This window comes from Pseudorca crassidens, chromosome 14 (genome assembly GCF_039906515.1).
Source record: "Pseudorca crassidens isolate mPseCra1 chromosome 14, mPseCra1.hap1, whole genome shotgun sequence".
Lineage (NCBI taxonomy): Eukaryota > Metazoa > Chordata > Mammalia > Artiodactyla > Delphinidae > Pseudorca > Pseudorca crassidens.
The window spans coordinates 9,054,860-9,302,957 of record NC_090309.1 but is presented as its reverse complement, the minus strand read 5'-3'; the positions used below and the strand labels follow the sequence as shown (position 1 = coordinate 9,302,957).

General features: G+C 40.2%; 1 protein-coding gene and 1 pseudogene across 4 annotated transcripts; both read right to left on the bottom strand.

Annotated features, from left to right (window-relative positions):
• Positions 1-37,591: 37,591 nt before the first annotated feature.
• LOC137205779 (ATP synthase F(0) complex subunit C1, mitochondrial pseudogene) lies at positions 37,592-38,402 on the bottom strand (annotated as a pseudogene).
• A 10,363-nt stretch (positions 38,403-48,765) lies between these two features.
• TMEM131 (transmembrane protein 131) lies at positions 48,766-241,263 on the bottom strand. 4 transcript variants are annotated; one of them, XM_067704232.1, is made up of 41 exons: positions 240,772-241,263; positions 188,510-188,571; positions 177,215-177,255; positions 168,392-168,460; positions 148,827-148,950; positions 129,069-129,185; positions 126,492-126,614; positions 121,002-121,082; positions 117,199-117,349; positions 117,044-117,100; positions 116,045-116,106; positions 107,631-107,739; positions 104,523-104,631; positions 103,730-103,883; positions 103,468-103,638; positions 102,311-102,421; positions 102,083-102,217; positions 99,523-99,627; positions 98,128-98,214; positions 94,582-94,734; positions 94,404-94,479; positions 94,129-94,246; positions 92,147-92,285; positions 91,327-91,436; positions 90,809-90,875; positions 83,641-83,792; positions 83,093-83,235; positions 81,944-82,130; positions 80,719-80,904; positions 79,752-79,910; positions 78,794-79,371; positions 65,075-65,250; positions 62,310-62,437; positions 56,663-56,787; positions 56,308-56,457; positions 54,065-54,230; positions 53,132-53,253; positions 52,922-53,018; positions 51,961-52,058; positions 51,090-51,250; positions 48,766-49,809 (listed from the first exon to the last, which is right to left on the bottom strand). In XM_067704232.1, exons 1-41 carry the CDS (start codon positions 240,950-240,952, stop codon positions 49,525-49,527), a joined length of 5,625 nt encoding a protein of 1,874 aa, XP_067560333.1. In that variant the 5' UTR covers positions 240,953-241,263; the 3' UTR covers positions 48,766-49,524. The 4 variants fall into 4 exon arrangements, with proteins under 4 accessions (XP_067560333.1, XP_067560334.1, XP_067560335.1 ...); XM_067704233.1 differs by having other exon boundaries at positions 48,766-49,806; XM_067704234.1 differs by having other exon boundaries at positions 51,090-51,247.
• Positions 241,264-248,098: the final 6,835 nt, after the last annotated feature.

Here is a 248,098-nt window from a genome sequence, read left to right as displayed (position 1 = left end):
AGGTGGGGTCTGGGTGTCACCTTTATGGAAGTGCTGGTGACTCCCTCCCACACTGAGGAGCTTGGAGGCTGCATGAGGCTCACGGGACTCACTGCGACACAGCCGGGAGGGAAGCCTTGTGTGCAGGTAGGGACCTGGCTCAGCCCACTGGCCTTCAGGGGGCTGCGGGGGTCCTTGGGGTGGCATCCAGCATTACTTCCCCCGCCTGTTTCAGCCTCTCTTCCCAGCTCTGTCCTCCCCACTCTGTCTCCCTCTCTGCTCCATCTCTATTTCTCTGTGATAGTCTTAAGTCCCTTAAGAAGAAAGAGCCTTCTCCCCTCTGCCTCTTTCTGTGTCTCTCTCTGTCTCCTTGTCTCTGCCCCTATCTCTCTATCCACTGTTGTCTCTGTTGCCCCTTTTGACCCCATCCTTGGGCTTCTCAACCCTGAGGGTCCCCCCCCTCTCCTCCTCCCTGGGTTCTGCTGCTTCTGACACCAGTGCCCCGAGAGGGAGAAGGAGGCTGCTGCCCAGGGAAGGGACAGGGGACAGGCCAGGGCCAGGTGCCCAGCACAGCTGCCCCGTGGAGCATCAGACCCCAGTGCTGAGCTCCATTTTGGAAGGGTCTTTCTCACAACCATCTGGTCCTCATGGCCACCTACTCCCCATGGGCCACCTCTTCCCTTCTTGCCCTTTCTCATCACCAGACTCTGACCTCCTTCCTGTTTCTTTGTTTCTTCTGTGGGTGTCACTGCCCCATCCCCCCCACCGCCAGTCCTCTGGCCCATGGCCCGGCTGCCTACATGCTGCAGCTGCTGGGGGTGCCTGTTGTTCACCAGCCACGGCCTTCTCGATGCTAACTGAGCGCCAGTCCTAGGCCACGTGCACCTCCGCAAAGGCTCTGTTATCTTTGGTCCTTATATTATTGTTGGCTGGGCGGGGGTGCGCTTGGGGACTCAGAAGACAGCGCTTCGGGGGCCAGGGAGTGTCCAGCCACTGTGTGGCTCTAGGGTTAGGTGTTCTTGGGCTTGGCGGTAGAGGTGGGTGAGGCTTGTTGCCGGGGAGTCGGGCTTTGCCGTGGGGGTCTGACTGTCGTGGGTAAGCAGTTGTTGTAAAGATCTGGGGCAGCTGCGCTGGTACAAGGCTCAGGCTGCTGGGTCTGTGTGGGGTGTTCCATGCCCTGGTGCCATGTGTTGTTCCTGAGCTGGGCTGTTGGGGGTCAGTGGTTGTCCTTGGCTTGGGGAGGCTGGCTGCTGGGGTGCCTTGTTCCGCACAGTTGACACCTGAGGTCTGGGATGGCTGCTGGGGAGTTCCAGCTGCTGACTTAGTGGTGAGTATGTGTTGCAGGTGGTCAGTGCTGACAGACCTCGGGCAGTTGTCTGCTGGAGTCTGGGTGTTGTGTGGGGTGTGTCTTGGGGGTGTAGTTAGTGGAGATCAGCTCCCCGCATCTTTCCTTTTTCCTGTGTTTTTTGTTCTCTGTCCACCTCTCTCTGTTTCCATCTTGCTCTCTCCATCTGCACTTCTCACTTCCACTCACACGTGTTGAGCACTTACTGTATGTGTGTATCAGTTGTAGCAGGTCTCTGGGGGCTCTGGGCCCTGCTCACAGGGAAAGAGGTGGGACCCCCCCCCTCTCCTGAAGACTCGCCCTGGGGCTGGAATCGTTGGTTCAAGTGGGGCAAAAGGGCTGGATGCTGTGTCAGAGGCCCCTTGATCAGGCTCCTTCCCTTGAACTGTAAGCCCCAGTCTGAGGGGGCTTGGACAGGCCTTGGATTTGTGGGGTCAGGGGGGTCTGAGCCACAGACTTTGGGCAGGTGCAGGGACTTTCCCCTAGGGACAGAAGAGTTGTGGGCATCAGAGAAAACAGCCATGCTCATACCTGGTGGGGAGAGTGTTCCAGGTGGCAGGAAGAGCTTGTGCAAAGGCCCTGAGGCACAACGAGGAGGCCAGTGAAGCTGGGCAGGGTGAGCAAGGGTCAGGCGGGAGGGGTGGGGGCAGAGTGTGCAGGGTTTTGGCTTCAGTCCAAGTGAGGTGTGAACCTCTGGGGCTGGGCGCACACAAGGCTCTGAGCACAGACTAGCCCAGGCTCCACACATGGTCCCTGCGTGATGCCTACTGTCATGGTGGATGTAGTGTTGGTTGAGCCCAGGTGGGACTCATTCTAAGGCTTTCATGTACCAGGAGCCTTCTCAGAGTGAGAGTCACAGCCCCCGAGGGCTTCTGAGGAATGCACTGGGCTACCCAAAGCTGTGGGAACAGCCCCTGTGCACCCCCCCGCCCCCCACCCCCCGACGCCAATCTCCCCTGGGCAGCCTTCCGAGCAAGAGGAGAGAATACAAGGCACAAGGAGTAGCTTGGGGCAGAGGGCACTGGACAAAGGCCTGGAAGGAGGACTGGCTTTGGCCTAGGCTCCCTAGGTGTGAAGCACAGGGGCTGAGGGAAGCAGTTTCTGACATCTTCTTGCATAACTTCCTGTGATGAGCAGCTCATTACCTACCAAGGCAGCCCAGGCTGGGTCGTGAACTAGAATTCTTAGAATGTTCTTTCAAATGCTGACCACAACCTGGACCTCCACCCCTCTCTTCATGGTCCCGAGGCCACTCAGAACTCACCTCTTTCTCCACATATTTCACTCCTCCAATATTTACCATGTGCCTATTCTGGAGATGTGTGTCATGGGTACACAGACCCCGAGTAATTGCTGCGGTGATGGTGGAAGGCCACGGGGCCCTGGTGATCCAGAAGTGGCTCCTGACCTAGCTGAGAGGGGGTCAATCTGGTGGACTTCCTGTCGGAAGTAACGTCAAAGCTGAGTCCCCTGTAGGATGAGTGAGATTTGGCCATGGAAGAGGTGAGGAAAGAGTATTCCAGGCACAAGCAGCAGCATATGGAGGAGAGAGAACATCCTTTTGGAAACCAGAAGAGGTTTTGAGTGGCTGGGGCACTGTGTTTGTGGGGTGCTGCTGAGGCCAGCAAAGGGATAACAGGAACCCTGGAGCAGTGACCCTGTGGGAGACAAGTGGCCTTTTCTTTTGTATTTCCTGGTTGCTCTACAAGGAAGCAACTTATTCCCCCACCCTCCCATGGCTGCAGCCTTCCTAACATGGGTTTTATAACTTTTTCCTCTTCTTTAAAATTGAAGTGTAGTTGATGTACAATATTATATAAGTTACAGGTGTACAGTATAGTGATTCACAATTTTTAAAGGTTATGCTCCATTTATAGTTATTATAAAATATTGGCTATATTCCCCGTGTTGTACAATATATCATTGTAGCTTTTTTTTTGAATTTTATTTTATTTATTTTTTTGTACAGCAGGTTCTTATTAGTCATCAATTTTATACACATCGGTGTATACATGTCAATCCCAATCTCCCAATTCATCACACACACACACCCCCACCACCACTTTCCTCACTTGGTGTCCATACATTTGTCCTCTACATCTGTGTCTCTATTTCTGCCCTGCAAACCGGTTCATCTGTACCATTTCTTTAGGTTCCACATATATGCGTTAATATACAATACTTGTTTTCCTCTTTCTGAATGACTTCACTCTGTATAAAAGTCTCTACATTCATCCACGTCTCAACAAATGACCCAATTTCTTTCCTTTTTATGGCTGAGTAATATTCCATTGTATATATGTACCATATATTCTTTATCCATTCGTCTGTCAATGGGCATTTAGGTTGCTTCCATGACCTGGCTATTGTAAATAGTGCTGCAATGAACACTGGAGTGCATGTGTCTTTTTTGAATTATGGTTTTCTCTGGGTATATGCCCAGCAGCGGGACTGCTGGGTCATATGGTAATTCTATTTTTAATTTTTAAAGGAACCTCCATACTGTTCTCCATAGTGGCTGTATCAATTTACATTCCCACCAACAGTGCAAGAGGGTCCCCTTTTCTCCACACCCTCTCCAGCATTTGTTGTTTGTAGATTTTCTGATGATGCCCATTCTAGCCAGTGTGAGGTGATACCTCATTGTAGTTTTCATTTGGATTTCTCTAATGATTAGTGATGTTGGGCAGCTTTTCACATGCCTCTTGGCCATCTGTATGTCTTCTTTGCAGAAATATCTATTTAGGTCATCTGCCCATTTTTGGATTGGGTTGTTTGTTTTTTTTAATATTGAGCTGCATGAGCTGTTTGTATATTTTGGAGATTAATCCTTTGCCATTGATTCATTTGCAAATATTTTCTCCCATTTTGAGGGTTATCTTTTCATCTTGTTTATGGTTTCCTTTGCTGTGCAAAAGCTTTTAAGTTTCATTAGGTCCCATTTGTTTTTTTGTTTGTTTGTTTTAATTTCCATTACTCTAGGAGGTGGATCAAAAAAATCTTGCTGTGATTTATGTCAAAGAGTGTTCTTCCTATGTTTTCCTCTAAGAGTTTTATAGTGTCTGGTGTTACATTTAGGTCTCTAATCCATTTTGAGTTTATTTTTGTGTATGGTGTTAGGGAGTGTTCTGATTTCATTCTTCTCCATGTAGCTGTCCAGTTTTCCCAGCACCACTTATTGAAGAGACTGTCTTTTTGCCATTGTATATCCTTGCCTCCTTTGTCATAGATTAGTTGACCATAGGTGCGTGGGTTTATCTCTGGGCTTTCTATCCTGTTCCATTGGTCTATATTTCTGTTTTTGTGCCAGTACCATATTGTTTTGATTACTGTAGCTTTGTAGTATAGTCTGAAGTCAGGGAGTGTGATTCCTCCATCTCCATTTTTTCCCCTCAAGACTTCTTTGGCTATTCAGGGTCTTTTGTGTCTCCATACAGATTGTGAAATTTTTTGTTCTAGTTCTGTAAAAAATGCCATTGGTAATTTGATAGGGATTGCATTGAATCTGTAGATTGCTTTGGGTAGTATAGTCATTTTCACAATATTGATTCTTCCAGTCCAAGAACATGGTATATCTCTCCATCTGTTGGTATCATCTTTAATTTCTTTCATCAGTGTCTTATAGTTTTCTGCATACAGGTCTTTTGTCTCCCTAGGTAGATTTATTCCTAGATATTTTATTCTTTTTGTTGCCATGGTAAATTGGAGTGTTTCCTTCATTTCTCTTTCAGATTTTTCATCATTAGTGTGTAGGAATGGAAGAGTTTTCTGTGCATTAATTTTGTATCCTGCAACTTTACCAAATTCATTGATTAGCTCTAGTAGTTTTCTGGTGGCTCTTTAGGATTTTCTACGTATAGTATCATGTCATCTGCAAACAGTGACAGTTTTACTTCTTCTTTTCCAATTTATATTCCTCTTATTTCTTTTTCTTTTCTGATTGCCGTGGCTAGGACTTCCAAAACTATGTTAAGTGAGAGTGGCGAGAGTGGACATCCTTGTCTTGTTCCTGATCTTAGTGGAAAAGTTTTCAGTTTTTCACCATTGAGAATGATGTTTGCTGTGGGTTTGTTGTATATGGCTTTTATTATGTTGAGGTAGGTTCCCTCTGTGCCCACATTCTGGAGGAGAGTTTTTATCACAAATGGTGTTGAATTTTGTCAGAAGCTTTTTCTACATCTATTGAGATGATCATATGGTTTTTATTCTTCAATTTGTTAATATGGTGTATCACATTGATTGATTTGTGTATATTGAAGAATCCTTGCATCCCTGGGATAAATCCCACTTGATCATGGTGTATGATCCTTTTAATGTGTTGTTGGATTCTGTTTGCTAGTATTTTGTTGAGGATTTTTGCATCTATATTCATCAGGGATATTGGTCTGTAATTTTCTTGTAGTATCTTTGTCTGGTTTTGGTATCAGGGTGATGGTGGCCTCATAGAATGAGTCTGGGAGTGTTCCTTCCTCTGCAATTTTTGGAAGAGTTTGAGAAGGATTGGTGTTAGCTCTTCTGTAAATGTTTGATAGAGTTCACCTGTGAAGCCATCTGGTCCTGGACTTTTGTTTGTTGGAAGATTTTTAATCACATTTTCAATTTCATTACTAGTGATTGGTCTGTTCATATTTTCTATTTCTTCCTGCTTCAGTCTTGGAAGGTTACACCTTTCTAAGAATTTGTCCGTTTCTTCCAGGTTGTCCATTTTATTGGCATAGAGTTGCTTGTAGTAGTCTCTTAGGATGCTTTGTATTTCTGTGGTGTCTGTTATAACTTCTCCTTTTTCATTTCTAATTTTATTGATTTGAGTCCTTTCCCTCTTTTTCTTGATGAATCTGGCTAATGGTTTATCAATTTTGTTTATCTTCTCAAAGAACCAGCTTTTAGCTTTATTGATCTTTGCTATTGTTTTCTTTGTTTCTATTTCATTTATTTCTGCTCTGGTCGTTATGATTTCTTTCCTTCTGCTAACTTTGGGTTTTGTTTGTTCTTCTTTCTCTAATTCCATTAGGTGTAAGTTTAGATTGTTTATTTGAGATTTTTCTTGTTTCTTGAGGTAGGTTTGTATAGCTATAAACTTCCCTCTTAGAACTACTTTTGCTGCCTCCCATAGGTTTTGGATCGTCGTGTTTTCATTGTCAAAATTTGTCTCTAGGTATTTTTTGATTTCCTCTTTGATTTCTTCAGTGATCTCTTGGTTATTTAGTAATGTATTGTTTAGCCTCCATGTGTTTGTGTTTTTTACGTAGTTTTCCCTGTAATTCATTTCTAATCTCATAGTGTTGTGGTCACAAAAGATGCTTGATATGATTTCAATTTTCTTAAATTTACTGAGGCTTGATTTGTGACCCAAGATGTGATCTATCCTGGAGAATGTTCCGTGTGCACTTGAGAAGAAAGTGTAATCTGCTGTTTTTGGATGGAATGTCCTATAAATATCAATTAAATCTATCTGGTCTGTTGTGTCATTTAAAGCTTCTCTTTCCTTATTTATTTTCATTTTGGATGATCTGTCCATTGGTGTAAGTGAGGTGTTGAAGTCCCCCACTATTATTGTGTTACTGTCGATTTCCTCTTTTATAGCTGTTAGCAGTTGCCTTATGTATTGAGGTGCTCCTATGTTGGGTGCATATATATTTATAATTGTTATATCTTCTTCTTGGATTGCTTCCTTGATCATTATGTAGTGTCCTTCTTTGTCTCTTGTAATAGTCTTTATTTTAAAGTCTGTTTTGTCTGATATGAGAATTGCTACTCCAGCTTTCTTTTGATTTCCATTTGCGTGGAATATCTTTTTCTATCCCCTCACTTTCAGTCTGTATGTGTTCCTAGGTCTGAAGGGGGTCTCTTGTAGACAGCATATATAATGGGTCTTGTTTCTGTATCCATTCAGCAAGGCTGTGTCTTTTGGTTGGAGCATTTAATCCATTCACGTTTAAGGTAATTATCGATATGTATGTTCCTATGACCATTTTCTTAATTGTTTTGGGTTTGTTTTTGTAGGTCCTTTTCTTCTCTTGTATTTCCCACTTAGAGAAGTTCCTTTAGCCTTTGTTGTAGAGCTGGTTTCGTGGTGCTGAATTCTCTTAGCTTTTGCTTGTCTCTAAAGCTTTTGATTTCTCCATAGAAGATGAATGAGATCCTTGTCAGGTAGAGTAATCTTGGTTGTAGGTTCTTGCCTTTCATCACTTTAAGTATATCATGCCACTCCCTTCTGGCTTGTAGAGTTTGTGCTGAGAAATCAGCTGTTAACCTTAAGGGAGTTCCCTTGTATGTTATTTGTTGTTTTTCCCTTGTTGCTTTCAATAATTTTTCTTTGTCTTTAATTTTTGCCAATTTGAGTACTATGTGTCTTGCCCTGTTTCTCCTTAGGACTGGGACTCTCTGTGCTTCCTGGACTTGGGTGACTATTTCCTTTCCCATGTTAGGGAAGTTTTCAACTATAATCTCTTCAAATATTTTCTCGGGTCCTTTCTCTCTCTTCTCCTTCTGGGACCCCTATAATGCGAATATGTTGCATTTAATGTTGTGCCAGAGGTCTCTTAGGCTGTCTTCATTTCTTTTCATTCTTTTTTTTTTATTCTGTTCCACAGCAGTGAATTCCACCATTCTGTCTTCCAGGTCATTTATCCATTCTTCTGTCTCAGTTATTCTGCTATTGATTCCTTCTAGTGTATTTTTCATTTCAGTTATTGTATTGCTCATCTCTGTTTGTTTGTTCTTTAATTCTTCTAGGTCTTTGTTAAACGTTTCTTGTATCTTCTTGATCTTTGCCTCCATTCTTTTTCCGAGGTCCTGGATCATCTTCACTATCATTATTCTGAATTCTTTTTCTGGAAGGTTGGCTATCTCCACTTCATTTAATTGTTTTTCTAGGATTTTATCTTGTTCCTTCATCTGGTACATAGCCCTCTGCCTTTTCATCTTGTCTATCTTTCTGTGAATGTGGTTTTTGTTTCACTGGCTGCAGAATTGTAGTTTTTCTTGCTTCTGCTGTCTGCTTTCTGGTGGATGAGGCCTCTGAGAGGCTTGTGCAAGTTTCCTGATGGGAGGGACTGGTGGTGGGTAGAGCTGGCTGTTGCTGTGGTGGGCAGAGCTCAGTAAAACTTTAATCCACTTGACTGCTGATCGGTGGGGTTGGGTTCCCTCCCTGTTGGTTGTTTGGCCTGAGGAATCCCAACACTGGAGCCTACCCGGGCTGTTTGGTGGGGCTAATGGCGGACTCTGGGAGGGCTCACGCCAAGGAGTACTTCCCAGAACTTCTGCTGCCAGTGTCCTTCTCCTTTGGTGAGCCACAGCTGTCCCCTGCCTGTTCAGCAGACCCTCCAACACTAGCAGGTAGGTCTGGTTCAGTCTCCTATGGGGTCACTGCTCCTTCCCCTGGGTCCTGATGCACACACTACTTTGTGTGTGCCCTCCAAGAGTGGAGTCTCTGTTTCTCCTAGTCCTGTTGAAGTCCTGCAATCAAATCCCACTAATCTTCAAAGTCTGATTCTCTAGGAATTCCTCCTCCTGTTGCTGGACCCCCAGGTTGGGAAGCCTGATGTGGGGCTCAGAACCTTCCCTCCAGTGGGTGGACTTCTGCGGTATAAGTGTTCGCCAGTTTGTGAGTCACCCACCCAGCAGTTATGGGATTTGATTTTACTGTGATTGCGCCCCTCCTACCATCTCATTGTGGCTTCTCCTTTGTCTTTGGATGTGGGGTATCTTTTTTGGTGAGTTCCAGTGTCTTCCTGCCGATGATTCTTCAGCAGTTAGTTGTGATTCCAGTGTTCTTGCAAGAGGGAGTCTGTAGCTTATTTTATATATAGTATTTGTACCTCTTACTCCCCTCCCCCATCCTGCCCCTCCCCCCTCCCCTCACCCCACTGGTAACCTCTAGCTTGTTCTCTATATCTGTGAGTCTGCTTCTCTTTTGTTATATTCTCTAGTTTGTTGTATTTTTTAGATTCCACATATAAGTGACATTGTACAGTATTTGTCTTTCTCTGTCTGACAGTTCACTTAGCATAATGCCTGCCAAGTCCATCCATATTGCTGCAAATGGCAAGATTTCATTCTTTTTTTCTATGACTTAATGGTATTCCATTGTGTGTGTATATATATATCACATCTTCTTTATCCATTCATCTGTTGATGGATACTTAGGTTGATTCCATTCCATATCTTGTTACTTATAAATAATGCTACTATGAACATTGGGGTACATTATCTTTTTGAAATGGTGTTTTTGTTTTTCAGATATATACCCAGGAGTGGAATTGCTGGGTCATATGGTAGTTCTATTTTTAGTTTTCTGAGAAACCTCCATACTGTTCTCCATACTGATTGCACCATTTTACATTTCATCAACCGTGTATGTGTACGAGAGTTTCTTTTCTCCACATCTTCACCAATGTTTGTTATTTGTGTTCTTTTGATGATACCATTCTGACAGGTGTGAGGTGATATCTCATTGTGGTTTCGATTTGCATTTCCCTGATGATTAGCGATGTTGAGCCGATTTTCACGTGCCCATTGGCCATCTGTATTTCCTCTTTAGAAAAATATCTATTCAGCTCTTCTGCCCATTTTAAAATCAGGTTGTTTTTTTTGATGTTGAGTTGTTTGAGCTATTTATATATGTTGGATATTAATCCCTTATTGCTCATAGAGTTTGCAAATATTGTCTTCCATTCAGTAGGTTGTCTTTTCTTTTTGTCAATGGTTTCCTTTGCTATGCAAAAGCTTTTAAGCAGAACCGCTAATGAGAACCTTGGAGCAGTGACCCTTGTGGGACACAAGTGGCCTTTTGTATTTCTAGTTGCTCTTCCAGGAAGCAACTTATCCCCTTCCCCCCCCCACCCCTGCCCCTCCCCCACCCACGTCCCCCCTCTTGTTCTTCCCGTGGCTGCATCCTCCCCAGCATGGGTTTTATAATTTAAAAAATCTTTTCAAACTTCAGGTGGGGAAGATTATGTCTTATTGTGTAAATGAAGACAAATTAACATTTCTTTTGTAAGTGGCATGGTCAGACAATGTTTTCAGATATGCCTGTGAGTATTATGAGGCCTCATACCCACCAGAAAATGTGCATCATCTCAGGAGCGAAAGAAAAGTTCCGTGCTCTGGCCATGTGGGTGGGGAAGTGATGTGGCAGTCTCCCTGCTCTCTTTTGATTCATATTTTTTTCTTCTCCTTTTATATCCCTTTGCAGTTTTAAATTTCTCTCTTCTGTGTTGGAGGCTGGGGTCTCTGTTGGTGCCTGTAGCTTTGTTCTTAGTATCTGGGTTGTCTTTGAGCTCAAAGGACAGGGCTATGAAGCCCCAGGAGGTGTTCCATGTGAGAAAACTCTGATGTGCTGAATGTCTTATACATCCCCATTTAATTTTCAAAACATCTGTCTATGGTGGGGACCTTTATACCCACTTAACAGATGAGGAAACTGAGGGTCAGGGAGGTTAAGACACAAACCCAGCATCCAATGACCAATATGGAAGAGGCAATTCTTTTATTTCTTTTTTAATTTTTTTTATTTTTTCAGTATGCAGGCCTCTCACTGTTGCGGCCTCTCCCATTGCGGAGCACAGGCTCCGGACGCGCAGGCTCAGCGGCCATGGCTCACGGGCCTAGCTGCTCCACGGCATGTGGGATCTTCCCGGACCGGGGCACGAACCCACGTTCCCTGCATTGGCAGGCGGACTCTCAACCACTGCGCCACCAGGGAAGCCCCTATTTTTTAATTATTATTTTTTATTGTAGTATGGTTGATTTACAATGTTGTATTAATTTCTGCTGTATAGCAAAGTGACTCAGATACATACATATGTATATATATATTCTTTTTCGTATTCTTTTCCATTATAGTTTATCATAGGATATTGACTACAGCTCCCCGTGCTATACAGTAGGACCTTGCTGCCCATCCATTCTATATGTAATAGTTTGCATTTACCAACCCCAAACTCTCAGTCCATCCCTCTGCATCCTGCCTCCCCTTTGGCAACCACAAGTGTATTCTCTATGTCTGTGAGTCTGTTTCTGCTTCAGAGATGGGTTCATTTGTGTCATATTTTAGATTCCACATATAAGTGGTATCATGTGGTATTTTTCTTTTGAAGAGGCAATTCTGTTGGTTGCTTTTCTAGGCTTTACTTAACCAACTCCTCTTCAGAAATTAAGATTCTGTTTAATTTAATTCAAGTTCCAGAGGAGAGGGCTGCTAACTCTCCACCTCAAAGAGAAACCTATTGTCTCACCCCGCCCAGTCAAGGAATAGAAGCCCTGTCTCTCAACTAGAAAGGGGCTATGGAGTTCAGTCCTTACACCAGCCTTCCACTTCAGGGAGAGGTAAGAGAAACAAGAAAGAGAGAGGAAAACAGAACATCCATTCTCCTCAGAGAACCTAACTCCTGAGTCCAGCCTTGGTTCTAGTTCCGTATCTACCATCAAAATCTGATGTGACCTTGTTAAATTCCTTCCCAGCTCTGGGTCCATTTCCCCATCTATTGAGTTTTTATTCTATCAATTATACTCTTTATATCTAACTCTGAGCTTTTTTATATCTGCCTGTTTCTGTTTCACAGTCTCCTGTTCTTGTTTTATGTCAGATTTTCCTTCCTTTATCTCTTTGAGTGATTTAAATATATTTGATGTCAAGTCCTTTTTAGATTGTTCTTTTTCTCTGTTTCCTCAGATGTAAATTCTTCTAGTTGGGGAGTTTTGGGGAACTCCATGAAGTGGTTGTGAATCCATCGTCACTGCTGGGTATTTCTCCCATGTGCACCTGGGCAGGACTATATAAGAGCACGTGTTCTTGACCTCATATATTAGGTGCTCCTGCACTGGTCCCAGCCTCCCACGGGTGGGTGAGTGCCTCAACCCTTGTCATTGGGCACCTCTGCTATGGTTTCTCGTTCGTGTTAGTGTTTTCCTGTCATTTCTAAGTGTTTGGAGTGGAATGGGTAGTTTTCGGTGTGTACCTGGTTGGCTATTTTGAATGAAAGTCCAATTGTATCATCTGTAAACATTTCACAGATGAGGAAATGGAAGCTCAGAGAGGTAGCCTGACTTGCTCAAGTACACACAGCTAGAAAGGAGAATTATAATCTGGTTAAACCCTCTCCACTCCTCTGCATCTGGCAGCCTGGGTACTAATCTCGGCTCTGATTCATTGCTGGCTGTGTGTTCTTTAGACACTTTTCTTCCTCTGTGAGCTGAAGAGACTGACCTCTACCCTTCAGCGTGCAGAACAAACTCAAAACTGTGTCCTTGGCAGAAGTGAAAAAAAACTGACAAGGTTTAACCTGGTATATTAGAAAAGGTGTGAGTTCTGGAGTCTGGTTTTATGACCTCAGGTAGGTCACTTAGCCTCTTGGAGTGTCAGTTTTCTCATGTATAAAATGGGGATAATAATCACACTTAACTCTCTGGGTGGTGACGACTGTGAAGTGAGAAAGTGCATGAGTTTGGCACATAGTAGGTGCTTAATAAATATTCCTTCCCTCCTTCCATGGAGGAAAGCAGACTGGGGGTAGGGGAGTGGAGGACTGGGACAGCTAATCCATCAAATCCCTCAGGGTTTTGGGAGCCAGAGGGCACAGAGGTTCTCCAAAGACAGAACAGAAAATATCAGGAAAGGTCCAGGGAAGGCAGATTTTAGCTCCATTTTAGGAAAATGATGAGAGCTTACCCAATCTGGAAGGAGTTGATTTTAGAGGAAATGAGTTCCCCATCACTCAACGTGGGCAGAAAGTCCAGAAATAAACCCATACATCTATGGCCAATTCATTTTTTTTAGTTGAAGTATGGTTGATTTATAATATTGTGTTAGTTTCAGATGTATAGAAAAGTGATTTGTTTATATATATGTGTGTATATATATGTATATATTTCTCTTCTTTTTATTCTTTCCCATTATAGGTTATTACAAGATATTGAATATAGTTCCTTGTGCTATATAGTAAATCCTTGTTGTTTGTCTATTTTATATATGGTAGTGTGTATCTGTTAATTCCATATACTCCTAATTTATCCCTCCCCCCTTCCACTTTGGTAACCATAAGTTTGTTTTCTATGTCTGTGAGTCTGTTTCTGTTTTGTAAATAAGTTCATTTATACTGTTTTTTAGATTCCACATAGAAGTGATATCATATAATATTTGTCTTTGTATGATTTACTTCACTTAGTATGATAATCTCTAGGTCCATCCATGTTGCTGCAAATGGCATTATTTCACTCTTTTTCATGACCAGGTAGTATTCCAGTGTGTGTGTGTGTGTGTGTGTGTGTGTGTGTGTATACACACCACATCTTCTTTATCCATTTATCTGTTGATGGACACTTAGGTTGCTTCCATGTCTTGGCTATTGTAAATAGTGCTGCTATGAACGTTGGGGTGCCTGTATCTTTTTGAATTCAAGTTTTTGTCTTTTCTGGATATATGCCCAGGAGTAGGATTGCTGGATCATATGGTAACTCGTTTTAGTTCTCTAAGGAAACTCCATACTGTTTTCCATAGTGGCTGCACCAATTTACATTCCCACCAACAGTGTAGGGGGGTTCTCTTTTCTTCACACCCTCTCCAGCATTTATTATTTGTAGATTTTTTGATGATGGCCATCCTGATTGGTATGAGGTGATGCCTCATTGTAGTTTCGATTTGCATTTCTCTAATAATTAGTGATGTTGAGCATCTTTTCATGTGCCTGTTGGCCATCTGTATGTCTTATTTGGAGAAATGTCTGTCTTCTGCCCATTTTTTGACTGGGTTGTTTGTTTTTTTGATATTGAGTTGTATGGAATGTTTGTATATTTTGCAAATTAAGCCCTTGTCAGTTGCATCCTTGGCAAATATTTTCTTCCAGTCTCTAGGTTGTCTTTTGATTTTGTTTATGGTTTTCTTTGCTGTGCAAAAGCTTATGAGTTCGATTCAAGTGTCATTTATTTTTGCCTTTATTTCTTTTGCCTTGGTAGACTAACCTAAGAAAATATTGCTGTGATCTATGTTAGAGAATATTTTGCCTATAATCTCTTCTAGAAGTTTTATGGTGTCCCACCTTATATTTAAGTCTTTAAGCCATTTTGAGTTTATTTTTGTGTATGGTGTGAGGGAGTGTTCTAATTTCATTGATTTTTATGTCCAACTTTCCCAATACCACTTGCTGAAGTGACTGTCTTTTCTATATTGTATATTCTTGTCTCCTTTGTCGAAGATTAATTGACTATAGGGGTGTGGGTTTATTTTTAGGCTCTCTATTCTGTCCCATTGATCTATATGTCTGGTTTTTGTGCCAATACCACAGTGTTTTGATTACTGTAGCTTTGTGGTATCGTCCGTATGGACAATTGATTTTTGAAAAGGGTGCTAAGTGCCTTTATTGGGAGAGAGAATAGTCTCTTCAACAAATGGTGCTGGGACAACTGGATAAACACATGCAAAAGAGTGAAGTCAGATCTTTACTTCACACCATACACAAAAATTAACTGAAAATGGTCCAAACACCTAAATATAAGAGTTAAATCATAAAATTCTTAAGAGAAAACATAGGGGTAAATCTCCATGACCTTGGATTTGGTAGTGGATTCTTAGATATGATGCTAAAATTATAAGAACAAAAGAAAAATAGATAAACTGGTCTTCATCAGAATCAAGAAGTTTTGTGCATCAAAGGACATTATCATGAAAGTGAAAAAACAACCCACAGAATGGAAAAAATATTTACAAATCATATATCTGATAAGGATTTAAAATCCAGAATATATAAAGAACATCTACAATTTGACAACAAAAAGACAATTAACCCACTTAAAAACTGGACAAAGGACTTGAATAGACTTTTCTCCAAAGAAGATACAAAAATAGCCACTCCAAAGAAGATATAAAAGTAGCCAGGGGCTTCCCGGGTGGCGCAGTGGTTGAGAGTCCGCCTGCCGATGCAGGGGACGTGGGTTCATGCCCCCGTCCGGGAGGATCCCACGTGCCATGGAGCGGCTGGGCCCGTGGGCCATGGCCGCTGGGCCTGCACATCCGGAGCTTGTGTTCCGCAATGGGAGAGGCCACAACAGTGAGAGGCCTGCGTACCGCGCAAAAAAAAAAAAAAAAAAAGTAGCCAGTAAATACATGAAAAGATGCTCAACATCATTAGTCATTAGGGAGATGTAAATCAGAACCACAATGAGATACCATTTTATATCTACTTAAATGGCTAGAATAAAAACATTTAAAAATGAAAAACCAGAAAATAACAAGTGTTGGTGAGAATGTAGAAAAATTGGAACTCTCATATATTACTGGCGGGAATGTAAAATGGTACAGTACTATGAAAAATTATTTGGTGGTTCCTCACAAAGCTAAACATAGAATTACCAAATGATCCATAAATTCCACTTCTGGGTATATACCGTAAAGAATTGAAAGCAGGGACTCAAGCAGATACTTGTACGCTAATGTTCATAGCAGTATTATTCACAAGAGCCAAAAGGTAGAAACAACCCAAATGTCTATCAACAGATGACTGGATAAACAATATGTAGTATATACATATCATGGACTATTTCTTAGCCATATAAAGGAATGAAGTCTTGATACATGCTACTACATGGATAAAGCATTATGCTAAGTGAAATAAGCCAGACACAAAAGAACAAATATTGTTTGATTCCACTTATGTGAAACATCTAGAATGGGCAAATTGAGAGAGATAGAAAATAGATTAGATATCACCAGGGGTTGAGGGGAGTGGGGAACAGAAACTCTATGTAAGTCCAATGAGGATCAAGATAAAGCGGAATGTTTCCTGCTTGGAGTACTTCTAATGACGTCTATCCTTGCCACAATTGTGTTTATGAAACCTGTGTTGTTAGGTTTCAGTTTGAGCAAAGAAGTGAACAGAACATTCAGAGGAGGTTAAGGGCATGAGGGTATTGTTGATGATGGACCAAAATGGAAGTGCCCTGGTAGCTGGAGCGAGGCAAAGTATGGGGTCAGATTAAGTCAGTGGCTTCCACATTTATTATTATTATTATTTACATCTTTATTGGAGTATTATTGCTTTACAGTGGTGTGTTAGTTTCTGCTTTATAACAAAGTGAATCAGTTATACATATACATATGTTCCCATATATCTCCCCTCTTGCATCTCCCTCCCTCCCACCCTCCCTATCCCACCGTTCTATGTGGTCACATAGCACCGAGCTGATCTCCCTGTGCTATGTGGCTGCTTCCCACTTAGCTATCTATTTTACGTTTGGTAGTGTATATATGTCCATGCCTCTCTCTCACTTCGTCACAGCTTACCCTTCCCCCTCCCCATATCCTCAAGTCCATTCTCTAGTAGGTCTGTGTCTTTATTCCCGTCTTACCTCTACGTTCTTCATGACATTTTTTTTCCCTTAGATTCCATATATATGTGTTAGCATATGGTATTTGTCTTTCTCTTTCTGACTTACTTCACTCTGTATGACAGACTCTAGGTCCATCCACCTCACTACAAATAACTCAATTTCGTTTCTTTTTATGGCTGAGTAATATTCCATTGTATATATGTGCCACATCTTTATCCATTCATCCGATGATGGACACTTAGTGCTTCCATCTCCAGGCTATTGTAAATAGAGCTGCAGTGAACATTTTGGTACATGACTCTTTTTGAATTATGGTTTTCTCTGGGTATATGCCCAGTAGTGGGATTGCTGGGTCATATGGTAGTTCTATTTGTAGTTTTTTAAGGAACCTCCATACTGTTGTCCATAGTGGCTGTACCAATTCACATTCCCACCAGCAGTGCAAGAGTGTTCCCTTTTCTCCACACCCTCTCCAGCATTTATTGTTTCTAGATTTTTTGATAATGGCCATTCTGACTGGTGTGAGATGATATCTCATTGTAGTTTTGATTTGCATTTCTCTAATGATTAATGATGTTGAGCATTCTTTCATGTGTTTGTTGGCAATCTGTATATCTTCTTTGGAGAAATGTCTATTTAGGTCTTCTGCCCATTTTTGGATTGGGTTGTTTGTTTTTTTGTTATTGAGCTGCATGAGCTGCTTGTAAGTTTTGGAGATTAATCCTTTGTCAGTTGCTTCATTTGCAAATATTTTCTCCCATGCTGAGGGTTGTCTTTTGGTCTTGTTTATGGTTTCCTTTGCTGTGCAAAGCTTTGAAGTTTCATTAGGTCCCATTTGTTTATTTTTGTTTTAATTTCCATTTCTCTAGGAGGTGGGCCAAAAAGGATCTTGCTGTGATTTATGTCATAGAGTGTTCTGCCTATGTTTTCCTCTAAGAGTTTGATAGTGTCTGGCCTTACATTTAGGTCTTTAATCCATTTTGAGTTTATTTTTGTGTATGGTGTTAGGGAGTGGTCTAATCTCACAGTTTTACATGTACCTGTCCAGTTTTCCCATCACCACTTATTAAAGAGGCTGTCCTTTCTCCACTGTACATTCCTGCCTCCTTTATCAAAGATAAGGTGACCATATGTGCGTGAGTTTATCTCTGGGCTTTCTATCCTGTTCCATTGATCTATATTTCTGTTTTTGTGCCAGTACCATACTGTCTTGATTACTGTAGCTCTGTAGTATAGTCTGAAGTCAGGGAGCCTGATTCCTACAGCTCTGTTTTTCATTCTCAAGATTGCTTTGGCTATTCGGGGTCTTTTGTGTTTCCATACAAATTGTGGAATTTTTTGTTCTAGTTCTGTGAAAAAAATGACTTACACTATGAAATACAATTTTCAGCATAACCCAGTAAACACATATTTTATAAAAAGGTCTGTAGTAAAGTAGGGGGACTGAAAAGGGTATTGAAGAATCAGAAGTTAGTGGCTTCTAGGAGATTCCTAAAAATCCTCAGTTTAAGATTTCCATAAGGAATAGATGTCTGATAGCCAGGAAAAAATGATGTATATTATTGATCTGGGAAACATGAATCTAAGGATCAATACTTTCAAATCAAACTGTTGTGATAATTGTTAACAGTACCAGAGATCATGTGGAGGTGGGTGATTTTTAAATGTAGTTTATATCTGTTGAGATAAAGCTGGGGGTAGTATCTGAGTTCCTTGTAGTAACTAATCATATCTGTTTATAATAAGGCAGGATCTAAGATTGTGGGTGAAATTTCCAAACCCTATTAATAATTAATAAGGAGATGGGGAGAAAGCAATACTAAGGAAATAATTCTTTATGATGTTGATGATGGAACTTAAACTCAATACTGTCATGTCACAGAAGATAGTTTGCTGTGTTGGTACCAGTATTTGTAATTAACAACTAAAAATTCAGCCCACTTGGAAAGTTTAAAGCAGGTTTTATGTGATCAAAAAGAGGCTCGGGCTTCCCTGGTGGCGCAGTGGTTGGGAGTCCGCCTGCCGATGCAGGGGGCATGGGTTCGTGTCCCGGTCCGGGAGGATCCCACGTGCCGTGGAGCGGCTGGGCCTGTGGGCCACGGAGGCTGGGCCTGCGTGTCCGGAGCCTGTGCTCCGCAGCGGGAGAGGCCACAACAGTGAGAGGCCCGCGTACCGCAAAAAAAAAAAAAAAAGAGACTCATTTTGTTGTTGTTTTTTAATATGTCATAGCTATTTCTTCTTCCTTTCCATAATTTATTTACATTTGCTCTTCTTATTGTTTGGAATTCCCTGTGGTAAGGAGGTAAGTGGGATGCGCTCAGAATACAAGCTGTGAATAATCTGGTCTTTCTTCACCCTGGGCAAGGGCTGGTCTGCTGAACTGTAGGTGTATTATTTTCTATGAAGCAGAAATATCAGGATCTTTTAAAATTAATGATTATACGGGATTGACCCCTTTGTGTCCATACCACTCTGGTTGTATGTATCACACAGAAGGTGTTCTGGGGTCTTATGGGTCTTAGTATTGCTTTCTCCCCAAAATAATAAGCTGGACTTCATTAAAATTAGAAAACTTCTGCTCTGTGAAAGACAATGTCAAGAGAATGAGAAGACAAGCCACAGGCTGGGAGAAATTCTGTGTAAAAGACACATCTGATAAAGGCCTGTTATCTAAATTATACAAAGAATTTTAAAAAACTCAACCATAAGAAAATGAACAACTGGATTAAAAAATGAGCCAAAGACCTTAACAGATACTTTATCAAAGAAGATATACAAATGGTATATATAGCATATGAAAAGATCCTCCACATAATATATCATCAGGGAAAAAATGCAAATTAAAACAACAATGAGGGACTTCCTTGGTGGTCCAGTGGTCCGTGCTTCCACTGCAAGGGGTGTGGGTTTGACCCCTGGTTGTGGAACTGGGATCCTGCATGCCACACAGCATGGTCAAAAAATAAATAAAAATTTGAAAAAACAAAAAATTAAAAAAATAAAAACAACAATGCGATACCACTACACACCTATCAGAATGATCAAAATCTGGAACACTGACAACACTAAATGCTGGTGAAGATGTGGAGCAATAGGAACGCTCATTCATTGCTGGTGGGAATGCAAAATGGTACAATCACTTGGGAAGACAGTCTGGTGGTTTTGTACAAGACTAAACATACTCTTACCATACCATGCAGCAGTCGCACTTCTTGGTATTTACCCTTAAGAGCTGAAAGCTTATGTCCATACAAAAACCTGCACATGGTTGTTGATAGCAGCTTTATTCATAATTGCCAAAACTTGGAAATAACCAATATGTCCTTCGGTAGGTGAATGGATAAACCGTGGTACATCCAGACATTGGAATATTATTCAGTGCTAAAAAGAAGTGAACTATCAAGACATGAAAAGACATGGAGGAGCGTTGGGAATTCCCTGGCAGTCCAGTGGTTAGGACTCTGTGCTTTCACTGCTGAGGGTTCGGGTTCAATCCCTGATCTGGGAACTAAGATCCTGCAAGCCGTGCGACATGGCCAAAAAAACAAAACAAAACAAAAACAAAAACAAAAAGCCATAGAGGAGCCTTAAATGCATATTATTAAGTGAAAGAAACCAATCTAAAATGGTTACATACTGTATGATTCCAACGTCTGGAAAAGGTAAAACTATGGAGAGAGTAAGAATTTTACCCAGGGGGTAGGGGATGGGGAGGGATGAATAGGTGGGGCACAGAAGATTTTTAGGGCAGTGAAAATACTCTTTGGTATTATAATGCTGAATACATGTCATTATACATTTGTCCAAACTCATAGAATGTAAAACACCAAGAGCAAACCCTAATGTAAACTATGGACTTAGAGAGATTATGACGTCTCAATGCAAGTTTTAATTAATTAATTTAGGTTATTTATTTATTTATTTAGGCTGTATTAGGTCTTTGCTGCTGCGCACAGGCTTTCTCTAGTTGTGGCGGGCAGGGGCTACTCTTTGTTGTGATGCGCGGGCTTCTCATTGTCGTGGCTTCTCTTGTTGCAGAGCACGGGCTCTAGGCTCACAGGCTTCAGTAGTTGTGGCACGTGGGCTCAGTAGTTGTGGCGCACGGGCTTCGTTGCTCTGCGGCATGTGGGATCTTCCTGGACCAGGGCTCGAACCCCTGTCGCCTGCATTGGCAGGCGGAATCTTAACCACTGCACCACCAGGGAAGCCCTCAATGCAAGTTTATAAATTGTGACAAATGTACTACTCTGGTGGGGGATGTTGATAATGGGGGAGACTATGCATGTGTGGGCAGGGGTTATACAGAAAATCTCTATACCTTCCCCTTAATTTTGTTGTGAATCTAAAATTGCCCTAAAAATAAAATCTTAATAAACAAACAAACAAACCCTAGAGGCAACATCAAACTTAATTTTGAGAAACTGGATGCTTTCCCCCTAAGATGGGGAACAAGGCAAGGAAGTCCTCTCTCATCTTTCATATTCCTCTTATACTGGAAGTCCTAATTAGTGTAACAAGATGAAGAAAGGAAATTTTAAAATATACAGATTTTGTTTCTTCACAGACGACATGATTCCCTATGCAGAAAATCCCAAAGAATCAACCAAAAAACCGCACCCCCATCCCCAACTCCTGGAACTACTAAGAAGGTATAGCAAAGTTGCAGGATACAAGATTAATATACAAAAGTAAATTGATTTCCTATATACCAGCAATAAACACTTGGAATTTGAAATTAAAAAACAATATCACTTATAATAGCACACAAAATTTAAAATGTAATAAAATATGTATAATATCTATATGAGGAAAACTACAAAACTCTGATAGAATAAATCAAAGATCTAAATAAATAGATATTCCTTGTTCATTGGAAGATGCAATATTGTTAAGATGCCATATGTCTGTCAATTTATATATTCAACACAATCCCAATCAAAACCCCAATAAGCTATTTTGTAGCTATGATTCTAAAGTCTATGTGGAGGGCTTCCCTAGTGGTGCAGTGGTTAAGAATCTGCCTGCCAATGCAGGGGACACAGGTTCAAGCCCTGGTCTGGGAAGATCCCACATGCCATCGAGCAACTAAGCCCGTGAGCCACAACTACTGAGCCCACGTGCCACATCTACTGAAGCCCGCATGCTCTAGAGCCCGTGCTCCGCAACAAGAGAAGCTACCGCAATGAGAAGCCCACACACTGCAACGAAGACCCAACATAGCCAAGAATAATAAATAAATAAAAATAAATAAATTAAAAAGAATAAAATAAAGTCTATATGGAAAGGCAAAAGACCTAGAGTAATCAAAATAATACTGAATAAAAAGAACAAAGTTGGAGGACTCACAATACCCAGTTTTAAGACTAACTAGAAAGCTATAATAATTAAGATGGCATGGTGTTAAAAGAATAGGTGCATAAATTAATGAAACAGAATTGAGAGCTGAGAAGTAGATACACACAAATACAGGCAAATGATCTTTCACAAAGAAGCAAAGACTGACAATTCCATGGCGGGTAATGATGGTCTTTTTTTTTTCTTTCCAGTTTTATTGAGACATATTTGACATATAGCACTATATAAGTTTAAGAGGTACACCGTAATGAATTGACTTACATACATTATGATATGATTATCACAATAAGTTTGTTGAACATCCATCATCTCATAGATATAAAATTAAAGAAATAGAAAAAAATTTATTTCCTGTGACTAGAACTCTTAGGATTTACTCTTTTAATAACTTTCACAGATAACACAGCAGTGTTAATTATATTTATCATGTTTTACATTACATCTGTAGTACTTATTTATCTTGTAACTGGAATTCTGTACCTTTTGACTGCTTTCATCCAATTTCCCTCCCCTACCCCAACCTCTGGTAACTGTAACTCTGATCTCTTTTGCTATGAGTTTGTTTTTGAAGTAAAATTAACCTACAATACTATGTTATTACAACATAGTGATTCAATATTGCTATACATTTCAAAATGCTCACCATGATAAGTCTAGTTACCATTTGATACTATACTAAGATATTACATAGTTATTGCCTATTTCTTCTTTTGTTCTCATCACTTGTGATTTGATGAGTCTTTAGTGTTATGTTTGGATTCCTTTCTCTTTTCTATGTGTGTATCTATTATAGATTTTTGGTTTGAGGTTTATATATAGCAATCTACATATATATGGGATTTTTTTTTTTTTTTTTTTTTTTTGTGGTACGCAGGCCTCTTACTGTTGTGGCCTCTCCCATTGAGGAGCACAGGCTCTGGACACACAGGCTCAGCGGCCATGGCTTACAGGCCCAGCCGCTCTGCGGCATGTGGGATCTCCCCGGACCGGGGCACGAACCCGTGTCCCCTGCATCGGCAGGCAGACTCTCAACCACTGCGCCACCAGGGAAGCCCTATATGGGATTATTTTAAGTTGATGATCTCTGAGTTCAAAAGCATTTTAACAACACTGCATTTTTACTCCCCCCTCCTGTTTACTATTTTTGACATCACATTTTACATCTTATTGTTTTGTGTATCCCTTAACTACTTATTGTGGATATAGATGATTTTACTACTTTTGTCTTTTAATCTTCCTCTAGCATTCTGTGTGGTTGATTTACTGCCTTTATTGTATACTTGCCTTTGCCAATGAGATTTTTTTCTTTCATAATTTTCATATTTCTTGTTGTGACCTTTTCTTTTTCATCTAGAGAAGTTCCTTAACATTTCTTTTAAAGCTGGCTTGGTGGTGCTGAACTCTTTTAGCTTTGGCTTGTCTGTAAAACTTTTGATCTCTCCATCAAATCAGAATGAAAACCTTGCCAGGCAGAGTATTCTTGGTTGTAGGTTTTTCCCTTTCATCACTTTAAACCCTGCCACTCGCTTCTGGCCTGCAGGGCTTCTGCTGAAAAGTCAGCTGGTAGCCTTATGGGAGTTCCCTTGTATGGAACTTGTTGCTTTTCCCTTGCTGATGTTAATATTCACCCTTTATTTTAAATTTTTACCATTTCAATTACTCTGTTTCTTGGTCCTCTTTGGGTTCATCCTGTTTGGGACTCTCTGTGCCTCCTGGACCTGGATGTCTGTTTCCTTTCCCAGGTTAGGGATGTTTGCAGCTGCGATATCTTCGAATATATTCCCTGCCTTTCTCTCTTTCTTCTCCTTCTGGGACCCCTGAAATGCAAATGTTAGCATGCTTGCTGTTGTCACAGAGGTCTCTTATACTATCCTCATTTCTTTTTTTTTAAATTAAATTAATTTTTTTTATACAGCAGGTTCTTATTATCTATTTTATACACATCGGTGTATATATCTCAATCTCAATCTCCCAATTCATTTCTTTTTATTCTTATTTCTTTTTTCTGTTCAGCAGCAACGATTGCCCTACTCTTATCTTCCAGCTCACTGATCCATTCCTTTGTATCATCTCATGCACTGTTGATTCCTTCTAGAGAATCTTTCATTTCTGTTATTTATTCTTTATCTCTGTTTGGCTCTTCTTTATATTTTCTAACTCTTTATTAAAAACTTCTAACTTCTCACTCTGTTCCTCCAACCATCTCTCAAGTTCTTCAACATTTTTATGATTATTACCTTGAACTCTGTATTGGATAGATTGCCTATTTCCACTTCACTTAGTTCTTCTGGGGTTTTATCTTGTTCCTTTATTTGGAACATGTTTCTCTGTCACCTCATTTTGCCTAGGTTGCTGTTTTTATTTTTATGTATCTGGTAGGTTGGTTACATTTTCCAGCCTTGGAGAAGTGGGCTTTTGTAGGAGACATCCTATACCTCCCAGTGGTGCTTGCCCCTCTCTTCAGAAGAGCTGTATGTTCTAGGGGTGCCCTCTATGGGGGCTGCATGAGTCCTTCTCTTGCGGCCGGCCGACAACTGTGGGTGGTCTGGTAGGCATGGCCAGCCCCAGTCTGATTGGTTGCCAGGCCCTGCCTTGTGTGGAGGCCTCTGGTGGGCAGGGCCAGGTCACAAGGTGGCTGGTTGTGAAGCTTGAGGTGTCTAGGGGCTATTGCTGGCCAAGTGGTGGGCACTGCCAGGTTCTGGGGTGGGTGGCTGCGGGCCAGGAGTCCCGGATCTAGTGTCCACCTGCTGGTGAGTGGGCCAGTTCCTGACATGGCTGGCTGTGGCGTCAGATGTGTCCCAAAGCTGGTCTTGGCCCACTGGTGAGTGGGACTGAATCCTGGGGTGGCTAGCTGAGGGGGTCCATGGTGTCTCAGAGCAGGTGTCAGCTTGCTGGTAGACAGAACTAGGTCCTGGGGTCTCTGGCTGCAGAGACCCAATTTCGTTCCTTTTTATGGATGAGTAATATTCCATTGTATATATGTACCACATCTTCTTTATCCATTCATCTATTATTGGACATTAAGGTTGTTTCCATGTCCTGGCTATTGTAAATAGTGCTGCACTGAACATTGGGGTACATTTGTCCTTTTGCATTATGGTTTTATCTGGGTATATGCCCAGTAGTGGGATTGCTGGGTCATATGGTAGATCTATTTTCAGTTTTTTATGGAACCTCCATACTGTTCTCCATAGTGGCTGTATCCGTTTACATTCCCACCAACAGTGCAAGAGGGTTCCCTTTTCTCCACACCCGTTCCAGCATTTATTGTTTGTAATTTTTTTTTTTTTTTTTTTTTTGTGGTACGTGGGCCTCTCACTGTTGTGGCCTCTCCCATTGCGGAGCACAGGCCCTGGACGCGCAGGCTCAGCGGCCATGGCTCACGGGCCCAGCCACTCTGTGGCATGTGGGATCTTCCCGGCCCGGGGCACGAACCCATGTCCCCTGCATCGGCAGGTGGACTCTCAACCACTGTGCCACCAGGGAAGCCCTGTTTGTACATTTTTTGATGATGGCCATTCTGACTGGTGTGAGGTGATACCTCATTGTAGTTTTGATTTGCATTTCTCTATTAATTAGTGATGTTGAGCATCTTTTCATGTGCCTCTTGGCCATCTGTGTGTCTTCTTTGGAGAAATGTCTATTTAGGTCTTCTGCCCATTTTTTAATTGGGTTGTTTATTTTTTTTGATATTGAGCTGCATGTGCTGCTTGTAAATTTTGGAGATTAATCCTTTGTCAGTTGCTTCATTTGCAAATATTTTCTCCCATTCCAAGGGTTGTCTTTTCATCTTGTTTATGGTTTCCTTTGCTGTGCAAAATGTTTTAAGTTTCATTAGGTCCCATTTGTTTATTTTTGTTTTTATTTCATTACTCTAGGAGGTGGGTCAAAAAAGATCTTGCTGTGGTTTCTGTCAAAGAGTATTTTTCCTATGTTTTCTTATAAGAGTTTTATAGTGTCCGGTCTTACATTTAGGTCTCTAATCCATTTTGAGTTTATTTTTGTGTATGGTGTTAGGTAGTGTTCTAATTTCATTCTTTTACATGTAGCTGTCCAGTTTTCCCAGCACCACTTATTGAAGAGGCTGTCTTTTCTCCATTGTATGTTCTTGCCTCATTTGTCATAAATTAGGTGCCGATATGTGCGTGGGTTTATCTCTGGGCATTCTCTCGTCTACCATTGATCTATATTTCTGTTTCTGTGCCAGTACCATACTGTCTTGATTACTGTAGCTTTGTGGTATAGTTTGAAGTCAGGGAGCCTGATTCCTCCAACTCCATTTTTCTTTCTCAAGATTGCTTTGGTTATTCGGGGTCTTTTGTGTTTCCATACGAATTGTAAAATTTTTTGTTCTAATTCTGTGAAGAATGCCATTAGTAGTTTGATAGAGATTGCATTGAATCTATAGATTGCTTTGGGTAGTGTAGTCATTTTCACAATATTGAAACTTCCAATCCAAGAACATGGTATATTTCTCCATCTGTTTATGTCATCTTTGATATAATGTCATCTTTCATTAGTGTTTTATAGTTTTCTGAGTACAAGTTTTTCGCCTCCTTAGGCAGGTTTATTCCTAGGTATTTTATTCTTTTTGTTGCAGTGGTAAATGGGAGAGTTTCCTTAATTTCTCTTTCTGATTTTTCATTGTTGGTGTATAGGAATGCCAGAGATTTCTGTGCATTAATTTTGTATCCTGCAATCTTACCAAATTCATTGATTACTTCTAGTAGTTTTCTAATGTCAGCTCTAGTATTTTCTATGTGTAGTGTCATGTTATTGGCAAATATTGCAGTTTTACTTATTTTTTTCCAATTTGTATTCCTTTTATTTCTTTTTCTTCTCTGATTGCCGTGGCTAGGACTTCCAAAACTATGTTGAATGAGAGTGGTGAGAGTGGATATCCTTGTCTTGTTCCGGATCTTAGTGGAAATGCTTTCAGTTTTTCACCATTGATTATGATGCTTGCTGTGGGTTTGTCATATATGGCCTTTATTATGTTGAGGTAGCTTCCCTCTATGCCCATTTTCTGGAGAATTTTTGTCATAAATGGGTGTTGAATTTTGTCAAAAGCTTTTCCTGCATCTATTGAGATGATCATATGGTTTTTATTCCTTAATTTGTTTATATGGAGTATCACATTGATTGATTTGCATATATTGAAGAATCCTTGCATTCCTGGGATAAATCCCACTTGATCATGGTGTACGATCCTTTTAATGTGCTGTTGCATTCTGTTTGCTAGTATTTTGTTTAGGATTTTTGCATCTATGTTCATCAGTGATATTGGTCTATAATTTTCTTTTTTTGTGAAAAAGATGTCTGGTTTTGGTATCAGGGTGATCATGGCTTTGTAGGATGAATTTGGGGATGTTTCTCCCTCTACAATTTTTTGGAAGAGTTTGAGAATGATTGGTGTTAGTTCTTCTCTAAATGTTTGATAGAATTTGCCTGTGAAGCCATCTGGTCCTGGACTTTTGTTTTTTGGAAGATTTTTAATTACAGTTTCAATTTCATTACTTGTGGTGGGTCTGTTTATATTTTCTAATTCTTCCTGGTTCAGTCTTGGAAAATTGTACCTTCTTTCTTTTTAGAATTCTTTTATTTTTGTTTTATTTTATATTTTGACAGTTTCAATGTGCATTTTATAAAACATTGGTTATATTCCACATGTTGTATAATATATCCTTGTAGCTTATTTTATATGTAATAATTTGTACCTCTTAATCCCCTACCCCTATATTGCCCGTCCTCCCTTCCCTGTCCCAGTGGTAACCACTAGGTTGTTCTCTGTATCTGTGAGTCTGCTTCTTTTTTTGTTATATTCACTTGTTTGCTGTATTTTTTAGATTCCACATATAAGTGATGATACATTATTTGTCTTTCTTTTTCTGACATATTTCACTTAGTGTAATACCCTCCATGGCTATCTCTGTTGCTGCAAATTTCATTCTGTTTATGGCTTAGTGGTATTCCATTATATATATAAATCTCATATCTTTAAAAAAGAACCGAGACACACCTTACACCTTTCACAAAAATTAAATCAAAATAGGTCATAGACTTAAATATAAGACACAAAACTATAAAACTTCTAGAGGGAAACATAGGAGAAAATCTAGATAACTTTGCATTTGATAAGGAGTTAAATTTTTTTATCATGGTAAAATGTAAATAACATAAGAATGATCATTTAAGCCATTTTTAAGTGTACAGTTCTGTGCCATTAAGCACATTCATATTGTTCTGTAACCATCACTACCACACATCTCCAGAACTTTTTCATCTTCCCAAACTGAAACTGTGTACCCAAATAAACAGTAACTCTCCATTACTCCCTACCCCCAGCCTCTGACATCATTATCGTACTTTGTCTCTATGAATTTGCCTGTTACAGATATTTCATGTAATTGGAATAATATAATATCTTGCCTTCTGGTTTATTTCACTTAGCATTCTATCTTCAGGCTTTATCCCTGTTGTAACATATGTCAGAAGTTCCTTCCTTTTTAAGGCTGAATAATATTCCTTTGCATGTACAAACCACATTTTGCTTATCCATTCATCTGTTGATGGGCACTTAGATTGCTTCTACCTTCTGGTTGTTGTTGTGATTAATGCTGCAGTGAACTTGGGTGCAAAAGTATCTGTTTGAGTCTCTGCTTTCAGTTCTTTTGGGTGTATACCCAGAGTGGAGTGGTTGGATCATATGCTGATTTTATGTTTAGTTTTTGAGGAACCACCAAATTGTTTTCCACAGCAGCCATACCACTTTACATCACACTAGCAACGCAAAAGATCCCAATTTCTCCACATCCTTACTAACGCTTGCTATTTACCTTTTCTTTTCTTTTCCTTCATTTTTGTTTATCACAGCCATCCTAATGGCTGCGAAGTTGTGTCTCCTTGTGGTTTTTATTTGCATTTCCCTAATGACTAAGATATTAAGTATCTTCTTATGTGCTTATTGGTCATTTGCATATCTTCAGATAAATGTTTATTGAAATATTTTGCCCATTTTAAAATCAGTTTTGTGTGTGTCTGTGTGTCGGTGTTGTTGTTGTTCCTGAGTTGTGGTAGTTTTTTGTATAATCTAGATATTAATCCCTGATTTGGAAATATATTCTTCTCCTCCATGGATTGCCTTTCACTCTGTTATTAGTGTCCTTTGATGTACAAAGGGTTTTAATTTTTTTTAAAGATTTATTTATTTTATTTATTTTTGGCTGTGTAGGGTCTTAGTTGCGGCACGCGGGCTCTTTGTTGTGGTGCACGGGCTTCTCTCTAGTTGTGGTGTGTGGGTTTTCTCTTCTCTAGTTGTGGCATGCAGGCTCCAGGGCGCGTGGGCTCTGTAGGTTGTGGCACGCAGGCTCTCTAGTTGAGGTGCGTGAGCTCAGTAGTAGTTGTGGCCCGTGGGCTTGGTTGCTCTGCGGCATGTGGGATCTTAGTTCCCTGACCAGGGATTGAACCCATGTCCCCTGCATTGTAAGGTAGATTCTTTACCACTGGACCACTAGGGAAGTCCCCAAAGGGTTTTAATTTTGATGAAGTCCATTTATCTTTTCTTTTATTGCCTTTACTTTTAGTATCATATTCCAAATATTTTTTAAAAATCCAGTGTCCTGAAGCTTTTCCTCTTTGTTTTCTTCTAAGAGTTTTATAGTTTAATCTCTTATATTTAGGTTTTTGATCCATTTTGAATAATTTTTGTATATGGTATAAGATAAGGGCCCAACTTTATTCTTTTTTTCTTTTACTTTTTTAAAAAAATAGATCTTTATTGGAGTATAATTGCTTCACAATACTGTGTTAGTTTATGTTGCACAACAAAGCGAATTAGCCATATGCATGCACATGTCACCATATCCCCTCTTGAGCCTCCCTCCCGTCCTCCCTATCCCACCCCTGAAGGTCATCGCAAAGCACTGAGCTGATCTCCCTGTGCTACACTGCTGCTTCCCACCAGCTAACTATTTTACATTCAGTAGTGTATATATGTCGATGCTACTCTCACTTCGTCCCAGCTTCGCCCTCCCACCCCATGTCCTCAAGTCCATTCTCTATGTCTACCTCTGTATTCCTGCCCTGCAACTAGGTTCATCAGTACCATTTTTTTTTTTTTTAGATACCATATATGCATTAGCAAACAGTATTTGTTTTTCTCTTTCTGACTTACTTCACTCTGTATGACAGACTCTAGGTCCATCCACCTCACTACAAATAACTCAATTTTGTTTCCTTTTATGGCCGAGTAATAGTCCATTGTATATATGTGCCAATCTTCTTTATCCATTCATCTGTTGATGGACATTTAGGTTGGTTCCATGTCCTGGCTATTGTAAATCGTGCTGCAATGAACACTGGGGTACATGTCTCTTTTTGTATTATTTATTTTTTTTTTTGGCGGTACTCGGGTCTCTCACTGCTGTGGCCTCTCCCGTGTGGAGCACAGGCTCTGGACGTGCAGGCTCAGCAGCCATGGCTCACGGGCCCAGCCGCTCCGTGGCATGTGGGATCTTCCCGGACCAGGTCACAAACCCGTGTCCCCTGCATTGGCAGGCGGACTCTCAACCACTGCACCACCAGGGAAGCCCACATGTCTCTTTTTGAATTATGGTTTTCTGATGGTATATGCCCAGTAGTGGGATTGCTGGGTCACATGGTAGTTCTATATTTAGTTTTTTAAGGAACCTCCATACTGTTTTCCGTAGTGGCTGTATCAATTTACATTCCCACCAGCAGTGCAAGAGGGTTCCCTTTTCACCACACCCTTTCCAGCATTTATTGTTTCTAGATTTTTTGATAATGGCCATTCTGACTGGTGTGAGGTGATACCTCATTGTAGTTTTGATTTGCATTTCTCAAACAATTAGTGATGGTGAGCATCTTTCCACGTGCCTCTTGACCATCTGTATGTCTTCCTTGGTAAAATGTCTATTTAGGTCTTCTGCCCATTTTTTAATTGGATTGTTTTTTTGATATTGAGCTCCATGAGCAGTTTGTATATTTTGGAGATTAATCCTTTGTCTGTTTCATTTGCAAATGTTTTCCCCATTCAGAGAATTGTCTTGTTTATGGTTTCTTTTGCTGTGCAAAAGCTTTTAAGTTTAATTATGTCCCATTTGTTTATTTTTGTTTTGATTTCTGTTACTCTAGGAGGTGGCTCAAAATAGATCTTGCTGTGGTTTATGTCAAAGTGTGTTTTTCCTATGTTTTCCTCTAAGAGTTTTATACTGTCCGGTCTTACATTTAGGTCTTTAATCCATTTAGAGTTTACTTTTGTGTATGGTGTTAGGGAGTGTTCTAATTTCATTCTTTTACATGTAGCTGTCCAGTTTTCCCAGCACCACTTATTGAAGAGACTGTCTTTTCTCCATTGTATGTTCTTGCCTCATTTGTCATAAATTAGGTGCCCGTATGTGCATGGGTTCATCTCTGGGCAGTCTCTCCTCTACCATTGATCTGTATTTCTGTTTTTGTGCCAGTACCATACTGTCTTGATTACTGTAGCTTTGTGGTACAGTTTGCAGTCAGGGAGCCTGATTCCTCCAACTCCATTTTTCTTTCTCAAGATTGCTTTGGCTATTCGGGGTCTTTTGTGTTTCCATACGAATTGTAAAATTTTTTGTTCTAATTCTGTGAAGAATGCCATTGGTCGTTTGATAGGGATTGCACTGAATCTATAGATTGCTTTGGGTAGTGTAGTCATTTTCACAATATTGAAACTTTCAATCCAAGAACATGGTATATTTCTCCATCTGTTTATGTCATCTTTGATATCTTTCATCAGTGTTTTATAGTTTTCTGAGTACAAGTTTTTTGCCTCCATAGGCAGGTTTATTCCTAGGTATTTTATTCTTTTTGTTGCAGTGGTAAATGGGAGAGTTTCCTTAATTTCTCTTTCTGATTTTTCATTATTGGTGTATAGGAATGCCAGAGATTTCTGTGCATTAATTTTGTATCCTGCAACCTTACCAAATTCATTGATTACTTCTAGTAGTTTTCTAATGTCAGCTTTAGTATTTTCTATGTGTAGTATCATGTTATCGGCAAATATTCACAGTTTTACTTATTTTTTTCCAATTTGTATTCCTTTTATTTCTTTTTCTTCTCTGATTGCCGTGGCTAGGACTTCCAAAACTATGTTGAATGAGAGTGGTGAGAGTGGATATCCTTGTCTTGTTCCTGATCTTAATGGAAATGCTTTCAGTTTTTCACCATTGATTACGATGCTTGCTGTGGGTTTGTCATATATGGCCTTTATTATGTTGAGGTAGGTTCCCTTTATGCCCATTTTCTGGAGAGTTTTTGTCATAAATCGGTGTTCAATTTTGTCAAAAGCTTTTTCTGCATCTATTGAGATGATCATATGGTTTCTATTCTTCAATTTGTTAATATGGTGTATCACATTGATTGATTTGCGTATATTGAAGAATCCTTGCATCCTTGGGATAAATCCCACTTGATCATGATGTACGATCCTTTTAATGTGTTGTTGCATTCTGTGTGCTAGTATTTTGTTTAGGATTTTTGCATCTATGTTCATCAATGATATCGGTCTGTAAGTTTCTTTTTTGTGATATCTTTGTCTGGTTTTGGTATCAGGGTGATCGTGGCTTTGTAGAATGAATTTGGGAGTGTTTCTCCCTCTGCAATTTTTTGGAAGAATTTGAGAAGGATCAGTGTTAGTTCCTCTCTAAATGTTTGATGGAATTTGCCTGTGAAGTCATCTGATCCTGGACTTTTGTTTGTTGGCAGATTTTTAGTTAGAGTTTCAATTTCATTACTTGTGAGCTGTTTTATATTTTCTAATAATTCCTGGTTCAGTCTTGGAAAATTGTACCTTTCCAAGAATTTGTCCATTTCTTCACGGTTGTCCATTTCATTGGCATATAGTTGTTTGTAGTAGTCTTTTGTAATCCTTTGTATTTCTGCAGTTGTGATTTCTCCTATTTCATTTCTAATTTTATTGATTTGTGTCCTCTCCCATTTTTTCTTGATGAGTCTGGGTAAGGGTTTATCAATTTTGTTTATCTTCTCAAAGAACCAGCTCTTAGTTTTGTTGATCTTTGTTATTATTTTCTTCATTTCTATTTCATTTATTTCTGCTCTGATCTTTGATTTCTTTCCTTCCCCTGACTTTGGGTTTTCTTTGTTCTCCTTTGTCAACTTGTTTTAAGTGTAGGGTTCGATTCTTTATTTGAGATTTTTCTTTTTTCTTGAGGTGAGATTGAATTTGTAAAAAATTCCTTCTTAGAACTGTTTTTGCTGTGTCCCATAGGTTCTTGAACATCGTGTTTTCATTGTCATTTGTTTCTATGTATTTTTTAATTTCTTCTTTGATTTCTACAGTGATCTGTTGGTTATTTAGTAGTGCACTGTTTAGCCTCCATATATTTGTTTTTTTTACAGTTATTTTTCCTGTAATTGATATCTAATCTCATAGCGTTGTGGTAAGAAAAGATGCTTGATACGATTTTAATTTTCTTTAATTTTTTGAGGCTTGATTTGTGACCCAAGATGTGATCTATCCTGGAGAATGTTCCATATGCACTCGAGAAGAAAGTGTATTCTGCCACTTTTGGGTGGAATGTTCTATAAATATCAGTCAGATCTATCTGGTCTGTTGTGTCATTTAAAGCTTGTGTTTCCTTATTTATTTTCTGTTTGGATGATCTGTCCATTGTTGTATGAGGGGTGTTAAAATCCCCTGCTGTTAATGTGTTACTGTCGATTTCTCCATTCATGGTTGTTAGCATTTGCCTTATGTATTGAGGTGCTCCTATGTTGGGTGCAAAAACATTTATAATTGTTATGTCTTCGTCTTGGATTGATCCCTTGATGATGATGTAGTGTCCCTCCTTATCTTTTGTAACAGTCTTTCTTTTAAAGTCTATTTTATCTGATATGAGTATTGCTACTCCAGCTTTCTTTTGATTTCCATTTGCATGGAATATCTTTTTCTGTCCATTCACTTTCAGTCTGTATGTGTCCCTAGGTCTGAAGTGGGTCTCTTGTAGGCAGCATATATATGGGTCTTGTTTTCGTATCCATTCAGCTAGTCTGTGTCTTTTGGTTGGGGCATTTAATCCATTTACCTTCAAGGTTATTATCAATATGAATGTTCCTATTACCATTTTCTTAATTGTTTTGGTTTTTTGTTTTGTGTGTGTGGTATGTGGGCCTCCCACCGCTGCAGCCCCCACCCCCGCTGTGGAGCACAGGCTACCTGGACGTGCAGGCCCAGTGGCCATGGCCCACGGGCCCAGCTGCTCCACGGCACGTGGGACCCTCCCGGACTGGGGCACAAACCTGTGCCTCCCGCATCGGCAGGCAGACTCCCAATGACTGCACCACTAGGGAAGCCCTTGGGTTTGTTTTTGTGGGTCTTTTTCTTCTCTTGTGTTTCTTGCTTAGAGAAGTTTCTTTAGTATTTGTTGTAAAGCTGGTTTGGTGGTGCTGAATTTTCTTAGCTTTTGCTTGTCTGAAAAGCTTTTGACTTCCATTGAATCTGAATGAGATCCTTGCTGGGTAGAGTAATCTTGGTTGTAGGTTTTTCTCTTTCATCACTTTAAATATATCCTGCCCCTCCCTTCTGGCCTGCCGAGTTTCTGCTGAAAAATCAGCTGATAACCTTATGGGGATTCCTTTGTATGTTATTTTTTGTTTTTCCCTTGCTGCCTTAATATTTTTTCTTTGAATTTAATTTTTGTTAGTTTGATGAATATGTGTCTTGGTGTGTTTTTCCTAGGGTTTATCCTGTATGGGACTCTCTGTGCTTCCTGGATTTGGGTGACTATTTCCTTTCTCATGTTAGGGAAGTTTTCCACTACAATCTTTTCCAATATTTTCTCAGACCCTTTTTTTTCTGTGCTTCTTCTGGGACCCCTATAATTCAAATGTTGGTGCATTTAATGTTGTCCCAGAGGTCTCTGAGACTGTCATCAGTTATTTTCATTCTTTTTTCTTTATTCTGTTCCTCAGCAGTTATTTCCACCATTTTGGCTTCCAGCTCACTTATTCATTCTTTTGCCTCAGTTATTCTGTTATTTATTCCTTCTTGTGTATTTTTCATTTCAGTTATTGTGTTGTTTATCTCTGTTTGTTCTTTAGTTCTTCTATATCTCTGTTAAACATTTCTTGTGTTTTCTCAATTCGTGTCTCCATTCTATTTCCGAGCTTCTGGATCATCTTTACTGTCATTACTCTGAATTCTTTTTCAGGTAGATTGCTTATTTCCTCTTCATTTATTTGGGCTTGTAGGTGTTTACCTTGCTCCTTCATCTGTGACATACTGTTTTGCCATCTCTCTCTCTCTCTCTTTTTTTTAAGAGTGGGATTATGTTCCTGTCTTACTGGTTTTTTGGCCTGAGGCTTCCAACACAGCAGTTTGTAGGCTATTGAGTAGAGCTGGGTCTTGGTACTGAGATGAGGAACTCTGTGTGACCTCACTCCAATGAATATTCCCTGGTGTCTGAAGTTCTCTGTTAGTCCAGTGGTTTGGACTTAGAGCTCCCACGGTAGGAGCTTTGGCCTGACCCCGGGCTCATGAGCCAAGATCTCTCAAGCTGCGTGGGGCGGCAAAAATAAAACACAAAATACAAAAAACAATAACAAAGTAAAAAATAAAATTAGACTAGAAAAATAACAGATATGTTAGAAAGAAGATAAAAATAAAAATATAGATGAATCAACAACTGGAAACTACATCAGTACCACAATAGTAACAAAAGAGGAGGAGGGAAAAGAAAAAGAAAAAAGGGAGAAAAGACCTTGGCTGTGGAGGGTGGATCCTAAGCAGGGCAGGGTTTGGGTGGTGGGCGGGGCCAATGCTCAGGACCCACAGGGTTGGAAAAGGCCCTGGGGACTGTGGGGGATTGGGGCTTAGGCTCAAGGAACAGAAGGGCCCCGGATGTGGCCCCCACCCCTGGTCTCAGATGGTGGGGGACCTCACCTGGGAGACCAGTAGGCTTTCTGGGCTTGAGTGGGTGGGGCTAACACCCTCCTCTCCTCTCCTGCTCCTCCTGGAAGGCCCCTCCCGCCTGCCTCTCCTTATATTCTGGGCCTCCCTCCTATGTCCCCAAGGACCCTCACGGCCTGGAGGGGGGTTTGGAGGGCAGGGGATTGGCCTGGGAGCTCATCAGGCTCCCCGGGTCCGAGTAGGCAGGGCAAATGACCTCCGCTCCTGTTCTGCTCCTCCCGGAGGGCCCCTTCTACCTGCTCTCCTGATCTCCCCGGCCTCAGGGGTGCCGTTCCTTTCTGGCCTCCACTTCTCCTTCCCCCTCAGTCCCCCTATGTCCTACTGGTTCACTTTGGGGTTCCTCCCATCTCCTTGGGTGTTGGAGTCCCCCACCAGCGGCTGGCAGGTGCCCTAGTTGTGGGGAGATGCCAATTCTGTGTCTTCCCACACTGCCATCTTCCCATCTTTATTCTTTTATATGTGGACAACCAGGTTTCCCAACACCACTTCTGGAAAAGACTGTCATTTCCTCATTGAATGATCTTGGCACCTCTGTCAAAAATTATTTAACAATATGCATGGGGGTGTATTTCTGGGCTCTCTATTCCTTTCTATTTGTCTATATGTCTGTCTTTATGCCAGTACCACAGTGTTTTGATTATGGTAACTTTGTAATATGTTTGGAAATCAGGCCTCCAACTTTGTTATTTTTTTCAAGATTATTTTGGCTATTCAAGGTCCTGGGAGATTTCATATGAATTTTAGGATGGCATTTCTAATTCTGTAAAAAATGTCCTTGGGATTTAGACAGATTGTATTGAATCTGTAGGTTGCTTTGGGTGCTATTGACATCTTAACAATATTGTCTCCAACCCATGAACATTGGATGTGCTTTATTTATATACATCTTTAATTCCTTTCAGTAATGTTTTGTCATTTTCATTGTACAAGTCTTCACCTCCTTGGTTAATTCCTAAGTATTTTATTCTTTTTGATGCTGTTGTAAATGGAATTATGTTTGTTATTTCCTCTTTGGATAGTTGATTGTTAGTGTTTAGAAATGCAACTGATTTTTGTGTATTGACTTTGTATCCTGCTACTTTGTTGAATTCATTTATCAGTTCTAACAGGTTTTTGGTAGAATCTTTAGGATTTTATGCATATAAGATCTTAGTGTTTGCAAACAGAGATAATTTTCTTTCTTTCCAGTTTAAATGCTTTTATTTTTTTCTTTGCCTAATTTCTCTGACTAGAGCTTCTTGTACTTGGTTGAACAGAAGTGGTGAAAGTGGGCATACTTGCCTTGTTCCTCATCTTAAAGGAAATGCTTTCAGTTTTCCTCATTGAGTACGATATTTGCTGTGGGTTTTCCAGATATGGCTTGTACTATGTCAAGGTAGTTTCCTTTGAAAGTCTTTGTCTAGTAACTGATGCATGTATTTCTTCAGAGATGGCTTCTGGAGATTTATTTTCTTTCTTTAAATGAATATTTCCTCGTTTCTTTGTATGCCTTGTGATCACTGAAAATTTGGCATTTGAAAAAATAGTTGCATCTCCAATATTTGTAGACCAATATGGAAGACCTTTGCTACTTTATGGGCCCTTGAGGTTTTTTTCTTTTTTGAGTTTAGAGAAACATTGTGTTTAATGGTAAAGCTTAGCACACTCCCGCAGCAGGCATGGCCTGGAGTCCAAGCAGCAGGGGTGGGTAGGAGACCTCCATGGAGCCTCACATGGCGAAATTGATGAGGAAGACGACCATCAGATAGAAGAGCCACATAGCCTCAGATAGGGCAAAGCCCAGAATGGCATAGGAGAAGAGCTGCTGCTTCAGAGACGGGTTCTTGGCATAGCCAGTGATCAAGCTGCCAAACGCTCTTCCAGTACCGGCCCCTGAACCAAGCACACCAACTGTGGTGGCCGCTGTGTCAGTGTCCTGGGAGACCACACTGGTCTGGAACTCCCGCCCGGCCACCTGAAGTGGGACACTGCTGTAGGAAGGCTGTTCACATGGGATCTCTGGCCTCCTCAGGAAGGAGGCAGACCCAGGCCTGATCAGGCCCCTGGTACAAGAGTGGATCACAGCAGGAGGAATGAGTAGTGCCCCGCTGGTCTGCTTTTTTTCTGTCTCCCGGCTTTAGCTCTAGGACTCTGGGCCCTTGAGTTTTGTGGTCGTCCCTGGGTAGAGGCTGAAGATATTATCAGATGTTTTCTATGCATGTGTTCTGTCTGGGCTTGTGTGTGTGCTTTTTAAAACTTTCTTCTGTATACACAGCTGATTTCAAATGTCTTAATTTTGCAAAGAGCCTCACTCCAACTTCTTCTCAGAGCCTTAGATGCTCTGTTTATTTTTCTATTATTTTTGAGAAATTTTATTACTTGTAACGCCTTTCCCCCAAGCACCTGCATGTGTGCAGTTCCTCTGCGGTTGTCACATATCATGGTGCCCACTACTGTCTTCTGTGGCCTCTGCCAGTCTGAAATCCAGATTATGCCGCCATTCCCTTTTTGAGCTCCAAGTCAGGTGAGATAGAAGCCAGTCTCTGGGTCAGTCTACAGATCAAAATGTTGCCAACAAGTTATTCTCTGCTCCTTCTGTCCTGAGGAATGGAACTGGGGATCAGGCCACTTCATTCTGATCACACTGTGCTATACTGGGTGGGATAAGGGTGAGTAGAAATGCTGTGAAATTTCCTACCATTCTGAATGTGATTTTTTTCTTGATGGGGCATTTGCTTGGTTGCTGTAGATCTTTGACTGGTTTCCAGAGCTCCTGTAAAGTTATTTTAGTCCGTCTGTAGTGTTTTGTTGAATGTTCCCCCTCAGGAGAAATGGCCTGGAGCTTCACCATCCACCATCACTCCTGGTGAAGAGGTTTTAGATACAACACAAAAAGCAGTCCACGGAAGAAAAAATTGATAAGTTAGACCTTAAAATTAAAAGCTTCTTCTCTGAGAAAGACACTGTTAAGAGAATTGAGAGACAAGCCAGAGCTCCGGAGAAAATACTTATAAAACACATATCTGATAAAGGACAGGTATCCGAATTATATAAAGAATCCTTAACAATAAGAAAACAAACAACCCAGTTTAAAAGTGGGCAAAATATCTGCTCCGACACCTCACCAAAGAATATGTCAAAGAATCACAAGAAAAGATGTTCATTATCATTCGTCATTAGGGAATTGCAAATTAAAACAACACTGAGATACTGCTAACGACCATTAGAATAGATAAAAGTCACAGAACTGACAATATCAATTGCTGGCAAGGGTGCAGAGGAGAAGGAACGCTTGTTCACTGCTGTCGGAGTGCAAAATGGTGCAGGCAGTTTGGAGACAATTCGGCAATTTCTCGCCATGCAACCCGGCAAATTGTGCTCCTAGGTATTTACCCAAGTGACTTGAAAATCTATGTGCACAAAAATCTGTACATAAAGGTTTATAGCAGCTTTATTCCTAATCAACCCAAACTGGAAGCAGTCAAGGTGTCCTTCGACAGGTGAAAGTATAAACAAACTTTGGTCTGTCTGAACGATGGAACATTACTCAGGAATAAAAAGAAATGAGCTCTCAGGCCATGAAAAGACATAGTTTAATCCTAAGTGCATGTTCCTAACCAAAAGAAACCAGTGTGAAAAGGCTACGTACTGTATTATTTGCATCATATGACATCCTGGAAGGCAAAACTATAGTTAAAAGATCAGTGGTTTGCAGGTGTTTGGGGGGAAGGTGGGAGGGTTGAATAAATGAAGCACAGAGGGTTTCTTTAGGGTGGTGAAAATATTCTGTATGACACTGTAATTGTGGATATGTGACACTATGCATTTGTCAGAACCTATAGAACTCTGCAGCACAAAGAATGAACCTTACTGAAATAGATAGCTAGTGGGAAGCAGCTGCATAGCACAGGGAGATCAGTTTGGTGCTTTGTGACCACCTAGAGGGGTGGATAGGGAGGGTGGGAGGGAGATGCAAGAGGGATACGTAGAGCTGATTCACTTTGTTATACAGCAGCAACTAACACAACAGTGTAAAGCAATTATACTCCAATAAAGATGTTAAAAAAATATTAGGAGAAAAAAGAATGAACCTTACTGTACAAAAATTAAAAAAAATCATTTAGGAAGATCCCAGGATGGAATGAAAAATATGACAAAACAATCTAGCTTATTACAGATGCATGAAACAACCTCATTGAAGGGGACAGGGGAAAAGTTGCTGACCTAAATAACTTTGGAAATGAGTGTAGTTTGTACGACCAAAAGCAAAAGAAACTGCATATCAGCGCTCTACTCTAGTTGATAAAGTTGTTTCCCGTATGAGTTCAGGTTAGCAATTCTGATACTGTATACTGGAATTGAATAATGGATAGCAGATGGTGGGGTCCAGTTTTCTCGTTGTTGGAGTGGGAGTTTACACATACACAAAGGGAGGAAGCTATGATGTTCCATATCATAATTAATTAGAGACATTAGTATGACTCTTGTTTAGCTTAACATAGATAGTTAAATATAGAAATAATTATAGATATGTATATATACAGGAGTTAGTATGCACATGTATATTTTCTTGCCTTGTCAGCTGAGAGGGCCTAGAAGCAATGATCCTCTGGTAGCAACAAGCGTACCTCGCACTCAGATCTTGGTTTCCAATGCCATTGTCCAATAAAAGGAACTGGGGTCCTTGGAGAAATCACTGATTAGGGCAGAAAATATATAAGATCAGACTGGAGACTATTGTAGTGCCAGAAAATAAGGAAGTGCTCAGACGACCCCTGCCAAAAAAACCCACGCTGATGGGAGTGTGCAACAGGGCACAGAACCAATGGAAAGAGTTCCCAGTGGCCAAAGCTGAAACATTTTTGCACAATAAAATAAAGTAATACTGGGATTATAACCCAAAGCATAAAGTAAAATTCCATGAGTATATACTGATACAAATAAATAATTGACTAAATAAATGAATAAATAAATAAATGGAAGAGAAGAGACAGAACTCCCAGGCAGAAGAATTCCAAATAATTTATGTAGGTATTCCATCCTCAAGGAGGCAGAGCACAACTCCCACTTCTTAAGTCTGAGCTGTAGATAGTGACTTCATTCCAAAGACTGCAGCATGAAAACGAGGAATAAAAGAGTACAGATGGTTCCTGACATACAACGGTTTGACTTACGATTTTTCTACTTTATGATGGTGCAAAAATGATACATATTCAGTAGAAACTGTACTTTGAATTTTGATGTTTTCCTGGCTAGCAGTATTTGGTACAATACTCCTTCATGATGCTGGGCCGTGGCAGCGAGCCTCAGCTCCCAGTCAGCTGTGTGATCACAAGGGTAGAAAACAGACACACTTAGAATCATTCTGTGTCCAGACAACTACCCTGGTTTTCATTTTCAGTACAGTATTCAATAAATTACATATTTCATTCAACACTTTATTGTAAAATAGGCTTTGTGTTAGGTGATTTTGCCCAACTGTACGCTAATATAAGTTTTCTGAGTGTGTTTAATATAGGTTAGGCTAAGCTACGATGTTCGGTAGGTGAGGTGTGTCAAATGTATTTTCGACATGATATTTTCAGCTTATGATCTGTTTATCAGGATGTTACCCCATCAAAAGTCGAGGAAGATCTGTAACTTTTATAGTGGAGAAACCTGACAGACACTGCCTCAACCAGGATGACGGCCAAGATCAACAGTGATAAGGGATGTTAATAGTATATACACTTCATATAACGTAATGAAAATGGCAGTATACCTCTGTAGTGTTCCTCCCAAGAACACATAACCCCAGTCTAATCATGAGAAAAACATCAGAAGAATCCAAATTGAGGGACATTCTATAAAATGCCTGACCAGTATTCACAAAATTGTCAAGGTCATAAAAAACAAGGAAAGTCAGGGAACGTGTCACAGCCAAGAGAAACCTAAGGACACGTGATGACTACATGTAATATGGAATCCTGGATGGCATCCTAGAACAGATAAAGGACGCTGGGTAAAATCTAAGGAAATAAGAATGAAATATGGACTTTAGTTAATAATAATAATGTCTCAATATTGGTTCCTTAATTATACCAATAATTATAATTACCATACTAATGTAAGATATAAATGATGTAAGATATAAATACTGGGGTGTATGGCAGCTCTCAGTACTATCTTTGCAGTATCTGGAACAGGCACCATTTACTTATAATGTTTTTGGCCTCAGCTCATTTGTTTTTCCCCGCCTCCTCTGAGATAGGACGGTCCTGTATTCATGTTGGGCAACCAAGGCGAAGAGAGCAGTAGTGAGTGTGGCAAATGTTCACTGCAGAGCTGGGATTGAAATCCAGTCCAGACCAACTCCACAGTCCCTGTACCCACTGTATATTCCACTTCTCAATACCCTTCAGCCAGAGACCACCAGGAGCATACTTGTACAATTTGAGCATATGCTTTGTTGATGAGGGAGAATACACTCCATCGTGAACCTTGTTGTGTCCCAGCAATAGTGTGTGAAAAAGAACCTATTACAGGACTTGACCTCTGAGTAGGTCATTGGAGGGTATGTCTATGATTTGGAGGTTTGCTGCAGATTCAGTGCTGTTAGAATGTTGTCAAATTAGGAATGAAAGTGGGGACCTTACTACCAACCTTACAGAAATAGAAAGGAATATAAGAGAATACTATGAATATCTGTATGTCAACAAATTAGATAACCTAGATGAAATGGATAAATTCATAGAAACACATAAACTACCAAATTGACTCAAGAAGAAATAGACATTCTGAATAGACTTCTAACAAGTAAAGAGATTGAAGACTTCCAACAAAGAAAAGCCCTGGTCCAACTAGCTTCACTGATGATTCTACTAAATATTCAAAGAAAAACTAACACATTCTTTTTTAAAAAATTAATTTACTTTTATTGGAGTATAGTTGCTTTACAATGTTGTGTTAGTTTCTACTGTACAGCAAAGTGAATCAGCTATACGTATACATATATTTTTTTTTGGATTTCCTTTTTTGGATTTCCTTTCCATTTAGGTCACCACAGAGCATTGAGTAGAGTTCCCTGTGCTATACAGTAGGTTCTCATTAGTAATCTATTTTATACATAGTATCAGTAGTGTATATATGTCAATCGCCATTTCCCAATTCATCCCACCCCACCCCTTCGTTCTCTATGTCTGTGTCACTATTTCAGCTTTGCAAATAAGATCATCTATACCATTTTTTTAGATTACACCTATATGTGTTAGTATATGATATTTGTTTTTCTCTTTCTGACTTACTTCACTCTGTATGACAGTCTCTAGGTCCATCGACATCTCTACAAATGACCCAATTTTGTTCCTTTTAATGGCTGAGTAATATTCCATTGTATATATGTACCGCATCTTCTTTATCCATTCCTCTGTTGATGGACATTTAGGTTGGTTCCATGTCCTGGCTATTGTAAATAGTGCTACAGTGAACACTGGGGTGCATGTGCCTTTTTTTTTAAGTTTTAATTTTTTAATTAAAAATTATTTATTTTTGGCTGCTTTGGGTCTTCGTTGCTGCACATGGGCTTTCTCTAGTTGCGGCGAGTGGGGGCTACTCTTCGTTGTGGTGCATGGGCTTCACATTGCGGTGGCTTCTCTTGTTGCGGAGCACGGGCTCTAGGTGCGTGGGCTTCAGTAGTTGTGGCACGTGGGCTCCGTAGTTGTGGCTCACGGGCTCTAGAGCGCAAGCTCAGTAGTTGTGGTGCATGGGCTTAGTTGCTCCAGAGCATGTGGGATTTTCCCGGACCAGGGCTGAAACCTGTGTCCCCTGCATTGGCAGGTGGATTCTTAACCATTGTGCCACCAGGGAATTCCCGTGCATGTGTTGTTGTTGTTGTTGTTGTTGTTTTTTGCGGTACGTGGGCCTCTCACTGTTGTGGCCTCTCCTGTTGCGGAGCATAGGCTCCTGACGCGCAGGCTCAGCGGCCATGGCTCACGGGCCCAGCCGCTCCACGGCATGTGGGATCCTCTCGGACCGGGGCATGAACCCGTGTCCCCTGCATCGGCAGGCAGACTCCCAACCACTGTGCCACCAGGGAAGCCCCGTGTGTCTTCTTGAATGAAGGTTTTCTCAGGGTATATGCCCAGCAGTGGGATTGCTTGGTCATATGGTAGTTCTATTTTTAGTTTTTAAAGGAACCTCCATACTCTTCTCCATAGTGGCTGTATCAATTTACATTCCCACCAACAGTGCAAGAGGGTTCCCTTTTCTCCACACCCTCTGCAGCATTTATTGTTTGTAGATTTTTTTTTGATGATGGCCATTCTGATCGTGTGAGGTGATACCTCATTGTAGTTTTGATTTACATTTCTCTAATAATTAGTGATGTTGAGCATCTTTTTGTGCCTCTTGGCCATCTGTATGTCTTCTTTGGAGAAATGTCTCTTTAGGTCTTCTGGCCATTTTATGATTGGGGTGTTTGTTTTTTTGATATTGAGCTGCATGAACTGTTTGTATATTTTGGAGATTAATCCTGTCAGTTGCTTCGTTTGCAAATATTTTCTCCCATTCTGAGGGTTGTCTTTTTGTCTTGTTTATGGTTTCCTTTGCTGTGCAAAAGCTTTTAGGTTTAATTAGCTCCCATTTGTTAAAAACTAACATTCTTTTAAAACTTTCAAAAAAGAGCAAAGAGTACTTAACTCATTCTTTGAGACCACTATTACCCTGAAACCAAAGCCAAAGACATCACAAGAAAAGAAAACTGTAGACCAATATCCCTTATTAATATAGGTGCAAAAATCCTCAAAACAAACAAAAAACATAGCAAACCAATCCAGCAGTATATTAAAAGGATTATACATTATGACTAAGTGAGATATATTCCAGGGATGCAAGGTTGATTCAACATACAAAATCTATCAGTGTAATACACCACATCAACAGAATAAAGAAAGAAATCCACATGATCATTTTAATAGATGAAAAGCATTTGACAAAAATCCAGCACCTTTCATGATAGAAACATTCAACAAACTATGAGTAGAAAGGAACTTCCTCTGACAAAGAACATCTATGAAAAATCCACAGTTCACATCATACTTAATGGTTTAAGACTGAAACCTGGGACTTCCCTGGTGGTCCAGTGGGTAAGACTCCGCGCTCCCAATACAGGGGGCCCAGGTTTGATCCTGCCCCTGCATGCCACAATGAAGATCCCATGTGCCGCAACTAAGACCCGGCACAGCCTAAATAAATACTGAAAACTTTCCTCCTAATATCAGTATCAAGACAATGATGTATAGTCTTGCCACTTTTATTCTACATTGGACAGGACTTACTAGCCAGATAAATTAGGCAAGAAAAAGAAATGAAAGTTTCCGAATTGGAAACACGCACACACACACACACACACACACACACACAAATACAAATACAAATACACACACCTGTGAGAGATAATAAACCAGTTCAGCAAACTTGCAGGATACAGATTAACACACAAAACTTTGTTGTACTTCTACACAATGACAATGAACAAGCCAAAAAGGAAATGAAGAAAATATTGGGTTGGTCAAAAGGTTTGTTTGTTTTTTTCCGTAAGATGCCTGTAGTAGCACTTAGTTGTCTTTAACTTCATTCGAAACAATTTTGTTAGATTGTATGTGACAGCTGTCATATCAATGTGCATTTAAAGCAAGACATCAAAATTGGTGAATTTTTGTGTAGCTATTTTAATATTGAAGATGGAAGAAAAACAACATTTTCAGCATATTATGCGTTATTATTTCAAGAAAGGTAAAAATGCAACTGAAACACAAAAAAAGATTTGCGCAGTGTATGGAGAAGGTGCTGTGACTGATTGAATGTGTCCAAAGTGGTTTGTGAAGTTTTGTGCTGGACATTTCTCGCTGGATGATGCTCCAGTCGGGTAGACCAGTTGAAGTTGATAGCGGATCACATCGAGACATTGATTGAAAACAGTCAACGTTATACCATGCGAGAGATAGCGGACATGCTCAAAATATCCAAATCAAGCAGTGAAAATCGTTTGCACCAGCTTGGTTATGTTAATCGCTTTGATGTTGGGTTCCACATAAGTGAAAGAAACCTTCTTGATCGTATTTCTACATGTGATTCTCTACTTAAATGTAATGAAAATATTCTGTTTTTGAAACAAATTGTGACGGGTGATGAAAAGTGGATACTTACTGTACAATAATGTGGAACGGAAGAGATCGTGGGGCAAGTGAAATGAACCACCAGCAATCACACCAAAGGCCGGTCTTCATCCAAAGAAAGTGATGTTGAGTATATGGTGAGGTTGGAAGGGACTCTATTATGAGCTCCTTCTGGAAAACCACCACTCCCATTAGACCAACTGAAAGCAGCACTCGATGAAAAGGGTCCAGAATTAGTCAACAGAAAATGCATAATCTTCCATCAGGATAACGCAAGACCGCATGTTTCTTTGATGACCAGGCAAAAACTGTTGCAGCTCGTCTGGGAAGTTCTGATTCTTCTGCCATATTCACCAGACATTGCACCTTTGTATTTCCATTTATTTCGGTCTTTACAGAATTCTCTTAATGGAAAAAATTTCAGTTCCCTGGAAGACTGTAAAAGGCACCTGGAACAGTTCTTTGCTCAAAAAGATAAAAAGTTTTGGGAAGATGGAATTATGAAGTTGCCTGAAAAATGGTAGAAGGTAGTAGAACAAAAGGGTGAATACGTTGTTCAATAAAGTTCTTGGTGAAATGAAAAATATGTCTTTTATTTTTACTTAAAAACCGAAGGCACTTTTTGGCCCACCCAAAATTATCCTGTGCATATAACCCGAATGTGTCTGCAATTACTGTACCCAGTATAACTATCTGTGTTAATTATGACTTACAACAGTAATCAACTTGTCCTTTTTTCTTTAGACATGAGACTTCTAGACAGAAGTATAAAAACTGTCAAATATCTTATGAGTACTCATATTACTTTAAAATTTTGAGATGGCAAAAATATATTATCATCCAAAATCATTTGCATATTTTGTTACTCAACTGATATTTTAAGAAATAAGGGTAAATTAAAATTCTTTTTGTACCAGTTTTTTCTTTTCAAAAACTGTAACAAATATTTAAAGATTAATTTAGGTCTAAGGTTTTAAAGTTAACAATCTGGACATTAAAATTTTGTTAACATATTGTCTTCATGAATTGTAGTAATGTAATATAAATACTATTTATAAAGGTGTAAAAATTTATAATATATTTATATTTTTATATACGTTGTATTTAAATAAAATAATGGATATCTTTTAAAGCTATATATATAGCTTTTAAATTCAACCTTGGCCTAGTACAAAGCAAACTCTTGGGCTAACCAGTTTTTCACTGGAAATTGTTAGGCTGAATCCCGTCAAAGCTTCAGGTTTGGTTGGTGAGTATGTTGCCGCTCAAATACCTGCCCTAAGAGTTATCTGGAAAACCCAGGTAACAGCAGAAACCTGTTTGTATTTTTTTTCCCTTTTCCAGGTGTATGGTGTTTCTCAAGCCTGCAGGTGAGGGTCCTGTGGGGTGAAAGCAGGAAGGCGTTTGGGAGTTTCAGGTGATTCTTCCAAAGGAGCGAGTTTAGGATCTCTGAGATCATCTGACTGAGGTAAAGTCTGCCAACAAAATCTTTTATTTTGTAAATGAGGGTTTATATGAAGCTCAGCTGTTCAGTGGCTTTGTCACCTTATGAACTGCTTTGGTGTACAAAGAAAATCCCAAGCCTTAAATTTATGTCTCGACTTTGCAACTGCACACAGGAGCCCCTGCTAGTGAGACTGTACAAGGCCCAGGTCTGCCATGAGGCCGACGCGCCGGAGCTCTGAGTGGACAGGAAGCTGGTGTCCCAAGTCTCAGGCAGAGCATAGGCTGGGAAAGCGATGGGGCTGGTTCTGCTGAGCTTTGCTGCAAAGCAGAGAAAAGGTCAGACTTAAAATCTCTCTGTACGATGCTTCAACTAAACCACTCTGAGCTGGACAGGTGGATTTCTTCATCGTGTAACTGACCTCAAACAGAACATTTATGTTTGGCGTCTCTGGTTACCCAGCAAAGACTGGCTTTATAGATTGGAAAAAGGAGGATGAGTAAAGGCAGCTGGAGCAGGCAACACTTTCTGAGAGATTAAACCAAACTGCCCATGGAACTTGCCTGGTATCTGTATGGTCTCTACAGGCACCACTTGCAGAAGCTGTGGGAGTTTTGAAATTGGAAAAGGGTCAACATGCTTCTTTTAAGATGTGTGAACTTTTTTCTATCAAGGGCACTTTTTTTTTAATATAAATTTATTTTTGGCTGCGTTGGGTCTTTGTTGCTGTGTGCAGGCTTTCTCTAGTTGCGGCGAGCGGGGGCTACTCTTTGTTGCAGTGCGTGGGCTTCTCATTGCGGTGGCTTCTCTTGTTGTGGAGCACGGGCTCTAGGCGCGTGGGCTTCAGTAGTTGTGGCACGTGGGCTCAGTAGTTGTGGCTCACGGGCTCTAGAGCGCAGGCTCAGTAGTTGTGGCGCACGGGCTTAGCTGCTCCGCGGCATGTGGGATCTTCCTGGACTAGGGCTTGAACCTGTGTCCCCTGCATCGGCAGGTGGATTCTTAACCAGTGCGCCACCAGGGAAGTCCCTATCAAGGGCCTTTAGGGAATACTATGGAAATAATCAGAATTTAATTAGGCCACAGTGCTTCTAGCCACGGTAAGTCCAACTCCACAGGATAAGGCAATGACAGAATGACTTGGTGTGAGAGAATCTAAATACATGCATCTTGTGTGTAAAAAAAAAAAAAAAAAAAAAAGACACAACAATTCAAGGCTTTTGAAAAAAGCATCATTTATTTCAAAGTACAACACAAAGTTGTATTTTTAAGAAATACACATTCAGCCTTGTATCTCAAGACGTGGCTATGTGCATTTCAGGTGCACAAACGCTACCTCAGGTGCAAACAGCACAGAAGGTGTGTATGGCCGCAACCGAATGTTTCTACATTCATTCACTGTTCTTAAAGTTGACTGACATTTCTGTAATCTGCTTTTAAACCGACACAGCCTTATTTTAAAAAAATACTCTATTTTTCAGCACAAAGTCCTCATACGTTTTCAAAATTAGATCTTGGCGCATAATATTGTGAAATTATTAAAAACCAAACTTGGTAATTTAATAAAATTGTCACATGCCAGGACTTCTGAATCAACTCAAGTTATTTCCTTAGCTGTAATGTCAAATTTGTGTTCATACAGATAAATAAAGAATGGAAGAAGACAAGTGGTGGAAACTTGATAACAGTTAAGGTTTTCAGATGTACAGGTCTTATTAGAGTTTGTGGCTGAGTCCAGACTTTTCTCTAAAAGCACAACAGCAAATCTCATATTATCATAATTGCAAGAAAGATCTGAAAGAAGCGAGTGGTACAAGCCTGCCCTGCTTGAGTCTGTTCTGCAAAGATGAGGGTGGGGATTGGGAAGCTCTAGCGGTAAGAAAGAGCCTTAAAAAGATGTCTCGAAAATGGGCACATCATGATGTAGACGAGGGGCCCCCACTTTTTTTCGTTTTCTTTTTGCCTAATTTCAATTCTCATGAGGGAAGTGCGAATTGGACCAGGGGTCGGAGCTCCTCCTTCCGATGGTGGGGCTCCATATCCGCCACGGGTTGTAGGTCTGGCCCAGGTCGTCGGCGGGGCTGGCGGCGGAGGGTGTGTGAGGAGCGGAGGGGCTTTCGGGGCCCATGAGGCCGATGCTCGGCAGCGCGTTGGCAGGGCTGGTGAAGGGGAGGGTGCTGTGCAGGCTGCTGGACCAGATCGAGCTGCTGAACGGAGTGGAGGACCACAGGCTGCTGGTGCTGCCGAGGATCTGCTGACGAAACACAACACAACGGGGAGCGTCAGGCTCGAGGGAGGCAGGCAGGTGGTAAAGCGGCGACGGTTATGCTAAGGATGGGCTAGACCGCACGGTTCTTTCACTTTATTTTAAAACAAATGTTTTATACATGAAGCCACCTCAGAGTCTGGGCGCACGGTTCTGATGTTTTAAAGAAGGGGCGGCAAGGCACAGCCGGGGGGCCGAGTCCAGCCGCCCGCTTCTGTGGCCTCAGTGGTGTGCTCAGGAGCTGGCCCTGCCACCTGTGCACCCAGGGAGGAGCTGGACAGGCTGCACCAGAAATAACGGCCTGCGAAGTCTCAACAGGTACCGACCCCGTTTTTTTTTCTTCTTAACATCTTTATTGGAGTATAATTGCTTTACAATGGTGTGTTGGTTTCTGCTGTATAACAAAGTGAATCAGCTATACGTATACATATGTCCCCATATCCCCTCCCTCTTGCGTCTCTCTCCCACCCCTCTAGGTGGTCACAAAGCACTGAGCTGATCTCCCTGTGCTATGCGGCTGCTTCCCACTAGCCACCCATTTTACAGTTGGTAGTGTATATATGTCCCTGCTGCTCTCTCACTTCGTCCCAGCTTCCCCCTACCCCTCCCTGTGACTGACCCCGTTTTAAAGAATGGTTAAGATGACTGTAAAACTGAGGACAGAATGATTACAAGTGAAGACAAACTTTGGAATCTATGAAGCTAAAATATCTACCCTTAAACCGTGCACATCTAATCAATTTAGTTTTCCTGAGGATGAAGAGGTCATCACAGTGGGGTCATATTTGTCACGATTTGTAAAAGCCGAAACCAGTGATCATTTTCCCTGGTAAGAGCACGATCTCTGCAGAACAACTTAGCTGAGAAGCAACCAGATGCTCTAGACAAGCTCCAGCCGAGACACGGGCGCTGCTCGGGACCAGGCACGCGCCGAGCTCCGGCACCGTCTGACTCTGCAGGTGGTGGGACCTGAGACGGGCCACCCGCCACCCCGCGGTCTAATTCAGTCGGGAGAGGCTGAAGTGAGAGGATTCACAAGTCAACCCCAGCTGCTCAGCTGTTCCTCCCGTAACTAACTTCTTGACCGTCACGGCTCTGAAGAGTGATGGTCACTTTGGCAGAAATGAAGACACAGCAGCAGAGGTGGTGAAAGCGCTAACCCACGCCTTCCGAGCTGCTGTTTGTCATTTGTATCTGTCAGCACCACCCAAGGGACAGCGACGGCAGTGATGACGTGTGAGCGGGCGGGGCCCAAGCCCAGTACTCACTGTGGCCGTGTGGGTCGGGGAACCGGAACTGGCTGGCCAAGATGGGCTGGGCTCGGTCGCTGGAGAGTCCCAGAGGTATGAGGGGCCACTGCTCAGCTCGTTCCAGCTCCTCTGTGAGGCCTGATTGCACGATCGCGATAACCCGAGCTTGCTGAAAACTTCTGGAGGTGAGGAAGCAAAGGCAAGTCCGTGCTGGATCTGGCCGTGCTCCCCCGGGCAGGTGGGGCATCCCCTCAGGGGTCTGCATCCCACCGCTGCTCACCTGGAGCCATCCCACCCCCTCCATCAGCTCCCACCACATTCGGGGAAAACAGGGTGTGGGGTGCTGTTCTCCAGACCCCAGCACGCCATCTGAATACCTCACCCACACCTATCACTGGACGGTCAAGTGCAAACATCACGATCACAGCTAATGTGAAATTCACACAGTTGCTCCTAATTCTGGACAGCAAGAAAAATAAAGAGCCCCAGCATGGCCAGGAGTCACACCTCAGACGCAGAATCCTTTCTTGCAGCTCTTAAGTCAGTTCTGCGCAACACGAGCCAGCTGGGACCCGCAGAGCATCGAGCAGACCACCGCACCTACGGGCTGGGGTGCCGAGCGGACAGAGGACCCTTCTGAGGGCCTCTCGCTGGGCCTCCTCACACCGGGGCAGCTGTGCCAGACCCCGTCCAGGAGAGCACAGACACCCACTTCCCTGAAGGCGGCCCATCTGCTGCCGCCTGACTGCACTGATACAGGGAAACGCATCCTTTAAAAATGTCCACTAAACGACCATCGTACTTTCCTCCACGCATGAAAGTGGACCTTATCCTCCCTCCGTCCTTGTCCACAGGCTCATTAGTCATGGGTCTAGTGTTAAACACTCACCACCAGTTAGGTTAAAAGAGTTTCCAAAGGCCGAGAACGAATTGAGGGGTGTGAAGTCAGGGCTGCTGGGGTTGCTGACGGGACTCCACAAACCCGAGCTGAACGTTATAAGAGGAAAATGCAACACACAAAAATGTGGTTAGTGGAGACAGATCCCTCACGCATGGCTTCACACACAGGAGGCGCTGCTTCAGCTGGGGGCTCGCGTATTACAGGCAGAAGTGGGGACTGGAAACACCTTCCATAACACAAAGGAGGGAGGCACGGAGGAGTTCAGAGCCCAGGCTACCCTGTCGTGAGCTGACGGCCTGGCTCAGCGGAAGTGTCATGCAGAGAAAAGAGGCGTTTCTTCCTTGTTTCCCTTTTGGTAATGGAAGATTTATTAAAAAATTATTTCAAATCTAGGATTAATTTCCTTTTAGTGTCAAGCAGGTAAAACTGGGACTCTACTTACTGACAGTTATAATCTTATTGTCATTGTTATTTATCTGGGAAAATGAACCGAGGCAGTCGCTGCATGCCACCAGGCCACTGCGGTTGCTCTGGGTCAGAGAAGTGGCCTGTCCAATAATTTATAATAAACTGCCTAGAATTTGTTCCGTGTCCTTCCTCTCGAGTGTGTTTTTGTTCTTCTACTTCTAATGATCGGATCACATCCTTTTCACAACAACCATGATAACGGAGAAGGATCAGAAGAGACTCAGAAGGTGGAACACAAGTCTGTCTCCCTCTCTGCTGGGCCGGAACATGTCGCGGCCCCTCCTCCTGTCAGGGAGCCAGGTGGGAGCATGTACTTGCACTCGGGGCTCTGCCCCACCCAACAGAGAGGCTCCTGACTGCCTCCGACAAACACCTGCTTGTCACCTAGGGGCAAACGCCTCGAAACACACATACGATAGAAGATGCTAAACTGGCCTGGGAAACCCTCCTGCCCTGCCCTGGTAAGAAGGGCCAAACGTACCTGTCTGAGCCATCGCTGTCAACGGGAGTGTGTGACACGCCAAGGCTGCTGGAAAAGTCTGTTTTGCTTGAAGAAACCTTAGCAAAGCCGTTCCCACCTGTAACAATGGGCTCCGAGTCAATCAAAGTAGCCAGGTACCTCCAGGCCGCAGGTACCTCCACCAGGCCCGAGGCCCGGCGGTGCCCGGCCTCCCAGTGCCAAGCCGCTCACCTGGGCTCTTGTCGTACCCGGCTGTGACTGCAGCAAACGTGGGGTTGCCGTTCTGGCCCGGGAGCGAGGCTGCTTTTGTCAGTTTGTGTTTGCTTCCGTTTGAATGCTTCGTTTTAGAGTCGCTTGGTGGAAGAAGCAAGGAGAGAACCGCTCAGTCCTTGTGGGCAATGCCCCCCATGGAGCCCCGCCGGGCACGTGTCCCAGGGCCTGCGAGGGAGCCGGGGACAGCCCTGGGCCGCCCACAGGGCCTGGCCAGGCCTCAGGAAATGCTCTGTGGCCTGAGGCTGTGTAGCCTGGGGGGACGGGGTGGGAGGGGAAGGAATGTGGGAGAAAGGTAAAATTCCAGGTGCGGGAGAGAGGCGGGGGCCGGGAAAGGAGGCAGCCCCGTCCTGGAGGGAATGCCGGGCAGCTGGATGGAGCGGAGCGTGCGGGCAGGTGAGCAGCCCCCGTGCGAGGGCCCCGGCGGCCAGCGCCCACCAGGCCCGGGGCCTCCCACCTCTTCCCACGCGGGCAGGGTGGCCGTGGGCCGGGCTGGGCGCCGCTGCGTGTGCGGGAACAGGCGGCCCCTGCTCTGAGTGTCATCACCATGGGGGTCACTGTCACTGCCTGGAGGAGCCCTCCCTGCTCGGCTCCGACCTCCTCCAGGTCCCGCCACAGGTCAGAGGGAACGACCCGCAGACCCGCTTCCTTGCCCACAGCGCAGCTGCTGTGGGTCTTCAGTCCTCGCTGAGTGTGCTCCTGGCTCCTGGCCTAGAGCGTGACCCTGGTGCCCCTCGGGCACGGGTGACGGGTGGGAAGGCGGCGCTGCGGGGAGGGCGCTGAGCCCGCCGAGGGCAGAGGCGAGAAGGGACGGCCGTCTGCGGCCGCCGAGGATTCCCACCTGCGGGGTGCAGCGCCGGCTTAGCGCGGCACGGGCGGGGGCTGCGGGCCTACCTGCCGGGGCTGCCGTTGACGATGCTGCTGTAGCTGCCCCGGGACGTGAACGGGCAGGGAGCGGCGGGCGGTGACGGGGAGCTGGGCGGCGGCGAGGTCTGGCGTTGTTTTAGGAAGACGTCTGCGTTGAGGGTTTGCAGAGAGAGTTTATAAAGACTATCGGTTGCTGGAAGTTAAAAACAAAGGGTCTCAATGTGATACTTGGATTTTTACCCTTCAGTTTCGGTTACTTCTGGCGTTCTAGCTGGTGCTATGCAGGACTCAAGTGCTTCTAACAAGAAAAACCTACAGCTGTCATACGTGTTCTGTTTAAAGAAAAAAAGGGAAGTCGTGTCTCTCTCTGCATTCTGGGCCTTTCCCGGAATCACTGGAATCACCGTTGTGACCCACCTCCCGGCTGCGTTCTGCAGGCCCTGCCGGAGGGCGAGGTCCTCTCCCTCCCACACCTCAGGCTGGGAGGAGGCCTCTCCACGCCCCTCAGGGACGGGCAGGTGGAGGCTCTGCCAGGACCTGAAAGCCTCTGATCTTCCACACAGGTCCGAACTGCGCAGGTGCGGCCCCAGGAGAACACCCCCAGCTCCTCCAGGATGACCCCCGCACTCCGTGGGCCCACCTGGTGCGGTCCCGGTCCCTGGTTTACAAGGATAGGAACTCCTACTATATTCCTGCTGCCCTTTAAGGCACAGCTGTTTTAAAAATTTAAAACAGAAAAACTCTCAGTGTCACAAAAGAATACTGATTCTGCACTCATCACCGAATGGAAACACACAACTTGTATCAGAAAAAGGTACCACCTCGCACATCTATGGTGCGCACCGCCAAACAAAGCACCCTTCTCTTCGAAGGCGGAGTTGTCCCACCTCCGGAGCTGCACCCGCCCCGTGACTCTCCCTGCCCCTCCCCCACGGTCCTGGCACCTATCCACCCACCCGTCTCCACCCGCCCCGCTCCCACCCTTGCTTACGTGGAGAACCCCTTCTTCACCTGCTCCGGGGTTTGCTGACCTGATGCCCACACCCTCTCCCTGCAGGATACCCCTCGGGCTTGTGTCGGTGCTGAGGCCGGCACGGCTTGCGTTTACTTCACTGCGCCCCAGACAACGCCATGAAACCGGCTCCCTGGGCACATGGTATTTATTCCCTGCACTGGAACGCAGCTTCCTCTGTGCAGGAACCGCCCCAATCCCAGGGTACAAGCTGAGGACCAGTGTCCAGCTGAAACCTCAGAGGGGACCTAAGGACTCGAAGGCATCAGCCGGGCCACCGGGACGACCCAGAGACTTGTTCAACACTTCTTGAATGACCAGGGGTTTTGGATTATATCTCTCATCTCAGGCAAAAATACAGTACTATAAGGCACCAGAAAGTTTCACAGCAATTACGGGCCTGCAGGTTCTAACCCAGGGAGCATCTCTTTCCAGCATGTATTTACAAAGGTGCGTGTTTAACGCACACCTCACCCGAGTTTCCGAGTTCCTCGCCCTCATTCAACTCACCACCCCCTCTTCTCTAAGCCTCCTTCACCTCAAACCTGGTGCGCAACCCTCATCTTCCCTTTGGCACAAATGGGCCAAACGGAGGCCGTTCTGACACCTCGGTGAGTGTAGACAAATCAGCCCTAAGGGACTGACCCCCAAGCCCTGCCACCAGGCCCTCAACTGTGCTGCTCTCTGTCATCTTCTGTTCCAGGTCTTAAATTTCTAGAGGGCGAGGACCTCCACCCTCTTCTAGGAGACGGTGCTACTTTCACAATTTCCTGCAGGCCTGACCGGAGGAACGAGGTCAAGAGGCTAGTGAGAGAACTAACATAGGTTTATGGAAAAGATGTGGGTAAACTGGGAATAAACTGCATTTTTACAAAAAGCAGTTACAGTGTAAACGTATGAGAAACTAGTCAGGTAAAGGGCTGCTGAGCTGACGCTTTCAGGAGGCAGTACTTTGGGTGATTCACTGCTCTACGCAGATCCTTCCATCCCCTACACTCTGACTAGCCCTCTGGATCGTCTGCCGGTTTCTCTGGTGTAAATACTCCCACCGCGGCCGATTAAGCTGCAACAGTTTAACGACCAGCAGACTGTTGAACAGCAGCTTTTGCTGGCTGCTGCGAGCCGGCTCCGGCAGACTAGCACTGGGTCTCCTTCTAAAGCAATGCGTGCCCCGGCCATCCCCACCGCGGTTCTCCGGCCCAGAGCTGGGTGGGCTGTGGGTGCGGAGAGCCCGTGGGCTCCAGGTCACCATACTTACAGCTGCCGGGCTTGTGAACAGGCACGGAATCCCACTCTGGCGGTGGAGAGTCTTTTTCACCTTCTGAGCTACTGGTGTTGCCTAGTTCTTGACTATTTGGGAGGAATTTTGCTAGGGCAGGTGGCCTGTTATCCACTAACTTATTTGTACCTGTACAGAATTCAGAAAAGAAGGCTGTTATGGAGGATAATTCCTTTCTTTCGGGCCAATTTCAAAGAACCCATTCTCTTCTAATGAGCATGAGGACCCAACCGTAGCCGTCCTATGACTGGTAACTACTGACTGATTACTGCCAACTCACAACTACCAACACAACAAATCATTAGGGCATCTGTACGATGAAAAATGAAAATACCTTTTGTTTTCTGGGAATTTCGTGGTTTGGATCCACTTGTCAATGTAGTTGGAAGAGGAATCTTGGTTGGGAGATTTCGACGTTGTTTACTTTCCAAAGGGGCGGTATATGGTAGCTCTAAAGAACTGAAAGACAATCACAGGTGGAACATTCAAACGCAGCCCTTTGTTTCAGAGCAGAGAGGAGGAGTCACTGATCCCTCTACAATTTCAACACCTTCTTTTACTCATTTGGCCTCCCGAGGCATTATCAACCCACAGTCCCGAGGGCTGGCCGCGCTCCAAGCACCTCCAGTACTGTTCAGGAGACTCGCACTTGCAGATTTATCCTCTGCTATTCGGAGTGCGGACGAGGAACTGAGGTCCATTGTTTAATAGTATGTAATGGGTGGGAACACCTGCGTCAGAGAAGGTGTCTGAAGCTGTTGGCACAGACTAGCCACTCAGGAGGTACTAAGTGCAGTCATCCCGCTGCTGAGTGAGTCTCACCCGGCAGCTAGACCGCCTGTGCGGCTCCGGAATATGGAGACTCTGAAGGGTCTCAGACTTAGAAATGCCAAAGGTTCTGCTACTCAAAGCCTTGAACGCATTTTTCTCGCGAACACTGTGTACTGACCAGGGCTAAGTTCCTGGGTGACCTACAGAACCCCGAGAGCCCAGGGCAGAATAGCAGGGCTGCTTTACTTGCCTAAGGTGTAGGCTGAGTCGGGGAGATGAATATTCTTCATTCTTGAACTCAGGGTTCATCTTAGACAAAGACTTAAATACTATTTTTATTAATCTATTTAGAGTATATTTCTTCTAAAATATTTAGAGGTAAGCGTAACATAACAAACATATATAAAAAGGACAATGAATTGGCTCTGACCTTCCTGTCGGCAAGGCAAAGTGGGCGGCAGCTGGGCTATTTTGAGTTTCCACAGCCTGATGAAGAAAACGTTAAAATGTGCCGAGAGAAGCCATCTCTAGGAGAAATGAACTGGGGAGATGGCCCACGTAAAGTAGCCTGGTGAACAATGGAAATGCATGGACCCTAAAAACCTTCTTTACAAAGCTGCTTCTGTGCCGCCCACCAAGATCAAGTCGCAGGCTTGGGAGGCCTCTGGCAGGAGCTGGGCTGACACAGTCCAGGAAAAGGACGTCTTCCCGGGGAACGGTGGGACACAGCTGACAGAACCCAGCGGCCCCTGACGAGAATTCCAAAAATCATCACGCGTCTCCCCTGGGCTCCTGGTGACGGCTGCAAAGCTGTCAGTTTAAGGCTGAGCCAACAGCTTGCTTTTCATCGAAAATATTACAAAGTTTACCGGTCGACACAGATGTTCTTAAAACGGGTACGTGTCTGGCATTTTCCACTGTAGCGCACGTCCTGCCCCAGCCTGAGTGCCCCAGCCCTCAGGCGTGTGATTCCCACATGCCGCTCTGCCCCCAGCCCCACCCTTCAGGTTCCTCCTCCTACCGCTGCCCCTCCAAGTTCGCACTCCCTGGGGGGCGGCCAATTTCTGCTGGGCTCGGGGCCAGGCACAGACCACGCTGGTCCACACCAGAGTGCAAAGGTCAGAACGGGTCAGGCTTTCCAGATCCAACGGCACCACCAGCACCGGAACCCCACCCCCCTGCCCTGCAAAGAAGGTAAGCAGATGACAAAACAGTACGTGAAGCATGACTTCATAAACAGATAAATTTTTTTTTAAATGTATAGCTTTTTTTTTTAAACGTCTTTATTGGAGTATAATTGCTTTACAATGGTGTGTTAGTTTCTGCTTTATAACAAAGTGAATCAGTTATACATGTACATATGTTCCCATATCCCCTCCCTCTCGTGTCTCCCTCCCTCCCACCCCTCCAGGCGGTCACAAAGCACCGAGCTGATCTCCCTGTGCTATGCACGTTTGGTAGTGTATGTATGCCCATGCCTCTCTCTCACTTTGTCACGGCTTACCCTTCCCCCTCCCCGTGTCCTCAGGCCCGTTCTCCAGTAGGTCTGTGACACAGATGAATTTTAACAGGGGCTCTTTACAAACATTTTATAAGGTAGGAGGTCAAAGGTCATTTTCATGCTTTCTTTATATTTCACAATTTTTCTATAACAAAGTGTTAGTATATTTGGAATTAGTGTAAGAGCTAGCCAAAAACTCGAAGGGTTCGGTTAAGCCACCACATAAGTAGAATTTTAGGTGGGATAACAAACTGACGTGAAAAAATCCACCGTTTACGGGCGAGACTATTAACGCTGCAGTTTTAGAAATCGTCTGCCCTCTGCTTCTGACTGACAGGGTTATTTAAAAACGCCACCTTTTAAAAAACAAAGCCTCCCCTGACAGAGACACCCAGACCTCTGGTAGTGGTGGTGGTGGAGCTGGGTGGGTGTGAACTGTTTGTAAGCAAGTCGTTTATAAGTGTGGGGCTGGGGGCTGTCTATACAAAGCTTCACTCTGCACCACTGTGGAGCTGGTTGGTTTTTAAGGAAAGAGGTGCCAGACAACTGCTTTACTTTTGCTGACTCATCCTTTCCTAAGTTAGTTAGACCAGATGAGCTCCACCAAGAAGCCTTTTTTAAGGCTTCTGAATAAAACGGATAAGGGTCAACTTAATTTAGGTGATTCCTTGGAAGAGAGAAGAACAGAAAGCTAGCTGGGATGCTGACGCACGCTCATGAGTGTTATACTCGGTCCACGCCCCCGTCTGGGGGAAGAGGGGAGGCAGAGAGCTGAGGGCAAGGTGAGGGCTTTCCCAGAGCCGAGGGCCTGGAGGCCGGTGTGTGCACTGTGGCACCCACGGCCCTGAGCCGAGTGCACTGCTCAAGCAGACTCTGACAGAGGGTACAGTGATTCTATAACACGTTTTGCTTATTTTAGATGATTACATTTAAGTTATGTAAACATACATTGATAAACAGAAAACAAAAGAATCAATGGATAGCTGGTATCCTAAACCAGGGAGCCCTGCGCCTTTCCTGGTCTCCTGAAGTCCTTTTAGTGTCCGACATCTCTCACTCCCTGGCATATCTGACCTAAAATGCAGTCTTCTGGAGGTCTACAGACCCACTTCTACAGCGTATAAGCTGGAAAAAAAAGGGGAGACCAGATCTCTGCCCTGTAACCCTCTGCCCCACAATCCTAGTGGTTGTTTTGAAGTCAACTCTTTGGAGTTAGGGAGGCTGGGGCTACACAGGCAAAGACCACGTGGGAGCCATTCCTCTGGCTTACTACCACTTACTTATAGGAAAATGAATTCTTCAGCATTTAAGGATTTGGGTCTTCTGGCCTGGAGGTGACATAATATAATGTTCTAACAACACTGATAATATTTAAAGACTAATCTTTGATAAAGTGAATGTGAGCTAAACCCACAGATTTTACTATTAGAACATCAGCTTTTTGGCCAACTGATATATAAATGCTTTTTCCCCACCAGGTAAATCTTCCAAAAGAAAGTCATAATATATGCCTTATTAGTATCTCTTTTAAAAGTGTGCACCTATTTCCTTCAGATACGTGGAATCACATATAACACGCTGAGAGCACTTCTTAGGTGACAGGAACGTCAGGTGTCACCGGGGCGGGACCAGCGCGGGACAGCACAGGGCACTTGCTGTCACACCCGAGTGGGGACAGCAGATGGCTCTATTCAGAGGCCACCTTTCTGGTTATTAAAAAAAGGTCTTGAACTCTGAATTTGACTGAGGTACTAAAAGATTCTGACTCAATACTTTTATCCCTGAATTCAGAAAAACACAAAACAAGATCAGTGAGTTTAAAGAGATTAGATACAGGAGGTGAGAAGACCAGGGCTGATATAGATTTCTCCAGTTACAAAAGACAATTTAGAGCACGTTGCTTAAACTGTCTTCTGGTAATGATTTCTCTGTTAACTGTACATCAAAAGGACATGAGTTAACCACTCTAACTGCCTCCTAACGGGCCTGGAGAGCGGGCAGCTCTGGCTTTGGGTTTACCAGCAAACTCAACATCCCTGCAAAGTCAGGGGGCGTCAAGTGGAGTCGTTTACAAACGTGCAAAGTCAAATCTGCTAATGGCTAAGTTATTTCATAAAAAAATCAGCATATGACAGAAATCAATGGAAGAGGGACGAGAGGATTAACATGTACATACGATCTGTCTTAAAAATACTGCCCTCAGGCATGAAGGAGAAGAAACGGCAGATCTGGGGACAGCCACCGACGAAATGGTTTTACTAAGGTAATCTTAGAAGCTGGGTTTTAAAATTTATGATAAGAATGATAGCATAACTGTCCATTCTCACAAAATCTCAGCATATGTAGAAACTAGGGTTTTTCATAATTTGGGGTTTTTAGCCCCACTTACTTTAAAACATCTGATCAGTCAGCTAAGCCTGAGAAGGTCTAGAAGAATCATCCCTAGTCCCTAGACGAGGGTTGATTCCTGTCCTGGGCTGGCAGAACATTAGCACCGAAGGACCTCAGGCTGAGACTCAGTCTCGGGAGCCTCAAGCGTATCAGCCATTACTCCACTTGACATTGCTTCTAACTGGGTCAGACTGTTCTCAACGAATCGTGGGGTTAGGTCACTTAAACTGACATTTTGCACAAAAGGGTAACTTTTAGGTATAAATACTCTGCTACTAATCACTGCCATATCCTGTGTTATTGCATAAGTTCAGGGACAAGGTTAAATTTTACTGCAGTAATCACTAATTTCTTATTAGCTTCTGGTTCTACAGAACAGACGGCCCCTGTCGAGTTAAGCTGTATAACCCAGGGACAGAGTCTAGCTTATTGATGTTTCTGCAGAGCTCAAGTTTTATTCCTAGAATCAGAGTAAGAACAGACTCGCAAAGCTAAGGGCAATTTAATGATAAATGTCTTCCTTTATCAATTTATACCTAATTCCCTCAACTTCCTGGGTCGACGGCCACTTACCACACAAGAAGGCAAATACTGGCTTCCACGCAGATGGCCTTTTATATGCTGAGCTAGAAAGGGCATCAATAACCACACTGAAACTAGGAGTAGTTTACTAGACAGACCCAAAGCTTAGTGAAAGTACGAAGTAAGCTTGGTAACGAATAACCCAAGAGTTCAACTCATTCACTGACCCAGAGAAACATTCTGCAGGTCGCCCTCCCTGTGAGGCCCACAGGACCTGCCCCACGGGAACTGGACGGGAGCTACTTCATGGTAGAACTGTCCGGTAGTCACATCTGCCCTGAGCACTGTTTTTTTTAAGGTTAAGAATAAGTCCTCCCAAGTTTTACAGCACAGAATTCTAGACCCCAACGGCAGCTCTGGGTTAGTGAGCAGACTCAGGGCTCTAGCTGAGAGAAGTTATGCTCGTACCTGCGGCTAAACCACCAAGGCCACCTCTGTGCAGAAGTGAAATGGCTCTCTGCCTGGGAACAGATCACCAACCTACATTTTCCTCCTCCATTTTCACAAGTAGCTTTAACTCTGCCTTTTATACTTCTGACATCGGAAGCATGTAGCTGTCCCTCACCAGCGACAGTGAACACTGGGCAGTAGAAAAAACCCCATAGGAACGTCATGAGGGATGCAGCTTTTGTTGCCAAAACCCCCCTAAAAACCAACCAAGCAAACGAAAACATTACCTGGTTCTCACCAGTAACTTCTTTTACATACCTCATTTCTCTGAACTCATTTTTCTTACCTGGGTTTCACATCTGTTGGGATTTCTTTCTTAACATTTAAGAGTTTTTTGCTTTTCTGTTTCACTTGAGACATTTCATTTTCATGTTTTTCAGGCATGGCTTGTTTTCCCTTTTGCTTTTCTGTATCCTATAAAAAAAAATTGACACAACTGCTGAGAAGGATTAACAAAAATGCCTGATATAGTGCTGTCTGAAGGCAGAGACACGAAACCAAACATGTAGTAGATACACAACACATGAATAAAAATGATCAGCTCCTTTCTTCAAACCTCTCTTTATTGTGGGTCTGTCAATTTTTCAGTCTTTGATTGACTATAAATTATGTTTTGGTGAGTGTGAGTTATAACGAATGTCACTTTAACTTATATCCTGACTGCGGTGGGTGCTGACAGTGGTAGCAACAGACGGGTAGCTTCTTGGTTTTAGGCACTGGGGAGCAAAACCTTGCCTTTTGTACAAGAAAAGTTAACTCGGGACTACAATACAGAGTTACACACGACTGGCGTTGTGGGCTGAGAAGGCCACAGCCCAGCTGCATCTCAGAGCAGTGCTGCCCCTGGGTCCTCGACCAGTTGAGCACGGAGACCATACCATGCGTTTCAGAGTAAGGTGATGCTGCCGCAACACCCAGGCGTGAGCACAGGGGGCTTGTCTCTAAACAGGGCAGGTATCGTTCAGGCACTGGGACCCTGCCCGGGAGCCGCCTGTGGAGCGGGCGTGCACCGCTCATGCGCAGAAGGACCACACGCAGCACAGATGGGAAATGAAGAAAACAGAAACCTGGTTCTGTGTTCAGGGTGCATAGGGCCAATCGGGGGAAGACATACCCGGCCGAAGGGCAGAGCTGTGGGTATGGGGGGAGCTCCCGACACAGGGCAGATGAGCGTCCACCCGACAGCATCCGGCTGCACGGTTCTGGCAGCCTGGATTTTAACAGGTCACACAGACCCATCTATTTAACTGCAGAGAAAGGCTAAAACAGCCTCCTGCACATACATCTTTTGAGACTCTTCTGAGTCGTGCAGTATTTCCGGAACTCTGTGGACCGTGAGCCCCTACAGGACAGGAACCTGGTTCTTTGTCCACGGCTGCTTCTCAAGCACCCAGCACTCAGGTACTCAACATGTATCTGCTGAATGCATGGGTAGAATAGGGCTGGAAAAGACACACATCCAAGAGAAAATGACCTCCCCAGATTGAAATCCACTTTGGAAGAAAATGCACAAAACTGGCAAAGAGATCAGTCACAAAGAGACAAGAGCACGTGAACTCTACACAGGAGTGCTGAGGGGAGGCATACAGACTGCTCAGCCGCGAGAAGGGTAACAGGCACGGAGGCTGCCAGTCCTGAGCTGTGTCTGTAAGGAAGCAAATGACCGGGCAGGAGATGGGACAACCAGGAGAAAACCAACAGCAGAGAAGGGAGGATGATGTCAGTGGGTGCACAGAGGGGGTGTGCTGGAGAGGGGCCACTGAGGAGTGGTTAGGAAAATGCCGGGAAGGCAGAAAGGGAGTGGGGCAAAGTTGTGGAGCAAGTCTGTGCTGAGAACGCTTTCCAAACGCTTATTCATATCAGAGACGGCTGGGACCCCACTTGAGGACCAGTAGCTGGCAGTCTGCTCCTCTGCAGCCATCTGTCACAGAGGAGATACGGGACACAACGCCAGCCCCATCCCTGACATTTGGCCCAGAGCACCCGCCAAACGTCAGGGATGCACAGGGGAGGGCGGCTGGCCAGAAAGTGTCACGTGTAAATTTTATTTTAAAAATTAATATATGTGGACGACACTGCTGGATATCTTTAAGAAATGATTTTTTAAGCCACTAGATTACGACTGAAAAAGAATTCTGCTCTACAATATTAAAGGCTCTATTTGGATCATTTCAAATTTGAAATACAGTTATTTAAAAATAGAAATGCCAGAACAGAAGTACGCCCTCACTTTTCTGCATACCACTTATAACTCACACTCCCTGACACAGTCACAACAGTAACATTAGCCTCCATTTATCTCATGGCCACGGTGTCTGCACATTTTGCTGTGTTACCCCTGATGCTCGTGACCTCCCCACCCCCGGGAGCAGAAGATGGGGAGTGAGGCGGCCTCCCGGCGTGTGCTGGGTGGGTGCCCGGGCCAGAGGTCACAGTCCCTGCTCTACCTGCTCCCAGGGCCCGCTGTAGCAGCGGTGATCCGACAGGACACGGCCAATACAATCCATCAAAGTGACAGAATTCCTCCTCATCCTCTTTTTTTTTTTTTTTTTGCGGTACGCAGGCCTCTCACTGTTGTGGCCTCTCCTGTTGTGGAGCACAGGCTCCGGACGCGCAGGCTCAGCGGCCACGGCTCACGGGCCCAGCCGCTCCGCGGCATGTGGGATCTTCCCGGACCGGGGCACGAACCCGTGTCTCCTGCATCGGCAGGCGGACTCCCAACCACTGCGCCACCAGGGAAGCCCCTCCTCATTCTCTTTTGATACTTAAAATCTGAAACAATTTGCATGAGCCAGAGTCGTTACTATTCTAGATGGTCCCTAACTTTCAAGCTGTGTTTCCAGTTTCTAACTATTTCACCTTATTAGCAGGCTTCCTGATTTGTTCCCAGGGGAAGTGAAGATACTCACGCCCAGCGCTGTGGAGCTTCTGCAGGGGAGTGACCGCCTGGGCGTGTCTGTGCACTCTTGAGCACTAGCCCTCAGAACGTGTGCGCGTGCTGAACACAGCACATTCACTGTGTGTGAACCCTGCTCTACGGGGCCGTCCTACCTCCTTGAGGAGCGGGTCTGTGTCTGGGTTGGAGGTCTCTGTGGTGGTGGAGGAGCTGTCGTCGTCGGCCAAGGAGTCCTTCAGCTCGTCTTCCTGGGCCTTTCCCTTTCCCTTCTTCTCCTTTTCCTCTTGCTTTTTAGGTGGTTTTACCTTGCGCTGAAGAGGCTTTCCTTTCCCTGGGGATGACAATGAATGTAAAATGACACTTGATTTTTAAACAGCTTGGAAAACAAAGCCATTAAAACTTCTTTTGAAGAGACTGAACTCTGATTAATAACTTTCTTTCTCTACTTCAGTTCTTCTCTAAAGCTTTTGAAATCATGTTTGACTTTTCGATTAGAATATTTAAAAAAATCCGCTTTCTCGAGGCGTGAGTTATATGCAAGAAGATACACCCATGTTAAGTGTACAGTTCCATGAGCTTTGGCAAACCCACTAGTTGTGACAAATCTGTACGTCTCTCAGAAGACAGCTGACCCTTGAACTGCAGGGGGTTAATCGGTGTATAACTTATAGTTGGCCCCTCTGTACCCTCAGGTTCAACCAACCATGGACCGTGTAGTACTGCAGTCTCTACTGCTGAAAAACAAAAATCCATGTATAAGTGGACCCGTGCAGGTCAAACCCTTGTTGTTCAAGTGTCACCTGTACTTTTTTATATCCCGGAGGGTGATGTAGCTTTGAAAAGTCACAGACGTGAAAACCAGAGATCCTTTCAAATCTTTCTGGAGATGGGAGCCTGAAGGTGACACGGGATGAGCTGCATGTATGTTACTTGCAGGGTGCTGAGAACCCCGGTAGCTGGGTCCAAATCCTGGTTCTTCCCTAACTAGCAGTGTGACCTTGGCCTCTCATCTGCAGACTGGGGGAGACGACCTCACAGTGTTGTGATGAGGAATTACATGAAGCCCTTAGGACAGTACCAGGCATATAAGTACCAGCTAATGTTATATATGGACAGAGAGTAAAACAGAACTACGAAAAGCCTATTATTTTAATTTTTTCAACCTTAGCATTTTATATTTTTTATTATTATTATTATCTTTGGCCACGTGGCATGTGGGATCTTAGCTCCCCTAATCGAGCTAAGGAATCGAACCCACGTCCCCTGCATTGGAAGCACAGAGTCTTAACCATTAGACTGCCAAGGAAGTCCTTTTATTTTAAAAGATGTGGATGTTCCCAAGACAGATGAGAAAACAACCCTCGACATATTCGAGTGCCTGCCGTTTCCCAGGCAGTGTGGCGTGTCCTGGGAACACTGCAGTGAACACCAATAACATAATGCCAAGAGCCCTCTTGTCTGCGGCAGAAGGGAAGGACCTGTCCTGCTCTGGCCCTGAGAGCCCTCGGATTTCGGAGTCTGAGTGCCTAGCGGTTCATGCTGAAAGCACTTCAAATTTTCCCGCATGGCTGACATTAACCCCCATGCGATGCATTTCCCACCTGAAATTATACCTTTTTATCATGCTCAGGTTCACTGGACGAGAGGCATTATCTGTATAAATAATCTGTATTCACAATAACCTGAAACCTCCTTGATAAATAGAAAAGATCTGGAAGTGATTAAAAAAAAAACTGGACTCAAATTTTGAAGCCATAGATGTACAAATAAAGGAGAAAAGGAAACAGCAAACCAGCAGTTAGTTAAAAAATCTTATTTCATGAAAGAGTAGTTTACACTTTTACCTCCAAATCCCCATCTTTTACTGACTTTTTTTTTTTTTTTCTGACTTCTTAACATGCTGCCCGTGGACATCTGTCCCCAGCACCTTACAGAATGTGATTTTGACAGCAGCCCAACTGTCAGTGCGGGTGACCTCTAGCACTTCTCATTCTACAAGACCTCTCGGTTCCACTGGACTCTTTGGATTATCCCCCTCCCTGTCCCTGCTGGACCCCAACATCATCACCCTCTTCCGGTACTGTGATTCTTCTGACACCTGGCTTCATCTTTGCTGGTGTTCTCTGGAAATCTGCCCTTGGAACTTCTTCCCTTTCCTTTCATATTCTCCTTTGGGGCTGAACTTTAATTAATTTGACATAAACAATTCAAATCTAAAATGTCCCAAACTGAGTTAAACAACCTAGAAACATCTTTTGGTTCTCAGTCTAAAATAATGGTTCTTGCACTTTAGAACAACCTAGGAAGCTTTTAACGAACACTGCTCAGGGCTCCGCCCCGCGAGATTCTGATTAAGGGGTTCTCGGTGGGACCTGGACGTGCGTATATTTTTAACAAGCTCCTCTGGTGGACCCACTATGCAGCCAGGCTGAGGATCACTGCTCTACAGTATCAGCATCAGTCCATCACCCAGGCTAGCGGCTACCTCACTGTCATGTATGGTTTCTTCTGCTGCTTCTATTCCCAAGTTCAAAAGTTGGTGGGAGAGGAGAGAGTGCCCCTTCCCTAGAGGAAGGACTAATGATCTGAGTGGATCAGACGGAGGACAGGCCCACATGTACCCGTAAGCAGTCCCTGCTCCCCGCGAGGCTGCACGCTCGCGGTGGCGTGTCTCCCTCTTGCCGCTGGCAAGCTTGTTCCCACGGGTCTCTACTCTTCCTCAGGACTCCCGGTTCTTAAAGTGTTTTCCCAGACCAGCAGAATCAGCAACACCTCGGAACTTGTTGGAAATGCAAATTCTCAGGCCCCTCTCTAGGTGTACTGAACCAAACCCGGGGTGGGGGGACCCGGCAATTGGTGTCAACAAGCCCTCTTGGGGACTGGAATGTAGGGCTGATCTCAGAATCCTTGGCTTGGGCTGTAAATTCCACACAGATTTATGAGACCTGAGCTGGGCACTGCGGGCACAGGATCGGCTGCCTTGTTTCCGGTTTCTCGTGACCTCTGTGTGTGTATATCCCGTGGGAGTCTCAGGAGGAAAGGTACCTGAAGTAGAGTAGAATTTGGGCAATTCTGAGCCACCTGGATGAAATGATCCAAAGAGCCCAATTCCACCATCAAGTAGTCACTCAAATGGATTCTACCTCGAAGACCTCTAATTCCTTTCTAACCTCACTCCCACTGCCACTTCCTCAGCTCAGGACTTGCCCTGTGCCTGGCCTACTGTAACGGCCCCATCTTCCTGTCGTCTCTCCTTATACCTTCCACCCTGCCAACAGCATTACTTTCCTTTTGAAACACTTCTTAAATACAAAAACTTGATTCTCGCTGTTTTCTATAGGATAACGTTCAAACTCCTTTACAGTCTGGACCCATCTATCTCTCCAGGTCTGCTCTAGCCTTGTCCCGAGCCCTTCCTTAGCCCTTGGCCCGTCGTGGAACATTCAGTTTCCAGAGGCCAAGCTACCAGTTCACACCCTCGTGCTGTTGCTGGGCACAGAAGCAAGAGTAGGAACCTGGGAAGTGGGAATAGGAATTCTGAGGGAGACTGCCCTCTCAAAGATAAATTAACTCAATACACAGTGGAGGAGACTGGAGGTCTCCTAGCCTTATGGGAACCATGACTTAACTGATGCATGATCAGTAATAGAAAATTAACCCATCCAAGTAAAGACGGTACAAGCTGAAGGGAGAAGCAGCTTAGTAAACTCAGAGTATGTTTCCAGCAGTGACCAAAGGAGAAATATACGCAACATGAAGGACAGGTTCCTCAGGCTTCACACCACTGCCTGGATAAACTGTCCCGGAGGCCACTCACCCTACGTCTACCCCACCCCCACCATCGGCGAGCAGACTCCTGGCTGAGGATGCTAGCTGACCTACTGCGATCAACACTCACCCCTAGGCTCTGTTCCTCGTACAGTCTTAGCACCTGAAGGGCAGAGATTAGGCCGCACTGAGCTCTCCATCCTCAGTGCCTGACAAGGCTCTGCATGCAGCAAGTGCTCAGCCAGTGTCTGCTGAGCCGCAGAAGTGAGTTTTGGGCCTTTCGGAACAGTGAAATACACCAACAGCATGACCTGCTCTGAGACTTGCTGCCCCAAGTCCAGAAGCTTCTCCATCTCAATCCTTCATGACAACTTACCCAGGTTTCAATCCAGAATCACGCTTCACTCCATTTACACAACACTCTTGAAGTGACAAAATTATAAGACTGGAGAAATGATTAAACCTCCTCTGGGGTTTAGGCTGGGGGGAGGGGGGGAGTGGGAGGGAAGCGGGTGTGGCTAGAAAAGGGCCCATAAGGGATCCCTGTGTCTTACTGCATCAACATCAGTATCCTGGCTGTGATGCTGTACTGCAGTTTTGCAACATGTTATTGGGGGAAATTGGGTAAAAGGTACAAGGGATCTCTCCGCATTATTATGTGCAACTGCATGTGAATCTATAATTACCTTAAAAGTAAAAAAAAAAAAAAGTGTTATGTCTCACTGAAATTTAAAAGCAAAAAGTCCCCAAGAGGTCACACGTGACCAATTCATGGCATGTTCATGGCGTGGGTACTGATCCTTGCCAAGTACATTAATCCTTCAGAACACATCAAGTGTTGTTTACTTCTAAGAAGCTAAACACATTTTTTTTCTTTTGCAAATAATAGGTCCATTTGGCCTGAAAGCCACCCTGCCAAACTCTATTCCAACTTTTTTCTCAACACGCCAAAGACTGGATCTCTCATTCTAACCTCTTGTCCGTCCGTGAAAAGTGGGAGATTTACAAATGTCTACCTCACAACTGACCGCCGGGCCACCCTGTTCCACTCACTGAAAAACAAACAAAAGGATCATAGTTCAGGGAAGTTGACAATGATCTCCTGTCCTTATAACACAGACACTCCAGGCATAATCACCTTAAATGACAGGCTGCATTAATTACAAATCCCCTGTTCTTAGACACTTAGTTTCCAATTTTCACTATTATAAAACATGAGGTATGTGAGATCATCTCCTGAGGTTAAATTGCCAGATATGAGCTTACTGGCTTTCAAAGGACGCACGTGCATTATTTTGTTTTTATGGCTTTTGACATACTTTAGAAAACTGGCTGCTTTTTGCAATCCATGAATACACAGACTTCTTTTTAACATAGCTACCACTGAAAAATTTTTTCTGTATATGATCTATGGCTCCTAGGCTACTGATACTTCTAGAGATACATAATTTGAATGCCCAAATTAGAGAAAGTGAGGAAAGTCATTTGACAGGTTAAATTCTAATCATCAACAATGAACTAGAAATTAGAAGATAAGCCTGCTAAGGATATGACAATGACCATGAGAGGCTGGCCAGTGCTCTTATGTGACAAGCTTTCTTGCCCAGGTCTTCATGTCCTGACTCCAGGGGGTAAGAAGAGGCCTGGTGTCCCTGTGCATCCTTCTCCCCAAGAAGGGTTGGCCACGGCTGGCTGGAAAAGTAAACCTGGGGTGCCTTCCGAAGCCCTAACCATCTATCTCAAGCTGCCATCCCCAAACACACAAGTTCTGTTACGAAGTTTCAGACCTGGAAGGGAAGCAGGAAGTCCCGCTTGGACTCTCTGCATAAGCTTCTTCTCTACCTAAGTTCCATCATGGGCAGGAAGGTGGTGGAGAGGTTACGGATGCCTAACTGGCGACTGTGAGAAGTGGTACTTTATTGCTCATTGTGTGTGGGCTTCTGGGGTAGGAGGCCTGAGAGAAAACAAGAGGTGCAAGTTAGAAAGTGGGCCCCAAAACCCACCTCACACTGCTGACAGGTGACAAGCACTCATCAGGACTCAGTGGGTGAGTGTGAAACCTGCCACCCAACTCGGACAGGGGCTACTTTCTGCAGCTACTGCATCTCGGCGAGATGACAGGGTCAGCGCTCCTCAAAATGAGGTATCCGGTTGGTGGATGCTCTTAAAAATGGTCAGAACGAAATAGTTTCTTCATTACTTTAAGGCCTAATTAAGTATATATTTCCTAACAGTTGAGTGGATTCAAAACTCTTTATTGACAAAAACCATCTGTCCCCACCTGCAGGACCCCTGGGAGCTACCCCCAGCGGGTACAAGAACACGAGGCAGGCTGCTAAGTGTGTGCGACCGAGCACCACACCACCTGCTGCTGACGGGTCCGGCATCTTCACCTAACAGTGATGCTCTGACCCTTATGAGATAATCCAACCACAAGTGACTGTATATACACCCACAGGCCCCACAGATGCTGTGTGTGTGGGTGAGGCTGAGCGTACATCTAGGAGGCATGATGCGGTGGGGAGTTAAGGTTCAATGTTACACGACCAACATAAAGCATCTGTGTGGAGAACATTCCCGTTCTCTCTGCAACAAAGACACAACGCCCAGTCTATCACCCAGTGTCCTCAGATTCCTCAGCGGGACTTCAATGCCAGCGAAGTCTGGTTTTTCAGATGAACTCTCCTGCCTCCTTTTCCTGCAGAACTATACAACGATGCTTCCCTTTGGCCTCAGCCGCCAGGAAATTTGCAGCTCAATTTAACACTGAATGGTAACAACAAACTTTATTCTAGGTTTTTGTTGAGATAGCACCATAATTAAAAACAAACAGATAAAACATCGAAAACCACTTTCTGTCTTTGATTCACTGTTTTACATGTGCTTTAATCCTTTAAACCACCACTAATCGTTTTAAAAGTAGGCAAAATACGAATTATCCATTTAAAGAATATGCCCGACTCACTCAGTTACTCTTTTGTCTTCACTAAGAAGCGAATTAAGGAATTTGTAATCGCTAGTTTGGGGCAAGTTGCTTTGGTTGTGTCTCTCCAACTTTAAATCGTTTCACTTAAGGCCCACCCCAAAGAATTACTTCAAGACCACTTCAATTACTAGCAAATGGCTTCTCTGAACGTGTGCAGTGCCCGGCAGCTGTGGACCTAAGCCAGGCAATGACAGGTACACCTGACTGAAGGTTCGGAAGAATCTCTGGAGGATCATCCATCCCGACAGGAATCTGTCTTTCTCCTCATCTTCTGCCTGGTTAAAAGGTCTGAGTGAGGCCAATAAACAGTACACGCCAACATATGATTTATTTGGGTCAGTACTGGTCATGTAAGTTTACGTCTCCCTACTGGTTCTGAAATGATACGTCAATATGAGTATGATAACCTGAAACATACCAAAAGGTGCATATGAAGGAACTCTTCAGGAGTTCTTTAAGCTAAAGTAAATATTGTGTTCAAAAATCAGTAGCAATTACCGTCTTATTTTGTCATATTAGGTTCTGTGCTTAGATAGTGAAGATACTGGTTTAGCCCACTAGAAGGTAGAAAAGAATTTTTATTAAGTGAAAAAAATTTACATCTATCCCAGGAAAGGAATTACCTATGAATTTGCGGGCAGACCCATATTCTCTTTTGTTCTAGTTTTCCTTGTACCTTAGGAGGCTGTACATACCTTCTGAAGCGCTAAGCAGAATAAGGTACACGGGACTGAGACAAAAAGGCTGCGCAACCATAACCTTATGCAGCATAGAGAGTTCAGTTATTTAGGGTTTTCACAGAAGTATTATGTTCGATTAGATTTTGGATTTCTTTATTCTAGAAATAAAATATCATGGATATTCTAGAGCAAACTTAATACAACTCAATGCTGGGAAAGGATAGCTTCTGTATTCCCATTTAGGCATTTCTCTCCACTATCTTTAAGGGCAACTCCCAGCTGCCCAAAAACCCACTAGATGGACATTACATGAAATTCCTAAAAATCTTATATGTTCTGGTATAATGTTATAAGTCATATTTCTAGTTATTACTTTAAAATGTGTATCTCAGAAATAACTAAATTTCCTTGTCAATTGCATTATTATGAACTTTCATCAAATCTTTAACCGTGGTCATTTTTAAGTCTTTTGTCATTTACAGACAGTTCTGGGTGTACTCTGATGCTTTTGCAAAAATGTTCCTATAAAAGGGTTTCATCTTCAAGGAATTCATGGAAAAGACTCTGACAAGTACAGGTTTCTGGTAACTGACTATACTGCTGAACTGAATGGATAAGCATTTTCAGAACTCTAATGGACAACTGATGAATTCATAAAAGTGCTAACAAAAGATCAAGATGAAAAAAAAATTAATTACATGGGACTGAGTGAACTGATGAGGAAGATTATATTTTTTGTGACTGTTTGAATAAAACAAAAACAAAAACAAAAAACCTACTAGATGGGCCCAGCCCCAAACCACCCCCCAAAAGCATTCATTGGTTACGTTCCCCTAGTGAGTGGGGCTGTAATGGCTCAACACAGGTTATCCCAATCTCCTGCAGATACTGTTAAATAGAGAATCTGATTTGGCAGTCTGGGTTGGGGCCCAAGATTCGACATTTCTAAAAGCTCTCAAGTTACGTCACTATTGCTGATCCCTGGACTTCAACTCTGGGCAGCAAGGCCTCAAAACACTTACCCAATACCCTCTCTTCCAGGGCGGGGTGGGGAGGGCTCCTCTATGTAGGGGCAGCCACCGTACTTCCTGTCCCGGTGGCAAGCTGACCCCAGAGGGCCTGCTTCCCCAGAGCCTACGCTAGCCCTTCTCTCTGCTCACTCTCGTCCAGCGTCTCTGCCTTTGTTGGGCGAATCAGGTTACCTTCACTCCAAGTGCTAACTACCTTGGCCTGTGGGGCTGTACACAGTAATAGAGGAGGGAGCAGAAAGCTTACCAGCCAAGCGCCGGGCTCCACCAGGACCTAGCAGATGCCCTGCTTTGCAGTGAGGAGTGTTTACAGTGGATTTTCGTTTCAGCTCTAAATCCAGTCTGTCTGTTCCCTTGGTGGGCGGCCCAGAGGCAGGAGGGGTGACCCATCAGATCTGCACCCCTAGGACCCTCTACACACACTCTGCCCAGCCTCGACAGTGGAGCCTGCACACCCCGCAGTGTTCACTGAGGAGCCTGGCAGTGACTCATGGACACCTTGGACTCTCAAGCTCCCATCATCCAGGCCCTGGCCTGGTACAGGTCGGGATGACAATCTCTATCGGTCACTCTGAAATCCCGAAGGCTTTCAAAGCTTTCTCTCCCAACTCACTTAGAAACAAAACCTCTTTTGGTGGCACAACTGAACCGAACTGACAAGAAGCTGTTTTCATGGTCTCATTGATCTCATGGCACGTCATCGTATACCTTTCTGAAAACCTGAATTCCAATAGAGGTGGCTCTCGAGTGTTGTATAAAGGCCTCGCTGGTGCTAACGGGCTTTATTTCCGTTACACCCCCACACCTCACTTCCAGGCTACACCTGAGGGCAGAACTGCACGGAACTGCTTTTTCTCCCAAACCCTAAACCCTCACGCCTCCTTTTCACACCTTGGTCTCCTCTCATTCCCTTGCTTCCACCATCCCTGTAACTTGACTTGTTGGAGCCCCGGCCCTTGACTTGTCCATTCTCCCTGTCAGTGAGCCTCCTTCTGTGTTAAGGTCCTGCTAATTCCGCACAGCGTGGCACGCCCATTGTTCTCCTGCCAACGCCCCACGACGTTCTCAGCCCCGGTCTCTCTGCTGTCCTTGCCCTGCAGGGCTCCAACCACCCCGTGTTCACTCTTCACCCGTGGGCTGCACAGTCATGGAGAAGAACGGCACAAGCGTGAGGGAGGCCACAGTGACCCTCAGCTGGGTCCCCGATGTTGCCCGAGAGACTGCTCTGCAAATCCAATTCCCATGTCCTATGGACTCCCAGCCTACAGAAATCTCAGCTATTTGAGGTCTGATCATTCCAGACTTCCTCTACCTTCTGTTTCTACCCTACCGCTTCCCCTTTGGCCTCAGAAGCTACCGATCCCTCTGCGTCCACGCGCCTGTGGAACACGTGCCCTCGTATACTCTGCGGAGCTGGGTCCCACCCACCCACCTCCCTGGGTATTGGGTCGCACCAATTACCTACTCAAATGCTGCTCCTCCTTGTGGAGGAGGTGGTGTCGTGCAGCTGCGAGCTGAGGGTTCGGGCTGGGCCTGGGCTTGGCTCCTGTGTCTGCCTGACGTAACCCTTCTTAGACTGGGCTTCCCCCCTGCAAACAGGGTCAGCGCAAAGCCAACCACCCAGGTGCCCGAGGCACTTGCGGTAGTGTCTGGAACGTCAGGAAGCACTGACAACACCGCTACCCTCAGCTCTACCCCCCTTTCTGTCCTTGGCCCACAGATATTTTCAAGCAACACGTTCTCCTATTTTTTTTCTTCACTAAAAATACTACTGCAAGATATACGCATCCTTTTTTTTTTTGGTTAAAAATCAAAGAACATGGAAACTACAGATTAAAGAGTAACCTCCACCCCTCACTCACTGGCCCCTCACATGCACACCAAGAAGCGGCCACTGGTAACGGTCTGGTGTGCCAGGTGCTCTCCAAGCCACAGTTACCTGGCTTCTAGGCTCACTTCACAGAGACTATTCCTGCCAAGGTCCTCCAGGCTCTGTGGAGCTCGGTTCTCCCTCTGCTCTGGCCTTGCTGGGACATGCCAACCACATCTGCTACCTGCTTCCTGTCACACTGTCTGCTGGCCTTGTCCTCGGGATTCTGTCCTCAGCTCTCTGCTTATCCCATTCCTAACCCTCAAGACCGAGTTCCAAGCAGACATTCCCGCTGGGATGGGCCACAGCCAACTGCTACCCAGCAGCCTAGTGATGGCAGCGCCATTTCCTGCCCTAAAAATCACAGCAGTGCCTACCCCCTACCATGTAAGTAGAAGCTATTCTCCCCACTTTAAAGGTAACAAACGGAAGCTCAGGGAAGTAATTTTCTCCAAATCACACAGTAAGTGGCAGAGCCAGGATTTGATCTGGGTCTGCCTGAAGGTAGAGCCTGGCCTTGTGAGCCCACATCACTCGGCTTCTCCCCACCTGAGATAAAGCTGCCCCTCAGACTGCCAATGGCAGAAACAAGGGTAGCGGCAGATCCCACTGTTTCTGCAGTGAATGCAGACACTGAAAATGGCTGCACCAGGCTCAGTGCGTTCTCAGGTTTTAACCCTCAATCCAGCAATGGCCCCTGTCCAGTCCCCAGGACTCGCGTGTCACAGGGGAGAAGCCACAGAAGTACAGAATCTAATGACTGCCCAGCCATAGGGCCCCTGCTCAGGCAGCCATGAACAGAGGGCATTTCTGGGTCCCATCTCCCGGGAAGAAAAGTGACTGCTGGGATGACTAGAGAAGTGACTGGATGGCCTGCAAGCCATCTACCCAGAGAGGGCAAGAGCAGGGAGACCCCGTTCATATGAAGAAGGGTCTTTCTGAACAGTCTCCAAAAGCCAGACGTCACTGAAGCTCATTACAAGGAAGGTTTCTTTGAGCTACTGGGAAGGGCAGGGGAGAGAACAGGTGCTTCTGAAAAGAGAAGGTTCTTTAATGTAAACACGAGACTATTTTAGCAGGGGCGCTGGGGTAAGCTTTAGAGAGATGATAAAGGTTCCACCTGGCTAAGAGCCTATGGTTTTATCATGTATCACTATTTTGCAACCCCAAGATCAGCGCCCAACTTTTTTTTTTTTTTGCGGTACGCGGGCCTCTCACTGTTGCGGCCTCTCCCGCTGCGGAGCACAGGCTCCGGACGCGCAGGCTCAGCGGCCATGGCTCATGGGCCCAGCCGCTCCGCGGCATGTGGGATCTTCCCAGATCGGAACACGAACCTGTGTCCCCTGCATCGGCAGGCGGACTCTCAACTACTGTGCCACCCGGGAAGCCCTCAACGCCCAACTTTTAAAGTTCTTTTAAAAGACTGAGTTTCTACATGTATGTTATACTTCAATAAAACCACTTATTGAAGAAGGAAAAAAACACAACTAAGATCTGGCTCTTTCCTTCTTTCCACACAGCAGCAGTGGAAGGCTACCAAGTGGGGTGGCCACTCGTGAAGCTGGTAATCACTGCCTCCTTGTGGGCTCAAGAATCACTAATGATGTGGTACCCACGCGCCATCATTACACAGCTTTTAGTAGGTCGACTCTCGGACCACTGTGAACAATAAAAAACATGTTTAAATTTCAAGATCTAGATGAATGGCCCTGAAAAGAAAAACGGGCCTATGGTGGTGTTAGAGGACTATCTTAGACACAAGCAACAAGGTGCTCACTTCGACTGCCAGAGCCCCTCTTTGTGGTAAGAAGGGATAATATATGTTTATTTTACTCATGCTCTCGATAGGAGAAAAACACATTATGTAGCTTGATCTAATTTATAAAAGGAACTTTAAGCATTCATTTAATATTACTGTAAAAATTACCCTAAAATATGTAAGCTCTATTAATAATGAGATAACAACAAAAAAAGATTTCTATGGAAGAAGTTAAATATTATTCAAGACTTTCTACTGTTTTAAATATCCAAATGCAAGTAATTCTAAGAAGACCATATAGAACTAGTCTTCATATCACTGGAACTAAGAAATTCTCTAAAAGAAGACTCTCGGATTCTGGGGCATCAGGTTTCTTCTGCCTTCTCAGGGCTGCCAGGTTCCCTATTCTCTGTGCAAACCAAAGGCAAATACTCCTTGGTACCTCAGTGAGGGAGGGACTTAAATAGGCTTAGAGTAATGTATTAGCATGGCTGCCACAGGAGAGAGAGGAAGATGCAAAAAAGTTCAGGCTGTAAAGGGAATAAACTGAAATATAGCCAGAAGCCATTCACTATTTTTCACATTTTGATTCTGGAAGTTACAAATTAGCCTGCCTATGTATGTGTGGTGCGTAGACTTCAAAGAAGGGAGCCCCACGTTATGCTCTCGTGGAACTCTCTCTCCCGGAGTGTGGCTGGACCACACTTCTAATGAGAACACTGCAGAAGTGATGGGGGGGTCACTTCCAAGAGTAGGTCACGGAAGACCACGACTTCTGTCCTGCCAGCCTGTTCTCTCTCTTGCCTTCCTACTTGCTTGCTCTGGTAAAGCCAACAACAGCTTTGAGCTGCTCTATGCAGAGGTGGCTGGCCACAGTCAGGAAGGAACCCAGACCCTCAGTCCACCAGGCCGTGAAGAACTGAATCCTGCCGTCAAACACCTGAGCGAACCTGGAAGCAGATCCACCTTCAGCTGAACCTTACAAAGGCTTCAGCGCTGGCCAACACCCTGACTGCCGTCTTGTGAGATCCAGAGAAGCCGGCTAAGCTGCACCCAGATGCCTGACCCCCAGAAACTGTGAGATAGTGAATGGTGGGGTTTTAAGCCACTAGGTTTTGGGGTAACTGTTACTGAGAAATGGATAACTAATACAGCATGAAGAACTCTAAAGCAGGGGTCAGCAACCTTTTTCTGGAAAGGGCTAGACAGTAAATATTTTCTGGTTTGTGGACCTTACAGCCTCTGTTGCAGCTGCTCAGCTCCGCCACTGCTGCAGCACAAAAGCAGCCACGGACCGTGATGAACGAATGAGCACGGCCGGGTCCTCATAAATCCTTCTTTACAACAACAGGTGATGACTCGGCCCGCAGGTTGTGGTTTGCCAACCCCTGCTCTGAAGCACAGGTTGTGCAGAAGTCCTATTTTTGAGTTAAAAGGCAGATGATCTCCGTTCTGTTAAAATTATTTTAACAATTAAAAAGCTCAACCCGCCACAGTAACACAGTAATCACACGCAGTTGAAAAGGAAAACAGTAGATGTCCAATAACTTCCTGAATTTGGCAAGTAATCTAAGAAATACAAATATCTTTTATGACAAATGGGCACCTCTATCTGCATCTTGATATGGAAAAGCTGAAGTCCAAGAGCAGAGACGAGCCTGGGCCAGAAGAACACCTACTAAATTAGCTGCTCATCACAACTACGATCACAGCAGCCCCCTAAACACGCGCTGGCTCTCCCCTCACGTGTCACGCTTTCCTGGCCGTGAGAACCCATGATTACCTTTGCTTTTCGACAGTGGTGAAGGCGGCTGCTCTGCAAACACTTCCAGGGCTGGGGAGTCGTGGTGCTCGAAGTCTTTGTCCAAGGCTTCGATGAGACTGGTGATGTCCGAGTCCTCCGAGCTGTGCCGTGTGCTGCCGGGGTGCTCCGGGTGGGCCGGGGGTGTGAGGGGTGTGGGGGACAGCCTCTCGGGCTGTGGCTCCTGGTGCTGAGGCACTGGCGGTGGCGGTGCTGAGTGATGCTCCAGCGGGCTGTGGGCATGGTGCTGGCTGCCGTGCTGGCTCTGTTTTGCCCCCTTGGACTTCCTGCCCGCTGTGTGACCCTGGGCCATGGCATGTGAATCTAAGACCAGGGCGCTGGCTTTGCTCGCCGACTGGGCGTTAGTCCTGCTAGAGGTACTTGCGCTGCTTTTGGCTCTGACGTTTTCCACGTCAGCTGAGTTCCTATTGCCGTGACTGCTGTGTGGGTGGACTGGTGGGCCACACTGCTTATGACTCCCTGCGCTGGGTCGGGACGCCGAACCGCCTGTTCCACAGAACCCCCTACTGTGACTGGGGTCACAGCTGAGTGTGTTCAAGCTGAAAAAAGGACCAACTGCAGATCAGTAATGGCAACCTACAAGATCTAAGATTAAAAGCCTTACTTCATCAGTATAGCCACCATAAATATGAACTACCCGAAGGAAAAAACAGCAAGAAACAGGATACTTCCCACAACTGGACTGGGTCTGTTCTAACTGGCAATATAGGAATTGAGGTATTGATACAACTGAGAATATTTTAACCCTTATCAATAAAAACATGGCATTTGCTATGAGTTCTTAGTAACAGAGCACTGTACGCAGGGTATTTAAGATTTTTCCCCTGAGCGAAGATGAAAAGAAGAAACGTATTTTTTCTTTTAATTACATCAGCCAAATCTATATATTGGAGAATTTATTTCCGGCAGGTGAACATACTTTCCTTCAGATGAAATACCAACGATTCTCCTGAGATCAAATGGTCTTCCCACATCAAAGGGCGGGTTCGAGGCCTCAAAGGATAGTCGCCTTCGAAAGGGCTCCCAAATTCCTTGAGCTTCTAAATAGGCTGTTCCAATTACCAAAAGGAACAGTGCACTGCAGGGGTACAGAAGATGGAGAATCGGGGTTCAGTTGTGAGTGCAAGAGTAACAAAATGTGACATTAAAGGCAAGTTTCTTGGTAAAGTACAATATGATATAAAAAACAAAATGCCTGTGACATGACAAAAGAGCATTATGGATGAAAGGTTGCACACCGACTTTTCTAGAATGCCAACGTACACGGAGGCTCGTACGGAGGAAATAATTATCTGTATCAGAACAGACGCTGGAGGGTAGCTTTTCTTTTACCAAGAAGAAGCAGCTCTTATCTTTTCTTTTACTTCTAACTCTCTAGGCCAACTCCTTTCCCTTAAAGGATGTGCAGGGTAACTATGTAAGTTAATTCAGAGGCGAGTATATCTCATTCTTAAAAAAACATAAAGAAATATGCTGAAAAAAAGATGAGGATGTTGAGGGTTTAAAAAATATTTCTCATCAGTTTTATGTTGCTTAGGTATGACTCAGGAAGAATAAACTATTATGTTGAGTACATTACAAATGCCCAAATCGAGTAACCACCTGGTAAATTATGCATGTTTTTTTCCTTTAAGAAATTAACCTGTACTTCATTTGTATAACAAATTTCAAAGGTAGAAAAGACTCTGGTTTATCGTATATGCCACCCAAGCAGGGTTCAGTTCTGACTGCTCCCACTGGTGCATGTAGGCTTGACGAGAGAGGTCTGCCTGCTTTGTTCGCTGGTGCGTCCCCGGCACTCAGAACAGTGACTGGCACGTGGTGGGCCCATGATAAACAGTGTCAAGTGACGCCTAAATACTAATCTCGAAAGAAGACGCAAGTACCTCATTATTCCTGAGATGATGATGTACAGAGCCAGCTCCCAGTTGGGCCTGGGCAGGGCTTCTGCACAGGTTGCTAACATATGGTAAGGAAGGGATGCATTCAATACAAATACGAATTCAGAGCCACTGGTGGTTATAAACTTCAGTTCACGAATAACTCTAGAAGCTGTGAAATCAGGAGTAAACCTAAAACAGAATGATGGCAGTGATAAAGTTTTTAAAAATATACCGCAGACAGTTTAAATATAATGCCTTTGAAACAGAACACAGAATTTTAGAGTTTGATACTTTTATTCAACTTTCTCATTTTAAGATGGACAAAGTATTGCCCTATGAGGTGAATAACCAAAACAACTATATTCTGTGGATAATTGGAGAATTTACATAAAAAGAGAACAATAATCCCATGATCATTAACTAGGAAAGTAGTCTCTGAGCTTCCTTCCCTTCCCTCTTCCTTCCTCCTTTAGTTAATCCACACTCTTCTCTTACGATGCATTCCCACTGCCTTTTTGTGTGTGTGTGTAGAGAACCACCCTAGCCCTGCTGATGTTCATCGCCTGCAGCACTGCTTTCTGCCCTAATTATATTATTTTTATTTTGTTAACTGTACGCCCCGCAAGCACATGATCTGCACGTTGAGGAAAGGTGTCTTATTCCTCACTGTACCTTCAGGTGCCAAGTGTATGCCTTACATGGAGTAATGTAGTTACTTATGAAGTAAGTGTCCACTGAAGGTCATGAAATTATCATTCCATTAAGGGGACAGAAGTTACATTTTATTATATAAACTTTATAACATAACAAGTAATCAATTGTTAAAATATGCTGCAACTACTGCCGAGGTAGGCATTGAAACTGTCTTCTGACCGAGATATCACACATTCGTATACACTGCACAACACAGAAAAACTGCATGTGTGTAACATAGGTGTCTGCCCTGCTGCTGAGACTGAATTTATAGTCAGTTTCCTACACAATCTTGAAAATAATTTTGAAACTGGTTTCTAAGACTATCTGATCCACTTTGGAGTTTCACAATTTTGAAAACAAAGATATGAAGAAATAACCAAAGATTAAGTGAAGAAAAAAATCAAATGAATATAGTTGTGGATAAAGACCTTTTTTTGTGAGTATGCAAACAATTTTAGCATAAAGTTTGAACAACTCCAGTATAAAGTTAATGAGAAGTTAGTGATTTGTTATCGTATGAGAAAATACTTACAAAATGATTATGTCTTTAGAGGCATTGGCACTCAGTGCAAATTCTTGACAATTGACAACTTTAAAGCCATATCCCTCGCATGAGTACCCACTGACTTCAATGGTTTCTATGTGAATTTGAAGTTGTCCTGTATTCTCTACTTTAAATGTTCTTTTCAATGTGAAATTTGGTTCTCTTAGTTTCAAACCTAAAGGAAAAAAATGAGGAGTGAGTATAAATCTTGCTATCCTGTGCTCCAGGTCCAAGTAATGATAATACCTTCTTTATGAATGTATCGCAGAGATTATGAACGGAGCCCCTCAGGGCAAAGAGATCAGCCATTACCCAGATTTCACCAGGAAGTATTCTACTTTGTTAAGTCATTTTACATGGCAGAAGTTTAATTTTGCAGTAAGTCCCCTACATACGAACGAGTTTAGTTCCAAGAGTGCGTTCCTAAGTCCAATTTGTTCATAAGTCCAACAAAGTTAGCCTAGGTACCTAACCAACACAATTGGCTATATAGTACCATACTGTAATAGGTTTATAATACGTTTCACACAAATAATACATAAAAAAACAAACAAACACAAGAAATAGAACATTTTTAATCTTACAGTACAGTACCTTGAAAAGTACAGTAGTACAGTAAACAGCTGGCATACAGGGGCTGGCTGCAGTACTCGCTACGTCACCGCTGCTTTTACGGTTGCTTCTGGACATCCTGGGCTTGAAATAAAGGTACTGTACTACTGTACTCTATACAGTACTGTAAAGTACACAAAAGTACAAACACTTGTAAAGGATGCACACACTTGACAATGTGCGCCAGACACGTGAACTAACTTACGTGATTGGACATGCAAACGCATGTTTGCATCTTTGAAAGTCTGCAACTTGAAGGTTCATATGTAGGGGACTTACTGTGCTTTATTTTTCACATTCAGAGTAAATCATCTAAGGCATGCAATGAATACTGACATTTCAAATTTTTTAAGATCCAAACCAAACAACTCTGAAAGCAAGTCAGGGTGTTTTCTTAAAATCTCAAGTATCCATCATTAATATACACATGTGTACATGTAGAAATACTGTTCTTGTTTTTGGAATTATTTACTGTTGACAACAAACGCTGAAATGTGTGCCCTTGGATATGACAGGAATACTCACTGTCTGTACAGTCTTTTAATAATGCTTCCGTGATTTTAAAGCGCAAGGAGCTCCCTGGACCTGGAAGCTTGCCTGCCACCCTCAAGTTCTCAGTTGTTCCTTGTCCTTGGACCATCACAGCATCCATCACAGTCAGGTTATTTCTATGTAAGAACAAGAACCACAGATTTTCCTCCCATTAAATTTGCACAATCTTTTGATCTATAATTTTTACTGTTACTTTATAAACCATGTAAAAATTAATACACTAAATTTAATGGTGAAACATTTGCACTTGAAAAAATTTTAAATGTTTACACAAAGAGGAGCAAGAGTTTTTCACTTTGAAGAGTCACACACGGTACAGGAAGACAGTATTCAGGTCTTCTGGCTAAAAATATCATCACAAAGGTATGTTTCATGAGGCGTGGGGTGTGTGTGTGTATTTCGGGCAAAATGAATACCCTATTTCAGGAATAAATTAATGCAAATATTAATATTGAAACGAATCAGGAAAGGACTCTATGTAAGTACTAAAGGTCAACCCACACTTAAATCACAGAACATACCTGATTATGATTAGGGAAGAAACAGTTCTATTGTGAATTGGAGTAAACTTTACTTTGACAGATTTCTTTTCTCCAGGTTTTAAAATTACGTTTAAAATTAGATGTCGGGAGAGGCCCTCTGTAAATCCCGTGGAACTCTGCAGTGGATGAGCCTTGAATCATTGGGTAAACAAGCAGCAGTCATTAGTATATTCTCTGGAAAAGCTTTTTTCCCTTCACCCCATGCACAGCCCAGTATTAGTTTCTCGAATTGATCAACTATATGAACAATTTTATCCCTGATGATTTAGAGGCTGGATGGCTGGCAAGCAGAGCTGGGCAACCAATGATGACACTGTATATTCTGCATTAAGTCCCAGAAAGGGCTTTGTTCCCCAGGTCACCGAAGTCTTCATGTTTGTACTAACACTTGTTTTTGTGTACAGATCTTTTTATTTTTAACTTTAAAAGTTTTGAAACATGACACAAGAACAGAAAAGGACACAAACCTAAGAGATGAGTAGCTCAGTGTTTTAGCACAAAGCAAACAGCTGTGTACCGAACACCCAGCACCCCGAAGTCCTACCGGTGCTGTCCCCACTTTCAGTCACTGTTTTTCTGCCCCTCCCCTCAGACAGATATCAGCTGGAGGATCTTAAGGTTGCATCATTTTATTTGTAAAAATATTTCCAATTCATATCAAGCTATCTTTGAATTTTATTTTGAAAGCTAAGCCCATAATTACTGTTTCATAAACACTTGATGATTTAAAGTTCAAGTAATAGCTTAGTTTAATAATCAAAATATGACTTCCCGACAGTTATAGATAAAATTAAAAAACATTTGTTTTTTATTTTTTAAAAAATCATAGTTCACATATAAGGTTACACTGTTCTGATTTCAAGTAACGTTAATCTTAAACTTTTTGGGGGGAAGGGTTGGTAATACTTGGGTATAAATGTCCATGGCTCTACATGGCTCTGCTAACTTGTGAAAGGAGAGTGCATTTTGTATGATTTTTCTACTATATGCAGACCTATCTACTTCAACAGCATGATTCTACAAACATAACTTCATAGTCAATAGACTTTGTGAAGCACACTACTTCTTAATTCTCACTTCTGAGGCAAATATTTTTTCCTACATCGAAAATTCTTTTCTGTCCATGTCTACTAGGACAACAATCTTTTGATTGCTCCAAAATGGTTGGTAAATAGGTTCCCTTTTAAATGAACTATTCTGAGTAGTTGATGAACACATTATACATTATACATATATTCGCCAAAACAACTAATTTAAACTCTGATGACTTGGAAAATACTTTAGGATGTTGTAATGCCTCTGGGATATCACTAAGGCCCTCAATAGTTCTCAATAATTGTTGTAGTGGTGGTTCTTAAAAAGGGATTCATGGACCCCTGGGGATCTCAGAGGTCTTTTCAGGTGTCAAAACTATTTTCAGAACACCGACAGACGTTCTTTGCCTTTTTCACTGTGTTGACCTTTGCACTGATGGTCAGCAAAAGCAATGGTGGGAAAAACTGCTGACCCTTTAGCTAGAAGCAAGGCAGTGGCATCAAACTTCCCTAGTAGCCACTGTATTCCTCACTGCCATGCACTTGCAGTTAAAAAAAAAAAACCCAAAACTGTTACTGATTAAACAGTAATAAATATTAATCTTATTAAATCTCAACCCTTGAGCACGTGCCTTTTTTTGTTTTTGGATCACTGTGTTTTCGTTGTCATTTGTCTCTAGGTATTTCTTGATTTCCTCTTTGATTTCTTCAGTGATCTCTTGGTTATTTAGTAATGTATTGTTTAGCCTCCATGTGTTTGTGTTTTTTACGTTTTTTTCCCTGTAATTTATTTCTAATCTCATAGTGTTGTGGTCGGAAAAGATGCTTGATATGATTTTAATTTTCTTAAATTTACCGAGGCTTGATTTGTGACCTAAGATGTGATCTATCCTGGAGAATGTTCCGTGTGCACTTAGGAAGAAAGTGTAATCTGCTGTTTTCAGATGCAATGTCCTATAAATATCAATTAAATCTATCTGGTCTATTGTGTCATTTAAAGCTTGTGTTTCCTTACTCATTTTCTGTCTGGATGACCTGTCCATTGGTGTAAGTGAGGTGTTGAAGTCCCCCACTATTACTGTGTTACTGTCGATTTCCTCTTTTCTAGCTGTTAGCAGTTGCCTTATGTATTGAGGTGCTCCTATGTTGGGTGCATATATAATTGTTGTATCTTCTTGGATTGATCTCTTGATCATTACGTAGTGTCCTTCCTTGTCTCTTGTAACATTCTTTATTTTAAAGGCTGTTTTATCTGATATGAGTGCTGCTACTCCAGCTTTCTTATGATTTCCATTTGCATGGAATATGTTTTTCCATCCCCTCACTTTCAGTCTGTATGTGTCCCTAGGTCTGAAGTGGGTCTCTTGTAGACAGCATATATATGGGTCTTGTTTTTGTATTCATTCAGTGAGCGTATTTTTTTTTTTTTTTTTTTTGCGGTACGTGGGCCTCTCACTGTTGTGGCCTCTCCCATTGCGGAGCACAGGCTCCGGACACACAGGCTCAGCGGCCATGGCTCACGGGTCCAGCCGCTCCACGGCACGCGGGATCTTCCTGGACCGGGGCACGAACCCGTGTCCTCTGCATCGGCAGGCCGACTCTCAACCACTGCGCCACCAGGGAAGCCCGAGCATGTGTCTTTTGTTTGGAGCATTTAATCCATTCACATTTAAGGTGATTATCAATATGTATGTTCCTATTACCATTTTCTTAATTGTCTTGGGTTTGTTTTTGTAGGTCCTTTTCTTCTCTTGTGTTTCCCACTTAGAGAAGTTCCTTTAGCCTTTGTTGTAGAGCTGGTTTGGTGGTGCTGAATTCTCTTAGCTTTTGCTTGTCTGTAAAGCTTTTGATTTCTCCATCGAATCTGAATGAGATCCTTGCTGGATATAGAGTAATCTTGGTTGTAGGTTCCTTCCTTTCATCACTTTAAATATATTGTGCCACTCCCTTCTGGCTTGCAGAGTTTCTGCTGAGAAATCAGCTGTTAACCTTATGGGAGTTCCCTTGTATGTTATTTGTTGTTTTTCCCTTGTTGCTTTCAATAATTTTTCTATGTCTTTAATTTTTGTCAATTTAATTACTATGTGTCTCAGCATGTGTCTCCTTGGGTTTATCCTGCCTGGGACTCTCTGCACTTCGGACTTGGGTGGCTATTTCCTTTCCCATGTTAGGGATGTTTTCAACTATAATCTCTTCAAATATTTTCTCAGGTCCTTTCTGTCTCTCTTCTCCTTCTGGGACGCCTATAATGTGAATGTTGTTGCGTTTAATGTTGTCCCAGAGGTCTCTCAGGCTGTCTTCATTTCTTTTAATTCTTTTTTCTTTATTCTGTTCTGCAGCAGTGAAATCCACCATTCTGTCTTCCAGGACACTTATCCATTCTTCTGCCTCAGTTATTCTGCTACTGATTCCTTCTAGTGTGTTTTTCATATCAGTTATTGTGTTGTTCATCTCTTTTTGTTTATTCTTTAATTCCTTTAGGTCTTTGTTAAACATTTCTTGCATCTTCTCGATCTTTGCCTCCATTCTTTTTCCAAGGTCCTGGATCATCTTCACTACCATTATTCTGAATTCTTTTTCTGGAAGGTTGCCTATCTCCACTTCATTTAGTTGTTTTTCTGGGGTTTTATCTTGCTCCTTCATCTGGTACACAGTCCTCTACCTTTTCATTTTGCCTGTCTTTCTGTGAATGTGGTTTTCATTCCACAGGCTGCAGGACTGTAGTTCTTGTTTCTGCTGTCTGCTCTCTGGCGGGTGAGGCTATTTACTGAGCACGTGCCTTTTCAACACCACGTGATCAAATGGAGTACGCACGCAGCACCCCTTGCAGCATACTGGACCATGCTGTCTGGAAGAGCTATCGTTTCAGATGCCAACTGAACTAGTTCCTGCCTCCGCAACATCATTTATATTTGAAAAAACGATTGACAGTCAATATATGGTTATTCAGACTGGAGTAGTTAGTAGACATTTTTACGAAAATGAAGTGCATCTGCTCCTTTAAGGAAACAACTGAAGCATTTGTTGCCAATGGTAAGATTTGAGTGTTTGAGCAAAATTTAGAGTTTTGGCCCTGTGAGCTTTAGAGTCAATAGTTAAAGAACACCCTGATGAGATTAGTGGTTGTAAGAATGAATATGATTTTCTGGATACTGCAGAGTGAATTGTGTCAACATTTGGAAGCTCTTCATATCTTAGTGAACCAGTATTTTCCGAATGACTGATGCATGGTGTTATGATAACTAAAAAAGCAATTAAGACACTCCTTTTTGCAACTATATGAATGTGTCAGGTCAGGTCAGATATTTATCATATACTTCATCAAAAACGATGTATCATAAGAGACCGAATGCAGAAGCAGACAGGAGAATCTATCTGTATATTAAGTCAGAGAGCCATTGAAGAGCTCTGTAAAACAATCTACTCTTCTTGCAAAATGGTTCTTAAAAAATATATATATCTATTTTTTCATTTTTATATTACCTATGTCAAATAGAATGGGCTTATTATTATTTTAAATGAATTAAACCAATATTTTAATGATCTCTCAGTTTTAGTTTCTAATATGTTAAATATTGATAGATGCAAACCACATAAACAAAAAACCTCTTTGGAGTCCTTAATAATTTTTAAAAATTGAGATAATGTAGAAATCCTTAATTATTGTTCAGACTGTAAAGGAATGCTGAGACCAAATATTCTGAGATCCACGGTTTTATAGCACTGTAGAGAACTGTGATAGAATTTATCCTAAGCTCACCCTAAGACCTCCTCCAGCATTTTTATTTAGAATGAATTCCTGAGGTCTAGAGTATTCTTATTCATCTTCCTATCTCTCACAGTACCTACATCTTGTAGGTACCACTAAAGATTTGGTAAGACAAAAAAAGGTAAATATAGGTCATGTACTTCTCATGAATATTTCCTCTCTTATAAAAGCAGAGTGAAAGGAATTTCTGGTTACTGAGCTTTCTAGATATTTGAGGTCTAGATAGCCTTGAACTTATTATGTTGGTACTTTATGGATGGAAAAAGCAAAGTAAAAAAGATTCCAAGAGAAGGGCATGGACTAGAATATGAGACTATCTAAATTTCAGTCTAGTATTCTACCTATTACTCAGCAGAAAATAAAAATACAACATTGAAAATTACTTTCTCTTTTTAAAGAGAAAATTTCTTTCTCTTACTTTCTTATATAAGATTTACTTAAAAATAGACATAAAAACAATTCCATAAAGGTTTGGCTAATTTATGCCTTACACATTAAAACACAAAGCTATGGGAAAGGACACAAATCCTTCAAGAACTACAAAACATCTAGTTGGACAGGTTAATTAGTGATTCCTAACAGTAACGACCATGTGTCATGAAAGTATGGTCAAGGGTTCTGGACTCTGAGAGAACTAGATTTGAATTTGGCCCTGCCAGTTATCACAGGTAGGAACTTGGGCAAGTTACTTCCTCTCTCTGAGCTTTGTTTTTCCACCACCAACAGAACAAGGGAAATACTTATTCTTAGGGTGGTTAGTAATAGCTCAGCCTGGCTATTGTAATGATTACATGAAATTATAAATGTGAATGCACCTGCTGATTATAGTGATACATATGATACAGTGATATATATGATATATATATGATATAGTGATATATATGATACACTATACACATATATATGATATAGTGATATGATACACTATACACATACAGTGATACAATGCTGATACATAGGAGGTGCTCATGAAATACTGAAAACCTTCGTATTGCCTTTCTTTCCCGCCTGGTGAGCCACAGACTGACTCATCCAGTCAACATTCATTGAGGGCTTCCTATGTCCCAAGCAACCCATCTAAGGGCTTCCATGTTGGTCTGCTTAACCTGTTCAAAAACTTTGTAATATACAAATTATTAACTTCACTTACAAGTGAAGAAGTTGAAGTTTGGAAAGGTTTATTTACTTGGTCGAGGTGACCAAGTTAGTAGGTACAAAGCCATGGTTATTCTAGGAGCCAACCTCCCTTATTCCAAATGGGAAGCAGCAAAGCCACAGCATGGCAGGAAGGCATCCCGTGGCTACTTGACAGACTGGGACCGTGCTCAGAAAAAGAGCTCAGCAAAAGGAGAGAAAGGAGGTGGTCGTTTACTGTTTTCACTCAGAGTAATTCAGATGATGGAGGATTAACTAGATTCCTACTCTCATTCACTCAACACCCTTCGTATTATAAATGTGGGAAGGAAACCATATAAGTAGAAGAAAAGCCCTCAAGGAGCTTATACCCAGAACTGGGAAACAAGGTACCTACCACACGTCAAAAAGAAAACAAAGAACACCGCTAACATGCTTGCAAACAAAGATTCAGGGAGAGCCAGAGAGCCGAATCAGTGCACGCTCCACAGCCATCAGGGCTGGTGTGAACAGGCTGTTTAAGGCTGGATGAGAGTGGCTGGGAAGGGCATCTAGGCCAAGAGACTTGGGCCAGTTTGCAGGTGGCTTTAGTTCCCAGTGCTAATTTCCTGACTGACACAGATCCTACACATTAAGTTCTTACATAATCATGAGTGGTTAGTGGCTGCTCAGCCCGGCCTGTATGATAGAGAATATTTGGTCCTAGAACAAACCAGTTTATGTATACATTTACTAGTTTAAAAATACTTGTTGAGTTATAACTATGCTCACTACTGCACTAAGTATGAATACAGCTAGCCGTGGGTCTGGCCTTCATGGAGCTTACAATCTTATCAGAAAGTATCCAAAATAAAAATTTAAATGACCAAGCTCAATATTTTGAGGCTTAATAAAAAAAAAAACATTATCTATCAGTATATACCTTATCTACATAATCTCAGAGGTTCTGGCAGCCATTATGATGAACCTTCATGAGCTTAATGTTTAATGCCCACAAACAGGACCTTCTATCCAGGGTGCCTCATGGCAATCTAAACCCCACCCATTCTTCCGGGGCTTTTTGCCTCTAAAATAATTACTAGACTGTTCTGACTTCTCCAGTAACTTGCCCTTCAACCAATTTAAGGATGGTTAATATTTTTCTTTCACATTTGCATTGATCATATTGTAGAATTACTTCTTTGGAATAGTATGAAGTCTGAATACTTACACTGTTTCTGAAGACTTGGAATTCTAGTGTTCTTAAATCTATCTTTGCCACCTTACTTAAGTTAAACCTGAAATAAAAAAAATACACATATTTCTTTGTAAACAGCATCATAATTAAAGGGGTTATAAATACTAAGGTTGTGCTTATCTTTTGGCAGATTTTGAGATCAATGTTATCAGATTAACAGCCTTCAAAAAATAGCTACAACTTACAGTTAATATTTTGTTCACTTTTTAAAAGTAAAATACTTGAAAGGCTCCACCACTTGCTTCCTCTATATAAGATTTTAAGAAGGAGTTCTATATTATTTTTTTCTTGTCTTAAACTGGGAGCTTTTCTAGATGTTTAATATAATATCCATCTCTCTCCCCAGAACCTTCTCTCAACTTCAGTTACAGATGCAAAATTTCTCTAAGCCCAATCTATTACTGTATGAGCTGAAATAAAGTTTTAAATGTGTAAAATAATAATTCACTGCTAATATGAAAACATTCTGATAATCTACCAGCAATGCCTACCTTGATATTAACTTATCTACAAAGACAGAAGGGTTGGAATATAAGGCCAGAGGAATAAACTGAATGTAGACAGGCGCATCTGCAGGATTTTCTAACGTAATCTCTTCTTCCTTAAACAAAGTAAAGACACAGTAAGTGAAAGACTGCCACCATTAAAAGAGCCAGGACATGCAGGCAACCTAAGTGTCCACTGACAGATGAATGGATAAGGAAGATGTGGCACATATATACAATGGAATATTACCCAGCCATAAAAAGAAACGAAACTGAGTTATTTACAGTGAGGTGGATGGACCTAGAGTCTGTCATACAGAGTGAAGTCAGTCAGAAAGAGAAAAACAAATACCGTATGCTAACACATATACATGGAATCCAAAAAAAATAGAAATGGTTCTGATGAACCTAAGGGCAGGACAGGAAAAAAGACGCAGATGTAGAGAATGGACTTGAGGACACAGGGAGGGTGGGGGGGTGGAGGGTAAGCTGGGATGAAGTGAGAGAGTGGCATGGACATATATACACTACCAAATGTAAAACAGATAGCTAGTGGGAAGCAGCCGCATAGCACAGGGATTTCAGCTCGGTGCTTTGTGAACACCTAGAGGGGTGGGATAGGGAGGGTGGGAGGGAGACGCAAGAGGGAGGGGATGTGGGGATACATGTATATGTATAGCTGATTCACTTTGTTATAAAGCAGAAACTAACACACCATTGGAAAGTAATTATACTCCAATAAAGATGTTAAAAAAAAAAAAAAAGAGCAGATACTTCATAACCCTATTACAGATTTCCCAGAACTGATGTCACTCTGAATACTTACTGAAGAGCAGTTTGTATTAGTAAGGGGAAACCTCATGTGATGGGGTGAGCTGAGGACGGACGGCCAGGAGAGCTCGGCAGTGATTTTTGACAGTATGTTTTTTTGAAGGTCTGTATTTACTTCAAATATAGCGCTCAATCTAGAAAAACAATTTGTAAGTCACTGTAACAAAATGAAATATTTGAGTTTTCTGAATATAGGAAATTCTGTTAGGCTTGTGTATTTGAGAAATTTTACTTGCTCTAATATTTAAGTCTGCTTCTCACAGAGACATGTATGAAGATGCCTCTATTTTGGCACAAAGAGCTGCCAAAGTATCACTGATCACCTGTACAGTATTGTCTTCGTACTGAATTCGAAAGGGAAAAGGCAGGGATATTCAGATAACATGATGTTACGGGGATCCTAAAGGATCTTGCATGTTTAGTGGAAAGATCCAGACACCAACAGCAGGCAAATGTTTTCAGTAGAACTAGTAAGAAGGCAGTGCACTGCTTGGCATATGGCTTTTTCCCCACTTGAGATAAAAAACAAAACAAAATCCTGATACACAATGAAGACATCAGTTGAAGAGGTAACACATATGAGGATTCTGTCCAGATATGTATAGTTAAGAGCAATTTTCAGGGCCTCATTTGACTATTTCCCTACATATGAGTATTTATAAGCCAGCGGTTAAGAACTCAGAGCACATTCCCTAAGGAAACAATATTATAAATGGGGCTAAGGTGCCTGGGCACAAACACTGAAGCCTGTTTTATCCTATAAGACTACTGAATTATGACACCCTAATATTGGTGAGAGTACCGGTTTTGTATGACGAGTAACGAATTCTCTGTAACATTCACGCTGAGAAAGTAAGACAAAGGCAGGGGCAGGGAAAATGCCACATTCACTGTGCAACTGGGACACAGTGGCACAGGGCAGGCAGGGAGCCTGGGTCTTTAGGAGTGAAACACTAGGCTCACAGAGAGGAAAGCAGGGGTTTCAGGGGGCGGGGCGTGAAGAGGTTCCTTGGCAGATGAACCTAGGGCAGCACTGCAAGTTATTTATTCATAATTGGATGTTAAACTGTGGAGGCGACCTGTACCTTACAATGTCCGCTATGGAACTGTAGAGGACCAAGGAGTGTTTGAATTAGTGTTCTCTTAGTGAGTTCATTAGAAGTCATCTCTGTACTAATTTTAACCATTGTAAAGTTAAAATTTAACTCTCTTTTGCCTTAAGAGAACCTTTCACAGAAGATAGTTCAGATAAATAGAAACCTGCAGATTTAATCATTCATGGCTTGAAAATCTTACATACTATAAATTGGAAGATCTTGATGATACTGACAAATACATTTCAAATCAGCCAATGGAGAAGAACAGTTTTCATCAGTTTGCTAGTCAAATCCTCTTCTGAAGTACACAGAAAGATCAAATTTCTATACTGCCACATAAGTGTGTCTTTGCTTTTGAATCCAGATGCGGTACTGATCTGTCGCTGGGACATTTTCTACCTGCCACAGACATAAGGTTGAGCCCATGTGAACGGGCCATGCACCCCTAACAGCTCAGGTCTGGAAAGGGAGGAAGCAGTTCTTTTCAGGAGGGGCAGAGACACTCCTCCTCCTGTGAGGTTAAACCTAGAAAGTGTTTTCCTAGCCTTTAACAGAGGTCAGTGGTAGGGAGAAACTTTCTTTCTTATGCAAATGGTGTGTCTAAGGTAAACAATGAAGTTACCCTACACAAGGACAACTTCATCGAGTTCCTTTGACTTTAAGGAAGCATCTAGAACACTGGAAAAAAGACAAAAATGGTAGTGTGCATACTTCTGAGAAATATACAACTACAATGGCAATTCAAGATGCTTCCTGAAGATTAGGCATATTTTCTTACCTACAGGGAAATAAAATAACCTAATATAAGAATAACTTTAGAAAGTCATGTTTCATACTGGTGAAGATAGCTCAAATACTTAAATGAAGCAAAACCACTTACTTATGACCTGAATTTTCCTTTATTCCCATCCATCCTTTGAACAGGCTTTGATGCAAATCCCAGTCAGCATCCCAAGCATCTTCCTGCATGGCTATACCAGGCTGTACTTTGGGTTCAGCTAAACCAAGGAGACAAATGGTATGACATACTCAGCCCTTCAAATGATTCCTATAGTATCAAGAGATAGGGATGGGCCTTAAAAGTGGCCGCCTTTTATTAAAGAGTATTCTGGGGAGGGAGTGAAGGGCATGAGAGAGAACGGCAAGATAACTTACATTTGGACAGAAAAGGCAAGCCAACATAGCAATGATCCCCACACTGCAGTCCAGGATCAAAATAAATGTTTGCAATCTATAAAGAGGCACAGGAGAACCATGAATCCCCAATCCACAGAAGGTCACAATGACAAAGTGCTAATGGATGGGAATTTTTGCAAATATAACATTTTCAAACCTTTGATTTTTTCCCTGGCTCCAAATCTTCCTTATTGCCCCGTAATCGTTTGTAGTAAAATCGTACATCTTCTGACAAAGATCGTATTTGTTGGATCTTTACCTTCTGTGAGAAGGAATTCATAATATTTAAACTCTGATGAACTATTTTCCCCTGAAGGAAGAAAACAAACAAACTCATCTGTAAATGGTAGATTTTCTTCAGAACACACACTTTAGAGCTGACAGACATATTTCTAGGAAACCAAAGTTCAAAGGACATTTAGAATTTTCAAAAGTTGATAAACTTTAAATTTGTAACCAGAGCCCCTCCTCCAAATGTACATATTTTGTTGTTTTTATGGCCTATTACAGATAATTTAGCAGGTCAAATCTCTGCAATCTCGTAAAAATGAATTAAAGTAAAAATGTTCACATACTAACAAAGGTACAGAGCTAGCTTTGAATAAAGGAAGCAGTCACTGTCAGTTTGTTAAGAAAGGTTTGATTATACCAAGGCCAGGGTGCCTTAAAAGTATCCAAATTCAGGATGAAATAAGTGAACTCTAAAATCCAAAGCTATTTTCTTTATAAAAGAAAAATACTATTTGTGCCAAAGAGAAATTAGACATTTTTAAAAAACACAGGTTATCAAGCATCATATTAAAACAGTATACAGCTTAGATCATTAAATTACCAATGATTGCTCTTATCAGCTGCATGCTTCTCCCTATGACAGAGTACCAGATTTTAAATAAAAAATTACATGATTCAAATAATCATCAATAAGAATCATATTATAATATTTTACTTTCTTTTGTCTGAATATAGAACCAGAATCCTATAACCTGATTCCTAGCCATTTGAAGAAGTCTCTAAAATGACCAGACCCTGCTGGTCTTATATTTGGTATTGAAAGACAAAGAAGTCGGGACTTCCCTGGTGGTCCAGCAGTTAGGACTCCCGCTCCAGGTGCAGGGAGCCTGGGTTTGATCCCTCATCAGGGAACTAGATCCCACATTCCACAACTAAAAGATCCCACGTGTTGCAACTAAGACCTGGCACAGCTGAATAAATAAATAAATGTTTTTTTTTTAAAAAAGACAAAGAAGTTAAGAAAATGAACAGTAAAAGGAGTTGAATGATGGTGCAGTTAAGACTAACACTCATCATTTACAGTCTGACCAGAGTAGAAAGATGTTAGAGGGTGGGGATGCTGCTGTGAGGATACGAACATAAGAGAAGAAAGCAGAAGCCTATGCTGAGTCCCAGCTTGGCCTCCACCCAGCTGTGTCTTCCCGGCAGTTAACTGGTCTTCATGCACCTGTAATAACTACTACTCTTGTGTCCACATCTTGTCTCTCAGGGGTATGGTGGGGATCAAGAGAGGTAACAGATACAGAAGTTCATTTTATAATGGTATTCAAATACGAAGTATTAAACTGTGAGTTATTTGAAATGTTCATTCTGAAGTACCAAGTTTTCATCACTTGGCTCTAGTAGTCTCCATCTGATAAGAGATTTTACAGAATTTCATGACTGTTATGGGCTGAACGTCTGTGTGCTCCCCCACACTCACATGTTGAAATCCTAACCCCCCAGTGTGATGGTATCAGGAGGCAGGGCCTTCGGGAGGTGATCAGGTCATGAGGGTGGAGCCCTCATGAACGGGATTAGTGCCCTTAAAAGAGGCACAAGAGCTTGCCCTCCCTGTCTGCTCTTTTGGCTGTGTGAGGATACAATGAGAAGATGCCCGTCGGCAAACCGAGGAAGTAGGCCCTCACCAGACACCAGATCTGCTGGTGCCTTGATGTTGGACTTCCCATCCATCTGAAGATATCTGAAAGCTTAATCTGAAGTACTGCAAAACCAACACCTTGTTTTTATAGATGCCTTCTCATTTACTCTGTCCATGAGCCTTTCACTTTGTCATCTACTGAATTATTCCCTTCCAGGATATATGCAGGGATCAAGGAGATCATGGATTGAAAAGGCAATTGAAGGTTCTTTTGGATAAATAATGAAGTCAAGAGTTCTGTATAGTCAGTACAAAGTGGAATGATAAGAAGACAAAGATTGAATTAAGACCCAAACTTAGGTGTGCTGAACCTATTAATTCAAATTTATATTTGAAGCTAATTTATATTTAAGGAGCTAAAATTTGAATTTAGGTTTTATCGTATATAGCATTAAGATTTTGCAATGTACTGTTTCTCTTAACCCGTCAGGTCTCCTACTACAGCTGAGAGACACTTCCATCTGTTCCAAGGTGTCCTGAATCGTCTACACTATCTTCCTGCAAAAGGTGGCCTCCTGGTTTCCCCGTTTCTTTCCTCCCTGTTCTCCAGGCTCAAACTCTATGTCATATTCTTGAGTCCTCTATCTACCTACCTACCCATACCTGTTTCCATTAGTATAACCTCCTCAAGATATTCAAGTACAGTTCAAACGGTTCATCTGAAATGTCTCTTGCCTATGTTCTCTTTTTCATTATTTTGCTCCTTCATCCACCCATTATCTACTAGATACCTGCTACTTGGGGTATAAGATCCCTCATCTCTTTCCCACCGGATCTCAGAGTCTTGTTGGGGAGACCAACACACAAGGCAACATTTACAGCACAATGTGAGGCTTGCTGCCAGAGAAGTAATCTCAAATTGTTTCAGAAGCACACATGAAATAACTAGTACTGTCTAGTGGAGTGAAGAAATCTTCAGAGAGGAGATGACAATGGAATTGGATCTTGAAAGACATGAAAGAGTTCTTGAAGGTACGAGAGGAGGAAGGGCAGTCAAGGCAGATGAGCAGCAAAGGTGTGGAGGTATGAAAGCGATTTACTGCCTCTGCCAATGCCCTAAGCTCAAACCTCCCTTTGACGCTTTCCTTGTGGACGGTGGCCAGAGTCTCTGGGTTGGCTTCCAGGTACACTATTGCTACTCCCAGACGTGTCCTACGTTTACTTCTGCCAGAGAGCCAGTCTTGAAAGCTTAACTCTGACGATGTCCAGCCTCTGCTCAAAAACTTTAGATTTTCATGGACTTAAGTGCATTGCATTTTTTTCATGCTATCACTCCAAGGTACCATTCCATCTTCTCTCTTGAAACTTCCCTGCATTCTTGTAAAACTGGACGACTCACCACTGCCTAAAGCCATCTCAGACTCTGCTGCCTGTGTCTCTATTCAGGTTGTTTCCTGGGCCCTGAATGCCATTCTTGCTAACCCTTGTCTATCCCTGCCAGAAGAAATTCCAAGCCAATTCACATGGCACCTTCATCAATTAGATATGTATTTTCTTCATAGCATGTTATTTTTCACCTCTTAGGGCAATTTCTACATCCTGCTCTATGTCTATGAATCATGGGCCCATTTCTCATTCTAGATTGAAAACTTTTTGAGAGAAGGGACTATTTCTTATTCTTCTTTATGTCTCCTAAAGAAGCTGGTACAATGTCTTACCTTAAAATAAGTGATTAATAAAGAGTAACTGACTTTATTGTTGAATTCTAGGAACATAAAGGCAAAGAGAAAAAAAATTAGCAAGAAGAAGGCTACAAATTAACTGTCTTACTGGAAAAGAAGGTGGAAGAACCATATGCTTTGGGAAGCAAGTCAGAGAACCCACTGCGATCACAGCTTTCACGGGAATTGTTAGGATCTGTGGAGGGAAGAAGCAAACCACAGAGAAATGAGTGTTTAAGTCTGCGATTGACACTGACAGTTGTTGTAGGGGGCAGTTATTTTGGGGGATTAAAAGAACCAATCTTGGGATGTATATTAGCATTAACCAACTGATAAGCAAAATTAAAATCACCCATGGATACTGTTTAATCTATCCATGTACTTCATAAAATGCACTGAAATACAATAAATTTCCATGTGCTTCTCAGTGAGTCGATGAAAACATGGTAAACAAGACCAAACAATGGGGAAGGAATGAAGAACAGATTTTTCATAATATAGGTTTTGTAGATTATTAATTCAAAAAGTTCAATTATTCTCCTAAAACAATGAATGAAAAATCCAGCATTTTCTAAAGTTACATAGCTCTCTACTTTTTGTACTCAGCAATAAATTAACATCAAGCTAATTTGAAAAAATGAGTTGAACGTTCCAGATTTTGAATCTCAACCGTATGCTTATTTGCAATTCACAAAGATGCTGATACTTTGCTAAGATATGAAATGTACTTATTCCTATCAAAAGTGATAAACGTGGATTCCTTATTTTTGGAGGTAATTTGACATACTCCCAACATATCATTTATTATTAGATGACCAATTCTGTTTATTCTGAATTAGTTTTCTTTCATGTGGGGGTTGTATGTACTGAAAAGATAGGAGAACAAGGGTAGCAACTTGCTGACTTTAGCAGTGCTCGACTTCCCAAACAGCTCTGAAATAATAAATCAAAATATTTAGGTGTGGCAGAAATATGTCTCTTCAAAGTCTCATTGAGTGCAACATGTCAAACCCCACAAAAAGCCTTTAAAAAGTTCACTGATTTTCACTTGGTTCCTTGACGTAGAAGTCAAGGAACATGTAAATATGATTGTGAGAACTCAAATTAAGATGTGATTTCCTGATTGTATCTTCCTTCTTGGAAATGTTACACAGGAGGATATTTATGACCTCAGAAAAGAGAGAGACCTATCGCAGGAATTTCAGTCAGGGTCTGTGCAATGCTACAACTATTTGTAAGCAGGCTTCTAACAGCAATTCTAAATGTGCCAGATGCATTTTTCTGAAGTTGCTTTTAGTCAAAAGATTTGGGTTTTATCAGAAAACTATGAGCTAATGAACACAAATATTCCGTAAACTAGTCTCAAAAGCTCAGTTTTTAAGGCATGAAAGCGGTAAACTGTAACTTTCTGAGTAAACTTAGTTCTGTTTCTATAAAAACAAAAAAAGACTGAATTACTCAGAAAGACCCCATTGACACCAATCCCTGTAAATAAAGTCCTTACCTCATAGTCTGTTGTGATCTGTATGGCCCCATCATGAATCCCTTCCAGTTTTTTTGCAGTAAGTTTGACTCTGAACACTGCAAAATATCCTGAAGCTAGTATTACCTGTATGTAGGAGAAATGACATCATTCATCAGCCTTGCTGGCTGAAGTTTTCTATTAAAATGGAAAAGAAAGCTACAGTGATAAACTGACTTCAAAATCCTAACCTGTACCAGTGTAACACTGAATTACCATATCATCACATACAAATATCTCAAAATAATGCCCATCCCTGGATGTTTATCTACTATACTTATTCCATGGGCTACTGAGAAAACTGGTTCCCTGAGGAACAGCTGACTTCTCAGCTGCAAAGCTTGGGGAGGGGTGTGGTCCTCACACCCCAACCGGGTACGTGCAGGGTCAAAGCGGGTGAGGGCTGCAGCAGAGGGACACAGGCTTCCACTAACCCTTTGGCCACATTAGGGCACAAGTATTAATACATACAAAGTTGGTTATGCTTCAAGTTCTGAATTTAACTCTGTCATGTTTTAATAACCATGTCCTCAGATCCACTGAGACTGGATCATATGGAAACATCAAAAATCATGGAAAGAAGGAAAAGTTACGCAATAAAAATGTGAAAGAAAGGAGAATGTGGATCTTGTTTTCTCAAGCTATTTGCTGATGTTTCTGGCACTTAACTTTTTCAATCATGATACTTCCAAAAAACATGAAATTCAATTTGTGAAGTTGTACTTTAGTTTGTAAATGTTGATATGCCAAACATACTCACTTTCCCCCTTTTATAAGCATTTCTGTGTTGGATTTGTGCAACTCTAACGTTTTCATCATGACTCTAACCAGCCAAATAAGAACATGTGTCTCAGGAGTGCAGAGAGCTGCTGGCAGTGTGTGTTTCATAAGGAACAGGATGCTTGTTTAGTTCATAGGTTTGGCTTTTTGGCAAACAGGTGGAAAGCAGTTGAAAGTTTAGGCATTACAAACTTAAAAAAACACATATTGTGGAGTTGCTATTTTGAAGCTGGCAACTCACTACAACTTCCTATTTTAAGTAAGCATTCATAACAGTGATCTCATCTTTCTGTCCCTTGTTTTTGTGTTTATACAGTTTTATATAAAACCTAATTCTAAAACCCTGAAGTTTCAAGCAGGCTTCATGTTACTGAGTGGACCTCTCAAATTTAAGTAGTAAGTGTTAACACATGTTATTTAGTACGAGGAAATGATCCAGAGTCCTAAAATTATTAATTTATAATGTCTTATAAAAAGCAGTATAATTCAACCATCTCAGATTAGATATACATACAATTTTACTGTAACTTCATTACTGAAATGAACACATTAATGGCTGGTCTCATTATTATCCTTTTTCAGCACTCAATTTGTATTAAAAATAAAACCTCAGCTGGGGTGACAAATATTACTTGTCACGGGCATATCCTTTTTTTTGTTTTTAAAGGAGGCTTTATTTATGAATCAAATTTAAAACATTATAAATTATTAAAATGCAAACACCCATATACCGACCACAATATCTGATTATGTAGCCTGAATGCCACACAACTGCAATTAGAATACACATTATTTAGTACTATTTCCCACTTTTTCAGAAATCCTTTTCCAAATTTCTACATACAATCGTATTTACAGCTTTTTATTTGCTTTAATATTCAATCATAAAATCATGACTTTATGCATGTGGCTGTTTCCAGTCATTTGGAATTATTAATAATGCTATCAAACATCTGCATTCTCACAGCGTTTGGCTCTTTCAATTACTTTCATGGGAAACATTCCCAGGAGTGGTATATGTTGCCAGATTGTCCTCCAAAAAACCTATTTTGGGGGATGTTTAAGTCAATTTTTATGACCTATGGCATTCCATGGAAGCATATTTGTCAATAACCTCTGTGCGTAAGGACACTTGCTTTTCCTTTTGTAAAACTGCCACAAGAAGTTCTACGCTAAACTACAGATGACATTATCTTCTGCTCCTTCGAAGTCGTACAAGGTGATTCTACTAATTCTGTTCTGAGTAGGTATAAACTCCAAGTTCTCTTTTCAGTAGTGGTCAGGGCTTAGACTGCTACATTCATTTACTCTTGTTTCATGCTCTTTTATGACCAACTGTACATAAGATAGAGTAAAAGTATATAGGGAGATCCACACAGAGATCCACCAAACGATGTTTGCCTCACTGATACTCTCTTCTAATCAGTACAGAGAATTGACCAGAAACATTACTGTATAATTGAAAACACCTTCTATCAACGTGCAGGGCTATCTCTTCTGCCTAGTGAATTCAATGAACACAGGGTTAGTTTACTACCCATGGGAATTTCTCCTGTAAGGACACTTGTGTTACAACTTAACTCCTTTGAGTCTCAAGTGCTCTCTCACCATGAGAGGAAGGGGTTTAAGTAGACTACCTATAAGGTCCTTTCAACATCAAATAGTCAGTGCTATTGCAACTCTCATAAAAATATTATGATGACTAGTCTTCTATTTGAGGTTTACATCTAAGTTTAAGGAAACAATAAAAAAGTTAACTTACTGATGACTGGTCTGATAAGGAGGATTTTTCTAACTCTGGAAGGCTTGAGATTATTGTAGTTCTATTGCCTCTTTCAGTAGCTACGAGTTCTATTGATAAACCATCTCCAATGATATGCCAACTTTTTATAGCCAACTTAAGAAAGAGAAAGATATGAAAGTGATTATTGCGGCACTAGCATAAAATCCTTAAATGTGAGTGAGAATAAAAACAATTTTTTTTTTTTACCTCAATTGGGTTGCTGTTTATAATTGCAAATAAAATGTTACTTGCTTCTGTAGCACTCAGTATACCAAAATCTATGAAACGTTCTTCTATTTTTGGGGGTAATACAAAGTACTGGAAAGATATAAAAGAACTAGATTAAATGTAAAGTCACACTTATGTAAGAGAATGTTATCAAGAAAAAGTAACTGTATTAAGATATACTAAGGTTCCTATATTTTATGTAAATATACGCATACATAATATATAATTAAGAACTTTGTACAATGGGAATATTTTGATTACTCAGAAAGGAAAACACTCATGGCCTCTACTGAATTGCTAGTTCTCCTCTGAAGGCACATAAAAATAGCAGGAAACTAAAGTGCTAGGTGAGATTAAGTGGAGCCCTGGGGAGTTATGCAAAAAGTCCTCCGTCTCAGCAAACATCACACATTCATGAAAGCAGCTACAAACCAGTAACTATTTAAGCAAGAAATGCAGAAAGAGTGGTACAATAGTGACGGTCCCTTCAGCTCTAAAATTCTTGTTGATGCTAGCTTTTTGGAGAACTGCATCTCTCTGTTTTCACTTTCTTTTCTATCTTTCCTATCAGTTTTCTTTCTCATCTAAACTTCTTGCATTGATAATTTTAAGCACAGCTTTGTTTGGATTTTTTTTCCTGGCTTGTTTTCTGTACTAGAAAGACCTTTCCTGCCGTATTTCGGTGACTATTCCAGCTGTGTCTTTCCCACCTATTCCCTCTTTCTTATCTGGTTCTCTTCTTCATTCTTGCACTTCTTGGTTTTGGTCATCTCTTCCCTACAGAGTTTTCTTTTCACCCGCCCTAGAGTCTTTCTTCCCTGCTTATTATCTTTCTTCCACTTAGCTCGTTTTTAGCTTTCCCATGACTATGACAGTTTAAAAGCAAAACCAAGAGAAAGTGGAATGTGGAAAACATCTAAATAGAGGCGTAACTAGAGGAGTAAACTGCATCATGAGGAGACATGGCCGCTGGGAGGGTGAAAATCTTGTAAGTACTGACGAGGGAGGAATTAGGACAACTTGTAAAGCACAGAAATAGCAAAATTTAAGTGTGTGCAACACAACTGGCTAATAGTAGCTGAAAACACAAAAGACGTGTAGGGAGTTTAAATTTTAAAGGCAGATAGCATACTTACATCTAAAAAACCTGTGTATACCCGCACAGGTAAATGAAACTTAGAGGCATTGGTAATAAGTAAAATATTGTTATCTATGTGCATGGATGAGGTGGATGGCATAAAAAACAGAGTAAAAATGTATCCTGATCCATTTGGAAGAATTAAGACTGGTTTGCTGAAGTTGTGAACCTAGGAAATGATGGGAGAGAAAAAACAATGTGTCAGCATCATTTGCTTGGCAGATCAGTAAAATTAAAAGTATGAGGGTTCCCAGACATACTTTAAACATTGTTTTGGCTTCTTCTGGTAGCAACACATCATGAATGAGGATCGCAAAACTGAAAGTGTTAGTGAGGTAAATTGGCCTTTCCACAGGATCAGCAGGACTGTCTCGGATGTGAAATAATGTTGCAGAGTGATCAAATCCCAAATAACTATTTGAAAAAAACAAAATAAATTATTTTTATTTCCACGTGTTAATTTAAAATCCAAGTTCTTTCGCTGTGAGTAATAATTTACGTTCAGCGTTATGACTGTTATTAGAGAATTAAGACTATAAACATTTTAGTGGTTGACCACATGGAGTCCCTGCCATGCTGGACATTAAACTATTATTGGTTAAAGTATAATTAGAAAATGAACTACATATATTATTGCCCATTTATAAAAAGCTGTAATTCTAGAACAGTGTTTAACAAGTCTATAAAGGAATATACATGACTTTGTTTCAAGTGACAATATACTTTAATAATAAGCCATAGCCACTTGCATGTTACAAAAAGAATTACAGAAAGGAAATGGTTCAAATGATTTAAAAATCACAGATTCATTTTTCTATTGTATTATGGAATCATTAAGACTTCATTTAAGCCCAAATCATATCATATCCCATTTACCTCTTTCTTCTAAAAAAGTAAACAAAATACAGGAGATTTTTCTCCTTTATAGTTGAATTTGTTCTTCTCAACACGAATTCCATGGAGTTTATGTGAATTTGGCTACTACTTTTGCTAAGATCAATAAATTTATTTATTAATAAAAAGTTATAAAGTTTATTTTAAAGAAAAACTCACCCATCTAAAACCTCTGCTTGATATGGTATTTCAAGTTTAGAATAACTCTTTTCCTTTGCTTTAACAGTTATTTTCCCAGAAAACTGAGATGGTTTTTTTGCCTTTGATGCTGAAAGGAAGCATAAAACATAATCTGTCACATTTTGCTACCAAAGAGTTTATACAGAGGATGATGAGAGTGACTTTGCATGTAGACTGACAAAATCTTAAGAAGCTGAGCTTTCAAACTGGCACAAAGAATACTTTTATAACATTTTAACTGAAATATCACATTTTTCATACAAAAATGGGAAGATACTTTAATTTTCCTGTAATGCGATAAACAGGTAAGGAATTAGCAAGTGAACACGATTCAGGAGGAAAAGCGCTATATCTGAGCTACTTTCTCTACAGCCATAAGCTTTGGCTTTACCTACAGCAGGGTTTCTCAACCTTGGCACTACGAACATTTTAGGCCAGGTAAACTCGCTGTTGGGTGGCAGAGTGGCTGTCCCTGTGCTCTCCGGGATGTTGGGCGGTGCACAGGATGGCCTCTTGCTAGACATCAGCTGTGACAACCAAAAGTGTCTGTAGACGTTGCCAAACATCCCCTGGGAGGCAAAACTGCCCAGCCCCCCAAGTTGAGAACTGCTAGTTTACAGCTGGATTAAGAAATAACATTCCTTGTGTGGCCAGAGTCTTGCTATAAATACCAATAAAGTAGCCTGGTGCAAAAAATGTCAAGAGTTACGAGCTCTGCCTTTTTCTATTAGCCAACCCTAACCTGTAGTGTAAGAGGAGGCATATACCCTCCCTGCCATCATACTGTCCTCACAGATGAAGTAAAACCTTTAAGTTTTGTAGCACTTCTGAATCGTTCCATCTGGAGTTACAGAAAAGAGTCAGTTGGATCCAATCTGTGTACCCATTAGATGTTCTTTCCAAAGCAAATAAAGAAGCTGTGTATCTTTATCCCCTTTAAGTACTTCAGGAACACTTCCACTTATGAGAAGAATTTATACGTAAGTTCTGCAAATGTTTGTTATCCAACTTTAGCACAAAAAAAGAACAACAAAAAGAATGGAGTGACATCTAGTATGTGGCTTATGTACGGACAGCGCAGATCCAGATTTTTGAAACTCCCATTAAACCTTGTTTCTTTCTGCTTTTTACTGTAGAGCCGTTTCTGGATGCTTTAAATTTTTTTTTTTTTTTTTTTTGCTATTTATTCTGACATAAGGCTGATAACAAGGGCCATAATTCAGGCATTTCATAGTATCTAATCAAGTTATATTTTAGCAATGAAGTGGTCAAAACCTCAAGAAAATTCAGTTAAAAATTATAAAGAGTCATGAGTTGATGAGACATGCTTGCTTGGTAAGTGAACACTGTGGAGTTAATATTCATGGCACGTTCTGAAATTTTAATTTTTAAATTAATTAATTATTTTGGCCACGCCTCTCGGCTTGCAGGGTCTTAGTTCCCCTAACAGGGATTGAACCCAGGCCAGTGGACCGCCAGGGAATTCCCCTGAAATTTTTAAAAGTTAAGTAAAACAAGCATTTCTTAGCAATCTCAAGGGTAATATCATTTGTATTGGAATCCGGGGTGGTGATGGGAGAGGTGGGAGGTGAAAGGTGGAGGGATTTTCCCATGATAATAAAAACCACTTTTAAGAAATGTAGCACCTGCTTTAAAAGATGCTTTCCCTTGTCTCTGTGTTAAATTTTACATCATTTCTTTAAGAAACACTTATTTTGGAGTCTGTGATCTCAGAACCACCATTCCTGACTTTCATTTATCTCAGTGGAAATAGTCACTGTATTGTCAATACAGGAGCTGGAAAAGAAGAATGGGGGAAGTACACAGCACAGCTGCCCCAGTGTACACCCCCCCCCCCCACTCCTTGGATTTATCAGAAGGGTAGGTCCTACATGTTGTTCTTGGGGTCAGAAATTATTACTGGTTGCTCTGTTTCTCCGTAAGGGAAGACAATGTACCTACTAATACACTGATACTGGTGGTCATGGCTGGTATCTTAGCAACACAGAAGACAATTTATCACACATTTGGAAATATCTGTGCTATCAAGCCTTCTACAATACTGATTATTTCCTGACAGCTGGACTATGGAAGTATGCCATGTATTTAATCTTAACTTCTTTGGGAGTTTTCTCTGAGCTCATAGGATGAACACTGTGCTGGCAGCCAACTGTGCAGTTGCTCCAGATTCTCCCCCAGACTCTCCATGTGCATGGAGTGAGCATAGATGCTCTCACAAACACTGTGCCACACTCAGTAGGTCACTCAGTGACCAAATATTCTCTTCTGATGAGGAGCTTAGTTGTAAAATGTGGACCATGAGTAAAGATGGCTTTATCCCGCGGCCAAAGCTTAAGCTTCGGGGCTCCTCACTTGCCCGTGCCCTTATGAGCCAAGTCCCACTTGGAGTTTCAGCTTTCATTAAATTTAAATTACACATACAGTCAGACAGCCATTACATCACTACTCAAAAAATGTTATGACAGCAAATTCAGTAAATGTTCTAGTAAAGTGGGCAAAACTGAATAAAAACATTCTATTAAAATATGTTAAAGTCTGGGTTAATATTTCAAATGTCAAAATACACAATATACGTGTTTGAAATCATTGTTATCTAATTTGACAATTCTATCATGAAGGCAGTTATTTTAGTTTAGGTAGGACAGTCTGCCTCGTTAATAAAAGCCAATATATGGAAATGTTACAGAAAATACTTTATTTCTGCTCTTAAATTCAAACATGCTTCTGAAATTCAAATATATATTCACTTAATTACAAAAATTAATGACTTCATAATTAAGGCAAAGCATAATAGGTATATATGTAAAAGAGCCCAGATAACAAAAATTTAGTTCCAACCCTAATGTATTTGCTAATATTAATTCAGGTTTATGAAGTTAGAATATTTTCTTTCGTGAAACAATCAAATAAGAGTTGGTGATGATTTACAAGAAAAACCAACCTAACCAGTACTATAATATCTGACTGTAAAATGGTCTGGGTTTCTATATTAAGATGTCAACATAGATGCCTTCTAATTTATCAAAATAAGAGCACTCTATCAGAGAGAAAAAGTTGAACACTTACCATCAAAGCTGATACTTGCAACCTTGGTATATTTACTTTCTGAAGCTTTTAATGTAATTGGTTTAAAGTGTACCGTTATAGCGTCATTTTGTGGTGTAGGTCGAACACTCTGCAAAGAGAAAAATTTACATAGCATTATTTTAGTCTAGTGGTTCAGTTTATAGTGAAAAGTAAAGCAGAATCAAAACTTGAAAAGTTTAACTTTATGTGGTCCCTTTAAATAGAGTAGGCTAAGCTGACAAGACCTCAAATTAACTTCATTAGACTATTTTTATGAAATAAAATGATGACCAGAAGGAAAATGATAAAGTGACTGTAAAAAGTACAATGGGTATGAATACATAACATAGAAGAAAAGGTATTTATTTTCTAAATGAATGCCTAATTTATATATAAGAGAAAGGGACATGAGGACTTATGATAGGGGCTGCACTCCCAGCTGTGGGGTGAACCGTGAGGAAGCGGATGGCAGGGATGCGCAACCTGGAAGAGGTCAGAACGCTTTCAACTTAACAAAGTAAGAGCTTTCTGTTCAAACAACTAAACCTAAAACAACAACAAAACAGTAAAAGCTTGCACTTTTTGAGCAAGCTTAAAAAATAAGTACTATTTAAGTGCAGTTACTTTTTTAATATGATAATCCGCACTGACAAAAAGCATTTTTCATGGGAAGGGCCCTTTAAAGATACCAATTTCCTTCCCTGTTTTACAGATGAAGGACATCTTGCAATACTGAGTGATGTTTCAACAGCTTGGCATCCAGAGACAGAACTGGAAGCCAGCTGTCCTGACTTGGTCCAGGGCTCTTCACCTGGCATCCTACTGCCCAAACATATACTAATGAAAATTGTGGTATTGAACACAAGTCTTGATCAAAAATCTTCTTTTAGAATGCAATTTGAATACTACTTTGATTTCAGAACACTTCTGGGATTTCCGTTGAATTTTCAGGGACTTTATAAACTTGTCAAAGCAAGATGTTTGCCGTAGAAAGGAACACTCATCAGGCAACCGTGCTAACATGGGCGCAGTCAGATCCCCATGAGCCACCAGGTTCTTCCTCCAGCTCCCCACCCACCTTTTCTGCTCATTTATAAAGGTGGAATCTGCCTATAGAGAATGAAGGACAGTCCTCTGAAGGCACAAGAAGCACCTCAGAAGAGTGTGAAGAAAAGCAGTCTCTTGCATTGTGTTTCAATCATAGGAAAAAGTTGGTTACATACAGAGTGATGACAGACACTGCTTTTCAGTCCCAGTCAGCAGGGCGCCTCCCTTCCCACTGCTGTTAGTCCTCAGCTGTTCGGGTGTCTTTACTAGGCCTGGGAGGACAGCCCTGCAGTTTCCTGTGCTAGAAATCTTAATTGCCTTAGCTCTTGGCCTCAGGCTCTCCCAGTATTTTAACTCTTTTTCTTTCTTCTTCTTTGAGAATTCCTCATTTGCTTTTTTTTTTTTTTTTTTTTTTGCGGTACGCGGGCCTCTCACTGTTGTGGCCTCTCTCGTTGCGGAGCACAGGCTCCAGACGCACAGGCTCTGCGGCCATGGCTCACGGGCCCAGCTGCTCCGTGGCATGTGGGATCTTCCCGGACTGGGGTACGAACCCACGTCCCCTGCATCGGCAGGCGGACTCTCAACCACTGCGCCACCAGGGAAGCCCCTCATTTGCTTTTGAATCTCTAATGGAGCTGGGAGTTGACTGGTTCATATCAATATATTTACTATCAATAAGCTTGCTGTTATTAGCAATCATTTAAAGTATGAATCTCTTCATTCCTTGAATGGTATATATATATGTATATGTGTGTATGTGTGTGTGTGTATTTTTAACAGTAAAACAAAGCGGTTTGACTATAAGATAAACTACAAACTGGACAAAAGGTTCATTTGGTTTCATCACACTACACTAAAAACTTTTTCCAAAGGAAAGGAAAGCAGTATAGAAGTACAGGTGAGACCCAGAGTGATGAGTTTACAACAGAAGGATACTAACTATTTAACCAGCAGTGTGAGTCTGAGTAAGCTGCCCATTTACTCTGGGCCTTATTTCTCCCACCCGTAAAATCCTAGGGGTTGGATTAGATTTTTTTCTAAGTTTCCACCTATCTGAAAAATTTTGTGATTCTATTAATTTTGCTGTTTTTTTTTGGTGGGGGGCTGCACCACACAGCACGTGGGATCTTAGTTCCTTAACCAGGAACGCAGATTGAACCCGGGCCCCCTGCCATGGAAGTGCAGCGTCTTAACCACTGGACCACCAGGGAAGTCCCTAATTATGCTGTTTTTTTTTTTTTGAATTAGACACATTTATCCTGAGGTCAGGATCTGTTAGAGAGATGACCGTATAAAACCTTACAGTTTACAGAGGACACATACGGTTCCTAATTCTTTCACTTACTCTATTGATTATGATACAGCAGCAAGGGAACCTTGACCATTTTCAAACACTTAAAGAATTTAAGTGGTGGTTCATCAGTAACAAGCACAACCCCATGTCAGAAACAGCTAAGCAATGGTATCTATTACCATACATAGTCACAGTAAGTAGTAAGAACTAAGAATAAATATTTGATGAAAAAAATGTTTTTCTCACATGAAACACACTTTAAGATTTTTCTTACCAGAGGAAAACTTTACATTCAGTATTATTACCTTAAAGCATGTCACACTAACAGTAAAATAATATTCAACTGACTCATGTTTTATACAAATGGTCTAAATTAAATTGTTCACCTGTTACCATTAAAAGAAAAAAAATCCCCCTATCAGTTAAAACCTGTTTTCCAAGGAAACAAAAACAAAGAGAGACAAACAAGCAAAACACTTAAATAGCTGGCTCACTCTGACAGTTTTAAATGAAAAATAATAAATAATCATTAACTTGTAATAAGCATATTTATACTAATAATATATTTTAGTACCAGTCACTAACTGTTGCTTACTTAAAGATAATCAAGAAGTGGAAAAAATATGGCAAGACTCCCAGGAAAGGCAGTTGGCACAGGCTTGAAGTATACTGGGTTGGTCAAAAAGTTTGTTCCGGAAAAGACCGAACGAACTTTTTGGCCAACCCAATAGTTCCAGCCTTTCTCACGACATTCATACCCAACTAATGCTCTGTAACTCTCAAGTGAAACTCAAGGCTCAGGACATTCTGAAACTACTCAACTACTTTGAGCTAGCAAGAAAAATAACCTTTCAGTATATAGCGACTGTATTTTTAACAGTAGGTGCACAAATGAGCTAAGGTCCATGTCAAGTTGACATTAGTAAAATTAATTAAGTACAGCTGTGGTTTTTATTCATTAATTAGCAAGGAAACTTCATACAAAGGTGCCTTAAGACATCTCAGGCAAACTTATTCCATCATTTATATAGTATTGTTTTATAAACATTGAGGAAAACCATATTCTCAAAGTTGCATTATAGACAATGTCAGGAAGGCTTGGACCTGGGCATCTTGTCCATTGACAGGTGAGGAACTTATATTTGGAGCTGCTTCCTTTAGTGGTCTTATATCTTGAAAGATGAAGAGACTCTGAATTCCCTGAAGGGAAATTTTAAAAAACCCTCTCGGTTTTAGCCTTGTTGAGCTCATCCTAAAATTCTATATATTTGTGAAATGGAGGGAGGGAGGACACTTAAAAAAATGCACCAGTCTCTAGGTCTGGCATATTATGGAGAAAAACACAGGAAAAACCTTGGGAAGCTCTCTTAAAACTCAGTTTCCATGGCAGGTGGGCTCATCCCCTGGCTGATGAGGCGAGGAGTCCAAGCTACCGTCGTTTCTCAAGTGGACCATGCAACAGATTTTTAACCTTCTGCAGTTCATTCTCCACAAGCAGCTACACTGACTTTTTACAACGCATAAATCAAATGACATCACTCTCTTGCTTACAATTCTGTAACTTCCCATTGCACTTATAATAAAATCTAAACCCCTCCCAGGGCCCCAGGAAGCCCTGCTTGACTCTCCAGCCTTCATCTTTTCCATTCAAACCACCCCCTCAACCCTGCTTCCCTTGACATCAAAGCTATTCCTTTGCACTTGCTGATCCCTTTGATGGGAACACTTGGCCACCAGCTTTTCTTATGGGTGCCTACCTCTCACTCTTGAGTTATGACTGCAAACGTCAGCTCTTCAGAGACGACTCTATCTAAACCAACTCCCTCCCCGACTTACATGCCATTCTGCTTATTTCTCAATTTACAATTATGCTGCATACCTGTTTGTCTGTCTCTCAGCTAAAAAATGAGCTCAGTAAGGACAAAGACCTTGGTTGTCTGATTCCCTTCTGTATGCTCAGTACTTAGCACAGAAGCTAGCATATAGTTGATGCTTATTAAATATTGACTGAATGAGTGAATGAAGGAATGAATGAGGAAATGAGATAAAACTACCAAAACCCTGGCAGAGTATAGGCTTCGGATGTTAGAAAAAAATACATACATAGGTAGATACAAATGTAGATCTAAACACATATACATAAATCAATAGGTTAATGGGAATATTGAATATAAAACGATATATTCATAAAGACTTGATTAATAAGTATCATTATATTCCTAATATACTTTCATGTAACTTGTACATTTTACAGTCAAATTAAGTCACTTAAAAATAAAAAGGTCTGACTCATTTTCCCTATTTGGAAAACAAGGACCTGAGTACGTTACAAGAGAGCTGTATCAAACAAGGTAATCTGTGTAAAGAACCTAGATATGTCTAACCCACGGTAAGAAAAATGTTCACTTACAGTGTATCCTAAAACTCCTTAATAAAAGAGAAAAGGAGGAACATGGGCCTGTTTATATTGAATTACCTATCATAAATGAATTACATTTTTTCATTCACATTCTTAGAATTGCTAATTTCATTTTTCTAGAAAATGTTTATTGAAAAAGACATTTGTTTGAGTCTATTTATTGTATGTAAAAAGTTAGACCAGAATGCTTGGGCTAAGTAAATGCACTTTCCCATCAAATCTCTAAGCCCTCACATTTGGAGAAGTGACTTCAAGGCCTGAAGTCTGCCCCAAAAGCATGAGAGTTCCTCCTCTGTACAAGACATCCCACAGACTGAAGAAACCAGTAAGAGACAAACAGCATGCAGAACACATAAAACATAAAAATTATCTGACATCTCAAACGGAGGCAATGGCAAGTGATCCACCGATAGGCGGGGTCTGCCCTACAGGCAAATGTGCTGCTGAATCCCAGGACGTACGGCCAGACGGTGTGCTTCAGGAGTTTTCCTTCGTGGAGGTTAGTGCCCTGAGCATGCGGGCAGGAAACGGCTGGGGAGGGAGTTGTGTGCACATCATCACGTATGCGGTAACTGTGCTTCATGATGCCAACTGGGCTCAAGAAGAAATCCAGGACCAAGAAGTTCAAAGAACTTCTTGTAGGCTGTAGCCAAAGCAAGCTGGACAAATCTAGCAGAAGGAATCACGCTCCATTGCAGAGGAGAGTCTGATATAGTAAACTAGGACATTTGAAGAAAAGGAAGCACAATTCTGAGTACAAAGTGAGATTTTAAAATGTTGTAACAGAGCAGTGGTTATTAGGCCTTTGCATTTCACTAGTAAAATCTAAAATGTGTGTGTGTGTGAGGAAGTCTAACAGGTTTTCTAACTTTTTATTTTGCAAATGTGAGGATGTCGGTGGCAGGGAAGGAGAAATTCCTACTATCTACTACCTTTCTTCATAAAACAAAGGGTATTTTGGTATCAAACCAAAGGAAAAAAAAAAGGAAATTAACAAAACAAAAAGTTGGTCCTTTGAAAAGGTCAACAAAATCAACAAACCTTTAGCTAGACTGACCAAAAAAAATTTTTTAATATAGAGAAGACTCTAATTGCTAAAAACAATTAAAGATGGGCCATTACTACCTACCTCACAGGAAAAAAAAAAAGTATTATAAGGGAATACTGTGAACAATGGTATGCCAACAAATTAGATAACTTAGATGAAATGAAAAAATTCCTAGGAAGACATAAGTTACTGAAACTGGTTCAAGAAGAAAAAGAAAATCTGAACAGGCCTGTAGCAAGTAAAGAGATTGAATTAATAATTTTAAAACTTCCCACAAAGAAAAATCCAGGTCCAGATGACTTTATTGGTGAATTCCACCAAACATTTAAAGAAGAATTAACATCAATCCTTCAAAAACTCTCCCCAGGGGCTTCCCTGGTGGCGCAGTGGTTGGGGGTCTGCCTGCCGATGCAGGGGACGCGGGTTCGTGTCCCGGTCCGGGAGGATCCCACATGCCGCGGAGCGGCTGGGCCCGTGAGCCATGGCCGCTGGGCCTGCGTGTCTGGAGCCTGTGCTCCACGGCGGGAGAGGCCACAGCAGTGAGAGGCCCGCGTACCGGAAAAAAAAAAAAACAAAAAACTCTCCCCAAAAACGGAAGAGGAAAGAACACTTCCCCACTTATTCTATTAAAAAAACAAAAACAACCCTCTCCCAACTATCTACTACCTTTAATAATAAAACAACAAACATTTTAATGTCAAAGAAACAATGACATTATCTCAGAATAGTCCTTATCCAGAAAGGGTGTTTACAACTTTATGTTAATTATGTTAACATATACACACTCATATTTTTATAAATATTTATATTGCTCTTTTTTTTTTTTTGGCGGTACGCGGGCCTCTCACTGTTGCGGCCTCTCCCGTTGCGGAGCACAGGCTCCAGACGCGCAGGCTCAGCGGCCATGGCTCACGGGCCCAGCCGCTCCGTGGCATGTGGGACGAACCCACGTCCCCTGCATCGGCAGGCGGACTCCCAACCACTGCGCCACCAGGGAAGCCCTATATTGCTCTTATTTTGCTCATTTTTCTATAGACTTGTGAAAATTTCAATACAGATTAAAGAGGCAAAAACAATCACCAACCCCTCAATATAGCAGTAACAGTCAGCATTATGTGGTTTTTTTTTTTTTTTTTTTTAAGAAAAATATAGTATCAGAGTGGCTAGGTCAAAGGAGCTGTTCCTTGTCATCTGTGGAAGGGTCCCAGGCCCTTGAAGACTTCACCAAGGAGCAGGGGCATGAATCCCAGCAGACTCAGGCACCTTCAGAGCAGGTCCCTCTCAGTCGGCCTAACACTGCAGTGCTAGGAACCTCAGGTTGGGGTAGTTTCAGCTCCACTGCAGACTGGGGGAAGTTCTTTACCATAGGCGTCCCCAACCCCCGGGCCGCAGACCGGTAGCACTCTGCGGCCTGTTAGGAACTGGGTCGCACAGCAGGAGGTGAGTGGTGGGCAAGCGAAGCTTCATCTGCTGCTCCCCATTGCTCGCATTACGCCTGAACCATCCCCCACCGTCCCCCCACACCCACCCCGGTCCGTGGAAAAACTGTCTTCCACAAAACCGGTCCCTGGTGCCAAAAAGTTTGGGGACCGCTGCTTTACCAGACTCCATTCCCCTAACCCACCCCCAATCCTCCTACCTAGCAGGAAGAAATACTAGGTCATATGGCAGGACACTGCTTAGCCTATGACTCTACTAGTGAGCAAGGTCTACCTAGATTTTGCTTTAGCTCACCACCTCACCTCCTGGTGAGGTTCCCAAGTTACAAAGAGAATAAGGGAAGAGGAAAGCAGTATATTTTTATTATAACCTGTGCTGATGTCAGAAAACCTAAATTCAGAGAACTCTGATAAAATGAAATAGATCAGATGGGCTTTGAGACTTAACAGACTGTTGCCCATCCCTGCCCAAACCCAGAGTTTACCACCAAATGGTGGAATAGAGACCAAAGAGAAGAGAGTATACAAACCCCAAGTGACGGGAGAGATGGTCATCCCAGGTAACCACATTTTAATGCACAGTGACCTTGCTCACCATCTCATGACACTCCACTTCCACTTACAAGGCATCAAAGTCACCTGTTCTTCGAGTATGTGTGAGGGGGAGAGAGGACCCTAGTTTACAGTGTGCTGTCAAGGGTAACTACGGCAGCTGCAGGTTAGAAGGGGTACCAAAGACAAATGTTAACAGCACTCAACCACTACCTACCGGATTTCTTTGCTTCCTTATTTCTCTTTCCAACTCATCTGAATCTTTTCTTCTCTCTTTTTACTTAACTGTACCTTAAGTCTAACGACCCGTTTTTCTTTGCACATACATGGCACGCAGATCCTAGGATTTACCAGACTCTACAGGCCTAAACAGGAACCTCATGAACTTTGGTTCACACTTAGCTTGGAGAAGACTGTCCACATGCCCTTCTCATCCTGAAAATCTGGTGATTAGAGAGGCAGAACAGGTTTCTTGTATCACGCTTTGAACCAAAGTGTCACCAGGTCACCATAAAATAGAATTCCTTTAGAGCAAGAGTTTAATCATTTTAAACTCTGTCATAAGTTTAAAAACAAAGAATATATAAATTAGGAAAAAGAAAAGTAAAAACTTACTGTTATTGGTACATCTTTTGTTCCTGAATTTAATAAATGAAGATTTAAAACTTTTGGTAGATCTGTTAAAATTGAGGAAAAGAAAATATTTCTTAAAATGGTATGCTTTATAGCAAGTTAGAATCTTTCTCTTTTTAGATATCAGACTGAATGTATTTTAGAATGTGAACTAGAATAACAATCACATTTATAAAAAGAATGTGACAATCACACTCCTTGACAGGAACTGCCTTACTCTTAAGGACAGTGAGTACTATAGGAACTGCCCCCTCCTAAACAATCGGACCAAAAAACAAAACAAAACAAAAGTTTTCATTGAAATTGACGTTATCACTATCTTTTAGTTTCCCAGCAAAGCATAAGGAAGCAATTCAGTAAAGTACAATATAAAATTATTATATTAAAACCAAATCTAATTTTCAGAAATGAGTCTTCAATCCTAAACAACCAAATTTTTAATTACATATGGCCCACAGGAATCCCAAATTACAGGTACTCTTACTTTTCTCTTAATAAATCCTTTTTTGGTTATTTTCAATTTTAGAATTTGAATTCTTTCTCTGACTACTGGGGACCAATTTCTAACATTACGTTATTATAATGCAACTGAATAATCCATATCTAAACAAAAATCCAGCAGTCAATCTTTTTACTTCCTTTATTTTACTATTAAAAGAAAAGATTCAGCATAACTAAATAGGTGAGAAACTGGATAAGAAACTAAGAAACGACTTGATGCCTCAATCTTCCACTTAGAAGACTTAAGTTACCCATGACATTGCTTTCCCCTCTTGTAAGCAGTGGTATCCCTCAGAGGAATGGGGTATAAATCACTAAGGGCTCTGAGTTCCCAAAAGCAGATTTCTACAAGATCATGTGACCCACTGAGAAATAACTTTCAAAGCTGAATTAATTACAAAGGAGTTAAAGTAGAGCCATTCAGCAATGAATACAGGGATTTTTTTAAAAGACCTATAAAGACACTGTCTCTTTTTTTACCTTGTGTTCGCAGTGTACCAAAATCTAACATTTCAGTTGAGGAATAAATTCCAGGAGCTTGGAAAAAAGAAAAGTAAACAATTACATTTCACTTCGCCAGAGCAGGATGTACTGAAACCAAAACAAACTTGCAGCTCCTTTAGTCATCCACTCACCTGTGGTAACTTCCACCTCAACTGGAAGAATGATAAACTCCGTGCTGTCTGAAGCATTAGTCTTTATTCTTATGAAAGCTGTGTGATTATCTGCTTCTCTAGATGAAAAACTGGCTCTCATCACTCCCTTGGTTTCATAAGGAGGAATTTCCTGACAAGTTAACAGACCATAATGTAGCAAAACCACCACAGTTTACTGAATAAGATGACATCACCTGAAAGATGCACTATTATTTTATACACTAAGGAAAAAAACATATTGCCAATTAAACAACTATATTCATTCCACTGATTATAACACACAGTCCAATTTTGGAGGATGTTAAAAACACACATATCTTAAAACTAATGAAGTATGGTGTGTAAAACTGAGCAAAATGAAAGAAATAAAATTATATGAAAACAAACTGTCAGTGGCAAAATCATCATTAAGATGATAAGTGATTAAGATAGAGTTTATCTATAAAAATCAATTACTATTTGATGTATTGCTGGTGCTTGGGTATATAATTCAGTCCTGAAATTCTCTAAACAACAGAGACATCACCATCAGAGGGAAACTGCTTCTCCAGAAGTTTACAGGATTCTCTTTTTTTTTAACGGATCTTTATTGGAGTATAACTGCTTCACAATACTGTGCTAGTTTCTGTTGTACAACAAAGTGAATCAGCCATATGCATGCACATGTCACCATATCCCCTCCCTCTTGAGCCTCCCTCCTACCCTCCCTATCCTACCTCTCTAGGTCATCGCAAAAAGGATTCTTTTTTTTAATTTATTATTTTTTTAAACAAAATTCTTTTAATTGATGGACTTCCTGATACATCTCTGTAATACTTTTTTCCCTACACTTTTTAGCGGCATACTCATTAACTGTCTCTTCATATGCAACAGTTTCAGAATATACTATTATTTTAGCTAAATAATGTTTTATTTATTTATTTATTTTAACATCTTCATTGGAGTATAATTGCTTTACAATGGTGTGTTAGTTTCTGCTTTATAACAAAGTGAATCAGCTATACATGTACATATATCCCCATATCTCCTCCCTCGTGCGTCTCCCTTCCACCCTCCCTATCCCACCCCTCTAGGTGGTCACAAAGCACTGAGCTGATCTCCCTGTGCTATGCGGCTGCTTCCCACTAGCTATCTGTTTTACATTTGGTAGTGTACATATGTCAATGCTACTCTCTCACTTCGTCCCAGCTTACCCTTCCCCCTCCCCGTATCCTCAAGTCCATTCTCTACGTCTGCGTCTTTATTCCTGTCCTGCCCCTAGGTTTTACAGAACCAGTTTTTTTTTCTAGATTCCATATATATGTGTTAGCATACGGTATTTGTTTTTCTCTTTCTGACATACTTCACTCTGTATGACAGACTCTAGGTCCACCCACCTCATTACCTCATTACAAATAACTCAATTTCATTTCTTTTTATGGCTGAGTAATATTCCATTGTATATATGCACCACATCTTCTTTATCCATTCATCTGTCGATGGACACTTAGGCTGCTTCCATGTCCTGGCTATTGTAAATAGAGCTGCAGTGAACATTGTGGTACATGACTCTTTTTGAATTATGGTTTTCTCTGGGTATATGCCCAGTAGTGGGATTGCTGGGTCAAGTGGTAGTTCTATTTTTAGTTTTTTAAGGAACCTCCATACTGTTCTCCACAGTGACTGTATCAATTTACATTCCCACCAACAGTGCAAGAGGGTTCCCTTTTCTCCACACCCTCTCCAGCATTTATTGTTTGTAGATTTTTTGATGATGGCCATTCTGACTGGTGTGAGGTGATACCTCATTGTAGTTCTGATTTGTATTTCTCTAATGATAAGTGATGTTGAGCATCCTTTCATGTGTTTGTTGGCCATCTGTATATCTTCTTTGGAGAAATGGTCTTCTGCCCATTTAGGATTCTCTTTAAATGCTAACCAAGAGAGAGTAGACTCTGCTCTCCTTTCATTTAAAACCTAACAAAACAAAGCTTCCCAAGCAAATCCACAGTTCACCAACCGCGTTCAGTAAGGCTCTGAGCATGTAAGATAGCATAACTTTTTAGGTTCATAAAAAGAGAACACTTACATCTACACTAGAAGGCAGACTCACTGGAAAAAAAATTTGTTTTTGAGGTATAATTCTTTTCCTGGTTTTTGAATAATCTGGCTCCCTCGGGACCACCAGAGTTTTTCTGCACACACCTTTTGGCCTATTTTAAGAAATCCCCATGGTTTAGAATTTACTGGTCTTCACTTGCCTCTACTCTCTTAACTTTTTAGTTTCAAAGTAGGAAAGAGGTGACTGGAACCCTCCTGGGCCCACTAGAGATAGACCATCCACTTCCCCATCTTTAGGAGCTGGGGTTTTCTCATGTACACTGAAATGGGCTGGGGGTGAGGTCAAGGCCAATTGACTTTTTCTCACTCTAGATTTGTAGGAATAAGTCACTATATCTTTTCTCGTAGCTGCTAGGAGTATTAAAACAATCTGCCATGTCTGCTACCATTCGTTACAGTTCTTAACTAATCAGAAATCTGAATTTTTTAATGTTTATTTATTAGAATACGGTTATATTTCATAGTAAATTCTTAGTTCTTCTATCTAGAATTATAATACAAATTTAATTGCTTATAGTTAATTCTATGAAGCACTGTTTTATACACTATTTCTCCCAAAGGCTTTTCAAACAATATCGTAATTTCAAGGTAAATCATTTTTGTGAAAGGATATAAAGAGACCATCCATTACACATTTCTACCTGCTAGAGTGTTTCTACATCTTAGAAGTTAACCTAGTCACTGACAAATCGGTTTCTAAATGTTCAAGTCAATATCCTAAAAGCGTCCCCTCCACGTCCCTTCCCTGGCTGAGACTGGTCATATGACAGAATCTAGAGGCTGTGTGTGTTTAACAGAGCAATTAACAAAGAAACTTTGATGTTCAGAACCTATTCATAGTGGTCAGATCCGTGTGTCTTCAATTACGAATGAGCAGCGATTTTAGTGACCTTGGTACAAGAACTGCATTTTCTATGACTTTCCCTTCTTTGATTAAAGCTGGGTAGGCAACATTAAAAAAAATAAAAACAACCCTCCTATGGCAGGAACCTTTGTAAATAAGGTAGTTACTAGGTATTCATTAATCTGTTAATATTTGCTAGTATTCTCCAAGAAAAAGTGGTTCTCTAACCATGGACACAGAGTACTGTCAAATATTAAATAGCATTAAATGTGGCTATAGACCACCTAAAAATTTAAAGTTTCTAAGTCATCAGGAGGGCCTGACTATGTTCCCTCTGCAAATGGCATCTCCTCCACCAACAGTGAGTATGCGTGTTCAATGCTTTACCTTAAAACATGGAGCAGGTCCTTCTCACGTTTTTTTTTTTTTCTTCTTCAATATTAGTGTAAAGCATACTATAAATGATTAGATTCAGAGACAACTTTACTAATATTATTCTGAGGAAGAATAGTTAAAACCTCTTTCTTTCCACACAGTGGGTTAGAGCTTACACCAATTTTTGTTCACTGCTCTTTCCAAAAATTACTATTCTATTTCTCTCTGTCTCTCCAATTTTCAAGTATATGTGATATAAATTTATTTTATCTTTTTAAATTAATTTTTACTGGAGTTGCTTTACAATGTTGTGTTAGTTTGATATAAGTTTAATATTAAGACAATAATTACAGAAAAGTCACCCGTATTTCTTCAGGTGATGAGGAGTTAAGTATTTTCTGGTGTATTTAAGAGAATAACTGGTTTCATGTGAGCTCACAAGAGAGAACACGTCAGCACTCACCCACAGTTTCCTGGTGCCTCCCTGCTGACCTGTCGGAAGTTCGAGGTGAAGATCTCCTCCACTAGAGTACATTTCTACAACCTGTGACAAAGGAGCACATGATGGTTAAGTCAAAATCATGTTTTCAATGCAAGTGATTTGCTGTTATACAGAAACGTTTGACACCCTAATTGTTCATCAGAAAAAATTTAAAGACGTTTACAGATATAAATGTAGGGTAAGTGTGGTGTCACATCACCAGAGGCAGTGCTCATATGGGTAAGCAATGGTGGTGTATTTAATTAAAGCAAGGTAACTTTGAAATATTGAACTCGGAAATAGTGTAGCTGTTTCAGAGACTGGATTTTAGGAAATCCAACCGTAGGACATTTATTTCTATTTTTTCCTAAGGAAACAGTTTATGGAAAGTATCATATTTTAGAAATACAAATTTTACAGTTCTTTTAGTAACACAAATGCTTCTTTATTCACACATTTATAACAAGATCTAGCAGCAGATCTAATAACTACTGTAACTGTGACATAGTGAAGAGCATATCATTCTTCAGCATATGGAACAATATCAGTGCAGAATGAAAACATTTGAAGACTTCTGTAGCAAAATCACAGCTACTATTAATGTATCTCTGTGGCTTGTACCTACACCCATGATTGTTTCTTTTAAATAGTTATTTATTTATTTGGCCATGCCGGGACTTAGTTGCAGCAGGCGGGATCTTCACTGCTGAGTGCAGGATCTTTGCTGCGGCATGTAGGATCTAGTTCCCTGACCAGGGATCGAACCTGGGCCCCCTGCATTGGGAGTGTGGAGTCTTAACCACTGGACCACCAGAGAAGTCCCAACCCATGATTTTTAAAAACTGTTTACTGAGGTATAATTCATGTACAATAAACTATACATTTAAAAAATTATTTATTTATCTATCTATCTATCTTTGGTGTATTGGGCCTTCGTTGCTGCGCACGGGCTTTCTCTGGTTGCAGCGAGCAGGGGCTACTCTTCCTTGTGGTGCCTGGGCTTCTCATCGCGGTGGCTTCTCTTGTTGCAGAGCACAGGCTCTAGGTGCGCGGGCTTCAGTAGTTGCGGCACGTGGGCTCTGCAATTGTGGCTTGCGGGCTCTACAGCGCAAGCTCAGTAGTTGTGGCGCACAGGCTTAGTTGCTCTGCAGCATGCGGGATCTTCCCGGACCAGGGCTCGAACCTGTGTCCCCTGCATTGGCAGGCAGGTTCTTAACCACTGAGGCACCAGGGAAGCCCTAAACTATACATTTTTATTTTTATTTATTTTTTTGCGATACGCGGGCCTCTCACTGTTGTGGCCTCTCCCGTTGCGGAGCACAGGCTCTGGACGTGCAGGCTCAGCAGCCATGGCTCACGGGCCCAGTCGCTCCGCAGCATGTGGGATCTTCCTGGACCGGGGCACGAACCCGTGTCCCTTGCATCGGCAAGCGGACTCTCAACCACAGCACCACCAGGAAAGCCCTATACATTTTTAAAGTGTACAACTTGATGAATTCTGACATGTACACAGGCATGAAGCTACTACTATAATTACAATATTAAATAAACCCTTTACCTCCTAGAGTTTCCTCATGACCTTTGCAATCCACCTGTCACCCTCTGCCCTCTCCCATCCCCAGGCAACCACTGAACTGCTCTTGGCCACTCTACATTAGTCTGTAGTGTCTATAGAGTTTTATATAAATGGAACCATACAGTATGTACTCTTGTGTCTGGCTGCTTTTATTCAGTGTAATTATCTGGAGATCCACCATGTTGTTTTATGTACTAATAGTTCATTTCTTTTTTTTTTTTTTGTGGTATGTGGGCCTCTCACTGTTGTGGTCTCTCCCGTTGCGGAGCACAGGCTCCGGATGCGCAGGCTCAACGGCCATGGCTCACGGGCCCAGCCGCTCTGCGGCATGTGGGATCTTCCCAGACCGGGGCACAAACCCGTGTCCCCTGCATGGGCAGGCGGACTCTCAACCACTGCGCCACCAGGGAAGCCCAGTTCATTTCTTTTTGATTTTATGGATATGCCACAATTTTTGATCCATCTACTTGCTGATGGACATTTGGGGTGTTTCCAGTTTTGGGTCACTACAGATGTTTGGTCACAACACTGTTATGAACACCACATTGTATACGTCTTTGGGTTTTCACGTGCTTTCCTTTCTCTTGGGTAAATACCAAGGAATAGAAGAGTCATATGGCAGGAGACTTTTCTTTAAAGGCAAGTAACCCTATCTCTTAAAAATAAAGAATATATTTAATTAAATGCAAATTTGGGGTGAATGAGAATGGGTAGAAAACCTTTACTTGTTTTATCACAAAAGTCCTCTAGGAGTACACACAAAAAGGATAAAGCAGGAAAAACAGCAATACTTTAGCATATGCTTAAAGGTTATTGTTTTTGTTTTTTTTGTGTGTGTTGTCATTACAGTGATGCATTTAGCAAAGACTAATGAGCTAGGATTTTCTCTGAGTACTATCACTTTCCTTCCAATTTATTAGTGTTCCCCTACAGTACTGTGTTAACAGTAACGGCACCTTAACTGATGGGGTGACTGCAGAACTTTTTCTAAAAACCAGAAAACATCATGTATTATTTCATTGAATCTTCCAAGGTATTAAGGACACAAGCCTAACAATGTTTGGAACATAAGATTACAAAGGTAGGCTACTGATAACAGGAAAGGGAATAAGGAAATGAGGACAGATAAAGGCTAAACTATAAAATCAAAGGACAGATTACATTAAAACTAGGACGACACACTCCTGATTTTTAGTCCAGTGCTAGTTTTCCTAATATAATAAAGTTTAGAGAAAAAAAGGAAGCCAACAATATATACAAAATATAATTTATGTAAAAAGATTCCCACGAAGAATGTTAGTTTTTGTGTGCCCACATATCTGCACACAAGCACACAGAAAAAGGCCTGATGTGACACACGGAGATCACATGACGGGTATCGCCGAGGAAGGGTTCAGGGCTGGAGCTGTGCTAATGTAACAGTCACCTGCTACATGTGGTTATTTAAATTGAAATTAATTGAACTAAAGTAAAACTGAATGTTCAGCTCTTCAGCCACCCCAGCCACAAGTTCAGGTGCTCAACGGCCACCTGTGGCTGGTGGCTGCTGCACTGGACAGAGCAGACACTGAACTCTTCCATCAGCACAGGGAGTTCTGCTGGACAGCATTGGACCGGAAGGTAGCAAGTTCAAAGGGACTTTTGCCTCACACGTTTGAATTGCTGACATTCTTTTTTCAATGAGAACATACTCGTGTGTTTGTGTTGTATAATGAACAAATCAGATGTAATTTCTTGCTTTACAATACTATCTTAAATTTAAGGACAAGACTCATATTATAGGACTCCCAGGTTAAGAGTGCCTTCCACACAACCTACCAGTTATAAAGGCAATTAAGTCACAGGAATGTGACAGACATGATAGTGACTATAGTTAAACTATACCGTATACCTGAGACTGATATAATGTTGTATGTCAGTTATACCTCAATTAAAAAAGCGCCCATCAGATAGGGACTTGGATTTTCCCTTTAAAAAAAAAAGCACTCCAGGGGCTTCCCTGGTGGTGCAGTGGTTGAGAGTCCACCTGCCGATGCAGGGGACACGGGTTCGTGCCCCGGTCCGGGAAGATCCCATATGCCGCGGAGCAGCTGGGCCCGTGAGCCATGGCCGCAGAGCCTGTGCGCCCGGAGCCTGTGCTCCGCAACGGGAGAAGCCACAGCAGTGAGAGGCCCGCGTACCGCAAAAAAAAAAAAAAAAAGCACTCCAGATAAACAATCTATTGTTTCTAAGAGGGCAACTTTGGCTTTCCATTTGCTCTCCTGTGCGCTGATGAAAAGTCCGTTGTGGTAAATCTTGAATTGAAATGTTATATAACTGAAAAAGACTAGATGAACAAAAGAAAAAAATCACTATTGAATTCAGAGATAATTTTTCTAGATTATAGCTTGATGACTCCAAAGGCTGAGGAGCAAAGGCGCAGACTGTAAGGCTACTAAGGTAACCGTAGATTAGCCAACATCTGCTGAGTCTGTAACCTTCCATCCTTCCAAGCAGGAAGCGAGACCCTCAGTCCGTGGTGTGGCAACCACAGAGAGGGCACATCCCTGGGTGCTTTGTAACACTGCTGCTACAGAAGAGTGTGGCAACTCATGCGGCAGGGTCTGAGAGAATGAGAGGACAGTTTTTATGTCTTGGACTGAAAACAGTCAAGAAAAGAAAAATAGCAAGAATTTATGAGGTTTCTGTATAGATTTGTAATAAAAGTTAGCCAGAACAGGGAAAATTCACCATTATCCAAAGTAGCAAAAGGATATAAACGACAGACTGATGATGGAGAGGAAATACTTTTCACTTGTAAAAGCAGGAGACAAGAGCATTTTCCTCTTTTATGATCAAGATATCCAGCTACAAATAATCAAAATTTGGGTGGAGTATTTTTATTCGTAGCTATCCTCACCCAGTGTCAGCCAAGTTTGGGGGTGAAACCTCTCTTGCTACTAAATTCCTAAGCATTTCATAATCCCAGCTCTGAATATCTTGTCTTGTTCTTTCTTGTTTTCACCTTCACTGTTTATGAGCCCTTCTACCAGGGGGTTCTAAGACGGCAAAAACCATTTCGGTTGCCAAAGCGCTGTGGCTTACCACGATGCACGGTATTTTCCCTCCACCTGCCATTTTCAAGCCACCACTAAGTTCTGCAGTACTGGGGTCCTAAAGAACTCTACGGGCCCTGGGTGTGGACATTAAGGACTGTTCTGGAAAGCATCCACATCTCCTTCCAACACAGACAACAAAACTAGAAGCTACAGTGGCAGCAAATGTTACACGGCTGGAAGTCACTGGGGGCATGGGGTGGGGTTTTTATTTTAGGAAATATTTGAAGGAGTGATGCCAGTCACGCCCACTGTCTTAGAGACAAGGGACGAGTGAGGAGGGATTTCAAATGTGAAAATAATTATTACTAAAACATTGGGTAAGATATGAGTTGGATTTTTTAAAATAAAAATATAAGTTGGCTTTTAATCAGTGGTTCTATACTACCCTTTCCTTGGATTTTAATTTCCAGGCTGCCATCACGAAAAACTTATTATTATTAGAAATAAATACGAATACTGGCTTAAAAAATTTATACTGGGACAGAAGGAGCTGAAGGCAAGAAAAGCAGTGGCCTTGTATAGATGAAAACTCTTCTTAAATTACATGTACAGGTGCTTAAAACTAACACCAGAGAAACCACAGTCATTTTAAAAATGGTTCCAAAAATTCGATAACTGGACTGATATAACCCCAAATTCAGACTACAAGCTGCAATAAAATAATATCTCTCTTTAGTACTATTATTCAGTACCACGTTATTTTAAATAGTCTTGAAAACTGTAACAAACTGAGATTTCACGTTAAGCATTAATTTCCACTAAAGTTAAACACATTCAAAATCACCACCATAAACTCACCTGTAAAGGCTCACTGTGAGGATTGTGTATGTTTATTATAGGCGAGAAACTGCTATTCACAGGGACTCTGGCCCCAAGGAACGGCCTCAGTCGGTATGGATTTGGAACTCCAATACCAAATACCTGATTCCAAGGAGGAAAAAAAATGCAATTTTAGTTGCTTTTAGAGTTTTAGAACATTTTTATAGTTATAACTGATTGATCTAGGGAAAACTGGTGAGGTTAACTTACGGAAAAAATCGTAACTCCCTTTAAAAGGAGCACACATGTAGTTTCTATACTTGTTTGGCTACCTATTTGATATACATAAAATTCTTGATACTCATCAAGAATATATATATATATTCTTTTATATATATATATATATAAATGCACATATATATACATTTGGAATGATTTCTATATTAGAAATTAGTAGTCCTTCATGAGGTCATGGGATAGACAAAAGGAGGAAACAGGGAATTAAAAGATTTCCCTGTTCCAACCATCAGAAGATGGATGTAGGGCCCAGACAATCTCTTAAATACGAAGCACAGTCCCAGGTCATTCCTCCATAGGAATGTGGGCTGACCAAACAGGGTGAGCCAGTCATTCAATGACAACTATTTATTAAGTGCCTATGATGTGCTAGGTACAACCACAGGCACTGCTGAACAATTCAACAGTGAACGAGACAGATAATGTGCCTGCTCTTATGAAACTCACATCCTAATATTAGGGACAGCCTAGATAACAATAAAAAGGTTTAGAAAAATGGGTAATGTGATACAGAGTAACTGGGTGGAGCGAGGGTGGGAATATTCTTTAAGAGAGGGTGGATGGGAAATGACGTGAACTGACGTCACCTGATAGATGAGAACAAGCCAACAGTGAAAGTGTATTCTGTAAGGGGAAGTACACAGGCAAAGGGCAGGAGGCAGGAAAGGGTGTGGCTTGTTTGGAGACAAAGAATAAGATGAGAACCATGGTCAAATGGGATGAGGTGGGAGAGCTACACGGGAGTCAGATCCTTAGAGCCTTGTTGGCCTTGGTCAGAAGCTTTCACTTTGCTCTGAGAGCAATGGGAAAACATAAGGATTTACGTGAGGAGCTGACTGGATCTGATTTATGCTCAGAGAATATCACTCTGGCTACAGAGTGAACAATGCACTGTAGGAGGGGCTGTGGAGGAGAGGAAGGGCAGTCAGGAGGCTCCTGTGTCATCATCCAGTGAGAGGTGGGGATGGCCTGGGAGCAGTGGGGGTGAAGAGGAGAGAGGTAGACAGACTCAAGGTACATTTAAGAGAAAGACGTGGTGAAAGACTAGATGCGAAGAGGTGAAGACACCTGGCACTGAGGCTCACCTTGAGAACAACCTGATCATGACCCTCAGGTCACCCGTGGGCCACAAACACCTAGGTCAGTTGGGGGCACCATTGTAGGGCACAGGTCTTCATATTCTCACGGTGGTCTTTTTATTTACTCAACAAGTATATGCCAAGTGCTCTGTACAGCATGTCAAAGTTATTCATCTGTACTGGCTTCAAAAGTATATACTGCCTATCAAACAACCACTAAAGACTTGTGCACCATAAATAAGCATAAGATATGATTCCTGACTAAAATGGAATGTTTACTCTGACACTAATTTCCAAAATACATGAAGTGTCCTGGGTAGTGGAGAAGAAATGTTCAAAAACAAAAGCATAAAAACTGTAAAGTAAGACACTAGCCAAGTAAGGATTTAAACAATTGAGTTCCATGGGCAATATAGCTCAGTGGTTAAGAGGATGGTCTTCGTAGTTATAAAGACATGGGTTTGAATCCCTGCTCAGTAACTTACTAGTAGCATAATTATTTAGCCTTTCTCAACTTCACCTTACTCATCTAAAAGAGTGAGAACAACAGTATCCGTAATGCAGGCAGAAGTGCATGTAAAGTGTGAAGCACAGTGTCAAATAAGTAATTATTCTTAGTAATCTTGATATATAAAAATCTTGATTCACAAAACATTCACTTTCTTTAATAACCCAAACAATGACTGCACATAGAAAAGAGTTTATCAAAAATTTTAAACAATATAATTACCAAAGAAAAGCAGGCACATAAGTTTTGATCCTGAAACTATTATCACTTCGTAAGCGTGCAAAAGTAAAAAAAAAAAAAATCTAGAGTCACTGTGAAAATATTTTTAACTGTTCTTTTGCCAACCAATCTTACAGTAACACTTTAGCTGTAGCTTTAAGAGCATTTGTTTCACAGTCTGATGTGAACAGGGATATTCACAAACACAGCTGTAAGTATAAAAATGCTCAGTATTACGTAACAACCTAAATGGGAAAAGAATTTGAAAGAGAATAGATACACATATATATATATAACTATGCCACTTTGCTGTACACCTGAAACTATTACAACACTGTTAATCAACTATACTCTAATATAAAATTAAAAGTTTTAAAAAAATTCTCTGAATCTAAACTCTTAAATTTTCCCTTATCCCCTGAATTTTTGAAAAGAGTTCCCAAAAGGTTGTCATATGACAGGTTGAAGATGATAACTGTATTTTATAAATAAAGTTTTCATTCTGATTCTTACCTGGTAAGTGAATACCCCATGATTAGACGTATTAATAAATAAAGTATTTTCTACATTTCCTACTACTCTTGCAAGAAAAACTACATCAAATGATGTATTTCCTCCTGGAAGAATTTTCTGAAAAAGAAAAGCAATAAATAAAGTTAAATTAGTAACCAAAAAATCAGATCATGGTGACCACAATTAGATAGCTAAAGTTCTCGGGACTTCCCTGGTGGTTCCAGTGGTTAAGAATCCTCCTGCCAATGCAGGGGATGCGGGTTCAATCCCTGGTCAGGGAAGTAAGATCCCACATGCTGCAGGGCAACTAAGCCTGCGTACCGCAACTACTGGGCCTGTGTGCTCTAGAGCCTGCGTGCCACAACTAGAGAGAAGCCCACGTGCTGCAACAAAGAGCCTGTGTGCCTCAACGAAAGATCCTGCGTGCTGAAACTAAGACCCGACGCAGCCAAAAACAAAAAAAGATAGCTAAAGTCTTCTAAAACATCTTAGAATCATTTGCATAAACTAGCCTTTTCCTCCTAAAGGTTTAAGGTTTAAATTAGCCAAACTATTTTGCAATGGGAAAAAAAAGATGTCTTCATATTGGATGTCACATATCTTTGTCAATCATGATTCTAAAACCCTGTACAACAGATGGTTCCCTTGAATTCTGTTCATTCAACAATAACTTGGCTGGAATGAAGTACCTAATTACAGGCTCTTCCAACATCAGACGATCAAGGAGGAGCTGAGCTGAAGCCGAGCTTCTTATACAGATGTTCTACTCTACTACTGAGTAGACACTTGTACTATCCGAATAAACAAGCCCAGCCTCAACCTCTTGACCTCTGTCGTCCATTCACAAAGGGCACAAAATGTGCCAGCAACTTACATTAAAAAAGAAGGGAGCCTTGGTAACACATGCAGGAACTCCTTCCTGTTACCTTGTGTAGAGACTGAGAATGTCACGGCGGTTAGCAAACTAAATTTTATTACAACAAAACAATAGGGCTGCTTCATGAAGTTTGAGAGACTGCAAATGCAGTTCTGCCTGCAATGAAGCCTTAAAATGCATTTTAATATGTAAAGTCATTAACTTCTCTCATTCTGCCTCTGTGGCTAGAACTCTAAAATGCTCCCCAAATTATAGCTTAAAATATATGGCACTGAGATGTCTGTCTTTACCTTTGGATGTAGAAAGCTGGGAATTTCTCCTGCATTATCAAAAAGAATAATCTGCAAAATCATAACTTTTCTTGAATGCATCACAGTTTGTGTATCAACTAGCCCCAAACTTAAGGAAAGACAAGCACCTTCGAGAAGAGATAGAATGTGAATACTGGCTCACCCATGACAGAGAATGGGAAGAAGATGAGGCTAACGTACAAGACAGTAAAATGAATTCAGCTAATATTTTTACACACTGCTAAATGCCGAGTGTGGGCGACAGAACTCTGGTGCATAGAATCCCTAGAAGCTATAGATGCTAGATGGAGGTCACACTTGAGCCAAAAAATCAGTAATAGGATACTGGTAAACAACACACTTCTAAATAACCCACTGGTCAAATAAGTAGTCACAAAGGAAATTATAAATTATTCTGAATCAACTGGAAATGAAAACACAACATATCAAAATTTAAAGCAATACTCTTTTTTTTAAATAGATCTTTATTGGAGTATAATTGCTTCACAATACTGTTAGTTTCTGTTGTACAACAAAGGAATCAGCCATATGCATACATATATCCCCATATCTCCTCCGTCTTGAGCCTCCCTCCCACCCTCCCTATCCCACCTCTCTAGGTCATCGCAAAGCAAGGAGCTGATCTCCCCGTGCTATGCTGCTGTAAAGCAATACTTGGAAGGAAAATTACAGTATTACACGCTTATCTTGAAAAGAAATGTCTCAAATCAATAATCTATGTTTCCACCTTGAGAAACTAGAAAAAGAGTAAATTAAACCCAAAATAAAGAAAAGGAAAAATATTAGACAAGAGCTTAAAATAATGAAATAGAAAATGGAAAAATAGTGAAAAATCAGTAAAACCAAAACAGTCCATAAAACTGATAAAACCCTAAACAGAATGACCAAAAGTAAAAAGGAGGAAGATGAAAATATAAGAAACTGAAATGTGGACATCATAATACAACCTTTACACATACAAAGGATGATAAAGGAATATTACAAACAACTCTATGCCCATAAATTTAATAGCTAGAAGAAATAGATACATTCTTTGAAAAACAATCTGCTAAAGCCCATTTGAAACAAAATTGCCAGAACAGTCTTACAACCATTAAAAAAAATTTAATTTGTAGTTAAAAAACCTTCCCACAAGGAAAAGCCCAAGCCCAGATGGTTTCACTGGTAGAATGGTAGAGTTCTACACCAACCATTAAATAACACCTATCTACATAAGCTTTCAGCATACAGAAGAGAACACTTCCCACTTCATTTCATGAGTCTAGTATTACCTTTATACCAAGACCAGACAAAGATGTGACAAGAAAAGAAAACTACAAGCCAACATCCCTCACGAATGTAGACATGCAATCATTTACAAAGTATCGGCAAACTGAATCCAGCCAACATAAAAAAAGATAACACATCATGACCAAGTGGTTTTTATCAGGACAATGAAATTCTGAATCCAGCCAACATAAAAAAAGATAACACATCATGATCAAGTGGTTTTTATCAGGACAATGAAATTCTGAATCCAGCCAACATATAAAAAAGATAACACATCATGATCAAGTGGTTTTTATCATGACAATGAAATTCTGAATCCAGCCAACATAAAAAAAGATAACACATCATGATCAAGTGGTTTTTATCAGGACAATGAAATTCTAGCTCAACATTCAAAAATCAAACCAATGTAATTGATATTATCAACATACTAAAGAAGAAAAATCCTTTCAGTAGGTGCATAAAATAATTTGACAAAATTCAGCATCCATTCATGATTAAAAATCTCAGTAAACTAAGTCAATAGAAGAGAACTTCCTCAACCATATAAAGAGCATCTACAAAAGACCTAGAGATACCAGACTTAATGGTGAATGACTGAATGCTACTCTCCCTCACCCCCAATGTGGAACAAGGCAAGGATGTCCTCTCTCATGACAGCTATTCAACATTGTATTGGAAGTACTTGCCAGTACAATGAGACAAGAAAAATAAATAGAAAGCATATACATTAGAAAGGCAGAAAGGTCTGTTTTTAATCACAGACAACATGGCTGCCTATATAAAAATTCCCAAAAATAAACTTCAAAAATGCTCATAAGAGCTAATAAGAGTTTAATGAAGTTGCAGGAATCAAGGTCAATATACAATAATCAATTGTATTTCCCTATCTTAGCAATAAACACTGGAATTCTAATTTTTAAAAAAGTATCATTTACAATAACATGCACACACAAAAATATAAATCTAATAATATGCAAGTTCTGTGAGCAGAAAATGACAAAGCATTGCTTAAAGTAATAAAAGAAGACTTAAAAAAATGGAGAGATATACTGTGTTCATAGATAGGAAGATAATATTGTTCAGATGTTAATTCTCCCCCAATTGATTTATGTATCCACCGTAACTGCAATAAAAATTTCAGCCTAAGGAGAAACTAAATACAATGTGAAATAAGATCCTAGAACAGAAAAAGTACATTGATAGAAAACTGTTAAAATTCATATAAGTTTTTAGTTAACAGTACTTTACAAATGTTAATTTCCTGGTTTTGATAATTATACTATGATTATACAATATAAGAAGTTAGCAATAGGAGAAACTGGGTGAGGAATACAAGATTATCTGTACTTAGTTATCTATATGTTTAAGATTAATTCAAAAATATGTTAAAAAGAATCTTAGCAAGAGGTTTAAAAAAAGAAATTGACAAGCTGATTCTAAAATTCAGATGGCAAGAAAAGGGAATAAGAAGAGCAAAACCATTTTAAAAAAGGAAAACGAAACTGAAGGGTTCACACTGCAATTCCAGGAACTACTAAAAACCTAGTGTAATCAAGGCAGTGTGGTTATTGGTGAAAGGGTTGACATATTAGATATCTATTAGATACACATTAGAACGTAATGGGAAGTCTAAAAAAACAGGCCCACATATTCAATGTCAACTGACTTTGACAAAAACGCAGCGGTATTTCAATGAGAAAGGATAGTCTTTTTAACCAACAGTACAGTAACGACTGTGTATACATATGCAAAACAAAACAAAACAACTCTTGATCTATATCTCACGCCATAAACAAACATTAACTCAAAAAGGATCACAGACCTAAATGTAAAATCTGAAACTATTAAACTTCTGGAATAAAAATTGGAGAAAATCTTTGTGACTTCAGTTTAGGCGAATAGTTCTTAGCTACAAGTCCAAAAGCATAACCCATAAAAGAAAAATTTGATAAGCTGGACTTCGTGGAAATTAAAAACTTCTGTTATTTGAAAGATTTTATAAAGAGGATGAAAAGACATGCTACAGACTAGAAGAAAAGATCTGCAAATCACATATATGATAAGGAAACTTGTTGTACTCCTTGGAAGTATTTAGTGAAGTTTTAAAGGAAATAAGTTGATTTGCAGCATTACATTTAGTAGTTATGTGCTTCTTTGAGAATGCCAGATGTGGCTGTCTTCAGTCTGTTACATGGACAAACATTCCTTAGTACAAAGATTTCTTTGAAAACAGATTTCAGTATTTGTTGAAAGCTGTTAAAAGCATTATATCCTGGGAGAAAAAAGAGCCTCGATACAAGAGTACAGGTTCTCTTTGATAGTTCCTAATATCCAATCAACTCTTTATAACTTAAAGACTGGAATACTTTAAGAAGATGCTGAGATACACAGAACAAATCTTTTCTTTCTTTCTTTTTTTTTTAATAACAGGGAAAATCTACTCCCAAATGACAATTAACAATGTAACAAAACAGTGATGAAACAGAACAATAAACTCAGGCTCAGGAATGTAATCTTCCCATAAGAATTCATCAGATTTGCTACAATTCATCCTTTTGTTCCCTCTGGTACAACAAACTTCCTAAATAAAATAAATTTAGTTTGATTAAAAAAAAAAGACAACAGTAGGAAAAAGTAATGAAGACGACACAAGGTGTGCTAACTTTAGTTTTAAATTATCTGCAGCAAAGTCTCACATACTTGTACCATAGATCAGAGTCCCTGGCCTTCTGCTCCCTTGGTGATCTCACCCAGGTCCATGGATTCACATCTTTACTTCTAGTTCGAGTCTAGTCCTTTCCCTCATACACCAGACTTCAACTGCCTACTTGGCACCCCCAGCTGGACGTCTAGGAGACATGCCAAATCTAACACGTCCAAAACTGAACTACTGACCACACTCCCGAAACCTACTCCACCCTCAGCCTTTGCCGTCTCAGCTGATGGCAACTGTCTTCCTAGTTGCTCAGGACAAAAACTCTGGAGTCCACCTTGACTATTCTCTTCCTCTCAATCCCACCTCAGAAAATCCTATTCCTACCTTGAAAATATACCCCCAATGCAGCTTTCTTCACTTCTTCACTCTGCTCAGAGTAATCCTGCCCTGAGTCCTGCGACAGCCAAGGTAACTAGTGTCCCCGATTCTCCCCTTACCCTTCTTCAGTCTATTTCTGATAAACAGTGATCCTTAGAAAACATAAGCTATCATTCATTCCTCTGCTCAGAATCCGGGATGGCCTCCCATTTCAATCACAGCTTCTAAGACCCTTCACAGTCTGTCCCTTCCCACCCCCCCTTTACTTCTGCTCTCACCCTTGCTCACTCTGGTCTAGCTACACTGTCCTCTTTGCTCACCAGTTGTGTTTCCACATTGGAGACCTTGCTGCCTGAACGCTGTCTGGAATGTTCTTCTTCCACACATTCCATTTCCCCCCCTACAGTCTTCTCCCTTACCTCTGTCAAGTCTGTTCAAATGTCACCCTCTGAATGAAGCCTACTCTGACCATCCTGTTTAAAACTGGAGGAGTGATGTCAGCATCCTGGTGGTGTAAGACATTCCTCCTTTTTGTCCTCCTTTTAAAACAACGGGTTAGACATCCATCGACAAACAGAAGTGCCTCTGTGGGACTTGGGGAATACAACACCACACGCCTGAGGATCTGGGAGCTGTCTTGCCCGCCTGTGCATCTGGAAACAGGCCGCGGGACAAATGAACCTGCCCCAAGCCCTCTCACTGCAGCTGGGAAAAAAACCTAGAGACTGCTGACCTGGGCAGATACTGATGGACAAGAGATAATGTGCAGAAGTCTAACTTTCCCAAGGAGATATTCCAGCATGCCATTGGAGGAAAAAAAAAAAAAAAGAGTTTGGTTGCAGTGGAGATAGTAAGAGGAATTTTCCCAGGGCCAACTCCCCCACCCATGCTAAGGCAACAGTGCATGGGATGGTGACCTCTCCTGGGCAGGGGTGAGGGGGTGGGGGGAGGAGAGCACCCTGAGCGAGTGAGTGCCCAACTCCTCCAGCTATGCAGGATGTGGCTGGGAATCCTGTTTCCACTAGCACCCAGAGTACTGAGGTGGGACTTCCATAACTGGGGGAGGCAGGAGATCAGGAAAGAGGCAGATAAAAATATCAAAGGGCATTAAAGGTAGGCAGTTCCTGCTGACTGTGCTCAGGACTGCAGCAGGAAGTTCATCCAGGAGTCTCTGGAGTATCTCACTGGAGGATCTCCCCACTAGGTCTGCAGGCACCCCCAATGCTCCAAGAGCTAAATCCACACCTCCCCCAACTCTGCAGACGGCTCCTTGTGTGCACTCCCAAGTTAGCAAGAGCAAGTCCGGTACATGGACTGCTATCAGAAGAACATACCAGGATGTGTGCGCAAGGGAGAAAGCACAAACTTGAGCTATAGCACCACCACCTTCTGAAAAAGCCTAGACATATAACAGCACCAATGAACAGTACACCCCATCTGAAGGCAACTAGTAAAGATTTAAGGAGGTGTGACTGCTACTTCAAATGTAAAAGCAGCAACACAAAATTGTAAGAAATGTGAAAAATCAAAGAAACATATCATCACCAAAAGAACAGTAATTCAACAACTGAGCTCAAAGTTACAGAATTTTGTGGTCTAGGTGATAAAAGATTTAAAATAGCTGTTTTTTCGTTGGCTTTTTTTTTTGCGGTACACAGGCCCCTCACTGTTGTGGCCTCTCCCACTGCAGAGCACAGGCTCGGGACACACAGGCTCAGTGGCCATGGCTCACGGGCCCAGCCGCTCCGCGGCATGTGGGATCTTCCCGGACTGGGGCACGAACCCGTGTCCCCTGCATAGGCAGGCGGACTCTCAACCACTGCACCACCAGGGAAGCCCCAAAATAGCTGTTTTGAAGAAACTCAACAAGCTACAAGAAAACCCAGAAAGATAATCCAACAAAATCTCAAAAACATACACGATCAGGCTTCCATGGTGGCACAGTGGTTAAGAATCCGCCTGCCAATGCAGGGGACATGGGTTCGAGCCCTGGTCTAGGAAGATCCCACATGTCGTGGAGCAACTAAACCTGTGCACCACAACTACTGAGCCTGTGCTCTAGAGCCCATGAGCCACAACTAATGAGCCCACGTGCCACAACTACTGAAGCCTGCGCGCCTAGAGCCCATGCTCCGCAATGAGAGAAGCCACTGCAATGAGAAGCTCGCGCACGGCAACAAAGAGTAGCCCCTGCTCACCGTAACTAGAGAAAGCTCCACAGCAACAACGAAGCAACGAAGACCCAACGCAGCCAAAAACAAATAAATAAAATAAGTAAATTTAAAAAAATACATGATCAAAATGAGATATTTACCAAAGAGAAAGAAATCACAAAAAAGAACCAAACAGAAATTTTAGAGCTAAAGATTTCAATGAATGAAATGAAAAATGCAATGGAGAGCATCTGCAGTAGGTTAGATAAAATGGAAAATAGAATAAGTGAGCTAGAGGGCAGGAATTTTGAAATAACACAGCACAGAACAAAGAAAAAAAGAATGAAAAAGAGTGAAGAAAGCCTATGTGATCTATGGAGTTCCATCAAAAAATATTAGAATAATCAGAGCTCCAGAAGAGAAGGGAAAGGGGGCAGAAAATTTATTTAAAGAAATAATAGCTGAGCACTTCCCAAACCTGGGGAGAGACTTGGACATCCAAGTTCACGAAGCTAACAGATTACCCTATTATCTAAAGCAGAAAGCCTTTCACCAAGATGTATTATAATGAATGTGTCAAAAATCAAAGAAAAAGAGAGAATCCTAAAAGGAGTCAGAGAAAAAAAGATTGTAACCTACAAAGAAAACACATTAGGCAATCAGCAATTTCTCAGCAGAGACCCTACTGGCAAGGAGACAGTGGAATGACAAATCAAAGTGTTGAAAAAAACCTGCCAGCCAAAAATACTCTATTCAGCAAAGTTATACTTCAGATATGAAGGATTTCTCCCAGACAAACAAAAACTGAGGAATTTCATCACCCCTACACCTGCCTTGCAAGAAATGCTGAAGAGAGTTCTTCAAGCTGAAATCAAAAGATGCTAATCAGCAACATGAAAACATACAAAAGTATACAACACTCTAGTAAAGGTAAATGTACAATCAGACAGAGAAAACTTAATTCTGTAATAGGATGGTGTGTTAACCACTTAACTACAGTATAAAGTTTAAGGAGAAGATTATTAAAAATAATTACAGTGACTATAACTTGTTAATGAATACACAATATAAAAAGAGGTAAATAATGACACCAAAACACATTAAAGGGAGGGAGTAAAAGGGTAACACTTTTGCATGACATCAAAATTAAGTTGCTATCAATGTAAAATGGACCATTTTATCTAAAGATATTTTATGTAAGCCTCATGGTACCAAAAAGCAAAAACCTAGAGTAGATTCACAGAAGGTAAAGAAAGGGGAAACAGAATATAACACCGTGGAAAATCACCAATTTACAAAGGCAGGCAGAAACAGAGGGGAAAGGAAACAATGGAAATATAAAATAAACAGAAAGCCATTAATGAGATGGCACTGGGAAGTCCTTACATGTCAATAATTACTCTAATGTAAATGGACTGAATTCACCAACCAAAGGCACAGAGAGGCTGGATGGATAAAAACACAAGACCCAACTATATGTTGCCTCCAAGACTCACTTCAGATTTAATGAAACACATAGGCTCAAAGTGAAGGGATAGAAAAAGAAATTCAGGACTTCCCTGCTGGCACAGTGGTTAAGAATCCGCCTGCCAGTGCAGGGGACACGGGTTTGAGCCCTGGTCCAGGAAGATCCCACATGCGGCGGAGCAACTAAGCCTGTGTGCCACAACTACTGAGCCTGCGCTCTAGAGCTTGAGAGCCACAACTACTGAGCCCACATGCCACAACTATTGAAGCCCACGTGCCTAGAGCCCATGCTCTGCAACAAGAGAAGTCACCACTGCAATGAGGAGCCCGTGCACGGCAACAAAGAGCAGCCCCCGCTCGCCAAAACTACAGAAAGCCCGCGCACAGCAATGAAGACCCAACACAGCCAAAAAATTAAATAAATAAATAAGAAAAAAAGAAATTCAATGCAAGTGGAAACCAAAGGAAAATGGGGTTAGCTATACCTATATTAGACAAAATAGACTTTAAGTAAAAAATGGTAACAAGAGACAAAAAGGTCATTACATAATAAAGGGGTCAATTCATCAAGAAGATGTAATAATTATAAATATATATGCACTAACATTGGAGAACCTAAATATATTAACAAATATCAACAGGTTTGAAGGGAGAAATAGGCAAGAATACAATAATAGTAGGGGACTTTGATATCCCACTTTCAGCAATGGATAGATCATCCAGACAGAACATCAACAAGGAAACACTGGACTTGAACCATACATTAGACCAAATGGACCTAACAGACATTTATAGGTCATTCCATCCTATAGCAGCAAATACATATTGTTCTCAAGTGCACACAGAGAAGAATAAGTTTGAAATCATATCAAGTATTTTTTTCAGACCACAGTGGTATTAAACTAGGAATCAACAAGAAGAAAGCTGGAAAATCTACAATTATGTGGAAATTAAACAACATTCTCTTCAACAACCAATGGGTCAAAGAAGAAATTAAAAGAGGAATAAAAAATAACATTGAACAAATGAAAATGGAAAAAAAAATACCAAAATCTACGGAATGATGCAAAAGCATTCTGAAAAGGATAAACTTAGTTTATAGTAATAAATGCATATTTTAAGAAAACAGAAGGATCTCAAATAAACATTCTAACTTCACACCTCAAGGAACTAGAAAAAGAACAAATTAAGCCCAAAGTTTGCAGTACAGAAATAACGAAGATCAAAATGTAACACAGGCCAGAAAAACAACAGAAAAAAAAAAATCAACAAAACTAAGAGCCAGTTTTTCAAAAAGAGAAACAAAATTGACAGATCAAGAGCCACATTAACCAAGAAAAAAGAAGACTCAAATAAATAAAATCTGAAATGAAAGAGGAGACATACTACAGAAATACCAGTATGAGCAATTCTATGCCAACAAGCTGGATAACCTAGAAGAAATGGATTAATTCCTAGAAACACACAACTTACCAAGACTGAATCAGGAAGAAATAGAAAATCTCGATAGATCAATAATGAGTTAGGAGATTGACTCAGTAATCAAAAACCTCCCAAAACAGAAAACTCCAGGACCAGATGGCTTCACTTGTGAGTTCTATCAAATACTTAAGGAAGAATTAATGTCAATCTTTCTCAAACTCTTCCAAAAAGTAAGAGAAGGGAACACTTCCAAACTCATTTTATGAGGTCAGCATTACCTTGATACCAAAGCCAGACAAGGACACTACAAGAAAACTATAAACAATATCCCTGATGAATACAGATGCAAAAGTTCTCAAAAACTATCAGCAAAGTGAATTCAGCAACACAATAAAAAAGCATTTGACAAAATACAGCATCTTTTCATGATAAAAACCCTCAACTGATTTGGTATAGATGGAGCACACCTCAACATAATAAAGACCACACACAAACACACAAAGCTAACATCACACTCAATGATAAAAATCTGAAAGCTTCCCCTTAAAATCAGAAACAAGACAAGGGTGCCCACTCTCACCACTCTTATTCAACATAGTACTGGAAGGTCTAAGTTAAAGCAATTAAGGCAAGACAAAGAAATAAAAGGCATCAGAAGTGGAAAGGAAAAGCTGTCATTATTTGCAGGTGATATGATCTTATATATAGAAAATCCTGAAGACTTAACCAAAAAACTGCTGGAACTAATCAAAAAATGCTGTAAAGTTATAGGATATAAAATCAACACACAGAAACCAGTTGTGCTGCTACACACTAACAATGAAACATCTGGAAAAAAAAACGATTCTACTCACAATAGCATCAAAAACAATAAAATACCTAGTAATAAATTTATCCAAGGAGGCGAAAGATCCTGTATAATGAAAACTGTTAAGACCCTGATAAAAAGAAGTTGAAGACAAATGGAAAGATATCCTTTATTCATGGCTCAGAAGAATTATGTTTTTAAAATATCCATACTAAGCAAACCCATCTACAGGTTCAATGCAATCTTATCAAAATCCTAGTGGAATTTTTAACAGAGATAAAACAAACCTAAAATTTGTATAGAAACACAAAACAATCATAAGAACAACAAAACTGGAGGCAGCAAACTTCCTACTTTCGAACCATACTATAAAGCTACAGAAATTAAAACGGTATGGTTCTGGCATAAAAATAAAACATGTAGACCAGTGGAACAAATAGCCTAGAAATAAACCTCTGCATATATGGTTATCTAATATTTGACATGGGAGCCAAGAACACTCAATAAGGAAAGGTTGTCCTGCTATATCATTGCTACTGCTATATCACATTTGTTCAATTCCCATTAACATGTATGGATATCAGAAATAGAACAAAAAATGTCCAGGTCTCTAATATAATTAAAAAATAATCATTAATATTCATTAATGACTTTCAACCTATGAGAAGAGATTGTTTACTATATTAAGCATACTAAAATAAATGGGTAAAAACATTTTCATTTTAGCCATAGATTGAAACAAAGTGTATCCTAATTAATCTTCAGTTTACCTGAAAAGGTAATCAAACGAAAGGTTCTACAGAATCAAGGAAAATATACTTTTTGTTTGCTCACCAATGTCTATAAGGCACCCATTTCCACAATTCTATGGTAATTAAAATTTGACTATTATAGAGTATTAAAAAAATCTGTATTTTTTGTCACAAGCCATACATTACATATTTTATGGCCAATATGCAGTATAGCCATGAAGATGAACAGGCCTAAACTGCAGTCTTAATATTATGTAATTTTAATTATAATTAATTAGACAATTATAGTTAGTCAACAGATAATTATAAACCACAATTATTAGGAGTTATATATAGAAAAACGAATTGTCACACAACCACATTCCTTTTATTACCCTTGTTCTTGATTTCCAGGTGATCTCAGAATCAAAACCTTAGTAAGGGGTATTATTTATATGTGTGTATGTGTTAAAATACAGTTATGTAACACTTAGCCTTTTAAATAATAACTATTCTACTTTGTATTTCCTACTGGTTGCTTAACGTAGAGATGATACTGGTTAATAATCAACAACTTAAGTGACTTACAGGAAATGTTTTACTCTCAAAGAAATATGATCTGACCAGGAATTCTAAAGATGACAAGGCAATTAGAGTTAGGATAAACATACAGAAAGGTTTTGCTCTCTTGGACATGAGAAACTCTTTTCATTTTTCCCCAAAGGCTCTTATGATAGGCATAAAATTAAGTGGAGGGGAAATAAGGTTATTTCTTCTCCCAAGAGTTAATTCCATCTCTCCTCTCCACTTCTTGAGCTTCTGGAGTCAGTATCTTACTGTAGGGAATAAAAATGAAAAGCAAGAAGAAGAATAAGAAAAAAAAAAAAAACTTAAGGTAGCATAGATTTTGGCTATCTCTTTTAAAGCTAAATCTAGAGTACCTAAATGTAGATTTTGATAGGTATAGATTATTTTACTGTTTAATTCTATCTCCTGATACTGGAAAACACAGACTGGCTTTTAACTTTTCTTCGACTATATATACATTGAGATTATCTTTTTTTTTTTCTTAACACCTTTACTGGAGTATAATTGCTTTACAATGGTGTGCTAGTTTCTGCTTTATAACAAAGTGCATCAGCTATACATGTACGTATATCCCCATATCTCCTCCCTCTTGTGTCTCCCTCACACCCTCCCTATCCCACCTCTCTAAGGGGTCACAAAGCACCGAGCTGATCTCCCTGTGCTATGTGGCTGCTTCCCACTAGCTATCTATTTTACATTTGGTAGTATATAAGTCCAGGCTACTCTCTCACTTCGTCCCAGCTTACTCCTTCCGCTCCCCATGTCCTCAAGTCCATTCTCTATGTCTGTGTCTTTATTCCTGTCCTGCCCCTAGGTTCTTCAGAACCATTTTTTTTTTAGATTCCATATACATGTGTTAGCATACGGTATTTGTTTTTATCTTTCTAACATACTTCACTCTGTATGACAGACTCTAGGTCCACCCACCTCACTACAAATAACTCAAATTCATTTCTTTTTATGGCAGAGTAATATTCCGTTGTATATATGTGCCACATCTTCTTTATCCATTCATCTGTCATTGGACATTTAGGTTGCTTTCATGTCCTAGTTATTGTAAAGAGAGCTGCAATGAACATTGTGGTACATGACTCTTTTTGAATTATGGTTTTCTCAGGGTATAGGCCCAGTAGTGGGATTGCTGGGTCATATGGTAGTTCTATTTTTAGTTTTTGAGGAAGCTCCATACTGTTCTCCATAGTGGCTGTATCAGTTTACATTCCCACCAACAGTGCAAGAGGGTTCCCTTTTCTCCATACCCTCTTCAGCATTTACTCTTTGTAGATTTTTTGATGATAGCCATTCTGACCGGTGTGAGGTGATACCTCATTGTAGTTTTGATTTGCATTTCTCTAATGATTAGTGATGTTGAGCATCCTTTCATGTGTTTACTGGCAATCTATATATCTTCTTTGGAGAAATGTCTATTTAGGTCTTCTGCCCATTTTTGGATTGGGCTGTTTGTTTTTTTGATATTGAGCTGCATGAGCTGCTTGTATATTCTGGAGATTAATCCTTTGTCAGTTGCTTCATTTGCAAATATTTTCTCCCATTCTGAGGGTTGTTTTTTCATCTTATGGTTTCCTTTGCTATGCAAAAGCTTTTAAGCTTCATTAGGTCCCATCTGTTTATTTTTATTTCCATTTCTCAAGGAGTGGGTCAAAAAGGATCTTGCTGTGATTATGCCATGGAGTGTTCTATGTTTTCCTCTAAGAGCTTGATGGTGTCTGGCCTTACATTTAGGTCTTTAATCCATTTTGAGTTTATTTTTGTGTATGGTGTTAGGGAGTGTTCTAATTTTACATGTAGCTGTCCAGTTTTCCCAGCACCACTTACTGAAGAGACTGTCTTTTCTCCATTGTATACTGTTGCCTCCTTTATCAAAGGTAAGGTGACCATATGTGCATGGGTTTATCTCTGGGCTTTCTATCCTGTTCCATTGATCTATATTTCTGTTTTTGTGCCTGTATCATACTGTCTTGATTACCGTAGCTTTGTAGTATAGTCTGAAGTCAGGGAGCCTGATTCCTCCAGCTTTGTTTTTCTTTCTCAAGATTGCTTTGGCTATTCAGGGTCTTTTGTGTTTCCATACAAATTGTGAATTTTTTTGTTCTAGTTCTGTGAAAAATGCCATTGGTAGTTTGATAGTGATTGCACTGAATCTGTAGATTGCTTTGGGTAGTAGAGTCATTTTCATAATGTTGATTCTTCCAATCCAAGAACATGGTATATCTCTCCATCTGTTTGTATCATCTTTGATTATTTTCATCAGTGTCTTATAGTTTTCTGCATACAGGTCTTTTGTCTTCTTAGGTAGATTTATTCCTAGGTATTTTATTCTTTTTGTTGCCATGGTAAATGGGAGTGTTTCCTTCATTTCTCTTTCAGATTTTTCATCATTAGGGTATAGGAATGCCAGAGATTTCTGTGCATTAATTTTGTATCCTGCTACTTTATCAAATTCATTAATTAGCTCTAGTTAGTTTTCTGGTAGCATCTTTAGGATTCTCTATGTATACTATCATGTCATCTGCAAACAGTGACAGTTTTACTACTTTTCTTTTCTTTTGTGGTATGCGGCCCTCTCACTGTTGTGGCCTCTCCCGTTGCGGAGCACAGGCTCCAGACGTGCAGGCTCAGCGGCCATGGCTCACAGGCCTAGCTGCTCCGCAGCATGTGGGATCTTCCCGGACCGTGTCCCCTGCATCGGCAGGCGTACTCTCAACCACTGTGCCACCAGGGAAGCCCTACTTCTTCTTTTCTGATTTGGATTCCTTTTATTTCTTTTTCTTCTCTGACTGTGGTGGCTAAAACTTCCAACACTCTGTTGAGTAACAGTGGTGAGAGTGGGCAACCTTGTCTTGTTCCTGATCTTAGTGGAAATGGTTTGTTTTTCACCACTGAGAATGATGTTGGCTGTGGGTTTGTCATATATGGCCTTTATTATGTTGAGGAAAGTTCCCTCTATGCCTACTTTCTGGAAGGTTTTTATCATAAATGGGTGTTGAATTTTGTTGAAAGCTTTTTCTGCATCTATTGAGATGATCATATGGTTTTTCTCTTTCAATCTGTTAATATGGTATATCATGTTGATTGATTTGCGTATATTGAAGAATCCTTGCATTCCTGGGGTAAACCCCACTTGATCATGGTGTATAATCCTTTTAACGTGTTGTTGGATTCTGTTTACCTGTATTTTGTTGTGGATTTTTTCATCTATGTTCATCAATGATACTGGCCTGTAGTTTTCTTTTTTCTGTGACATCTCTGTCTGGTTTGGTATCAGGGTGATGGTGGCCTCACAGAATGAGTCTGGGAGTGTTCCACCCTCTGCTATATTTTGGAAGAGCTTGAGAAGAATAGGTGTTAGCTCTTCTCTAAATGTTTGATAGAATTCGCCTCTGAAGCCATCTGGTCCTGGACTTTTGTTTGTTGGAAGATTTTTAATCACAGTTTCAATTTCAGTGCTTGTGATTGGTCTGTCTGTATTTCCTATTTCTTCCTGGTTCAGTCTCAGAAGGTTGTGCTTTTCTAAGAATTTGTCCATTTCTTCCAGGTTGTCCATTTTATTGGCATATAGTTGCTTGCAGTAATCTCTCACTATCCTTTGTATTTCTGCAGTGTCAGTTGTTACTTCTCCTTTTTCATTTCTAATTCTATTGATTTGAGTCTTCTCCCTTTTTTTCTTGATGAGCCTGATTGATGGTTTATCAATTTTGCTTATCTTCTCAAAGAACCGTCTTTTAGTGGTTTTTTTTTTTTTTTTTTTTTGAGGTACACGGGCCTCTCACCGTTGTGGCCTCTCCCGTTGCAGAGCACAGGCTCCGGACGCGCAGGCTCAGCGGCCATGGCTCATGGGCCCAGCTGCTCCGCGGCATGTGGGATCTTCCCGGACCAGGGCACAAACCCGTGTCCCCTGCATAGGCAGGCGGACTCTCAACCACTGCACCATCAGGGAAGCCCCATCTTTTAGTCTTATTGATCTTTGCTATTGTTTCCTTCATTTCTTTTTAATTTATTTCTGATCTGATCTTTATGATTTCTTTCCTTCTGCTAACTTTGGGGTTTTTTGTTCTTCTGTCTCTAATTGCTTTAGGTGTAAGGTTAGGTTTCTTATTTGAGATGTTTCTTGTTTCTTGAGGTAGGATTGTATTGCTCTAAACTTCCCTCTTAGAACTGTTTTTGCTGCATCCCATAGGTTTTGGGCCTTCGTGTTTTCATCGTCATTTGTTACTAGGTATTTTTTGATTTCCTCTTTGATTTCTTCAGCGATCTCTTGGTTATTTAGTAGTGTATTGTTTAGCCTCCATGTGTTTGTATTTTTTACAGATTTTTTTCCTGTAATTGATTATCTAGTCTCATAGCATTGTGGTCAGAAAAGATACTTGATACGATTTCAATTTTCTTAAATTTATTGAGGCTTGATTTGTGACCTAAGGTATGATCTATACTGGAGAATGTTCCATGAGCACTTGAAAGTGTATTCTGTTGTTTTTGGATGGAATGTCCTATAAATATCAATTAAGTCCATCCTGTTTAATGTATCATTTAAAGCTTGTGTTTCCTTATTTTCATTTTGGATGATCTGTCCATTGGTGAAAGTGGGGTGTTAAAGTCCCCTACTATGATTGTGTTACTGTCTATTTCCCCTTTTATGGCTATTAACATTTGCCTTATGTATTGAGGTGCTTATGTTGGGTGCATAAATATTTACAACTGTTATATCTTCTTCTTGGATTGATCCCTTGATTGAGATTATCTGTTGAAGAATTTTTCAGAAAGACTTCTCTTTGCATAAGATTCATTTGTAGAAATAAGTCCCTGGGAAAGCCTAGGTCAGAAATGTCAAATTGGTGTCCTTTAACTAGCTTTCTTTGGTCAACACTATCTGTCTTTCTAAAGTCAAATTCATTTTTAATTTGAAAAATCAGTAGATATTATCTTATAAAAATTCCTATTTCCAAGTCTTCTTGGAAAATCAGAAGAACTGTGCATGAGCTTACATTCCCACGTGGCCACCACTGGCTGGAGCTGAGTGGGGGCTGGTGCCTTTGGATGGGACATGTGCTCTTCCAGGTCACCCCCCATTCCACTTGGTCTGCATCGTCTACCTGGCTAGCCCCTGTAAGAATCTATTTGTAACTCTGCTATTTATTTGGTCTGCTTTGTATTGTGATAGGAACATGAAAAAAGTAAAAATCCTGGTCTCTAACAAGGGTGAAGCTTGACGTTTAGAAACAACAAAACACTGCTTGAATTAGCAAAGTAAGTTAACAAGGTAACAATAAAATCTGTAGTGTAGTTGTGCACTACTTTTAAACAGTTTTCATTGCACTTTACTATTCTGCCTTTTAACCCAACATGTCTCTACACTGTGGCAATGCCTGAAAGCTGGATGACACCACTTACACCTAAGTGTGTCTCCATACACAGATTGTAATGTATATGACCCACCCTGTAGCTTAATATGATACAAATCCCTGCAGAGGCCAACAGCACACCTAGACCCTCACCTTGGCTCTTATCCCTAACTGCATGACCACAGGCAAAGCCCTCCGGGGTTCAACTCTTCATTCATATAATGAGGGTACTGGACTAGGTCTCTCTTAGACTGGGATTTGATTGTTTGAGACCATCAGCACATTTATAAAAATTGTGGAAATATCTTTTAGGTAAAACAAATAATAACTCAAGGGAAACTTGTTTTAGAAAATATTTTAGAAAAGGGATGCTTTCCAAGAGTACAACAAGAAAATTAAAACTTTATCATCAAAATATGCTGACTTATCCATTCCTTGTTTACAAAATAGTTTTAAATTTTAAAAAAGCCAAAATTATATGCCATTATTTACCCTAGAAATTGCTACTTAATGACAACATACGATGAAGCCAGGATTTTAGAAAGGAGAAATGTAAAAATCGAAATAATTGATATAAATTTATATGCTAAAAATTGGTTATTTAGTCATATCTCTTCAAAGGAGTCAGTGAAAACCCTCGGAAGATGAAATCAGGCTCCATTCATTTACTTCCCTCTGACATTTGCTATTTAGCTAATTATTTCGGAAGCCTATATATTAAAGCTTAATGCATTCTCTCAAATCCAAAATTTATTAAGATCTTTTTTTTGCCAGATAAAAGTTTTTTTTTATAGTAACAAGTTTGCATACTATCTACGAAAATGATTATAAGTAAAATTTTATAGGACACCTGTGTAGGAAGAACCCTGAACAGGCCCTCAAATTTCCTGCCCTAATTTCTGTGACTGTGAATATGAAGGATACCACACCTGTGATCTGCACTACTTGATAAGAGGGATTTTGCAGATATAATGAGATTATTAGTCAGCTGACTCTGAGTTAATCAAAAAGGAGACTACCCAGGTGATGCTGACCCAATGACATGATTAAAGCAGAGTTTTCTCCACCGGTGGTAGGAGAGGTCAGATTTCTGAAGCGCGAGGGAGATGTGACGCACCAGTGCTGGCTTCAAGATGGTGACAAGGAGTGTGGGTACCTCAGGGAACTGAGAGAGGTCTCTGGCTGACAGCCAGCAATGAAACGGGGACCTCAGTTCTACAAGCACAAGGCACTGAATTCTGCCGACAACTTGAATGAGTCTGGGAGTGGATTTCCCCTGAGCCTCCAGTCAATGACTCAGCCCAGCTGACATCTTAGTTACAGCCTTAAGATACTCAGAGCCCACTAGACCCACTGGACTTGTGGCTTACAGAACCATGTGCTAATAAGTGCATGTTTGTGGTGATTTATTACACAGCAATAGAAAACTAACACAACGCTGAGGAATTACCTATTATTAGGTAGGACAAGAAAACCAACTGAATATATGAATGCTACATTTTTCAGAGTGCTTAAGTTTCAAAGTTGATTTGTTAGGCTGTTTCATGTTGAGAAAAACAATGTGTGTTGAAAAGTAGAAGTGATAATTCTCAGGAAATGGGGCAAACTAAAGTCCAGAATAAATGTGAAACATTCAAACTAGATTTTAATTATAGCAAAGTAAAATTATACACTAAAAACCCTAGACATTTCAATTTCAAACTCAAAAGAAATCAAATACAGCAGAGATGCTTACCCTATTTTGAAAAAATGATGCATGAAAATGTGATGTTGTAGCAGATATTGATACTAAAGTAATAGTTTCTTCAGAACTAGGATTATGTAAGTAAACTTTTTCCATTTTTGGCATTCCAACTGGTCTGTAAAAACAAAAAGAAAACTGTTACAAATACTTCAAAGACAATTTCTAGTTTTAGAGTTAACCTTTAGTTGTTAAAAAATTAAACATCAAAATTATTTAGACAAATACATACCCAAACGTATGAAATTATATATTAAATTAGTTTATACCTAAAATTACACATAAAATGCATGCATTCGCTATTCAGCAAATAAAATTATTGAGTGCCAACTGTATGTCACACACTGAGCCAGGTACTGGGATGTAAGGGGGCAAGTCTCCACCCGGATGAAGTTTACAATCTAGTGAGGAGGCAGGCAGGGAACAAAATGGTCAGATCCCTTTATTACTTTCTGTAATACCACCTACCGCCTGCTTCTCTACTAATTCTGAATCTTATCCTCCTCTCCCCAAATTCCACTGATAGATGCTCTTCAATTTAGAAGAAGTTTAGTGGCAACATTATGTGAGCAGATCTGCCTTATAAGTTAGGGGCTGTTGTTATACTCATTTTATAGATGAGGACACCAAGGCACAGAAAGCTTAATTAACTCGCCTAAAGTCATACTTGGAACATCACCCTGAATCCAGGCCATCTGGCTCTAGTCCCTGCTCTAACCTTCTCAAAGGAACAGTATAAAGCACACACTCGAGGTCTGATGTCCACAGATTCATTTTAACGTTCCCCATGGCATCCACATTACAGTTTGTCTGAAAAGTGAAACCTCCTTAGTATGTAGTCCATTAAGTACTTACGTTGCTAATCATATTTGCACAGGCTTCCTAGCTTGACAGCTTAAGAGAATTCTGCAAATAAATTACGTTTTTTCAGAGTTCTCTCTAGTTATTTAATTGGCACCTGTCTTATTTCCTCAGCAAGATTATCAGTACCTTAAGGACGAAGTTTACGTTGTATGCGCACTGTGTATTCCTTGTATTGTCTAGCACAGAACCAGGCACCTGGTGAGAGCGTGCATGGGGCAGCTTGCCCGCTCCTGCCCCTGCCCATGACCTCAGTGGTTACAGTCTAGTGAAGAAGCAGGCAGGGAACAAAATGGTCAGATCCCTTTCTTTCTCTCTGTAATACCACCTGCTGTTATGAAGTGGTTATCAGCCCCCTAATCTGGAATCACTCAGCCTCCACACGTGGTTCCCTATGTTTCCACCTGAGTCAGGCTGGTTCCATGTGCATGACCCCCACGCCTTTACCAATGTCTTTGCTCTGTGTTTTCTTCCCTATTCTCTATGTGAATCCAAACCCTCATGTTCTAATTCAGTTACAGCTTCTGTCACAAGGTCCTCTTCTTGTACAATCATTTTGGCCTATGCTTTCTGAAATTTTATTTCATCTGTAGAAACCTCAAATTCTAAGTAGTTGAAGATGCAGCGCCAGAATTACGTTTTATATGTGGTTCAACTGTCCACCATGCTTTTGTCCTTCAGGAATTTTTGCCCCTGCCTTTTCCTCAGTTCAGTTTATCACTTGTAACTTATGATGTTGGAAAACTGATCAAACAGTGAACAGCTGACAACTTTCACTAGTTTTAAAAAAAACAAACCAGGGGCTTTGGGTTCCTTTTAAAATGGTGAATTGGTTAGTATATGTTACTGGTTCTCCCTGACACCCCCTAACAGCTGCATATACAAACAACAACGCTGGAAAATTTTAGAAGCTAATCCCTGATTCCAAGGATTAACCAAAAACAGCAAGAAACCCTTGGGGGAACAGAAGGCTGCCTGAACTGGCAGGTGGGGAAAAGTGAGGGACACAGGGCAGCGCAGGCCGCGAGAAGCCAGGAATAACTCTCCTCTTCTCCATTCCCTTCCCTGCTTGCCTTGGTACAATCAAAGCCTCCCCCTTCAACCCAGACGGCAGAAAGGCTCACTGGGGTAAGAAGCTGCTGATCAGCTACACTTGAACACACCCGCCTCTACACTCCTCTCTCTGGTCCTCCAAAGCCCTAAAGTTGTTAGATTACAATTTAGGAAGATACCTCTTCCAGACACTTTTGCCTAAGCACTGTCAGACAGAGTGGTGGGAACATAGGACAATCAATAGTTTTTATGTGAATGTGTGTATGTAACTGGACCTCTCCACCTTGGGGATCATCTTCCTTCTTAAATTCACAAGAAGAGACAAAGAGAAAGGCTTGGTCTTCTGCTCTTCCTCAATATGTATTATAAGACAGCAACTCAGAAGTTCACACATCAAAATAACATGATCTGTGAGGAGTAGTACAATCAAGTTGAAAACATATACAGTGTTGTGATAGACCACAATATTGTTCCCAATTGGCTGACTGAACTGGTGAGAGGCTTGTATCGCTCCACTTCATTAACATTAGGCCAATGAAATGTGAGCAAGAGTGACATATATCATTAAGTTTTAAGAGTCTTCTTGTACTCTGTTTCTTCTGCTAAGTAAATGGCATTTCACAGATAGGAGTGCTCTTCTAGTCTAAATCCCACTGGGTCGTTTGTGATCACAGCATAACCTAGTAAAGGCTGAATAATGCATACCTGAAGCTGCAAAAGTTAAACCAAGAATTAAAAATAAGCATAATGGAATATGCTTAAGGAGAAATGGCAAGATACTAGTAAAATGAAGAAAGCCTATAGAAAACAGGAGAAAATATCAGCAGAAAACATAATGTACAAAGACAATGGATGGGATATAGGTACATAAAACTCTATTCGTGAGCTGGAAGATCAGATTGACAATTTAGTTCCAAATTCAGTAAGAAAGTATATATATTTAGAATATTTTAAAAGATAGAGCTATAAAAATCAAAAGAAAAACAGATATGTAGAACATAACTAGAAGTGGTAATATTTGGAAAATGGAGTGTAGGCATACTTGAAGAATATGGACAAAAACAATGGGCAAAACCCAAAATTTAAAAAAAAATGAAATAATTCTTGATTGAAAGCATTTATGAAATGTCAACAAGGAGAGATAAGGAAACCCTGTACTTAATAAGCACACAGCAAAATTTAAGGAGTTGCAAGAGTTTTTTATACATTATGGATATAAGCCTCTTAGGAGATATTTGCAAATATTTTCTCCCATTCTGTGGCTATCTTTTCACCTTCTTGATGGTATCATTTGCAGCACAAAAGTTTTTAATTTTTATGTAATCCAACGTGTATATTTTATCTTTTGTCACTTGTGCTTCTGGAGCCATATCTAAGAAAATATTGTACAAATCACTGCATAATGGAGACACATTACAATGTTTTCCTCTAAGGTTTTATAGTTTAGCTTTGTTACATTTACATTTAGCTCTACGATACACTTTGAATTAATTTTTGTGTATGGTGTCAGGTAGGGGATCCAACTTAATTCTTTTGCCAGTTGTCTTAGCACCATTTGTTGCAAAGATTATTCTTTCTTCATTTAATTGTCCTGGCACCCTTGTCAAAATCAATTTACAATAAATATAAAGTTCTATTTCTGGAATCTAAATTCTTTCGCATTTATCTACATGGCAGTATTACAGGGTCTTGACTACTAAAGCTCTTTAGAAGGTTTCTGACATTGGGAGCTATTAGTCTTCCCATATTGGTCTCCTTTTAAAAAATTGTTTGGCTATCCCGGATCCTTCTTATTTACATGTGAATTTTAATACCAGCTTGCCAATTTCTGTAAAAAAGTCAGTTGTGGTTTTGATGGGGATTGTGTTGAATCCACAGATCAATTCAGGGAGTACTGCCATTCTCATTTGTGTCTTCTGATTTATGAATACGGGATGGTTTCTATTTACTTAGTTCTTTAATTTCTTTTGACAATGGTTTGGCATTTTTAGTATACAGCACTATTTTTTAAAAATTTGTATGTAAGTATTTTATTTTTGATGCCATTGTAAATGGAATTGTCTTCTTAATTTTGATTGTCCATTGCTAGTGTATAGAACAAATATTTTTGTATATTGATCTAATATCCTGTAACCTTGCTGAACTCACTTATTCTATTTTTTTTTTAAAGTGGATTGCTTAGGATGTCCTATGTACAAGAGTATAACATCTGAAAATAGAGATGGTTTAATTCTTCCTTTCCAAATGCCATTATCAAAAGTGGGGTACCTAAATCTCCAACTATTACTATTGAACTGTCGGGTTTTTCCCTTTAGTTCTGTTAGTGTTGCTTCCTATATTTTGGGTTTCTGTTGTTAGTTGTGTCTTGCTTTTTTAATGTGACAATCTTGGTCTCTTAATTGCTGTGTTTAGACTATTTATATTAAATGTAATTATTTTTATGGTTAAAGTCTACCATCTTGCTGGTTATTTTCTATTTGTTCTATCTCTTCTTTGTTCAGAATCCTTTTATATGCAGAATTTTCTAGTCCTGGCCCAATTAAACTAGAAATCAATAACAAACAGATAAACAGATTCTCTATAAATATGTAAATAAACCAACATGTGTAAACAACTCATGGATCAAAGATGAATAAAAATTAAGAACTATCTGGAACTGAATCAAAATGAAGAAATTAACTCATTAAAAACTTGTGGAATACAGTTCAAGTTGTGCTTAATCGAAAATTCATAAATCTAAATGTACATATTTGAAAAGAAGAAAGCCTGAAAATTAATGAGCTAAGCATCCATGTCATTAGAAAAAGAACAGCAAATTAAAGTAAGAAAGTACAAGGAAAGAAATAATACAAATAAGAGTGTAAATCAATGAAGCAAAACATAAAATAGAGATGATTTATGAAGTCAAAAATTCCCATTTTGGCAGGGGGGACTAATAAATTGTTAACTACCTGGCAAGATGAATAAAGAAAAAAGAGGAGGCATAAAATATCAATACCAGCAGTGATGAAGAAGACATCACTACAGATGCTACAAACAGTAAAACAATCATAAAATTTTATTAACTTTATGATAGTAAATTTGAAAATCCTGAAATTGCCATACTCCTAGGAAAAACAGAGCTTGCGAAAACTGACAAATTTAAGAAAAAAATATGTAAGCGTTACAAAAAATAAAACTACTGAAGAAATTAAATCTGCAATTTAAAACTTCCCCACAAAGAAAACTCCAGTCCATAAGGACTTGACTGGCAAAATCTACCAAATATTTAAAGGGACTATTCTACCAAACACTTTGGGGAAAAGAGAGATGCTGATACAAAATGGGGAAAGATGAGAAAGAACTCTGTGAGGCTGGATTTGAATTGGGAAAATATGAACTGGACTTATCAGTATGGGCCGTGATTTATGCATGTATACATATCAATATATACATACATAATGCATATGTATATATACATGTATATATTCCTTCAGAGACTGGTCCACATGAGCACAGAAGCAATGACATATTGGGGCAATGAGCACATTCAGTGCCCAGATCTGGGTTTCTAAATGTCATTTCCCACTGAAGAGACCAGGATTTCTTTAGTTTTGGCTAATTCCAGGTCTTGGACAAAGCAAAACATAAGGAAGTCTAGAACATTTGTTCTATTAGAAAGCAAAGAATTGTTCAAAGATAATAGGATGTATCAAAAAAAGAAAAAGGAATCAGCTTAAACAGGCTCCCACTGGCAAAATCTGTAAAATTTGGAGCAAAAAGAACAGTGAAAGTAAAGGGTTATTACACGCTGATTTAAAAACAAAACCCATGAGTCTATAGCAGAGATCAACAACCTTTTTCTGTAATGGGCCAGACGGTAAATATTTTAGGCTTTACAGACCATGCAATCTCTGTCACAACTACCCAGTCTGCCACTGTTGTGCAAAAAGCAGCCACAGACAAACGTAAATGAATGGGTATGGTTATGTTCCAGTGAAACTTCATATATAAAAACAGGTGTCAAGGGCCATAATTTGCTAACCCTTGGTCTACAGTGATGGTCAAAGAGGGGGAAGAATCTTGATTCCTAAATGAAAAAAAACAATGATAGAATTTGAAGGGGAAAAAAGGAATCACCATTTTGCAACTATCGATGTAATGACTGTCAGGTGAGAGTCTATGGGTGCGGATGAGGTAAACTATTAGATGAAAGGTTGATGGAGGACAGGATAGCAACCCTACAGATTATTTATTAATGACGAAGAGGAAAAGCCGTCTTTACAATTTACAGGATCTGGCAGGTAGTACACCAATGAGCGCTCAAACTCAGCATCAACAATAATTAGAAATATGGACATTACATTACCCTGATATAACGTAATACAACATTATCTATGTAATGTTCTTGACAAAAATGTTTACCCTGAAATCTAATCATTAGGATATAATCAGGCAAATCCAGTTTGTAGGCTATTCTATAAGTCAACTGACATGGACTACAAAAATTTCAATCTTATGAATAAAAAAAAGAAAAAAGGTAGGAAACAGTTCTAGATTAAAGACACCTACCAACCAAATGCAATGTGTCATCCTTAATTTAAACCTGGTTAGAGGATGGAAGACTATATTGCTTTTGGCAATTAGGGAAATTTGAATGTAAACTATATATTAGATAATGTTACTGCATCAATATTAGATTCTTTGGGTGTGATAATGGAATTGTGGCTACTTAGGACCAGTCCCTTAGGATTCACACACTGAAGAACTCAGGGGTGAAATATGATGTATACGCTTACTTTCGGGAAAAAAAGTGGAGTTTGTGTGTGTGTAGAAAGAAAAAGAGACAGAAAGAAAAGGTTACCTCTTGGTGAATCTGGATAAAGGTTATGTAGGTGTTCACCATATTATTCTTCCAACTTCTCTGTACTTTTACATTTTTCAGAAGTTGGGGAAAATATTAAGACTTTCTGTTCAACAAAATACCAGATGGGAAAATTTAACAGACACATGACAAGCTGGGAAAAGATATTTGCAATGTCTAAATATCTTTTTAGACTTTAAGGTTATTTTCAGACTATAAGAGGAATTACTAAGAACCCCAAAAGAAAAATGGTCAAAGGATATGAACAGGCAATTTATAGGAAGAGGAAACTCAAAAGGCCAATAAGCATATAGGTATGGATATTCGAACTTACTAGTGATGAGAGAAATGCAAAATTAACAAGGCATCATGTTATCCCTATTAACTAGCAAAATTAGAAAGCTGGCTAATGTTAAGTGCGAATACAGGGGACATGGCAATACAGGAATGCTAGTGGACTGCTCAGAGGAGTACAGAGAGGAAGCCATTCACAAGAGCAATCAGGCCATACCTAGATATGTGAAGTGTACTCACACTCTGTAACCTATGCATTCCACTCTGCGCTTATAGTTCCAAAGAAATTCTCATGACGGTCTGTAAGTGACCCTGTAAGAGGATTTCACTGCAGGGCTGTCTGTGGTGGTAAGGCAGGAGAGGCAATATGTGTAGCCATCAAAGGGGGAGTTAACGGTAGAGTAAGTACTCACTATTTTACTCCAGTGGTTAGAAATAAGAGAGCAGAAAAATAATCTAACAAAAACAGACCTTTAAAAAGGTTAAGAAATAGAATGAGCTATGCAGCCACTATGGAAAACAGTGTGGAAGTTCCTCAAAAAATTAAAAACAGAACTACCTTATGCTCCAGCAACCCCCTCTTCTTCCCATATCTGAAGGAAATGAAAACAGAGTATCGAAGAGATACATGGCACTCTCAGGGTTACCGCAGCATTGTTCACAATGGTCAAGATATGGAAACAACTGAAGTGTCCATCGACGGATGAATGCATAAGGAAGCTGTGGTGTATATATACACGATGGAACATTATTCAGCCATGAGAAAAAAGGAAACCCTGCCATTTGTAACAACACGGATGGACTTCAGGGCATTATGCTAAGTGAAGTAAGTCAGAGAAAGACAAATCTGTGTGATATCACTTATATGTGGAATCTCAAAAAGCCGAACTCCTAGAAACAGACTAGAATGGTATTTACCAGGGACTAGGGGGTGGGGGTAAAGGAGAGATGTCGGTCCAAGAGTACACATTTCCAGTTAGAAGATGAATAAGTTCTGGTGATCTAATGTATAGCATAGTGATTACAGTTAATAATACTGTACTATACGCTTGAAAGTTGCTAAGATCTTAAATGTTCTCACCACAAAAAAGAAATGCTAATTATGTGATGTGATGCAGGTGTTAGCTAATGCCATGGTGGTAATCATTCTGCAGTGTAAGTCAAATCAATGTGCTATATACCTTAAACTTACAATGTTATTTATCAGTTATATCTCAAAGTTGGAAAAAAACCAGAATGAGCTATATCACAATATTATTTATATGTTAAAATATAATTACATACAGTAAAATTACATAAGAATAATTTCTAACTGGGTGGCAGATACAAAACTATACATATGTCTTATTCATTTCTGTCTGTATATTATATTTCATAAAAAAGAAAAAAGGTGAAAATAATGTGGTAAAGTAATGAAAATACTCTGGAAAGTAACACTGCCCTATAATTGCTAAGCATCATCATATAAAAGTGAAATAAAGCATTCAGTCTTTTACTCTTCCTTTTGCTTTAGAGTGACCACATCAGTCAAGGTGGCTTTGCTATGTGAGATGTTTACTTGAGGTCAATGAATCAAAAGGTATTTGCCGAGGACCTACATCTGAGCCACCACTGTTAACAATGCTACCTTATCTTTACAGGTGCTTCTTATATAGCCATCAATGCTGAACCCTGTTTAGTCAGACAGGAAGCCCCATATGTTGTGATATGACCCCTCAATAATTCAATTTGAAAAGTACTTTAACAAATTTTATCTAAATAGAATATTAGAGAACTTAGGGTGGAAGTGTTATAATTAAACATTATGATAAATAAACTCAAAGCTCATTTTATTGTCCAAGCAGAAGTTTTAGTCTGTTTCCTTAGAGGTTTGTCTAACTTCCTTATTAGGACTTCTTCTTTTGGGGGTAAAACCCTCAAAGTCTAAAGTTGGGCAGAATTACATGCGCTCAACCTGACTTCTAACACAGTCACATTATTTCGCTTGATTCTCATATTCTGTATCACCTAAATCAACATCAAATGTAACTCAGCACCACTTTATTCATTTCTTCTGCAGCTTCATCTACAGTTGACTCTTGAGTTGTTTTAAACATTGTCTTTTCTAGAATGGGATAACAATACCTTCTTTCCATACTACCCAAAAAAGTCACGTTCATATGCATAAGGTCCACAAACTATATAAATAAGAACTCTTCACTGTCTTTTGTAAGCATTTAACACATTTTTAAGGTTTTGAAAATGGGCTGTGCTGCTTTTTATTTTACACACCATCTGAGAATTTCTTTATAATGCTGACATGAAGTTTTGTTGTTGCTGAGGTTCAGTGTCTTCTGGTGCCTCTAAGGCTTAAACCAAGACATATTCCCCTTCTGAGAGCTCATCACTGCAGATGCCACCAGCTCTTGCCAGAAGCGGGAAGGCTGTAGAGAAGATGAACTCCCTTCAAGTCTCTCAGCAGAGAGCAGGTGATTCTGCGGCATTAGCGGTCACTAAGAGGCTGTACCCACAGACTGCCCTTGGGAGGCAGGATCCCACAGGCGAGCTTCCTGCTTTGCAGGGAAGCAAAAACCTGGTCCAAAACTGCTCTGTGGTTTACAGCCCAGCCACCACGAGGCTCAAAATCTTTCTGTGGCTTACGGTTCAGCCATGAGGAAAAAACCCAAAGGTGAACCAAGGCTTGGGCCCTGAGGAGGGGACAGAGGGGCATCCAGAGGCAGGTCTGCAACAACGCATTTAGGGTTAGGAAGCAGGAAGCTGAGTGCCCTCGGGAGCCCCCAGTGCGTGGACTTCCTCTTGCTCAGGCAGAGACTTTCTCAGGAGCTAGACCTCTTAACCAACAGGCTCAGCGATCTCAGGTAGGGTCACGGGACCATAACATAATTAGGGAAGTAGGTACAGATCCAGCTGGGACTTCAAACTATGGCCACGATGCTGCAGGAAGAAGCTTTACAAAGACAATATGGAAGATAAAACTCTTCTTCCTCAAGCTTTATACACATATAGTAGAATAACAGTACACAGAGATAAAAATGTGCTCCTTCCACCCTGTAAGTTCACCGATTATGTGCTTTTTTCAGCAAACAGGCTTTTTTACAATTCAAGTGTCCCACAGGCTACCTGGCAACCAGTGTTTCTCCTCCCTATGAATTTGTTCTTAATGTTTTTCCTCCATTGACCTCAGTGCAATCAATCTCAGTTTAGATAAAGAAGACAGGGTATAACACAGACAAGTACTCTGGGGGATCCTTGAAGAAGACAGGACTGAAGATGGCCTGCTACAGGAGAGGGCTCTGGGGTAAGGAAAGAAGCCTGGAGGTTCTAGGAGCCTGGAAGCAGGGGTGGATCAGAAAGCTTGGTTTGCAATGCCGGTGAGGCTGGCCTTACCCTTTCTTCTAGGGATCAAAGAGGAAAGGCCCTAAGCCACACCCTCCGGAAATGAACCCTTGGAGAAGGGTCATCTACTTACGTTGCCGAGAGAAGTCTGGAGTAACAAGAACTGAGGGAAGGCGTCAGCAGGCTATTCCAGCCACTCATGCACACACAGAGCAGGCTTCCTGCAGTTCCAGGTGGTCCAGACCATGGAAGCAGAGGGAGGTCTCCTTGGATGGACCAACTTACAGACCTCATACAAACAGCTTCCCCTGCCTCTCCCTCTCCTCAATTCCCTTGACAAAGTGGAAGACTGAGGAGAGAAGTCACACTGAACCATGGAAAACTATGCTCAAGTACTAATACAAATTTACTTGTGAGTAAATAAGCAGTGCATCAGTTTTCTATGCTGCCTAACAAAGTACCACACACCGAGAGGGTTAAAGCAATGCCCATTTATCATCTCTCAGTTCTGTACGGTAGGAGTCCAGGCACAGCATGACTGGTGTATCTGCTCAGGGTCTCACACATCACGGCTCAAAGTCCCCTTCTAAGCTCATGCAGGTTGCTGGCAACGTTTAGGTTGCTCTCAGCCTCTTGCCATACGGCCCCTGCCCTTTCCAAAACCAACACAAAGAAACTCCCTTGCATCAAATACCTCTCATGCTTCAAATCTCCGACATTTCTGTCTCTGACTGCCACAGCCAGATGTAGAGGGCTCATGTGTGGTTAGGTCAGGTGCCCAGATTACCTCCCTATCTTAAAGGTCAACTGATTTGGGACCTTAATTACATTTTCAAAATTCTTTGAAAATTCTACAGCAACATCTAGATGAGTGTTTGATTGAATACAATTGGGAGAAGGTGAATGAGCACCTTAGGGGCCAGGAATCGGGGGGCATCTTAGAATCCTGCCTGTCATAAGCATCATGTGTGACTGCTTGGCTAGACAGGTAAGATTTAAAAATAAGACAAAGATTTTCAAATGCCTGCTAGTGTGCTGGTCCAGTTTGTTTCCATTATCAGCTGCTCCAAAGACAGGAGGAGGGCCAAGGGGGTTAGTGTGAATTATTTATAGATAAACCAAGCTGAGATATACAGCTGTTCTCTCAAGAGCAGAGCTTCTGACTAACTGTCCATATTTTACAAGAGTCTGAGGCTCAAAAGAATTAGGAAGAAGCACTCATGAATTAGAGACTAGCTTGGAAAGTAAGCTGCAATTTTGTGGTCAATGGCAATTTTTCTAGCCACAGAAAGATGACAATGCAGTGCCACGAAACAGCCAAAGAAATGGCTGAGTAGCTGCCCTCAGGCAAACTTTGTGAATGACAGTGACACAGCAGTCTATTAAACACAACTTTTGGCAGGAATTTGGGCCAAATCAATATGCACTACTTTGACCACTCGATTACCACAAAATCTGACCATCGTCTCAAACACATTTTAGACTGAGGGCTGAGCTGGAGTGTTGGTTGAACAGTTATAAACTGGAAAGCTAAAAAGCACCAAACATCCCTTTAGAAAAGAGGGCCTACTTGATTTTCTCGGAATACCAAAAAGTGATTAGGGAGAAATGCCTCTCATCAACTGAACTTGACAATAAACACCTCCATTTTTAGCAAGTTTATTCAATTTCCACCGTTTTAAAAGCCATTAAGTCTCTGTTTTAAACTTTTAGATTTGAAATCAAGATTTTCTTCACTTAATAATTATATAAACCAAAGAACTCAGTAAAACAAGATCCCACCCAAAGAATCTTTTAAATCTGCAATAAATGTTTGAGAAAAGGAGTTGTTATGGAAACAGAAAAATATTTAACAGCACTGGCATAAATAACTGCGGGGGGGGGGGTGAGTAAAGCATGGGGTGGGGGGAAGGTGGTGGTCAGGCCCAAGATTGCTCCAGGCTGACTGCTAGAGAGAGAGAGGGGGGAAGGGGGGAAAGAAGAGAAGGGCAGAGGGAGAGGGAGGGAGAGGGAAGGGGCAAAAAAGTAGAATCAAAGAATAAATTTAAACAAAACGGATGTAAACAAAGAAAGCCTATTTTTCAAGAAAGTTAATTTGATCAAACGTCAAAGACATTCTAGAGGGCGGTAGGGACGGCCAGGGTAGTGAGAGGAGTGAGGCCACGGCGGTTTAGAAAGCAGCCACGGAACTAGAGCTGCATCCTTGCTAAAGGACAGGAAACCGTCTTGGAGACCCTGGTTGGCAACTGAAGGCAACCTGGAGTGATAAATTTCATCCGACTCAAAAGTTCTTCCAGTTACTGCAAAGGGTGTTTTAAAATTAAGAATGGCTTCTGGTTTAGAAAAAATGACCACAAGCAGTAGAAGTAGTTCACAGAAAACATAAGGCAAAACTTCAGTGCATAAGTCAAGGTACACTGAACAATGATTTCTGATTACTTACAATTTCTGGAAGAGAATATTATGAAGTGTTCTGTTAAGGCTACTTCTCAAGTCCTAAAATTACTGCTAGACATATGAAGCTAATGAAACATTTACAGCATGGGCATTAATTAAATCAGTACATTGCTGGATCAAGAAGAAAAGGTATAGCAAATGTTTAATGAAGTGCTGCAAAAAACACTTGAAAATGCAAAACGAATTTTACTGTAGCAGAAGAAGTCAGCAGGTAATCTTGCTGGACTTAAAGACAATGTACGGCATGTGTTAAGTGTGAAGTATGTGCCAGATATGTAAAGATAAATAGTGCGTATTTATCTTGATAGTCGGGTCTAGTAGGGAAGCAGACGTCAGAAGAACCAATTAGAGCAATAACCAGCACTGACAGAAGTTAGCAGAGGATGTCAGGTGTGATGAAGAACCCAATTCCAGTTTTGATGTCTCATTGCTGACAGTTTTCAAGCCCCACAATGTCCCTTCACCTTATGCCCCACATCTGGGCAAGCCCACAGGGAAGCCTGCACACTCTCTCTCCAATCTACTAAGAAGTTCACACCATGCAAGCCTGCCTAGCCTCACCCCCTAAGCATAAGAGCCAAGCCAGTTTCCTTTCTCTGCTCTCTCAAGCCATTTTTCAGACCTTGGGAGCCCTCTCTGCTCTCCCCAGAAAGCTTCATTATGTGAGGATAATAAATCTCTCCAGCCCTTCTTGGTGTGTGAACCAGTCTTGACGCCTAAAGCAAATTTTGGGTGTGGATCCATCCCAGCTCTGTGGAGTGAACGCCACACCATGGAAGCAGGGGGAAGGCAGTTTCTACCTCTGCTAGGCAGGCTGGGGAAGGCGTGTTTTACAGAGGACTGAAGGTCACTGGAGGTTCAATGGGCCAGGGAGGTTGTAACGGGCTTCAACTGGAGTTCCTACCCACTGCATGACTTTTCTTTCTCTGGGTGAAACCCTGATAATTACAGAGACACCCCCTGGAAAACACGTCCACTACCAAACACCGTCCTTATCTGAGTGATGAGGTAGCCACCTCACCTAAGCCAGGGTGATGACTGTACTACTCTGAGATTTTTCCAACTAAAGTAAAAGAAGCTATTATTCCCCGAGGAAGGGAGGCTAGAGAATGCGGGTCTCAAGAACAGTCAGTAGATTTGCTCTCATCATTGTAGGGAAAAGATACGGGCAGTGGGAGAGAAGAAGCCAACAGCAAGTGGGGCAGAGATAAGAGATGGGGGCGGGCAGAAGAAAGGCCTAGTGGTGCTGGATAACGTCGTTCCCAGGTCCCACTGCAACTGTGAACTTTCTGCAAATATATTACAGTCCTTGGAATTCCTTCTAGTATATCCTTATTTTTGCTCAACTCCTTTCAGTTAGATTTCTATCACTTAGAACCAAACAACAGCACTGACCAAAACAGACGGATTACGGCACTCTAATTACTGTTAATTTTCTTACAATACCAATGATGGTACTGTACTTATGCAGAATGTAGGCATGAAATGCCATTATGTCTGCTACAAATGATTAAAAAAATGAACAAAAATATGAATATGGCAAAATTTTTAATTATTGAATTTAGTTTAAGAATATATTCACTATCTGTTCTATTTTTCTGTATGACTGCATGAAACCTTCTATGAAAAATTCTTTTTGGAGAGGAGCCTCTTAAAGTATGTATAACATGCCTGGAGCTTTCAAAGAGAGTTTGGCCGTCATCTGAGCTAAGAGACTCCCAACAACAGCTGGATGTGAGACTGGCCTGCTTCCTTGGGACCCTCCCCAAGTGCCGGCCTGTGGACATCAATATTCAGGTCCTGCCCTTGAGGCTCCAGCCTGCTCGCAATTTTCCCTTCCTGAGTGCCTGCCCCTGTACACTTGGGGCTTGCTTAACCAGCTCCCACAATTAGATAAGCCAATTCCTTATAAAAACTCCACACATAAACATATACGGACAAACACACACACACACACACACAACACTGGATCTGACTGGATCTGTTCCTCTGATTGAACCCTAATACATGTATTCACATCTGCTCCCAATTCCTACTTCTATAGATCCACTTCTACCTTTATGAGATAAAAACAAACTCTTCAGTGCTCTCAGGCTGGACACAGAAAAGTTTAAATTAAGGGTAAATTTTTTTTCCTTTTGTTTCCGCTCTTTTGCAGCAGCATATAAATTTGCTGCTTTGGGGAACAGTCCAGTCTAACCTGTAACCAAGAGCTCACAGTCTGCTTCAAACAATTTTCTTCATCGTATAACCCAACCCTCGTCTGTAGTGGTGTGCATCTGTCTGTTCGCACATCTTCAGCACATCGTCCTCTCCAGTCGTAGATTAATTCATTGATTGCTATCGGTGCTCCTTGTACATGACGCCTAATTACTCTCTAGCCTAAATACTAACTAAAAATGTTTTACATTCTGCATATCCTTTCACCTCCTAATTCCATTTTTTTTGGACTCTCCTGAGGAACTAGTAATGGTTGTGCTTAAAAGCATTAGTTTCAGCACTGATTATAAGACCAAAGAGTTTAAAACAATAAATGAATTTAAAAAATATATCCATACAATTTGCTGTTCTTTGATACCACAAAATAATGTAACAGAAAATTCTATGGAATAAAAAAATGCACAGTATATATGTTTAGAAAGCAGGTTAGGGACTTCCCTGGTGGTGCGTGGTTAAGAATCTACCTGCCAGGAATAAAGACGCAAACGTAGAGAATGGACTTGAGGACACAGGGAGGGGGAAGGGGAAGCTGGGACGAAGTGAGAGAGTGGCATGGACATATATACACTGCCAAATGTAAAACAGATAGCTAGTGGGAAGCAGCCGCATAGCACAGGGAGATCAGCTCTGTGCTTTGTGACCACCTAGAGGGAAGGGGTGGGGAGGGTGGGAGGGAGATGCAAGAGGGAGGAGATATGGGAACATAGGTACATATATAACTGATTCACTTTGTTATACAGCAGAAACTAACACAACATTGTAAAGCAATTATACTCTAATAAAGATGTTAAAAAAAAAAAAGACTCTACCTGCCAATGCAGGGGACATGGGTTCAATCCCTGGTCTGGGAAGATCCCACATGTCTCGGAGCAACTAAGCCCATGCACCACAACTACTTAGCCTGTTCTCTAGAGCCCGTGACCCACAACTACTGAGCTTGCGCTCTAGAGCCCGCAAGCCACAACTACTGAGCCCACATGTCACAACTACTGAAGCCTGCGTGCCTAGAGCCTGTGCTCCGCAACAAGAGAGGCCACCGCAATGAGAAGCCCACGCACCACAACGAAGAGTAGACCCCGCTCACCACAACTAGAGAAAGCCCATGGGCAGCAATGAAGACCCAATGCAGCCAATAATAAATAAGTAAATAAATTTATTTTTTAAAAAAGAAAGCAGGTTATAAAATAGTTTATGGTCAGAAAATACTGTTATATTTTTGTAACTCAATAAATAAATACAGATACACAGAAAAAGGACTTGAAGGATAGAAGTTCAATGTTTATGTTTCTGGGTGGTTGGATTACTGGTAAATTTTTGCTTCTTTCTCTTGATGAGCATTTTCTAAGTATACCACAGTGAACATGTACTGCTAGCATATTGGGCAAAACCCCAGTAAATTTTGTAGTGGTGATTTAATAATCTGTGGCCTAGAACAGGAATTCTTTACTAGTGCTTAAGGATCCAGATATGGACTTTGATGGGGATGGCTATAAAACCCTTGAACCTATGTGCAAAATGTTATTTGTATGTGCAACTGTGTGTGTGTGCATTTGGGGAAAGGAAGGAAGAGGTTCTGATAGCTTTCATCTGTTCTTAAAGAAAACCATGATCCAAAAAAGGTTAAAACTACCAGTCCAGAATTTTGCTTGCCCTTATCTCAATTTCTCCTATTTAGGGGTGGGGCATTCATTATGTAAAGCGTTGAGGGACAGATAATTTGGAACAGGAATTACCAATTTCAATTCAGATATTTTGCACACCTGAAAATTTCTTTATCTCAGGGGATGCATGAAATTTTCAAAACTCCCTTAAAAAAAAAATGAAGTGAAAAACGTTGGATATAACTTTTTTTTTTTTTTTTGCGGTACGCGGGCTTCTCACTGTTGTGGCCTCTCCCGTTGTGGAGCACAGGCTCCGGACGCGCAGGCTCAGCGGCCATGGCTCATGGGCCCAGCTGCTCCGCGGCATGTGGGATCTTCCCGGACCGGGGCACGAACCCGTGTCCCCTGCATCGGCAGGCGGACTCCCAACCACTGCGCCACCAGGGAAGCCCGGATATAACTTTTGAAACAATCTCTCTAAAATGGTTACTGCTAAGCTTTTCAAAGTAAGAATACTCACTATGTTAGACTTAAAGTTTTGCTACTGTACCCTGATCTCCTCTGTCCCCAGGCTCATGGTGTCATCATAAACATGGCCCATGCCACAGTCCTAGATTGGAGTTCATCAGAGAGATAGAACTCATCATTATTTTAAAAATAATGAACCTTCTTGCTAAAGATCAAAATGCATGCCATGTTTCATTAAATATCTTGGCATTTGACAGAAGGAGACTATGGGTGATATATTACTGTGACTGGATTAAGAACTCTATGTTTTTGCCATCTCAACATCGTTTCTAAACCTTTTTATAGGACAGAAACAACAGTGATGTATTTCCTATCTGAACATTGTGGTCTTTAAACCTAACACCCACAAGTCAATTTTACTATTTATATAGCGACTACTTGCAAATACTGATTCCATCTGTAGGTACAAAAGGAAGCACACAAACTTCTCTCTGCAGCCCCACCCCAAAAATCCATGATCTCTGTAAACACCTGAAAAGATGGAGTTGTTACCAGATAGCTCTTCTTATGCTGACTACTCTACCATGGTTTTGTACAAGTATAACTGATATATTTGATTACTCTAGGTTTGAGATTGTAAAGAAATTATTACAGAATTAATTAAAGAATGTTAAAAAATGCAAGGCTGCCTACTGTGGTACATGTAAAAACTAAATGAAAACTTGACATTAACATCTTAGTGTAGAAGAACAGTTTCAGGTACCTGGTTTCAAATCAAAAGATTAATACACTTCCAAATTTAAAAATACCCTGAAATATTTAAACAGAAATTATTTAAATTTAATGTCTTCACTAGTAGAAAACGGTTAACTACAACTTTGACAACATTAAAAAAATTACAGTTTTCATTTATTGAATCAGAATAGACCTGCATACAGCTCCCCCTACCGACTTCCCTTTTAAATTCTTTTCTTCTAATAAATGCTGGAGAGGGTGTGGAGAAAAGGAAACCCTCCTACACTGTTGGTGGGAATGTAAATTGGTACAGCCACTATGGAGGTTCCTTAGAAAACTAAAAATAGAGCTAACATATGATCCAGCAATCCCACTCCTGGGCATATATCCAGAGAAAACCATAATTCAAAAAGATACATGCACCCCAATGTTCACTGCAGCACTATTTACAATAGCCAGGACATGGAAGCAACCTAAATGCCAATCGACAGACAAATGGATAAAGAAGATGTGGTACATATATACGATGGAATATTACTCAGCCATAAAAAAGAATGAAATAATGCCATTTGCAGCAACATGGATGGATCTAGAGATTGTCATATTGAGTGAAGTCAGACAAAGACAAATATCATATGATATTGCTTATAGGTGGGATCTAAAAAAATGGTACAAATGAACTTATTCATAAAACAGAAACAGAGTCACAGATGTAGAAAACAAACTTATGGTCACCGGGTGGGGGGGGTAAAGGAGTGGGAGGGATACATTGGAAGATTGGGATTGACATATACACACTACTATATATAAAACAGATAACTAATGAGGACCTACTGTATAGCACAGGGAACTCTACCCAATATTTTGTAAAGACCTATATGGGAAAAGAGTCTAAAAAAGAGTAGATATATGTATATGCATAACTGATTCACTTTGCCATACACCTGAAACTAACACAACATTGTAAATCAACTTTACTCCAATAAAAATTATTTTAAAAAAAAAGGACAAACAAATTTAAAAAAACTTCCTTTCTTCTGCTAACTTACCAGAGTGGCATTACTCTAGAAGTTATATCATTTAAGATGTTCTCTTTACCTACCTGCTAAATTGGGTTGGAACCAAATACGGGTGAAGACTTGTCTTCCCCTCAGTGTATCTGAGATGTGCAAAACCTGAGACCCAGAGGCAGAAGGTAAGCAGAACTATGGTTTGAGGAAGTACTCTGTGGTTGGACCTTGTCTTCCTGTAGGATCTGCTTTTGTTTGGCCTCCTGAGTTGGTGATAATATTATTTATTTGATGATGTATAAAAGTTTGTAATTTAAAAGCATATACATCAAACAAATTAATATATTCTTCCACATCCACAAGGAAAAACGTTAAATAATAAAACTGGAAATGAAGTGCTAATCAGAAAGGTAACCAAGTTTAATGCTGCTTCTGAAGATAAGATCCTCTGAACCAGAGACTCCAAAATGTGGATATTTTTCAAACTTCAAACTTTAATATTATATGTTAGATTCATAACAGATACTTACTTCCCATTTTCAAACTGTATTCAACATTATTTACTTTCCTGATGACTAAAACATGTAACTTTCTCATACAAGATAACACAGGCAAAAGGCAAGACAAATGCATGCATAAAATATATATAATATTGCTATGGCCTGAAAATTTTAAACTTACTGTTCATGGAAATCCAGCATTGGTGGCTCAAATCGTATAGGTCTGCAATTACCCCGGTACAGAGATATACTGTAAGTAAAAAGAAAACAGCCTAAGAAGCAATTCTTCAACATATGTGTTTCCCCAAACCAAAGTCAGACACTTGAGTTTTGTCATGATAAAGTTTCTTTAAGAAAAGTGGAGTCTTATATTAGAAATATGGCGTTCCTTTTTTATTAGAGGAAATCAATAAACATTTGTTTTAAAAAATGGTGGAAAAAAAGGAGTGTTTTTCCTATTCAAAGGTATGCAAAAACAGAAACTGCTCAAATAGACTGCTGAAATTTATTTGGTTGATATAACTGATAACAATATATCTTAATATGTTCATTTGGGTTTTTTTTTGCCACACCGTGCGGCTTAAGGGACCTCATTTCCTCAACCAGGGATTTAACCTGGGGCACCGCAGTGAAAGCGCCAAGTCCTAACCACTGGGCCGCCACGGAACTGTCTCATTTGGATTTTTAATACATGTACAATGAACAATAAATAATTACTTGTACTTGGAAGGCAATTTATAGAGATAAAAACTCATGATCCCATTGTAACTAGAGTGTCAAAGAACTAAACAAGAGTCAATTTGGGGATAGAAATTTCCAAGAACTGAAATATCTTTTTAATCTGAGAGTTTGGAACATACTGATCTATGATGTCTTGGCCTAAATATTTGAGTATCATTTCTAACTATTCCCCTTGATACTAGAACTTCTCACTAAAACAGATTCCTGAATAAGCAAACCTCCTAGACATCACCATGACCTAACATTGATGCAAAGTATAAATAACCTTGGAGAGGAGGTCCGCATACCTAAAGTCATCTGTTTACATACTGAGAGAGGGAGAAAGTCATTCAGACACTAAAGTTTCTAAACAGTAGATTATCTTTCTGCTGTATTTTAAGAAATGATGTAAGAGCAAAACCCATTCTGTGAGACTACTTTATTTCCATCACCTCTGCAATTCAAAAGAGCACAAGCTTCACATGATGTAATTTCATTCAGGAAATACAATAGAAATAGACAAGGACATACAGAAAATGTGGAAGATCTAGATTTAACTCAATTCAATAAAGATTAAATAGTCTGAGCAGTGGAATAATTGAGCTTAAAAAAATAAGGTTTAAAAGTGTTTTTAGCCTTAGCAATTAAGAGTATTACTCTGTGCTGCTTGACAATCCTTCTACATATGTTGAACATTAAAGATGACAAACACGAGAAGGAAAAGACCAAATGTAAGACTATACTTTACTAAAGCACAAAACTAAAGACACTGGGAAAATGAAGGCACAATTCCTCACAAGGCAGCTGCCACATGTAGCCAGAGGTACAGAATCTACCCCCTCTTGATTTCTGCCCTTCTTAGACATACTGTAACGAGGATACTCTTCAGCTCCTTTAAAACAATAGATACTGATGAGTTCATCAGTTTTAACAGTGTGAAACTCACACTTACATAAAATCTCCATCCAGTCAAGGAAAAAAAAATTAATGCATAAAGTAAATGTGTCTAAGTCAGTAATTCACACATATATAAACAATGACTGTGTTAGATGCTAGAGATACAAAGGAGATTAAGATACAGTTTTTTTTTCTCTCACAGAACTGAGAGCCTAATCCCCAAACTTCAAGTGGAAATGTTTAAAGTGGCCAGGCAAGGGAAAAAGGTGCGGTGCACACCCCATTCACTCAACACAAATATACTGAATGTCAGGGGCTGTCTAGTGGCTGGGCCATGAGAACAAAGAGCCTGTTCTCATGGCACTAACATGCCAATGGGGAAAACAAAATAGAACACATCACGTGATGACGTCCAGCATATAAAGACAAATCAAACACAGCAGGAACATAGACGGTCTCTCTGAGGAGGGACACTGGGGCTGAGACCTGACTGGTGGCGATCTGGAGGAAGAAAGCAGGAATGTCCTTGGCATGATGAGGAACCAGGAGGCTGAAGTGGCCAGAGTACAGGAAGGAGGGGGAGGAGACCGGAGCTGAGACCAGAGCGGTACAGAGGCCAGGTCTCCTTGCAGAAGTCTGGATTTTATCCTCAGTGTAACAATAAGCGCCTACAGTGTTTTGAGCAAGGAAGTAACATGATCTAACACATTTAAAAGGTCAAATCTGGCTGCTGTATGAAGAAGAGACTGCATGAGCCCAAGAGTGAAGCATGAAGGCCCTGCAGTTGTCCAGAGAGGAGGGGACAGCCACTGTGGTCCAGGATGACTGCAAGGGAGGGTGGTGAGAAGTGGCTCTTTTCTGAATATTTTTGGAAGCTAGAGACATCATGCTGATGGATTGATTTTGGAGTGTAAGAGAAAGAAGAGAGGCATCAAGATGACTTAACTCTAAGATTTTGGCCCGAGAAACTGGATACGTAGTCATGACATGCAAGAGTAGGTTGGAAGTGGGGAAGGGTAGTTGGGTAGGGATTCAAGAGTATTGTTTTAGACATTTAAACTTGAGATGTCTTATCTAGATGGAGATGTCAAGTAGGCAGATAGATATACATGGTTATTGCTTTATATTAAAAAGTTACTGATTTGGGGGTACTGATCTTAAACCCAGGCATTTTGGTGAGTTAATTCTAACAGTCTATAAATTCTCTTAGATTTTCCCCTGCCATTATATGTGTTGCTAAAATGATCACTATCTTGAATTGTCTCTGTAGACAGATCACCTGCAAGTAACAACAATTCTGTTTCTTCCTTTTAAATCCTTAGACCTTGTTTTCCTTTTTCGTGCCTTATGTGGGCTAAGACCTCCCATAAAATGTTCCAAAGAAGTGGTGTCCAGCCAATTGTTATCGTGACACTTACAGGATGCTCACAGAATATGAGATAGAGGGGACAATACATAACAGATAATTCTCTCATAAATAAATGCATATTTTCAAAACAACAGCAGATCTATATCTAAGGACCAATTTAATATTTGAGTGGGTACAACACAAATTGTCATAGGGATAATCTTATCTTAACAAAACCCAAAATTCAATAACATAGCTATCACATACCTACAGCTGATTGAAATGGCTGCTACTGTTTATTTAGAATGGCCATGACACTCCTTAGTGCTTTATTAACAGAAAGCAAATGTCTACAAATCCATAATGTTGAAAAATAAACTGGGGAAGAAGCAATATGAAAAACGGTGCCCTTTGTCAATTTCAAAGAAACAGAATCTTAGACATTATAAAAGTAATAACATGATTTTATGCTTTCGGCAGTGATTGTATTTTTTCTGAAACTCAATACAATATTTTATTTTCACTAAAACATTAACTGTTTATTTGGGGAGAAGGAGATGAATAAGGGCTATTCTGACTTCAAGCGAGGGAACAACTGGAGAGATACATGAAATCTGTGTTGCCTGGTGAACTGTTAGGTCGAAATTAAGCACACAAGACCTTCCCAAATGAAGCACACAAAACATTCTTGGAGCTTTGGGAATTTGTTTAAACTGTGAAATTTAAAATATTTTTCTAGGGGCAATTACTACCTAAACAAAAGGTTCTCTTCGGCCCAGTATTTCATAACGAATGATTTGTGGTCTACCTACATCTTAATCATCTAGGATGCTTGCAGAAATGCAGATTCCAGGGCCCCGCGCCTCTCGATTCTGATTCCTTACATCTAGTATGGAGCCCAGAAACAGGCACTTTTATGTCCACTCTCACACTTGGGAACTACTCTTTTGTAGCTTGATCCACAGTAAGCGTTGCAAGCAGAAATAAGAGGGGAATAAAACCACTTTAACAAGTAAAACCTTTTAAAAAGTCACCAACAGTTTAAAATGGTCCCCTGTATGACTTTTATTAGAGACAGCTATATAGTGACTTAAGAGAAAAGATACAGATTACTCCTATATCAATATTTTCCAATAAATCCATTTTAGCTTAAATTTTCATTTCCCTAAGGACTAATGATGTTGAACATCTTTTCATTTGTTTACTGCCCAATCAGATATCTTCTTTTGCAAAGTGTCTGTTCAAAGTATTTTAACTGGGATGTCTTAATTTTGAGTTTAAGAGTTCTTTATATATTCTAGATACATGTCCTTTGTCAAATGTATGTACTGTATCTTCTCCCTGTCCCTCCTTTTCCTATTATCAATGATGTCTTTTGGGGAGTGACATCATCAAGATGGTGACGTAGGTCATTCTTGACTTCAGTCCCCCTCACAAGAACACCACCCAACAACGACCCATAGATGAGATACCATTGTGAAAATCCCAAAACACAGGGGTGAGGCTCAAGAACATCCTTGGACCACAGAGAGCAGGAAAGAAGAAGAAGAAGAAAAAAACTGTATTAGAAAGGTAAGAGAAATGGCTATACTCTGGTCATATCACCTCTCTACCAGGCTGCACTGAGAGGGCCCCCTAGCGCCTACAGTTTCTCAGATGGGAAAGAGAGAGCCCACGGTGGACATCTAGCTCCCCCAGTGTTGTGGAGAGATAAGTGGACATCTAGAGTTATGAGGCCCAAAGAACCCCACACAGGTTGAACTTGAAAAGGCCTACAATGAGACACATTATGATTAAACTGTCAAAAGTCAAAGGCAAAGAGAGAATTCTGGAAGTAGCAAAAGTGACACATCACATACAAGGAACACCCCACTCCCCACCCCATAAGACTACATTAGTCCCCCCTCAACTGTGGTTTCACTTTCTGTAGTTTCAGTTACATGCGGTCAACCATGGTCTGAAAATATTAAATGAAAAATTCCTGAAATAAAAAATACATGTTTTAAACTGCACACCCTTCTGAGCAACATGATGAAACTTCCTGCTCTGCCCTGCCCGAGACATGAATCATCCCTTTGTCTACTGTACCCTTGCTGTATATGTGATCCACTGTCAGTATAGGAAAAAAACAGAGTATATATAGTGTTTGGTACTATCAGTAATAGTGTAGTGTTTGGAATGTATGCCCCGCAGATAAGAAGGAGGTACCGTACAGGTGGATTGCTCAACAGAAATTTTGTAGGCAAAGAGAGAGTGGGATGACATTCAAACTACTGAAAGAAAATAACTGTCAAACAACAATACTATACCCAGCAACGCTGTCATTCAGAAATCAAGGAGAGAGAAAGACTTCACTGAACAATCAAAAGTTGAGGGGGTTCATCACAGCCACTTCCGACGGCTGACGGGTTTAGTCTGACAACTGGTGTTGAAACCATTCACAGTTATTATAATATTTGATATGGCTGGGTTTAAGTCTACCATCAAAATTACTACAGTCTTCAAGATCTATGCAAAGTAGTACTGTTTTTTGCATATATGTCACTTCATGTATGGCTAAAAGCTCCAGAGCTAGAAAATTAATCTAAGTATAAACCCAAATGGAATCTTAAAAAACAACTTAAGAACATTCCTTTTAACTTTTTCACAAAATTTATAACAGATATTAGACAAACTGCAATTGTGAGCAGACTTTATCTGCCATTAAGGTATTAGCAAGTTCTGGCTCTAACTATAATCTTCTAGATGCTTATGGTTAACTGTAGGCAACCAAAATGGTTGTACTTAATAAAAAGCAAACTATACAGTCAATTAAAGAACCTCAACCACCTTAATTTGAAAAGTACTCCGTAGCCCAGTATTTTTGGCTTATATCCTAGAGATACCAGGAAACTTAAAGATCAGAAGACTCTGGTTCTTCTTGTGGACACTGTGTATACACATACACACACAGATACACACATGTATCCTTCTTACCTAACTGTATACACCAACATTTCCAGCTCTTATAACAACATAATATAATAACAACACTGCTCCCAATATCAAACCTTTGCACTAGCTGTTCCTCTGTCTGAAATGCTCTGCCCTAAGATTTTCACCAGGTAAGCTGAAACATCATTTCAGAGAGGCCTTCGTTATGGTCAAATCTAAAGAAGCAATGGAGTCTTGTCTATCCCAGACCTTTCTCTAACTGATACTTTGTTCATTTATTTGGTGGCTTGTTGTCTATTTTCCCCATTAGCACACAGGTTTTACCAGGGCAGGAGTCTTGACTATCTGGCCCAGCCAGCACTGTGGTAGTTTTAAAATGTGTTCACAAATTCTCTGATCTGCCTCTCTTCAAGAGGTGGGGGCTTAATTCTGCTCTCCTTGGGGGTAACTTCCTATGAATAATATATGGTAGAAGTGACTGTGTGACCCAATTACAAAAGACACTGTGGCTTCCTCCTTGTGCTCTCTCTTGGATCTCCTGCTCTAGGGTCTCCAGCTGCTGTGACACAGGAACATTCAAGCAGTCCTACGGAGAGTTCCACACGGCAAAGAACTAAGGTCTCCTGCCAACAGCCAGTAAGGAACTGAGGCCTTCTGCTAATAGTATGTGAGTGAGCCATCTTGGAGAGGACCCACCGGGACCAGGCCTTCAGATGACTGCAGCTTCGGTTGATGTCTTGGCTGAAATCTCACGAGAGACCCTGAGCCACAACTACTTAGTAGAGCTGTTCCTAAATTTCTCACTCACGGAAGCAGAAAAATAATAAATGTCTGCTGTTTTAAGCTTCTAGGTTTGGAAGTAATTTATTACATAGCAATAGATAACAAACACAATGACTGAATCACTAATTCTTAGAACAATGCCTGGTGTATGTAAAGATTCCAGTAAATATTTGCTGAATGACTGAACAAATAAATTAACCAACACCCACAACTTATGTAACATTTTAATGTTTGCAAACTACTGTTACCCAAATAAGTCTCTCATTTGGTCCTTACAGCAACCTTATATAATGCATAGCCTTATATCACATATAAGATACATCAGGCCGAGAAATGATCTTGCCCAGTCTGCAAATGAAAGTCATGCTCAGAGCAGTTAAATAGTTTTTCTCCAGGCTACACATCTGGTGAACACAGAACTCAGGTCTCTTTAATTCCTAATCTCCCACCATAGGGCTCCACAACCCTAGGAAAAGACATTCATAAAAGGTGGCCTCACGTCCCAAAATATTAAATCATTACTGGTACTCATTATAACATTTTGGTGTTCAACTAAAATAAACACTGATGGAACACTATGTGCACATTATCCACCATTATATTATGTAGCTGGCATCTTTTTAAACAAAATATTATCATGTAATTGATAACTGTATTAACACAAATTAGAAAGGGTGAACCAGAAGGTAGGAGAGAAACATAAAAAAGAGTATCTTGGAAAATTCTTTCATAGTTTTACTTCCCATGATCCTGAGGTCGTGAAAGCAGCAGCTCTTCTCTTTGCGGAATGTGCTGGAAGCCCTTGGGGCTGAAGCAGATAGTAACCTTTGTGGTGGAGACGGAGCAAATGGTAGCCAGAGACTAGCTTCACCACCACTAGCTACAGAATCATTTTGTAACTAAGCTTTTCATGATATAAATTTCCCTGGAGCAGGTTAAGCTTCACTTACAGAATGAGAGTTTTCACTCAGGAGATCATGTATAGGCAATACAAGAAAGGATGGGGCTGAATCTCTTGCCTTACTAGAAGAGTCACAGGGCAGCAAATGGACTATACAACTGGGGAGTACAAGAAGTCAGAAATTGGCGCAGAGATGACTACAGGAGTTCAAAACCACAAAGCGTCCATCTCAGCAATCTCTAATGCTCAGCAGAAATGGGGGTACCCCCAAGGAGAAGCTGGTAGAGGCAGCCAGTAGTGGAGATCAGGAGCCGCAGTCAGAGGCTAACTTCACCTCAGCTGTGCCTTAGGCCTTGTGGACTGTTTTGATGATGCAAGTGAGACACCATGTGAGGCACACCCATGTGTCTCAGGTACCTGATCCCCTACAACTAAGCCCTGAGGCTTCTATCATTGGATTATAATATACTCTTCAAGTGAGCCACCTTCTTTCAGAAAGCAGATTGCCTTTGTCATTTCATCAACACATATGCTTTATAACCTCATCAGAAGCTGTGTCTCTACTGTCCTTCAAGACGTCTCAAGGCAGGGAGTGTACCCACAGCCCCAGCACAGAGCAGACTGTGCAGACTCTCACCTCTCTTCCCTACCATGTAAGCTCCATCACGACTACTTTCCTTCATGTGCCTCCACTGGCTCCCCTATGCCTCTTTCAAAGCATTTCCCCTCTAATTCTTAACTAACTCTATATCGCTCTTCTGGCTAAAGAGAGAAAACACAGCGAACACTGAAGGATTCCATACTTGATATAAGAATATCAAAGGGAATGCAACACGGGGCTGGTGATCAGAAGATAATGAATTCTACCTGAAACCCTGCCAGTCTAACCTTGTTAGCACATCCCTTGGTTCTAAGAATCTCAGAGTCCTCATGTGTCAAACAAGGGGGGTCAACAAGACAACCAGTTAGGGTCTCCTGTAATTAGAATCATCTCTCCTTATACGGTAACTTCCTCTGCCAGGGACCTGCAGGTAGACCCTTGATGACAACTGAGGGCAGCACTGCTCAGCCCATAAAAAGCAGGGAGGACCATGGGAGAGGTCACTGGGAGCTATAAAGCCGAAACTCTTCCAAAGCAAGGGGAGTTTCAGCTACAAGTAAACCCCTTTGCATGTGATGCGGAAGGAATGCTCCCCAATGCACGACATGCAAATTCAGATTTAAACTTGGTCTTCCACACACAATACTTGAAATACATGACATAATGTGATTTACTACTTGTTTTCCCTCCTCACCAAAAAAGTATGGGGAAAACGGAGAGCGGGAATCCCCCAGAAAGACCTAAAAGTATGTCAGTATCTTACTAAATACATAAAATTTTATATATTAAAAATATATATATATACCTATTACTGCCTTACCTTTTCTGTTGGTATGAACTGAGTCCAAGTGTTGTCTCAGTCTGTGAAGGAAGAAAACAATGGTGAAAACATGGAAACCAAATCTTTATACTACAGACATACAGAATATCCAACATATTTTATTACAGTTTCAACTTTGACCTTATACTTACTTTCAGGTTAAACCTGATCCCTATGAAATGATTTGTCACACCATATAATTCAAATGAGAGAATAATTTGGATTAAATTTTAAACACACATGGAAGTAATGCAAAGTAATAGGATTGATTTTTAGAAGCTTGTCAAACCAATACATCCTATGAGAAGAGTCCTCTTTCCAATTACTGTGTGAGGCTACCCGTGTCTCTACTGTTCACTCCTTCCCAACTGTGTGCAGGTGCTGGTCTATTATGGTTCCTGCCACCATGGAGCTTGAGGTACGGGGCGGGGTAGGGGTAGGCGGAGTCAGTTATTTTAAAACGAAATAAATATGTGTTTATACATTGAATAAAAGGACTTTCGAAAAATTGGAAAGATGTTATGAAAGAGAATAAATAGGTGACATGCTTAAATATGTCATGAGGGAAGCCCTGTCTGAAGAGATAACATTTATACTGAAACCTAAAGGATAAAGAAGAGCTGTGTTTGGAGGTGGGATTTTGTGGTGGTGGAGAAAACAGCACGTGCAAAGGTCCTAGTACAGGAAAGAGCCTGGATGCTCAAGAAACAGATGGCAGGTCTATGTGGCTGGAGTTTAGAGAGAAGAGGGAGAGAAGCAGAAATGAGGTTGGAGGTGAGGCAGCGCCCTATTGTGTCGTGCCCTGGTAAGAAGCCATGCTAAGAAGTCTGGATTGTGTTGTACTCTAAATGTAGTACAAGGGGACTGAAGTTGCAGGGGAGAAACAGAGACACAGACGTGGTCTAGACGATTTAAGTGTTAAAGACATTATTTTGGCTGTAGTGTAGGATACGGATTAGAAGATCAGCAATCACACTTCTAGGTTTATACCCCAAAGAACTGAATGCAGAGAGCAGGGACTCAACAGTTATTTAGATATCCATGTTCATAGCAGCATTATTCACAATTGCAAAGCCTGGAAGCTACGCAAGCACCTACTGATGAATAAATGAAGAAACAAAATGTGGTGTATACATACAAAAAAATATTATTCAGCCTTGAAAAGGAAGGAAATTCTGACATATGCTACAACATGGATGAACCTTGAAAACTAAGCCTACACTTAGACTAAATGAAACAAGCCAGTCACAAAAGGACAAAAACTATATGATTCCATTTACATGAGGTACTTAGAGTCGACAAATTCACAGAGACAGAGAGTAGAATGCTGGTTGCCAGGGGCTGCAGTAGGGGGAATGGGGAATTGTTGTTTAATGGGCACACAGTTTCGGTTTGGGATGAAAATAAAAGGTCTGGAGCTAGATGGTGGTGATGCAGAAACAAATGCGAATGTACTTAATGCCACTGAAATGTACACTTAAAAATGGTTAAAATTGTAATTTTATGTTATGCATATTTTACTACAATAGAAAAAAAAGCTACAGCAATCAAGACAGTGTGGCACCAGTATAAAGACAGACAACACAGATCAACAGAACTGGAGAAAACTCAGAAACGAACTCACGTTTATAGTCAACTTGATTTTCAACAAAGGCATCAATGTAATTCAGTAGAGAAACATGTATCTTTTCAACAGATGGTGCTGGAACAACTGAACAAAGCTTGGGGGAAAATGAACCCTTACCCTTGTATCACACCAGGCACTCAAATTAATTTTGGATAAATCATAGTTCTAAGCATAAAAACTAAAATTATAAAGTTTCAACAAAAAAATAGATATTTGCAACATTCAAACAGACAAAGATTTCATGAACAGGACAAAAAAAAACACTAGTCATAAAAGAAGAAACACTAGTCATAAAAGAAGAAACTGATGGATTGGACTTCATCAAACTTTTAAAAATACGCTCACCAAAAGACATTGCTATGAAAATGAAAAGGCAAACCACATACTGAGAGAAAATATTTGCAAATCACCTATTTGATGAAGGACTTGTATCTTGAACATATGAAGAACTTATGAATCTGAATAATAAGAAAACCACCCAATTTTAAAAAATGAGCAATTCTACAAATGTCCGTTAAGAACATGAGAAGATGCTCAGCACCAGTTATTAAGGGAGAGCAAATTTAAACTCCAACAATACACTACAGCCTACAATAATGTCCAAAATGGAAAAGACTGACCATACTGAGGGCTGGCAAGGATGTGCAGTAACTGGAACTTTCATACACTGCTGGTGGGAATGTAAAACAGAATCACCATTTTAGAAGAAGCTTGGCAATTTCTTACAAGTTAAACTTAAAACACCCACCATATGACCACTCTGAGATATTTGCCCAAGGGAAACAAAAGCATAAGTCCATACAAAGACTTATACATGAATGTTTATGGCAGCTTTATTTGTTACTGGAACCACCGAAATTTCCATCAACAGATGAAGTGACACATGAATTGTGGTATGGGATAGAACAGTAGAATATTACTCAGCAATAAAAAGAGAGTAAACTCAAAGACTAGGAACCTTTCTTTTTCTCTATTAAATATTTCTTTATTATTTTAGAAAAAATATTTTTAAAAGAACAGAAAATAACATTTGAATGGGGAAAAAGAAATAAACTACTGATACATGCAACAACATTGATAACTCTTAAAATAATCACGCTGAGTCAAATTCCCAAAAAGTACGTTCTATACGATTCCATTTATATAAAATGATTTCAAGTATAAACTGATGGTGTCAGAAAGCAAATCAGCGTTGCCTAGAGATGGAGAGGAGGGTAGAGGGATTACCCAGGGTCACAAGTAAACTTTTGGGGGCCACGGATACATATATCTATTATCTTGATTGCAGGAATACTTTCACAGGTGTATAATATGTCGAACAATCATACACTTTAAACATGCACAGTTTACTGTGTGTCACTTTTACTTCAATAGAAAGTACAACCTAAGAATTCTAGGACATGCCAAACTGTGGTCCCCATCTGGAGCTGACAGAAAGGAGACTCAGGAAGTATAGCACCCATGTATACTTTCTGGAGGGGAAAAAAATATCATCATGAAGACAATCTGGGCAAGATGATTACTCATGAAGAATTGCAAATGAGGAAGCTGTCTTGTGAAAGATAAGCAGATACAGTAAAGGAACTGTGGAAATAAGGTTAGAAAAGCAGAAAGTAAATGTTGTTTTTGAAGTATAAGCCACAAAATAGAAAAGTCATTTAACTATAATAAGAATAAAAATCTCAGCACAACCCTAAATATTGAGAGAAAAGGAAAGATCACAATAGACACTACTTTGTTTCTGAAGTAATTTGAGAAATGAAGGTTTAAACATATCTTAAATACGTATCCGAAACTTAAGCCCCGAAACTGAGAGAAAACAAAAAGGAAGGCATAAAAATTAGATGGAATAGATTAAACACGTATATAGCATGATTATCTCATTTAGAGATAAACTCGTCTATTAAGAAAGACAAAAGGATCATGTTGAAAAAACAAAGCCCAACTATAGACTGTAAATACCTAACACAAAAGGATTCAAATACGTTGAAAGCCGAAGAATGAGCAAAAATAAACAAGGTAAACGCCTCCTCCCACCCCATCCCCCAGAAAAGAAGAGAAAAATCAAGCAAAAAAAGGGTTACATTAGTAACAATGAAAAGATCTGCTATTTACGTAAGTATTTTATAACTGAACAGCAAAAAGAAAGAAAAAGAAAGAAACTGGGGAAAAGAATACTGTGATTGAAATATAAGCAAAGAACAGGAGGCAAATCACTTAAAGAAAAATAAATGGCCAGTAATCATATGAAAAAAGATGGTCAGCTCACCAAACTATGAAGTAATCCCTAGAAGAGACTGAGATTTCCTAGTTCACCATCTGATTAGTGGAAACCTTTGAACTTTATGCTCAGAGATAAGGGTCTGTCAGGAGTACTCAGGGCCCTAGAAAATGTCTGTGCCATGTATTTCTGTATCTTCTATCAAATATAAGACATACCTACAATATTTCAAAGTAAACTTCACTGAATCGCAGATACTTAAAGTTGGTAACGCTTGACATACTGCAAATGATCTTTTCACTGTGCATCTACAAAGATAAGCACAATTCCCACCCACAATTCAGACTCCATTCTTCTGTTGCATTTAAGGGCCCCAGTCTCAGCCTAGCTCACTGCTAGGCTCCACATTCCAGACCAGACTGAGCACAGTCTCTCTCAGAGAGCACCCCAAAGGGATATAAAGGAGGAAAATGAACTATTCTTCCACTCAAATGGAAAAGACTGCGAAAATAAGTATGTGGTATATTCCCAAACAGTATTAAATTCTCTTATCATAAAAATAATATATAAGTTTATCCCTATAACCTAGTGGTTCCAATTGGGGGCAATTTTGTCCTCCGGGGCATTTGGCAATGTCTAGAGACATTTTTGATGGTTGCAACTGAAAGGGCTACTGGCATCTAGAGGGTAGAGGCCAGGGATGCTGCTAAACACCGTACAACACTTAAAACAGTCTTCTTTCCTCATCTCCCAGCAAGGAATTACCTGGTCCAAAATATAAATACTGCCAAGACTGAAAACCCTACTGTAACCTGAATTTTATAAAGACATATCAATAATTTAATTTTCATTTGTAATAACATCTCCTTACATTATAATTCAAAGTGCATTAACGGCCACAACTGTCTCTATCTCTAGTGGTCCTTGCAATTCTCAATACACTGGAGACACTCAAATTATATTTACCCGTCCAGGATCAAACAGTATATGTCAGAATTCAAATCTTGTGCTCTTATGTGTAATTATTACACACTTATTATGACATATCCTTTTTTCTTTTTTTTTTGTTTTGTTTTGTGGCTTGCGGGATCTTAGTTCCCCAACCAGGGGTTGAACCCATGCCCTCAGGAGTGAAAGTGTGGAGCCCTAACCACTGAACCGCCAGGGAATTCCTGACATACCCTTGATAAGACTGTATATGCCTAAAACTGACTTCTTTTAGCTTACACAAGCTGAAGTTGGCCACTCATTTCCTTTTATGTATATTTTACATTATTTTCTTAGTGGTTACCCTGGAGATTATAATTTATATCTTAAATCTACAACAAACTTGTTTGAATTCCTACCAGCTCAGCTTCAATAGTATACTTAATTCCGACATTTTGCTATTAGTTTTCTATATGCCTTATACTGTTTTACTCCCTCATTTCCTGTAGTCCTGTCATCTTTTGGTTTAGTTGATTTTTTGGTAGTGAAATGTTTAAATTCATTTTGTGTATTTCCTATATTATTTTCTTTGTGGTTACCATGGGGATTAATCTAACATCCTAAAGTTATAACACCCTAATTTGAATTTTGATCAGATTTAACCCAATCACACTCAATGTGTACTTCTTTACAGCTCCACCCCTACTTCTTTTGGTTGTTAACGTCACAGAATTTCTTCTTTTTGTATCCAAAAACAAACTAAGAATTATTTTAAGTACATTAATCTTTAAATTATATAGAAAACAAAATGTGGAGTTACAAACCAAAGTGACAATAATCCTTGCTTTTAGACTATTTTTTTTAAATGTATTAGTCTCAAATCTTGTAAAAAACAAAAAGTGGAGTTTCAAACCATTGTTACAATAATACCGACTTTTAAACTGCCCATGTATTTACTTTTACTGTGATCTTTATTTCTTCATATGGCTTTACCTTGTTGTCTAGTGTTCTCTCATTTTTACCTGCAGGACTCCCTTCAGCATTTCTTGCAAGGCAGGTCTAATGGTAATGAGATTCCTCAGCTTTTGTTTATCTGGGAATGTCTTAATTTCTCCCTCACTTTTGAAGAACAGTTTTGCCAGTTATAGGATTCTTGGTTGATAGTTTTTTCCTTCTAATACTTTGAATATATGGGTCCACTGCCTTCTGGTCTCCAAAGTTTGTGATGAGAAATCTCTTAATAACTTATCGAGGATCCTTTTTATGTGATGAGTCCCGTTGCTCTTGTTGCTTTCAAGATTTTCTTTGCCTTTTTAAGGTCTGATTTAACAATGTCCCAGTATGAGTCTCTGAGTTCATCTTACTTGGAGTTCATTGAGCTTCTTGGATGCTTATATTCATGTCTTTCATTAATTTGTGACATTTTCAGGCATTATTTCTTCAAGTATTCTCTCTGTCTCTTTCTCTTTTTACCTTTCAGGACTCCCACAATGCATATGTTGGTTCACTTGATGGTCTTAGGCTCTACTGACTTTTCTTTAATCTTTCTGTTCCTCAGCATAGAGAATTTTTCACTTAAGTTACTGTATTTTCAGCTCAATTTTCTTTTTAATTTCTTTTTTCCCCAGCTTCACTGAGGTATAGTTGGAAAATAAAAATTGTTTATATTTAAGGTGTACAATGTGATGTTTTGATATACATACACATTGTGAAATGATCACCTCATATACTCTTTTTTTTGGTGAGAGCAATTAACTACTATCTTAGCAAATTTCAAGTATATAATACAGTATCATACCTACAGTCATGTTGTACACTAAATCTCTAGAAGTTACTCATCTTGCAAAACTGAAATACTGTACAAAAACTGAAATGAAAAATTCATTAGAACGATTCAAAGGCAGATTTGAGCAGGCAAAAGAAAGAATCATCAAACTTGAAGACAAGACAGTGGAAATTCTCGAGTCTGAGGAACAAAAAGATGAAAGATTAAAGAAAAGTCAGTACTCCTCTTATCAGCAAAATCTGACTGCTCTCAGTTTGTGCCCTTCTAGGGGTACTTCTGCTTCTTTGATGGATTCTGAATTTCTCTTCAAAGTATTTTGGTACCAACATTTACTTTTATGTCAGTGTTTCTGTACAAGAATGAGAGCTAGGGCTGCCTACTCTGCCATCTTGATGATGTCACCCTCTTTTGGTTTTCTTTTTAGGTTTTCTATCTTTTTATTGATATTTCCATTTTATTCATACATTGTTTTCTTGATTTTCTTCACATCTTCCTTTAGTTCTTTGGGCATCCTTAAAATGACTGTTTTAAAGCAGATCTACTTCAAATTTGTATAGTAGATCTGCCATCGGGTCTTTTTCAGAGATAGTTTCTGTTGATTAATTTTTTCATTTGAATGAGCCATACTTTGTTTCTTTTTGTACACTGTGATTTTTTGTTTAAAACTGGATATTTGAATTTAATAATGGAGTAACTCTGGGTGTCAGATTCTCCTCCTTTTCCAGAGTTTGCTATCTGTTTGCTTCTGTTTATTGTTTTTGGTTTTATGATGTAGGCTATGTCTGTGCCAAAGATAAGCCTGAGGTGTACACTTAAGGTCTTCTCAGGTGTTTTATGAACCTGGGCCTTTCCCTGAACATTCAAAGTGATTTTCTAATTTCCCCCATATATGCAGTGGCTTTTGAAGGTTGTCAGCCCTTTAAATCTTCTGGTTCACTTCAGGGTGAGGAACTTTTAACAATGGGGGAGTTGCAACAATAATGGCCGCCTGCCTCTCTGTCTAAACCTCTGTGATCAAAAGCAGCAATCAGGGCATGGATCCCCAATACCTGGAGGACAGAAGGCTTTTTTGCCCACAGGCTTCTGCAAGCTGTGTGCAAGCTGCTTGATGAACATGCACAGCTGCTTGCCGCAGGGCCGGGGGTGAGGGTGGGTAACTGCTTCTAGGCTGAGAGCTGAAATGGACCATATTTTACTTCAATTTACCTCAAGCCTTCCGCTTGAAGCTATAAGCATTCAAAAGACTCCAGAGTCCCAAAATAGTTATACTATTTTTGTTATTGGTGTGAAGTCAAAGTTTTATTTCTCCCATATAGATATTCACTTGTCCTAGCACCCTTTATTGACTGTTCCCCAATATTTTCTTTCCCCAATATTCTTCAGCGACACTTTATTCATAAATCAAGTATCCATATATGTGTGAGTCTGGCTAGACTCTGTTGCCTTTTCTGATCTATAGAAGTGGTATAATTCATACGGCTCAACATAAACATAGAAATGCAGTTGCTTTTTATGTATCAACTGTTATCCTGCAAACTTGCTAAATTGCTTACTGAATCTAGTAACTTATCTGTAGATGCTTTGGATGACCTCCATAAACTATCATAATCTGCAGTGCATAACATTTTTTTCTTCCTTTTCAATCCTTTTAGTTTTTAATTCTTTTTCTTGTCTTTATTTATTTTTAAATTTTATTTATTTTTACAAGTTATTTATTTATTTATTTATGGCTGCGTTGGGTCTTCGTTGCTGTGTGCGGGCTCCCTCCAGCTGCCGTGAGCGGGGCCCACTCTTTGTTGCGATGCACGGGCTTCTCATTGCGGTGGCTTCTCTTGTTGCAGAGCACAGGCTCTAGGTGCGCGAGTTTCAGTAGCTGTTCTTGTCTTACTTTATTGGCTACAACTAGCATGATGTTGAATATAAGTGGTATTTAGTGGGCATCTTTGATCCATTCTTCATCTCAGAGATAAAACTTTCAGCATTTCACTGTTAAGTATGTTGTTTACCATAGTTTTTTCCACATTCCTCCTCCTTAACAGATATCCTTTATTATATGTGCCAGCTGGGGTTCTCAGCAAGCTCCTGAGGCAGAATCCTCAGTGTCTGCTCACCTTAAGAACTGACTCAGCTTCCTATGTTCTATATACCAAATCTTAGTAGCCTTGCCAAGCAGGAATTACAATGGTCAAAACACCAACTAAAGAAAACATGGGCTAAGAGGATTGCTACGATTTCTAATCATATCCTAACATTACTAGTGATAACGCATGGAACGCACTGGCAAGAAATGCACATGCATCATACTGTGGAAAGAGCTGTGGAACCAGGAAGCCGGGTACTTACTGGATGCTGGATTCTTACTCTAGCAACTGAATATTCTATGAGCCTCATTTTCCTTTTCTTTAAAAATAAAATAGGAAATCAAGTCCAAACTTTCTAGCAAATTTTTAATGTTTTTACAATTTTTACTGACTTATCATCAATTAATTTTTAGGACTTAAAAAATCACCATGAGCCAAGCCACATGACTGTAACATAAATTCCACAATCTGGGAACGAATGCTCTCAAGCAAAATTCTAATTTTAAATAATGTAAAACAAGGCTGTTGCTTTGACTCTCTCCCTGCTTTAGCTTTAATTTAATTTGGAGAAACCCAATATATATTCTGCCACAGAAATGCTACATGAACCTACTTCTCTTCTAATCACAAGAAACCAGGAGCTGTTTAAGAAATAGCTGAACTTATTGGCAAATTATCGCCAGAAAGAATGACATTATGTCAAAATCAAAACAGTTGTTCCTAGGCAACATTCTTCAACATTAAAATGAATGATTTTTATAAATTTCTATTCAGAGGGGTCTTATGTTCTGTTACTTGCAGATATATAATCCACTATATATAGCATCTCAACATTAGGCATTCTGCAGGAGGCTTAGTGAGGTTTCACTGTGGCTGAGGTAACCAGTGGTAATACCTGCCCTTAACACTCCAGTCTAAAATTACCTTAGCTATAGAACTCTGAGGCCTCCCCCAAGCACTGGTCCAAGCATTTCAGCAGATCCAAAGAGGGTGAGCAAATGACATCCCAGCTGACGAGCTCTTCCACACCCAAGTCCTTTTAGACGTGAATTGACAGCCTCCCCCAGCAAAAACACATGTCAAGCTTCAGAGTTTTCAAAATGGATTATCAACTTGCAACCTAGATGTCTAGTTCCTGAAGGATATAATAAATCCTTTTTCAATCAGTACAGGATAACTACACTCAGAGAATTTTTTAGAAATTCAGTCCTGAGTTGCCTGCTCTCTAGATCCTGCAAATCACCAAAAGGGAGATGTTTAAAACAGTGATTTCTAAAGGTTCTCCAAGTTCTCATCTTGCAACAGATTAAAGAACTAGAGCAAGAGACTAAGATCATTTTCTAGCAAGGTGGCTTCACAAAACTAGAGATCATTATATATCTTCAGTTGTTATTCACTTTTAAAATATAAAAAGCCATACGAAGACTTTCTGCAAGCACCATGCAGCCACTGCCTGCTGTGTTTCTCAACATCTCTTATATAAAAGTAGAATAGTAAGTTTATTTAAAAATTTAGAAACAGGGAAAAAGTTTTCATCCGAAACATTTATTTGCTTCATTGTCAGAGAAAAAGAACCTTACAACCCATCACTTTTTTCCTTGCTTACTTTGTTTGGCTTAGTGTCTGAAACCTAAATTTATGCTAAAACACAAATCTTATTCCAAGTCCCTAGCAGAATTATTTCTCTATTGCCTTGATCTAACTTTAATTTTCACTTTCCTGCCTTTATTATAAGCTACAGGAGAACTATTTAAGTCATGTATTTAGTTATAAGTAAGTAAACAAATACATCATAGGCAGCATCATGTAACAAAGAGACTAACAATCACACCTGGAGTGAGAAGACCAGAATTCTAATACCCATGCCATTACTGCAAAGTCATGGGATCGTGGGCAACTTTCTTAATCTAAACCTTGGTTTCCCCTGAATATAACATGAATAAAAAAATTATCAGCCATGCTATCAAATAACATGGTATTTAAAAACACTTGTTATTATTACAAAGGTGGTGAGTACTGTAAGACAAGCATAGAATATGAAAAAAGTTTGGAAGGAGAAAATCAGCCACAAAAATCAGGGTTGGTTAAGATGGCTTTTACTGTCTCTTTCAGCTCTGAAATTCTAGAACTGCTTTTTAGCTAAGAAGACTAAAATAGGCTTCACGGTGCTACGTGAGCTATGTCTGAAAGGCAGAATAGGATTTTTATCAGATTACACTTTCTAATTTTATGTATAATATATATAAAGACACGGCTTAGAATGGCTAGTGGAAGGATGATATAGATGTAAAGCTGCAGAACTTATATCCTCTGGAGAAGTTCTCTTCCAGATAAATATTTTTCGGTCCAACATCCAAATTCAGCGTTTCACTCACTGGCTCCATACTAATAGAGCTTACCACCAATTCCACTGCTCCTGATCTAACTCTCCCCACCTAACCTCTCAACATCCCCCAGAAATATTTTATTTAAAAGGCAATCCATACAGCTATGGAGGTTTTTACTATTACCAATGACTCTACTGCCCTGTCTGCATATGAAGCTCATAAAATATATTTCATATGAACCAGTTACGTTTTAAAAGAAAAATAATAATCAGATGTTATTCAAGGCTTGACACTGAGATAATTCTTCAAGCTTAAAATAAAATTACCTGTAGAAGTCCTCCATCATCAAAACGCAGTACTTCTATTATGCTCTCCGACTGAATAAATGCTGTGAAGGAAGCAAAACATATTATCACTTAACGGGAACATAAATTTCATTTAAATAAAATCTTTTAAAGTTAATTACTACAACTTAATATTTTGAAAATATACTGCTTGATGGTGATGGTTGAAGAGAAAAATCTGACTAGTTCTTCAGGATTTTAGTAACTATGAAACCAAAACAATACAACCCAATTAGAAAGTATTTTTAACAACCTACAGGCTATTTAAGCCACTCACAAAATATTTACTCCTGCTATACTGCCAGAAAGCACAAAACAGTAAAATTCAACTAGATGCAGCTGATTATTTTCACTGAGAGATTAACTGAAAATAACATAAACACACAGGAAACATCACTAGAGGATTTTATTTCCCCCCAAAATGGTAAGCTGAAGTTCTATATCATTTGCTCATTTGTAGTGATGACAGGACCTGGGATCAATGGTCAAAACTGACTTGGTGGGGGAGTGGGCAAGGAGAATGGCAAAAGATTATTCCATTCCAAGAAACTGAGTACAATGCAAAGACAGGGTATTTAAAAAGCTAACGTACGTTTACCATACAATCCAGCAATTGTGCTCCTAAATATTTACCGAACTGATTTGGAAATTTATGTCCACACAAAAATCTGCAAGCATTTCCTTATAGCAGCTTTTTTTCATAATCATCAAAAACTGGACACAATCAAGATGTCCTTCAATAGCTGAATAAAGAGACAAATGTAGATTAACCATACAGTGGAATATTAGTGATAAAAAGTAAAAGAAAGGGCTACATGCTCTATGATTTCAAGTATATGCCATTCTGGAAAAGGCAATACTGTAGAGATGGTAAAAAGATCAGTGGTTGCTAGGGGTTTGGAGAAAGAAAGGAAGGGTGGAATAAGCAAAGCACAGGGAATTTTTCAAAGCAGTGAAACTCTTCTGTATGATACTGTAATGGTAGATGCAATTAACACTATGCATTTGTCAAAAACAGAACTTCACAGCACAAAGTGTGAACCTACTGTATGCAATTAAAAAAATCATTTAGGAGATCAGGAATCCCAAGATAGATTACAGAATATGACAAAACAATTTAAATACATAGCAAAGGTATGAAACCATCTCCCTGAAGTAGGGTGGAGTGGGGAAAGGTGCTGACCTAAGTAATTTGGAAATGAGTGGAATCTGTAAGACTAAAGGCAACAGAAACTGTACATAAGCACTATCTCTAGTTAATAAAGTTATTTTCCACAGGGGTTTGGGTTAACCATCCTGACGCTGCTATACATGTACACTGGAATTGAACAATATATGGATGGTGGATGGTGGATGGTGAGAGATTTCTCACTGTCGGAATAAGAGTTTACACAAAAGCAAGGGAAGGAGGCTAGAACAATCTATGTGGTAATGGATTAGAGTTGGCAACATCAGTACAAATTCATGTTGAGCTTAATACAGATACAGATGGTTGCATATAGAAATATTTACAGATGTGCATATACACAGGTTAGTATACACACATGTATTACAACCCAGTAGCAAAAAGCACATCTAGCACCTAGATCTTGGGTTCTACTACCATTCCCCAATAAAAGGAACTGGGGCTTCTTGGAGAAATGGCTGAATCTAGGACTGGGGCAGGAAATACACAAGATGAAATGGGAGCAACTTGTACCAGAAAGTGCTTTAAAAAAAAAGTCTTACATTGATGGGAATGTGTCAAACAGATGTAAGAGTTAACAGTAAGTGTTCCCAAATGGCCAAAGTTGGAACAACTTGAGCAATAAAATAAGTCAAGCAGTACTGGATTAAAACCCAAAGTATAAAATAAATATCTGTGAGTCCATACTGGTATAAAGAAATGAATGAATAAATAAACAATGGGGGAGAAGAGACAAAACTTTCAGGCAGAAGAATTCTAAACAATTTATACAGAAACTCTTCTACTTAGAAGGTGGAACATTATAACTCCCCATTCCTTAAGCATGGGATGCATATAGTGACTCCTAAAGAAAACAGTATGGAAAAGAGGAAAAAAGGAGTAATTTTACAATGGAGAAACCTGACAAACGTTACCTCAGTCAGATGATCAAGGTCGATATCCACAGGGAAAAGTCATGTGGACAGTATCCTTGATACGTCATAACAAAAATGGCATTTTATCTCTGTGGTCTTCCTCCCCAGATCACATAACTCCAGACTCATCATGAGAAAAACATCAGACAAATCCCAGCTGAGGGACGTTATACAAGACACCTGACCAGTACACTCCTGAAAACTGTCAAGGTCATCAAGAACCAGAAAAGTTTGAGAAACTGTCACAGACCAGAGGCGCCTAAGGAGACATGACTACTAAATGTAATATGCTATTTTGGATGGGATTCTAAAAAAGAAAAAGGAAATCAGGTAAAAACTAAGGAAACCTGAATAAAATATGAACTGTACTTAATATACTAATACTGGTTCATTAATTGCAAAAAAAAAAAGTACCATATTAAGTGAGATGTTAATAATTGGGCAAACTGGGAGGGGGGTATAATGGCAACTCTGTACTATATTTAGAATTTTTATATAAATCTGAAACTGTTCTAAAATGAAAAGCTTATTTTTTAAAACCCATGAAACAATGGTGCTTCACTTGGCTTAACATGACCCTCACTGGCTCCTTCCTGTTGGTCTTTGGGTAGAGTCCATGAAGAAGCCTACTGTCTAAGCCCATGTACCTGGCTTTTTCAGTATGACCAAAGCTGAAAGTCACGCGGCAGATGAGATGCCAGCGAATTAGATCACTTCACCTACTAGGATGGTGTCTTTCCTGCCTGCTGAGCATCGATTTCCTCTTATTCTCTTAATCACACCCTGACTTTATTTTGGGAAAGCCCTGTCCTCTAGTTCTTGTGTTTCTCTTCAACCACAGCTCCAACTTGCTCTACCCTGCTCATTCCCCACCAGTTCTTCGTATATACAGAACATTCAGTAACACTGAGTGCGTGAATGAAATACCACCTTTCTGCTCAGGTATAAGTACTGGTATTTGCACACACTGATACAAACGAACTCTTTCTGGTTACCTCTAGTCTTAGCTTGTAGCTGCATTTCAAAAGTGAGATCAGAGCTAATGGCTCCAACGGAATTACTGACATAGAGTACATGTGGAGTACACAAAAATGTCTCCAAATAAAGTGATAAACCATTAAGAAAAAAGGACTGTGAATGTAAAAGGCTCTGTCTGCCCAGCTCACCCATCCCACTTCTCATCCCCTCCCCCACCCTTTTAACATAAAGTGAAATTTTAGATGATCCAGAAAACCTTTTTGGTATACTCCTGTTGAATACAGATTTACTGACGTAAGAACACAATGAACAAGAATTAACTGAATAGTCAGATGCTCACAATGTACAAAAAGTCTAGCTCCCAGTTAGACGCTTTCCATCTAGTTAGCAGAGAAAACAGACCCAAAAAAGTAACAGAAATGTGCTATATTTGGTGCCTGCTAATAGAGTTATGACATAATGACCATCACATAAGTTCCCATCATCAAGCTAGATCAGACCTTTATCTAACTGATGAGAACTTTACTAAAGAAAGAAAAGCAGTAATATAATTTGGGTGTATTGTATTTTTAATTAGGAGCTTTTAACAAAAACATGAATTACCTTAGTTGAAAAAAATTAAGAGCGGCAGCTATTTTATAAAGTTCTGAAAGGGAAATATTGTGTTATACATCAACAGCTTTCCTTAAAATATGTAGAAATGAATAGGATTCAACTCTGGCATAAAACAAATTAGGGTATTTTGCTTTAAATGATCAATCATAGTAACTTCAAATTATATGCCTAGAAAAACAGAATATGTACTTAATCATTTAATGTGTTAACAGTTATTAAGCTATACGTTACAAAAAGTAACCAAAGCAAGTCAAGTTCACACATCTCCGTATCTCTAGATTTGAAACCACAACTGACAGCTACTTCCTCTTCCAAGAATTTTTATCCCTTATTTTACACTCTAAAGGAATCCCAAACTGTCTCAATGTTCCGCAGTTAAAGCAGCAATCTGATGTATCAGAAATAAGAATACCATCTAATAATTATCAATTACTGTGTTATTAAACTTCAAACTAATCCTATGACTAGACTTTATGGATTCCGTTTGAAGATAAGCAGGCACAGGGAGGTTAGGCTCGAAGTCACTCAGCAAGAAAGTGGCTAGAGAGGGGCCATAAATTTCAGCAATGGGACCCCAGAACCTATGCTTCTAAACCCATCACTATTTACTTTCAAAGTAACGTGACACTAATGCTCACAACCAACAGTACCTTCAAGCAACCTAATTTTAAAAATCAGCCATGTATTTCCAATAACAAGGGAGGAAAGGAGGACATATAAACACAAGAGGTTTTAGTTCTGGCTTTTACGATTCTATTGGCATTTACTCTGTGAAGCTGGGCTCGGTAAGATCTACTTTAAGCGCCTCTTATTCACCCACATCACCATGATGTCTGAGAGTAACAAAGACATTTATTTTCAGCGGAAGAATCTCAGTGTGTCAGTTATTTATCACTTACTTTCAAAACAGAAGATCAGAAATTGAGTTTACTTCCCTATCTCACTTAAATGACATTTAAATATCATTTAAAAGAATGACATTTATAAGACAAAAATATCTTCACTTTAAGGGCAAATCTTTCTCTACTATAATTAGGGTTTTTTTTTTTTTCTTTTAGGTTAGAGATTCTTTTTTCTGAACACTGCAAATGATGACTAGATACAATGCTTGTTTTCAGACATCTTTTATAATAATTCATGAAAACAATGAATGTTGTAAATAGCTAGTAGGAATACATGTCATTTGGGCGTGTGTATGGGGGCGCGGGGGGGTGTACCAGGCATCAGGATCCTAGGCTGTCACCATCAAGTCTTTACTTTCTGGCCTTCAGTCTCCTCACATGAGGGGAGGAGGCTGGACTAGTGAAATCCATGATTTTTTAAAAATCCAAGAGGAGAAGAAAGGGGCACACAGGCAGGACTTGAAAGGACTCCCAAATCCTGTGTCAAAGAGCCACCCTGCCTGGAACGCTCTTCTCATGGTTGTTGCCCTTCAAGTCTCAGCCTCAACAGTACCCTCAGAGGGGACCCCCAGTGACTGCTCCAAGCCACTCCCTGTCCCCTCTAACCATGCCCCATTTTAACTCTTATCACAACCTGTAAATAGTTTCTGGTTTGCCTGTCATCTAGCACACAGTCTGGAAAATGGAAGAAAAGAAATATTGGTTAAAATAATGGCATTACTGGGCTTCCCTAGTGGCGCAGTGGTTGAGAGTCCGCCTGCCAATGCAGGGGACACGGGTTCGTGCCCCGGTCCGGGAAGATCCCACATGCCGCGGAGCGGCTGGGCCCGTGAGCCATGGCCGCTGAGCCTGCACGTCCAGAGCCTGTGCTCCGCAGTGGGAGAGGCCACAGCAGTGAGAGGCCCGCGTACAGAAAAAAAAAAAAATGGCATTACTATCTCAGAATTAATTATTGTTAATGATATTAATGTCTCTTTTATAGTTACACTTGTTCAGGATCTTATTTCAACAAAAGGCTCAGTAACAAATATTTTTAAACATTCTGGACTAGGTTTGTATGGGTCCCTTCTATCCATAAAGATACTTTATGACTGGACCCTTGTCTCTTTCCTCATTAATTTTCTTATCTGAAAGAAGTAATATACACCTACTTTGTTATCTTCTTCCCACATTAAAAGTGCAAAGGAATTTATAAGTCAAATTCCAATTTTATCAACACCACTCAGTATTACCAACTTCCTAAAGAAAGGCTGTGTCCATGTCGCTTACTAAAACTCAAAATACAGTTTTACGCGACTCAGATGTGTTGGACATACACCACACATCTAAAATGGTGAGTTACAAATGTTTTTCAAAATTAATGTTATAGCTTATGATAAAATACCATAATTTTTATTTTATCCTAAAGTGCTTAATTTATATAAAAAGATCAGCAAACTTGTTACAAAATGAATGGCTGAGAACCACCAATTACTCTAAACAAGCAAGAGAAAAATCACTAATACACTGAAGCTCACCCTACTGTGCTCCTTCATCCCTAGCACAAGCCAAGGTCCGTGGGAGCACCAGAGGCACCACACAAAACTAGCAGACCAAGGACTTCCCTGAAGGTCCAGGGGTTAAGTATCTGCACTTCCACTGCAGGGGGCGCGGGTTCAATCCCTGGTCCTGGTCGGGGAACTAAGATCCCGCATGCCTCGCAATGTGGCCAAAACAAACAAACAAAACAAGCAGACCAAAACACCACCACCAGGGCTCTGAAAATTAGGCTGGTTACTGGAACCATAGCCCACAACAGGACCTGTATGATAAACTGTCTATCAACAGATGAATGGAGCAATAAAATGTGGTGTATAAATACAGCAGAATATTATTCAGCCATAAAAAGGAATGAAGTTCTGACACATGCTACAACATGCATGGACCTTGAAAACACTATGTTGAGTGAAATAAGTCAGACATCAAAGGGCTAATATTGTGATTCCACTTACATGAAATGTCTAGAATAGGCAAATTCAGTGAGTCAGAAAGTAGGTTAGAGGTTACAAGGCACTAGAGCGAGGGGGAGTCAGACTTACTGCTTAATGATTACTGAGACTCTGGGGTGAAGACAAAGTTTTGGAAATAGATGATGATGGTGGCACATCACTGTGAATGTAATTAATGCTACTCAATTGTACACTTTAAAACAGTTATAATGGTACATTTTTTGTTACATATATATACTACTAAATTTTTTTTCTAAAAAAAAATCAGACTATTTAAAAAACTACAGAATATATCTCATTAACTTAGACCCAAAAAAATGTGCAAAAAAATTTTAATATATTGAATCCAGCAACGTATAAAAAATTACACACCATGACCAAGTGGGATTTATTCAAGTTGTGCAAGACTGGTTCAAAATTTAAATATCAATCAATATAATTCACCACTATCAACAGGCTGAAGAAGAGAAATTACTTGGTCATATAAACTGAATCAGAAAAAGTATTTAACAAAAGCCAACACCCAGTCATGATAACAACTCTCACAAAATAGGAGAAAAGGAAACTAAACCCAAAACAAGTAGAAAAACGGAAATAATATGTTAGAGTGGACACCAATAAAATTGAGAACAACAACAAAAAACAGAGAAATCAGTGAAACAAAAACTTGGTTCTTTGAAATGATTAACAAAAATGACAAATCTTTAGTTAGGCTGACCAAGAAAAAACCCATAAATGAAACAGGGAACATTACTATTGACTTAGAAATAAAAAGGACCTACCAAGCTTATAGAAATAAAGGGATTATAAGAGAATAACTAGGAACAATTGTACACCAAAAAATTGGATGAATGGACAAATACCTAGAAAAATACAAATAACTGAAATTAACTCAAGAATAAATCTGAATGGACCTATAACAAGAGACTGAAATAGTAATCAAAAATCTTCCTACAAAGAAAAGCCTAGGGACACATGGTTTCACTGGTGAATTCTACCAAATGTTTAAAGAAGAATCAACACCAATGCTTCACAAACTTTTCCAAAATAAAACAGAGGAGAAAACACTTCCCAACTTATTCTATGAAGGCTTATTCTATGATACCAGGATCAGATAAAGTTATCACAAGAAAGGAACCTACAGCTCAATATCCCTTATGCATATGGATATCAAATCCTCAACAAAAAAATACACATCCAGCAACATAAAAAGAGGCTTATACACTGTGATCAAGTGTAAGACCAATATACTTTTTACACTACAAAGCTTCAATGAAACAAATGAAAGATCTAAAGAAATGGAAAGACATAGGTTGGAATACTTAACAATGTAAAGATTGTAATACTCCCCCAATTGATCTTAGATTCAATGCAATCATAATCAAAATCCCACCTTGTTTTTTTTCCAAATTGATCTTAAAACACTTAAGAAAATGTGAGAAACCCATAATAGCCAAAACAATCTTGAAAAAGAAGAACACAGTAGGGGACTCACACTTCCTGATTTCAAAATTTATTACAAAGCTACACTAATCAAGACAGCGTGGTACTAGGAATAAAGATAAATGTGTAGATCAATAGGACAGAACTGAGAATCCAGAAAGAAACCCTCACATTTATGATCAATTCTTTTATGGAAGAAAGAAGAAAGGATAGTCTTTTCAACAAGTAGTGTTGGGCAACTGGATATATGCATGCAAAAGAATGAAGCTGGACCCTACCTCACACTGTATGTAAAAATTAACTCAAAAATGGAGAAAAGATCTTGGTGTAAAAGCTAAAGCTATAAAACTCTTAGAAGGTAACATGGGTAAATCTTTACAACCTTGGATTAGGCAATGTTTCTAAGCTAGGAGAGCTAAGCAAGCAAAGAAAAACACATAAATTGGACTTCATCAGAATTAAAATTCCTGTGCTTCAAAGGGCACTATCAAGAAAGTGAAAAGATGACCCAGGGAACAGAAGATTCTTGCAAATTATTTATCTGTTAAGGGTTAGGTACACAGAATATATAGAACTCATCCCCCCAAAAGACAAATATTCCAATTTAAAAAATGGACAAGGGATCTGAATAAACATTTCTCTAAAAGAAGAGAATACAAATAACCAATAAACACATGAAAGGATGCTCAAAATTAGTCCTCAGGGAAATACAAATTGAAACCAAAACAAGATACCACTTCACACATACTAGGATGGCAATAATCAAAATGACAGATAATAATGAGTATTGGTGAGGATGTGGAGAAACTGGAAAGCCATAAGTTGCTGGTGGGAGTAAAAACTGGAGTAGCCGTGGGGCTTCCCTGGTGGCGCAGTGGTTGGGAGTCCGCCTGCCGAACACGGGTTCGAGCCCCGGTCCGGGAGGATCCCACGTGCCGTGGAGCGGCTGGGCCCGTGAGGCATGGCCGCTGAGCCTGCGCGTCCGGAGACTGTGCTCCGCAACGGGAGAGGCCACAGCAGTGAAAGGCCGGCGTACCGCAAAAAAAAAAAAAATGGAGTAGCCACTTCGGAAAACAGTTTGGCAGTTATTCAAAAAGGTAAATATAGAGTTACCATAGACATAGCAATTCTACTCATATATATAAACAAGAGAACCGAAAACCTGAGGACAAAAACTTCTACATAAATGTCACAGCAGTTCTATTCATAACAGCCAAAAAGCAGAAACAACCCAAGTGTCCACTGACTGATGAATGATAAACAAAATGTGATGAATCCATATGATGGAATATTTCTCAGCCACAAAAAAAGAATGAATTACTGATACATGCTACAACACGGATGAACCTTGAAAACATAATGCTAAGTGAACTAAGCCAGATACTGAAGACTCATATTTTATGATTCTATTTATATGAAATGTCCAGATTGGAAAGTCCACAGAAATAAAAGTAGATTAACAGTTGCTAGGGGCTGGGAGGAAATGGGATGTGACTCTAATGTGTATGAGGTTTCTTTTGGGGGTGTTGAAAATATTTTGAAATTAGATTGTGAACATACTAAAATGTGAACATACTAAAAGAACCACTCAACTGCACACTTTAAAAGGGTGAATTTGTGATATGGGAATTATATCTCAGTATTTTAAAATTCAACAACAACAAAAAGATATTGCATGATTTTGTGTTCTACTCCCTAAATTTCTTCTTAAAAGGTTGCCTGTATGGCATGTTAAATACTGTGGAGCCATGGGACAAAATGTGATACCTACTCCAGAAGAGCTTTAAGCTTCACAGTTCTTTCATGTATAGAAATTCACTCTTTAGTGTGCACATGTGTGTGGGAGGAGAGAATACAGAGCAGTTGCTAAAGCGACTGAAGGGTAAACTGTCAACAGTAGGTGAAGCTGGGTGAAGGTATGTGTTTTTTATTTTGTTTTGATTCTTAGAAATTTCCTGAAAGTTTGAAAATGTTCCAAATAGAAAGTTTACAAAAAATAAAATCATTTACACAAGACTTACAAAAATTTGAATGTTTAAACACACTCAATCTTTAAAAAGACCACATACTGAGCTATAGTAAATCTCCTTACCTAATTATGCCAAGTTGGAAATACTGGTTGTAGAGGTGTTTAGTATCTCAACTGCTGTCACAGATTAACTGTGACAAAAATGATAAACTGCTGAAGTGTCTATGACTACAGTGGTGTTACAGCCATCTTAAAACTGTCAGTTAAAATGATATGCCAATTCAATTACTGTGCAGGGATTTTACCTTGTATGCCCAATATGCAATCATATATTATGAGATGTATGGTGTACATATGTAATATCTGCACTGCATATATGTATACAGTACGTAACATCATATTCTAAATATTAGGTAAGAATCGTCCATATCTTATTATTGTAGTTTTTATCCCACATGCTCAAAGAAGTGACCAATATAAGCAATTAGAAAATGAACAGCAAATTAAACCTAAAATAAAAGACATGTAAACTGACAAAAGAGCAGAAAATAGGGAAAAATCAAGAAATCAAAAGCTTTTTGTTTGAAAAGATGAATAAAGTTGATAAATTTCTAGCCAGACCTGTCAGTAAAGTGAAGTCACATATTAGAAACATAAGAAATGAGAGACTGGACACGACTACACTTCCTATAGACATAAGTCCAGTAAAGGAATATCATTAAAAATTCTGTCAATATAGTCAACAATTCAGATTATGATATGGATACATTCCTTCAAAGACTCAAAATGCCAAATATCAGTTTAAAAAAAAAAGTTAACTTGAATAGCCCTATATATATTAAAGAAGTTATTTCATAGTTAAAAGTCTTACAAAGAAAACTGTAGGCCCACCGCCCATAGATTGATGAATTTTCCCAAATATTTAAGGAAGAAAAAAATACCAACTCAACACAAACTCTCTCAGAACAAAGAAGAGGAAAAACTTCCCAACTCATTTTATGAAGCCAGCATTACTCTGATACCAAAAGCAAAGACATTAAAAGAAAAACTACAGACCAACATTCTTCATTATTATAGATGCAGAAATTCTCATTAAAATTTCAGCTAATATAACCTATTAATGTATAAAAAGGATAAATACATCATCATCATATAGGGTTTATCCAAGAAATGCAATATTTGTTTAACATTCAAAAAAAAAGCAACCCAACCTATAAAACTAAAAACACAAACAAAAAATCCCCACCAAACATTAAAAACAACAACAACAACAAATAATAATAATAATCTCAAAAGATGCAGGAAAAGCATTTGGCAAAACTCATCATCCCTCCATGACAAAAAGATCTTGGCAAACTAAGAACAAAAGGAACTTCCTTAAGCTTCCAAAAACCATTTACAAAAGACACAGCTTAACATCACACTAAATGGTGAAGGACAAAATACTTTCCCTCTAACAAAGTAAGGGATATTCCCTCTTACTACTATTCAACATCATATCTGAAGTCTTAGTCGATGCAAGAAGGCAAGAAAAAGAGGTAAAAGCATACAGATTGGAAAAGAGAAAATAAAATTGTCTTTACACACAGATATCATCAACTTCAATGTAGAAAATCCTAAGAAATCTACAAAAATTGTAGCAGAATAAGCAAGATTAGCAAAGTGGCAGCATGCAAGGGCAATATAAAAAATCAAATGTATTTCTAATATTGGCAAGGAACAAATGGAAACAAAAATTAAAAACCATTTACAATAGCATCAAAACATATGATATCCTAAGGGATATATCTGACAAAACACGGCTGGGAGAAATTAAAGAACACCTAAATAAATAGGAAGATATACCGTGTTTGTGAATCAAAAGACTCAATATTGTTGAGAGCAATTCTCCTCAAACTGATCTAGACATTCAGTGCAATTCTAATCAAAATCTCAGTAGGCTTTTTTGTAGGAATTTACAAGATGATTCTAAAACATATATGAAAAGCAAAGGACCCAAAATAGTAAAAATAATTTTAAAAAACATAAACATTGGAAAACCTAACGCTCCCTAATTTTAAGACTTAAAATAAAGCCACAGTAATAAAGTCAGCATAATACTGACACAAAAACAATATATAATGGAATAGAATAGATACTCCAGATATAGACTCCCACATATATGGCCAATAGATTATGACGAAGGTACTAAGGCAATTCAATCAGGGGAAAAATGATCTTTTCAATATGTAATGCTGGTACAACTGGTCAGTCATATGGGAAAGGAGAGAAAAACAAAGAAAGAATGTAGATGCCTCAACACTTACAAAAATCAACTTGAAATTACTGACATAACTTAATTTAAGAGCTAAAACTCCTAGACATCAACATAGGAGAAAGATAGTGACCCTGGGTTGGCAAAGATTTCTTACATAGGATACAAAAAATAAAAAAAAGAAAAAATGAACTATTAAAAAAAAAGGTAAATTGAGTTTGATTAAAATTTCTGAAAACTTTTACTCTTTAAAAGATACTGGTACAGAAATAAAAACACAGGGAAGCCCCCCCACCCCCCCAAAAAAAAAGGAAGTGATAAAGAGGACTTGGAATTTCATAAAGGAAACAAGAAAATGATAAAAAAAAAAAAGGGTAAACATAATAGACTATTCTTCTTTCTCATGAGTTTCTTAAATCATACTTGATGGTTGAAACAAAATTATAATGACATCAGTTGAGCACAATGTATGGAGAAAAACTACTTCAGGAAATTATATTTTTAAAAGTGGTAAGGGCCATGGAATCTCAATGAAATCAAGGTTTTAACACCGTAGTCAAAGCTGTAAAACACTGATATCAGGAGGCTATGTTAAGTTACATATATACTGTAATGTATAAAGCAACCACTTAAGAAATACACAAAGCAATATAAACTAAACAATATGGATCCTAAAAAACTTTGAAGTAACTCACAGAAAGAAAAATGAAATACAGAAACAAGAAAACGAAGAAACAAACAGAAAACAAATAATATAATGGAAGAATTAAGCTCTAACATATCAATAATCACTTTCAATGTAAATGGTTTAAACACATCAATTAAAAGGCAGAAACTGCCAGAATGATTAAAATGATTATCCAACCATATACTTCAAACAAACATAAATAGATTTTATATTATTAAAGGGTTAGAAAAAGATTTATCATGCTTTTTTTTTTAAGGTACAGCTATGTATTAGATATAGTAGACTTCAGAGGAGGGACAGAGTATCATTTTATCATTAGATAAAAGAATCAACTTACCAAGAAGAAATACTGTTCCCAAATGTGTGTGTACCAAACAACATAGTTGCAAAATAATGAAACAAAAACTGGTAAAGCTAAAAGGAAAAGTAAACAAATCCCGTATTTGGGGACTTCAACACCCCACTGTCACCAACTGGTAAAACTAAAAAGAGACATAAGATATAAAAGAATACACGTCTAAGTAAAATATTGGGTTACCCAAGAAGTTCATTTGGGTTTTTCCATAAGATGTTATAGAAAAACACGAACGAACTTTTCGGTCAACCCAATATTTGAAAACCTGAACACCATCAACCAATAGGATCTAACTGACTTTTATAGAACACTCCACCTACATCAACACAATACGTATTCCTTTTAAGCTACCTTGGACAATTCCTCAAGATAGGCTACATCCTGGGTCATAAAAGAAACCTCAACAACTTTAAAAACACAGAAATCAGACTAGATTCTCTAATCACAATGGAATCAGATTAGAAATCAGTAACAAACACAAAATAAAAACATCCAAACACTTCTTTATTAAACAATACACTTCTAAACAAATCATGGGCCAAGAAAGAACGGAATTTTAAAAACACATAGAAATGAATAAAAATAAAAATGTAATACATCAGGGGCTTCCCTGGTAGCGCAGTGGTTGAGAGTCCGCCTACCAATGCAGGGGACACGGGTTCGTGCCCCGGTCCGGGAAGATCCCACATGCCGCAGAGCGGCTGGGCCCGTGAGCCGTGGCCGCTGAGCCTGTGCGTCCGGAGCCTGTGCTCCGCAACGGGAGAGGCCACAACAGTGAGAGGCCCGTGTACCGCAGAAAAAAAAAAAAAAAAAAAAAGAAAATGTAATACGTCAAAAACAGTTCTAAGAGGAAATTTTTATGGCACTAAAATGCTCACATTAGAAAAGAGGAAAAGGTCTCAAATTTATAATCTGTGTTCCCACTTCAAGAAACTAGAAAAAGCAGAAAAAATAAACTCAAAACAAATAAAAGGAAGGAAATAATAAAAATAAGAGCAGAAGTCAATGAAATTGAAAATAGGTAAATAACAGAAAAATGAATTAAACAAAAGTCAAGCAAAAATCAACAAAACTGACAAGCCTCTAGGCAAGACTGAAACAAAGAGAAGACACAAGTCATCAACACCAGGAATGAAGCAGGGGATGGCACTGTAAGTGCTGCAGCCGCTAAAAGATTAGTAAGAGGATACTACGAACTTTATGCTCGTAAACTCAACAACTTAGAAAAAAATGGACCAACTTCTCAAAACCCACACGCTACCAAAACTCAACCAAGATGAACTAGAAGGCCCGCATACACCTACAGCCACTAAAGACACTGAATTTGGCAACAGATTCCCCAGAAAAAGAAATCCTCAGGCACAGATGGCTTTACAGGAGAATTTTATCAAACACTAAAAGAAGAGTGAGCATCAGTTTTACATAATTTATTCCAAAAACAGAAGCGGGAATACATCCCAACTCATTTTATAAGGCTAGTATTACCTTGATATCGAAGCCAGACAAAAATACAGACAATTTTTTTTTTTTAACCACAGGCCAGTATCCCTCATTAACTTAGACAGAAAAACTCTCAAATACTAGCAATCTGAGTCTAGCAATATGTAAAAATAACAATATACCATGACTGAATGGGATTTATTTCACATATGCAAGACATTTGAAAATCAATCAATGGAATCCACCATACCAAGAGATAAATAAGAAAATCACATGATCAAAACAATTGATGCAGGAAAAGCATGTGACAAAATCCAACACCCATTCATGATACAAATTCTCAGCAAACTAGAAACAGAATGGGACTTCCTCCACTTGATAAAGAGCATCCGCAAAAATCCATGACTAACTTCAATACTTAATGGTGAAAGAATGAAAGGTTTCCCCCTAAGACTGGGGAAAAGGTGAGGATATTGCTTTCACAAATCTTTTTCAGCACAGTACTAGAAATCATAGCTACTGAAATCAGAAGAATCAGTAAAACGCATACAGATCAGGAAAGAAGAATAAAATTGTCCCTATTTGCAGATGACACGATGGTTTATGTACAAAACCCAAAGGAATCTACAAAAAAAAAAGAAAAAGAAAACCCACCAAATTCCTAGAATAAGTGAGTTCAGCATGGCAGCAGGATATAAGATCAACACACAAAAAGCAATTACATTTGAAGAAGCTCTTCCCTTCTCTAGGGCAATTTATAGCTTGGCAATACCTAGAGATACCAAACGGGGGAAGGGACCACGAGCCAGGTGAGGGCAAGAGCAGAACCTGGCTCCGCCAGAGGAGCAAGTCCATTCTCTGGCTCCACAGGTGAAAGGCTTTCAAAATGCAAAGAAGTACTTCCCTTTCTCACTCACTGACTTTGTTTAATGGGCTCTGAAACAAAAAATCCTAGCAGTTTGTGTAAACTTCATCAATATCTGCAAATGAGAACACTCCTAATTGGGCTCTTTATTTTACTAAGACGACTATCATGGCATCTCAGGTAAGAAAATAAATAGCTATCTCAATTCCCCAAACCCACTTTGAACTACAGTTTCATTAACATTGGTTTGCAAAGGTAACTGCAGCAAGAATTCCATTAACAGTAACACATATTTTCAAGTTTTAAGTAAATCTCTCCTATTTATGTAATGTTTAAAATTAATCCTCACTCTAAGTATAGGGGAAAGGACGATAACCTTAAAAACTAGTTCTTTTAATGACAAATACTTGTGTATTCTCCAAAATTGTAAGTTTATATAAATACATAACTTCCATTTTCTAAAATCTTCCTTAAATCTTATTTTAGAATAGTTTCATAGTTGGAGAAAGGAGATAATAGGTGTTCATTTAAAATCAATTTTAAGTATTTGATGAAGAAGAAAAAAAGGAAGGAGGAGGAGAGGAGAATAAAAAGAAGAATCGATTACCTCGCAAATATTGTTTTCCAATAAATATCTTTGTCGTAAGACGATTATTATAATACCCACCTAATAGAGATCTTTATTCCAAAAATACTCCTAGCACACTCTCTAGATTCCAGTGACTTAAAACTGCATGTTTTTGTTTTTTTTTTTGCAGTACGCGGGCCTCTCACTGCCGTGGCCTCTCCCGTTGCGGAGCAACAGGCTCCAGGCGCGCAGGCTCAGCGGCCATGGCTCACTGGCCCAGCCGCTCCGCGGCATGTGGGATCTTCCCGGACCGGGGCACGAACCCGTATCCCCTGCACCGGCAGGCGGACTCTCAACCACTGCGCCACCAGGGAAGCCCAAACTGCATGTTTTTAATAGTTGCATCCAATAGCTGCATGTAGAAACAAGTACACCTATTTTAGAAGACATTAGTAAGTAGAAGAGGAATCCAGATTAGCTATCTCTGTTGCACACTCTGATCCTATCAATATTTTAGCCAATTTCTCTTCCTGTCTATCGCACATCCTATCCAGCAATCACTCTCTCTCTCAGTGGTCAGAATCCCAGACAATACGGTGTTAGATGTTTGTAACCCAAAGTTCCCTGAGGGATACTGCTGGCTAACATAAGACTAGGGTTTTACATGCATGTTGTGATTAACTTTAGAATTAACGGCATTTCTATTTGCGAACATTAAGATGACTCTACTTACACACCAGGTGCAGATATACTCTAGTTTTTGCAGGACTAAGATCCTTATTCTCTCTCCTATTCTTATGTTCTCCCCAAACTCTGGGAGTGGGGCTGAAGACCATTGCCTGGTCCAACTGGGTTGACATATCATACCCTTCTGTTGCAGAGAGTGGATATCATCTCTTTGCCCTGAATGATCAGGTCAACTGTCCTTTCCCTCTCTCGCTCCCATTTCTCAGATACTTTTAAATCTAGAATCTTCATGTCTCATGCTACTGAGATTTAACTCATCCCCTGGTTGCATGGCATTTTTTAAAAGTATTTGCTATATGCAGAACTGCTTTCATCTATTTTGTTTAGTGTTTTCCTTCCTTATTCTTTGCTTTAAAAAAGCCCCAATTCTGTTAAATTTTTCTTCACATTTTTGCTCTGAGATCTCACTGTCATCATTTTCTTTCTTCCTTTTTCAATGGATTCATCTATTTACTGCTTTTATGTTCTTTTTGCCATCTATTTTAGGCTACAGGATCAGAGCAGAAACTCAACTGGATTGGGGCACTGAGAAGAAAAGTGTATTTTATGGCAAGAGTGGGAATTAGAGATTTTAGAAACTAGAAATTTATTAAGTTCACACTTGGCCAAGGTTTTCCGTAGACCACAGAAAGAATTCGTGAAAGAGATACCAAGAAAATCCTCCATGTTGGTGGAAAGCTGGATTTTTAAACTGGACACCCACAGTGTTAAAAACAATCTAGAGTTGAGAGAAGAAAAAAAGAAAATGAATATGGATGGAGTCAAGTCTCTGGGGCAAAGAGTAAGAGCCCCATAATTTAACTACAATACTTACAATTTCCAAAGAAAAGGAAATAAAGACCTAGCAGTATTGAAGGTGGCTTTACAAAAGCCTTTTCTTAAACTTATGGCTAAGAAAATACTGGAAATGAAAAGGACAGTGACTCAAAAAGTAATACTGTGCCAGGCTGTTGAAGTTGGCAAAGAAAATATTATTTAGGTGAATCTATCTCAGGGGTAAAATAAAAAGTAGTTTGAGCTAATGTTAGCCATAGGTTTTAGAAAACAAATTATATATTTTTTCAAAGACAGTACCTATCACACAAGGAATATACCATGGTAAAACAAATTTGCTAATAAAACAATAGAAACATTAAGTTTTATATTAATTCCCTTTAAGATCAGAGGGAGGATTTCTATTTAACTGAACGTATAGAGAATTATAATTCAACTGCTTCAAGTTATGTGAAAAAAGTGTATCCAGAGAGATTAATTCAGTTACCAAAAGCCACAGAGATAGTTACGGTGGGGTGAGGTGGAGGAGGGGAAATATTCTGTGTTTTCAACAAGCTAAAGTGTTTTAATAACATTTTATGGGAGAGAAGCATGGCAGACATTCAAGACCTCTACTTCAAAATTTGATTCTGGAATGGTCCTTACTATTCTGATAGAGGGCAGGAAAGACACAGATAGGTCTGATTCATTCTATGACACTCCTGGGAAGGCTTTTTGCAGAATGGATTATATGGGTTTGCTTCAAAAATACATATGCATCCTGGTCCACTTGTCCCTAATTCACCTAATACTAAATTAAGCGTCAGAAATTGGTAGGCTCTTGAAGGAAAGTTGTTCATTTATTAGGTACTGAACCAAAAGGAAAGATAAGAAGGACACAAGGTTCTCTACCTCTAGCCCCAGCCTAAATGGTGTCATGAACCTGAATGGGCTTCCCTTTTGGGTATTTAAGACTTCTGTCAGAGGTGACAATGGCCTGAGTGACTGATCTCTTGGTCTGTGAGCACGTTTCCACTCCAGGTAGTTGCAGCCTACTGTGGATGCAATGATAACGACATCTCCTGGACCACCGTTGTCCTTTATGTGTCCCTATGTTTTCTATCTTAAGCAAGGAAAGAGGAACAAATTTGGATACCAGGAAGTCAACGGGACATAAATAATAAACATTTTTGAGAAAACTGGGACACAGAAATGTTAAGTAACTTCTCCGACATCAAACAGCTTCACTTTTCACATCTCAACCCCTGAAGACTTGACAACCTTAACAGAAATTTAAGATATATTCAAAATAACTGTGACTATTTCAAGGACCCCAATCTACTCCTACTCTAGTAGGCTCCAGAAATTAACTTGAAGGATTTGTAAGAATAGCTTAAATAACATTTATTAATATAATTTTCTCATCATCACCAAGGGAAATGCATGAAATGAAAACAGGGCTATTTTGCCAGCCACTCCCCTTAATGAGGTTACTGAGTTTTAGCTGTAGGTTTTTAGAACTCTTAGAAATTCTCATTATGAAACAATATGAATGGTTTAAAGATAATAAAGCCACCAGTATACCCACCATCCAGCTTCAGAAATTAAATAATAAAAATTAACTTTTGCCATCACTCATTTGCTCTCCCCCATCTGTATTCCTTCCTACCCGCACCACCAAGGTAACCACTATCCTCTATTTTGTGTTTACCATTACCTTGCTATTCTTTATAGTTTTAACACATATATATGTATCTCTAAAAAATATCATTTAAGTTTTTCCTGTTTTTGAAGATTTTATAAATAGCATCATGCCGTAATATTTATTTCTCCAACTCACGGTCTTTAAGGGTATGTTCCGAGATTTATCCGTGCAGCTGAAGTTTATTCACTATAATATACATTATATTCAAATATATGAATTTATCACTGTTTTTACCCACTCTTCTGCCCGTAGACATATGCATTGTTTTTGATTATGTGCTGTTACATACAGTACTACCATGATCATTCTCATACATGTCTTCCGTTCTGCGTGTGCATGAGTTTCTCTTGGGTATATACCGAGGTAAAAAATGGATCCGGGTTTTGTAGGTCTGAAGTTTTTACAATATAGGGACCTTATTTTAAAGAACAGTCCGAAATTAGGAATGGAAGTGTATATTTACTTGGAATGAGAAAAGAATTCACAAATTTTAATGATAAAATTTTAATAACTGTTCTTAATTTGGTGGGTATCAATGATGTATCTTGTATTTGAGTTTTTAATGTGAATCTTTCTGATTACGAAGAAGTCTGTGAATAATATATGTTTATTGGCTGTTCATGTTTCCTTTCCTGTGAAATGCTTTGTCACAAATCTTCTGTTCGTATTTATTTTTGGTCTGTGATTCACTGAAGTTAGCTATACCTAGTGCAGATACTTTCAGCTTGTGGCTTGTGTTTTCACTCTTTTCTGTTTTCTTTTCATGAAGAGAAATGCTTAATCTTAGTGTAGTCCAATCCTGTCATTCTTTTGTTTTATATTCTCTATATTTATAAAATTAATAAAATTTTACCTTTAGTTTTTGACTCCTTAATCTACCTAAAATTAATTTTGTGTATGCTTTGAGACAGAACTTACTTCCATTTTTTTCCTACACTGATGACCAGGCATCCCAGCACAGTGACTGAGAGAGCCTGTTCCTTCCCCCACAACCTGCAGTGCTACCTCCGTCTACATCACTTTCTCATATATCCACGTGTCTGTTTCTGAAAATCTCCATTCTGGTCTACAGCCAAACCAGCCGGGATGCGCCTGAATGGAGATTTCTTATCTGAAATCTCCTCTGAAATCTTCCTCTGGCCTGTTTCTATCCCTGCATCCACAGTATACTGTCTTAATTATGTTAACTTTGTAACAAATCTTGACATCTGAAAGAGCGTTCCCCACTCCTCCTCCACTGCTTCTTCCTTCTTCTACTCCCCCAAATTCTTGACTCTTCATCTTTAGCATGCTCAGATATAATTTAGAATCCCCTTGTAAATTTCCAGCAAAAAAGTCTGTCAGTATTATTGATGACATTTATTGCATTTTTTACTTATACGGGGGAAAACGGGCATCATTACAACTTTGATTCTGTCAAAGGCACTGCACATTTTTCCCCCAGATTTAAGTACCAGTTTTTAATTTAACTTGCTGAGGTAAATTCTACCACTTAAAAACTTACATTTCTGCATAAAAATGAAATTTAATTTTGTAGTAATCCTGCTAAACTACCAAACTAATAATGATAATTTGCATATTATTTAGGTCTTCTCTGGAGACACACATAGTCAATGAATAATGACTTTTAGTTTTCCCAACAGCTATCATTTCCATTTTTTTCCACTTAAAGTAAATACCCTTATTATTTTCACTTTAAGAAAAATGCTTTTAAATATATTACCAGTAAGTAAACTGTTTACTGTAGAGTTTTTGACAAAGTCCTTTATTAGGGGCAAGGAAGTTCTTGTCTATTTCTGGTTTACTTTTTAAATCATGGATGGATGCTGAAATTTGTCTAGATTTTTGTTTGTTTGTTTGCATCTACTGAGAGGGTAATTTTCTCTTAATTTGTTAATGTGGTGACTTATATTAATATGTATTTTAATACTGAATTTAGCCTTGTACTTTTGATATAAATTAACTCTAATATAAGATACTTTTTAAAAATAAATTGCTGGATTTGATTTGATATTCTATTAATTATTTTGCATCCCTACTATTGACTAAGATTGGACTATAATTTTCCTTTTGAGCTATAATTGCTGGCTTTGACATCGAGGTTACTGTAGTATCAAATAAAATGTTTTGAGTCTGTGTTCTTTTTTTGTTTAACACAACTTTTCACATCATTCCCTTATGAAGAGCTTGTTTTCTGTCCTGTATATGAAATCTCTGCTTACTCCAAGGTTATTAAGACAGTTTCCTATGTTTTCATCTAAAAGCTTTTCTTGTTACTTTTAACATTTAAATAGGTAATCCATCTGGAATTGATTTTTATGCATAGTGTTAGGTTGGGGGTCAAGATTCATTTTTTTTCCATGTGGATATTTAGTTGATTTAATGCACTATTTTTACTATTATTTTAGTGATTACTTTATAGAACAGCCATCCTTTACTTACTACAATCTAATACACATTATTAAATTTACCACTTTCTCAATAATACTCAAAGTTAGGAACTCTTAAAGCCATTTAATCCCAAGCCACCATTAGGATAATTCAGGTAATTCCTTTTAATTATTCAAATGTTTTAAATCTATATTATCATTAGTTTTGTATACTATTCATTTATTTTTACCCACAAACTTCTGTTGTTCTTCTTCATTGTTTCTTGCATTTCTGTTTTTATCTGGTTTTGTTTTCCTTCAGCCTGAAAAACGTCTTATAACATTTGTCGTGTACGAGTTGGCTATTCACAAATTATCTGAGCTTTAGTTTGTTTGAAAATGTCTTTAATTTCATCTTAACTTTTGAAGGATACTTTCACCGAACACAGAACTGTAGGCTGATAATATGTGTTTTTCCTCAGGACTTGAGAAACTTCATTCCATTATCTTCTAATTTGCATTGGTTTTCATGACAAATGAGTGACAGTTCTTTTCTTTGTTAGCCTAAATAAAATGTGCTTATTTTCTCTGACTGCTTTTAGGATTTCTATTTATCATCTGTTTTCATCAATTTCAATATGATTTGTTGCGATGCAATTTTTCTTGTGTTTATCTTGCTTAGGGTCATTAAACTACTTTAATCTGTGGATTTATAATTTTGATCAAATTAGGAAATATTCTGACTATTAATTTTTAAAATATTTCTTCTCATTCTAACCACCTTTTCTTTTTTCTAGGGTTCCACTTTTACATATGCTACACTGCGTAACATTGTTCCACAGGCATCCAAAACTCAGAGTTTCCCCTTCTTTTACTGTTTGCTTCTGTATTGATAGTTTTATTGCTATGTCCTTACATACACTGTTCTTCTTTCTCAGTATCTCATCTGTTATTTAGCCTGTCACTTTTTATTTCAAAGACTGTGCTTTCAGCTTCACAATGTTCATTTGTCTTATATCTTCTGTTTCTCCCTCTAAGTTTATATTTACCTTTAAACAGCTGAATTTATAATAGCATTTTTGAAATCTTTATTAATTTTGTCAACTATTATTTCTGGGGTTTTTTTTTCCTATTGATTGCTCTTTACCTGATTATGTGTCAAAATTTCCTGCTTCTATCTAGTTTTTTTTTTTTAATTGGATACAGGACACTGTTGAATATCACATTGTCAAATGTCTGAATATTGTTGTCTTCCTTTAAAGTATGTTGAACTTGATTTTGGCATACAGATTAATTTCCCTCAATCAATTTATTCATTTTGCAGGTTATCTTTATCTATAACCCAAGGCCTGACTGCCTATTTTAAAATTTTACTGGAACCCCTAAAACAAACAAAAAACATTTCTACATACTAACAATGATCACATGGAAACTAAAAGTAAAAACACCATTTACAATCAATCCAAAAGAACACAATACATAGGTATATACTTAAGAAGATATGTATATGATCTGTATGCCAAAAATTACAAAATGCTAATTAAAAAAAAAAACCTAAATAAATGAACTTATATACTGAATTTGTGGGTCAGAGTACTCAACATAGTAAAAATGTCAATTCTCCCAAAATTAATATACAGATTTAATGCAATTTCTATCAATATCTCAGCAAGAGATATTTTATAGACATAGATAAGCTTATTATATAATTTACATAGAAGGCACACTCCCTAAAATAGTTAAAAGAATCCTGAGAAATAATAAAGTGTAAGAAATTACTCTACCCAATATTAAGGCTTTCTATATAGCTAGAACCCTCAAAGCAATGTGATACTGGTAGAGGGATATATACATAGAGATAAAAGGGACAGAATGGAACCAGACCCAAACAAATATGCCCAACTGATTCTGACAAAGGTGCAGAAAGCAATTCATGGGAAGAAGGAGACAAAGGTGCAGAAAGCAATTCATGGGAAGAAGGAGAGCCTTTTCAACAAAGAGCAACTGGACACTCATAAGCAAAAAAACGCCAAATATTCTAGTATCTTAGAACCACTTCATTCTTGCTTGTACTGAGTAGAAATGTGAAACAGTTACAATGTCCCATCAGATAATTTGGTGATTATATAGATGACACTTTTTAAATTCCATTCTTTGTTTTAACTCATGTGGTACTGATCTCCTATACCTTGATCAAACAATTTACGGGTGCAATTTAAAATTGCAAGTTTCGTTCAAGGAACTCTTATAAGTAACAGTTAAGTTGTACTCCATAAGTGGTAAACAAAAAAAAAACGCTTAAAAGCTGGAAAATTTTTTCGGGTACAGAAGTAATTGGGGATGAAAACAGATAAGTGATGTCAAATTGGGAATTATAATTAGAAGTAAAGAGTTAAAGAATATTTCTCTCCTTTCTTCAGTAAGTAGTAAAAACTAGATTTCTTTTTTACTATTAAACATGCCTTTTGTAAATGTATGGTTCAATAATTTTATTCACTATTTGTCTTTAATAGCTTATTTCCCACCTCTGATTCAAATTTTAGGTTTAAAAAATTGGCCAACAGCATTAATTTTAACATGAAATTGGATATGTAAGTAAATGTGAAACTTTTTACAAGGAGTAAAAATTAAAAGACACCAATTTGGCAGGTTCCAAACCAAAAAAAAAAAAAAATCCTATTGTACCCAAGTATTAAATGTTTTACTTAAATATAAATTTTAGCATTACTATGATTTTTTATTTCTTATTTTTATATTTATTCATATATGTTTTACTTTTGATTACATGAATATAAAAATGTCATTATACATATCTTTTCCTCTCTAGAAACCAAGCACAAATCTTAATTTACTTCTACTCTGCCCTGGTTTGCTTCAAAGCTCTAGGGATACCATTTTTGGTGTTAACTACTGGCTATAAACAGAAGACTAACTCAGAGGATGGGGAGGGGCAAGGTTACTTTATGATCTCATTGTGGGATGAGTCAATTACAGACCTAAACTTAAAAAAAAGAAACAAGTTAACCTTCAAAATTAGGGGAAAAATGTGTTGAAGTTGTTAAAACTTGTATTCCAGAAGAACATACATTTTCTGCTTTGAAAATGTACTGGAAAGTTTCCTCCTTGTTCACAAGGCCACCAAGTATGTTGACAAACAAATGAGGAAGAAAATTTCAAAACTGGGTCTCCAAAATACAATTAGCTAATGCCACAGTAGGTACACTCTGACAATTTATTAAAAAAAGAGAGAGAGAACTTTTAAAAGGAAGCTACTACACACAGGCACCGTGCTAGGGATAGGGCCAGATACTGCCCTGTCCTCAAGGAGCTCTTAGACTAAGAGGGGACACAAGTAAACCAAGAACTAGGGGCACCAAATTCAGCCACAAGGGTTTGCAGATGTCTCCAAATAGCGGTTTCATGTGAAGAACAAGTGAGAGTCAGACAGGTGAGCAAGGAGGTTAACGTAGGGCCTTCCTACCGGAGAGCACCACAGGGCAAAGGCACTGGAGGTGTAAGAAATTATGGTACTCTCAGAAAATAGCAGTCATTTTCATAGGCCTGGAATTTAGGGAACATTGGAAGGAATCAGAGAAGAGCCTGGAAAGGGAAGCCGAGGCTGAGCCATACCCCCGTGCGAAGCCCTAGAAGTTGTGTGCGGTTCTTCCCATTTGTCTAGTAATTGCCTAAGGTCACACAGCAAGTAAATGGCAAGGTCAAGATGAGAGCTCAGGTCTTCCTGTGTGCAAAGTTCAAGTCCAGGCTGCCTCTCAACAATCTTCCATACTTAGAGGGAATCTCTCAATAAGACCGGCTTCTTCCACAGTGAACTAGTACAATAACTAACCTTTAAACTAATGACTGAAACACCAATTCTCAACGTGGCATCTTTGGATCTCTGCACCAAGTCATCTCAATACTCAGTAAAATGGAGGTTCTGGGCCTACTTCTAAAGAAGCACATTCTCTGGGATTTTGCATTTTATAGTAACACACAGATGCTTTGCAGGATGGTGACTGAAAAGTCTGTTCAAATGAGCCAGGTGATGACCAGCTTTGAGCAGAGTATGAAGAAAGGAAAAGGCTCAGTTCCAACTTCAGACATAAAGGACTTGAGATAACAATGGAATATGCACATGAAAATGCTGTTGCAAGCAGTCTGAAAACAGTATTTGAACTTGCGGAAAGAGTTCACAACCAGAGACACCCACAATGATATGAAAACTGAGGCTGTAAGATGTAAAAAGCCACCAAGGAAGAAATGAACTGAAGCCTACAGTTTAATATACAGCAGAACGTCCCTCAGGCAGCAGAGGCACTACTGACAGTAACAGTGTCTGAGAAGAGGAACAGAAGAGCACAGCATGTATCGTGGAAGCCCCGAGAGAGGAGGATTCAACAGTGTCAAAGGCTGTCACATAGAGAGCATGGGGGAAAGAGGAGGCAGACTTCAAGCCACCAGATTTGGCCAACTGGAAGCCACTGCTAAGTCCTGAGACAGGTTTCTCAGTGGCAGAGCAGAAGCCAGGCCGTAAAGTGGCTGCCTCAGAGGGTCAAGAGAAGAGTGGAAGGGCTAGCCTTGAAGAAACATGTAGGTAAAGAGACACAAAGGGAGGTTAGGATAAGGGAGAGGTCTAACAGGAGGAGCTGATACTGGAGGGTCTGTCTACAATGAGCTAAGACTCAAGGTCAATGTGCAGGTGGGCTGCAGAGCCAACTGCTCTAGGCTCCTGGTGAAGGCTGAGGCCTTCATTCTCAAACAGGAAAACATGTTTTGCCATATTTTTTTCTTTTACTGTAGAAAACTTTAACCTCCAGAAAAACTGAAAGAATAATATTTTGTCAGATTTGTTTTAGCACATTCTCCCTCCTCCTCTCCATCTCTGTATACATTGACTTTTTTCCCCTCAAAACCATTTAAAAGTAGGCTACAGATATCACAACATTTCCCAGTAAATACTTCAGTATGTATCCTCTAAGAATAAGGACAGGGCTTCCCTGGTGGTGCAGTGGTTGAGAGTCCGCCTGCCGATGCAGGGGACACGGGTTCGTGCCCCGGTCCGGGAAGATCCCACATGCCGCGGAGCGGCTGGGCCCGTGAGCCATGGCCGCTGAGCCTGCACGTCCGGAGCCTGTGCTCCGCAACAGGAGAGGCCACAACAGTGAGACGCCCGCGTACCGCAAAAAAAAAAAAAAAAGAATAAGGACATTCTTCAACGTAATCACAATTCTATTATCACACACAAGCAGTTTGATATTGATACATAATATTTTAAAATATGTAGTCCGCATTTATGTTTCCTCAATTGTCCACCCAAAAGTGTCCTATCTTTTTGCAGTCCAGAATCCAGTCAAGGATCATGCATTACAATTGGCTGTAATGTTTCTTTAGTCTCCTTTAAATTAGAAGTCTCCTCAAAGTTTTTTGTCTTTCATGACATATTTCTGAAGAATAAAGAATAGTCTTACAGAATGTCCCACAATCTTGATTTGCTTTACTGTTTCCTTATAATTAGATTCATATAAAACGTTTTTGGCAAGAATAATGCATAGATGACATTGTATATCCCATCATCAGGCAGATATGCCAGTCTGTCTGACATTACTGGTGATGCTAAATTGGATCACGTAGTTAATGTAGAACCCACCAGCTCTTCCCGTAATAAAGATGTCTTTCTCCCTTGGTAATTAATAAGTAATCCATAGGGAGAGCACTGAGATAGTGTGCATGTACCCAACAACATTTCACCAGTGATTTTAGCATCCACTGATGATTCTTGCCTGAATCAATTATTACACTGGTGGTTGTAAAATGATGCTTTGCTAATTCAACCATTCCTTATAACTTTACTACATGGCATTCTTTGGTAATGCCATTTTCAATTCCTTCCACCCTTTTCATTTTTGAGTATCACTATGGGTTCATGGATTTTTCCCCCAATAATTGAATACTGTTATTATTCCTTTTTCGATGCTCAAAATGTTCCAAATTTGGCCAATTAGTGTCCCTTCAAGTCAGCTCTTGTGTCCTTCTGATATGTTCCCATTAGTCCTTGAGTAGTTCTTTGCTCTATGTCACAGTAAAATGTTTCAGCAGGATCGCCTTGTAGTTTTCCTGTCTGAGCTCTGGATGGTTTCCCAAAACAGCATGAAAGATTTAAGACCAATTCTATACAAATATTTCAACATATAGAAGAAAATACCTCCCAATTAATTTTATGAGGCCAACATTATCCTGGCACCAGAAACAGACAAAAAATACTGTAAGAAAACTAAAATCCATATCCCCTAACAATGTTTTACTAAATTGAGTCCAGCAATATATAAAAAAATGAATAACATATAATGACCAAACAAGGTTAATACCAAGAATGCAAGGTTGGTTTAACATTTTAAAAAAATGTATTACACTGTACTAACATAATAAGAAAAAAAAAGAAAGAAAAGGAAAAACTGTATAACCATCTCAACACATAAGGAAAAAGCATTTGGCAAAGTTCACCAATTCATGATGAAAACTGAGTGAACTAAGAATAGAAAGGAACATCTTCAACCTGACTATGAACATCTGTGAAAAACCTACAACTATTATCATACTTAATGGTGAAAGACTAAATGCTTTCCCCCTAAAATAGAGAATAAGGCAAGGATGTCCATCCTTGCCACTTTTATTCTCTCTCTATACACACACACACACACACACACACACACACACACACACACACACAGAATATTAAAGAACTTGCAAAAGTTAATAAGACAAACAACTCAAAAAGATTTGACTAGAAACATTACAAAAGAGATACATAAATAGCCTAGAACCACAGGAAAAGGTGTCCCATATCATTAGCCATTAGGCAAAAGAAAATTAAAACCATAATGAAATACCACCACACATCCACTAAAATGACAGAGAACACCAAGTAGGCAAGGATGTACAGCAAGAACAACTGGAACTCACGTTTGGCGGGTGATGGTGTGGCAGTTTCTTATAAAGGTAAACATAATCGTACCATATACTCATCAATCCCACTCCTAGGTTTTTACTTACAAGAAGTGAAAATATTTGTTCATAAAAAAGACTTTTACTTGAACGTTCACAAAAGCTTTAATTACAATAAACCAAAACTTGAAATGTCCAACAGGTGAATAAATGGTACTATACCCATGTAATGGATCACTACTCAGCAATAAAGAGAAACAAACTGCCGTAGAGGCCACATGAATGAATCTCAAAGGCATCATGCAAACGGAAACAAGTCAAGCACAAAAGACTGCACACAGTACGAGTCCAGTTATTTTGAAGTCTAGAAAAGGCAGAACTGTAGTGACAGAAAGCAGATCTGTGGTTGCCTGGAGCCAGGATATGAAGATGGCACTGACTGCAAAGAGGCACAAGGGAACTTTCTGAGATGATGAAAATGTCCTATATTATGACTATGTATGTCTGTGAAACTAATTAAGTGTACACTTTTATAACTGGTGAACTTTATTGTATGCAAATTATACTTCAGTACAGCTCGTTAAACATAAAAAAAGGAAAGCTGGCACAAGTTCAATAAAGTTCACTCACCTTACAGGGCTGTTTTAGGTACATATTACTACAGCTATATATGCTCTTAATAAATACCCCTAGGGCATGCAGCTTCACCTAGTATCTGTCTTGTCTTCATCTCCTCTGTGTTAAGGGGAGAGAAAAGGAGTTGTGAGGCTTCTCAATGGCTTTTTTTTTTTTTAAGGTCCTAGGAAGCAGTCAGCTTTAAAAAGTTTCAAGATTGCTAGAACAATATGATTTTCACTTCAAAAACTGTTTGTACTACATGATGTATTACAAAGCTTTTCTTCTAAGCAAATGTACAGTGGTAAATTTCTATTAAAAGTACAAGATATTAAAGCAGAGGAAACTACAAACAAGATGAAAAGACAACCCTCAGAATGGGAGAAAATATCTGCAAATGAATCAATGGACAAAGGATTAATCTCCAAAATATATAAAGAGCTCATGCAGCTCAATACTAAAAAAACAAACAACCCAATCAAAACATGGGCAGAAGACCTAAATAGACATTTCTCCAAAGAAGATACACAGATGGCCAAGAGGCACAGGAAAAGCTGCTCAACTACAAAAAGCTGCTCTCTAATTATTAGAGAAATGCAAATGAAAACTACAATGAGCTATCACCTCACACCAGTCAGAATGGGCATCATCAGAAAATCTACAAACAACAAATGCTGGAGAGGGTGTGGAGAAAAGTGAACCCTCTTGCACTGTTGGTGGGAATGTTAAGTGATACAGCCACTATGGAGAACAGTATGGAGGTTCCTTAAAAAACTAAAAATATAATTACTAGCAATCCCACTACTGCGTGTATACCCAGAGAAAACCATAATTCAAAAAGACTCATGCCCCCCAATGCTTCACTGCAGCACTATTTACAATAGCCAGGTCATGGAAGCAACCTAAATGCCAATCGACAGACAAATGGATAAAGAAGATGCAATGGAATATTACTCAGCCATAAAAAGGAAAGAAATTGGTTCATTTGTAGAGACATGGATGGATCTACAGACTGTTGTACAGAGTGAAGTAAGTCAGAAAGAGAAAAACAAATATCGTATATTAATGCATATTTGTGGAACCTGAAAAATGGTACAGATGAACCTGTTTGCAGGGCAGAAATAGAGACACAGATGTAGAGAACAAATGTATGGACACCAAGGCGGGGAAAGAGGTGGCAGGGGGGATGGTGGTGGGATGAATTGGGAGATTGGGACTGACATATATACACTAATATGTATAAAAGGGATAACTAATAAGAACCTGCTGTATAAAAAAATTAAACTTAATTAAAAAAAAAAGAATCTTACATCCAGGAATAAAAAAATTAAGGTGAAAAAAAGACCAAAAAAAAGTGCATGATATTTGGATATGGAATCAATATTTAAAAGAATAAGTTATCTTTTCAAATATAAACACTTTCGTCAATCCAGTTTTCTGACCCACAGACTTACACAGAAGTGACACAGGGTAGTAATGTTCTACAATACTCCAACTACTTCCGAGAAAACTGACAAACCAAGCGCTCACATTCCTGACCATTCAGCCAAGAGGATGGTAGCAATCCCTACACACCCATTACCACATGTAACTGCAGTCAAAGGTCTCCTTTTCTTTCTCAGTCAGAACTCCTCTGTCCTCAGACAAAAGAAAATAAAGGAGACTACCATCTACAAGTTCAAAAGTACTGCTGTTAAATTTAGGAAATTGGGAGAATTGTTACGGCACTCTGTTTTTACACTGGGTTTTTTTCACGACTGATCTTTGACTCTCTATTTCCTTGCAATTTTGTTCATGTCACTTCCTATTACTGAAATTGGTATGCAAGTCACATACCTCCCCCTTTAGAATAAATTCAGTTCCACTGCATATAAAGCACAGGGGAATACAGTTACAGAAGAAGTCAATATTTACCAACATTTCCTTAAAACAGTCAAATAAATGTTGCCGAGGAAAGCAAAAGTCACATGTAACTAAGAATGGAGCTTGTTAAATACATACTTAAGAAATAATGTCCTTGACTAGTCAATCCTTTTGCAATCAGATTGTTCTTCCTCATACAACTTCACTTCCAGACAGAAAAACAGTGCAAGATAAAAATAACCAGAGTAGGGGCTTCCCTGGTGGCTCAGTGATTGAGAATCTGCCTGCTAATGCAGGGGACACGGGTTTGAGCCCTGGTCTGGGCGGATCCCACGTGCCGCGGAGCAACTAGGTCCGTGAGCCACAACTACTGAGCCTGCGCATCTGGAGCCTGTGCTCCGCAACAAGAGAGGCCGCGATAGAGAGAGGCCCGCGCACCTCGATGAAGAGTGGCCCCTGCTTGCCACAACTAAAGAAAGCCCTCGCACAGAAACGAAGACCCAACACAGCAAAAATAAATAAACTCCTACCCCCAACATCTTAAAAAAGAAAAATAATAATAACCAGAGTAAAATGTCTAACAACATCTACTGAATGCCTTGTACATACTGAGCACTGAGCTAGACAATCTGCATGCATTCTTCTTATTTAATCCCAGCAAATCCTGGTAAGGAAGATATTAATCTCTAAAATAGGGAGGGGGCTTCCCTGGTGGCGCAGTGGTTGAGAGTCCGCCTGCCAATGCAGGGGACGCAGGTTTCTGCCCCGGTCTGGCAGGATCGCACATGCCGCGGGGCGGCTGGGCCCATGAGCCTTGGCCACTGAGCCTGCGCGTCCGGAGCCTGTGCTCCGCAACGGGAGAGGCCACAGCAGTGAGGGGCCCGCGTACCGCAAAAAATAAATAAATAAATAAAATAGGGAGGCATTATAAAATGGTAAAATTAAATGTATACTATTAACTACTATCAGGAAAGCTTGGGAAAACACTGACTCATGGTCTTGAAACCCCAGTTTCCTCATCTATAAAATATGCGTTTACATTTCCTATTTAAACAGGCACTACTGTGTACAGTATCTGGCACGTAATAGCCACCATTTACTAAGCACCAACTATCAGGGCCATTTGCAGGGCCATTCAGCTAAGCACCTAGTGGAAACCAGTTAGAATGAATCTGAATGGTGTGACAAGCCCTATGACTGGGCACCAACTCATCTTATCTCACAAACAGCACAGACTGTTTAAATAGTCTCTAGTGTAATGAAAATTACTGCTTCTGGAAATCTGAAGAAACTCTCCAATGAATTTAGATTGTAACTTGGCTACCTTTGAAAGCTCGCTTCTATCCTTCTTTAGTCTGCTCAGGGAGAAATGATTTAAATATAATTCTGAAATTCACATAAAGGTAGAAAAGGTGGCATTAGCCAAGTTTCCTGGTGTGGCTCTTTCAACTAGATCTAAAAGTCTAATTGGGCAGAGAAAGATAGTAATGTAAGGAAAATTCTGTAAAGGGCGAGAGAGCAGAACCTAAAGAAAAAAAATTTAAGTGAAACTAGAAACTAAAGAAAAACTTTACAAGCAAGATTATCAACTTTAACTTTTAATTTAACCTGTCATCATTAAGTTGACAGGCGTATATTTTTCTTCCCTTGTCATAAAAGAAAATTCTATCATGGGTATCTAGTAGGTCAAACTATCTGATTACTAGAGCTGACACATATACTGAACATGTAAACCTCAGAGGAAGCTGACTGGTTCTCTGCTCAATGCAACATTAATTCAGCAGATGTTAAACCCGCATAGTGTCTGGCATCCAACTCAGATGAAGTCCTTCTGGGGTGGTTAATGAGGTCTGGAAGGGACAATTTTACTTAAACTACTTGATATTTTCCTTTGAAAGACAAAACACTTTTCTAATTTTCTCATTTCTTCCACTTTTAAAATCTAATTCTTTGAGTGTCCTGATATTAAAAGCACTTTGGCAAAGAGTACGCTACAAAGGAAAAGTATAAGCTACCTGAGGATAGGAATCACCTCTTATGCATCTCCGAGGCCTCAATGACCAAGCCAGCGTCTGACACACTTCTTGGCCCTCAATAAATGTTTGCTGAGCTGAATACATGGAATATCTTCAGACCAAGGAGTCAGTCTGGTCCAACTGAACATAATTGCAATCTGGCTCTCTTGGGATTACACAAGTCATACAGATTGGTCCATAATATGAATGTGTGACATAAACAAGAGCCAGCACTCATCTAGCACTTACTGCCTGCCAAGATGACCCAATGCCGTCCTTGCACCAACCCTAGAAGGGAGGTACTCCAACCACCTCCATTAAAGCGGATGAGGAAGCCGAAGCATGAGGGCTGGAAAACCCTCTCAAGGGCACAGTCACGGTGGTACTCCCAAGGCAACTGTATGTCTAGTCTCTACACGAGACAGGCAGCCAGGCTCCTCAGGCAAGATGACAAGACTGATCACGTACCAGAAAGACAGGAGCTGGCTGTGACCAGACTTCTCCCAGGAGTGTTCACTGGTTTGAACTGAGCCACACCTGCTCACCACTTGAAACAACTAAGGGGCACACTTGTTAGACAGGTAGCAAGATGAGCTGAATGGAACTACAGAGCGGTGTTCTGACTCGCTGTAAGCCTGGGTTACGTCCACCAGACCAAACAGCCTTACTGGTAATGTTCTCTCCACTATATACGGCTGAACAACACAGGCTTTTTTTTTTTTTTTTTTAAACACAGGCTTTTTTTATACAGTCCACCCAAGTCCCTCCGCTTGCAAACACAACCTTGATACACTATAATTATTTGTTTAAGCCTGTCTCTCTAACAAGAAATTCTTGGAAGTGAATGATTATGTCTTACTCCTAAACATATTCTCAGAGCCCAGCGGCAGGCTCGCTGATCACTGGTTGCGAGAAAGATGCACGCTGACAGGGAACGGGAAGTATAGCTGAAGATGGGACCGTGTGGAAATGTGTTCACACGTGTGACAACAGGAAGGCAGGCTTGAAAAGGTTCCACCTATTTACTTTTCCTTGGTACAAACGAACTGGCAGAAAGGAAAAGGGAACAAAAAAATCAAAGTATAAAGACCACACGGAAATAAGGAATTTTAATAGGTAATGAACAAATTACCTATCATTAAAGATTGTATACTCGCTAATCCAAAGCTTACAACGGGGAATTTCTCAAGAGGGTCGACACTGGAGGAGGGAAGGTGACGGCAGACAGATTTATCAAGCACCCTCAAACCAAACGTTTAATCTCCTCAACCTCTCCATAAAGCGCCTTTATTCCCATTTAATCTAAGAGAAAACAGGGTAAGTGACCTGACCAAAGTCACAGGGCTAGTGAGTACTAGAGCGTCACTGCTTTTCTTTTTATCAAACCATGCTGTCTTCCCACATGAAACATCCTGTTGGGATGTCTTATATCATTTTTTAGGGTTTTTCTTTTTTTAAGTTGGGAGGAAGGGAGGAGGAAAAAGAAATAGAAAACTCCCTCTTTGAGACACCTTGTAACAAAGCTACCGTGTCAAGCCTCAGACCCCAATATGAGTTACTTATTCTAAGCACAAGGTCCGTTCAAAATGTGTTTATTTATGGACCCCAAAAGCTTTATTCAAAGCCCAGCATTTTGCTTATAAGGAAGAAACGGTCCCGGTAAGAGACGTGTAAGCTGGATCACAGTGAACGTCTTTTCTCCCAGCTCCCAGCTGAGGTCCTCTGTCCCCCCACCTCACGTGTGCACTTGGAGAGCCCTGTCCGAAGTAACTGGCCTATCCTGATAAGCACTTGTGACCTGTAACGTGAGTATCTGTCTGCAGTCCTGCTCACCTCACCACGCTGGAGGCTCCTGCAGGGCCAGAACTGCGTCTTTATCTTTCTAGAGCCAGCCTAGGACATGGCACCCACTGCATCAAAATTAATGAATTAATCTGCCAGTGTTCAGCCTAGTCTGGTGGCCAAATAAGAACTGAGATATGACTTCTAGGTAAGGGGCAATGTTTAAAAAAGAAAAGAAACCAACGTGGTGTTTTAACGTTTTAAGTATTAACATTTTAAGAAATCAACATGAAGTTCTGAGGTGAACACAGAGATGGTCATGAACCAGCCTTGTGTGTGATTCAATTTCCAACTGAGTCAAGATGTACTGAGCACGTGCTGTGTTCGTGCACAATGCAGATAACAGTGGGCTCTCCCATCTCCCTGCAACCAGGCCTCTGAGAACGAGTTCCACCCCAGAAAGGAGACGTTCAGACCAAAACAGAAAGTCTGCCAAGCAGTGCTGGCGTGTGCTTGTAGGGGAAGCCTGCACGAAGCAAGAGTGACTCCCAACGGCTTCCACTCGCCTTTGTGTGGTGAAGACAGAGAGCTGTCATCAGGGGGAGGGAACCCTTCCCCAGCTCACCTCCCAAGCCAGTTTCGAAGGCACAGCCTTCCCACCAGAACAAAAAGGAAATGACAACACTTATGCTGGTGAATTAGCTGACTTAACTCAATCAAGTGTAATCTGTTGATGTGTTATGACCACTGAGTATGTATAAATTAAGACTTTTATTTGCAATTGTACAAAGACTCTGAAGAGAAATCACCCTGTACATCTTAAGACCAGCCCCCTGGAGGTGGCGTGGTGGGGAGGTTAGACAGACAATGTTGCTTTATTACTAGTTTCTTCCAGGCCCCAGGCCGAGCTCACCTTGTTTAGGTCTCTCTGCCACCCATCCAACTCTTTCCACAGACCTCCCTCCACTAGCCTGTTACTTCTGTCTTCCCCTAACTCTGTCTGCAGACACCCAAATGCCTAGCTTACATTTTTGAAAACATCTCCTTTTCAAAATCTAATGAATGACACTTTCAGGCCTTCTCTGATATTTCTGAATGTATCTTTCTGCATAGATATTCCAAAGTCTTGGAGTACTCATTCTGCAATGATTCAGAAACATATCTACATACCCATCTGGTGAAAATTACTCATATACCACTGTATACAACCTGCTCAAATTTTTTTAAAAAAAAAGGAAAAAAAGAAACTGATGTAGTAAGAATCTACAGGAATAGACCCATGAAACTGAAAGCCAAACCATTTCTCCCACAAGTAGCTGGTGGCCATCACGTGCCTTCACTTCCAAAGCAGTCTGTCGTGCAACAGTGGACTGCGTGGTGTTACCGTAAGGGTTGGAGAATCGTCCACTTCTCTAAATTTTACTCAGCGCCTTTCATAACTTGTCCAATGCTAAGTTGTGCAGGAACGCGGGAGGGTCCAGGTTAGTCCACCGCTGCAAACAGGGCTTCCCTGGTGGCGCAGTGGTTGAGAGTCCTCCTGCCGATGCAGGGGACACGGGTTCGTGCCCCGGTCCGGGAAGATCCCACATGCCGCGGAGCGGCTGGGCCCGTGAGCCATGGCCGCTGGGCCTGCGCGTCCGGAGCCTGTGCTCCGCAATGGGAGCGGCCACAGCAGTGAGAGGCCCGCGAACCGCAAAAAAAAAAAAAAAAAGTACTTCCAGGAATGGACAGCTGTGAACAAGAAGTAGGAAACACGAAATATCTTCCAGGAATATTCATTTAGGAAAAATTGTTTTCAGCATGGAATGGAATGCAAAATTTGCATATATCATTCAAATAAAACACGACACCTTAAAGAAATGGCTACCTCTCTGGGGTGTGTCCTTGAGCTTCCCTTGTCCTTGGGCTTTCCTTGCTCAGTAAGGGGCAAGAGGGAATTAAGAACTGATCCAAGAGACAAAAGCTCCAGGCACAGTTTCTTTACCTGGGGGGCAGTGGTGGGAAGATGAAAATAAGAGACGCAGGCCAGAGGAAACAGCCTAGAAAAAGAAGAAAAAATTTAAGAAGGTAGGAAGTCTTCTCTGTAAAGATATCAAAAACTAACATTTGAGTGCCTACGTAAAGTGCCTAACAACTCTATTAAGCATGTGTGCTCCAATTTTATAGATGAGAAAAGTCCACAATTAAATAATTTGTCCCCAGGACACAAACAGCTAGTAAATGATAAACTAATTTGTGAAGAAAAGTCATCCATCTGCAAAGCCTTCACCTTGTCTATTTACCAGGCACGAGACCCTAGGTAGAACCCAGCCAGGTGGAAGAACAGATGTTCAGCCAGTTGAGGCTGTTATACATGATAAAAAGCAACAACACAAGAAGTGAACTGGGATAAGAGTGTGTGGGGGTAGGAGGTGGGGACAGAGATACTATTATACGATTTTAAGAGAAAAAAATATTGAAATATAAGGTAGGTTGACACCTGCCTAAAATTACATTTGTGGCAATACTTCACACACTTCAGAAGTTTTTACAGATTGCCAGATACGACGAGCTGAAAAGTTCTCAATTCACAAGTTGAGCCAGTAAACCACAAAAATTAATATATGAATTGTATCTGAAATTAAAATAAACTACCTCTAAATATTATGTATGGTAGACAAGCTATATACAACACATTTTTTTAAAATGTAGGTTTACAGAGTTTCACTGTTTCTAATAATTTTTTTTAATGTGTGTAGGTTAAAAAGAAAATCCTTAGTAGATCATTTTTCTTCACCATAAAAAGAAAGAAAAACGTGTGCAGCAGATGAGAAGGATGGTGAAAGCCATCTATCTCTGGCAGGCAGAATGATGTTCCCCCACCCACCAGACGTCAATGTCCTAATCTCAGGAACCTGTGAATACGTTAGGTCACAAAGCAAAAGCGAATTAAATGGTTGCAGATGGAATTAAGATTGCAATCAGTTGACTTTAAGATAATAAGGTTATTCTGGATTATCTGGGTGGGCCCAATATCTGTAAAAGTGTAAGAGGGAAGCAGAAAAGGGAGGACCAGAGAGATGGCAGCATAAGAAGGACTTGGCTGAAGCCAAGGCATGTGGCAGCCTCTCAAGAAGCTTGAAAAGTCAAGCAAACAGTTTCTCCCCTTGAGCCTCCATAAAGGACATGGCCCTACCAACACCCTAATTTTAGCCTGTGGTATCCATTTCAGACTTCTGATCTCCAGAACTGTAGGATAATTAATTAGTGTTCTTTTAAGCCACCAAGCTTGTGGTTATTTCTTACAGCAGCAATAGGATACTAATACGCTATCTGATCTGAAATCACCAAAACGTTTTCTGTAGCAACAGGTTTGGGAATAACACCTAAAAATAACAACGTTGGCTATACTGGAGAATAATAACTGATACAGATGTCTAGACTTCTACCTCTGGGCATGAAGGAGTAACAGGGACCATACCCTCCCACCTGAAACAACCAAAGACTCAGACAAAATACATGAAATGCTAGTTTTCAGACCCTAAATATCAGTCAATGAAGAAAACAATCTCTAAGAGATGGGAAACAAACAAGGCAAACCCTATAATCGGCTCACTGCCTTGAGTTACTAGGCCACAGGGAGGGGAAGCTGTGATAGAGTCTGGTGGACTCTCTGACTTGATAAGACAGAGCTGAGAGTCCAAGGAAATCAAGGCAGTGAGAGTTCATAGGATGGAATATCATAAAGGAGAGAGCCGCACAGAGAACTACAGAGGGTCACCGTACTCAGCAAAGTACTGATCAGTACCTAAAGTGGGAAATAACTACCCAAAAGGATTAGAGGGAACAGTGCTGGGCACTCACAGAACCAGTTACAGTGCCTGTTCCCACCAGGCTTTTGGGTAGAGGACTCAGGGAGGTCTTGCCTCAGCTGTGGAAAATAACTGATCCGAGCCTGAGCCCTGCTCCTGACCCGCCTAACAAATCTTAAAAGCAAGACGCAAAAAAGATCAAACTGTTTCTAATTAACTTAACTGCATCTGAGAACAAAGCTCAAGAGTATTTTTCCGAAGCCAAAACAACAGCACCCAACAAAGTAAAATCTGAAATGTCTGGCATCCAATTAAAGATCACCAAGCACACAAAGAGGTAAGAAAACATCAACTACCAGGAGAATAATCAACTGAAACCTACCTAGAACCGGCACAGAGGTTAGAGTCAGCCGACAGAGCAATTTAAAAAGTATCATAAATGTGTTCCATATGCTAAGTTAATAAGCAGAGAAATAAAAGATATAAAAAAGACTGAAATCACACTTTTAGAGATGAAAACTACTGATACAATGTATGAGATGAAAAATACACTGGATGGGATTAATGGCAGATTAGACATTGCAAAAGAAAAGACTGATGAACTTGAATCAAGGCATAGCAATAACAACCAAAATGAAACACAATGAAAAAGGCAAAAACTAAGTAGTACAGTGAGCTGTGGGAACAACTTCAAGCTGCCTAATACATGAATACCTGGAGTACCCAAATTGGGTTTGAGGAGAGGAGGACAGGAAAAAGAGTCAAAGAAATAATAGCTGAAAATTTCCCAAACTTAATGAAAACTATAAATCCATAGATCAAGAAATTCAACAAACATGAAACATGAAAAAAAACTATACCAAGAGACATCAAATCAAATTGCTCAAAAAAGTGACAAAAATGAAATCTTAAATTTATCAAAAGAGATATATTACATACAGAGGAACAAAGATAAAGATGACATCAAATTTCTCGTGGGAAACAATGAAAGGAAGAAGAAAGTGAAGGTAGACACTTCACATAAGAAATAAACATATCAACCTATAATTCTATACATAGCAAAAATATCTTTTGAAAATAAAAGCAAAATAAAGACATTTTCAGACATATAAAATATGAAAGAAATCATTATTAGCAGATACACACTTCAAGAAATGTTAAAGGAGGGCTTCCCTGGTGGCGCAGTGGTTGAGAGTTCGCCTGCCGATGCAGGGGACGCGGGTTCATGCCCCAGTCCAGGAAGATCCCACATGCCGCGGAGCGGCTGGGCCCGTGAGCCACGGCCGCTGAGCCTGCACGTCCGGAGCCTGTGCTCCACAACGGGAGAGGCCACAACAGTGAGAGGCCTGCGTACCGCAAAAAAAAAAAACTAGAAGTAATGAAGTAAGCAGAAGAAAGGAGATAATAAAAATCTTAGCAGAAATAGAGAGAGATTAATAGGGAGCAAAAAAACCCTGAAATCTGTTTTCCAGAAGAATATTAAAATTAATAAACCTTTAGCCAGATCAAGAAAAATTAGAAAAGACACAAGTTATAAATATCAGGAATGAGAGAAGTGTCACTAGTACAGATTCTACAAATATTCAAGAAATAGGAGAACACTATGTACAACTTTTTCAATAAATCTAATGACTTAAATGAAGTAGACAAATTCTTTGAAAGATTTTAATTACCAAAGCTCACTCAGAAAAAGACAGATAACCTAAACAGCCCTGTATCTTAAAAGCTGAGATTATAACTAAAAAAAAAAAAAAAAAGCCACAAAAAAAATTCCCGGCCCAGATGGTTTCAATTGTAATTCTTTGATTGGTAACCACATATTATGGGGAAAATAACACCAATTCCATGCTGACTCTTTCAAAAAACTAAAAAGGAAAAAATACCTCTCAACTATTTCTGAGGCCAGTATTTCTCTATTACCAAAAGCAAAGACATTACAAGAAAACAGAATACTCTCTCTCATGACTACAGTTATAAAAATTCTATTATAAAGAAAACAGTGACAGATTTGGCCAATACATTTTTAAATAATAATAATAAATAGAAAAGTAAAAAATAAAAATGCAAATGGAAACTTGGAAAAATATGAAATCGTTAATTGTTCATTTAAGTCAAAAAGAAAAATTCAAACACCAACAGAAAGACTGACAAAGATGTGACCAAACAACACAAAAGAAATACAAACAGCCAGCAAATGTGTAGAAGAGTTCAGTCTTACCAGCAATTTTTTTTTTAATGTGCCAGGCACTGTGCTAAGGGCTCAACACCCACGACCTTGGTAACTCTCTGCAATAACTCCATGAGAGAGGTGCTGTTATTACCCCTACTCTATGGATAGTGCACCTGAGACAGACAGTGGTTAATGCTACTTACCTACAGTCACATCGCCAGAAAGCAGGAGATGGCCAGAGCCCAGACCCACACTCTGAACCACTATTTCTACTTCTCAACTTCCTACCTCTTGTGGACTTCGCTCTCATTAATTTAGATAACTCACGGGGTAAGTGTGGTATGTTCTTCCTACCCCATCTCCTTGCCATGCACAGTGGAATGGTGGCCCCCAGAATTCCTTCCTTGTTGATGCACACTTTGACTTAGGTCCATAAATAGAACACTGCCTTGCGTCACCCAGAATTTCTCAAGGTTATGTGATCTTAGTACCCCAGCTGGAGCTCTAACCCTCCTCTCTCTGAACCTGAGATACATCTTACACCTAAGTGCATCACTCAACCTGGTATGAAACCATGCCTAAGAAACACTAGCAATTTTTAAAAATCAAGGGATGTCTTTTATTGCCAAGTGGGCAAGGACTTAAAAGAAGGACAACAGCCAATGTGGGAAAGCGGGCACCCTCACACAGTATTGTTGAAATATATGAATTGACAGTTTTCTTCAAAGGCAATGTTGGCAACATCTGTTTTTTAAATGGGGAGTAGAGGGGAGAAAAATGGGGGAGAAGAAAGAGAGATGATGACTGATGTTGGTTCTTTCTACCTGATAGATTACAGAAATTTTTCTCAATTTACTCATCCATATTTTATAATGTTTCATTTTTACAACCAACATAAATTTTTTTGTGTGAAATTAAGAAGTTTTCTCAAACTGACCTCTAAGTTGTATGCACAAGAAAAACTATTATATACTACACTGTCTCATTTTATTGGAAATTAAAATCCTTTATTATACTCTCACAAACAAGCAACCCCCAGCAGTACTGACAGCCACAGAGGAATTGTAGCCAAGAACAAAGAGATTTAGGAGAAGAAGGAAGAAGGACTGTGGCCCCGCACAACATTAATGTGAGGATTAAAAGAGGTAAGGCATGCAAAGCAATCAGCACAGTGCTTGACACAAAGAAAGAACTTGATAAACATTAGCAATCATCATCAAGTAATTCTAGGCATTACCAACTATAGGCAATAACTGCTTACATAATACATTCCTGAAATGGTACAATATCAAACTTGTATAAATATTATCATTTCACAAATACTTTTTCTTCATTCTGGTTCAACTTTATGACCATCTTTATGGTTTACTGCTTCTCCTACCAAGACAGAACTCAATGTGTTGAACTCCTTAAAATGCTAGGTCCAGGAAGAATATGACCTAGTCCTTAACTTGCAGAAGCTCAAGATCCTATACAAGTATAAATAAACCCAGATGCAGCTGGGAAGAAACTGACAATATTCAGAAATTATTTTCTATTTACAAGAATCTCTAGGATTCCAATAAAATTAGATCTAATTGCCAGCCTGCTCCCTTCTTACTTTCCTCTCTTGTCAACACTATTCTCAGTAACCTATTTTCGAGTCCAGCCATAACCCAAGAGAAGCCCCCAGTACAGTGAGGTAAACTTCTAAATATGAAATAACTCCCTTACCTGTGAAACAACTACTGCTGAACTAGCCCCGAAAAGAGACATTACCTCTTGATAGTGCTAACCACTACTCCATTATCCATTTTCAAATCAAGAAGCAATACTTCACACGAGCCCATGTCACAAATTCATGGAAGCACTTTTTAAAAGTGATCTGGTTAGAAAAGCACACCGCCCTCTCTTAGACACTGCTTAGACACCAAGTAAAACTTTAGAATGACAAATTTGAACCTTATTTCAAAGCTCTTTATAAGTACAGTTAAGTCTTAGAAAGCATCTTTGTACCAGAAACAATTTCCTAGGAAAATCTTCTGCTTCCAATTTACTTATTCCCCTCCAAATAAAATCTAAGTAGGGCCTGTGCCACACCATGAATGCAAACCCTAATTACTTTGTACCAATAGACTTGGCTTAGGCTATATCTCAAATTTACTGCTGAGATAGGTTTTTATTAGCATATGTTTTGATTCAAATGTATACTGTAACTACATAGGAAAAAAAGTAGTTCTTAAGAACCAAAGTTAGACTGTCACATCATTTTATAATCAAAACTGATTAAGAAAATAGTCACAAATTGTTAGAACTTAAGAGGCTTAAAATACATTTCATTTCATAGGCAAATAATCTAAGGAACTACCTTAAGCTTGCAGAATTTTTTGTTTCAAAAGCAGACCATGTTTCTTTTATCAAAAACTAGTTCACAACCCTTAGTCATACAATGCAGGTGTGATTTACAATAGCATCAAAAAAGAATAAAACATCTAGGAATAAATCTAATAACCAAGGAGGTGAAAGACTTGTACACTGAAAGCTACAAGACACTGCTGAAATAAAATAGGACACACATAAGTGGAAAGACATCCCATGTTCATGGATTGCAAGATGTAATATTATTAAGATATCAATATTACCCAAAACAATCTACAGGTTCAATGCAAAACCTATCAAAACCACAATAGCATTTTTTGCATATATAGAAAAATCCATCCTAAAATCCATATGGACCCTGAGAAAACCATAATTCAAAAAGAGTCATGTACCACTATGTTCACTGCAGCTCTATTTACAATAGCCAGGACATGGAAGTAACTTAAGTCTCCATCGACAGATGAATGGATAAAGAAGATGTGGCACATATACACAATGGAATATTACTCAGCCATAAAAAGAAATGAAATTGAGTTATTTGTAGTGAGGTAGATGGACCTAGAGTCTGTCATACAGAGTGAAGTAAGTCAGAAAGAGGAAAACAAATATTGTATGCTAACACATATATATGGAATCTAAAAAAAAAAAAAAAGTTTCTGAAGAACCTAGGGGCAGGACAGGAATAAAGATGCAGATGTAGAGAATGGACTTCAGGACACAGGGAGGGGGAGGGGTAAGCTGGGACGAAGTGAGAGAGTGGCATGGACATATATACACTACCAAATGTAAAACAGATAGCTAGTGGGAAGCAGCCACATAGCACAGGGAGATCAGCTCAGTGCTCTGTGACCACCTGGAGGGGTGGGATAGGGAGGGTGGGAGGAGATATGGCAATACAGGTATATGTATAGCTGATTCACTTTGTTATAAAGCAGAAACTAACACACAATTGTAAAGCAATTATACTCCAATAAAGAGGTTAAAAAAAAATCCATATGGAATATCAAGGGAACCCAATAGCCAATCCTGAAAGAAAAGAACAAAAGTTGAGGTCTCACACTGATTTCAAAACAAATAACAAAGCCAGAGTAATCAAAACAGTGTGGTACTAGTGTAAAGAGAGATTAATAGACCAATGGAATAGAATAGAGAGTCCAGAAATAAACTCCCATGTACATGGTCACATGATCTTTATACAAGGGTTCCAAGACAACTGAATGGGGAAAGGACGGTCTCTTCAACATACGGTGCTGGGAAAACTGGACATCCACATGCAAAAGAATGAATTTGGAACCTTATCTTACATCATATACAAAAAGTAACTCATAATGAATATCAAAATGTAAGACCCCAAACTGTAAAACTCCTAGAAGAAAATACTTCAGGGAAAAGCTTCATGACATTGGATTTGGCAATGTTTTCTTGGATATGACATTAAGAGCACAGGCAACAAAAGCAAAAATAGACAAACAGACTACATCAGACTTAAAAACTTCTGTGCATCAAAGAATACAACCCTAAAAGGCAACCTACAAAATGGGAGAAAACATTTGCAAATCATCTCTCTGATAAGGGGATAATATCCAGAATATATAAAGAACTACTACAACTCAACAACAAAAATAACCCAATTAAAAAATGGGCAAAGGACTTAAATAAATATTTCTCCAAAAAGGATATACAAATGGCCAACAAGCATATGAAAAGATGCTCAGGACTTCCCTGGCAGCACAGTGGCTGGGAGTCTGCCTGCCAATGCAGGGGACATGGGTTCAAGCCTTGGTCCAGGAGGATCCCACATGCTGTGGAGCAACTAAACCCATGAGCTGCAACTACTGAGCCTGTGCTCTAGGGCCCATGATCCACAACTACTGAGTCCGCGTGCCACAACTACTGAAGCCCACGTGCCTAGAGCCCATGCTCTACAACAAGAGAAGCCACTGCAACGAGAAGCCCATGCACTGCAAGGAAGAGTAGCCCCTGCTCGCCGCAACTAGAGAAAGCCCTCGCACGGCAATGAAGACCCAACACAGCCAAAAATAATTAAATAAGTCTTAAAAAAAAAAGAAAAGATGCTCAATATCACTAATTATTACTGAAATGCAAATCAAAACCACAATGAGATATCACCTCACATCTATTAGGATGGCCACTATTAAAAAGAAAAAGAAGTAAGTGTTGGCGAGGATGTGAAGAAACTAAATCTTTGTGCACTGTTGGTGGAACTGTAAAATGGTGCAGCTGTAATGGAAAACAGTATGGCAGTTGCTCAACAAATTAAAAATAGAAGTACTATATGATCTAGCAATCCCACTTCTGGGTATATACCTAAAAGAAGTAAAAGCAAGATCTCAAAGACACATTTGCCCACCCACGTTCACAGCAGTATTATTCTCAATAGCCAAGAAGTGGAAGCAACCCAAATGTCCATTGGACAATGGATAAACAAATGGATAAACAAAATGGAAAAATGATATATATATGTGTGTGTATATATATATATCATTATATAAATATATACATCATTTTATAAATATATATCTTTATATAAATATATATTATATATATTTTGTAAATATATATATCATATATATAATTATATATATATGACATATATATACACAACAGATTATTCAGCCTTAAAAAGGAAAGACGTTCCATCACATGCTACGACATGATGAACCTTGAGGACGATATGCTAAGTGAACTAAGCCAGTCACAAAAAGTTAAACCCTGCACGATTCCACTGATATAACGTATCTAAAGGAATCAAATTCACAAAAAACAGAAAGTCGAATAGTGGCTTCCAGGGGCTGGGTGGAAGAGAAAAATGGGGAGTTGCTGTTTAACGGGTAGAGAGTATCAGTTTTGCAAGATGAAGAAGTTCTGGAGACCCATTGCCCAACAATGTGAATATACTTGACATTACTGAACTATACACTTAAAAATGGTTAAGATGCAGGGAATTCCTGGCTGTCCAGTAGTTAAGACTCCACGTTCCCAATGCACGGGGCATAGGTTTGATCCCCGGTTGGGGAACTAGGATCCCACATGCCACGCAGCCAAAAAAAAAGGTTAAGATGGTAAATTTTATGTGTTTTATTTTTTACCACAATTATATATAGAAATAAATAAAATGAGTCTGATGCTGTATCATGACAGACCATGTCAAGGATCTTCTTAGACCTTAGACATTTTTCACACCTTTGCCCTAAGTGCTATATTCAACAAAATGAATCAAGAGTTATCGTTTTCTAAAAATCTTTCTAAAGCAATCACAAAGGAATGAAAGAAAAACTGATCTACTACGGATGATAATGACTGCCTAATCCAAAAACACCTTCATAAGAATGAACAAAAGCACCAGAGATGAACTTCTGGAGCTCCTAGACTTCTCACGGAAGTCTGAAAGAGATTTCACCACTGCCAAAAGCTGATGCCACTACAAGCCTTTGGATTATCTCCATTTCCTCTGAAGACAGGGCCAGCTTCTGAGACTATTCCACATGTCTACACTAACTTGTCGCACCAATCTAGAACTAAGAAGTACATGAATTCACAGAATGCAGTGTAATTTCAACCTAAGCAATATACCAGGTACCTAAATCATCAAGAGCTAAGAGTCGAGTCAGGGGCTTCTAATACCAAATACCTGCTCCATGGATCATCCATTCATGAATTTCCTTGGTTTCCTTTTAAGAATGTGCACGATCCAGATGGCCTGTGATCATTTTAATGGTTAAGAAGTTAATAGAAAGTGATATAGATGTTTACAGTTGTTAAAAAAAAATTCACCTCACTTGAATACTTAACACATTGGTTTTGCATGAACTGGCAGGACTGTTCTTTATCCAGCTGGTATACAAGAGAATCTACTACCTTAAGTACTCATTCAGGATTAAGCAGCTCGACTCGGGAGAGATGGCTTGCAAGGGAACCCTAGCTCAACTACCTACCAGCTCTGTTACCTTGGGAATATTACTTAATTTCTCTGTGCTTGCTTCATGATCTATAAATTGGGGCTTTATGAGGATGTGAAATATTAAAATCTAAAAGTAACAAAAGTGATGGTTTAGATAAGTATATGTTACTCATTTTAGTTACAATAGAAAGCAACATGTAGGGAAGAAAAAAGTAGTGTTGCCCTATGTCTTACTGTAGCAGAATTGCTAACACCTGCATCCAAGTTCAGAGTTTTACCTGTACTGTGGACTCTCAATCCAGGTTTCAGATATGAGAAGGGGAGGATAAGGTCATTCTCGGTGGCCCTCTGTTTAAAACTGAATGCCTGTTATGTATTAATACACACTGCAGATGTTGATAGAGGTTCTGCCCCACAGAAATTCCAGACTGGGTGAAGAATGACACCCATAAAACAATTTAAGGAGCTAAACAAGGCAGTATATGATTAAGTGTCAAAATGAGTAACAGCTGAGTAACAAAGACAATGCAAATTGAGAGAGGGGACTGCAGGACTTTAGAGAAGTGGAGAGAGCTGGGAAGTGAGGGCCTAGGGCAGTGCCCCAGGCAGGAGGCCGGAGGCGGTGGGAGAGCTGCCCAAGAAAGTTAACAGACACTGATGCCACTCGGTAAACGGTCAAAATCGAGACCAACGTGGCACAGAGAATAATCATGGCATTAATAAAAACTGGGAAACCAGAGGTAGCGCCAAAGAATTCTGCTCTGGACATGTGCAGCGTGTGCTGGTGGCCAGATGTGCGTGAGAAGGAAGACAGCCAACGAGCAGCTGCAGAGCAGTGACTGACAACAGGGCAGGATGATAACCAAGAAGTACAAAGTCACAGAAACGAAGGAAGAAAAGTTCCAAGAAGCAGCTATCAACAGTGCCTGATGCTGCTTACAGCAGATAAGGAAAAATTCAGCCAGAGAAGAAAGGCCTCTCCGCGTGACAAGGCCAATCAGAAAGCTCAAGCTCCATGCAGATGAAGGAGAATTTCTAGAAGATCAAAAGCACCAACAATGACTTCATTTTCCCCCAAGAGTAGCTTTGCTTGTTACTACTCTGGATGATAACAAATTAGATGATTTCACACCTACTCCCAAAAGCTGATTTTTGGGGCAGGTGTCTATGGGGATGGCTGCAAGCATGGCAAAGAGGAGCAAAACTGTCCTTAGCGAGAGAAAGAGAGAACACACTTTTTCCAACTAGAGGATTCCAAGGATCCAGGCAGTAGCAAACAGCTTTTCGTAAAAGCAAGCAACGAAAGTTCTTTAGTGAAGCACTATGAATGAATATTCTACTTACTAGGCCCTAAATTAAAAAGTAATCACTCTACCCCCATGCAAGGATTAAAACATTTCACTCTTAAGAAAATCACTCTTAAAAAACATTTTTAGGGCCTCCCTGGTGGCGCAGTGGTTGGGAGTCCGCCTGCCAATGCAGGGGACACGGATTCGTGCCCCGGTCCGGGAGGATCCCACATGCCGCGGAGCGGCTGCGCCCGTGAGCCATGGCCGCTGAGCCTGCGCTCCGCGACGGGAGGGGCCACAGCAGTGAGAGGCCCGCGTACCGCAAAAAAAAAAAAAAAAAAAAAAAAAAAAATTTTTACATTATGAAGTAATAATTTGATTAGAAGAAAGCAAATACCACTCCTGACCAATTCTACCATCCTAAGACAAAAAACCTAATCAAATTAGGTTTTTTATCTCTTTTCTTCTGGCCTTTATTCCTAAGCACTTTGTTCATATGCTTCGGAGAGAGAACACTTTTGTACCCTCCTTCTGCACTTCTGTCACAAATACAGCTTTAATTTGTGCACGAAACTGAAGTATCTGGTAGACAAATTTAAAAGTCCTAAGAAAGACTGTCAAACTTCGCCCTGCCATAAATCGCCAATTAATGATAAAACATGTGACACAAATATAAATTGTCACAGACTAAAACAATCACATTCCTGCAAATTTATCCAACTTTATATTTACTAGATGCATAAAATGTAGCTCTTCATTCATGATAAATTAAAAGACAACCATGCCCTCCAAAAACACATTTCACAAGGAAACTATATTATACATGATATATGATGCTTTTTTCCAAAAGCTCTTATTTGCTTGTAATAATGAATGGGCTGATTTACAAATAAAAATACCACTAAAAGTTATACGTTTAAGATGTACACACGTATTTTCACTATATATATTTTAATATATTTTCATTACACACACACACCCCTATTTTCTTAATATCTAGATCTTAGCTTCAAGAAAAATCTTGACCCCAATCCAGAATAAGCAAGTTAGTTGTAGTAATTACAGTAACTTCCACCTCTGGCAACTCTTTCAGAGGTCCTTACAAACTGCAGAGCAGAGTCAAAACATCTTCAAAGGTCCCTTTTCTCTGGACTAGTGAAACACACCCCCATAGATCAGTGAAGGCAAATGTTAAGATATAGGAGTGTTAAGACATACAGGATGTTAAGACAAAGAATGGTTCACGCTTCTGACTTAAAATTAACAACATCTAGTCCAAACATGAAAAACTGCACTAAGTAATCTAGCTATTTCTGCTGCTTTCCTTCCGAAGACAATGAGTTTTATTTTGTTTTGAAGATTTTTTAGTGAGATTCTGCTGCAATAGAAATATGCTAAAACACAAAATGCCCAGAGAAACATCATTAAAATTGCAGGTAAGCCTTAACTTTGAAAAATTATGCTGGTTTATACTGCCAAAATAAACACAAAAAGTCCTCAGGATGTAAATGGACAAAGTGAACTCAGCTACCTTCAGAAATCTGCCCAGATTTTCTGGAAAAAAAACCCAACAGCATCCTTTGCGGGGTGAATGGTGCCAAATTTGCAGTATCACATTCATGTAAGAAAATCAATCTCACTACTACTCAAACAAAAACTACCAGAATCTGATCAGCAAGGAGGCTGAAAGCACTGGCCATTTTTGGAGCTACCTTCATGGAATATTTGATTAGAGCCAGATCCATTTATGATGGACAAAGTCCTTGTGTTCTATATTAGTAATAATTACCATCAATACCTTGAATAGCTAATTTCTCCATCCAAATTGTTCATCCAGACAAAACATGGGCCACAAAAGGTGTCTGATTCTGCCAGGACCTCTGGCTGATTCGACCACATCTTTTCATCCTTGTACACCCTGGCACGTATTCTCCTCCCTTAACCCTTACATTTACGGGTATTAGAAGAGGTGTATTAAAACTTATAAACCATACAAAAGGGAAACTGGCAAATATAACCTAGGCTGACATTTCTCAAACAAGGGATTTGTTTACTTAGGTATACAATGAGAATTAGCACATAAAATGGCTCTTGGAAAAATAAGCAGCAGGATGACAATACAAACTTAATGTTTTACTAGCCTCAATCATTTTATTTCCCTGTGCTAATGACCCATGAGTATAATCAATCACTCAAACAAATGTTAAATGCCTACTGTGTGCCTGGCACTGTGCAAGGTAAGCAAAGGCAGAGAAAAAGCGGGACACAATACCTGCCAAGGACTACCTTACACTCAAGGAGACATTAACTTATCGTACTATTTCAGACTTACTGGACACCAACTACATGCCACGCTGTGCTGGGCACCATGGCCACACAAGAACCAGCTGCAGATCTGTAACCAAAGATGAACTATGACAACCCCAGGCCTGACTAGTCCTAAAGCAGCAAAATTTTATTCAGGAAATAATCTTGCCTCTGTCAATTAATCCTTTCTACAGATGGCAATTCTCTGAATAACTTTCACCTATGTTAACCCAGACTAAGGTTGCTTAGAGTTAAGTGAGAGGATGTACTGTTCTGAGCAAAAAAATAAACAGTAAACTGAAACACACTGCACTTTAACATTAATTTGGTTTGCTCTGCTGTTGCCCTCAGTAACAATAAAAAGCAAGTGACTTTAGTTGTAAAGAAGAACATCAACCTTAAAGTCATTGCGGCAAGAAATTATTTTCTTTGCAGTGGCAGTTTAGTGTGAAACAGAAGCTAAACTAACAAGTTTTGCTTAGCTTTTTAAAAACCATTCACTTTTAGTGATTTCTTCATGAAGGCTCTGTGGTCACTCATTTCCCCAGGGTCAAAAAAACACGTAGTAATGACAAAATTACAGATCTGGTCTTCTAGGTTACAAAATGATGTTTTAACCCTGTAAAAGTACCGGTGTTACAGTCATACAATACTAACGAGAGTTTTAAAAATAGGGGTCAGCCCTTAACTGTAAATTATAGATAAAGGTTTGCAAACTAGAAACTTGACATTGGTTTTTAAAGTCTTTCACATTAAAGACAATGACACCCAATTAAGTATCTTAAAACATGTAAAAAATATAAACAGACTTTCAATAGCTCGCTAAGCAGAATTGTACTATAGAGAGAGAGAACTGTTAGCTAAACAATCATCAATATTGCAAAGCGATACTGAAAAGGGAAGCTGAAAAAACAAGATTCCTCCTCCCAAAATGTTTGAACAAATGCAAAGTAAAATTCGGTAAGCTGTCTTGAAGCCTTTCCACCACTCTCGCTATTTTTACATTTTAAAGTGAGCTCTGTTCGCACGCCGCTATTAAAACCGCAACCAAAAAAAAAAAAGTGTCCTCAAATTTGCCTATTAACAGCAATCAAGTCTAAAAATATGCCCCTCCTACCTAGTGAGCCAAGTGGCAACAATATATGAGAACTCAGGAAGTTTTGAAACGGCAGTGACAGGAGACAACAGGGAAGACGAGGGGAAGGAATCACGGAGAACAAGAGCAACTCCGTGCGGCCAACGCCGCGAGTTGGCATCCGAACCTTAAGTTCCCGGCTCGGGACGGGACTCGACCAAGCAACTTCGTGCCGGACCGAGCCCCGCGCTCGGCCGCCCTCCGAGCCCAGAGCCGCGGCCCTTCCTCCCCGGCCGCAGCCCGGCAGCGGCCTCCGCGAGGGCGCGGTGACAGCCGCGGGGCCGGGCCCGGGAGATGCCGGCCGGCTGACACCCACCTTCCTTCTCGGCCCGCGCGGCGGCCACAACGAGGGTCATCACCAGGTGCAGCGCTCCCAGGAAGCCGGCGGCCGCGCTCCGCGGGCCCCCGCCGCGGCTGGCCGCGGGCTCCAGACCGGCCCCGGGGGACGTGGAGGCGGCGGCGGCTCCTGCTGCTCCTCCTCCGGCCCGCTTCCCCATCCCTGCCGGCCGCGGGCCGCCGCGCTCGAGATCCGGCGCGGTCCTTCTCGGCTAGGCGGCGGCGGCGCGGGAGCCGTGGTCCGGGCTCTGGCCGCGGCGCCGGGGGCGAGAGCGTTTCTGGGCCCAGGGCTCGGACTCCGGGCGTGGGTCTGGGTCCGTGCGTGCGTGTGAGCAAGAGTGTCAGTCACGGCCTCGGCCTCTGCATCGCTTACGGAGAGTCGAAGCGGAGAGGCCGCGGGTCAAGCACAGCGGTCGGCCATACTGGAAACGGGCACGGGCCGCGGGCTTTGGGCGCTGGCCTGCGAGGGGCGGGGCGCGGCCCTGGGCACCGCCCCCGCCGTGTCGTCACCTGGGCGGCCCGCCTGGCAGTCTGCCCGCCCCGGGGTCCGTGGGTCGGAACTCGTCGTCCCGCCCTCGGAGGCCCACGGCTTCAGTGGCCAGGCGGGACGAGGGCAGCACACCCCCAACCCGTCACCCCTGGCCCGCAGGGGAGGAGGAGGAGGGAGGCAGGCCAGGGCCCAGCCGCCAGGACTTATGATGGCGGTTCAGGCTTCACGGAGGCAGTGACGGCGATCACGTGCGGACCGGGAGGCCTGGCCGCGCAGCCGCCCTGGTACGGGGGCGGGGCCGGGGCCGGGGCCGGGGAGGGGCTGCGGAGCGCCGGGGCCGGCTGGGACGCTGCTGTGAGCAGGGGACAAACCCCTGCATCCCTGGTACTGCAATGCGAGAGCCTTCCAGAGGACTGAGTGCGCATCCAGACCTCGAGGCCCATCACGGAAAATGCATTCCAGTGACTCCTCCTGGCCGCACCTCCGCCTCTCAGCCGCTTCGAGAATACTCATCGCCTGATTGAGTTCCTGGTGGCGCTGCCTTGGGGACGCGGACCTGCTCTGTTCCTCTTTGTATCCTTCAAGACACAGCACCCAGGAACGCTTAATGGACTCCTCCTGCCCTTGGATTGTGCCCACTTTGCAGCGAGAAAGCCCTTTGGGGTGTGTGTGTGTGTGTGTGTGTGTATAAAACAGCAGTGTCCCTGGAGGCAGAGGGCAGACTGTTCTTCAGAACAGCATCCAGTGTTCATGCTGGCTTTCTCCGTCTTGGAATAATTCTTAAGACATTTTATTCACATATTTCCTTCAAGGCTCAACACAAATGCCGTCTCTTTTAGTCTCCTTCGGGAAGCCACCTCATACCTCTTAGATGCCCTTTTCAGCTTAGGTCAAGGTTCTTCGTGGGCGTGGCTGTTCGCTACAAACTCCCTCTTTAATCAATTAGTAACTTCCCCAATTCCTAATTTAGTACCTATCTTAGTAACTTCCCCTAACTACAGAGCCGTTTGCTTATGCTTAGCAGGATTTGTTGAGTGAATCCTTGTATGAAGGCCAAGTCCACCCCTAATACGTCTTGGAACAAACTACGTGGGAAAATAAAATTTCAGGAAGACTTAAAAAAGAAGCTTGAAGTGCTACCCTATGCAGTAGTCTTCTTTGTCAAGCAAGCACTTTGCATTTTAATAGCCTTACTCTGACTTTTGAAAAGCACTTTTACTTTTCTGAATATTAGAGTCAGAATTTAATCGAATTTTGTTCTCGATATAATTAAATAGGAATAATTAGTATTATCTCTAAGTTGGCTTTTCCATGTTTGTATCCGGAAGGCTTTTAACTCACGGAAGAAATCAAGCCCAAGGATAAGTAACTGAGTGCCTTAGCTGGGTCAAAACTTACCTTCAAGGTGCGGCACAAGGACTCAGCAGCCCTTCGCCGACTACCAGGTTCAGGGCAGACAAGTCTCTTCAACCATGAAACGCTCAGGTTCTCTTACACAGGAATCGACCACATCCTCTGATTAGCCTGAGGCTCAAGAGCCCCATGGGAACTAAGCATATGGCTATAATTGGAGCCTAGACATACACAGGCCTGTTTGATCAGAGGCTGATTTCCCATGAAGCTAATGAAGCTGAAGCTTTAGGGCCCCTCTCTTGCACAAGCTTCTTTCAAGGCCCTGCATCTAATTGTGTGTTTATAAGCTTGTATTCTTGTTCTTTAAGCCCCCCATCCCCAATAGCTGTGTAAGCATTTAGGGCCCACCATACCTGAACCCCCCCTGTGCCTGATGGATGTTGGGAGTCACAGGGGTGATGATGGTAGTTTGTTCCCAGGAAAGGGCAACGAGACTGCTGGGAGAATAATAATAAAAGAAGAACTTACTGGACAGCTTGGTAAACTGTGTTGGAGAGCACCTGGAGTTGAACTGCCATCACCCCATCATCCCCTCTCCCCCAACAGCCATGTGCCTTGGGAAGGAGAGAACTATGTTAAAACTGAAGGAACTGGGAATTCCCTGGCAGTCCAGTGGTTAAGACTCCGAGCTTCCACTGCTGGGGCCCGGGTTCAATCCCTGGTCGGGGAACTAAGATTTGGCGTGCTGCACGGTGCGGCCAAAAAAAAAAGGAAAAAAAAAAGGCGAAGGAATTATCACCAAGGACCCTTCTGAAGTTCTAATTAGCAGCAGACACCCCTCTAATCCCCTTTGGGGAATTAGAGAGACCTGGGCATTTGGCAGGCTATTTCACTGGCAGAATCAGTGAAAAGCGCCTAAACCTGTGGTTCTCAGTGTCCTCCCCAGACCAGCAGCACCAGCATCACCTGGGAACTTATCAGACATGCACATTAGCAGACCACATCCCGGACATGTGGAATCAGAAACTCTGGGTTGAGGTCCTGAGTCTGTCTTTTAACAAGCCACTGGGTGATTCTGATAACATGCTCAAGTTTAAAGACTATTGCACTAAGTTGGAACATGCCAGGAACTACAAACAGTTGGGACTCCTCACCTTCTAGTCAACTTTGTTCTCTACCCAGATTAGTAACTATCGGAAGCAGAGTTAAAAGGGACTCAGGTGAACTTGGGCTTAAATCCCAGCCCTGCCTTTATTAGCTACTCATTGATGCCAGGCAAACTACTCAACTATTCTGGCCTCAGTTTCCTTATCTGTAAAATGATATCTAATAAATTGGGGGAAATTAAAACACCATATGAGGCACAGTGAAAGTTCCAATGATCATTGATTTATACTCCCACTTCATTCCACAAAATATTTGAGGAGGCTTACAAGAATACTTTCATTGTAATAAAAATATATATGAATTAAAATTTGGGACCTGGAGGGGAAAATACTGTTGGAGTCCCCAGGGCTCCATCTCACTGGCTCACTGGTTGACGGCACATGGGCTCCTGGTATTTGACACCATCTATACTCTTTTTCAAGTCCCAACTTTACGTCACCAGCCAGACCTCACTGTCCCTGTTGCTGCATCTGTTTGACATCTTAAACTCACACGAACTCCTTATCTGTTCCCCAAACCGTTTCCACCCACAGCTTTTCCTGTCTCCAGGGCAACTCCAACCATCAGTTGCTGCTTCTCATCACCTCCATGGTATACTCTGGGATGAGCCCCATCATCTTCTGCCTGGATTTCTGCAAGAGCTTCCTAACAGGTTTCTCTGTGCCCAACTGTAAAAGGAAAATTTTCCACTTACAGCCCTTGCCTAGGAGATATCAAAATGGGATGCTATGTTATACCGCAACTGGTTCAAACCAGCTGAAACTGATAAAGGACTGTGAACTTTGAGTGACCCCTAGGCCAGACCCTTATTAGGCCTAACTGAAGACTTGTTTCTGCCCATTGAACAAAGTTCCCTGTTTGATCCAGCACTGTTCTTTCCTATGAGGGTGCTGTTTTTCAATCTTAGATTAGCATCACCCCCATGAACCCCCTTTCCTCTTTCTAGCACTTAAAAAACCCTGACTTTTCCCAATTCATAAATTAGTAAACTTTTTCACTGATGTGTTTCCTTGCCTGACAAGTATATAAACTCAGCTTTGATTTTATTTTTTTAAGTTCTGGTGGTATTTGCTTTCTTTTTTGACATAAATTTGCATGTTTATAGTCTATTGTCCACAGAGCAGCAGAATGCCCATTTAAAGCGTAAGATACCTCCGTCCCTCCTGCAGTGGCTCCCATCTCCGGGTAAAAACCAAAGCTCTTCTGCTGGCCCACGTGGCTCTACACAATCTGGCCCCCCATGAACTTTGACTTCCATTTCTACTGCACTCCCCTGGGGTCAGTTAATTTCAGCTGAACTGGCCTCCACTGTGTTCCTCAAACATACCAGGGATGCTTCTTTTCCAGGGCCTATGTCCCAGCTCTTCCCTCTGTCTGAAGTGCTTTCTCCTCCCCTAGTTCCCTGCTTGGCTCACTTTCTCACCTCCTTTCAGTCTTAGCTCTGTCATCACCTTCTTAGTGAAGCATACTCTGATCACCATTGTTAATACTGCAGTTTAATAATATATCCAACCCCAAGTCCCAATCCTCCTGACCCTGTGCTCATTTTTTCTTTTTCCATAAAATTTATCCCTTTCTATAATACTATTTAATTTACTTATTCATTATGTGTTGTCTTGATCTGTCTTTCACCTCCATCTGTTTTGTTCACTGATGTATCCCAAGCTTCTGGAATGTATTAGGCTCTCAGTAACACTTATGGAATGACTGATGTATGGATGAATGAACGAATAATACCAAAAGATAAAGATCGGTAAGACATAGTCCTTTCCCTCAAGGGAACTTAAAGTCTTAGTGGATAAGATAGATAGGTACAAAATGTCATAGGAGGGAGAGAACCAAAGGAGAAATGAGGAGGAGAATTAAATGAAGGCAACTCTGGGTTCCACCAATGTCTTTATTTATCCAGCCTTTGCAACTTCTACTGTTTTTTCTTTGTTTTCAGTTCTCTTTCATCTAGTTCGGAGTATGAATAAAGCCCACAGCAATAAGGGAATAAGAAGAAATGTAGCATACTGACAATCTCCTTTAACGTACAGAGTAATCTGCTCATTCTGTCTGCTGCGTGCCTTATTCCTTGGTAGGTTTTCCATGGCATTGTTCTTAAAAAGAAAAAAAAGCAATTCATGAAGCCCCAGGTTTAAGTCTGTTCAATTATTAGGTAAATTGCTGTAGCCTAGGGTAAGGCAAATAAACCCCAGACGGGTTCATGCTGCAGGATGAGGATAGTAGCTTGGGAGATGGTGGGTTGAGCCCACTATTTATGTGGATTTCATCCTATTGGAAGCGTTTTACTCAGATATTCCAAGAAAACTAGATGCCTTTGCAATTTCCAAATTTACTTGAACCAGGGCCTCATCGATGACTGTAACTGCTACCACATTTACACCTCTACTAATAAGCATTTTGCATTAAATGCTAGAATCAACTATGGTTTTGTTCAACATTTTCCTTCCAAGCTGACTGACACATTTTACAAGCCTATATTAGTCTTTCTAGCATTCCCAAAAAACATTTCCATGGCAAACAGCCTAGTTTGAAATAAACCAAAATTTCAGCCTGCCGTTTCAAAGTCTCAACAGACTCCAGTACCTAACTGTTTCTCTTCTAGAATTATTATTAATCCTATAACTTTTTGAGCTATTTCATGTGGTTTGGTGGTCTTTCCATTCAAAGGAGGAAAATAATATTCTTGAGGACAGAGGGTACCTCCAGTATTTTCCCCGTTCCTCTCACCTCCTGTACCATTGTCCTCTCTCATACTCAATAAGAACTTTGATATGGAATTTTAGGCTGCCCTGACTTCCTGAACTTTCCTAAACACCATTATTAAAGAAACCTATTTCAGTAATCATTCACCTGTACTTAAGATATCATGGTCGGATGTTAATTAGCAGCCTTGGAAAGCCACTGGGAGGCGGTGGGTGGGGGGGGAATGACATTGAACAATGTATTGACAGACTGGTGTTCCTACCTCTCCCTATTATTTAACCTAACAGTAAAGATTTCAGGAATATTCAGTTAAGATGAGGACCAATATATTTAAGGTGCTCAGATGGAGACCAGAAATGATGAAAAACAAAATTAAAACATTAATGTATGACAGTAAAATAAAAACATTAGCTGAGATGAAGATGCAGGAGAGACACAATTCTCTCTGCCCAGTCTAGTGTGAGTTCCCTAAATGGGGAACCAAGAATTGGCCATTATGTGTGGAGCTGGTAATGGCGGTCCGAGAGCAGATAGCATAGCTGTAACACACACACACAGACACACACACACGCACACACGCCTAAGCAGTGTTTTCCATAAAGTGAATTCTCCCTTCTCTAAACATCATTACTTTAATTTCCAATATTTTAACCACAAGTTAAATTTGGTGTTGTAAGTCTGGTATCGTAAAACCATACAACGTGGCTGGCAAAATGTCTTTATGACCATGAATTAACAAGTCTTTGAATTATTCTGAAAAGAGAAGTGTCAGCAAAGAAATAGTCTGTGTCAGAGAAAGACAAATACCATATGATATCACTTATATGTGGAATCTAAAAAAAAAAATGATACAAAAGAACTTATATACAAAACAGAAATAGACTTACAGACATAGAAAACAAACTCATGGTTACCAAAGGAGAAGGGGGGAAGGGATAAATTAGGAGTTTGGAATTAACATATACACACTACTATATATAAAATAGATAACCAATAAGGACCTACTGAATAGCACAGGGAACGATACTCAATATTTTGTAATAACCTATAAGGGAAAAGACTCTGAAAAAGTAGATATATATGTATGTATAACTGAATCACTTTGCGGTACACCTGAAACTAACACAACGTTGTAAATCAACTATACTTCAATAAAAAAAGAAAAGAATTTACCAAAAAAAGAAAGGAAGGAAGGAAGAAAGAAAGAAAGAAAAAGAAAGAAAGAAAGAAGGAAAGAAGGAAAGGAAAGAGAAAGAAAGAAAAAAGGAAAGAAAGTCTGAGCAAGCTCTCGGGGAATATTTGTGTTTCAGAGTTAGTCTGCATTACAGTTAACATCTGAATTCTATCATAAAGGTTTGATGCTTTGAATCCCTTTGATAGTACACAGGCCAGGGAATATTAATAGAAGAGTCCTTGATCTTCATAAACTATGTGCTCTGTCACACGATGGAAAATATGATTGCAAATAAAAGAACGCTTCTTTTTGTTGGAGAAAATATTATTCTCTTTTTGACAATGTGGTTTTACTAGTTGTGAATAGCCTTACACCAAAAAATCCACAGGATTTTACAACAAGAAATGGACC

Bases quoted from the DNA above. Each gene is read 5' to 3' on its own strand.
- TMEM131 (XM_067704232.1), bottom strand. From the start codon at position 240,952: ATGGGGAAGCGGGCCGGAGGAGGAGCAGCAGGAGCCGCCGCCGCCTCC. The intron at 83,236-83,640 runs GTATGTTCTGTG...GTTCTTACATAG, and splicing joins TCTTCCCTAATCATAATCAG to AAATAACCTGACTGTGATGG. The intron at 80,905-81,943 runs GTAAGTATTTTC...ATTCTGTTTTAG, and splicing joins TCTAAAGACATAATCATTTT to GTTTACTCCTGATTTCACAG.